At 33.8% G+C, this 288,358-nt stretch overlaps 1 protein-coding gene and 1 long non-coding RNA gene across 3 annotated transcripts in view; both read right to left on the minus strand.

The window, feature by feature from the left end:
* The window catches only part of MMP16 (matrix metallopeptidase 16), a 395,619-nt gene extending 389,898 nt beyond the window's left edge, over positions 1 to 5,721 (minus strand). The window contains exon 1 of the mRNA XM_074199650.1: positions 5,168 to 5,721. Within this exon, the coding sequence (XP_074055751.1) occupies positions 5,168 to 5,299 (132 nt within the window). The 5' untranslated portion in view covers positions 5,300 to 5,721. The remainder of the gene's footprint in view (positions 1 to 5,167) is intronic.
* A 77,285-nt stretch (positions 5,722 to 83,006) lies between these two features.
* On the minus strand, positions 83,007 to 231,497 carry LOC141502063 (uncharacterized). 2 transcript variants are annotated; one of them, XR_012472371.1, is made up of 7 exons: positions 231,416 to 231,497; positions 214,543 to 214,707; positions 213,810 to 213,985; positions 212,252 to 212,372; positions 210,857 to 211,136; positions 207,405 to 207,576; positions 83,007 to 83,120 (listed from the first exon to the last, which is right to left on the minus strand). It is a non-coding gene; the product is annotated as an uncharacterized LOC141502063 (long non-coding RNA). The 2 variants fall into 2 exon arrangements; XR_012472372.1 differs by lacking the exon at positions 210,857 to 211,136.
* Positions 231,498 to 288,358: the final 56,861 nt, after the last annotated feature.

Here is a 288,358-nt window from a genome sequence, read left to right on the forward strand (position 1 = left end):
CCTTTGCTAATGTTAATAACTCAATTTGTCTCAACCACATCTTTATCCTTCAGTAGGGAAAAATGAGTCAGAGGGGAAAAAGGTAAATAGTTTTGCTGTTCTTTCAGAGGTGGGGTGGTGGTTTGAGAAAAATGTAGCATAGACTTAGTTTAAATGAGTTGTTAGCACTATTTTTATTCTTGACCTATAGTAAAAAAGAAAGGGGATTGGTTATGAACCAGTAAAAACAAGCTATTGGAACAATCAAAAACTTTTCATCTTCCACAGTACTAAAATAAAATAAACTTTAGAGGAAATAACAATATAATTGAACTGGTACATTAAATACATTATTTTGTGAAAAATTAACTAGTGCAAAAATATATTATTTGAAAAAATAATAAAAAAGAAAATAATATAGGAACTCTAGGTCTGCCATTCTTAACTCTAGAAAAGTGAAACTAGTTATTAAATTTAAACTCCCTCTAGGAGGCAGAATTCCAATATCTGAATGGTAATATCCTTTCTATCTGGATTTCCCTGGAGAGTGAAAATATCTTCTGATCTATTCATGTAAATCTACTTCTGAGACAAACCCAAGTAAATTACCCCCCACCCATGAAGTTTGCCTCAGATGACTCAAGGAAGAGTCAGTTGTCTCCAGGAAACTTTCTTTAGTTTCTTTGTCCAGTTTTCAGAACTTCCCCCTGGGTCTTTTTTCCTAAGTAAATTATGCATGGGAATGATACCAGACTAGCAGAGCATGGTTTCATAAAGCAAAGAAGGTCTGTCAGATATCTGAATCAAGTAACTTCCTGATTTTGACTAGGTAAAAAATAGCTAAAGAAGTTCCATGAAAGAATCTTTGAGAAAGGTAGAAGGAATCATTTTCCTTATCTAAGTGTGACTGAAATGGACTGCATGATAACCATCAGCCCACATTTAAAGGAATAATCTATGGAGCTAGAAATCAGCTAGGATCAAAAATGTAAAATGTGAAAAACAAATTTCAAAATTACTTAACCCTTCTGCTTAAGATTTAAGTTTTACATAATACCACATACTATCTTATAACTTCACACAAGAGCCCTGATGAGTATGTATGCAAAGCTAAGTTGCCCAAGTCAAGCACTGACCTTTTAGACAGATTCAAATAAACCCACAAGGAGAGCCACAAATATTAAAGCAGTTAAAGGAAATCATTTACTCACTTTGGGAATAACTGCCACAACCAAAATAAATGGCAACAGTTAAATTCCACAACACTTTATTATGGGCAATTCTCTTGAAGGATGGAATATGATATGGCTATTGTGATTTTCTCAAGATGTGCTATCTTTCACTACATTTTGCTACATTTATCATCCCAAGTTTTACAAGTATTAATTTCCTCATTAAAAAAAATTAAATTGCCATAATTGTTGGGTATAATTTTATTGTTCTGATAACAGTAAAGGAGTTTTTACCAAAATATTTAACTATTATAAACTATATAGTTGATAAAGATAGGTAACTTTTATATTGCTTTATATACATATATTTACATGTATATGTATTTTACAAATATCATGTCATTTTATCCTTAAAGCAACCTGAGAGGTATTATAATTGTCCCCATTTTACAGATAAGAAAATTAAGAAACTGAGGCAGAGGTTAAATTATTTGCTTAGACTTCCACAGTTAGTGATTGTGGTCAGATCTGAAATTTCTTTGTGACTATAAGTCCAACATACTATCCACTGTGCCATTTCAATCACCTTAAAAGATGATAAGAGTTATTACTACTACATACAATTTCCTACCAAGTTTCAGAAAAAAGGGATACTATTTCTTAAAAACAAATACATTTTGCCAACCTCTTATCTGATTATTTTTAATTGTGAAAGTTTTTTATATAATATCCTTGTATTTGTTGCATCCCTTGCATTTAGTACCTTGCTTAAGAGGAATGTTATAAACATAGAATTGTTTATTTTAAGAGAAATAGGGAAGGAGTGAAAGACTTTTAGGTTAGAAGAGACTAGAATATTTTTCATTGATGATTGGGTAAGGCAATCTGAGGTTAGTAAAATGTGTTAGAAGTTGAGTGTTCTTTGATAAACCTCTTATCATGTCAACACTTTGGAAGAAATAAAAATTACATTTAAATACTTTATACCAGATCAAACAATAACCAAATATTCCACCAGCATCATCAAATAATTCTTTACATTAAGTTTTCTGTTTCAACCAATTAAAATTCATCTACCCCCTCAAGCCCAATTAGAAAAATAACTTGAGGATATAATGTGTACCTTTTAGCACAAATGGGAGTTAGTACCTTCCTTCCTTGTTACACAGGACACTCCTTGCTTCTCTATCAAGTCTATTTTTCAGACTTGTTCTGTAACCACCATTCATTTTTATTGCACAGCATTTTCACCTCTTATATGTCACCCAGTTATAGAACAAAAAAAGTGTAAGGGACTTTCTACTTCCAGATTATGGCAGTGTCCATGAAAAAAAAAAGACATAGTAAAGGGCTAACTAAAAATGAAAAAATTAAGTTCACCATATTTTTAACTGTTATACCAGGATGATTTTATATTTTTTTTTCTTTTTAGCATTTTTATGTTTGGTAGTTAGTAAGCAAATATCTTGATATTGTTACTAGGAAATATTTGATGACCTAAATATGGTACTGAAATGCCTGCTACTAGTTTGATATCATTATGCTTTCTATTAAGACAGTTCCTGGAAATCCATTAAAAAAAACCTGTCAACATACATTTATTAGCCATAAATGAGAAATGCATTATTCATTTTTAGAGAACTTTTGGTCATAAAACAAGTCATTGATGTTTACCACAAAACATAATTTTATCCATAATCAAATGGATTATTAGACAGAAACATCAGTTTATGACTTTCATCTTATGATTTTTACAATAACATTTTATTTAGATGGCTACACCAATGCTGAAATGAAAAATTAATCTATTATGCACAAAAATTAAACAATAAAATTTTCAGTTTCTTACAAAACATTTCAGAAAGGTGTCTGTGCATATAGCACAATAAAAATATTCTGTTCAAGTTTTTTAGTAAACTCCCATATTAGCATAGAAGTTTTTGCAGGTATGCCTTAGATAACATATGAATGTCCTTGTATGCTTTCTTAATAAAATCTTTTCTAGATTCAATAGAGTAGAAATTAGTTACTAGGTACTAATAATGAATCATTCTTTTTAACACAAAAATCATTTCCTCCAATCTGTCATTATTTTCTTCAAAGAGGAAAGACTATAATTGAAGTTCAATAATAAATCCAAAAGTGGTTTTATTAATAAAAGTCAATTCATATTAGCTCTCACAATAATTATTTGAATGCCAATCTTAGTTACATAGACATAGAAGAGAAACTTCATCAAGTAATCACCAAACTTCAATGTCATCCAATAATTTTTGAAAGTAAATGAAAAATCAAACACAAATCACTCTTGACTCTCCCACTGCTGATAGTAATAAAGATATAGTACACAACTTACTTTTACCTAAAATTCACTACCATAATAGAGCCTTCTGTTTATAATATAATAAACAACAGATTTTCATTTTTATTCCTCTTTGCTATGAACTACATTATAAACTATCTATCAATTTAAACATTATGTACAAAAAAAAAGCCATCTGTGACATATGTTTCAGAAAGTACAAATCTGCTACCATGAGAGGCTGGACCTTCAGCCCACTTCCATCTGTCTGTTTAGCCAGAAAAAAAAGTTTTTTTTCTTTTTTTTAAAGGTCACATACATTTCAGATTTCAAAATGTAGCTTGTTTTCCATAAAATATGTATATTTAACCTCTTCATCTTCCAAGTTTTCTCTTTCCGTAATTGTCCTTAGTCTCCTAATGATTAGCTTTTTTTCCTACACTAATCTTTAATTCTTATGTGGTAAAGTAAGAACTATTTATAGTCATACAACTAATTATATGTGGTTGCATATATATATATATACATATATATGCATGGCATATATTTTGCATGTCTGTGCCTAAGTTGTCATATTTTAAATTATTTTTTCACATATTGAGCAACAGGTACTTGCATTGTTTACAAGTACTGTGCCCTTAATAAATGACATTGCTATTTTATTATATCAACAACTAGAAAGCACATTATTGATTTATGGGGAGTCAAAATAATAAAAAAAAAAGATGTACGATAGCAAAAAATCCAACCAAAAGGAGGAGACTTTACTAATACCCTTCTATTGTCCCTATATTCAATGTTTTTGGTGATAAATTAATGATATCACCTAAGTGATGATAACAACTCCACTGACTTATGGCATATTATTGGTTATTCATTGAGTTGATGACAGGAAGAATATTTTGGCACAGTTCTGCCTAGTTCTTATCTTCAAGTTCCCTTCCCTTTGTGCCTGACTGCTCCCAAAACTATCAAAGTAAAGCAAATGACAGTTAAACCCTCTCAGTTTTGCCAGAGTTCTGGTGAAAATGAAAACACCTTGGAAGTACTAGACTGGGCCACGTTGGTTTTGATGGTGGGGGTGGGGGTGAGGGGAGAGAAGACACTTCAAAAGAAAGAGATGGATTTCATGGCATCTGTTTAACCAGATCTAGTTACAGTGTATTAAGTTATGTTTAAATGAGAACAAGATTCTGTCTAGTCAAGTGTTTTATCACAAAGTCAATGATATTAAAGTATCAAGTATTCCCATGGTTTCCCTTAGATTTTTATTTAATCCCCTTTGCTAATGGAGGAGGGAGAAAATTCCAGTAACAATAACAAGAAAAAAATGCAATGCCAAGCAAACTCATTCTGCCATCCCTAGGCTTTTCTGTGTCTCGTTATCGAGCTCCTTTTATTATATACCGCACGCTTGTTGTATCTAGGACTTTGCCTCTTCCCCATGTAAGCAGCATGTACCGGGTACAATTGAGTCTTTGAGCGCTCAGCATCGTGCTTTGTGCTGCTGAGGATAACGGGATTCGTGGTCCTAAATGCATCCATCAAAGACTGAAAATTCAGAAATGTCTTTAGGCTGCAAGAAGGGAAACAATGTGTTTAGATCCTTGACTGCTTTCAGCTACATGGCTCCTCGTTTTCCTGGAGCACACGGAATATTTGGGGGAGCAGCCTATGCAAGGAGAAGAAAGCCCTACAGGAGCTGTACTCTTACCTCCACATTGAAATACTGCTCCGCTCCGCAGACTGTAGCCCATAAAATCCACAGAAAGGTTTGCAAGAAAAACACCCCGGAATGATGCACGAAATCCAACCGTCTTGCAGTGCTGAATGTGAGTAAGATCATAGTGAACTGTGCTTCAATGGATGGACGAGCTCCCCCTTCTCTTTCTCTCCTCTCTGTCCTTTCTCTCGCCCTCCCTCTCTCGTTCCAAAACGGTTGTCCTTTTTCAAAATATAAAAATAAAATATTAAAGTCCCGGGGCTGGGTGAAGATCCCCGCAGGTTCACCCCCAGCCGGCCCGCTGGACCTGCGAGGGAGACGTAGGAGGAAGGCGCACTTCAGTCCCGGCGAGCCGGGAGGAGCAGCGGCGGCAGGCGGGAGAAGGGTCAGCAGCTCGCGCACACCATCCTCACGAGTCCGTCCTTCCCCGGGAATGTGGCGCCCAAGTTCACCCGCTGCTCCTGCTGAGGTTTTCCTATTCGCAGCAGCAGCAGCCGCTGCCGCCGCCGCCGCCTCCGCCGCCTCCTGTCGGTGTGTCCTACTCCTGCTGCTTCTCCTCCTCCTCCTCCTTCCCCTCCTTCTTCTCCCCCTCCCCCTCCTCCTCCTCCCCTCCTCCTCTTCCTCCTCCCCTCCTCCTCCTTCTTCACCTCCTTCCCCTCCTCCTCTTTCACCTCCTCCTTCTTCACCTCCTCCTCCTCCTCCTCTTCCTCCTCCTCCACCTCCTACTCCTCCTCTTCCTCCTCCTCCTCTTCCTCCTCCTTCTCCTCCTCGTCTTCGTCTTCCTCCTCCTCCTCCTCCTCCTCCTCCTCCTCCACCTTCTCCTGCTTCTGCGAGAAAGGCCTCTTTGCCACTGCCTGCTCCTTGCTCCCTAGCCTCTGCCTCCCTCTGCTTTCCTCTCTCCACTCCAGAATGTTCATCCGTAATCTACATAACTCCTCCTTCCACGGAGTCAGTCTCTCTCTCTCTCTCTCTCTCTCTCTCTCTCTCTCTCTCTCCCTCTCCCCCTACCTTCCTCACTCTTCCTGCGCGCACACACACATACGTACATACCCCAACACACATACACACATGCACATGCACAGGCGCACGTCTTAAAGGAGACCTCCCTTAAAAGGCTGCACAGCTACTGTACCTCTTACTGTAAAAGAACAGGAGAGAATGGAATTCAGTGATCTCCTACCCCCAACGGGCGGGCCCATTTGGCATCATCTTCCTCATTTAGACCCTTTGCCCTTTTATCACGTTCATCCTTCCCTCTCTCTACACCCGGGAACAAGTGCTCCCCTCCCACGCCTCGAGCCTGAGGGAGTTAGGGGTGTCTGTGTGGCTGTGGGGGCGGGGCTGGGCTGGGCTGGGGGTCGAGGGAGATCCAGACTGTGGACTAGAGAGGCTGCTAATAGTCTGTCCTGGAAGCTTAGGGACTAGTGGAATTTGAGGCTCCGGGCTGGCGCCTGGGCAGCTCAGGTCTGGGGAACCGGAGGGAGCAACGTGGCTCGGAAACTTTGTTGGCTCCCTAAGTATGGCCTTGAATTACCCTGCCCCACCCCCAAGGGGCGCTGCGAGAGGGAAGACCTAGGAGGAGGTCCTGAGGCATTGGGATGGGGGCATCAGCAAAGTCTGGAGTGATCGCAGAAAACTGTAACTATGGCAAAGAGAACTCACTTCCCCAGTCCCCACCCCACAGTCAAACACAGAAGCGCGCACACACACACACACACACACACACACACACACACACACACACACACACAAACGCAGACACCCCAGGGAATCAGGGCAGGAGTGCTCTAGGAGGCAATTGGCAAGGGAGGGTGAAGGGCTCTCGGGAGAGACAAGCAGGCAGCCTGAAAGAGGGAGGCAGGCGGCTGCAGGCTGAAGGGGAAGGCGATGAGCGCAGCCAGAGGAAAGGCAAACAGAGCAGCTGGTATTGGCGGGAGAAAGAGGGAGAGCGCAGACAGAGCGGGGGAGAAGCAGGCAGGCGTGAGGAGAGCTCCAGGCGAGAGGGGGAGGCGCTGGCAGTAGGAGATGGAGTGAGGGCCCGAGAACTTTGGGGAAGATTGCCAAGGAAAATTAGTGGAGCAATGAGAAGCGATGGACAGGGGTGGCAGCAACGACCAGCCCCTGGCAGGTGATTTAGGATGACGGGAAAGGGGTGGGGGAAACTGGCATAAAGGCAGGTATGGGGGGGAGGCAAATTCGAGAGCCTATTCTCTGCAGTGACTGGGAAAGATAGAGGAACCAAGAGGAGAGAGAAGTCTAGGAACAGGCAATATGAGATTTAGAACTAACTTAAGGACTTTACTCCCGCCGGGAGGAAATAGCAAGAAAGAAAAAGAGTTGAGAAGACACATTGAGAGAAGTGAAAAGCAGGAAAAACAAAGGCAAAGGGATATTTGTTGGAAAGCATACAATTGTCGATTTTAAATGGGTCACTTAAGAATTGTGTTGGACTGTTGTCACTTGTACCTTAATTGGAAACAAGTTAGGTAGAACTGCTAGTTTTGCTTTCTCGAGCAGTAACCACAGGCAATATTGGCATCTCATGCAAAATGTAACCCAAGATAATTGTCTCCTACATACTGAGTCATACCAAATGAGCATTTACTGAGTCCTTGCCTATTCCCTTCTTTGTGTCTTGGCTGAAACAGTTTCCCACACTTCTAACACCTTTCCCCATCTCTCTGACAATTGTAGCCCATGATTCCTACCCCACTCCCATCCCAAGATTTTCTGTAAGATTGCCCGATTCTCCAAAATTCACGCTAATTTATTTTTGCTGGAGGAGGTATGTAAAGTCTCTAGATTACCTAACCCATATTGGAGAAAATTGATTTGATAGGTCAGGAGGGATCAATTCAGAAAGGACTTTGAATGATGAATTAAGGAATTAAGGAAGACTTTTCTCATCTCAGACACATATCCCTTGTGTGATGAGCAGATGCCACCTAAGCCATATCTGTGGTTGGTTCTTGTCCTTCATGATCAAGAAAGACCAAAATGGCATCACTATGCTTGAGACAAATTACATTTCCTCCTGCTGTGACTGATCAGACCAATACAAGATTGGAATGCTCTACCACAGGTAGGACACCTGGGGTGAATATTCTAAACTTTGAGCTGCTTCCATTCTGCCTTCCTCAGAGTTCAGTACCCTCACTGATGAAGGCATGCCATGTTGGGTGGTCCTGTGCTGGTATCTCTCACTCTGTACACTCAATTCAGGGTGTCTCCATATTGCTTCTTCTGACCCCCTTGTGAGCTCTTGCCCTGTGTGAGTTCTCCATAAAATAGTGGCGGGGGTTGTTTGTTTTTTTGGCAAGCATACATCTGGCATTCTAACAATGTTCCTAGCCCACTGTAGTTGCACTCCCAGTAATAATGTTGCAATGCTAGGCAGTTTAGTTGGAGAAAGGCCCTCAGTGTCTGGTATCTCTTCCTGCCAGGTGATCTTCAGAATCTTCCTAGGATAATTTAAATGGAAGCAATTCAGTTTCCTGACATATTGCTGGTAAACTGATCGGGTTTCACAGGCATATAGTAAAGAGATCAGCACAATGGCTTTGTTGACCTTCAGTCTGGTAGTCAAACACCTCTTCTCTCCCATACTTACTTTCGGAGCTTCCCAAATACTAAGCTAGCTCTGGCAATTCAAAGTGTCAACCTCATTATCAGTGTATACCTCCTTGGAAAGGGCACTGCTAAGGCAAATGAACTTGTCCACAGTACTCAAAACTTCTCCATTTGCCATCATCAATGGCTCCAGATATAGATGGGGTGGTGTTGCCTGATGGAGCACCAATATTTTCTTGATGTTAATTGTTAGACCAAAATTAGCACAGCAGCAGAAAATAGATCCATACTTTGTTGAATCTCAGCTTCAGAGGAAACATTGAGTGCACAATCATCTGCCAAAAGAAGATCATGCATCAACACTCCCTCTACTTTGATCCTGGCTTGTAAGCTTTTCATGTTGAAGAATTTGCCATTAGTGCGGTAGTTGACCTTGAGACCATTCATCCTCAGTGAAGACATTTGATAACATGGCTAAAAACATCATGCTAAAAAGTATGGGAGCAAGGACACATCCTTTTTTTACTCCATTGGTAACTGGGAAATCTGGAGAGCATTGTCCACTATACAGAACCCTGGCGCACATGCCCATCAACAAATTGACACACAATAATGATGGACTTCTCTAGACAACTAAATTTTGACATAATTTTCCATAAACCCTCATGACTGATTATATCAAAGACCTTGGTCAAATTTTGTATCCAGATCTTTGCTCTGTTCCTAGCATTTTTCCTGGAGTTGTCAGGCTGCAAACACCATATCTACTGTTCCTGTGTTCTTTCTGAAGCTACACTGACTCTCAGTGAGGTACCCAACTTCCAGGTGAAGGATCAACCTATTGAGAAGGAATATAGCAAGGATCTTACCAGCAATGACTAAAAGAAAAATGCCCCTGTGATTGTCACAGGACAATCTATTCCCTTGACAACCCTTAGCTCTAGGCACTCTCTAAGCCTATAAATTACAGAGAAAGTAATGGCCTGAATTGATAATGAGTGTATTCTCATATGAGAGTCCAATATATCAAATGCAATAACAAGTCTATCCCCAATCTCTATCTTTGAAAGAAAGCTAAAATCAATTTTACCTGGGAATAGGGGGAGAATGAAACTAGATGAGAAAGATTATCCTGCAAGTTTTGGAGAGGATTAAATGGAAGAGTTGGAGGAAAGGAGGAAGCAAATAGTCTGTGGCTTTAATCCAGATATGAAGAGATAAAGAAATGGACTATGATTGTAGCTATGGAAAGAGAGAAGGAACTTTCAATCCAATAAATATCATAGAAGCACAGTAGGCAAGATTTAGTGATTGAATCTGGTATATCCTACAGAATTGTGTGTGCTACCTTGTAGTTCTCTAACTTAAGTCCTTATTTTCACTTGTGTATTTATTTTACAGTGTGTATTTAGGTAAATATGAAAGGTGTGCATATAAAATGCACATATAATGCATACAAAGTTAATGATAAAAGTATAAAGGACTTCATATGATATAGAAAATAAAATTATGTGTAAACTTTAAGAAAATGTCACAAATTTAGAAATAGAAGAGACTTTAATGACAGCTAATGAAAACTCATTTTATAGAAAGGAAATTGAAACTGAAAGGGAAATGACTTGCCCGATGTAAAACACACATTTTGTTCCAGAGTCAGAATTCAAATGTAGTTCTTCTAATTCTACATCCAGCACTCTACTACTATACTTACATGGCTAGCATTACAAAATTGATTGACCTAAAAAAAAGTCCTTTTCATATATAGGATTCTATAATCATTAATTTAGCCTATCTATTTTATTTAAATTGAAAATCATAGAAAGCTACAATCCCTTCTTCCTCTCATTCACAATTAGATTTGAACATACACTTGAACAAAGCATTATGCAATAGCCAGTTACCAACAATTCTTTTGGTGAATTGAGGATGAAATTAGAACAGGTAAAGATTGTGGAGATTATTAATCTCACCTCCTTTTTATACATGAAGAAACTGAAGTTCACAGAAGTTTAATGATTTGTCCAGATCACACATTCAGCCAGACCTTCTTGGCTCTAAGTTCAAGGCTTATTCCACTAAACCACATTGCCTCTCTAATGAAATGAAATGATGGATGTGAGAACACTTTGAAAAGGGACCAAAAAAGGTGATGGTTTAGAAATGCAGAATATACACTTTCAGAAAGGCCAATGTGTTGAATTGTTTTGATTGATGCCCCTTGTCCGAACACTCTTTATTTTGTTTTGTTTTGCTTTTTTTGTTTTATTTTTGTTTTTCCGAAACAAGGAAGAGCTTCTGTTTGGGGAAAGGGGTGGTAACATAATGACAATAATGAAAACAGTGAAAAAAAATAATAAAATATTTAAGAACTATATAAAAGAAAATGAAAAAATTCAAAAGGATATACCAGAATGGGACAATTTAATTACTATTGTGTTCACTTTAATATACTTTTAAAGCCTGTATATAACATAAGCTCAAGGTGCAATAATATAATCATCTTTTGACCATTTGTATACTGAAACATTGTTTGTTGAAGACTTTCAGGTTCAGAATTTAAAAAAAAAGAAAGAAAAGGTGAATACTAGCCATATAAAATATATTGTTACTTTTTAAAAGTAATTGTAAATATTTAAGATTGACAAATATTTTGTTAAAATAATGGCATAGTGACTTCAATGATCTTAACATTAATGCTTCTGATGAGGAAAGGAACCTCAGCAAGAACACTTGATACCATCCAAACTGATGCCTTCCATCTTTACAAGATACCGAGAAAACCCTGAATAGGATAACAAAAACATAGAATAAGCCATGGATTTTTATTTTTTTAAATTTTATTTATTTTTTATTTATTCATCCATATGCATATGTATAATTTTAAGTTACAAAATTTCTTTCCATCCTCCCTTCCTTCCCTGCCTCCCCTCAGTGACAGTCAGGATAGCTTTGTACATAAATATTTTAGATAAACATGTTTACAGATTAGTCATTTTTGGTATGAGGAATTAGGATTAAGGGAAAGAGATACATAAGAGATAATTTTTATAAAGTGTTCATCAGATTCTGAAGGGTTGTTTGTGTGTGTGTGTGTGTGTGTGTGTGTGTGTGTGTGTGTGTTTTGTTTTGTTTTTCTTCCTCTGGATGGGGAGAACATAGTCCATAACTGGTCTAATATGATTGTCCTAACTCTCTGAACTGTTGAGAGGAGCTGCTTCCATCAAGGCTGATCATCTCACAATATGTACATTGTTTGCTTGGTTGTGTTCTCTTCACTCAGCATCCAATCCTGTAAGTCATTCCATGATTCTCTGGAGTTCAACCATTTGTGGTTTCTTAGAGAACAATGATATTCCATAATATTCATGCACTATAACTTGTTTAGCCATTCCCCAAATGATGGGTATCCCCTTAATTTCCAATTCTTTGCCATTATAAAAAGAGCTGCTATGAATATTTTGGAACATGTGGAAACTTTTCTCATTTTTTTTTATAATTTCTTCAGGATATAGGCCTAGAATTGGAATTGCATGGTCAAAGGGAATGAACATTTTTATTGATTTTGGGGCAGAATTCCATACCGCTCTCTAGAATGATTGGATCCATTCGCACCTCTACCAGCATTGCATCAGTGTCCCAATCCTTCCACAACCTCTCCAAGGTTAATTGGTCTCTATTCCTCTTCTAGTTCTGATATTACCTGGCTTTCTGATTTTAATCAAGTTATTTGACCTTTCTGGGAATCAGATTCCTAATTTATATGAGGTACCAAATGCTGAATTCTATAAACCAATTACTAGAGATAGGCAATAAAATATAAATGTCATTTAGCCTAGAGGTAGAGCAATGGAGAAGCTAGATGGCTCAGTGGATAGAGTTCCAGAAATAAAGAACACTCATCTTCATTTATTCATATCTGACCTCAGACACCTCAGACTACAGCATGATCCTGGGCAAAGTCACTTAACCCTGTTTGCCTTAGTTTCCTCATCTATAAAAATGAACTGGAGAAGAAATGACAAACCACTTCAATATCTTTGCAAAAGAAAAAAAAGAAGGAGGGGGGTGGCAGGAAGAGTTGGACACAGTTGGAAACAACTGAATGACAACAACAACAACAACCATGTTTCCAACCCAGGATTTAGACTCTCACTATTGGACATCTTACTACCTTTTTAAAGAATTTTTCTTACAACAAAAAACTGAGTTAATTTTAATCAAAAAAATGAAGTACCATAAAACCAGCAGAGGATCCAGATTACTGAAATTATTTATTGCAATCATTAAATCCCAGGGAAATTACAAATGAATTAATTCTATTATTGTATATATTATCATCCCCATAAAGTTTTATTGTTTGGAGGACCTCAATTTTTATGGTACTTCTAGCACTCAGCATTTAAAAGCCTAAGACTTTCTAAGTGGTTATAGTTCAGATTTAGTAGTGTTAACAATGAATTTGAAGCAGTTAATTTGCCATTTGGCCCCAGCTGTGGGCTTGTGGAGATGCAATCAGTAGTCTTTGTTAGGTGTTTGTTATTCTGCTCTCATTTCCTATATATCTCTCTGTCTTTTAAGGATTCAGAGATTGGAAATTCCTTTACTAATCCCATAGGAGTGTGACTTTTCTTAAGTGGTTATCTAAGCATTTTTTAAAGTTTCTTTAGGACTGAGTTGTTTCCTTAGTCACAGTAATTTAAGGATTGTAGGAGATTATGTTCTTTAACTTTAAGGTCAAAATAAAATCAGAGGATTATGGATTCAGAGATTGAAGAGAACTTTTAAACCATTGAGTTCAGCAACTACATTTTATAGTTAAGGAAACTGAAACCTAGGGAAGTCTTGCTTTTGTTTAGTCACCCAGGCAGAAAATGGCAGAACCTAGAACCTGAATGCAGATCCCATTCCAGGCCATCTTTTTTGTTTTGTTAAGTACTTTATCTTGATATCCAAATGAATTACTATGAAAAAGGCATTGGTTCTGGAGTCTGAATATTTAAATTCAAATCTCCTTCCCTGAGACTTACTTCCAGTATGACTCAGGGCAAATTGCTGTCTAGTTCTTGAATCTTAGTTTTATCATCTGTAATAAGGCAAATTACAATTAATAGAAATACAAACATACATTTTTTTAAATTGTAGAAAAAAAAGAAAATAGAAAAATTACTTGAAATAAGAGTGGATCCATCAGATAGAATTATGTACACTTATATACAAATATGCACAGACACATATTTTCTTTAAAAATAATAATTTCTCATGACAGTTAATGGGAACCAAATAAAATATTGCACATAGTAAAGAAGTGAGGGGGAGAATAAAACAAAATTCTAAAGAAATTGATAAATAAAAAGTGATAATATAAGTTATGAACTAATTTGTACACATTATTATAATAAAAGGAAATAATTTTAAATAATGGATGATATAATTCCTTGAACCAAGTTTACTTTTAAATAAGGTACTATCTTCAAAGTTAGGAACCTTTTAAAGGTAATGAAACCTTTTTCAATCACTTGGATGCCATTTAATGTGCTTTCCTTTCCATATAAAAATCCAGCAACAGAAACATTTACTTTGGGGATTAATTTTTCTCTGTCTCTAGTTACTACTAGTTCCATTTCATCTTGAAGATACAGTAACAGTATCCATAGTATCTTTTGGAGGGGCTACATATGTAAGATGACTATTTGAACATGATGAATGCAATTATTGGGCTACATAAAAATTGATCTGACTACTTTGACATATTTAATATAATGTTAGCCAAGTGAGCTAACCAGCTACAAATGATAATAACATATAGTGAATTAAGCAATAGTTACTTTAAAATGGAATTTCAGGTGCTAGACTAAATGCCTGTTCCAAGAATTACTTCTATCTTTTAGGGCATTTGTTAAAAAATATTTATGACTGCATTCATTCTTTACAGGGAAATACACTAACTGCTTTAAAAGACATTAAAATTTCTGAAATTCCTGCTATAAGGATTGTCTTATTGTTATTTTGCTATCTTTGCCATTGCCTCAGCTTCCTCATCTATACCTATGATGATGGGTATTACCTAAGGTCCTCTGTGGACTTATGCCATTTTACCTTGACATCATCTCCTTTACAAAGCTCATTTCTTTTAACCATGAGTCAGTAATATTCTCATGACCTCAAGTACTATGTTAATAACTTCCCAAATCTGTAGTTGAATCATGACTAAGAGTTCCAGAATTTTAAGTACACATGCTGCTGTCAACTCAATCTCTATGGATATAACAAAACTTATAGTTTTCTTCCTCACTGTCTCCTTTTCCCTTCTAGTTAGCTTTTCTATTTTTAATTAAATGAATTGCTAACATCACTGATCATGCAGATGCAAAACCTTAGCATTCTCTTTTATTCTTCCCACAATGAATACACTTTAACACCAGCTTCAAGAGCCCCTCAAATAGATACTATGGTGACTTTTACTGTATCTTCAAGATGAAATGGAATATTGAATAGTAAACAATTTAATTGTTACCTATGAGAAATCTGTTTTAAAAAAAATCCTAGCAACTGGTCTTTCATTCCCGAGACAATGAACACAAGATTAAAAGGGTGAGAATTTATTTCCAGGTACACTGAGTTAACTCTTATCTTGGGAAGAAACATTATGAAAATCATTTTAGAAAAGAGATGCTTAACTGCCAAAACAGTACGGTAGAACTTTATTTAAAGAATTAAGAAAAAATTAGCAGCTTTGGGGATGGTTAAAAATGACTTTCTGCTGTGATGCATTATTGAAATATTTAAATACATCTTTGTATTATTTATTAAACTGTTAATAACCTATAACAATGACATTGATTTCTAATTAGGCCTTATTCAATGGAGTCTGATAAAGGGAGAGAGAGTACAAACAAAGTAAATGAGATGTCTCTGGTTACTTTAAAAGATTTACCTGCAATCAATGTAGCAAACTGAGGTGGAAAGATCAGTTAATTAATTAATAAGAGACATTGCACATTTCTATTAATTTATGAAGGAATATCAGCACACAATAAACTCTTGGTAGTCTTAAACCAAGATAAGAATTAATCAATAATTAAAGAAAGTGATATCCTTGATTAGCATATTGGCTACACATTGAGATTATCACTTAAAATTTTGCTACATGGGAATGTTTGACTTTGAACTCTATCACTAATCAAGTAAACTCAAAACCTTGGAATTATCTTTTTTTATTTTTCCTTCTATTTACACACTATATCCAATCAATTGATATGTCAAAATCATCATACATACAACTTTTTTTTCTATTCCATTTGTTTTCTATAGTGTCTATAAAAGTGCTCCCTACATAAAAGTTCAAAACTCAGCAAACTGAAACATGCCTCTACCCCTTACACTCTTGAGAATTTCTATAAGTTATATAACCCAGAAAGCATTGAAGGGCATGACAAAAGCAAATGCTGCCTTTGTATATGATGGAATTTTTTTCCTAAAGTCTTAGTATAAATATATTTGTTTGAAGTATGAAGGGAAATGTAATTTTTTTTAAATCACTTGCTCTTATTTTTCCAGTTAAAGAAACAAGTGTATTTTCTGTAGTTCTTTCTTTCCCACATTAAAATGTTCAGGTGTGGAAAAGAAACATTGTCTAATTTTAAACAACTTATTATTCTATAATAACAATAGTAAATATAACTTTCAATGAATTCCCCAAAGTCTTTGATATTTGCAATATGAAAAGTCTATGAAAAATATTCAAAATTAAATATATTTCCCAAAGTATGTTATATGTATAACTTAGAATCTTTCCACATTTTCTCTAGGAATTTCACTAACATTTGGAAAATTTTCATAGAGGATTTATATAACATATTGACCTTCCATAATAGGAAATTTCCTCTGGTTTACTATCCTTAGGATTTCAACATGATATATTGATTATTCTACCTCCTTTTCTAGTCATATGTCTTCCAGCGTATTTTTACACCTCTTCTTGCTCATAAAGAATCATTGATAATAGACTGAATTCTACATAACCCATTAGAATCTACGATTCCTAATCATAAAGTGTTATATGCTATATCATATTAGCAAAGATTATTCAAGAAGATTGACCATGAGGTGATAATGGCAGGGAGTTATAGATACCCATAAATCTATTTTTAGGCATGGAAGAATTTCAGGATGTCATTTATTGAAATGCTGACACAGATAAACAACTATATGTCTTTGAAGAATTAGAATAATTACCAAATTTCTTATTCCTGAATAGAAAACATTTTTACTTTGCATTTATTATGAAAATAAATGAGGCAGAATTTTCCTTATGTCTTTGTCAATATGCTAAATTTCGAATGTCTTGAGGAAAGTTATGAATGAGTCAATTGTGCAACTTATAAATTCTATATGTAACATATCATTCCAATGAATTCCCAGAACAGATATTTTATTCATATCCTCAGTCATCCTCATCACCAAATTATTGGAACCTAGGCCAAACTGAAGCAGAATGACAAAATTAGGGATTTTTTCTAGTTTTCTTTTCCAGTTTAGAAGCTTACCTTTAGCATTTTTTCATTTACTGGTAGTCAAGTCATGCCAACAAGCATTATTTAAGTGCTTACTATGTACCAGACATTATGTTAAGATCTGGGGACAGAAAGATAAAACTAAAAAAAGAAGCGTTCTTATTCTCAATGCGTTCACATGGGGCAGCTAGGTGGCACAGTGGATAGAGCACTGGCCCTGGAGTCAGGAGTACGTGAGTTCAAATGTGGCCTCAAACACTAAATAATTACCTAGCTCTGTGGCCTTGGGCAAGCACATAACCCTATTGCCTTGCAAAAAAACCCAAAAAACTCAACTCAATGAGTTCACAGTCTAATGGCAAAGGAATATATATATATATATATATATATATATATATATATATATATATAGTCAAGATCAATTTTAAAATCATCTTAGAGGTAAGGATCTAAGATTAAAGGGGAGTAGGAATAACTTCTTGAAGAAGGTGGAATTTCAGTTGATGCTTAAAAATAAGCCAGAAAGCAAAGATGAGGAGAAGCAACATTCCCAGTATAGGGAAAAGATAACAAAAGTGCCATATTAGCAGCTAGAATATCATGTTAAAGGAATAGAAAGGAGTTCAGAATCACTTGAAAGCAACTAGAGTAGATGGAAGGAAAATAGGATAGTAGAATGTTAGAAGCCTGGAAAGGTAGGAAAGAATCAGGTTATGAAAGACTTTAAAAGCCAAATAGAGGATTTTAAATTTGATAGTAGAGGCAGCTAAATGGCACAATGGGTAGAATTCTATATCTGATAACAGGAATGCCTGAGTTCAAATCAGACAATTACTAGCTGTGTTTCTTTGGGCAAGTCACTTAACTTTGTTTGCCTGAGTTTCCTAATCTGTAAAATGAAGTGGAGAAGGAAATGACAAACCATTCCAGTATCTTTGCCAAGAAAATCCTAAATGGAGTCACAAGAAGTCAAGTATGACTGAAATGATTGAAACACAAAATGAGGTACAAGGACCCATTGGAGTTTATTAAATAGGGAAATAACATGGGTATTTGAACCTGCATTTTAAGAAATTGGTAACACTTCCTTCTGACTGTTTCCAGTTCTTGATATTTGAACCTAGCATATGTTCTGTCTGTGTAATAGCTTTATATTCTCTTAAGCTCAGTGCTTAGGAAGCCCAGAAGTTTCTTATCTGTAGATATTATCTCCCTTTATAGTGAATGCCTCACATTATTCAGTAGCTATTCATGATTTTTACTGCTATGATCTAAACCCAAATAGAATTTACCTGTGTTGTAATCTTATCTAAAACTTCTGTCTTCCAATATTATTTTCTTTTTTTCTATCCCCTCCCCAAAAAGTAGGGGGAGGAGGACTATTACATATTACAAAAATGCAGACATTTCATAATATAATAGTTCTTATTTAGGTGAGAAATTATAGCTTCTTCTTCTTTCTTTGTCTACCCCAGAACAGAATCATTGTGAGATGTTCCAGTCACAAATGAAGGTTACTTATCAGTAGGAAAAAAAAAAAGTGATTTTCAATTATTAGAAGATCTGTCATCAATGGTGCTAGTTGAAGAACCTGGGAAAATAAATTCTCATAGAGTTGGAACACTGAAATATATAAGGGGAAGATAGTAAGTTATTCTCATTAGTTCAAATTATCTACATTGTTTCAAGTTCATTGTTCCTACATCAAGCAGAACTGAAGGAGGATGGAGTTATGGAAAGCAAAACAATTTAGAAAATCTTCTTTGATGACTCATAGCAGTGATATTCTAGGATATCATAAAATCAACTCACCATGATCTCAGCCTTTGTCATAAGTAGTATTCCATCTTCTACTTCTCTAATGTGTGTTAAAATATCATTAATATAGTCAACATTTCTGAAGAACATACAAACATTCCCTTATTTTGGGTTTTGAGTAGTGTTTATAACATAGAATCAAAGGGCATGATTATCTCTGTTATAACCTTAAGAAAATTCAAATGGTCTTCTGGTATAAATGTGAGATTCCTTTTCAAAAATAAAAGCAACATTTTGCTCTAATGAACTGCAGGTTTTTTTAGGATCTTGCATGTTTTATAACTTTTGATCAGTTATGGATTATGAAGATTATCCTTTTGTGAAAGTTTAATTGTTCCCTACTAATACCCTCTTTGAGGAAGACTTTGTTTCAGGTTTAAATGTTTCTCATAAAAATTCATATAGATAAGAAAAAGACATATTTTTAATTATTGATGATTTTGATCATCTTTTTTTCAGTATCAGTGAGTTTCAATTTTTTTTAAGCCTTTAGTGTTTTCTACTCCATATGTTTGTGGCCTTTGTCTCTCCCAGTGTTGGATAACCCCTATGTACCCTTGGTTTATGCATAGTGTCTCTATGATTTCAAAATATCTATTGACTAGGGACCATGCCATAGGTTGTTGCTAATATAGACCCAAGGAGCAACCTATAGAAACCATTTTTTTCTGGTGTCCCTTGTTTCAGATTCTGGTCAGAAATGTTTATATTTCAGTTCTTGCAAATCTTTTCAGTAAATAAAGGTTTGTAAAAGATGATTGATATGTTAATTTGTTAAAAGATAATGAAGTGCCAATCAGGAGTGACTGATAATGGGAAGAAAAATGAGGTTCTCCCTTGAAATGAGGACTCTGTATCTATGGTTTTAGATAAGAGTGGTGCTGCCTCTCTAGGAACTTCTAGAATTCTAAGAGGGAAGTTGTAGGCAGCAGATTTGCTCAGATTTGTTCAGATTTTATAAGTTTGAGTAGGAGTTGTGATAAGTATTCTGAGCTAGCAACTCTAGGGAACTAAATTATAAGTGAGAATGAGAGTTGTGATAAGGACCCCTAGAGCAAGTTTAGAAACTTCTAGAGCTCACTTTGCCATTATAACCTCTGAGAACTAAGTGAAACCTCTCCCTACAGTGACACATTAGACTGGAATTTTGTGCATAGATTTTGAATGTAATAGAATTTCAAGATTCTATTTTTAATTCAACATAAAATGTTCTTTTAAAAAACTATCTGCTCATCTTTTCTCTCCAAGATTAATTTTTCACATGCACAAAAGAGTAAGAAAAGATTTTAAATGTGTTGTTTTACAATCTGCTACTCTTCTATAATGTAGATAAAGATACCACCAATCATCCAAAGGATTATTGCAGAGTATTATTGTAAAAAAAAATTTTTAAGATGTAGTTTTATCAGTAAATAGCCTGATAATATTCCACATTTTCCTGCAAGTTAAAAGGATTTCTACAATACATTTTTTTCTTATATTTTTTGTTGTTTTTCAGCTCTAAATTATACAGACATTTTAAAGACTATTTACTTGTTTGTTTAACTTTTGCACCTCTAAAGTAGCATAGGTATTGTTGACATCCAATTTTGTTAAGGCTTTAATTTAAATAAATGCTTGTTTAATGACTTAATAAAACCAATGAATCAATTAGTGTTAGAAATATTCTTTAAGGCAAGTGAATTAAGGTATGATTACAAGAATTGTAGAATCTTAAGAAGGGTAAGGGATTTAGAGTTTCCTCAGTCCAAGTTCCCTTTCATTTCAGAAATCCCTTTGGAATCATATCTAAATTGTTCATGATCACAAATAGAATAGTTCCAGCAACAACTAGGCAGTGCAAAATATAGAACATCACCTGTGGAGTAGAGGATCTGAATTCAAATCCGATCTCAGACATTTAACAATTATTGTGTGACCTTGGGCAAGTCTTTTATCTCTGACTGTTATACATCCAGGGTCATCTTCTGCTACTCTGATTCTTAACTGGCTACTGAACCCAGACGATTCCGGAAGAGAAAGTAAGACTGGTGATTTAGCAGTATCCCTTCACTCAAATCCAGTTCACTAGCTTGTCATACCATCTTCTCCCTGATGTCATTCATGATCCTCTTCCAGCATGAAGGACAAACATAATCATCATCTAGTGTAAATAGTCTCATCAAGGAGTGACTTTCAACTTGATTTAGGCAGAGTTATTTGGACAATGGAAATCAAAAAGAGATTCAATGGAGCCCACAAGATTCACAATAAGAATTTAGTATGTAAGAACACAATCAGTTATGAGGCTACTATCCCATATTTTTGTTGGGGCATTTTTAACTTTATTTTGTTTTGAGGTATTCTGACTCATATTGAGCTTTATGAACTTGCTAAACTTTATAAAGGTTTCAATCTCAGAATCTACATAGCATTTTTTTTTATTTTACACATTTTAATTGAGTGTTCAATCTCCTATGAAGGCATTTAGTTGCTATGGTGACTAAAAATAGTTCCATTCCATTACCTGTAGAACTAATCAATTCTCTGTATATTTATTCTCTGGAGTTAAAGACATGGAGGCCAATTGTTTAGGAAACTACATAAACAGAAGAGGAAATTATATTTTAAATTATTTTAATATATGTATAATTTTAGTGCTTTAAATGTTTTTAAAGTTTATAAATGTGTTATTAATTTATCATGAACATAGCTGTATATAGTCAACTAACAAGCTACTCTTACACCCAATATCTCTGAGGCACCTGATAAGGTCCATATCTGAAGTCAGATTGAATTTCCTAATTTCACATCTGGTCTCAGACATTTACTTGCTGTGTGACCCTGGATAAGTCACTTAATCCCGTTGCCTTAGTTCTTCTGTAAAAAGGAGCTGAATGGACAGCTAGGTGGTACAGTGAATAGAGCACTGGCCCTGAAGTCAGGAGTATCTGAGTTCAAATCTGACCTCAAACACTTAATAATTACCTAGCTGTGTGGCCTTGGGCGAGCCACTTAACCCCATTGCCATGCAAAAACCTTTAAAAAAAAAGAGTTAAAGAGGGAAATTGCAAACTACTTGAATATCCTTGCCAAGAAAAACTCAACTAAGGTCCTGAAAAGTCAAACATGTGTATAAATATATGTATGCATATATGCAAGATATATCTGAATATACATATATATTTACACACACAAATATGTAACCTATGACCACAAATAGAACAATTCAGTCTCATTCCATCCAGGAATATATATGTATTTTCAGCACTAGTCAATTTAGCTTTTATGACTATAAAAATGTGAGAGATGTGATATATAAATTTATTTATGAAAAAATGAAAAAAGTATTCATAAGTGTCTGTGAATCTGCTCCAGAAAATGATAAAGTAAACTTTCTAGAGTGTGATGAAGGTATTTTAAAAAAGGAGTGTGTAAGTTTTTGGGTAAATGAGGTGGTAACTCCTGCCCTCTCACCTGTGCTCCTTAACATCAGGGTCTGTATAGAACAGAGAAACACTTCAACTACCACCACTTCCAGAGTTGGGTTGGCTGAACTGAGCCACACCAGGTTGGAGTTTTGAGCTCCAATTTGGTTCCAGGTACTCATGTGCCTTTCATTAGGGAACAGGTTTAACTATGGAAAGGAAAGGGACTAGAGATGACAGGTTGACCCTTTCAATTTTTTTTATTTTGGGGTTCTTCTTACAATGTTACCCCTACCCCTACCTCATCCATTCCAGCATTATCTTTCATCTTCCCTTCATTTTATACATTATTCATGGTTGTTATGTTAGGAAAAGTGATAATCAAAATTAATGTGCTTTTTAAAATAAAGAATTGTATGCAGGAAAGGAAATTTTCAGAAATCTCTAGGAAAGTTTTTGAATTTTGACATTTAAAACATCACCTATTTTTCTTGCTACGTATATGAACATTATTATCTTTGTCCCATTTTCTAGGAATACTACTCCCAGGTAAATTGAAGATTAGTTCTCGTTCTCTCTCTCTCTCTCATTCTCTCACTTTCTTTCTCTCTCTCCCCCCTCCCCCCACCCCCCACTTCTCTAGGGTGCACCACACAATTTAGGAATTTTATTTCATTTAATTTTACTACAATGTTATGCTAAATATTATTTTGTACAATTTAAACCCCCTTTCCTTACCCTTGACATTTTTTCACTTACATATATATTAACATCAATGGGTATTCATATACTAATTCTAACAAATTAAGATTTGAATGTATTCAATATTATATAACTTTACTTAAAAAAAGATACCGATAGATTTTCCTTAATGTTTAATTTATAATTGGGATGGGACCATGGAAATCTGAACTTTAATACCTTAAAAAGTAGCTTGAAAATTTTAGAGTTAAATAGGACATTATAATAGAAATAACATTGGATTGGGAGTCAGAAGACATGGCCTATAATTCCATTTTTGTCCCTGTAAATATATCTGAACTGGACAAATTAGTCATCCTTTCAGGATTCATTCATCTGTGAAGAAGTTGGATGCAATAATTGCTATGATTCAAAGAAATGATATTTCAAAGTTTACAATTAAAGGGTCTCCATGAGATCAAATAAAAATTCAATGCTTTGAACTAGAAACAGAAAAAAATAACTTGAAATTTAGTAAAATTAAATTTCAATGTAACTTGAATTATAAAGTTCTGAATATCTGTATTAATGCAAAAATATACATAATAATTCTTTGTAAAAATAAATTATTCTGTATTATTTGCTTATCTTTGGATAAACAAATACTTTGACAGATTTTTGTATACACACATTTATATAATGTATAAAATGTGTGTAGATATATGTATATATCTGTCATATATATGTATATACACATATACTTTATGTATACACAGATTTTACCACTAGGGGTCAGCACAGTGTGTAGTACTGGGAAGAAAAGGGGGTGGGGCGGATTTCAGTGACTTGTAATGTTTATTTTGAATGATTAGAAGCAGCACTATATATATTATGGATTTCCAACTATAATACGTATTTTAGAAGAAAGTTAGAAGGAAGAGCTAAGTTATCACTTTCACTTATCTCCCTCTAAGATGAATTTGTTTTGAGGAAGAGAGAAAAAGTGTTTTGCTTCCTATTCTTCCCTCCATGGGTACCCTCTCTATTTTCAAAATTTTGTATTGCTTCATCATGGTAGTCTTTTTCTCTTTTATAATGAGAGAGAGAGAGAGAGAGAGAGAGAGAGAGAGAGAGAGAGAGAGAGAGAGAGGAAAGAGAGAGAGATTATTTAATGCCACTGTGTAAATTGATATTTTGTGAAAATTAGTATTTTTTTATTTATTCCTAATCTCAGCTGAAAATCATTCCTTCCCTCATAATGAATTCTATATCACTTTTTAGCTATGATGAAACACATTTGTATCATCATAAACTATATAAGCATAATAATATAAAAATGAAAATTAATACATAAATAACAGAATATATAAATTATTTTAGGCATAAAATAATTATATTAAAAGGTGAAACCACATGGATTATTAGAAATTTCATATGTTCTCAGTGACATATTGACAAACCTCTAAAGAAATTAGCTATTAAAACTGTTTCTCTTAACTTCCTAATTTTTATTACTTTTTAAAAAACTATTCTACCAGTCTGACAAACTAAGTCATTTTTGACCCAGACCCATCCTTCATTCTCCACATCTAATCGGTTATTCAGTCATGTAAACATAAATTCATAATAGTTCTTTCTTTTCTCAACACAATTACTCTTTAATTGCCTGTCACTAATCTATTGTAGTAACCTTCTAGTAGATCTCCTTCCTTTCAATCTTTACCCTTTCTAATTCATTCTTCACACTTTTGCCAGTGTAATCCTCTTAATGTGCTAATATAATATATGTGTTTAAAAATGTTCAGTGACTCAAAACTGCTAAAGGAATAAAATGCAAACTTTCTGAGTGTGGCATTCAGGGCCTTTCATGCTCTGAACCCACCCATCTTTTCCAGGTTTTTTAAACCAAGTCTTTTTATCCTATCTGTCCCAGCCAAACTGACTTTTCATCATTCCTTGATCTCATTCTACCATTTCCCATCTGTGTTGCTTTTATCAGTGTACCCCAGTCCACTAGACTCTACTCCTCTTAACGTTCATTGTGGCAAATTATTTCTCCTCTTTCAAAGCAGAGTTCAAGTATCATTTACTCAATGAGGTTTTTCCTTGATCATCTGAGCTACAAACTATATCTTTCTCTTATCACTATTTTGAGCTGTACTACATCATTAACTATATGAATACTTAATATATTATTTCATCAATATAGATATCCCCTTTAACAACATAGACCAAATCCTCTCATGCTTTCTAAATTGGTTTTCAGATATTGTTATCCCACTATGACCAAAAAAGCAAAATCAAACAAACACACAAATAACCCAACACCTCGTGCTCAATCTTCCTGAGATGTACCTTTCCAAGTATAGGCAGTCTAATTTTTTTGTTTACAGAGTTGTAGTTCATCACCAGGCCATCACTTGAAACCATGTCAATCTATGCTTCTTATAGCCTTCAAAAATCCAAGATACAGGGGAGTTTTAAGGTAAGACTATAGTATAGAGTTTAACAAAATATAACTTGTATCATAACATAGTTACTTATTGGTTGTCTCCTCTTTGTTAGATTACGAATTGCTTGAGGTAAGTAACTGCAATATGATTCATCTTTGTACCTGACATACATAACGCATTGAACTTAATTGTGTTTAATAAATATTGTCATTATTGGATTTAACTGAAAAATTTTATAACAGCATTATATCAATAAAAACAAAGCCTAACTTTTAGTAAAAATCTTATCAGAAATGATAGTTATAAAAATTAACAGATAATTTAAAAAAAAAGACACTGGTTCATGCAATTGTCTTTAAATCCACTATTAAATGAGATTAGCCTAATGATCACTAATATCCCGTCTCTTATGGGACATCATAATTCTGCCAATTTTAAAATATGAAAGTGGAAATTACAAATCAGACATATCAACTAAAATAAAAATAAACAAAACTCTAGCTGTGAAGAAATAGCTCCTCAGCACGTACTGAGAATGTAAATAGTTAATAAAGCCTGATGATAACATCTCAGGATGACAAGTGAGGCATGGTGACTAGTTGCTTTCCTGATATGAAGCAATAGAGTACTTTCATTAACTAGTAACTACTGGATAATCTGCTTTGAATAAAGTCAGAAAATATGGTAGATGGAAGAAGAATGAGACAAGAAAAGAGGATCATGCACAACAACAGAAGTAGTGGATAAAAGAATAGTTGATGGGTACCATAGGCAATATGGAAAGCAGCTATTAAAAAAAAGATGACAAATCCAACACAGAGTAAAAATATTGAAAATTCATAATCCAACAGTAACAAAAAAGAAAATTTAAGCTTTAGTTATCTTTGAGGCCATGATAGAATTCAGGTGGCATTATCTTCAAGGTATGACAAATAAGACAATTCAACAGTATTGTGGATATATATTAAGTAAATTAAAAGTAAAGTAAAAGTAGATGATTATAACATGTATAATAATAATATATATGAGTCATAGAAAAGAGATATATTAAAGAATCAATCTATCCCACATATAGATTACATTCCCTCTAGTGAAAAAAAACACACAGAACTACCCCATAAATGGCATAGTGTTAATTGAGAGATATAATTTGTTTGTACAAATGCACTTTATTGACCTTTTCATGGTTTCTGATAGATGCTTTGGCATTCCAGAATAAAACAAGGCAGTATAGCCTAGTGCTATACTATATTTTAATTGAATAACAACAAACTTGCAGGGGAAAAAACCTATAGCTTTTTCAGAGAATTCATTTCTGAATAAAATCTATCTTCTGAACAGTAATAGCACAATGCTGATGAAGCCAGTCTATTTTTGTGTGCTTGCCATATTTGATCCTAGCACATTCTGGTTAATTACATATCAGGGGCTTTAAACCAAATAAGGACAGATGACTCTTTTCACATGTGCTGATCCTATAAAAAAAGAAAACTTTGATGAAAAAGAAATTTTAAGTATACGTTTTATAGAAAATAAGCTATTTTATTGATTATGAAAACTTATAAATAAAAATGCCATTTCTCAGATCATAGTTTAGCATGACATAATCTGATCTCAAAAAGAAGAAAAGCAGGTTTAACAGTTTAAAATGCTTTAGCTAACTTTCGTTTGACTAGTAGGGTTGCATCAAAAGTCCACCATAAGTGGACTTCAGTGACTCTTTAACATTGAATACAACAGCTTCCCTTAATAAATTTGTGTTCTATTCACTTGTATTTTATAACTACATGTATTTCTTATAAGTTTACCTTTCCATGCATATCTTTAAAAGTGGTTCACAGTTATTTTTAAAAATGGTCATGGATATAAAATAACATTATTATGCATTTAAAAATTGATCGTGTCTATTGATGAAATGAATTTTTGTAACTTTCTGTGATTTTTTTTTTTACTGAGTAAAAGATGTAAACCTCTTTGAAAGGGTGAAAAGGGATGTAGCTAATTTATTTATCTAGGTTTATTTTTTCAAGGCAAAGGGGTTAAGTGACTTGCCCATGGTTATACAGCTAGGCAATTATAAAGTGTCTGAGGGCAGATATGAACTCAGGTCTTCCTGACTCCAGGGTCATTGCTCTATCCATTGTACCACCTAGCTGTCTCTCTGATTATTTTTTAACCAAAAAATTAATTTGCCTTTGAGGACCAAAAACTTTTAGAAAAAGTGACAGTTGGGGGAATGACTTTAAGACTATAAAGAATGTGGTGAAGAGTAGATATGTATGTGTATGTGTATTTGTATTATAGCAATATTAAATTTTCATTACTTTCTATCATTTTAACTTGAAAAAACTTCTATTTTTGTGGTTCTTGTTAGTGCCAAGATTCTAATCGTGTTTTATATTATATAATGTCTGTCCTTTCTGAGCACCTTTTATTTCTTCCCTAAAGTTCTCTAGTTCTTGATGAATCTAAAAATCTTTTATTTTCCCTAAGGGCTAATCTCTGAACTAAGAAAGAATAACATGTTTTTCTCTCACCTTATAGATAGAACCACCATTATAACAGATACTTCTTTTATGGAAGTCCTAGATGGGTACTGCCTGCTTTCAGCACAGTTTGGTATCTAGTATACTTGACTATAATCTATATTTTATTACTCAAATGTACCACAACACTTTCCCTTCTAATAAATTTCCATTGGAATTATCTAGTGCTTTCCAGGATTATAAGATGACTTTGAAATTACAATTAGGTGAAATATTACAGCCTAGTTCAATATTCTTATAGTATTAGTTTCCATGGTAATTTTGTTTCAATGTACTTTAATATTGTGGCTTTAGGTGGTAGGGTTAGGGGAATGATATATGAAAGTATGTACCACCAGAAGACCTCTGAATTTCTTATTTCCGCTAGGCATTCTTTATTCTTCACTTCTTAAGGTCTACCTTTCTTGGAATTAGACTATTTTACAATGATTTTTAAAACGTCTGATGTCAATCTCTATAAATATGAATAACTCTGGTTCAGTCATCCTTGCCCACAAAAGATGTAGTCATTAATGTTTTATATTTTCTACAGAGTAATAATGCACTAAGAAGACTACCACTTAAAATCTGATATCATAACCCAATAAATTATAAAATCATAGAACTGGATGGAATAATAAAGACAACTTAGCTCATCATTTTGTCTATTAGATAAAGCTTTTCTGAAATGTTTCTAACAAGTGATTATCTAACTCTTCCTGGATGCCTAAGTGAGTATATTCTCTGCCTAGTGATAGTGAGAAAGCCCATTTTATTTTTGGATAATTCTAATTATTAGAGTTTTCTTTATTTTTTAGTCAAAAATTATGTCTATTTAAACTGTCATTTAGAATTTCATATAATAAATTTATTCTCTTTTCCCCATAAAACCATATAAAATAACTAACATAACTCTTATAACCCACTGAATTATCTCTTCTTCAGGATAAATATCCAGGTTTCAAAAACCATTTTTCACATGTATTTGCTTTAAAGATAACTTACCATATTAGTCTTTATCCTGTAGAACACTGAATTCCAAAATCTGAAGTGTGATAGCCAAAGTGGGCATAACCCTAGTAGTTGTGTCTTTAAACAACTGAGTGTTAGGAAGATGAGTCTGAGCCTGCCTTAGGCTCAATAAGAAATCATGGTGATTGTCTTCAATATACTACTGACTAGCACAAAACATTCTTCTACTTTGTCACCATAACCCACAATAACTTCTGGACAAATGTTCTTGGGAAATTGACTTATTATTCAACATAATTACTCCTTGACCAAAGACTGTCTCAAAGCTGTGGCATGTGCCTTGCTGTCCTTTGATGAAGTTATAAGTAAATTAATCTTGCCCAATCCTTAGTTTTGAAATTCATTATTTCTGTCAAGGGCAAAAAGGCTTTCCTAGTAACCTGCCATTCTTCTAATCAACTTTCACAAAATTATGCAAGCCTTGATTCTTTTCTATTATTCATTCCATATGTCCCAGAAAATGCCAAGTCTCATTTCTATTTGACTGTAACTTGTGTCCATATTTCTTTCTCTTTACTCATCCACTACCATAGTTCAGATCCTCACATCTCATCTGGACTAATGAGAAGATATTCTAATTGAGCCCTCTGTTTCAAGTTTCTCTCATTTCCTATTCATAATCTATGTTATCATCAGTGATCACCTAAAACCTAGGTCTAATACCCTCTTCCATTTTTCTAAGTTGAGTCTGACTTAGATCAATCCTATTAGTCTGATATTGAAAAAAAATGGGAAATTTGTAGGTTATACAACATACTGCAGCCTTCCCAGGATGTTATTACCCTGAAGAAGTTAACAAATAGAGATTTAATCAACTGTTTCAGAGGAAGAATATTCAACAAAGATGCTTTGAGGACACTCTGAATTAATTTGACTGAGTTGTCTGTCCAAGATCCATCAGTCAAACATTGAATAATAACTGGAGTTTCCCATGGATGTTTTGTATTCAGGTGACTTAGAAGTTATATATTTGTATTTAATGAACTGAGTCAATTTAATTTAGAATATGGTTTCAATCTTTAATTTTAAATTTTTAAAAGTTCATTTATTTAAGGTAGTGAGGTTAGTGACTTTCCCAAGGTCACACAGTTAGGCAATTATTGTTTGAGGTCAAACTCCAGCTCTAGCTAGCCATCCCAGTTTCAATCTCTTTTAAAGGAAATCAAGTCTAATTTATATGGGATCACAGAGATTGACTATTGCTCCAATCTTACCATCCTACTAAAAAAAACTCCAGTAGTTCCCTATTTCCTTTTGGATAAATATAAATTATTCTGCTTAGCATTTAAAATTATTCACATTCTAGACTGTAACTACATCTCTTATTATGCAACTCTACCTTTCCTATACTCTAGGGTTCAAGCAAATTTTCTTTTTCTTAAAACTAAAATAGAATACAACTAAAATATCTTGAATGAGAAATTAAGGTAGGATATAATTCAACAGAAAGAAGGGTGAATTTACATTAAAATATTTTCTCCAAAGTTTCAATGAAAAGCAATTTATTTTATCTATTCTGTTTGTACTGTGTGTGCTGAAAATCAATACATGAAACAACACAATTCCTGCTGAAAGAAGTTAGTTCTACAGACTTTTATAACCCATTATTTGTAGTTCCATTGTACTTCTTTCAAAAAAACATACTTTAAAGGAAGAAATATACCTTCTTGGCTAGCAGATATGATGTATAAAAAGTTCAAGAGTTAAATTTCTTGGTAATAAATCATACAAACAGATAATAGCATTCTTAAATGTCCTGGAACCCACTCAATGCTGATATGACTTTGGAGGAGTGGGTGTTCTTGGGGATGGAAATTAACTCTGATAGGTTAAATATTAATAAGAAGAATGAATATTATAATGAGAGGTAGGACAATCCTAATGAAAGACTAAAGTACGTAGCTCTGATCCCTCACTCTTGGACAAAGATTTCTCTCTTAGCTAAACTACCCTCATCAAATACAATCCAGACAAAAGGCGATCTATCTCTACTCAGACCAGGCTGAGTGGAACACTGGGCTGGATTTCACCTTAGTTCAAATTCCTTGTAAAGTTCTTTAGTGGGTTGAGGTAACAATTCTAAATTTCATCTAGTCATCCTCCCTTAAGACAACTAAACTTTGGCTTAATTTACAAATGAAGAAGGGAAATATCCTAGATCTCTTCAATATTGACAAATGATTGGTTAATAATCATCTGTTTCATTATATATATCAAACTCTTTAGGTTATGCATTCCCATGAGTAAAAATTTTCTGTGTAACTCTCCACTATTGAAAGTATATAGGTAAACATACATAATTATATATACATGTATTATATTTATAAATGAAATACACATTTCATTAGAAAGTGAGCTCCTTGAGAGCAGGGAATTCTTTACTTCTCTATTTGCATACCCAGCATTTTCCATGTATAAGTGTTAAAGAAATGCTTTTTATTCATATATCTAAATAACACACCCTATATTGTTACAGTCCCTGCTCTTCAAGGAGCTCACATTCTAGAGCTATTCATTTATGACTTCACTTATTCTCAAACTTCATTTAATTCAGTAACTAATTTAGCTATCAACCAAAGAGAATCTCTGAGTGTAGATGAAGCTCAGGAACAATGAGATGACATAGTGGGTGATCAATTGTGTAAATTCTGCTATTAAAAAAAAAAACTATAAAAGTTATCTTGCAGTAATTTCTAATTTTCCTCTTTTTTGAAATACATTTGTTGCATTTTTTTAATCAATGAATTGGTGGAGAGAATTTCATACATCTGGAATCCTTTTTCCTCTAGTGAAAAAACTTCATTCATGCCATGATACCTTATCATGTTCAGAAGAAAAGTTGGTTTCTCAAAGACTTTGGCTGTTGAATAAAATCTCAGATTGGACCTGCCAGGCTAAAGAGGTTTTTAGTGTAATCCTGGTGAACTGTTTTTGTCATCCAAATATCAATTATGTTATGTTCACAGATAATCATCACCAGACAGTTTGTTGATAAATTTTTGTGTCTAGGGAGCCTTTATAGAGATCTTTATAAAGGAAGGGAATGCCTAGTCTGATGGCCTCAAAGACTGTTTAAGATAAATAGCAATCACAGGGGCAGCTAGGTGGCACAGTGGATAGAGCATCAGCCCAGGAGTCAGAAGGACCTGAGTTCAAATCTGACTTCAGACACTTAATAATTACCTATCTGTGAGATCTTGGGCAAGTCACTTAACCCCACTGCCTTGCAAAAAAAATCCCAATAAAACTAAAATAAATAGCAATAGCTTGCAACAAAAATGATGTGAGAAATTCAAGTAAAGCCAACTTCTCAAACACTAGATTGATGAATTAAAGTAATATATGAAACATAAATTCAACAAAATCAATGAGAAATGGCCAGCTCACAAAATCTCAAGGAGATAGATCTTTAAACTAATAAAATTCTGAGGTAAGATGACTTTAGGGAACTAGACCTGAAGTTAGAGACCTCCCAAAAATTATTCCACAACAAAACAAGTTCATGACCAAGGAATGTCCCTTTATCAAGGAATGTTCCAAGAGACAGACCAAAATGATAGACTGCTACAGTGGGCAGGCATTGAACTTATGAGTCTCAATTAGAACTTTAGAAGGAGGCAAAATCAATCTCCACATAGCTTCTTAGCAAAATTATAGTGGCAAAGAAAGGACCAGAAAAGAGTCAATACTTACAGAATTAGAAGTAGTCAGAGCATGAGCTGTTCTTAGTATCATCTCAAATGTCCTGAGTCTAGTTACCTCTACCAAAATGTCAGAAGATCTTTGCCATAAAACAAAGCCCTGGGGCAGAGTCAAGATCACAGCAGAAGAGGCTCTACTAGGTGCTCTCTCCAAAATATTTTAAAAATCTTAAAATTATGATTCTAAATTTTTGAGAAACAGAACCCTCACAAAGATCCAGTGAGGCAAATCTCTAGCCCAAGGTAACCTGGAAAATACTGGAAAAACTCTGTTACACGGGGTGAGAGGGGCTGCCCCACCATAGCTAAGGAACTTCAGCCTCCCCAGAACAGCCCCAGAGCACCTGGGAGCTCTGGCTCCCAGCAGCAGAAGCAGTTTCCTGCTCCCTACAGGTGTACCCCAGGGAGCATCTAGCACAACTTGGAAGACCAAGACCAAGAAGTCTGCCAGAGCCAGTTCAAAGCCTAGGCCCTCAGGGTGGTTGTGGCACTCAGCTTGGCCGTGGCAACACAGATCTAGGAAATGAAAGCAGGCCAGTGGAGTCAGCCAGCAGGAGCCTCCAGGAAACTGTGTCCTGAGTGCTCAGCCTACCAAAGGCAAGGAAGAGGAGGGAGAGTTCATAGGTCTGACCTCTGTCTCTGGAACAGGACTCTGGGGTTCTGACCACATTTAGATCCTGATTGCAGTCTAGGTCAGCCATAGAGAAGGGAACCACCCCTTCCAGCCCCATGGCAGAGGGGGTGTATTTGTGGTCATTCCCAGTCCAGAAGACCAGTCAGAACCTCACACACTAGGCACAGATTGGGAAAATGCTAAACAGAAAAAAAGAAATCAGACCATTAAAAATGACTTTGTCTATGATCCCATGGAGGATCAAAATACTCAGTCTGAAGATGAGAAAATTTATGCTTCTGCATCTAAAGACTCCAAGAAATATAGAAGTTGGGCTCAGGCTATGACAGAGCTCAAAAAAGATTGTAAAAATCAAGTAAGGGAGATAGAAGAAAAATTAGGAAAAGAAGCAAGAGACATGCAGGAAAAACATGAAAATCAAATGACCAGCTTAGTCAAGGAGATCCAAAAAAATGCTGAAGAAAATAACATGTTAAAAAAAAAAAACAGCTTAGGTCAAATCAATATCACAGTTCAAAAAGTTATTGAGGGGAAGAATGCTTTTAAAAGCAGAACTGGCCAGATGGAAAAGGAGATAAGAAAGCTCTCTCAGGAAAACAAATACTTCAGATATAGAATGGAGCTAAAGGAAGCTGATGACTTTGAGAGAAATCAAGATACAATAGATCAACACCAAAAGAATGAAAAATTAGAAGAAAATGTGAAATATCTCATTGAAAAAAACCCAACTGATCTGGAAAACAGATTCAGGAAAGATAATTTAAAAATTATTGGGATACCTGAAAGTCATGATCATGAAAAGAGCCTTGATCTCATTTTTAAAGAAATCTTACAGGATAATTGCCCTGATATCCTAGAAGCAGAGGAAAAATAGAACTTGAGAGAATCCACTGATTTCCCCCAGAAAAAGATCCACAAAAAACCAACCCCCAGGAATATTATAGCCAAGATCCAGAACTCCCAGGTCAAGGAGAAAATATTACAAGCAGTCATAATGATATAATTCAAATATGGTGCACTACATTAAGGGATTGTAGGATTTGGAATATAATATCCTGGAAGGCAAAAGAGCTTGGAATGCAACCAAGAATCAACTACCCAGTAAAACTGAGCATCCTCTTCCAGGGGAAAAGATGAACTTTCAATGAAAGGGAAATTTCAAATGTTCCTGTTGAAACAACTGAAGCTGAACAGAAGGTTTGGCCCTCAAGTAGAGGACTCAGGTGAAGCATAGAGAGTGGAGGAGAAGGATAAATTATGTGGGACTTAATAATGATGAACTACATGTATTCTTGCATGGAAACATGATACTGATAATACTCACATGGACCTTTTCTTTCATTTAATAGAGCAGGTAGAAGGAACTTTTATAGATGAAGCATAGAAGAGAGCTGAATTTGAAGATATATTGTACAAATGGAGTCAATGGGTGAAAGGGAATGTACTGGGAGTAAGAGAAAGTAGAGTTGGAATAGGCTAAGATATTTCATATAAAATATATTTTTGTTTTTGCAATGAATTTTTGCAATGATATAGAAGGGGAAAGGTGAGGAGGAATGTGGGCACCTTCACTCTCATTAGAAATGGCTCAGAGAGGAAGCAACATATACAGTTAATAGAGTATAGACATTTAGAGAAAAAAGGAAAGAAAGGGGACAGGGGGAAGGGTGGGGATGTGGGCCATAAAGGAGAGGGTAGATCATAGGAGAGAATAGTCATATAATGCATTTTCTTTTTTTACTTTTTGCAAGGTGCTGGGATTGGGTGGCCTGTCCTGACCCATGGGGCTGGGAGGTTGCTGGGTCTCTGGGGTGGTATGTGGGCTTGGGGTCTCTTAGCCCCAGGGCTGGTGTTCTGTCTGTTGCACTACTCAGCTACCCTACAGCATATTTTAGAAGAGGGATAGATTGAAAGGAGAGAGGAAATATAATAAATGGTAGTGGAGAGGAATGGATGGTGGGAATTAGTATCAGCAACAGCAACTGTGGAAATATATGGAAGTAACTTCTGTGATGGACTTATGAGAAAGAATGTGATCCACCCAAGACAGAGCTGATGGTATCAGTACACAGAAGGAAACACATTTTTTCCCTCTTTCTTTTACTTTATTTCACATGAGGTTTTATATTTTTGTGAGGAGGGTTGATATGTTTACTCTTAAACAAGAATAATTTAGTAATGTGTAAATAAAAAATAAAGAAAAAAACAAAGTCCTAATCCATACATTGAAATCAAATATCAAGTAAACAGAAGAAAATTTATAATACAATGAAGGAATATAGATTAGAAGAATCTCAAGGTGGCCACAGTATCAGGAGTTGCAGGTGCTCTCAATCCAGAAATGGTATGGAAGTCATACATTGGTCAGAAAGATATTACAAGGGATCCTTTGCCAGTACTGTGTACACCTGGCACTGATTGACAACTCTATTATACATTACAGTTCTGAATTGGAGGATAGAAGTGCTAGTTATCAGGCACCAAGGAGAAAGGGCAATGATAACAGTTCCAAAGTAAAGAATTATAACTTGTTGCTACAGGGGCCTAGGAGTCCTTTAGGGTTAAAGACCAGAAAGTATACAAAGAAAACAGTGATGATATCTCTCCTAGGATCATATCACCTTGGAAGCACCAAAAACTTGATGCAAAAAAGTTATGGAAAAAAATTAACAGATTGGTAAAAGCTGTACTAGCTCTGAAAATTGCAACAGGAAAAAGCCAGAAGTTTGGTACTATGATTCCCCACAGAGTCTAAATTTAACATAAGGTTCAAAGTAAAAAATATACTGGGAAAAATGGGCAAACAATAACAAAAAAGAATTTAACCATAACGAGCTACTACAGTGCCAGGGCAGGGAAGACCAACATATAAACTCAGAAGGAGACAATAATGTGAAAACAGCTACCAAAAAAGTCGTAAAGAAAAATGCTAATTGGATGAAACCCAATATGAATTCCTGAAAAACATTGAATAAAGAGATAAGAGTGACGGGAAAATTTTGGGAAAAGAAATGAGAGTGATGCAAGCAAAGACAATTAACAGGTTGTTAAAAGAAGCACAAAAATACTGAAGAAAATAACAATAATTCCAAATTGCTCTTTAGAAAAGTTGGATCAGTTCACAGCTCCACCAACAAGGTATTAATGTCCCAGATTTCCCACATTGCTTCCAACATTGATCATTGTCCTTTCTGGTCATATTGACTAATCTGAGAGGTGTGAGGTGGTAACTCAGAGTTGCTTTAATTTGCATTTCTCCAATAAGTAATGATTTAGAGCAATTTTTCCTATTTCTGGAGATAACTTTGATTTCCTCATCTGCAAATAGCCTTATCATATCCTTTGATCATTTGTCAATTGGGGAATGGCTGTTTATTTTTTATAAATTTGACTCAGTTCTCTATATGTTTTATAATTGAGTCTTTTGTCAGAAACACTAGTAAAAATTGTTTTTAACAATTTACTACATTTATTTTGACCTTGGTTACAGTGGTTTTGTTTATGAAAAAAATTTTCAATTTAATGTAATCAAAATTATCCAATTTGTTTTTTACGATGTTCTCTCTCTCTCTCTTCCTTTATCATAAACTACTCCCCTTTCCATAGATCTGACAAACTATTCCTTGTTTGTCTAGTTTATATATAATATTGTCTTTTATGTATTAATTCTGTACCTATTTTAATCTTATCTTATCTTTGGATAGGGTGTGAGATATTGGTCTAATCCAAGGTCCTACCATATTATCTTCCAATTTTCCTAACAGTTTTTATCAAAAAGTGAATTCCTATCCCAGAAGCTGGACTCTTTGGGTTTATCAAACAGCAGATTACTATAATCATTTCCTGTTTTCTCTTTTTCACCCAGTCTATTCCACTGATCTATCACTCTATTTCTTAGCCAATACCAGACAGTTTTGATGACTGATGTTTTATAATATAATTTTAGATCTGATAAGGCTAAGCCATCTTCTTTTGTAGTTTTTTCATTAAATCCCTCAATATTCTTGATATTCTTGATTTTTTTGTTTCTCCATATGAATTTAGGTACACTTTTTTCCTAGTTGATTAAAGCAACTTTTTGGAAGTTTGATTGGTATGGTACTAAATATATAGTTCAATTAAGGTAGAACTGTCATTTTTGTTATATTAGCTCATCTTATCCATGAGCAGTTGATATTTGATCCTAAAGGTAACAGGGAGTTTATTGAATAAAGGAATGACATGGTTTATCTATAGATAAAGATGGTCAATTTAACAGTTAAGTGAATGATTGACTGAAGTGGATATAGATGAGTCAGGAAGAATATTCATCAGGTGTTTTCAATGGTATAGGTATTAGACAATGAGGGTTTTCATCCGGGTGATGACTGTGTCATAGGAAATAAGAGGGGCATGCATAAGATGTTCTGAAGGTAGAAGTAACAGATTGAAGTAAAAGTTTACCATTTTAACTCTGATAGCCTTTGATAATGTTGTTTAACTATGATTCATGGAACTCTAGTTTCCAAAGAATTGAATCTACTTAAAGGTGAATGGAGAGTTATTTGATGAGTGTGCACTGTCTAAAAATCATAAAATGGAGATACACGCAGAAACCATGTGAAGAATCTCGTGGAAGTAAAGTAACATCAGAACACAAAAAGATAGGCCAGTAATATAATGAGTTTAAAGGATAATTTATGGACATGTTGGCATGCTTCCTAAGTCAGAAAAACATGAGATAGGATCAAAGCATATTGAGCATGGACTCTGTGGTTCATTGTGAGTTCATTGGAAAATAAGAACAAAAGAGCACAAAATAGATGCTTTATGATCTGCATCACTGGAAAAGATAACCATATCAATGAGACAACCGATGCATTGATATTTGTGAAAACTCAATGAAATCTTATGTTTTGCTCCTTATTCATTTCCCCTCAGTTTTTTAGATCCTGATTCTCATTCAACATATTAGCCACCCTGTCAAATTTCAAGTCATTCATAAATTTGATTAGTTTGTCATCTAGGTCTTTATCAAAGGTACTGATAGAATATGCTTATATTTATATTTATATACAAAATGATACTATCAAAGAGGTTTATTAGTTTGTAATGACCTGTTTCTATAAAATCTTTGTTGATTGATAATGAATACTTATTCTGTTTCTAAGTGTTTAGAAAATATGCATCTAATATTCTTACTTTAGAATCTTGCCAAGGGTTGATAAGATACTTACAGTTTCATGATTCTACCTTTTTTCACCTAATTTTGAAAACTGATCCAATATTAGTTTGTCCAATATTTTTCAGGTTTTTCTATTCTCCATAATTCCTCAGTGATTACAATATATTAGTAATCTCAATTGCAAGTCATTTCAATGCTGTGTTGTAATCAGTTCATGCCTGGAAACTTCAGTTCTTTTAATACCTTTAGATATATTTCTTAAACTGGATATTCAGTTATCATAAGATTCAAATCATTCTAAGTCATGCTTTTCTACCCTGTCTAGAGTTTAAATTATATCTTTGGGAAAGAGTAGAGACACAGAATAGTTCTGCTTTATATCATTCATCTATTAATACGCAATCTACCTAATCAACCTAGACATTTCTTATTCTCCTTTTTATGGACATATATTTAATTTTTAAATGAACATGATTCCAACTTCCCCAATTGAGTAATAATAAGGAAAAATAATATTATAACAGTTATTCATAGTTAAGTTAAATAGATTTCCTCACTGGGTAAGTCTAAAAACATTTATGCCATTTTGCATTTTAAGTCTATTATCACTTTGGTAGAAAGTACCATTCTTCATCTTTGTTCCTCTGGAATTGTTTTTTTAATTATTTCATTGATGATAGACTTTAAAAGCTGATATTATTTATAATATCATTTTTATATGAATTAATCTCTGGATTCATATCTCTTCACTCTGTTTTCAGTTCATAGAAATATTTCTAAATTTATCTTAAAGTATTTCATTATTTAACATCATTCAATAATATTCCAGTATATTTATATACCATTATTTGTTTAGACATTCCTTAATCAGTGGATGCTTCTTTAGTTTCCAGGAAAATAAATATATGCATAAATATGTAGCACATGTATCACTTATATACAAAAACCATGAAGTTAATATGCATATATATATATATATATATGTGGATAACTATCTATCTATAAATTTATGTGTTTTTATCCCCCTTTATTTGTGACTTTAGATTTCAGGTCAAAGGTATAAGCACCATTTAGTGACTTTTGGTACATCTGAACATACAGTTAAAAATCCATTTCTTTCTTTGTCTTCCTAACACTGTACTCATATATCTGTGATGTCATTTTGTAGACATTCTTGCTTATGTATGTCTTTTTTCTATGCTTATTAAAATGACCTTCTTATGTGACATTTAATATCACCTTCCTTTATTCGTGATATCCTTGTGAGATGGGACAGAGAAAGTATTTTTGTCAGTAAAAAAAAAATAATAATAATAAATTATCAGAGGTCAATTTTTTAACCCATATATTTATGATAACTGAAAATGAAAGAAAACAAATTATGTGTTAGGGATTTGTGGTATATACAGGGAACCTCTGATGTGAGAGCTTGCTGAGCCCTTTTCAGGGATGCCATCGCCTTTGGAGTCTTCCTGTCTTCCAACTCTCAACTGAAGCTCCAAGAAGCTGTAGCATATGCAGTGACCATCATTTGGTAGAAACCATTTTAGCAACTGGGCTAAAGCAGATTGAGAATAACTAATACATCTCAAATCTTTGGCAAGTTGGTGGAAGGGGTTATCTAGCCCAAACATGTGAAGATGTTCCATCAGTGGAATAAGTGGGTGAGAACAATTTGTTTCTACTGCCATGGAGACTATTGAAGGAGGTGCTTTGGAGCTTAGAGCGTGGTCAAACATTAAAGAGATCAAAGTCATCCATTGCATTATAGATCATCACCAATAGTTCTGAATCTTGTCTTTCAACTAGACCTCATTGATGACTCTGGAAGAGAGAGTGTGGCTCATAATTTTGACTTACCTAAATCCAATTCACACAAAAGTCATCTTCCTGGGTTGTCACTGATCTTCTTTGAAAGTGAAGAATGAACAATAACACTTATTGATCATTTTCATTAATTGACTAGACAGTGTCATAGATAAGTCATTGTAGAAGTCTTATTTCTAAAATCCATGTATCCAATGGTCTACTATGTATGAAACTAAACTTATAAAAAAGAAACTAAGCTTATAAAAATGTTATGTGTTTGGTGACCAAACTCTCTCGCAACACTTAACCCTATTTTGTACCCTCACATTCAGTAGAATGACATGTATGAATTTTGGACCAGAGCTAACTCTTTTGGAAGGACGTTCAATGCTTCAACAAAGGAAGTAACATGCTTCAACATAATAATTCCCCATGAAATGAGGAATCTTTTAGACTCTTTCTAGAACAGATAGCTAAAAGTTGACTTTTCACCCCTAAATACTCTTAAAACAATAATTATATTCTCTGATAAGTATTAAAACTATATAACCCATTCAAGAATATACAGCACTGAATGGCTAGGTGGTGCAGTGGATAGAGCACTAGCCCTGGAGTCAGGAGTATCTGAGCTCAAGTCCGGCCTCAGACACTTAATAATTATCTAACTGTGTGGCCTTGGGCAAGCCACTTAACCCCATTGCCTTGCAAGAAAAATAGAATATACAGCACCAAGATCAACCAAGAGCTAGGATCAAACTAGAATTGTTTGGTAAAAGTGGTTATATATAAGTTTGTGTACATCAAATGTTCCCAATTTCCTCAAGGAAGAGTATAGAAAATCTTTGTAATCAGGTATTTGATACTACATTATATGAAGTCCCTTTCCCTAGCAGCACTGCAGGGATGGTAGGCTTTCAGAGATAGGTCTCTGCAGAAAAAAAAGGGTAAAATGTAGAATGTATAGAGATAACCCAGTCAAAAAAAATTCACTAAACTCATACACATACATGTAAAATCACAGTTTGACATAAATGTGACAAAAAAATCAATGTATTTTCACCTCCTTGAAGAATGAAGTGATAAGAGGGATATGTCTTGAAATACTTCTAAGAATTGGTTGTGTTATAATCATTTAAGATCTAGAGAATTTTATCAATGGTTTTTGGAAGTCCTTCAAACTAGTTTTATATCATGTAAATAAGAATAATGCTAAAAGAATTTATTCTAATATATTTGAATTATAATTATATAATAATTATGATATAATATAAAATATATATCATTTAAATACATAAAAATAATATTTAACAAATATCAATCTATTTACATAAATAATAAATAAACTACATATTAAATAATATATAATAAGCATATGCAAATAATAAATATTTAAATGTCTAATATAGAATATAATATAAAATGTAATATAATTGTGTAGTAATTGTTATATATTTAAATTATAATATAGTTCAATATGAATTATTTATCATCCCTCATCTAAGCTAAATATATTATTCTAACATTATAGGGTCTTAAATTTGAAAAATGAAGGGAACATGGGACAATTCCCCCCCCCCTTTTGCTGGTGAGCAAACTGCTATCATAAACTAGTTCTCTTCCCCTCCTCAGCCACATAGAAAGGGGGGTTATACCTTCAAAATTTCTGAAATCCCTTTTTCTGATAATCAATTTTTCACCTTTCCTTCTTTCCCTCACATAAATCTATTATTCCTTCTTACTGAGATTTCCAATTTCTTTACCTCTCATTTCTCTCCCAGACCTTCGCCTTTCTACTAGTCATTTTCTTCTCCAAACCTTGGTTCCTTGGTGTACCAGTTCAGCTCTATACTTATCTGCTTCATTTTAATCCCTCACTCCATTACCATATCAATGATTATGCCCAGCAAAATTTCAGCTTCTGAACAAAGGTTGACAAAATCAGGTAACCTTCTGGCTCCACTAAAATTTTGCATTACATAATTTCTCACTATTTCTAGGCAATCCTACTGTAGTTGCCATATTAACTCACTATCCTACTTTGCATGGAAACTCTTTAAAATTTTTTAATCCCTCTTCACGTACCCAGTAGACCCCCTTTCTCTGCCCAATATTTAACAAAAAAATTGAAGGCATTAACTGTGAATTCCCTCTTCTTCTCTTTGCCTCATTTCCTATCACTCAGTTGTTTTCTGTCACTTTCTCAACCTTTTTCTGTTTCACATGTAACTTACTTCTTACCAAGTTTAAGCCCTCTACATGTTCAAAATATTCCATTTCATCTCATCTCCTCTGATAGATTTTATATCCTCTGCCTTCCACACTCTCTTATTTTCAATTTCTCCCTTTTTATTGATTCATGTAATACTCTCTATAAACATTTTCATGTTTATCTTAACCTGAAAAAAAATCTCTCACATGATCTTTACATCTCTGCTAACATCATTTATATTTTCTATTGGTCATAGCTAAAATTCTTGAAGAGTCATTTATAATAGGTTTCCACTTTCTCTCCTCTCATTCTCTTCTTTTTTTAGGTTTTTGCAAGGTAATGGAGTTAAGTGGCTTGCCCAAAAACACACAGCTAGGTAATTAGAAAGTGTTTGAGACTGGATTTGAACTCAGGTACTCCTGACTCCAGGGGCGGTGCTCTCATTCTCTTCTTAACCTGTATAATCCAACTTTCAAGCTTATCATTACTCCCAAACTTCTCTATTCAAAGATACCAGTGCCCTTTTAAGTTGTCAAATCTCATAGCTTTTTCTTAATCCTCTTTCTTGTTGACCTCTCTGAATCATTTGATATTCTTGATTCCTTTTTTTCTCTTTTCTCTCTAGGTTTTTGGGATATCATCATTTTTTATTTTCTTCTTATCTATTGACTATTCCTTCTGTGTCTGTGTTGAATTCTCCTCCAGTTCACAACCTATAACTATAAGGTGTCTCTCAGAATTCTCTCCTGGGTCCTCATCTCTTCTTCATCTCTACTACTTAACTTGCAATCTCATCATCTTCCATGTATCTAGAATACCACGTTTATCTTGAAGATTTTCAAATCTACTTATCCTGCCTCAGTCTCTTTCTAACTCTTGCACCTCTAATTGCCTTTCATATAGTTTGAACTGTATGTTCAGATGACATCTTGAACTTAGCACATCAGAATGTAGCTTATCTTTCACCTAAACTCTCTTCTTCTCCTACCTTCCCTATTACAATACAGTAATATGATAGAGTAACAGTAAAATCCTCACAGTCCCTCAGAAACACTACCTAAGAGTCACTGTCTCTCACCTCCCCACATCTAATCTGTTGTCAAACCCTATAACATTCACTTTTGCAACATCTCATTAATATTGCCCTTTCTTTCTTTTAACACTGTCACCACTTTGGTAGAGACCCTCAAACCTCATGACTTGATTATTACAATAACCTACTGTTGGGTCTGCCTGCTTGCTTCTCTCCTCTCTTCAATTCATTTTTCCATTCAAACACTAAAGTGATTAATTAAAATGATGGTCTGATTAATGCCCCTTCACCCCACCCCGACTTCTACATATGTCTTGTGGTTACTCAATAAACTGTAGTTTAGGAGTATTGCTTCTGAGATCAAAATGAAAAATGTTTGGTTTGGCATTCAAAATCCCCCATAAATTAGACCCTTCTCACCTTTCCAGTTTTCTTATTCCATACTCTTTCATATCATAAATCCAGTGCTACTAGCCTTCTGACTGTTCCATCTACAAGATACTCCCCTTTTTTTTTTTGGTTCTAGGCTTTTTCTTTTTCTGACCTTCTTTCCTGAAATACTTTCCTTCTACTCCATCTTCTGGATTCCCTGACTTCCTTTAAGGTTTAACCAAAATCCCACCTTCTACTGGGGCAGCTAGATGGCACAATGGATAGAATACGAGGCCTGGAATCAGAAAGAACTGATTACATATCTGATCTCAGATACTTATTAATTGCTTGACCCTGGGCAAGTCACTTAACCATTTTGCTTCAGTTTTCTTATCTTTAAAATGAATTTGAGGACAAAAATGGCAAGTCATTTAAGCATCACCCAAATGTGATCATGAATTATTAAAAACAGACGTGACTGAACAACAGTATTAGCTTGTATTTATTTACATGTTTCCTCACCTATTAGATTGTAAACTCCTTGAGTCCAAGGACTGCCTTATATCTCATTTTTGTATCTTCAATGCTTAGTCCCATAGTAGGTCCCTAATAAATAGCAAAGCTGGAATCTGAACTGATTATAAATTCAATGGTCTCTCTTATTCTTTTAAATTCATTTTTGTTTGGGTATTTTTTTTACAATGACAACTTAGAAAACATATTTCTTTATCTATTTTATGATTATTAAATTAATGTTATTTTATGCTTTTTGGAGTTATATTTAAATAATGAATTACCAGGACTTAGAATTTAATATTTTTGTAAAAATTATATTGAAACATTCAATTATAATTTCAGACACAATCAAATATTCAACTTTTTAATATAACTCCTCACTGGAATCAACAAAGATAATACATATTCTCTTTAAAATTTGGAGACCCAGAATTTGAAAGCATTTTAAGAAATTTATTTCAATGGAGAACAACTGTGGTATTGTTACTTGAGTACTAAGAATAATAAAAATTTGGATTCAAATTCTACATATAACACTTAATAGGTCTCTGACAATGAACATGGCACATAAGCTCTCTGAGTTTCAGTTACTTCATGTGAGATAATAGCAGAAGTGCTTTTTTGTACTCACTATTGTGAGATTTAAGATTTTGCATGTGGGCTGGATTGTTTTATTTTTGTCCATGTATATCAACATAAATCTGTCTCACAGGAAGGCAAGAATAGACATCCCTAGCTTCTCTTCTCCGTCCCCCTTCCTTCTCTGAGGAAGAATTTTTAATTCCTTCCAGGGAAGGTAGTAGAGGATTGTATGAACTCTCCTCATAGAGAAAGAACCAGACAAGAATTATTTCTATCTGCTTTTGAAAATATTTTAGCATAAGGTTCAAGCTATACTGGTGATCATTTTTCCTTAATGGGGAAGGAGTGTCTTAAGCTATATATTTTATATAGCTTATGTCCCTTTCCATTACATCAGATATATATATATATCATGAACAAATATGGTCAATAGCAAATAAACTCATTTTTCAAAACTGTTAGAAAAAATGAAATCAAGGAAAGTATTCATAGCTTTTAAACCTGATAATAATACAGAATGTACTCTAAATTGGGAGTGAGATATTCGACCAAGAGATTCTCAGATCCACTCTGAGGAAATTCCCTAAATTCTATTGTGTAACAAGCTGAGAATAGGGACATAATCAAAGAGCTGACTTCTGGGGGCAGCTAGGTGGTCCAGTGAATGGAGCACTGGCCCTGGAGTCAGAAAGACCTAAGTTCAAATCTCACCTCAGACACTTAATAATTACCTAGCTGGTGACCTTGGGCAAATCACTTAACCTGATTGCTTTGGAAAAAAAAGAAAAAAAATCTGACATCTCATCATATTGGCCCTTTGCGGGAACTTTCTCTTTTCATAACAATAGAGTCTGGAATGCCTTCTGAGCCAAGGGTTACATGTATAAAAAAGAACTCTGCAAACTTTACAGCACTATTGAAATGTCACTTATGATTATTTTAGCTATGTAAAGGCAATATAGCATAGTAGATAAATAACTGAATCCTAACTGAAATATACCACATATGTGATCCTGGGAAAATTACTTAATTTCTTACTAAATGAGATGTTTCTATGAGACTTTTAGTTTCAGGAGAAGCTCATTGGTAGAAGGAGTTTCTTCTTCTGGTAATTTCATATACCAATTCAAATAGAGGTCAAATTCCTATCTCTATTCTCATTTGGCTCTTTTCTTGGATATTAGACTTCTAAACCATTCTGTCTTATCCTGGAACTTCCTTCAGTCAAGGGGCCCCATACTCCTGAACATATATTCACCCTTGCAACCTTTTCAACTTGAAAGAGCCCTTTATAAGGTTGATTCCCTTTCTCACTGATATATTTCCATCTGGAGCATACATTTTGGGGAGGTTTATCATTTCCAAACTGCTTCTGTTCTTGACTTCTAGAGTTCATAGTCATTCCACTCTCCCTAACTTTTCAGTTCCCTTTTTTTGTATTGTCTTCTCTCATTAGAATATGAATTGCTTGAAAGTAGACTGTTTTTCTTTACTGTTTATATTTTATCCTCACTGCTTAACTCATGGTCTGGCAATTTGTAAGCTTTTCATGAAGGTTCATTGGCTTCCTTCTTTCCTTTATTATATTTAAAGTATAGGAACTCAATTAAGATACCACTGAAATAACCTGGATGACTAATAGGACTGACCTAAGGTGGTAGAATAAAATGAGGTAGGCTGGATGCAGTATGTTAAAGGCCTTGAATGCTAAATTAATGTTTATAAATTTTATTCCATAAATTGTTGGAAGACCCTGAGATTTTTTGTGCCTTTGAGTGATATGATTAGTGATGGACATCACAAAGGTTATTTTGGTAGCAATATTTAGAGTACAGGACTGGGTTAGATTTGGGCAATATATGAGAGAGGACAAAAAAATAAAACTTATGCCTAGATTCAATCCTGTGAAACTGGGTCTAGAATAGTACTGAATTTCTCAAACATAGATTTTGAAACAGCTATAGATATATATAGACAGATGTCACTATATAAAAGATATAGATGACCAATAGTGCAAAAACATATAGATATATGGAGAGATTATAGAGAGGCAAACATAGATAGATAGATAGATAGATAGATAGATAGATAGTTAGACAGATAGATAAAAGTTAGGAAGTAGAAATAATTTAGAGGTAGTACATATGATTAAAGGAATCTATATTTAGAGCTAGAATAAATTTCAGAGGTCATTTGGCCAAAATATTTCATTTTATACTTTAGTAGCTAAGTACCAGAGTAACAAATCATGGATCCAAATCCAGAACTTCTAATTCCAAATTAGGTACTCTTTCTATTTGGCCATACTCAGTCAGTCAATAAACATTTATTAATCACTTAATATGTGTTAGATGCTTTCCACTTGGTATTAAAAAACACCCCGTCCTCACGGAACATACATTCTTTATATTTTTTTAATTTTTTTTTCCTTGCAAGGCACAATGGGGTTCAGTGACTTGCTGAAGGTCATTCAGTTAGGTAATTATTAAGTGTCTGAGGCTGGATTTTCATTCAGGTCCTCCTGACTCCAGGATCAGTGCTCTATACACTGTGTCACCTAGTTGCCCCAGGAGCATACATGCTTGAGTGGGAGACAACATATTAAAAATTATGTACATAAAATATATAAAATGCAGATGAAGCTAATATGAATACTGTCTTTTAGTAGGCTGTAAGACAAAAAAACCAACTGTAAAACATGGGAATTGGAGTTGCATTTGAAGGAAACCAAGTAAATTCAGTCAGAAGTGAGGAGACAAATCATTGCAAGAATAGATAACAATAGAACATATCATGTTTGAGTAATAGTAACAGTAAGACACAAACTGAATTGTAGAGTACATAGAGAGGAAAAAGATATGAGAGCTGCAAAAGTAGTAAGTACAAGAAGTAAGAAGTAACTAGATTATGATGAATGTTAATTGTCAACAGGGGCTAAGATGGCATAAGAGAAAGAAATAGTGCAACTGAATTCCCACCCATAACTCCTCCAAAAATCTATAAAATACAACAGAATGAATCCTGATGGAGAAATAAAAAAAATGTCAAAGTAAATTCTTTGCTTGGTCCAGATCAGCTTAGGAAGATGGAAAAATTTGTATATACTGGGGATGGGATCAGGATAGAAGAAATTCTCATAGATTGTATACAAGATTCCAGACCTATATTGTAGAACTCTTAAACCTAGCCTAGAGCACTGAAATGGGAAAAGTACCAACTATCAATTTTTTCTCGTATTGTCCAAAGTAAAGATATAGGACAGAGTGAGAAGGGAACCTGAGCAGGGTGTTGAGGTTGCAATGCCTTGACCAGGTAAGGAATCTTTCAGTAATCTCTCAGGAAATGAGAAAGCCTTGACACCAGAAACAGCAGAGTGGTGGCTCCAAGCCTGAGCTCAGAATGGCATAGAAATAAGAAAGGTAGGAAACTCTGACCAAAGAGGAATCTACCATTCTCCCACTTTAATCTAACAGAGCTTTCCAGCTTATTGATAGACATGACCTTTAGCAGGGATCTACTCTTGGCTCTGACCCTCTTGCCGATCTCAGACCAGACAAGAGCAGCAATCCGACTTCATCCTCAATCATACCCTTTTGGGGAGTATAGAAAGCTAAGATTTGCTATAAAACAATATGCAATATCCCAGGAAAGCAGCAATAAGAATAAGCCTATACTTTGCCTCCAGAGTGTGACAGAGTCATATGCTAACACTGGGTAGTGGTATCAACTGAGAGAATGGGTAAACTTAAAACAAATCTCACCGATGAAACATTATTATGATGGCAATGATACACAAGATATAAACACAGAAGAAGAGAATGACTACAAAATACAAGTAATTCCCCAGATAAAAGCACAACTTGGGCACAAATTCAACTAAAGTTCTTGAAAGAGATAAAACAAGAGTTTAAAAATATGATCTTATGAATGCAAAAAGATTTATGTGGAAAAAAAATTGAAAAAGAAATAAGAGCTCTTGAAGAAAGAATTGGAAAGGGATTTAAAAGTTTAGTACAAGAGTTAACAAAACTTTACTCAAGCAGCAAAGTTTCAGAAAATTTGAATAAACCCAGGAGAAAGCAATGATTTCATGAGTCAACAAAAAATATTTAAGCAAAGTCAAATAGTTGAAAACAGTACATCATAATAAAAACATGACCTGGAAAACAGAAAAAGGAGAAAAATAACTAATAATCATTGGACTATCTGTATACTGACAAAAAAGAGCCTAGAAATCCTATTTCAAGAAATCTTAAAAGAAAACTATCAGATTTCTTGGAAGTGCCCCATGCCCTCTTTGTTAATGCTTTTCAAATTGATCTCCAGCTCCTAAACTGGTGGTAACTGACACATTAATTGCCCGGTTGGCATAATGATCATTAATGCCCCAAGAATTGAACACCCTTCCATCTTCCGGAATTTCCCCAGTTGCTCTGCCTCATTTGGAACTTTATCATCCATCCTCAGTGTACCTATGTTTATTTCTTTATGGTGGGCCATGTGAGTGGTCCATGAGAGTGAAGGTGGACCATGGGACTGAAGGACCTTTCTCTCCCAATGAATTATGTGTGGTCTCAGAATTTGCCTCTCAGATCTCCAATCCTTCAATGTGCAACAAATATTCTCAATGGACACACCAGGGTAAGGAGGACCCACTGACTCTTCCCTTTGTACTGTGGGAGTTGTGGGGACCCTGCAATTAGATTGCATGACTCACTGTGGAGAGAAGAGGGAAATGTTTAGTTAGAATCCTGCTGACAAATTCTCAACTATACCAAGTAACTATGGACTTTGAAAACATCATGTGATGATGAACAAGGGCAGATGGGGTGGGAAGATAAAGGTAATGACTCAGCTTTATGTAAAAGAAATAAAAGAAAAATGTTTACTGAATTGAGGATTGATTTATTTGTTGTAAATAGAAAACATTAGATATGTGTTCCTCTTAATAATATTACAATCACACACACACACACACACACACACACACACACACAAAGGTTTAAGATTCCACAAATCTCTTTCCTCAGGGAGAATAACACTGTATCTGGTTGATGATAAGCCTGGTTATTAAAACTATTGCAATTAGAGGAAAACATGTACAAAAATTATAGAGATACAGATATTTTTCCCTTCTTAGCTCTTTAGATATGATATTTATCTCTTTATCTCTTTAGTTTTGGAAGTTATAAAGGGCTAACATAGAGTTAATAATGTTGAAGTTTGGGCCTACACTCTATGTGTATAGGGAGATATCCTTTTCTATTTGTCTTATTTCAATCTTCTTATGGATGAATGACAACTGCTAGAGGATACACAGAGAAAATGAAGGATGAGGTAATGAGTCATTTTAGAAATTGTTTCATTTCATCACTTTGCTCCACATTCATGTCTTTAGATGATGTCATTCTAACTGAGGAAATGAGATAAAGTCTAATGTGCACCAGGAAATTTACCTTCAAGGATAGCAACCAGAATCTTGTAAGAGGAATAAAAATAAGACTATAAAGGTTGGAGCAGAGATGAGACTCCAGTTTTCTTTGACTTTTTTGGTCCCTCCACATTCTTTGATTCCTTTTTTAGAATTTTCTATCTAGTGTCTTTCTATTTAGTAACATTCTTTCTCCTTTTTCATTAGTTGTTCCGGATAATTCTTTGCTGTAATTTCCTGGAGGTCTTTTGGTTACTACAGCCCAGAATGCATTTTGGTGTCAATACACAGCCTTTTACTGTTAATGATATGCTTGTTCTACTGGCTTTGTGCTGGGAAGCAAGAATCAGCCTTCCCACCCCCTTACTGCCACCTCAACTCCACTATTGGCTGTTTGGCATCTTTAGAAGACAAATAGACAAGGAACTACAAAGCTGAATAGGCACAGGTAAACTACCCTTAATAAGTCAAGGTCACACTAAGTCACAGGCTCTGTTGGGACTTTTTTGTCATTTTTTAAAAAAAAATTTTAATTTAAAATTTTGAGTTCCAAACTCTTTTCCTCCTATCTTTCCTTTCCCTCCCTCTCCCTAAGAGGGTAAATAATCACATATTGTTTATACATGTACAATTATGTAAAATATTTCCATATTAGCCATTTTGTTTGAGAAGACTCACACAAAAGAGATAGAGAGAAAGCATGTCACTGCCTCTACTTTTTCCCCTTTTCATTTCTTTTGGAGAAAAAACACTAAACTCATGGAAGCTTTACATTTTTGCGACATAGACATTGGGAAGAAGTTTAAAAATGCTCCCTTACCAGTATCTATGGGTGAATTGTTTTCTCATTTCTCATCTAAAAGCACAAGAACATGTGACAGAATGGGGAGAAGGAACTGAATTGAAGCAGATGGCTAAACTACTTCAGATAGTTGGGCTACATTTATTTTTATTTTCAATAAAGAAAATGCATTTTAATCTAAAGGCCAATTAAACATTTTTGCTGCCATAATGAGGATGCAAAGTATAATAACACAATAACAATAAGCATAATAATAACTAACATTTTATAGAGCTTTAAATTTTGCAAAGTGCCTTATATGTATTATCTTCTGATTCTCATGATGTTGTAAGCTCTATGCCATTATTATCTTCACATTATAAGTGAGCAACCAAGTCTGAAGATTATATTATCTTCACATTATAAATGAGCAACCAAGGGCTAAAGGAACTTGCCCAGGATCACACAACTAGCAAGTTCTATGACATTATTTGGACTTGGGCCTTTCTGATCCCAAGTCTAGCACTCCATCCACTTTACCATATAGTTGTCCCATAAGCTCAGGAAGCCAAGCATCAATGGGAACAGTGAGCTAAATGAATCATGATTTAATATTAGAATATATATATATATATAATATATATATATACATATATATATATATATGTATATATATCCTGAGACATAAGATCCCCAAAAAGGAACTAAGAATATATAGAATATAGAAGACTGGAAGACGGGGACATGTGCATGATTAAGGTGGTAGCTTAAGGTCATTATTGGTCATGAACACTCATATATGCCTAGGTGTGTAAAATCATATTCCTGAACTTAAAGAATTATCTGGTACCTTAAATAGCTTTCACACTCTAAGTATGTCATCCAAATTATGTTTCTATTACTGTTAGAAAAAAAATCTTATGAATGGAACAATTATTTCATAAGGAATTGTTACTATTAAAAAAATACATAAAAATACATATTTGACTAATTTCCCTTTCTGAATGAACAGATATTTTTGGTACTTTTATTTTGACTACTACCGAAAAGTTATCTATCTCTGCATATATGTATGTGTATGTTTGTGTGTATGTATATGTGTATATGCACACACATATTTGCTGACATATCTAGTTTATTTGATATGAATAGACAAATGTATTCTAGAAGAAATTTATATATTTCTTGGATTATTGCCAGTGTCCAAAAATACAAAAATTTAATTTTGAAGACACTTCTGATGTATTCTAAAAAATTTTTAAAATAACGATCAAACCAATATGACAACAGAAGAAATTAAATTTAATTAATATTATCTTATACTTTTTAATTTTTAAAGTATATTGTACATATATATCAAACAAATACTCTATGATGAATAGATTGTGGCAGCATTGCTAATGATAATATTGAAATGATATTTAGAGCATGGATGCTGAAAAATTCACTAGACACTAAAAATTTTTTTTATCCCTGGACATATACAAATTCTTTTTAAAAATTTATTTTATCTTCCCCCACTTACAAGTTAAAAACAAATTTTAACATTTATTTATAAAACTTTGAGGTCCAAATTCTCTCCCTTCTTCCCATATAACTCCCACCCCCAAATGAGAAAGCAGGTAACTTAATATGGGTTAAAAATGTTTAGTCATTCAAAACATGTTGTGACTGCAGGTTGTGAAAGAAAGCATATGCCTTCCCCCACAAAAATGAAACCTCAAGAAAAATAAAGTTGAAAAAAGTATACTTCAATCTGTATTTAGACAAGACACCATTTACATTTTCTCTCTCTCTCTCTCTCTCTCTCTCTCTCTCTCTCTCTCTCCCTCTCTCAGAATGGATATCATTCTTTATTATAAATTATGCTTAGTTGTCTTTAGTTACAACACTCCTGAAAAAAGCAGCCATTCATAACTATTCCTGTGTAAATAGTCCATTTTACATTGCATTGCATCAGTTTATGTAAATCTTTCCAGGCTTTTCTGAGAACATCCTTCTCATCATTTCTTATAGTAGAACAGTATTCCATCATAATCACATACCATAATTTGCTCAGTCATTCCTCAATTGATTGGAATCTCCTCATTTCCAATTCCTAGCAACAAAAATGAGCTGCTATGTAGATTCTTTCTTTCCTGTTATTCATGTCTTCTGGAATACAGACCTAGGAGTGGCATTGCTATTTCAAAGAATATACATGATTTTATAACCCTTTGATCATAGTTCTAAATTGCTTTACAGAATGGAGGAATCATTTCACAACTCCTTCAATAATGCATTAATGTCTCATTTTCTCTTACATTTCCTCTAATATTTGTAATTTTCTCATTATGCCTTATTTGACAAGAACCTTATATATCAGAATTGTCCTAATTTTCATTTCTCCAATTAATAGTGAGTTACAGCATTTTTAAAAATATGATCATATATAGCAGTGATAATCATATCTGAAAACTGTTCATAACTTTTCTCCCAAGTAGGAATATAGTCAGTTTCATCTTATTGGATAGTCGTTTTTTTCCCCTTTACCCCCTTTTTTACCTTTTCATGTGTCTCTTGAGCCTCCTGTTTGATGTCCAAATTTTCTATTTAGCTCTGGTCTTTTCATCAGTAAATATTGCAAGCCTACCATTTCATGAAATGTCCATCTTTTACCCTGGAAAAGAAGCCTCAACCTTGCTTTGCTGGGTAGTAGATTCTTGGCTGCATTCCAAGCTCTCTTGCTCTTTGGAATATCTCATTCCAGGATCTTTGATCCCTATAGGTTGATGCAGTCAGGTCTTGTGTAATCCTTATTGTGACTCCTTGGTATTTAAATTGCTTCTTTCTGGCTGTTTGCAGAATGTTCTCTTTTATCTGATAATTCTGGAATTTGGCCACAACATTTCTTGGTGTTTTCATTTTAGGATCTCTTTCCCGGGGGGGGCGGGGAGGGTCAATGTATTCTTTTAATAACTATTTTGCCCTCTGGTTCCATGATATCAGGGCAGTTTTCCATCACTAAATCCTGTAATATGAAGTCTAGCCTTTTTTTCTCTTTAATGTTTTAGGAAGTCCTATAATTCTCAGATTGTCCCATCTTTTTTTAAGTTTTTGCAAGGCAACTGGGGTTAAGTGGCTTGCCCAGGGCCACATAGCTAGGTAATTATTAAATGTTTGAGACCGGATTTGAACCCAGGTACTCCTGACTCCAGGGCTGGTGCTTTATCCACTGCATCACCTAGCCACCCCAGGTTGTCCCTTCTTGATTGTTTCTTGAGATCACTGGTTTTGCTGATGAGGTATTTTACATTTTCTTCTACTTTTTTCTATCTTTTGGTTTTGTTTAACAGAATCTTGTCTCATGAAGTCATTAGTTTCCACAGATTCCTTGGTTTTGTCAATCAAGTTTCTTTTGCAACTCCATTTCCAATGAGTCAATTCTATTTTTGAAGGAGTTTTCCATTTGCCCAAGGGTAGTTTTAAGAGAATTATTTTCTTTTTGTATTTGTCCAGTTGTAGTTTCCAAGTATTTGTTTTCTTGTTGTGAGATGTTAGTTTTCTCTTGAGTTTCTTTTCCCAATTTTTCCAAATGATTTTTAAACTCCTTCCTTATTTCTTCAAGAAAGTCTTTCTGGGCTCGAGACTAATTCATATTCTCCTCAGAATTGCTAGATCTCTGTGGTTTAGAATCTGTTCCTTCTAAGTATTTCTCCATGGGTCCCTTTTTTTTCTTGTTTTTCCTTCATTTTTCTAGGATCTTGTGTTGGGGAAGGGGCTGGCTCTCAGAGGTTTGCTTTTGAAAACCCTAGAGGATTTGTTCACTTGGCTTAGTAATTCTAAGGGCTTGCCAGTTGGAGGTGCTGGTTGCTTTCTCTAGAGTGATTGATGCCCTCCTGAAGGGAGTGAGGAGAGGGTGAGGAGGAAGTGAAGAGGGTGAGCAGGGTTTGAATTGACCTTGAACAATGGGCTGGGCCCTGGAGGAGGAAGTCAGTCTCTGTATTCCACACCTGCACCTGAGGAGGTGTGTATGGGGGCTGGATACCATTTGCTTCTGGTAGAATGCTTCCCTAAAGGTATGGCTCAGGTCCCACACCCAGCTGGATGATTTCCAGGTGTGAAGATCTCCAGTCCCCCTGGTCAAATACTCCACAGCTAAAGTTGGTTAAGCCTCTGAGGCTAATGATGGTCCTCTGGCTTACCCCAGCTCTGGTCTCTGCTTCCAGTTCACCCATGCTCCTCTGAAACAGACCTTGTTGGTAGGTATTCTTCTCCTAGCTTCTTTTTCTGGGTTTGGTCAATGAAGTTTCTGTTAAGAGGTTTCTTTAATGTTATTTTTGAAAGGATACCAGGAGCACTTAACAGAGTGTCTGTCTTCTCTCTGCCCTCTTGGCTGTAAATCCAATCAAACTGTTTATAGCTTTTGATCATTTTTCATTCATCAACTGCAGAATGGCTCTTACTTTTGACAACAAAGTTTTCTGTTTGAGAAATGAGACCTTTATCAATATTTTCCCCACAGTTAATATTCCTAACTATATATCCCCCCCTCCATTGATCAATTCTCTCTCTCTTTCCACCCTGTCCCCTCCTCAAAAGTGTTTTACTCCTATAATCTACCTTCATTCTATCACCCTCCCCATTTTCCCAATCCCTTTCCCTTCTTACTTTGCTCCAAGTTAAGATGAATTTCTATACCAAATTGAATGTGTATATTATTCCTTATCTAGTTAATTTTGATGAGAGTATGACTCACTTCCCCCTTACCTCCCCCTTCTTCCATTCTACTGGACATTTTTTCCTTTGTCTTATGTGTGACATAACATATTCTACCTTTTACTATCCCTTTCTCCCACTACATTCCTCTCTCACCACTTGACTCCATCTTTTCAATGTATTATTTCTTCATTTTCAAGTACTACCTGATCCCTGTCTATGTGTGTGTGTATGTACACTTTTTTAACTTCCCTAAAATTCATTATCAGTGAGATATCAATATCATTTTCCTATGAAGGAATAGAAAGAGTTCAAAATCATTTAGTCCCTTAATATTTCCTCTTCCTGTTTACCTTTTTATTCTTCACTTGAATCTCATATTTGAAGCTCAAAGTTTCTGTTTAGTTATGTTTTTTTTTTCATTAGAAAAGTTTGAAAGTCCCTTATTTCACTGAATGTCTATCTTTCCCCCTTGAAAGAGTATGCTCAGTTTTTCTGGGTAGTTCATTCTTGGCTGTAATCCCAATTCATTTGCCTTCTGGAATATCATATTCTATGCCATATGATCTTTTAATAAAGAAGCTGCTAAATTGTGTATGATCCTAGCTTTGCCTCCATGATAATGAAATTTCTTCTTCCTGGTTGCTCTAAATACTTTCTCCTTGAATGAGGTGTTATGAAATTTGGCTATAATTTTTGGTAGAGGTTTCATTTTAGGTCTCTTTCAAGAGTTGAGTGGAGGAATTTTCTATTTTATCCTCTAGTCAAAATATCAAGTTTTCCTTGATAATGTCTTATAAGATGGTGTCTAGAGTCTTATTTAATCATCTCTTTCAGTTAGAATAATAAGTTTTAAATTATCTCTCTCTGAACTATTTTCCAGATTAATTGTTGTCTTCTAGTTTTTCATTCTTTGAGTTTTATTTTATGGTTTATTGATTTCAAGTCATCAGTTTCCTTTTGTTTTATTATATATTTTAAGTAATTATTTTCTTCAATACCTCCTTTTCCATTTATCCAATTCTACATTTTATGGTATTCTTCTCTTCATTGACTTTTAGTGTTTCTTTTTCCTTTTGGTTCAGTCTGGTTTTTAAGATGTTATTTAGAACTTTTTTGCATTTTCTTCATCAAGCTGCTGAATCATTTTTCATGATTTTCTCACAATGCTCATTTCTCCTTCCAATTTTTCTTCTACCTTCCCTATGTTATTTTCAAAATTATTTTTGAACTCTTTCATAGCCTGAGTCCAGCATATATTTTTCTTGGAGGCTTTAGTTGTAGGAGCTTTGACTTTGATAATTTCTTCTGAGTGTTTTTATTTCCCTATAACTTTCTATGGTCATATTTTTCTTCTGTTGTTTGCTTATTTCTTTAACATATGATTTAATTCTTGTCTTCACCTAATGAAAGCCTGAAATCCTTCTATTTCATTGAATGATCATTCCCTCCCTCCCCCCCAATGTAAAATGCTTAATTTTGCAAGGTAAGTGATTTTTTGCTTTCTGGAATATCATGATCCTTTTTCTTTTTCTTTTTTTGAGTTTTTGCAAGTCATTGGAGTTAAGTGGCTTGCCTAAGGCCACACAGCTAGGTTATTAAGCATCTAAGGCCATATTTGACCTTAGGTATTCCTGACTCTAGGACTGGTGCTCTATACACTGTGCCAGCTAGCCACCTGACCTCTGATCCTTTAATGTTGCAACTGCCAAGTCTTGTATGATCATTAATGTGACTCCCCAATATTTATATTCTACATTTATCTTCATCTAATATGCCTGAAATTTGACTGTAAGTTCTTTGGAGTTTTAGTTTTGGATTTTTTTTTCCTGAGGTGATTAGTGGATTCTTATAATGTCTATTTTGTTCTTTGATTCCAAGATATCAGGACAATTTTCTATGGTAATTTCTTGAAAGATGCTATTCAGTTACTCCTCTTGATTATGACTTTCAGGAAATCTGATTCTGATTTTTTCTTTCGATACATTTCCAGGTCAGTTGTTTCTCACATGAAGTCTGCTGACTCCCCTGGACATGCCAAGTGCTGTTGAACATCCTGGTGGCAGCACTTACTTGCTCTACTACTCTAGAGCTCAGGATCTAGTTTGGTGAGATGATTTGCAGAGATGGAACTTGTCACTGACCTACTGGAATCCTTCCAATCTTAGACTTCACTCCCCCTTCACCCAAGTGAGACAGACCTCTCTTGCCAATTCTCCAAGTTTACTGGGCTAAAAGAATGTTTTACTCTGATCTCTTTTCTGGTTCTTCCATTCCAGATTTTGGAATAGTTATTCCAGGGTGACTATGGGTAGGCTATGTCAACTAACTGCTTATTCCCAAAACATGGCTATCTTTTTAAGCATTGTGAAAATCTTTTGTTAATGGAAGGGGAAAAAAAACAGTTCCTGCCTTCAAGGTGCTTACATTCTAATGGGAAAGACAGCATATAAAATGTAAATAGTTAAGTAAATACATCATATTTGTAAAGTAATCTGCAAGTTGTTTCAGAATCATAAGCATTAGAATCTAGGGACATCAGGAATGGAGGCATGAAGGAGACAGTGAATATTTTCTATTGGGTCTGAGAATTACTGAAGAATGTGACAATAGTCAACCCTATACTCATGATTAACACCTTTAGTTCTTCTCATCATTACACAACAAAAATCTGATAAACATTATTTTTTTCATTGACAAGAATAGCTAAAATTCCAACTTGCTTCCCTCTAGTATGACAGGAAACCATTATGCCATTCTCTATTAGACTTATGTAAAACAGTGCTATCTAGTCATAAACTTTGCATTTGCCCCTCAAACTTTAAGATTAACCATCAAACATTTTCCTATCATATTTGTCATGACTTGTTTGCAATGATTGTCTGTTTGAAATCTTGGATGCTTGTTTTCTTTCTTCCCCCCACCCCTTATATCTTATTCCTATATCTAGTCTTTTTATTGTCCTATTTGTGTGCTTTCCTAAAAGCACAATGCTTGGCACATGGAGATGCTTAACAAAGACATGTTGAATTAATAAAAAATATTATGCAGTGAAAAATTGTACATCTAGAGACTTTCAGAGATGATAAAATGAGGAATTTCAAAAAATACTAAATATCAATGTGGGCATGCTGAAAGGAGGAGAATTGAGCTCAAGAGATCTTTCTTTAGAAAAGTCACCGATTTTGTGTAACTTATATTTTATAACAGCTGTCAATTCATTTTCATTTTCAACAAATAGTGTGATATAACTTCTACCTGTTATTTTTCTATGTGTGTGTATGTGTGTGTGTGTTTATTTGTGTGTGTATGTATGTGTGTGTGTATGTGTGTGTGTGGGGAGTTGTAGGTATATGTGTGTCTGTAAAGCTACACATGCAGGTCACAGTGCAGCCAGTTGAAACCAATCCTTTTCCTTTCACCCTTTTGAAAAGCAGAACATACAAGCTAGCTGGATTTGGCCCAGTTTTTGTCTTTCAATTTCATTTCACCTGAATCTTATTCATAATATGCCAAGCTTTTTATTTTCATTTCAAAATGAATTTTTCTTCTTTTTTTTTGTTTTTACTCATCTACTAGATTAAAACACCAACGACATGAACCATTTCTGCAGTGTTCAAATGAAGCTTTGTGAAGAGGAGGGAATGTTGGCGACTGAAACTATTTTAATAGCAAAAAAAGTCTGACAAAAAGCCAAAGTGTATTTTCAAACATTTCCACAGGAGGAGCTCTTTGCTTCAAGAATGATGGATAAAAGCATTTTAAGGATATGTGACTATCTTAATAGCATAAAGTAAAACTTATGTTTATCCTCAATATTTTTTACAATCTGTTCCCTTTTGACAATAAGAAATATATGATAGATGAAATTAAATGATTTCCTGGGTAAAATGCTGCCACAAGCGTAACAGTTAAAGAAAGAACACAGGGAAAGTTGTGGCAAGAGGACTGAATGAGGAAGCATTTATAAGAGCAAATCCCCATCCAATAATTCAAGATAGCAAAAATGTTCCAGACAACTTAAAATAACTACAAGAAATAATGACATAAGAAAATTACAAATAGTGAGGGAATATAAAATCATTTACAAAAAGGAAAACAAGCAAAAATACTGAAAAAATGATTAAGTGGACGAAAAGAAATTCTAATACACCAAGTATTTTGGAACAAAAGAGAACAATGCATAAACTTTGGAACAAAGAAAAATATAACAACCACTAAAAGAAAGCAAGAATCTATGGAAAAAATCTCCAAGATGATAGTTTTTTTAGAAACAAGATTTGAGGGAGGAAATAAAGATGAAAAATTAGATTTCTCAAAAAAGAATTCTATAAAGTGACAAAAAATTACTTAGCACAAATATTTTTAAAACATGTTTAAACAGTAGATTCTATGAAAAAGAAATGTGTAGATTCCAATCACAGAAATGGAGAAATAGAACATTTTCTAAAAGATTCATAAAGTTTGCCCTTATATGACCATCTGAGAGTCATGCATCATATATGTCACAAATGTAAGATGATAATTTGAAAATTAATAAATGACTTGGAAAAATTATGAAATGAAAAAATCAATCAACATACTTATGCAAAGCATGCAAGTTTATTTTACTGATTCGAAATCAGAGAACTTAGATTTCTGTCTTGACCTTGTCACTAATATCGTTACTATTTGATTTTGAGCAAACAAGTTTACTTTTTAAAAAATCAGTTCTTCATGTCTAAAATGAGGGGTTTGTACTAAATGACCAATAAAGAGCTTTTTACTTGAAATCTATGATCCTACAATATTATTTATTAAGAAATGTAGGGGAGTACATAATTTATAGTCTCTAGTTTATGCAAAAGGAGCAAACTTTTGAAGTTCAGTTCATCAAGACAAAACTTCAAGATTAGAATTTTAAGTGAGGCAGAAGATCCCTTCATATTTCAAGGAAAACCTGAACAAATAATATAATATTGTTTCTTATCTATGAGAAATTTAAGGGGAAAAAAACTAGGCTTTGATATTCCAAAAGCTAAAGAAATTGTTTTGTACTCTAAAACTACATATCATGTCAGTTGAGCTTAATCATCGAAGAGGATAAATAAAATATTTTCAGCAAAAGGAAGTAATAAGGATCCTTCCCATCAAAGAAGCTGGAGATGATGATGACTTTTATTATTCATGCAAATTCATCAAAGACAAAAAAAGAAAAGAAATCTAGTCCATGTAGCCTGAAAATATGAATCAGTGGAAACAATATTTACCTGCTTCAAGGAAGAAAAATATTATTGTATTTTTAAACTCTTACTTTGTCTAAGCACCATAAAAAGAACAAAAGGGTACTGTTATGAAAGAAATTCAAAACTGAGCATCTAAGAAAAGTAAAGAAAAAAGAAGGAAGGGGGTGGCTAGGTGGCACAGTGGATAAAGCACCGGCCCTGGAGTCAATTGTACCTGGGTTCAAATCCAGTCTCAGACACTTAATAATTACCTAGCTGTGTGGCCATGGGCAAGCCACTTAACCCCATTTGCCTTGTAAAAACCTAAAAAAAAAGGAAGGGAAAGTATTGATTTTAAATAAAATATAGGTGCCACAAATAAAGTCATTCAAACAAAAAGGCACAAGAAGGACAAACATTTATCTAATACCTACTATGGTCCAAGCACTATGTTAAGTGGTTTTTTAAAACCACTTTGTGAAATTGCTATTCTTATCCCTCCTTTAAAGCTGAGAAACACTTGTTCAGTTCACACAGCTAGTTAGAATCTCAAACTGAATTTAAATTCATGCCTTCTTAACTTCAGTCTCAGTACTCCCTCTACTTCATCAGCAGCTGCCTCATCTGGAAAAGATACAGAATAGAAAGATACAGAGGAAATAAGGAAATATTATCATATAAGAAATGAGCAGAGGAGGAGAAAAAAGTCGTTTCCCTTTTGAACTCTCACTTTGGGTTTATTAAATGTATAACGAGAGAACATTCAACAATGAAGCACATGAGTTAAAGAAAGGAATTTTCCTCGAGATTGAGGGGAAAACTGTGGAAAAAATATTAAGTTCACAATCATAAAGATTAGAGGAAAGTAACCATGAAAATTATTTGGTACAGCAGACTCATTTATTTGATATGAGATCTGGAGTACAGAGGGAAGGATGCTCCAATGGGGAGCATTAGAATCTGTACTCAGGTCAAGTCTTCCAATGCCAAAGTCAATATCTCTTTTATCATGACATATTTCTTCTTACATGACTTAGTGTATCAGAATTTGCTCATTGAGACAAAAGTATTTTTCCCAAGGAGTTCTCAAATAGGAAGAGACTAAGATAAAAAAGTGTATCATTTCTTTGGCTTAGTCAAGGGAGGATAAAAGTATGATTGTCTTTTAGATTGATCACCTTGTTCAGTGGCCATTTAGAGACAAAAAAAGGGCAGCTGAAGGTGATGTCCAAGAAGGGAAAGCATGAATAACTAAAATTGGAAGAGACTAGAGGTGGAGAGGAGAGAAATAATCCACTCAGGTCAAATAATCCAGTATTTATTTGAAACAATCACCAATGTAAGAGAAATGAGAGCAAGAGAAATTATTAGACTAGGTACACTACATCATAAAAACTTTAGTAACAGAGGCTATATTTGATCCAGGTCTTCTGCTTTTATTTCCCAAGTGTTCTTTCCCCAGCCAAGTTGAACATTTAGTGAACTTATATTTCTGAGAATGAGTCTCTACAAATGTAGGGTTTTTTAAAATAAAGAAATGACTATTAGAAGAATGCAGAATATCTGGAATAAAACTCTTTTATGGGCAAAAATTGAAGAAGTTAATGAATGATAAAGCATTAATTAAATACTTGATATGCAAAGCACTGTACTAAGAATTTGAACTACAAATTCAAAAGAGCCAAAGTAATCCTTGTCTTCAAATAATTTACATAAAATTGGAGTGATGCAATACATAAAAGGAGTTAGAATTCAAGGAGAAGAGCAGCCGATATTTCATGCATAGTTTTGAAGTGACTGGAAAATGGCATAGAACCCTGGTTCTATACCAGAAAAATCTTTTAAAAAGATCTCATATTAGAGACTAGGGTGTATCCAATGACAAAGTGTAAGACTTGGTAATAAACAAATGAGAATAGTTATAAAAGTCAATTATATGCTCAAAATGTTATTTCTTATGAGTGCCTTTGAGAGAAAGTCCTCTATGTACAAAGTTCAGGAGGAGGGATTTAATTCTAGAGTATACTAGAAATAGAAAGGAGTAAGAAAAATGTGCATCGATTTAATATTACTTGAGTACCCCAGATAAAAATAATTCTTATTAAGAAATAGGACTATTGGAATCAGAGCCAAGATGGTGGCAGGGACCTGAGCTTTCCCTAAACTCCTATGAATATCTTTAAATAATGACTAAATAAATTCCAAAGTAGCAGAACTCACAAAAAGAAAGAATGAAACAATTTCCCATTAGAAGGTCAGCTTCCATTAGAAGTCAGCAACTTAGAAGGTCAGCAAGTAAAGCCTGTTGCACCAGGTTGAGAGAAGAACAAGGACCACACTAGTATAGACCAGGCCCCAGCAAATCACGAGTTGGCCTTGAGTGACTGATCAGTGGCAGTTGTGGCAGTTTCCAGACTTCTCAACCCACAGATGCAAAAGATAAATTAGAAGGTCAGGTAGAATGGGCTGTCACAAGTGGGTGAGAGTGGAATACACTCTAATGGAGTCCCAGATAAAGCAGATCAGGACAGGCCATAGGAACTACTGCATGAGCAACAGCAGTGTTCTCAGAGCTCCCAACCCATAGATCATAATGAGATCAAACAATTGATCAGAAGCAGATTATAGGAGTCTTTTTGACAGCACTGAGGCAGGGCTCTATTGTTTTATCTAAACTTGGATCCAAGTCACAGTCCTGAGGGGGGGGGGCAAACAAAGAGAAGAGATAACCCAGCAGAACTTGCAGTGACTGAGGAATCAGAATCTTTCTCACAGTTCCAGGGCAGAAGCCTTAATACCTTACTCGCAGACCATAGTACATAATTCCTTAGGTCATACCTCCTTGTAAGAATGTAAAGAAAAAAAAATGAATTGGCTGCAGAAGTTCCTCCTCTATGGAAGAACTCAAAAAAGGATTTTGAAAACCAAGTGAAGAAAAAATTTGGAAGAGAAATGAGAGTGATGCAATAAAGTCATGGGAAAAAATCAACAGTTCAGTAAAGGAGACACAAAAAAATACTAAGAAAATAACATGCTAGATCAAATGAGTTCCAAAAAAAATCAATGAGGGAAAAAAATGCTTAAAAAAACAGAATTGACCAAATGGAAAAAGAAGCCTAAAATAGCCTGAATAATAAAAAAAAAACAATATTTCCTTTAAAAAGAAAAAAATTGACCAAATGGAAAAAGAGGTAGAAAAACTCACTGAAGAAAACAATTCTTTAAAAATTAGAGTTGAACTTGGGATGGCTAGGTGGTGTAGTGGATAAAGCACGGCCCTAGAGTCAGGAGTACCTGGGTTCAAATCCGGTCTCAGACACTTAATAATTACCTAGCTGTATGGCCTTGGGTAAGCCACTTAACCCTGTTTGCCTTGCAAAAACCTAAAAAAAAGCAAAAAAAATAGAGTTGAACAAATGAAAGCTAATGACTTTATGAGAAAACAAACAAAAAAAATCAGAAGAATGAAACAAACAAAGTCTATGTGAAATATCTCAATAGAAAAACAAATGACCAGAAAAATAGAACTGGGAGAGGTAATTTAAACATTTTTAGACTGCCTGAAAATCATGATCAAAAATAACCTATTTATCATCTTTCAATTAATTATTAAGTAAAATTTTTTCTGATATGCTAGAACCAGAGGATAAAATTGAAATTGAAAGAATCCACTGATCAACTCTTAAAAGAGATCCCAAAATGAGAACTCCCAGGGATATTATAGACAAATTTCAGAGTTCCCAGGTCAAAGAGAAAGTATTGCAAATAGAAACAAATAAATCTTTAAAAAACCACAATCAGGAAAATAGAAGATTTAGTGGTTTTGTCTGTGCAAAAGCTTTTTAATTTAATGTAGCAAAAATTATCTAGTTTGTTTTAAATGATGTTCTCTATCTCTTCCTTGGTCATAAACAGTTTCCCTTTCCATAGATCTGACAGATAAACTAGTCCTTGATCGTCTAGCTTGCTTATAATACTGTTTTTTTTTTATCTAAACACTGTATACAATTGGATCTTATCTTGGTATAGGGTGCGAGGTGTTGGTCTAATCTAAATTTCTCCCATACTAACTCACAATTTTCCCAACAGTTTTTATTGAAGAGAGAGTTTTTATACCAATAGTTGGACTCTTTGGGTTTATCAAGCAACAAATTACTGTAATCATGTTCTGCTGTTGCACCTAGTCTATTCCACTGATACTTGACCCTATTTCTTAGCCAATACCAGATAATTTCGAGGACCAATGCTTTATAATATAATTTTAGATATGATAAGGCTAAGCCCATTTCTTTTACATTTTTTCATTGAATCCCTGAAAATTCTTGACTTTTTATTTCTCCATATAAATTTACCTACAACTTTTTCTAACTCATTAAAGTATTTTTTGTGAGTGTAATTTTGATTGGTAGGGAACTAAACAAGTAGGTTAGTTTTGGTAGAATTGTAATTTTTATTATATTATATTTATTATATTACCTCAACCTATGAGCAGTTGTTGTTTGCCCAGTTATTTAAAATCTGATTTTATTTGTGTGAGAAGAGTTTCATAATTGTTTTCAATAAGTTTTTGAGTCTTCCTTGGCAGGTAGACTCCCAGATATTTTATAATGTCTGAGGTTACTTTGAATGGGATTTCTCTTTCTAGCTTTTTCTGATGTATCTTGCTAGTCTGATATAGAAATGTTGAGGATTTATGAGGGTTTATTTTATATCCTGCTACTTTGCTAAATTGGTAATTATTTCTAGTTTTTTGGATGACTTTTTGGGATACTCTAGGTATACCCTCATGTCATCTGAAAAAGAGAGAGAGTTTTGTCTCCTCCTTCCCTATTCTAATTCCTTTAATTTCTTTTTCTTCTCTTACAGCTGAGGCTAACATTTCTAATACAATATTGAATAGTAGTGGTGATCATTGGCATCCTTGTTTCACTTCTGATTTTATTGGGAATGCTTCAAGCCTATCCCCATTGCATATAATGCTTGTTTATGGTTTCAGATAGATACTGCTTATTATTCTAAGGAACAAACCATTTATTCCTACACTCTCTAGTGTTTTTTAATAGGAATGGGTGCTGTATTTTGTCAAAAGCTTTTTTCAGCATCAATTGATATGATCATATGATTTCTGTTAGGTATGTTATTTATATAATTAATTATATTAACAGTTTTCCTAATATTGAACCAACCCTGCATTCCTGGGATAAACCATGTTTGATCATAATGTATTATCTTAGTGATAACTTGTTGTATCACTTTGCTAAGATTTTATTTAAGATTTTTGCATCTATATTCATCAGGGAGATAGGTCTATAATTTTCTTTCTCTGTTTTACCTCTTCCTGGTTTAGGTATCAGCACCATATTGGTGTCCTAGAAAGAGTTAGGCAGAATTCCATCTTCACCTATTTTTCCAAAGAGTTTATGTAGAATTGGAACCAATTGTTCCTTAAATGTTTGATAGATTTCACTTGTGAATCCATCTGACCCTGGAGATTTCTTCTTAGGGAGTTCAGTAATGGCTTGTTGAATTTCCTTTTCTGAGATAGGGTCAATTGGGTTTTTTATTTTCTCTTCATTTAATCTGGGCAACTTAAATTTTTGTAAATATTCATCCATTTCACTTAGATTGTCAAATTTATTGGCATAGAGTTGGGCAAAATAATTTTGAATTACTTTAATTTCTTCCTCATTGGTGGTGAGTTTACCTTTTTTGTTTATGATACTAGCAATTTGGTTTTCTTCTTTTTTTTTAATAAATTGGCCCTTGGTCTATAAATTTTATTGTTTTTTTTCATAAAAGCAGTTCTTGGTTTTATTTATTCATTCAATAGTTTTCTTGCTTTCAATTTTATTAATTTCTCCTTTAATCTTTAGAATTTCTAATTTGGTATTTAATTGGGGGTTTTTAATTTGTTCTTTCTCTAATTTTTTATTTGTATATTTAATTCATTGATTTCTTCTTTCTCTAATTTATTCGTGTAAGCTTTAAAGATATAATATATCCCCCGACAGCTGCCTTGAGTGTATCCCTTAGGTTTTGGTATGTTGGATCACTATTGTCATTATCTAGGATGAAATAATTCTTTCTATAATTTGTTGTTTGATCCACTCATTCTTTAAAATGAGGTTATTTAGTATACAAATTAGTTCTGGGTCTATATCTCCCTAGCCTAGTATTGCATATGATTTTTATGGCATTATGATCTGAGAAAGATGTATTCTCTATTTCTGCCTTTCTGCAATTGATCATTATATTTTTATGTCCTAGTACGTAGTTAATTTTTGTGTAAATGCCATGTCCTGCAGAAAAAAAGTATATTTCTTTCTATCCCCATTCAGTTTCTTCCATAGATCTATCATATCTAGATTTTTTACATTCTATTTACCTCCTTAACTTCCTTCTTGTTTATTTTATGATTTGATTTTTCTAAATCTTAGATCAGGAGGTTGAAGTCTCCCACTAGTAGAGTTTTGCTGTCTATGTCTTTCTGTAGCTCTTTCAACTTCTCCTCTAAGAATTTAGATGCTGCCTCATTGGGTGCAAACATATTTAGTATTGAAATTACTATATTGTCTATGGTACCTTTTAGGAGGATATAGTTTCCTTCCTTATCTCTTTTAACTCTATTTTTGCAGCTGCTTTGTCTGAGATAAGGATTGCTACTCCTTTTTCACTTCAGCTGAAGCAAAATATATTTTGCTCCAGACTTTTACCGTTACTCTATATGTATCTCTCTGCTTTAAATGAGTTTCTTGTAAGCAGCATATTGCAGGATTCTGGTTTTTAATCCACTCTACTATTTGCTTACATTTAAAGGGAGAGTTCATCCCATTCATGTTCAAAGCTATAATTACTAACTCTTTATTGCCATTCATGCTATCTTCCTTCTGTTATTATTTTTCCCCTTTTTCCCCTTTATGCACATTCCCCAGTGTTTTGTTTCTGAATACTTCCATCTTCAGTGTGTTTGCCCTCTTAAATCAACCCACTCCCCTTTTTTCTCCTTTCCTGTTTCCCCTTCTTCCCATCTTTCCATTAGTTCTCCCTTTTCTCCCCCTCCATTTTCCCCCTTTTAATGCTTGAAAGGTAAGATAATTTTTTTTTTAATTTGAATAAGTTTGTCTAAGTTAACTTTTTTGCCAAGTCTGATGAGATGAAGATTCAGGTGGTTCTCACCTCCTCCCTTCTTCCCTATCAATTACAATAGGTCTTTTGTACCTCTTGATATAATGAGTTTTCCCCCATTCAGTCTCCCTCCAACCTCTCTTCTCCTTACTGCCTACCCTTTTAAAGGAGGCATTGTTTTTAAATCATTTTCTCTGAGTCATAGAAAAGTTATGAGTGTCCATCACTTCTGGCAATGTATATTCATTCTAATAGAGTTACAATTCTCAAGAGTTATGAGACTCTCCCAAGTGGTTATATATCTGGTTTCATCTTATTGTACAGTAGTTTTTTTGTTTTTTTTTAACCTTTTTATGTGTCTCTTGAGCCTCCTATTTGACGTCCAAAATTTCTATTTAACTCTGGTCTTTTCATCATGAAATCTTGGAAGTCTTCCATTTCATTAGATGTCCATCTTTTTACCTGGAAGAGGAGGTTCAGTTTTGCTGGGTAGAGAATTCTTGGCTGCATTCCAAGCTCCTTTGCTCTTTGGAATTTCTCATTCCAGACCTTTTGATCCCTTAATGCAGCTAGGTCCTATGTAATCCTCATTGTGGCTTCTTGGTATTTAAATTTTTTCTTTCTGGCAATTTTCAGGATTTTTTCTTTTATCTGATAGTCCTAGAATTTGGCCACAACATTCCTTGGTGTTTTCATTTTAGGATCTCTATCTGGAGGGTATTGATGTATTCTTTCAATAAGTATTTTGCCCTTTGGTTCCATGATATCAGGGCAATTTTCCTTCACTAAATCCTGTAAATAAAGTCCAGGCTTTTTTCCTCTTCAGTGTTCTCAGGAAGGCCAATAATACTCAGATTCTTCTTTCTTGATCAATTCTCAAGGTCAGTGATTGTGCTCATGAGGTGTTTTACATTATTTCCTATTTTTTCGATCTTTTGGTTTTGTTTAACAGAATCTTGTTGTCTCATGAAGTTATTAGTTTCCGCTGATTCCATTCTTTTTCTTTGAGGAGAAGTTTTCTTCATTTATATTTTGCAACTTATTTTCCCATTATTCCATTCTATTTTTGAAGGACTTTTCTATTTGCCCAAATGTAGTTTTGAGAGAATATTTTTCTTTTTGCATTTGCCCAATTGAAGTTATGAGATAGTTATACTCATTTTATATTTGTACAATTGTATTTTCCAAATATTTGTTTTCTTGTTGCATGTTAACTTTCTCTTGCAATGTGTCAATTTTCTCTTGATTTTCTTTTCCCAATTTTTACATTTGATTTTTAAACTCCTTCCTGATTTCTTCAAGTAAGTCTTTCTGGGCTGGAGACCAATTCATGTTCTCCTCAGCAGTGCTAGACCTCCCTGGTTTAGAATCTGTCTTTTATAAGTATTTCCCCTTGAGCCCCCCATTTTTATGGCCTTTTTTTCATCTTGTGTTGGGGTGGGGGGGAGCTGACTCTCTGAGTTTTGCTTTTGAGGATTCTAAAGGTTTTGTTCACTCGGATTAGTAATTCCTAGGGCCAGCCACTAGGGAGTGCTGGTTGCTTTATCTGGAGTGAAGTCCTCAGCCCTAGGGTCTGAGTTGACCTTGAACTGGGCTGGGCCCTGGGAGAGGGAGGTAATCTTTTTCCTTTGAGTCAGCTCTGCAGCCCTGAAGGGGTTGGGGTGGGGGTTGTTTATTGTTTTTTCTGGGCAAAGGACTCTGCTGAAAGTATGGAACCCAGGTCCCTTGCCCAGCTGGTTGTTCTCTAGATGTGCTCTGAGACTCTGTCCTGGAACTCCCCATGTGTCTCTTCTCCTCTGTCAAAGACTCCTTAGCTAAAGCTGGATCTCATACTTGCCACTCACCAAAGTCTCCACAGCTGAGGCTGTCCCTCTGGCCTCCCCCAGCTGCCTTTCCCAGTGCTGATCCTCTGTTATCATCTATAGGGTCCCCTGAGACAGACCTTCTTGGTAGGTTCTCCTAGCTTCTCTTTTGTTGATCCAATTTCTATTAAGAGGTTTCTTTCATATTATTTCTGAGGGGAAAGAGAGAGCACCTATCACAGTGTCTGTCTTCTCTCCACCATCTTGGCTCTAAAGGTATTTCTTTTTAAATGTAGTTTGAAACTGATGGCAGCAGATTTGTCCTCTAAATCTAATATGCTGGTTCTATAAATTCTGATTCTTCTTACTCAAAAAATAACATATTATCTTTTGACCACAATTTCCCCATCATCAAAGTACGGATAATCATACCTCTACTACATTTGCCAACATCCATGTTTTCTCGTATGACTTATTTAGAATTGCAGGATAAATTATATTAACGCATCAGCTATTCTAATCAGAAAGAGCCTGTGACTTAATTTCTATTGTGCCGGAACTCACAGATCCTAATTATGCTGAATTTTTGAAGAAGTTTGCTTTCTAGTCTGCCTTTTTTCTTAATCAAATCTGCATGATTGTGACTATTTTGTAGTATTGTATTATTGTCCATTAAGCTTAGACTCTTTGAAATGATGTATATATCATTACAAAAATTAAAGGAAATGGAATTTCTTTTTATTTTTTGAATTAATCACTTAATTATTGATAAGGAATTGACTATTTATAAAGTACTTTGCATATGTTATCTCTTTTGATCTTTGCAATAACTTTTGTAATGTAGGTGCTATTGTTGTTCCCATATATTGCAGATGTTATAGAGGTTAGGTGACTTTCTTAGAGTCACACTGAAAGTGTCCTCTGAGGCAAGATTTGAAGATAAGTCTTCCTGACTCCAAATCTAATACCATATAGGTGCCATGTATATATCTATCCACTGTGCCACCTAGTTACTATTATCAAGTAGATATCAAGTAGAAAAAAGGACTTAAGAAAGAAGATTAACTATTAAAGTGCTACAGTATTATATTATCTTTCAGGTACAAAAGGCCTTAGAATTCATATAGCCTAATAATGTCATGAAGTATTAATCTCTCCTACATTATGAACTTTTCATCATTTAGTTTCTCTGTATTAATACTGAATTTAGCACCTGTAGGGTTATCTCATTGCACTTTAAAATAAATCGAATCTTGGAAGTTCTTTTTTGCCCTAACAAGATCACTAGTATCTTTTATTAATTGTTTCTACTAATTCTGCCCTCTAGGACCAAACAGAAAAATTTTTCTTAGGATAAAAGTATTGAAATTTGAAGAATACTTCACAACTTAACAACAATTTGAGTTGTTTTAATAATAAACTAATTTTAGTTTGACATAGGTTTAAATTATAGTATTACAAGAAATTGTGATTATAAATGAATGAATGTATAACACATATGAAGAAATGTTTGCATGAAAAAATATACTTTGAAACAAAGCAAAACAATATTTTAAAATTTGAAAGCTACCAATATGTTAGGAATATGCAGCATTCTTTCCACAAGCAGGATAAAGAAGGGTTACACCTGTCCAACTAGAAAAATCTTTTTGTCAGATATCATTTGCATCTGAATTTGCCACTTTAGTAAATATGCTGATGTTTGACAGATTAAGATTTGTCAGCTCAAGTTAACAAAAGTATGAAAATGACAAACCTTTTTTTGTGTTGCTACATTCCAATGACTTTAACTCTCATTTTCTTTTTCTGTAGATCTTACATTCAAAAGCTGAACACAACTAAAGTTTTATTTATATGTTAAAAAAAACCCTCTTGTGAATTGAAGTATTTCAGGGCACTTTAAGAAATGCTTTGTTGGGGCAGCTAGGTGGTGCAGTGGATAGCACACTGGCCATGGAGTCAGGAGTACCTGGGTTCAAATCCAGCCTCAGACACTTAATCATTACCTAACTGTGTGGCCTTTGGCAAGACACTTAACCCCATTGCCTTGCAAAAATTTTGGACCATGTCTAATTGATTTATCCATTACTATGTATTTGACCTTGCAGGACAAGTTCACCTTGATGGCAATTCTCAATTAATTAGGTAAAGTGTAGAAATTTTTTTTTAAATGATATAGGTAAAACAATGAAGGTTTTCAATGAATAAATCTGGGTTAAGATCTCAGTTCTGAAATTGCTATCTTTGATTTGGGCAAATCATTTAAGTTCTTAAAGACATTTCCACAAGTACAAAATTGGAAATATAGTACTTCTATTACCTTGTCAGAAGGACATAATCCAACCCTTACTGTAACATCAGTATCCTCTTTTAAATCCTAAACAATTCTAACTTTCTATCTGAGGACCTAGAGGGATAGGGAGACTATTTTCTTCTGAAGTATACCATTATACTTTTAGACAACTCTAATTATCATTTAACTTTAAAGTGAAGGAAAAAGCTCCCTATATTACTTCCATTGATTATTCCAAGTTCTGACCTCAACAGTCAAAATAAGCAGGTCCAATCCAAGTCACTTCTCTGTTTAAAAAGTTTTAATGACTCTAGATTTAATAAAATTTACCAACTTAAATTTTAAGAACTTTAAAAGTTGTTTTTGGTTTACATTCTAGATATATATCAAATTTATTTTTCTGAATTTTTTTTTTTTAGATTTTTCAAGGCAATGGCAATTAAGTATCTGAGGCTGAATTTGAACTCAAGTACTCCTGAGTCCAGGGCCAGTGCTCTATCCACTGTGTTACCTAGCCACCCCAATTTTTCTGAAATTTTGAATTCAATCTCTGGCTTCTGTACATTTCCACAGACATCATCCCTTTCTAGAATGCACTAGAACCTTACCATCATTTTAGATCTTAAATTTCTTTAAAGACTCAAATGATAAAAGCAATGAAAAGTAGCAATTCCAAAAAAATGGTGAAGAAACACACTTCCTTCCCCTTGATAGAAGAAAAAGACTAGAGAAGTGGAATGGTATATACCTTCTCAGACATGTCTGATATGAATGGACTTCTAGGGGAGTAATGATATTTGTTTCAAAAGAGTGTTTTAATTGTAGTTACAGGGGAAGTGATGGTAGTTTAGTAAAGAATATTAGATATGAAAAGAGTATCAATAATTTAAGTGTATAAGTAGAAATAAAAAAGGGGACACAGTTATTTCAACTATTAAGTTCTATCAGCCTCTCTGTGTACATATTCTCTCTCTCTCTGTCTCTCTCTCTCTGTCTCTCTCTCTCTCTCTCTCTCTCTCTCTCTCTCTATATATATATATATATATATATATACATATATATATATCCCTATTAAATTGAATATAAATATATAAGCCAACATCACAATATTCATAAGCATATTTGGTAGTTTTTATATAGTGCTTTAAAGTTTGCAAAATGCTACATATATGATAATTGATCTATGTACAATAGATATATACAATAAATTTGTTTTTGAACTGAAATAATCTTAAAAGAAGGAAGCATTCCTTTTTTTTTTGGTTGTTTTTGCAATGAAAGGGGCTAAGTGACTTGTCCAAGGTCACACAGTTAGGTAATTATTAAATGTCTGAGACTGCATTTGAACTCAGGACCTCCTGACTCCAGGGTCAGTGCTTTATCCACTCCATAGAAGGAAGCATTTCTTAAGTACTTACCAGGTGCTAGACAGTTCACTAAGGTTTGGGGGATATGAAGAAAAGTAAAAAGAAATATAGTCTGCCCCAAAGAGCAAACATTTTCATGGAGGAAGACATTAGACAAAAGAAAACTAAAGAGGAGGATGGGTGAAAAGAGAAGGTACTGAATGAGGACATAGTTTTTAAATCCAGAGAAATTTCAGAAGAATGCCAGGAGAGGAAGCGCAGATTCCTCCACAAATTGCCTGCTTCAGGAGGAACAAATAAATGGGAAATGAGAGGCAAAGCTTGGGGGGCGGGGAGAAGAGAATTCTGTGATGAATGTGATAGTGGCTATTATTCTAGGGAGAAAGCAGTAGGAGCTAAGGAAAGTTCCAAGAAGAGCTAGCAGTAAAAGGTCATGGTTTTGAAGTTCACAGAATGTCAGAAACAGTGCCTCACGTCACCTAACAGTCTTCTTTTACAGAAGAACAAACAAATCCATAGAGGTTAAATGACTATCTAAATTGATTAAGTTAGTCAGGTCAGATCCAGAATTAGAAATGAATAATTTTCTTGTTATTCTGTCATTTTTCAGTCATACTCAACTCTTTGTGACCCCATTTGAGGTTTTCTTGGGAAAAAATACTGGAATGGTTTCCTATTTCCTTCTCCAGCTCATTTAAAAATGAGAAAACCGAGGCAAATGGGATTAAGTAACTTCCTTAGGATCACACAGTTATTACATATCTGAGGCCAGATTTGAACTCAGGAATATAAATCTTCCTAGGCTCATCTCCCTTTGGGAGGTCAGACTTGGGGAGCTTGATCTCTCATATAAACTATGATGCTTCTATATGTTTTTTTCCTGTTTGTCCTCTCATGGTGACTGCTGTTACTGCTGCTACTCATTTCTCCCTTAGCTCCTACTAACAACAGCAATACCTAAAGAAATTTTTTTGTCCCTTAAAAAATGTCTTCCTGAATCCAAGTCACTGTGGATTCTAGTCACTGTGCCACCAGAAATGACTAATACTAAATGTGTGTTATATATGTTCCAAGGTCTTTCAAGTTGTGCTAAGTCATAGAAAGATGTTTAGAGATCCTCAAGTCTAAATCCATCATTTTGCAGATAAGGAAACAGAGTTTAACTGACTTGTTCAAGATCACACAGTTAATGAGTATTTGAATTGGGATTTGAGCTAAGTTCTACTTAACTTCCAGTCCAGTGTCCTTTCCACGCATCAACTAATTGCTTCAATATACCAGCATAGATGAAATCTTTAGGAAAAAAATCCCAAATCTCCAGGTATGGGACTTCAGTAACAGCTAAATAATCATGATGATACCTCTCAAATTACCTTACTTCTGGAGCTACCTAATAGCTCTCTCATTGTGAGTCAGTATCTGGTCCCCACTTAGAAATTCTCACCACATAAAACATGTCACAAATTGCTAGCCTACACATAATTTACAATAACTTTATATTGCATAATTGTGTATCTGTTTCTTGATTTTATGTCTTACACACCTGCCATATCAGACTAAAGGAATTTTAGCTGTATTCAAATGTTCATTTTCTCCCATCTGGTTCCCCAGTAGGAGTATTTCATTTCTCCTCTATGCAACTCATTTTTCAATTGGGAGTGCAGAGTTTAATTTAATATACCATTTCATCCTAAATGGCCTGTTTTCAATGGGCGTGCTCTTTTGGCATAAACGTACAGGGTTTTTCACTGTAAATGTCACCTGTGATAGATACTATTGGCTATTAGGCCATGAGCATCTCTGGCCCATGGAGGAGGTCAGTAGGCAATTTTGCAGAGTGTCTGTGCAATGTACTGGAAGAACTTAGTCAGCAGCAATGCCAATAGCTCTTCTTTTAAATTTAATTTGTATGATGAGTGCTTAAAGCAAGATTTTACTCTTACTACCACATCAATAGCTCCCAAGAAGGAACTTCAGTGGTATAAACAGAAGTGAAATGAAGAGGCAGAAACATAATGGGAAACAGACAGTTTGGATTTAAAAGGCCAATATCTTCCTTAACCTCTTTGATTCTCTCAGGCAGGCTATAGGCAAGGGTGACTGAGGTAGTGAATATTTCATCGTTTATCTTTTATTTCTTTTTGGAATGCCTTCCTGAAAAGTGTCATGAAATACTCTTGTGGATGTCATAAGAACCAGGGAGATGGAACAGACACAGAAAAATACAGATAGTATTAGAACTAGTGTAACACTGGTCAAAAAAAATTTATAAAACCGTAGGATGTTTGCATTCTCTTTTCAGCATGACAAACTGTACTATTTATTTGGAGTTATAAAACAATGTATGTGAGTAGTGTAAAGATATTAATGACCCATGTCTGGGGCTTTGAAAAAGATGAAGGAAACAAGAATTGGTTCAAGAATGAGGCAAAGTACCAGAACATGTCAGTAGGGAAAATCGACTAATCTTTGCTCTTGGAAGTGTGAGCAGTGAAGGTCCTTTCTAGAATCTTGAGGCTCAAAATACAATTCACTCAATCTATTTTTTCCTTATTTTCTAAAACATTTGTTTCAAGTGTTTAAAAGAGGAAGGACAAGCTTTTTAAAAAATGTAGACTAGAAGGGGCGGCTAGGTGGTGTAGTGGATAAAGCACCGGCTTTGGAGTCAGGAGTACCTGGGTTCAAAACCAGTCTCAGACACTTAATAATCACCTAGCTGTGTGGCCTTGGGCAAGCCACTTAACCCCATTTGCCTTGCAAAAAAATATAAAAAAACAAAATAAAACATAAAAAAATGTAAACTAGGTAATTTATATTTATGTGCTCCTTATAGCTAAAAAATTACTAAATAATATTTATGATTTTTACTGGTTTAGCTGTCCTCAGTGAGATAAAAATTCTTACCTACACCATGCTAACTTCTGTACAGAATTGTTTGGAATGTTAAACCTAGTAAAGACCAGATCTTTTACAGAAAATATGTCTTAGGAAGGTGCCCACCCCACCCCAAATCACATTAAATATTTACAGAATATAATGATCCAGAATATAGTGATAATCTATGATTAGCAGTGGGAGAGAGCCATTTAATTAAAAACTGACTTTTCTTCTGAATAAGAAAGCCCTAATGGTTTTCACAACTTATGTTCAGAAGTCAACCTATAGAAATTATGTTTCTGTTGTGTAAAACGCTGGTCCTAAAGTCAGGAAGACAAGAATTCAAATATGACATTTTTTTTTAGCTGTATGACTTTGAGCAAGTCATTAACTTGCTCTGTGCCTCAGTTTCCCCATTTTAATGTAGATAACAACAACAACAACAACAACAACAACAACAACAACAATAATAATAATAATAATAATAATAATAATAATAATAATAATGGCAGCTAGCTGGCACCATGGGTAGAGTATGGACAGGTCTGGATGCAGAAAGATCTGAGTTCAAATCTAGTCTCAGATACTTCCCAGCTGTGGGCAAGTCACTTAACCTTGTTTGCCTCAGTTTCCTCATCTGTAAAATGAGTTGAAAAAGGAAATGTCAAATCACGCCAATATCTTTTCCAAGAAAATCTTTAATGGAGTCACAAAGGGTTAAACAGCTAAAATGATTGAACAGCAACAAGAAATAATAACATTTACTTACAATTCTGAAATTCATATCATCTAAGTTCTTCCATTTCTTAATTATGTCTTTCCTTCTGATTGGAGAGGGGAGAAAGTGGTCACCAATAAGCTCTTCCCAGTTCCTCTATCTAAGGAGAGTGCTCATCATATCTCCCCTGGATCCAGTATTTCATCATGTTCCCTACTCCCTGTACCAGTGACCTTCCTCCCCATGTTGAGTTCTTTTATTATTATCTTCCTTCATTGAGTGAATTGTATTTTGAACCTCCAGATTCCTGAAAGAACTTCTCTGTTCACACTTCTAAGTGTGTGAGCATGACATGTTCTTATATTTTGCCTCATTCTTGAACAATTCTTATTTTCTTCATCTCCAGACCTAGGTCAATAATACTTTTGCACTTGAGTGAAGAAACTGACTTTTGCCGTTCCTTGTATTCCCAACACTTAGCATGATGTCAGACAAATATTAGGTACTTAAACCAGATTTATTGACCTACTTACTGCATCTCAGGGTTATAATTAGAATAAAAGAAATAATATTTTAAAATGCTTTTAAACCTGTTAAAGTTAATGTGCATATAAATGTTAGTTATTATCTTGATGATCATCATTATTGTTATTAATTTTATTATTAGTATCTTCAGCTCTCAGGGGAAAGAACTGAATGAAGATCAAGCATAGACATTTTAACATGTGCTTTTTGATAGACAGATGGCAGGTTGGAAGTGTAGAATACATTTTCAGATATGAGCAGATAGTTTGACCTAACTATTTGTATAATATTAGAGGTGATCTATTGGTAGTAAGAAATCATTGGAAAAGTTATGCAAAGAAATGAAAAGATAATCAATAAATATGTTAAAAAGTGCCTCCAACTTGAGCACATAATTTCAGATTCTAGTTTGAAGCATAGTTTCTTCTCTTGCTTTTCTTTTTTTGTGGGGAGGGCATGATCAATGTGAAAATTTATTTTGCATATTGTATTTTTGCATATAGGTATGCATATTGTATATATATATGTATTTGTATTTGTATATATGTATATACACACATATTTGTACACATTTGTTTTTGTTTTTCTTGTCTTCTTAAATGGTGTGGGAAAAGGAGGAAGGAAGAAGATAATTTATATTTCTCTCAATGGTGGGAAGGGGAAGAAGGAGGAGATAATTCAGATTTCATTGTAGTTTAGTCATTCCACTTGTGTCTGACTCTGTGACCCTATTTAGGATTTCCTTGGCAGAGATATTGGAGTGGTTTGCTATTTTTTTCTCCAGCTCATGTTACAGATGAGGAATTGAGATATAAACAGGGTTAAGTGAGTGCTCAGAGTCACATAACTAGTATGATTGAATTAAAGTTCTTCTGAACCCAGGTTTGGTGCTCTATCCACTGTACTATCTGTCTAATAATTCAGAAAATAATATTAGATTCATTTTTTAAAGTAATTAATGGAATTCAAGGTATTTCTGAGGGTTTGGTTTATTACCTTCTTTCTTTTTTATTTCTGATGAGCTTAGAAACAGAAGTGAATCTTCAATTCCTCTTTTTGATTCTTTCTCTCTTTTCCTGGTGGGTCAGAAAATTGGCTCACATGTTTTTAAATACTTCTCTGATAGCTGCCCACAATGTCCCATAGGATCTAGGTAGGCATAATTTGGTAATTCATCTCTGTCATTTTTCCTCTAATACTTGTGTTTTTAAATTTGGAATAACTTCTAAAAGTTATGTTCTTGATTTATAGAAGATATTTAGATGGTTTGAATACTCATTGCTGAATTAGAAATTTCCCCCAACAAAGTATTTGATGTTTTATGAGTTCAAATTATGATAGTGATTACCAATGTATCTTTGTTTTCCAAGTTGGATTTCAGCAAAGTTGAAGGTTAGAAGGGGGGCAAATATAAGTAAAGAGGAAGCCATTTCATATCCACTTCCAACCTGCCAAACCTATCAGGGTCAGAGGCTTGGATATCTCAATTTCATATGAAAAGGTCAGCAAAAGTAATGAACTCACTCCAGAGCACAGGTTACTTCCATAGTTTTGTCCCTCTCCACTGGAACCTAACCTGGAACTTGGGAAGATGAATTGGAATTTTCATCATAAATAAAAGTTGACTATCTCACTGAGTGAAGTTACCTGAGGAAACAGGAAGGATGCTTGCTTTTGAGAGGCTGGACCTCACTCAATCCTTGCTTGAAGGTGACAAATCCAAGGTTCTGAGAGAGTATGAGGAGTGGCTTCTGCCTATCCAAGTCTCAGGATCTTTGCCCTTGCTGGAAATATCACTGTCACACCTAATTGAATCAAAGGGTGATGTTGGTAAGTACTGTAGCTGCCAATAGATAAGAGAGGTCAACGAGATCAACAGAGAAATTATATCCTAAGAAGGGCAAGTTCAGTGGGGCAACAGAGTGATTCATCCAGTCAGTTCTCTCCATCCCATAGTCAACTTAGTATAGACTCCTGAGAGAATGGACTTTTAGGATAGGGCACACCAGAATTGTGAATTATCTTAGCTATATGTGTTCTCTACATACGTTCCTCACTAATATTGTGTTTTAAATTCATGTTCTACCCCATCATGAAACAAATAATATTTGTGGAAGGGATGCCTCATATTTTCAGGAAAAAGTTCTCTAATTACTTTTTCTACTATGTCCTCTAAGGGAAAAAAAACAGTCTTCTGGCTCATGTTTAAGGGAAATTCCAATGGTTAAGGTTTGCTAAGGTTTTCTGATAGTAATCCTCAAGGTTACTTCTAGGACCTAATGTGAACAAATGTCTTTTTTTGGGGGGTCCTAATTTACCACTGCCTTCATTTATACTAATGAGCTGCTAAATGACGATAAAATTGAAATGGAACTGACTGGATACACTATAAAATTTATGTTTTGTAATCTCAACTAGGCCTTCAGTGAGGCAAAATAATCTTTTTAAAATATTTTTCCTGATTGATTTACCACCCTATTCACTATAGTGCATTTTTCAAACATTCTCAAATCTCTGCAGATATTCATGACTCCTCAAGCCCCTGCCTTTTCAGCTGAAAGTTTTGCCTTCTAACTTAGTGGGGGAAAGAAAACAATGATGACATTCGTGAAGAGCTTTCTCTTCTCCACTTTTCCTCATCTTGCATCACTAAGATTTCTTCTTTCATTTTTTTCTTTAGTTTGTCATACATGAAAAGTTGACTATTCCCCTGAATATCTTTTCTAGTTATGTGGAATGTAATCAGAAAGCCTAATTTATTTCTACCTTTATTGTTCAAATGATTTCTTAAAAGTTTACTTCCACACTTGGGGGGTAGCTAGGTGGCGCAGTGGATAGAGCATTGTCCCTGGAGTCAGGAGTACCTGAGTTCAAATGCAGCCTCAAATACTTAATAATTACCTAACTGTGTGGCCTTGGGCAAGCCACTTAACCTCATTTGCCTTGCCAAAAACCTAAAAAAAGTTTACTTCCATACTTGGGAAATAATAATAATACATTTAAGATAATCCTACTCAACTTTGACTCAGGATTTTGTAGTGATTTTAGATAATTTATAATTTATATTAATTAAGCATATATGTAATTACATATTATATATATATAAATGGATTGCTTGATAGTATGGATTTAGAAAGTATAATTAATTAAACAATATTCAATGGATAGTTATTAAACTGCCCAGAGGTAGCTAGGTTGTACATGGATAGTAGAGCATCGTACTTGGACTATGAAGACAAGTTCAAATCTGACATCAGACTTTTATTATCTGTGTGACCCTGGATAGGTGACATAACTACTCTGTCTCAGTTTCCTTGTCTCTTAAATGGAGTAGATAATAATACTTGGTTGTGGAGAGGATAAAAAAATAGTGGTAAAGTGCTTTGCAAACATGAAAGCAATATAAAAGCTGTTGTTGCTGTTTATTTGCTTATATCAAAATTGAACTGAAAATTTTTTATCAGAGTTTAGTTTTGTTTGATTTTGAACAAAATTTCTGCTAGCTATTTTATTTTTTACAAGACAAATGGAGTTAAGTGGCTTGCCCAAGGCCACACAGCTAGGTAATTATTAAGTGTCTGAGTTTGGATTTGAACTCAGGTACTCCTGACTCCAGGACCCGTGCTCTATCCACTGCGCTACTCTTATGCTAGCTATTTTATTGGAAACTGAGCTCTGGATTTTGGTTCATACTCTCCAAACTAGTAGATTGGGTACTATATAATGAAATTACATGATAAACAGGTAATAAGAGACAGTAGGGTAAAACTGAGCTTTCAAGGACCTAGCTTAAAAAGCAACTAAAATTTAGTCAACATCATTGAAAGGTCTAACAACAACAGGCAAAGTTAAGGTAAGGTCAAAATAGCAATCTAGACAGGGATTTAAAGTCATATTGAGTGAGTCTAATACATCTATCTGACCTTGTTTTAAGAGTTCTTTGGGTTATTAAAGGGTCCAAGTCTCCCTCTATAGATAGAAAATTCATTTAGAGAAGCGGGGTTTCCACTAGAGATTAGGCAAAGTTTCCTGAGTTTAATGGAGGTAATAAAATATATTTGGCTTTAAGATGTGTCTTTTTGATTTTAGGCTTTCTTTTTTCCACAGAACTAGAGATTTTCAGAGTTGGAAGAGAACTCAGAGGCCATCTGATCTCTTCTTCACCAATCTATTCTAATCTGAATGAGAATTCCCTCTATAATACATTCAGTAAGTCCTTTACTTGAAGATTTCTAGTAACAGGGAATTTGTCATCCTCAAGGCAGTTCATTTCATTTTTGGATCTTTGCTTTATGTCAAACCTAACAGCTTCTTTGAAACTTCTATTCACTGAAAATTGTTCTGTCCTTTGAATTCAATTTGGATGAATTCTTCTTCCATTTGATAGCATTTCAACTAATTGAGGAGAAAAAAAAATGAATGTCCCAAATCATTTCTTCTTCAAGTTAAATAACTTCAGTTCCTTTAACTTCAGCTCACTTAAAATGTGCTAAAGGCAGGCAGCTAGGTGGTGCAGTGGATAGAGCATCTGCCCTGGAATGAGGAGGACCTGAGTTCAAATCAAGCCTCAGACACTTAATAAATAACTAGCTGTGTGACCCAGGGCAAGTCACTTAGCCCCATTGCTTTGCAAAAATGAAAAACAAAAATAGTGCTAAAGGCAAAAGGTAAACAAGCAATAAAACTCCAGTGACATGCCAGGCTGTTTTTTTCAAAACTATTCACCATATCAGTTGCCACATTCTGGATGTTCTCTGGCTTACAGATATGATTTAAAGAGGTGATGCCCCAAATTAAGCACAATAATTTATATGTGATCATCTGACAGAGGAAGGATTCAAGGGGAGTTACACTACCTGGGATAAAAAAGAGAAGTAGAGGCAAAGGATTCTGTATTCTTATGACATTTTTGTCCTCAATTTCAACTTCCTTTGACTGTCAATTCTTTCAATCCTTGAGAACAAAATTCATCACAGTCCAGTGACTTGAAATCAAAGAAAGCTAGATCCTGATTACTAATTTCTCAGTTGTCTTGAGTTTTTCTTCCTTGTTAGTTAGTCTTAGCTGCTTTTCCCATTAACTTTTTAGTCCAAAGAAGTTTTTCCTTGGCAGAGAAAACAGAATCAAGATAGGAAATGAATAGCTCTGCATTTTGTTTGTTGTTTATTAGCACTATACCAACGACCCCAATTATGGATCTTATTACTTCTTTGATCTTATGTTTTCCCCAATATAGTTTTTTTAAAAAAAGACTTTCGTTTAGTTACTTTTCCTTGTCAGAATTTGAACATCTGTAGTTTCAGTGCTATTGGCCCTAATCATTATAACATACCTTTTTATTCATCCTCAATTAATTCTACTTGTGTAGACAACACACACACACATGTAAAAAAGATGTCTCTCTCTCTCTCTCTCTCTCTATATATATATATATATATATATATATATATATATCTTTTTGTTTTAATCCATAACTGCATATTAATCACTAAATGGGATCACAAAGAGTTGAACAAAACTGAAAAATAAAAACAACATCAGGTAGAGCCAAGATGGAAGCATGGAGGCAGGAATTCCCAGAGATTCTTCCCTAGAACACCCCAAATGCTGTAAAATTATGATTCTAACCAAATTCTAGGGTGGAAGAATTCACAGAATGACTGAGTGAAACAATTTTCCAGTCCAAGAGACAACTTGGTAGATCCATAGGATAGGTCTATTCCATCCAGAAAAGGGTTGGAAAAGCTACTGCACAGCCTGGTTACAGTCATGCTCCCAGGGAATCTTGGAAATGTCTTGGAGGGTCAGTGGGAGAACTTTGCTGCACAATGGTGAGTTTGGAGTGCAGGCCAGTGCTGGCCTCAGGGTAGCCCCTCCCAAGGAGTCACCCAACTGCTGCTTCTAGAGTATTCAGTTCATTGATGGTAAGGGGTTGGGGAGAGACATCAGAGCTCTCTGCTATTGGGGAAGAACTCTGCTGCTTTGCTCATAATCAGATCCAGGGTTAAGTCTGGGCCCACATATTGCCATAGTGCATCACAGTTCCATGGCAAAGGAAGTGCATGTTGTCATTCATAGACCAGAACACAGGCCAGGAGAGCAGTCAGAGTCTCTCAGAAGATATTGTAGGAATTAAGGTTCCTGGGGTAGGTATGTACCCCAAACCTCTAAAAGCTTTGGAAACATGATAAAAATCAGGTCATAGACTGGAGAAATGGGCAAACAACAGGAAAAAAGAGAATCTGACCAAAGAAAATTACTTTGAACCATGGAGGATCAAAATATGCACTCAGATGAGAAAGTCAAAGCTTCTATATCCAAAGCCTCCAATAAAAAATAGCCTATAGAAGAGCTCAAAAAAGAGTTTGTAAAGCAAGTAAGGGAGCTAGAGGAAAGAACTGGGAAGAGAAATGCAGGAAATTAATGAAAAGCAAGTCAGCAGCTTGGTGAAAGGAATACAAAAAACTGTGGAAGAAAACAACATGCTAAAATCAATTGAGGTCAAATGGGGAAAAAAAAAAACAGTCCAAAAGGTTAATGAGGAGAAGAATGCCTTAAAAAAAGCAGAATTGGCTAGATGGAAAAAGTAATTAAAAAAGCTCTCTGAAGACAATGATTCTTTCAAATGTAGAATTGAGTTAAGGAAAGTTGATGATTTTATGAGCAATTAAGAAGCAATAAAGGGAATAAAGGAATTTTTCCAATAAACCAGGGGAATTAAAAACTAGACGATAATGTGAACTTTATCATCGGAAAAAGAATTGACCTGGGAAAACAGATACAAAAGAGATAATTTAAAAATTATTGCACTACCTGAAAATCATGACCAGGAAAAAGAGCTTAGAGTTCATTTTTCAAGAAATAATGCAGCAAAATATAAATTAAGAGAATCCATCAATCATCTCCTGAAACAGATCACCCTTCCCCCCCAAAAAAAACTCTCAGGAATATTATCATCAAATTCCAAAACTCCCAAATCAAAGAAGAAATATAAGCAGCCAGAAAGAAACAATTCAAATATTATGGTGCTATAGTCAGGATTTCACAGGATTTGGTAGAGTTTACATTAAGGGTTCTTAGGACTTGGGATATGATATACCAAAAGTCAAAAGGGCTTAGATTACAACTGATACTCAAGTATCCAGCAAAACTTAATATCCTTGTTCAGGGAAAAAGATGGACTATCAATGAAACAAGGGACTTTAAATTTTCCTGTTGAAACAACCAGAGCTGAACAGAAAGTTTGATATTCAAATATAGGAATCAGGTGAAGGATAGAGAGGGTGAACAGGAAGGGCTAATTATGAGGGATTTAATTATGTTGAACTACTTGTATTCCTGAATGGGAAGAAGGTACTGATAACTCATAGTGATAACTCATAGGAACCTTCTCATTTATAAAAGCTTTTAGAAGGAGCATATATAGACAAGGTACAGGAGGGAACTGAATATGAAGGTATGATATATTATAAAGGTGAATTAATGCATGAAAAAGTAATGCACTGGGAGAAAGGAGAGGTAGCATGGGCTAAGATATTTTAAGTAAAAGAGTCAAGAAAAAATTTTTTCAATGAATGGAAGGGGGGAAGGTGAGGGGAAATGAGTGAGCCTTCATTCTCATCAGAAATGGCTCAGAGAGGATGCAACATACAATTTCAATAGGGTAAAGAAATCTATCTTACCCCAGGGGGGAAAAAAGGAGAGGAAAGGGATGGGAGAAAGGGGACAGGGAGAGGAGGAGAGGGATGTAGGTGATAAAGGGAATATTGTGGGAGAAGGTAGTCAGATACAATACACTTCTGAAGAGGAATGGGGTGATAGGAGAGAGAGAGAGAGAGAGAGAGAGAGAGAGAGAGAGAGAGAGAGAGAGTAGAATAAATGGGAGTGGGGAGGAATAGAATGGAGGGAAATAGAGTTAACAATAGCATCTATGGGGAAAAATATTGTAGCAACTTCTCTGATGGCTTTATGATAAAGAATGCAACCCATCCCAGAGATAGAACTGAAGATAACTAAACACAGACTGAAATGCACGTTTTTCTCTCAATTTATTTTTCTTGAAATCTATCTATCTTTTTTGGGATGTGGGGCATTTATGTTTCCTTTCACAACAATTTTTTGTAGTAATGTGAAAATAAATAAATGAATTGTCAAAGAATTATCAAAGAAACAACACTGACAACTCTGTGTTAGACCTTGTTCTTTACACACAGTGTCTCATATCCTCACAGCAATACAGAGAGTGTATGAGGTTAAATTAGATTTCAGGTTTTTGTGAATCCAAACTTAGGGACTCTTTTCATTGTGCAGTCCAGTTGCCTATATGCCTTACTAGCTAGGTTACTTGCCAGATATACAATCTAAACTCTAGAATAGATTCTGTATGATTTTCAACTTTTTTTAAACTATTCACTCAGACCTCTAGAATAGGGCATTGTACTTATGCCACCTATTTTGCCTTAACTCTATTGGTGGTTCCTTCTAGGATTGTTAATAATATATTAGAAGTGATTCTCTCAAAAGTAGGCAGCCTAGCCTTACCCGATCTAAACTTATATCAAAGGCATCAGTCATCAAAGCTGTTTGCTACTGGCTAAGAAATAAGTTGACAGATTAGTGGACTAGACTAAGTGCAAAAGAGACAGTAGGAAATTATTAAACTAATCTGTTGTTTGATAAATCCAAACAGTTCAGCTTCTGGGATAAGAACTCTCTCTTTGATAAAACTGCTGGGAAAACTGGAAGATAGTATGACAGAAACTAGGATTAGACAACATCTCACTCCCTATACCAAGATAAGATGAAAATGGGTGCAGGATTTAGACATAAAAGACAATATTATAAGCAAGTTAGGAAGACAAAGAATAGTTTTCTTGTCAGAGCTATGGAAAGAGGAGCAGTTTGTGATCAAGGAAGAGAGAGAACATTGAAAAAACAAAGGGATAATTTTGATTACATTAATTTAAAAAACTTTTGCATAAAAAACCACTCTAATCAAGATCAAAAGAAATGTAAATTGGGAAACAATTTTTACAACTAGTGTTTCTGACAAAGAACTCATTTCTAAAATAAATAGAGAAGTGATTTATAAATTTATAGTTTATAAAATTGTATATATATATGTGTATATATTTATATGACATTTATAAAAAAAACAAGCAATTGCTTGGTCAAATGGTCAAGGGATATACAAAGGCAATTTTCAGGCAAGGAATTCAAAGCTATCTATAGTCATATGAAAAAGTGCTCTAAATCTTTATTGATTAGAAAAATGCAAACGACAGCATCTCTGAGGTACTAGCTCAAACCTTTCAGATTGGTAAATATGACCAGAAAGGTCAATGATCAATGTTCAAAAGGACGTGGGAAAATCTTGGACACTACTACATTGTTGATGAAGCTGTGAACTTATGCAACCTTTCTGGAGAGCAATTTGGAATCATGTCCAAAGGGCAACAAAAATGTGTCTAACCTTAGATCCAGCAATGCCACTACTGGGTCTAGACCCTGAAGAGATCATGAAAAAGGTAAGAACATCACATGTACAAAAATATTCATAGCAGTTTTGTTTGTGGTAGCAACAAATTGACAATTGAGTGAATGTCCATCAATTAGGGAGTGGCTGAACAAATTGTAGCACATGTATTTCATGGAACACTATTGTTCTATTAAAAAACCAAGAGGGATGGGATTTCAGAGAAGCCTGGAAAGACTTGGATGACCTGATGCTGAGCGAGATGCATAGAACCAGAAGAACATTGTACACCCTAACAGCAACATGGGGGGTGATGATCAACCTTTACGGACATCTCACTCCATCAGAGCAATTATCAAGGACAATTTTAAGGGATCTGTGATAGAGAATACCATCTGTATTCAGAGAAGGAACTATGGAGTTTAAACAAAGACCAAAGATTATTATCTTAAATTTGTAAAAAAAGTTCTTATGCATTGCGTAATTTTATTATCTCAAATATTTACTTTCTTCCTTAGGGATGTATTTTTTTCTGTTAATGCATTCAATTTTGATCTATGAAAAGACTACATCAGATTGCCTCTGGTTGAGGGGAGGTGGAGGGAAGGGAGGGAAGGGGGAAAATTGAAAAATTCAAAAACCTTGCAAAAATGATTGGTAGTAATTATGATTGTATATAATTGGAAAACAAATAAAATATTTATATAATTAAAAATAAAATTCAAAAAGGAAGTGATTTTTCTTCCCCATTAATATGTGTCAGTGCCTTCATAATATTCAGGTATAATTTTGAGATTTCTAGAACATTTAATGTAATCCATGTTTCTTTACATAATTCATCTATGACTACTTTTTTTCTCTTCCTTCTAAAATTAGGATATAGAAAAGAATGTATTTAGTCACTTTTGATTTTGGGGAATGAGATTCAATTGTACTGCTATATCTATGTTTTAATAAAAGGATCTTCATAATTAAAGGGCATCCTCCCCTCTATGGATGACTAAAAATATCTACAAAAACAAATTAGCATAAAGGAAAGTTTGTTATATATTTGTGCAATCTCAGTTCAATCATTTAAATAATCAGGGGGCAAAGCCAAGATGGCGACATGAAGGGATCTAGTCTTAGGAGCTCTCTGATAAAACATGAAACTAAGGACTCTAAACTTTTGAGAGACAGAACCCACAACGGGACCCAGTGAGGCAGTTCTCCTACTCAAGGTAACCTGGAAAAGAGCAGAAAGGCTCTGCTCCCCAGGGTCGGAGGGGCAGCCCGCAGGAGGGGTGGCCTGCCAGAGCGAAAGAACTTCAGCCTCCCAGAGGCAGTCCCAGGGCACCGGGAGCCATGACTCACAGCAGCGGGGGAGTCTCCTGACCTGCGCCCTGGGGAGCACCGGGCACAAAGTGGGGGAACAGCGGGGGAGCTCTGCCAGATTGAACACGTGGAGCCCAGCCATCAGGGCACTCAGCGAGCAGCTTGGTCTTTCGGCAGCCCAGACTCCAGAGCCTCACACACTGAGACCCTTGCGGGAGTGTCCCAAAAGCTCAGGAAGCACCCCCAAAACCAGGCCCAGGCTGGGAAAATGATCAAGCAGAGAAATAAGAGGAAGAAGACTATTGAAAAATATTTTGCAAATGAGCCCAAGAAGGATCAAAACAGTCAGTCTGAAGATGAGGAAGCACAAGATCCTGCATCTAAAGACTCCAAGAAAAACAGAAATTGGGCTCAGGCTATGACAGAGCTCAAAAAAGATTTTGAAAATCAAATTTTGGAGTTGGAAGAAAAACTGGGAAAAGAAAGGAGAGAGATGCAGGAAAAACATGAAAATGAAGTCAACAGCTTAGTCAAGGAAATCCAAAAAAATGCTGAAGAAAATAGCATGCCAAAAACCAGCTTAGGTCAAATGGATAAAACAGTTCAAAAAATTATTGAGGAGAAGAATGCCTTAAAAAAGCAAAATTGGCCATATGGAAAAAGAGATAAGAAACCTCTGTGAGGAGGACAAATCCTTCAGACAAAGAATGGAATTCAGGGAGATTGATTAATTTACCAGAAATCAGGAATCAATACTTCAAAACCAAAAAAATGAAAAATTAGAAGAAAATGTGAAACATCTCATTGAAAAAACTACTGATATGGAAAACAGACTTAGGAAAGATAATTTAAAAAATTATTGGAATACCTGAAAGTCATGATCAGGAAAAGAGCCTTGACATCATTTTCAAAGAATTACTACAGGAAAATTGCCCTGATATTCTAGAAGCAGAGGGCAAAATAGAAATGGAGAGAATCCACCTATTCCCCCAGAGAAAGAGATCCCAAAAAACCAACCCCTAGGAATATTATAGCCAAATTCCAGAACTCCCAAGTCAAAGAGAAAATATTACAAGCAGCCAAAAGGACACAGTTCAAATATCGTGGAGCTGCAGTCAGGATCACACAGGACTTAGCAGCAACTACATTGGAAGCTCATAGGGCTTGGAATACAATATACCAGAAGGCAAAAGAGCTTAGAATGCAGCCAAGAATGAACTACCCAGCAAGGCTGAATGTCCTCTTCCAGAGAAAAAGATGGACTTTCAATGAACCAGGGGAATTTCAAATGTTCCTTTTGGAATGGCCAGAGCTGAACAGAAGGTTTGATCTTCAGATACAGAACTCAGGTGAAGCATGGAGATTGGAGGAGGGGGGGAAATATGAAGGACTTAATGAGAATGAACTACATGTATAGAAAAATGATACTGATAATATTCATATGAACCTTCTCAGTTAATAGAGCAGATAGAGGAAACTTTTATAGTTGAAGCACAGGAGAAAGCTAAATTCAAAAATAAAATATGGTGTAAAAATGGAGTCAATAGAAAAAAAGGGAAATGGAATGGGAGAAAGAAAAGGGAGAGGGGGAATAGTCCAAGATATTTCACGTAAGATTTTTTTTTTATTACAATGGGCTACTGCAATGATATGGAAGGGGGGGAGGCAAGGGGGAATGAGGGAAACTTTGCTCTCATCAGAGATGGCTAGGAGAGGAAACAGCATATATACTCAATGGGGTATAGACATCTGGAGTAAGAAGGAGGGGGGGCAGGGGGAAGGGTTGGAGATGTGAATAAAGGAGGAGAGGATGGACCATGGGGTGGGGGAGAGTGGTCAGATATAACACATTTTCTTTTTTACTTCTTGCAAGGGGCTGGGATTGGATGGCCTGTCCAGGACCTTAGGGCCAGGTGGATTCTGGGCCTAAGGGGTGTTATCGGGGCTCAGGGCTTCTTGACCCCAGGACCAGGGATCTGTCTGCTGCACCACTAAGCGACCCTACAGCAGAGTCAGAGTGAAAGGAGAGAAAAAATATAGTACATGGTAGTGGAGAAATAAGAAAGGGAGTTGCGATCAGCAATGGCAATGTTGGAAAAATATGGAAGTAACTTTTGTGATGGACTTATCATAAAGAATGTGATCCACCCTTGACAGAGTTGTTGGTGTTGGAACAAAGACTGAAGCACATTTTTTGTTATTATTATTTGAGGGAGGGTGCAGGGCAAGTGGGGCTGGTTGGCCTGCCTGGGGCCACATAGCAGGGTGATCTTTGGGTGTCTGGGGCCGGATTTGGACCCAGGTGCTCCTGGCTCAAGGGCCAATCCTCTGTCTGCCACCCCTACTATTATTACTATTTTATTTTATTTTGGGTCTTTTTTTTTCTTCTTTTTGGTTTTTGCAGGGCAGTGGGGATCGGGTGGCTTGCATGTCACATGGCTGGGTGATTATTGGGTTTATGAGGCTGGATATGGACTCGGGGGCTTGTGGCACCAGGGCTGGTGCTTCGTCCATTGGGCCACCCATCCATAACTACAATTATTGCTATTATTTTTTTTAATTTTAATTTTTTTTCTTTCCCCTTTTTTCACCCTAGCAAATCTATCTATATTCATGGGGGGAGGGGTATTTTGTTTACTTGTAAACAAGAATATTTTATTAATGTAAAAACATTTGTAGAAAATGAGAATAAAAAAATAAATTTAATTAATAAAAAAATAAAAAAATAATAATCAACAAGTCTTTATCAAGTGCCCATTAGGTGCCACACATTCTGTGTTTGAGACAAATGTCAATGACAAAATGTTGCTCATTATGATGAAACCTATTCTCTCAAAGTCTATCTTAGGAAAAAATGTACATATTTAAGTTCATGCAAATACTTATAGAGAAAATAAATACATAATTATACATGTAAAATTTATTTTAAATTTCTTATGATAGAATTTTTCATTAAAAAAATGACTTGTAATTTTGGTGGCAAAATAAAAGGGAATGTGTTTAATTCCAGATTAAAAAAAATTCAGAAATTTGCCAATTAAGTTAAAGAATAAGAGCAAAAAGAAACGTTTTAGCACATTATTTCTAATACCACAATGGTATTCCATCACAATTATATACCACACATTTTGTTCAGTCATCTCTAAATTGATGAATATTCCCTCACTTTCCAATTCTTTGCCACTATAAAAAGAACTTTTATAAACATTTTTGCATAAATAACTTCTTTCCCCTTTTCTTTGGTTTGTCAGGGATACAGACCTAGCAATAGCATTGTTGAGTTAGAGCATTATTCCAAATTTTACTCCAGAATGGTTAATCTACTCCATAATTCTACCACCAGTGCATTAATTTCCCAATTTTTCCACACCCCTCCAACATTTGTGATTTTCCCTTTTTGTCTCATTAATTAATAGGATAGGTATGAAGTGGTATCTCAGAATTGTCTTAAAATGCATTTCTCTAATTATTAATAATTTAGATCATTTTTATGTGACTATCAATAGCTTTGATTTGTTTTCTTCTGAAAATGACTTTTTCATATTCTTTGCATTTGTCAACTGGAAATCGTCCTTAAATTTATCTCAGTTATCTGTATATTTGAAAAATGAAGAGTAAATTCCTCCCCTCCTATCAGTTTCCTGTTTTCTTTCTAATTTTGTCTGCATTAGTTTTATTTGTGAAAACCTTTTTTAATTTTTTTAACCAAAAGTATCTATTTCACTCCCTGTCATTCTTGCTGTCATGTTTGGTCATACATTCTCTTATTCCTAGATCTGACAGGTACATTTTCCCCTCTTTTCCTCTAATTATGATTTCAAGTTTATGCCTAAATAATTTTTTTTCATTTTCACTCTATCATGGTATTCAGTATGAGATGTTGATCTAGTCTTAGTTTTTGCCAATTTTTTGGACAGTTTTCCTTAGCAATTTTAATGAAATATTAAATTCTTAACTCCAAAATTTGAATCTTTGGGTTTATCAAACAATAAACTACTATGGTCACTTACTACTGTGTGCTGTGTATCCAATATATTCCATCTGTCCATCACTCTAATTCTTAATCAAAACCATCTCATTTTGAAGATTACCACTTTGTCTTATAGTTTTTAACCTAATACCAGCAGGCTACCTTCCATTTTATTTTTAGTCATTGTTTTATTTTATATTCTTGAACATTCATTTTTCCAAATGAGTTTTATTGTGAGTTTTTTCCTCTATAAAACTATTCTTTGGCAGCTTGATTGGTATGGCATAGAACAGGCAAATTAACCTAGGTAGAATTGTCATTTTCAATATATTGACTCAGTTTGCCCATGAACAATTAATATTTCTTCAGTTATTTAGATTTAACTTTTTTTGTATGAAGTATTTTGTTATTGTAAACCCAGTGCCTAGGTTTGTCTTGACAGCTAGAACCAATTTTATAGTTATTGAAATGGAATTTGTTTGCCTTTATCTTCCTCCTGTATTTTGTTGGCAGTGATGTTTTCATTTAATATCCTGCAACTTTGTTCAAGTTGTTCATTGATTCAATCTGTTTTATTAAGATTCTCTAAGGTTCTTGAAGTCTACTGTTATTTTATCTGCAGTGAGTAATTATTTCATTTTCTTATTGCCTATTTTATTACTCCAATGTTATTTTCTCATTTTATTTATATAATTTGTATTTCTAGCATAGTATGAATAATATTAGTAATAGTGGGCACTCATGCTTCATCCCTGATCTTATTGGGAAAGTTTCAAGTTTATGCCATTACAGATGATCTTTGCCTTTGGTTTTATAGAGATGCTTTTTTATTTTAAGAAATACTAAATTATTCTTAAATTTTCTAGTGTTTTTAATAAGAATAGATGCTCTATTTACCAAAAGTTTTTTCTACATCTATTGATTTAATTATATATTTTTCATTGCTTTTATCATTTATATAGTTAATTATGCTTATAAATTTCCCAATATTAAACCAACTCTGTATTGCTGATAAAAATTCCATCAGATCTCAGTATATAATTTTTGTGATATGTTTCCATAATCTCCTTGATAGTATTTTATTCAAATATTTTCCATCAATATTCATTAATGAAATTGGTCTGTATTTAATTTATCTCTTGTTTACTATCACTGGTTAAGATATCAGATTCATACTTGTTTCATAAAAGGAACTTGGTGGATTTATACTTTACTTATTTTATCAAATAGTTTTTACAATATTTTGATTATTTGTTTTTTTAAATATTTGGCAGAATTCACTTGAAAATCCATCTGGTTCTGGAAATTTTTACTTAGGCATTTCATTTATGACTTGTTTAATTTTTTTCTCTAATACTCACTCTTTAAGTATTTGATTTCTGTTCTTATCTAATATTAGTATTTTAATTTTTTGTAAATATTTATCCATTGAACTTAGTTTGCCAGATTTACTTTGCATATTACTGGGCAAAATAACTCCTAATAATTGATTAAATTTCCTCTTCATTGGTAGTGAATCTACTCTTTTCATTTTTGTTAGTGGCGATAGAATATCTTTACTTTTGCTCTTTATATTTTAAACAATTAAGGAATATTTTGCCTATTTAATTAAGTTTCCCCCCTGTAAAAGTGGCACCTAGTTTTATTTATTTATTTATTATTTATTGTTTTTTAATTTTATTAACCTATCCCTTGATTCTTTGGATGTTCATTTTGGTGTTTGAAGATTTTTAATTTGTGATTTTTCTAGTTTTTTAAAAATTATATACCCAATTTATAGACCTATCTTTCTCTCTTTTCCTGATGCAAGCATTTGGATACATAAAATTTCTCCTGAGTACTCATTGGGGTCATTCAACAGATTTTAGTATGTTGTCTCCTTTCTGACATCATCTTTTATGAATTTATTGATTGCTTTTAAGATTTATTTTTTGACCTCATTCTTAAGATTAGATTTTTCAGTTCCCATTTAATTTTTAATCTATGATTTCAAGGCCCTTTAGTGAATGTAATTTATATTTTTATTGTGTCTGGAAATCATAATTTAAAATTTATTCTTTTGTGCATTTATTTATGAGGTTTTTATGCTCTAAGTGTGATCAATTTTTGTAAGATTCCATGAACAGGTGAGAAAAAGGTATACTCCTTTTTAGTTCCATTCAATTTTCTCTAGACATCTATCACATGAAACTTTTCTAAGATTGTATTCATCTCCTTGTTTCTTATTTTATTACTAAATCCTTTAAGAATTTGTATATTTTGTTATTTGGTCTGTGTGTTTAGTATTAATATTACTTAATTATTTATGGTACCATTGTTTTAATTAGATATCTTATTGCATGTATTTTCTCTAAGATCATGATTGTTGCCCTTACATTTTTTTTTGTTTCAGTTGAATCATAATAGATTCTTCTCCAGTCTCTTATTTTAACTTTTCTTGTGTCTCTATTTCAGGGGAGTTATAAACCTCATGTTATTGAATTCTTATCCAGTTTGCTATCTACTTCCATTTTATGCATGAGCTTATCCTAATCACATTCACAAATGGGATTACTAACTGCACATTTCCCTCCATTTAAATTTTTTGGTGTATTCTTTTCTATTTTTTTAAACCAGTTTGGTCCTTTAGAATCTGTCCTCTCTTTTATCTTCATCTCCTTCTACTTCCTTACTTCCCAGATTTCTATACTTAATTTATTGTGAGTATAACATTTCCCCTCTATGAATCAATTTATATTAATGAGGTTTAAACTTTGCCTACCTTTCCCTACATTTCTCCTCTACTGTTAAAACTCTTCCTTGCACACCTATTTTATGTGAAATCATTTTCCTTCTTGCTTTTCCTTCCTTCTTTCCCCAAAATACCACTCTTTCTTGCCCATCCATTTTTTACATCTCAACATAACTGACTCACTTCTACATACTCTATATAGAATCCATTTGAAGGCTTTAATAATGACAAAACTCTTTGAAACTACTTGAATTCATATAGAAATGTAGATAGTTCAAACTTATTGAGTCCATTGTTATTTCTTTCTTCATGTTTCCTTTTTATCCTTTGCTTTGAGTCAAATTTCATCTTATCTTTGCATAAAGAATACTTGAAAGTCATCTATTTCATTAAATATCCACATCCCCTTGAATACTTATACTCATTTTTCCTGGTTAGATTATTTGTGGCTGTAATACTAACTCTTTTGCCTTTTGGAATATCACATCTCAAATGCTTCACTCCTTTCGAGTAGAAGCTATTAAATCTTGTGTGATCCTTACTGTTATTACATGGTAGGTGAATCTTGTCCACTTAAAATATTTGTTTTTGTTCTGGGAGAAATGGAAAATGTTTATAAAATTCATTGGAATTTTCATTTTGGGATATCTTTCAGGTGATCATCAACAGTTTGTTTCAATTTCTATTTTATGAGGTAGAGCCAAGATGGTAGCTAGAAATTAGGAAGCTTCTGGAGTTTTTCACAAAATGATAATGAAATCTCTAAAGAAACCCTAAAGCAATAGAGCCCACAAAAACAGAGTAAAGCAAATTCTCAACTCAAGATATCATGGAGGAATTTCAGAAAAGGTCTGGCTCACTTGGATAAAAGGGGAGTTTAGTGTGGCATAGGCTGGAAAGCTGGTAGCTCTTGGCTACTGTACAGTTCAGGTCTTAGTTCAACTGGCTGGTGGTACAGCAGGCCCAAAGTGAGAATCCCAATCTCTATTTGAAAGGCAAAGTTTGAATGCAGAAATGCTGATGCAACAGGATTAAGTTGGTAACCCTGATGTAGGGAACAAACTACTAGTATCTGAAATAAAAGAACAGAAAGGGGAACAGCCCTCTAACCCAAGAACAAAAAGCTTGGGACTTCCCCCCCCACTTTTGCCTGAGGAGCAGAACTCAACTATTACAATGGATTTAAAACCATAAAAAAGAAGGCTAAGCAGAGAAAGTCACTATTCTGAAAGACAATAAAAATTCCATTTCAGAAGATGAAAGTGGTGACAAAACACCTACAAGTGAAGCTGTGAAGGTATTTACAAATTTGTCTCAAATCCAAAAAGATCTTTTGTTGGAGCTCAAAAGAGGATTTTAAAAACCGAAGAAGAACCATAGAGAAAAGAAGTGACAATTATGTAGGAAAATTGTGAAAAAATTGGCTGAAGAACACAATACCTTTAAAAGTAAAATCGATTATTGGAAATATAAATCAACTCTTTTAAAAGTAAAATTGGCCAGCTGGAAAAGGAAAATAGTTCATCTAAAAGTAAAATTAAACAACTAAAAATGAAACACAAAAGTTAATAAAGAATACAAAACTCTAAAATTAATATTGGACAAAGAGAAACAAATGAATTTAAGAGAAATCAAGACTGAAAAAATTGAAGAAAAATATAAAGTGTCCTTTAGGAAAATGACCTACATGGAATATAGGAAAGATAATTTACAAGACAAATAATTTACAAATTCTTGGGGCTATAAGAAAATCCACAATCAGAAACATAGCCTGGACAATATCCTTCAGAAAATTATTGTGGGGAAAATATTCTAAAATTCTAGAAAAAGAAGACAAAATAGTCTGAAAGAATCCCTTGAACACACTCAAAAGTCATATCCAAATCAATACTCCAATGAGTATTGTAGCCAATTTTTAGAATTCTCAGCTATTGGAGAAAAGTACTAAAAGAAGCCAATAAGAAGCAATATAAATACCAGGGGATCACAGTCAAGATTATGTAGGATTTATCAGTCTCATTATTAAAGGAATAGTGGTCCTTTGATATTCTATGGAGGGTATGATGATATTCTATGATATTCTGGAGGGCAAAGGACCTTGGATTACAACTAAGAATCAACTACCCTGCAATATTCATAATATTCTTTCACGAAAAGATGAATTTTCAACAAAATAGAATATTTTCAATCTTTCTGATAAAAGTACCAGAACTGGAGAGAAAATTTGACCTTCAAATACAAAACTCATGAGATATGTAAAAAAAGATAAATAGAAAGGAAATAAAGTTAGTTAAAAAGACTAAAATATCTAATCTCTATACAGTAGGATCATACTTGAAACCCTAGAGAATTTTATTTCTCTTAGGGCAGTTGAAAAGAGAATGAATAAACAGATGGTGTAGGTATAAATTGATAATGATGTATGGTATTTTAGCTTATGAGTAATGAGTTATTGGGACAGTTAGAGGGAATATACTGGAACAGATAGTGTGGCTATAAATTGATCATATGATTATGATTTTGACTCTTGAGAATTGTACTGCTATCAAGACAATTGAAAGGGCAGTTGAGACTTCTGGCCAAGGTGGTAGAGAGAGACAGACACTGTCCTAAGGTCTTCTGGCTTTCCCTTAGAACTAATGTGAATCAAGCCTCTTAACAGAATTCAGATACACAAAATACAGAAAAGAGCAAAGAAGAGAATCTATCAACAAAGGTTTATCTCAGGGGAATGTGGGTTAGCAGGGGCAGAGAGTAGAGAACCAGTGAAGGGGCAGCAGGATGAGACCCAGGTCCAACTTGAAAACAGCAGTGGAACCTTTGGCTTTGTGAGTGGGCAGGAGAGCTCCAGTGAGATTGGAGGAAGAGTTCCTAGTCAGCAGGTTGGAGAGCTCCAGCACAGTGGCTAGACATCAATCTGTTCAACTCTGTTAGTCTGAAACACCAGGGCTGCAAACCTCATATATTCCAGTTTAGTGCAGTGCCCCCTCCATCCCTGTGAGAGAAAGGGACTCTTCCCAGAACACAGTAATAACACTTCCACCTCCTCTAGGCTCAGGTGTGGGCATCAGATCTCTCAGTATTGAGTGAATAATGAGATTAAATATATAGCCTAAGGGCCTAGCACACATTATTCAAGGATAATTCAGACCCTGTTGATCCCTTGCCCTGAAAGGGAGGGGGAGGCCTAAGGAGTAGGCCACAAATCAAGGCCATGTACACTACAGAGAAAGCCTCTAGCACTCTACTGTGAACCAGTTCCTCCCCAACACAAGATGCTAGGAAAATTAAAAAAAGTAAGTGGAAGGGGGGGGGGTTCATTGAAAGTTACCTTAAATACAAAGACCTTAACTTAGAAAGAGCTAGAACTTCTGAGTATAATATGAATTATTCTCCATCCCAGAAAGACTTTTAGGAAGAGTTCAAGAAGTTTAAAACTCAATTGGAAAAATTTGGGGAAAAAAAACCACTTTGCAACAAGAAAATAAATCCTTGAAAAACACAATTGGAGAGGTGTAAAAATAAAATAATTCTCTCAAACCCACAATTGGGCAAATGGAAAACTCTTTCAAAAATAGAAATGACCAATTGGAAAAGGAGTTGCAAAAGGTAAATGAAGAAAATTCTTCTCTTAAAAAAAGAATGGAATCTGTGGAAAATAATGACTTTATGAGACAACAAGAGTCTATTAAACAAAACCAAAAAATCAAAAAAAAAAAAAATAGAAGAAAACCTAAAATACCTCATCAGCAAAAATATTGATCTAGAGAATAGATCCCGAAGAGACAACTTAGTAACCATTGGGCTTCCTGAAGACATTGAGGATAAAAAAAAAAAAGCCTGGATCAATATTTCAGGATCTTTTGAAGGAAAATTATCCTAATATCATGGACCAAGAGAGCAAAATAGTTATTGAAAGAACACATCAATCCCCTCCTGCAAGGGGATCCCCAGTTGAAAACACCAAGGAATATTGTGATCAAATTCCAGAAATATCAGATAAAAGAGAAAATCCTGCAAGCAGCCAGAAAGAAACAATTTAGATACCAAGAGGCCACACACATCAACATTAAGGGATTGAAGGGCCTGGAATATATTCAAAAGAGCAAGGGTAGGGGCAGCTAGGTGGCGCAGTGGATAAAGCACTAGTCCTGGAGTCAGGAGTACCTGGGTTCAAATCCAGTCTCAGACACTTAATAATTACCTAGCTGTGTGGCCTTGGAATAGCCACTTTACCCCATTTGCCTTGCAAAAGACCTAAAAAAAAGAGTAAGGGAGCTTGGAATGCAGCCAAGAATTCACTATCCATCAAAACTCAGCATTTTCTTTCAGGGAATAGGTGGACATTTAACAAAATAGGAGATTTCCAACTATTCCTGATGAAAAGATCAGAGTTAAACAGAAAATTTGACCTCAAACAGGAGACTCAATAGACACATAAAAAGATAAAAAAGGGAAAAGAAAAAAAATTGCTATTTCATCAGATGAAACTGACTATTTCCTCAAATGAGAGAAAGATTCTCATATCTCTTGAGAATTATGACTCTATTAGAGAGCATATACTTAGCCAGAAGTAATAGACATTCATGACTTGTCTGTGACTCTGATAGAATGATTTACAAACAATATCTCCTTGTAAATGGGAGGACAGTAAAGATACAGGAGGATGGAGGAGATAGAATGGGGTAAAATCACATTACATGAAGAGCTACAAAGGCCTATTGCAATAGAGGGGAAGAAGGGAGGAGGTGAGAACTACTTGAATTTTACTCTCATCTAATTTGGCTCAAAGAATGATTAACATAAACACACTTGGTTAAGAAACATCTTTCCTTTCAAATATTAAAAGGGGGTAAGGGGAGGAAAAAAGGAACTAACATAAGGAAAGGAAGGAAGAAGGGGCAAGGGGAGAGGGAAAATATGGGAAGGAAGTGGATAAAGGGGGCAAACACACTGGAAGATGTGGTATTCAGATTTAAAATACTGGGGAATATGGAATAAATGAAAAAAGGGAGAAAATACAAACAGAGGGAAGATAGCAAGGAGGGCAATGAAGAGTTAGTAATTATAACTTTGAATGTGAATGGGTTGAACTCACCCATAAAATGTAAACAAATAGCAAAGTGTATAAAAACCAGGATCCTACAATATGCTGCTTACAAGAAACTCATTTGAAGCAGAGAGATAAGTAGAGAGTAAAGGTAAAAGGCTGGAGCAGAATATATTTTGTTTCAGCAGAAGTGAAAAAAGGTAGGGGTAGCAATCCTTATCTCAGACAAAGCAGCTACTAAAATATATCTCATTAAAAGAGATAAGGAAGGAAACTATATCCACTTAAAAGGCACCATAGATAATGAAGCAATCAATACTAAATATGTATGCACCAAGTGATATAGTATCTAAATTTTTAGAGGAGAAGCTGAATGAGGTACAGGAAGACATAGCAAAACTCTACTGGTGGGATTGCTCATCATCCCTCTTTCAGATTTAGATAAATCTAAACATAAAATAAACAAGAAGGAAGTTAAGGAGGCAAATAGAATGTTAGAAAACTAGACATGACAGAACTTTAGAGAAAACTGAATGGGGATAAAAAGGAATATACTTTTTTCATGCCATGGCACTTACACAAAAATGGTCCATATACTGGGGCCATAAAAAGCTTATAATGAAATGAAGAAAGGCAGAAATAGTGAATACTTCTTTCTCAGATCATAATGCAATAAAAATCACATGCAATAATGGGCCATGTAGAGAGAGAGAGAGAGAGATCTAAAACTAATTAGAAACTAAACAACTCATTTTAAAAAATGAGTGGATCAAACAACAAATTATTGATCGAATTAATGATTTCATCCTAGATAATGACAATAATGAGACAACATACCAAAACTTATAGAATATAGACAAGACAGTTATTAGAGGACATATTATATCTTTTTTTTGGGGGGGGGTTGCAAGGCAAATGGGGTTAAGTGGATTGCCCAAGGCTACACAGCTAGGTAGAGAGACCAGATGAGTACCCAGGCACTCCTGACTCCAGGGCCAGTGCTTTATCCACTGCACCACCTAGCCGCCCTGATATATTATATCTTTAACTGCTTACATGAATAAAATAGAGAAACAGAAAATCAATGAACTAAACATGAAACTAAAAAAATTAGAGAGTGACCAAATCAAAACCCCCTAATTAAACAAAAAATTTAAAAATTAAAGGAGAAATTAATAAAATTGAAAGCAAGAAAACTATTGGACTAATAAATAAAGCAAATAATTGGTTTGATGAAAAGACCAATAAAATTGATAAACCTTTGGTTAATTTGATTAAAAAAAGAAAGAAGAAAAACCTAATTACTATTATCATAAATGAAAAAGGTGAACTCATCACCAATGAGGAGGAAAATAAAATAATAATTTGTAATTATTTTGCTCAATTGTATGACGATAAATTTGATAATCTAAATGAAATTGATGAATATTTACAAAAATATGTTACCCAAGTTAAATAAAGAGGAAATTAAATACTTAATTCTATCTCAGAAAAATAAATTCAACAAGCTATCATTGAACTCCCTAAGAAAAAATTTCCAGGGTCAGATGTATTCACAAGTGAATTCTATCAAACATTTAAGGAACAATTGGCTCCAATTCAATGTAAACTCTTTGGGAAAATAGGTGAAGATGGAACTCTGCCTAACTCCTTCTATGACATCATTATGGTGCTGATCCCTAAACCAAGAAGAGTCAAAACAGAGAAAGAAAATTATAGACCAGTTTCCGTAATGAATATGGATGCAAAAATCTTAAACAAAATCTTATTTAAGTAATTACAGCAAATTATCTCTAGGATAATATACTATTACTGATCAGGATTTATCCAAGAGATTCAGGATTGGTTCAATATTATGAAAACTGTCAGCACAATTGACTATATCAATAACAAACCTATCAGAAATCATATGATTATTTCAATAGATAATGAAAAACCTTTGAGAAAATATAACACCCATTCCTACTAAAAACACTAGAGAGTATAGGAAATAAATAGATTGTTCCTTAGAATGATAAGGAATATCTATCTGAAATCATCAACAAGCATCATATCAATGGGGATAAGCTAGAGGAATTCCCAATAAGATCAGGGTGAAACAAGGATGTCTTTTATCACCACTGCTATTCAATATTGAGTTAGAAATGTTAGCTTCAGCAACAAGAGAAGAAAAAAGAAATTGAAAGAATTAGAATTGGTAAGGAATAAACAAAACTCTCCCTCTTTGCAGATGACATGATGGTAAACCTAAGGAATCCTAAAAAATCAACTAAACACTACTAGAAATAATTAGAAACTTAAACAAAGTTGTAGGATATAAAATAAATCCACATAAATCTTCAGCATTTACATATATATATACATATATATATGTATATATATATATATATATATATATATATATATAATTTTACTAGCAAGATACAGCAGCAAGGGCTAGAAAGAGAAATCCCAGTTAAAATAATTTCAGACAATATAAAATACATATGAATTGCCTGCCCAGGCAGACTCTGAAACTGTGAAAACAACTACATAAAAAGCTTTTCACACAAATAAAATCAGATTTAAAGAACTGGGCAGATATCACCTGCTCATGGATAGGCTGAGCTAGTGTAATAAAAATGACAAATTCCACCTAAATTAAAATACTTAAGGCATATCAAAGGATATGCCTTACCAACCAAACTTCCAAAATTTTCCTTTAACGAGCTAGAAAAAATTGTAACTAAATTCATATGTAGAAACAAAAAATCAAGAATACCAAGGGATTTAATGAAAAACAGTGCAAGATAAGGAGGCTTAGCCTTACTAGATCTAAAATTATATTATAAAGCATCAGTCATCAAAATTATCTAGTATTGGCTAAGAAATAGAGTGATGAAATAGATTAGGTGGCAGGAAATGATTATAGTAAACTGCTGTTTGATAAACCCAAAGAGTCCAGCTTCTGGGATAAGAACTTCATCTTCAATAAAAACTGTTGGGAAATTTGGAAGTTAGTATGGCAAAAACCTGGATTAAACCAACATCCTACACCCTATACCAAGATAAGATCAAAATGGGTACAGCATTTAGTCACAAAAGACAATATTATAAGCAAGTTAGGAAGACAAAGAATAGTTTACTTGTCAAAGCTATGGAAAGAGAAGCAGTTTGTGATCAAGGAAGACAGAGAACATTGTAAAAAACAACTGGATAATTTTGATTACATTAAATTAAAAAACTTTTGCACAAACAAAACCATTCTAATTAATATCAAAAGAAATGTTGTAAATTGGGAAACAATTTTTACAACTAGTGTTTCTGACAAAGAATTCATTTCTAAAATAAATAGAGAAGTGATTTACAAATGTATAATTTATAAAATTATATATGTATATATGTTTACATGAAATTTATAAAAAAATACAAGCCATTTCTCAATTGACAAATGGTCAAAGGATATGGATATGCAAAGGCAATTTTCAGGCAAGGAAACTTTTCACAACTAGTATTTCTGACAAAGGACTCATTTTCTATATATTATATATATATATGTATATATATATATATACACATATATATATATATATATATCCAGAGAGAGAGAGAGTTGAGTCATATTTATAAAAAAAAAACAACTCATTCCCCAATAGAAAAATGGTCAAAGGATATTCAAAAGCAATTTAGAGATGAGAAAATCAAAGCTACCCATATTCATATGAAAAATTGCTCTAAATCATTACGGATTAGAAAAATGCAAATCAAAGCAGCCCTGAGGTACCATCTCCCACCTATCAGATTGGCTAATATGACCAGAAAGGACAATGCTCAATGTTGGAAGGGATGGGGAAATCTGGGACACTAATACATTAATGGTGGAATTAAGAACTCATCCAACCTTTCTGGTTATGCCCAAAGGGCAATAAAAATGTGCATACCCTTTTAGCCAGCAATACCACTACTGTGTTTATACCCTGAAGAGATCATGAAAAAGGGTAAAACGTCACTTGTACAAAACTATTCATAACACCCCTGTTTGTGGTAGCAAAGAATTGGAAATTGAGTAAATGTCCATCAATTGGAGACTGGCTGAACAGACTGTGGCATATGTGTGTCATGGAACACTATTGTTCTATTAGCAGGGACAATTTTAAAGTACCTATGGCAGAGAATACCATCTGTATCCAGAGAAAGAACTGTGGAGTTTAAACGAAGACCAAAATCTATTACCTTCAATTTTTTTAAAGTATCTTATGTATTATATCATTTTGCTATCTTTAATATTTTATTTTTTCCTTAAGGATATGATTTCTCTCTCAGCAGATTCATTTTTGATCAATATTTAGCATGGAAACAAGTAAAGATTATCAGGCCTTCTGTGTGGGGTGGAGGGAGGGAAGAAAGGTTGGGGGAAATTGTAAAAGTAAAAATCTTACAAAAACTACTACTGTATATAATTGGAAAATAAATGAAATATTAATAAAAATAAAAGGACAACTGAGAGGACTTTTACAAAGGGAGTGAGTAGAAGACAATTTCTATTTTTACCTTCTTATTTTGGGATATGAGATCATTGTTTTCTTGATAATTTCAAGAAATACGATGCTTGGGATCTTTTATGATCATGACTTTCAAAAAGTCTAATAATTTTTAGTTGATTCCTCCTTATTCTTCTTTCCAGGTCATTAGTTTTTCTGATGAGTTATTTTCTTCTTTATTATACTTTCCTTTGAATTTGTTTTAATTCTTAATGTATGATAAATATATTAGCTTCCATTTGCTGAAATCCAATTTTGAAGAAATTATTTTCTTCAGCAATTTTTTTTACCTCTTTTTCCATATGATCATTTTTGCATTTCTTTTATTATTTGACTAATTGAATTTTATTAATTAATTTATTGATTGATTGGTTTGTTTATTTTAGTTTTTGCAATGCAATGGGTTTAAGTGGCTTGCCCAAGGCCACGTGGATAGGTAATTGTTAAGTGTCTGATACTCCTGACTCCAAGTCCAGTGGTCTATCCACTGTGCAAACCTAGCCTCCCTTAATTCAAGTTTTTAAGTTGTTATTTTTCAATATTTTTTGTTCCTTTTTTTAACAAGTTGCTAATTGTCGTTTGGCAATTTTCTTCCTTCAGTCTAATTTTTAAGTTAATTTCCTGTCTCACTTATTTTTGTTGAATTATTTTTAACTTTTCCAAGAATTTCTGTTTTTTTCTAATTCACGTTTTTTAAAAAAAATATTACTTTGAGGGTGTTTTGATTTCATTGATGTCTGAAATAGCATTTCAACCTTCTCTGCCACAGTGGCTTTGTGTAAGCAGATTAATTTTTGTTGTCTGCTCCTTTTCCATTCTATTTATTGAGTTTGTAATTTATATTAAAGTTTTGCACTATCCCAAGTATTTATGGGGGAAGGGGTACTCCCTCAAACTTAAGACTTTTTCCATATAGTTTCTTTTCCCCCAAAGCCAGTTCAGGGAGTTTCACCGTGTTTGATATGCTCAAGGTGATATGAGTTTCAAGGTGGGAAGAGGTGTTGTCACAGCTTTCCTGGTCTATACTCTGATTCTTCCCCAGGCAAGATCACTGATCTACTTGGGATCATAATTTTTGCTGATCTTCAGAGTTCCTGCTCCTTTGAGACTGAAATTATGCTCTTTCAGGTCCTTGTTTCCTTGAAACCTAAAAGTGATATCCTTCAGGGTACTGGATCCCTTGAGATGAAAAGGGACACTGCTCCTCAGGGACTCTTCTCCCTTTTAAGCAAAAGCTTCTCTCTGCTTTTAAACTGTGATCCAGAAGTGCTATGGCCAATGAAACTGTCAAACAGCATCTTGTCCTACATCAAGTGGAAGTACCAGAGTCCCATATAATCTCTTTCTGACAAGTTTACTGATATTTTTTTTACCATTTCTGACCTTAAAGCTGCTTCTACTTCTGTCACCACCACCTAGCCTTGTTACTGGTGTTGTATACATGGAGGCTCTGGACCAACCTTTATACCCTCCTACCTTTCTTTCCTTTTCCTTTCACATAATAATAAAGAATATAAATAGGTTGAATTCCAGTTAATTTTAGAAAATTTCTGCTTGCAAAATCACACAAGATGGCTCATACACAGTTACAATAGATAACATTTTTTCTTGATTAACATTTATAAAAGTTTTTGCATGTTATTTAGTTTGACCTTTGTAACTAATGTATGATCGAAAGTATAACTCCTACTTTTTTAGATGTGGAAAGTGAGACAGAAATTGTGATTTGTCTAAGGTCATATAATTAATAAGTGTGTCTGAGACAGGAGCTTCTGAGTACACAAGCCACTAGGTCTGATCATGCAATATATTCAATAATGAGTGGTTACAACAAAAATTATTATGCCTCATGTGGAACTGTGCCCTCAGAGCAATAAAACTAATCATATCATTTAACCCAGAAATACCAATACCAAACCTATATCCAGAAGAAATCATAAAAATGGTACAAGTCCCATATGTTCAGGACTCGCAATTCTTTTTGTAGCTGTAAAAAAATGGAAATTGAAGGGATGTCTATCAACTGGGGAATGGCTGAAAACATTATGGTATATGAATGTTATGGAGTACTATGGTTCTCTAAGAATCCTTGGATTTCAGAGAAGCATGGAATGAATTATAGGAAGAGATGCTAAGTGAATGGAGCAGAACCAAGAGAACATTGCACACATTAACAATAATATTGTGATTTGACCAACTATGATGGATGCAGCTCCTCTCAGAAATTCAGAGATTTAGGAAAACCCTGAGACACCTGTTATGGACAACACCCTCCACATCCAAAGGAAAATAAAAGAAAACAAAAAGTCATGGTATCTGAAAGGATACTATGTTCCTTTTTAAAAAAGTTCTCTCATGTTTTTCCTTTCTACTATGGTGTTCCTTCTATAGTTTTAGTCCCAATTTCTCATCCACAAAATGAAAAAATTCTTCATAACACAATATTTTTTGTTTTAAACACAAATGAATTTGTACAACTTTTACCAGATTATTCTAGCTAAGAGGAGGGAGATGGGAAAGGAAGGTAGAAGAAAAAATGTACAATTTGTTAATATGTAAGAGAATGATTGTGAAAAACTTTCATTACATGAAATTGGAGAAATAAAATATCAATAAAAAATATTATGTCTCAAAATAATTATTCAAAAATAAATTGAAGAATCAGACATGGTCTCAGTCAAGGGAACAGTAGAAATTGATGGGCCAAGAGAGACAATCCAGAAACCATATTATGCTTAAATATTTCATATGCGATGAGATATTATCAGAATTAAATACACATATATGGACCAAATAGCAGAGCATATTATCTACTTGAAGGAAAATCTATCTGAAGACCTACATAGAAAGACAGTGATTGTTTATGACTTCAAAGCATTTCTTTTAAATTAATTAGATTTATTGTATTTTAAATTGAATAAGTATTGAATGAGATTCTGAATAAGCATAGCTAATTTTTAGAATAACTGAGATCCTTTTAAAATTTGCTCTGGTGTGAACATAAGGTCCCATAAATAAAGGGAAAATATTAATTTAATTATTTATAGACTTTTAAAACTATACTTAAAATTTTTTTTCAATTCATGGAATAAAGCATTTCTATGACAGTATAATAAAACTAAGGTTGTACACAAAACTGAAATCTACTATGTACAATTTGATATTCCTCTTAAATATATAATAAATTTATCATTTAAATTTATATTTTTCCTTTTTTCTAACTTTTCTCCACTCCCACCCAAGAAATGACTACTAATTGCATTCCCATTTTTTTTAGGTTTTTGCAAGGCAAACAGGGTTAAGTGGCTTGCCCAAGGCCACACAGCCAGGTAATTATTAAGTGTCTGAGACCGGATTTGAACCCAGGTACTCCTGACTCCAAGGCCGGTGCTTTATCCACTGCACCACCTAGCCGTCCCCCATTCCCAATTTTAAAAAACAAACTTTTTTTCTTGGACTAAGCCAAAATGGTCAATCTTGACCTCTTTGTCTTTTTTACCTAGCCTTAGGGGGATTTCCTTGGTCAAATTATGACCTGGGAAAGACCCTAACTTTAAACGGTCAAGGTCTCTTTCATTGCATCCAGGGACATCTCCAGTCACCCTGATCCAAATCTTGTCAATGGACCCAAATAACTCTAAAGGGGAAGGTGAGACTGGTGACTTTGCAGGGCCCCCTTACTTAAATCCAATACACTTGCATATCATGGCATCAATTCTCTGATGTCATGATCTGTGAGAACAAAGGACGAACAATAACAACAAATTACAATGAAAGAATGAATGAAGTGGAATGAATGAATGAAAAAAATACAGGTACTATGCTGAAACCTAGATACAATTAAAAAATCAAGAGAATTCATACCTTCAAGAAGTCTACATCATATAAGAGGAAGAAAACATTTATCCAGTCAAGAATATTTTGATTTGGACCATAATAAGTAAAGGAAATATGAATAAAATTCAAAAGCCTTAAGGAGGCTAATTAATAAGGTAAAATAAAAATTCAGAGGAAAAATATTTTATCAAAGAATTTATTGACAATAAAATACCCTAAAAGTTGTGGTTGGCAACTAAAACAACTTAAGGAAAAATTTAATATCTATGAATATCTATCTTAGCAAGCAATAAAAAGAAGTTTAGTGAATTGAGCAAACATCTAAAATAGCAAAAAAATTAAAATCCATGAAAGTAGAAATTATGAAAGAACAAATAGAAGTAAATTAAAAAAAGATTATTGGATTAATAAATTAAAATTCATTTTAAAAGTCATTAAAACATTAGCATAAACAATAAATGAAAAAGAATGCAAAAGAGTAAAAAACAAAAAATGAGGAGGAAAACAAAAATTATCATTCTATTATACCCATCTAAATGATAACAAATGAAAAAGAAAAAATGAGAAAGAACATTTTAAAAAATTTAAATACACAAATTCTTATAACAAGAAATTGAGTAATTAAGCCACTTGATCCATGAAAAAGGGATTGAATTAACTATCAATTTATTTTCTCAATCTCATATGTTCTTGCTTCTCAAACAAGGACAAAACTGAGAACGAACATTGTACACCAATGTCACTAATGAAATAATAGCAGAAAGATCAAAGCTTTATAATTATTAAATTTATGTTGATATATGTGTAAAACAATGCAAAGATGTTTTAGTATTAGGAGTATCATAAACAATAACTAAAGCAATATCATATTAATGAAGACAAAATCTTTTAAAAAATATATTCTTTCATATTAAAAGGACACTTTTAAGTATAGGAAAAAATAACTTTTTTCTTAATATATTCAATAGTATCTACCAAAAATAGTATCTTTCCAAAAGAAAGACCAGAAATTACTTGTAATGGAGAAATACTGGAAATTTTTATAATAAGATAAGAATGCGCACTCCCTCCTCAACCAATGATATAAGCCACATCCACTTTTGAAACAATTATAGGAATGTTAATAAATTTAAGTGGTCAGTTTAGAAAAAAGAGACATTATGTCACTGTATACAACAGTATGGTTTAATTAAAGGACCCTATATAATCAATAGCTTAGGAAGAAAAATTCCATTTAAAGCAACAAAAATGCATCAAATATTTGAAAATGAACATCTCATGGAAAATTTAAGAAAGATGCACAGAACTGCAATTTATTTTTAGAAACATAAAAGACAGTCTAAGAAATAATATTCAGGAAAAAGTTGCATCAGTATGATAAAAATGAACAAACATCTCAGAATTATCCTCAGATATTATTATTACAATTAAATTAGCAAAGGGTTATTTTCAAAGTTTTTTTTGGTAAGGCATTGGGGTTAAGTGGCTTGCCCAAGGTCACATGGCTAGGTAATTATTAAGTGTCTGAGGACAGATTTGAACTCAGGTACTCCTGACTCCAGGGTCGGTGCTCTATCGACTAGGCCACCTAGCCACCCCTGCAAAGGGTTATTTTATAGAAGCAAACAAAATATTGGGAATAATAACATAATAGAGATTGTGAAGTAAGAGTTGATATTGCCAGATCTTACACTATATTACAAAGCAAGAATTACCAAAGCTATCTGATCATAGTATATATTTAAATGTTGAAAAGATGATTTGTGCTATAGATAAAAGAATATAGATTATATAGACATTAGTGCAAATTTGGTTCCCCCTCCCAGTTTAGTTGATGAAATGACAGTTTCTAATTAATGAGCTGATAATGGGAGTAAGCATATGTAATTGTGTTAACAAGAATTTAAAAAAAAATTAAAAATTATCTATATCATATTGTCTCTTTAAAAAATGCAAAAACATTCTCCACAATAGAATTAGAGGATCAATTTACTTCTCTCTAGTTAAAGATAAGTTTTATCCCAGAATTCCGTATGATACTAAGATTTCCATCTCAGGAGATATTTTAGATTAAAAACAATTTTCTAGTTTCTCTCTGTTCCCCTACCAGAAAATAGCTTCCTTTTCTTACTCTACCCATCTGATGGCCTTAACATTTTCCAGGGTAACTATTTGCCTGGGAGAAAAGCTCATATTCACCATGGAGCAGAAAGTGAGTCAGATTGACATTTGGGGCAGGAAACAACTTTAAATAGTTATTACCCTGGCAGCAGTGAAGAGAGACAACTATAGATTCAAGGGAAAATTCATTGCTGGTGGTTGGAAACTGAGATACAGAGAAGAATAAACTCAAGGAACATAATAGAACAAAGGAGAAAACAATAATTTTCAGGATGTATGGGCAACATGAACACATCACAAAACAAGAAAGTAGAAAATTTCTTGGTCCTATGTTTTCCCTAAGCATATGACTTAAAAAAACAATTTATTCTGTTTATCCCCTTCTTTCCTTTGTCATTTAATTTATTTTTAAGGAATTGTGTCTTTAGTTAGAGAATGCTTTTAGCTGTTGTTCTTATAATGCCTATTTTAAAGACTTTACCTTGACCTAAAAATTTCTAAAACCTGACTGTTAAAGAGAAGCATAGTGAAGGGAGCTGTTGTAGTTTCAGAAGTTTGACACCCAAGAGTATCTACATGGGGCAGCTAGATAGAGTGCAGAGCACTAGCCCTGAAGTTAGGAGGATCTGAATTCAAACCCAGTCTCAGACAATTAATAATTACTTAACTGTGTGATCTTGGGCAAGCCACTTAATCCCACTGCCTTGCAAAAACTAAAAAAAAAAAGTATGGACTCCAAAACTATATTGAACCTAGGATATTTAACTTACCAATATAAGTATGACTTAGGATGAGGGTTCTACATATTTAAAAAGTAAAGCTTATTGAAGAAAAGTCATTATAGAATTATATAAAATATACAAATTGGAAAATTAAAATCTTTAATACCTCTGATAAATGTCTATTAGATAATATTCTCCTTGAGGGTAGGTCCTTGACCTTTTTTGTAATTCCAGTAATTAGTACAGTGTCTGACAGAGGGTGTGTTGTTGTGCTTTGCTCTTGATACCACTATATTAGGGTCAGGGGAGAGTGTGTCTGACTGTGACTTGGTGATGAAACCAATACAATCTTGGAAAGTTCTACCACAGTTGGACACAAATTATCCATTTGAACATTTGGAGTGGAGATGTCTGTATCACATTTCTTTTGAATTATTGCAATTCTGCTTTGCTTCTAGAACACAGTGCCTTTTTCAATGGGGACATGCCATGAGAGAGAGTGTTGTGCCAATGTCTCCTTTGTTTCACAATCAATTCCAAAGATCTTCAGAGAGGAATTGTGTCCTTGTATTGCTTCTTCTGACCACCATGTATGCAACTTGCCTTCTGTGAGTTCACAAAAAATAGTCTGTTAGGGAAATGTACCTTTGGCTTTTTAAAAACACAGTCAGTCTATCAGAGGTGAACTGTCTGCAATAGAGTTTCAGTACTTAACAATTCAGCTCTAAAAAGGACCTCTAGATCTGGGTACCTTATCTTTTACCTTGAATTCAATCCTTTATAATGATATCAATAATGATATTTTCAATGATATCCTGTCTCCTTTCCCACAAAATAATCTTTTGTTCCCTACTATACCTCAAATCCATGAATCTGGTACTTAAAATAATCTGTTTTTGTGCTTGTTTTATCATGTAAAGATAACCCACCCAGGTAATTACATTTTAGAATACAAAACAATAAAATAAGATTCTGTACTTATTAACAAATTAAGTTAGGGAAAATCTCCAGTTATCATTGAAAAGAAATTTCTATTAAGAAAGAAGGATCTCTTAAACATAGTTTCTCATAGTTGCTTTAGTACACACACAAAAAACCCACATAATCACAACACATCCAATCAAGACTTTGGGAGAAGTGTTTTGTATATGAAGGTTTCAAAGACAGAAACCTTCTTATCTGTTAGTCCGGGGATGCAGAACCTCTTTTTTCTGTCAAGGGCTATTTGGATATTTATAACATCATTTTCAGGCTATAGTTGATCAAATATTTAATTAATTCACCCCCATTGCTTTGGCAATGCCACAAGAATGTTAACTGGAGTTTCCCCACTCCTGTGCTGGTCAATGATTGATCTTGGGTTTCTAAGACAAGGTAGATTCCTTGTATTAGGTTAACATAAGCACTGGGAAAAAAAAGCAAAACATACACATAACATCTTGTTTAATGATGAAATGAGCAAATTTTAAACTGACATTCTTCATGTAAAGAAATGGAAATAGTGTTTTGTCTATTACCACAATTTGTTTACTTATTTTTCTTTGGGAAAGGTAGGGATGGTGTTTTTATTTTTGTTGATTTGCTTTGTTTTTGTTTTTTGGTATCCAATTCATTTACTGTCTTGGAAAAATTGTCTGGGGTGTTATAAGGCAAAGTGATTTGTCAAAAACACAGTCAGTATATACTGAGATGGACATTTAAACCTTGGTTTTCCTGATTCTTAGGTTTTCCGTCTGTGCCACATTAGCTCCCCAGTGATGTCCATTACTGAAACCTCTTCTTAGCATAGGGTGATTTTAGGTTAAGTCTATGTCAACAGAAGAAAAATTATGACAGTTTCTACCAAATTGAAAAAACATATTTAACCAGAGGGTCAGTGATGGAATTTGTACATTTTATTGAAGAACTGGCCTACTTAAGTCTGGAGAAATTATGATATATTTGATACCAACAGTTCCTTAAATAATCTACTAAGGCATGATGCATTGTGATATGAAAAGATCAACTACTCTACTGAGATAGTTACCTTCTCATCTAGATACCAGTCTTCTTGAAGGTAAGAACTATATCATATATTCTTCCCCTACCCCCCAGAAAACATGGATGCTTCCCAAATGTCTATAATGGATGGCATTTTTTCATTTCCAATTACATCTTCACAAAAGCAAGATATGGTATTTTTTCTTTTTGTTTTCAGTTTTTCTGCTTTCAAATTGTACATTTATAAGTTTCCAAGGAGTGGCAAAGACCAGAGATTCAGAACCAAGAGTCCTTCCAGATTATTTAGTCCAATACCCTAATTTAACAGATGAAGAAACTAATAGAAGGTAAGTTGTCTAAAATCATCTTGTTGGAACTAGTTACTAGCAGAATTGAAATTTGGTTCCAATTCCTCTAACTCAAAATCTATTTCTCATTTGACTATATGACCCTAAATTACTAGAAATATTTATGGTAATTACCTGCAATGAAAATGTTATCACTATTTGTAAATATGTAAAGTAACTTGCTAGAGCTGTCTTGATAGGCAATGTTCTTGTAGAGCTGTCTTCGCATATCTGATTTTCTGTTTCTTTTGTGGCATGTATCTGAATATAACAGCTATAGTTTGACCTTTATTATATGTTCTTTTTCAATTTCATCGCCTTAATTTTTAAATGCATTTTTATGACTTTGCTCTCTGAACTAATTAAGTACGATGTCTTTACTCCTTACTTTCCTCCTCATTTGATTGAATGAGCATTGACTTTATGTTATGTTCTTTTTAATTAGGCAAAGTTGAAACTTTCTTCACATATCAAAATCCTCATAAGAAATTGAATACTATGATCTTAATTCTCTGTCTGTTCTGCGTGACCAAAAATATACATTATTGCACACTCATGTATCCTTTTATTTGGCAAATGTTCCAAATATCAACCATTAATTAAATCAAGTTTGCATATGCAGCATATTGCTTTTTCCTTTTCAGTATAGAATTCTAAGAGTAAATGTGCCCTTTTTAGATCACCATTAAAAATTCCAACTAAGTTTGATATAACTAATCAGAGTAATTTTGACTGCCAGCAAATTTCAAGTACTCTGTTGCCCTGTTGTGAGTATAAAATGTGACAAAAATAAACATTTTTAGAGAAATGAGCTCTATATGGTTCCTAAATAGTGATCTTGTAACAATAGATAAAAAATCATAGTAGTGTTATTAGGATCAGCATAGGAAGATGAATGTTTTCCAAGAAGAATAGTAACTCATAGGACATCATAGACAAGAAAAATCAGAAAAAAAATTATCATGATCTCTATATAACTATATAAAAGATGGTTAGTAATTTAAAAGAACTAATTTAGGAAGATAAAATTAACATATTATTTTATATATATATATATATAACTCATTCTTTTTTATTTATTATTTTTTATTTTTTCCTCTTTTTAAAATTTATATTTATTTTACTTTTGTAGAAATGATTTTTTAGACATGATCAAAATATTCTTGTTTAAGAGTAAACATAATACCCCTTCTCCCCCCAAAATATAGACCCTCATGAGCAATAAAGTAAAGGATCTTGATATACAATGTTCTTCTACTCTCTCATTTAAATATATATTTTAATATCTTTTAAATATATTTACATCCATGATAATATTTTACTCATGATTTGTGGGAGGAAAGCCACACCTTGAAGTAGGAAGATTAGTGGGGAGTATTTAGGATCAGTGGAGAACCAACGGAGGGAGAAATAGAAATAATGATACTGGAGAGTATATTAGAGAAAACATAACTAGAAGGCTCTTTCTGAAGATGAGAAAAAGAAGAAGCATGGGATATTGTATCGTGGACTGGACTTGGAATCAGGAAGAAGGATGTTCAAATCCCATTTCAGATGGCTATTAGATGTGTATCCCTGAACTTTCCTTCTCTGGCCTTCAAGTGCTATCTACTATAAAGATGAGATGTTTGGTTGACTTCTAAGGTTTTTAACTAAATCTCTGGTATTCTGAAGGTTCTACAAAGAAAACAAGTGCTTTTCCTCTAAGGAATCATTTCAAAAATCCTAGGTTTTACTATATGGGACATTTTAATTAAGGTTTATAGGGAGAAGGGAAGAATGGCTGATGATTTCATGTCATGGAGAACCATCATAGCTGTTGTCAACTTGATAATAACTACTAAGAGTTCAGCTGTCTTAACAGGATATATAACCAAAATGTAAGACCTTGTAATGAATGACTATAGTGTTCTTTTAGTAAAAGTCATAAGCACAAAAATGATACAAAAATGGTATAAAATATTGAAAAAATTATTTTATAGGTCATAGAGATTAGAATTCTCCCTCAGAATGAGGAACAAATATCCCGATTGTCAAAGAAGAGAAAGTATTGGATCTGCATATTATAAGTCAATCAACTTGACTTCATGTAACATATTGTTATAACTGATTGGTAAGTATCTAGATCCCCACCTAGATCACTGCCTTGTCATGGCAGAGGGGCTTGTATAGTTCAATGAAACTATGAGCTATGCCATGCAGGTTTACCCAAGATGAACAGGTCATAGAGAAAGACCTTAACATCACCAATAACCATGATACTTTAATTCCTAATCTAGAGCCAGACAGTCCGGAAAATCCCAACAAATGGACTTTAGGAAGTCTTATTAAAAATTAGTGGAACTGATAGAATTCCAGCTGAACTATTTAACAATTCTATTAAAGTGCTGCACTCAATATGCTGACAAATTTGTAAGTCAACAATGGCCAATGAATTGGAAAAGATCAATTTTTATCTCCATCCTAAAGAAGGACAATGTCAAGCAATGTTAAAATTCAGTTGCATTAATTTTACATGCCAGCAAGGGTATGCTTAAGATTATACAAAACAGAATTCAACAATATATAAAAGATACCAAAAGAGGAGGCTAGTTTTTAAAGAGGCAGAGAAAGTAGAGACCAAATTGCCAACATTTGCAAGATTATGGAGAAAAAAATTACAGGAGAAAAAAAAATCTACTGCAACATTGACTATCCTAAAACTTTTGACTAAGTGAATCACAGCAAAATGCGACAAGTTCTCAAAGAGCTAGAAGCATCAAATCATTCTGTCTCCTGAGGAATCTGTATGTAAACCAAGAAGCAACAATTTAAACTGAATATGGAACAATTGATTTGTTTAAGATTGAAAAGTCGAACAATAAGGCTGTACATTTTCACATATATTTAACTTATATGTGTAGTATATCAGGTCAATTGCTAGGTTGAATGAATCAAAAAATCAGAATTAATGTTACTAGAATAAATATCAAAAAATCTTAGACTTGCAGATGATACCACTCTAATGGAAGAAAATGAAGAGGAATTAAGAAGCCTTTGGATAAGGGTGAAAGAGGAGAAGGCAAAAGCTACTTTGAAGTTTAGCATAAAAAGAATCAAAGATCTTGGCAAGTGGTCCCATCAATTCCTGGCAAGTAGAAGGAGAAGAAAATGGAAGTAGTGTCAAATTTTATATTCTTGGATTCAAAGATCACTAAAAATGGCAAAATGGAAACATGAAATTAAAAGTTACCTAGTCTTTGGAAGGAAAGCTATGGAAAATCTTAACAGGACATTAAAATACAATGATGTCTGAGAAGTTGACTATAAGAAAAACTGAACACCACAGAATAGATGCTTCCAAATTGTGGTACTGGAAAAGACTTTTGCGATATCAAGGGGATTAAATTAGTTGCTACTTAAATGAATTCACTGAAAGGTCAAATAGTACAGTTTAAGTTTATATAGTTTGGTCACATAGGGGGAAGATGGTACTCATTGGAAATGACCCTGATTTGGGGAGAGATTGAAGGCAAAAGGCAAAGGGAAAGGATCAGATGAATAGATGTTGTCATGGAAAAAATGAACATGAACTTGAACAGACTTTGAGAGATAGTGGGCCATAGAAAGTACTGGTGTTCTATGACTCAAGGGATCATAGAATCATCAACTCCAAATACTTCATTTTATAGATGATAAGACTGAAGTCCAGAGAAGGAAAGTTGAGAAGAAGTCTCAGGGACATACAACTAGTACATATCTGAAATGGGCTTTGAACATCATTCTTCCTGATTCCAAGTCCAGTACACTTTCCAAGTTCAGCACATAAGTATTGTGGAACTCTGCTTTTCTCTCTTTATTAACAAATATAAATTTTCTTATTGTATCAATGGTTACTGGATGAAGTTGATTGGAAGGGCATGATTCCCTTACTGCATGGAAGTCTTTAGCATAGTTGATAAAGCACAAAGATCCTGAATTTAGGCACTCCTCCTTATCTTATTGAATGTCTGCCCCTGGAGTACAAAGCGAAGCAAATAGTGAGTTGAAAGATGATCCCTTAATGGACAGCACAGAAGTAGAGTTTTGAGATCCCTTCTTTTATTAGGACAATTGTATAAATATTGTTCCTCTGGAACTACATTTGGGACCAGGTTTTCCAGCCATGTTCAATATATGTGTAATTTATAAACATAGAAATCTAATAAACGTGTATGACAATCTAATTCTCTTTGTTCTTTCTTGAGACCAAACTCTGGAGGTTAACATTTGTCCCTTATTAAGACAAAATCTGGAGGTTAACGCCCTGTTTAGTTTAATTCTTTATTAAGCTCAAACTGGTGGAGGTCAACAATAGGGAATGAACAACAACAAGCATCTTTGAAAAGAAAACTGCGATCACGAAGAACATGCAGGATTTTATTGTGATCAAGACACTACAGATGGATTTTATTTGGATTTATTCTAACTTTATTTATGAAAGTGAAAGTTCAGGGAATTCTGAAGTTATAATTCCCAGATTATATAGTCAACTGTTTTCTCTTTCTTGTGTTCTCCTGCACCATAAACTATGTATTAAATATTTTAAATGGATGTTACTTAGGCAATCAAACTTAATATGTCTAAAGCAAACTTCATTTATTATCCAAAAATCCATCTAACTTCTAAACTTGGTACTCTCTCTCCTTCACTTCATATAATTAATAAGTTATCATATCTTGTTGATTCTACTTCACAAAATCTGTCATTTTTTCCCTTCACTAATAATATGGAAACCACTCAGGTTATGATCCTCATCATAATTCATCTGTCCACTTCTGACATAGTGAAAAATAGATCTTATATCTTATAAATCAAATTATCTATGAAAACCCTTATTATAGGAAACTTCATGAGTTCAACAGATACATGTGTGGTTAGTGTGTTGAATGTAGTTGTTAAATCTTTCAAAGTAGTTTTTCCTCACTCTGATATTTAAGACCAATTCCAATGAACCTATTTTTCCAAATCTGACCTCATATACTTATTACCTGTGTGACCCTGGACAAATTACTTAATGCTATTTGTCTCAGTCATTCATCAGTAAAAATGAACTAAAGAATGAACTGGCAAACCACTCCACTCCATTATCTTTAACAAGAACACCCCAAAATGGGGTCATAAAGTGTCAGATGCAACAGAATTGATTGAAAAGAAACTACAAATTTTCTAAGGAAAGTCTCAGTGTATATTATTTACTCATTCTCTTTGTGTGTGTGTATGTGTGTATGTGTGTGTGTATGTATGTTATTCTGAACTTATTAGAAAATATTTGGAAGATAATGTTGAGTTCTAGGTACCATAGTTTAAGATAATACCGATTAGCTGGAAAGTATACAGAGGAGGGAAAGCAAGATGTTGATGTAATTACAGCATATATCATTATGAGTATTACTTGAAACTGGTCATGTTTAGCCTGAAGAAGAGGAAATTCATGAGTATATCATCAAGTATTTTAAAGGTCATTACGTAGAAGTGAGATTAGATTTCTTCTTTTTGGCTACACAGGACAAGTGCAGAAATAATGCAGGGAACTAGCAAATAGCCCAATTTAATATTATCTGGAAAAACTTTCCAAGTTGTTGTTATTGTTCAGTCATTTCAATCATGTCTGAATTCTCATGACTTCATTTGGGGTTTTCTTAGCAAAGACAGAGGGAATTGTTTGCCATTTCTTTCTCCAGTTCATTTTTCTGATGAGGAAACTGAGGTAAGCAGGGTTAAAAAAACTTACTCAGATCGAGCAGTTTAGTAAGTGGCTGAGGATAGATTTTAATTCAGGAAGAAAATTCTTATTGATGCCAGACCTAGCACTCCATACAATGTACAACATACCTGCTCTCTTACCAATTACAATTGTCCATATCCAGGGATATCTCAAGAGCTGATGAATTCCTCCTTTGGAGTTCTTTAAGTAGAGAGATCTGAGGGAAAACTTGTACTAAATATTTTAGTGAGGATATATTTCTAGTATATATTGCGCTAGAATAATGATCTCTAAAATGAGTGATAGAAAAACCTAGATAAACATATTCTTACACCAAACGAGTCACACACCCCAAGGAATATGTGATCAATAAATGTGAGTGTGAGAATATGGTTCCCATCCCACCTTTTCTTTAACTGCCAGTTGTGGAGTTGATTTCCAAAACAAATAAACCTTCCAACATTCTCAAACTTTCCACCTTTTCTCTATGATAGAAATCTCAATACTTGAATTATAATGATAACTTCTTAATTTGTCTTATGCTCCCTTTTTAATTCATCCTCAACATAATTATGAAAATCATCTTCCTAAAGCACAGATCTGACCATGTAATTTCTATTCTAATTAAATGTCACTGGTCCCTAATTGACTCTAGGACCAAATATTCCTCTTTACTTTTTTAAGTAAAAAATAAAAAAAAATTTGTGGCTTACATGAATAAAATAGAGAAAGAAGAGATCAATGAAATGGGAATGCAACTAAAAAGATTGGAAAAAGAACAAATTATAAATCTTCAACTAAACACCAAACTAAAAATTCTGAAAATCAAAGGAGATATTAAAATTGAAAGTAGAAAATTTATTGATTAATAAATAAAATTGAGTTGTTTACATGAAAAAAGCAACAAAACAGTTACATTTGGTTAAGCTGATTTAAAAAAAAAATGAAGAAAACCAAATTACCCATATCAAAAACAAAAAAGGTAAACACACCACCACTGAGGAGGAAATTAAGATAATAATTTGATCAACTATATACCAACAAATTTGACAATATAACTGATTTTGATGAATATTTACAAAAATATAAACTGACCACATTAACAGAAGAGGAAATTAAATGCTTAGATAACCCCATTTCAAAAAAAGATAAATTTAAAAATAAATTCTACCATTTAAAAAGTAATTCTACTATTTAAAGAACAATTAATTCAAATTCTTAATCAACTATTTGAAAAATGGGAGGAGTCTTTCCAATTCCTTCTAGAGCATCAATATGGTGCTGATATCTAAACCAGGAAGAGTCAAAACAGAGAAAGAAACTTATAGATCAATTTCCCTAATGAGTATTGAAGCAAAAATTTTAGATAAAATTTTAGTAAGATTATAGCAAATTATCTTTAGGATAATACACTGTAATCATGTAGGATTTATATCAGGTATACAGGGATGGTCCAATTTCAGTAAAACCTTCAACATAAGAAAATGAACAGAAATCATATGATTATCACAATAGATACCGAAGAAGCCTTTAACAAAATATATCATCCTTTCCTATCAAAAATACTAGAGATCATAGGAATCAATGGATTTTTCCTTAAAATGATAAACAGTATTTACGTAAAACTGTTAGTAAGCATTATATACAATAGGGATAAACTAGAAGCATTCTCAGAAAGGTCAGGGATGAAACAAGGATATCAATATCACTATTAATATTCAATATTTTTTTAGAAATGTTAGCTTTTGGGGTGACAAGGTGGTACAGTGAATAGAGCACTGGACCTGGAGTCAGGAGTACCTGAGTTCAAATCTGGCCTCAGGCACTTATTACCTAGCTGTGTGGCCTTGGGCAAGCCACTGAACCCCATTGCCTTGCAAAAAAACTTAAAAAAAAAGAAAAGAAATGTTAGCTTTAGCAACAAAGAGAAGGAAAAGCTATTAAAGTAATTAGAATAAGCAATGAGTAAACAAAACTATCACTCTTTTCAGATAATATGATAGTATACTTAGAGAACTCTAGAAAATGAACTAAGAAATACTTGAAATAATTAACAGCTTTAGCAAAGTAGCAGGATATAAAATAAACCAATATACATCATTAACATTTCTATTTATGATAAGCAAAGTTCAACAACAAAGAGAGAGAAAAAAATAAAAGTTTAAAAAACTGCTAAGTACATAAAATACTTGGAAATCTACCTGCCAAGATATACCCAGAAGCCTTATAAACAAAATTACAAAATGTTTTCACACAAATAAGATCAGATCTAAACAACTGAAAAAATATCAATTGCACTTAGTAGGTTGAGTTAGTATAATTAAAATTATAATTCTACGCGAATAAAATCACTTATTCAATGTCATACCAAACAAACAGCCAAAAAATATTTTACATAGCTAGGAAAAATAGTAACAGGATTCATCTAGAAACAACAAAAGGACAAGATTTCAAGGGAATTAATGAAAAAATGCAAAAAATGGTGGCATAACTGTTCCAGATCTAAAATTATATTATAAAGTAACAGGTATCAAAATTGTTGGGTATGGTTAAAAATAGAGAAGTTGATCAGTAAAACAGATTAGTTTCAAAAGAAACAATAGTAAATATCTATAGCAATCTATTGTTTGATAAATCTGGGATAAGAAGTCACTTTGACAAAAAATGCTGGAAACCTGGCAAAAACTAGGCATAGACCAATATCTCATACGCTATATAACAAAATAAGGGTTGAAATGAGTATAGGATTTAGATATAAAAGATGATATCTTAAACCCAATTAGGAGAACAAGGAATAGCCTATCAGATTTATGGAGCAGGGAGCAATTTAAGATCAAATAAATAACAGAGCATTTTAAATTACAAAATGGATATAATTTCAACTACAATAACTTAAAAAAATTTGCACAAACAAAATCAATGTAACCAATACTGAAAGAATGCAAAAATATGGGAAACAATTTTCACAATTAGTATTTCTGATAAAGGACTCAGTTCTAAAATATACATACATACATATATATATATATACATAGAGAGAGAGAGAGAGAGAGAGAGAGAGAGAGAGAGAGAGAGAGATTTATGAAGAGAACTGAGTGAAATTTATCAGAATACAAGCTATTTTCCAAATGATATATGATCAAAGGATATGAGCAGGCAGTTTTCAGAAGAAATTGGAACCATGAAAAAATGCTTCAAAACATTATTGATTAGAGAAATGTAAATTAAAACAGCTCTGAAGTATCAGCTCAATTCTATCAGACTGGCTGAAATAATTAAAAAAAACGAAAAGCAATCAATTTTAGAGAGGAAATGAGATACTAATTCATTGTTGATAGAATTTTGAACTTATGCCGTCATTTTGGAGAGCAACTTGAAACTATGATCAAAGGACAATAAATTGTGCATACTCTTTGATCCAGAAATGACACTATTAGATCTGTATTCAAAAGGGATTATAAAAAATGGGAAAAGACTCACATGTTCAAAAATACTTATAGGAGTTCTTTTTGTAGAGGTAAAGGATAGGAAATTGCTTATATGCACATCAATTAGCGAATGGTTGAAGAGATTATTATTCATGTTATACAATATTATTGTTTTGTAAGAAATCAAGAGTGATTAACTTTAGAAAAACCTGGAAAGACTTGCATTAATTGATGTGGAGTGAAGTGAGTAGAATCAGGGGAACACTGTATACACTGTGAGCAACATTGTGAGATAATCAAGTATGATGATTGCAACTCTTCTCAGCAGTTCAGTGATCAAAGACTTTCCTGAGAGACCTGCTATGGAAAATACATCCATATCAGAGAAAAAATTATGAAGTCTGAATGCATACAAAAACAGACTATGTTCACTTTTTAATGTTTCTTTTTTGGGGGTTTTCTTTCTCATGGGTTTTTCCCTATTAGTTCTAATTCTTCTTCAACAGCATAACTAATATGGAAATATGGTCAGCACTATTGTACATGTGTACATGAACAATGTATTTATCTTAGATTATTTTATGCCATAGGGAATGAGAAGGAAGGGAGCATGGTAGAAAAGCCTGCAAACGAATGCTCAAAAACTTGCATAAGGATGAATGCTGAAAAATACCTTGTTATATAATTGGAGGAAAAAAAAAGGAAATAAAAAAAACCTTTTGGGTGTATTTTATATAATCAGTATTGCATCTGAGATAAGTATACTTGACCTCCCATTAGCAACCACAAATATTCTTTTCATTCCTAGAATTGTAGCCAGGGCCATTATTCTCCCAAGATCACAAACGTCATAGTGTTATGTTCCTTTTAACCCCTGTGACCATGACCTATATTTACACGCATACATATATTTCTACTTTGATTTTTTTTTATTCTAAGAAATTCAGGTAGCTTTCTTTTGTGATAATTTGAAAATAATGTCTAGGCTCTTTTTCGAGCATAATATTTTGTTAGATCACTTTTTCCTTCTATTTTTTCAGTCTTTTGGTTTTATTTGTTAGAATCTTGATGATTCATGTCTTTTATTTCCACTTATCCAATTCTAATTTTTTTGGATTTTATTTTCTTCTGTTAGTTTTTATGTTTCCTTTTCCACTTGATCAATTTTACTTTTAAGGAGTTGTTTTCTTTTTCCATTTGACCAATTTTAAAATATTATTTTCTTTAATCACCTTCTTGTAATTCTCCTCCATGAATTTCATTTTTTCTTCATTTTTCTTCTTTCTCTCTTCTTTGGTTTTCTTGAAATCCTTTTTGAGCTCTTCCAACAGGTCTTTTTTGAATTTCAGACCAATTCATAATGCTCTTTGAGGCTTTACATGAAGGCATTTTGTCCTTGCTTTCCGCTTCTAAGATGTGTTTTTATATTCCTTATCAGTATAATAGCTTTCTATGGTTAGGGCTCTTTATAGTTTTTTACTCATTTTGAAAATTGAGCGCTTTTCCTGGGGAAAAGAGTTGACAGTGACAAACTTTTGGTGCTGGGGACCTGGGGTCTGGTCTCTGGTTTTCAGCTCTGGCTTTTCAGGTATTTCTTGTTTGTTTCCTGTATTAGTGTAGCCTGACTCAGTCCTGCCTGTTACTGCACAGTGTTCTGGGGCTCAAACTTTGCCTTCTGAGTTGTGGATGAGGCCCTCACTGATGGTGGCCTGATGTATTAGATCCTCAGCCACACTGAGGTTGAGTCTCCTGTTGTCTTCCCAGTTCCTCCTTGTCTATGCTGGACTGCACTCACCTTTTACCCCCATGGGACAGACCTTTTTGGAATTTCTTCCAAGATATTTTGAGCTGAAAAACTGTTACATTCTAGATTCTTTTGCTTTTGTTGTTGTTTTGTTTTGTTTTCATTTTTGTTCTGTAGTTTTAGGATCTCTCTAGAGGCTTCATTTAAAGTTGTTTCCAGAAAAACTCCGAGAGTTTCCTAGTTTTTGTCACTATATAGGCTTTGTCCAGAAAGTCTCTAAACCTTGATTTTTTTAGCTCTTTTTGCTGAGTTTATATTATGTTTTCTTCTATTTATTTAAACCTTTAAATTTTATTTCTAATATTTCTTGATGTCCATAGATCATAAGTTTCTTTCTATTTGCTCAATTCTAATTTTAAAAGGGTTTTTTCTTGGTAGCTTTTAACATCTTATTCCAAGCTGAAAAATTCTCATCCTATATATTTCTTTTATAGCTCTCTTTTTTGGGACTTCTGGGACAGAACCAAGATGGCAACATGAAGTTAATATCCTCTTGTACTTTTCCTTACACAAACTAAATGAAATCTTTACACAGAAATTAAAGTTACTGATCCCACAAAAACGGAGACATTTCATGGAAGATTTTCAGTGAAGTTCTGTCTCTTTAGGGGAAAGAGGAAGTAAAGCCCAGCTGGAAGGGAAGTTGGGAAAGCCAGCTTTAAACTGAAGTCCATGTCCTGGAAGCTAGTCAACAGAATAAGAACTAGAAGCTAGATAGCAAGCCAACAGGAAAAGTCCCAATTCCAAACAGAGTCTGAATCCTGAGAACACTGGGACAAAGATAAGCCTGGGTTGGGAACAAACAACTGCCTAGAAGAGTTTGGAAATAAAGGAGGAAAGAATCCAATGCCCGGGTTGCATAGATAACATATTGGCCAGTGATAAGTCAGGGATCTGACACCAGTCCTAGCATAAAAAGCTGGTAACTACTCTTTATTCCCCAGGAGCAGAATTCAAAGAATCAAAATGAGAAAAAAACCCCTACAAGAATGCTAACCATAGAAACCTACAATACAGATAGAGATGATAAAAATGTTGCCTCAGAAGAGGAAAGCAGTGAAAATTTTACTAAAGAGGAAGTGTCGAAGGAGTCTATGAATGGACTCAAATCCAAAACTTCATAGAAGAGCTTAAAAATTTAAATAAAAACCAAAGAAGAGAGGAAGTAGACAATTGGGGGGGGGGGCGGGGATGAGAAACATGCAAGAAAATTATAAATAAAATTATTAGAGAAATCAACTCCTTAAAAATAAAATCAACCAACTAGAAAAGAAATGCAATTCATCTAAAACTTAAATCAACCAACTGGAAAGGGACTGCAACTCAGCAAAAAGTACAATTAACCAAGTGGAAAAGGAAACACAAAACTAACTGAAGAAAATAAAACCCTAAAAATTAGAATTGGATTAATGGAAATCAATGAATTTAAGAGACTACAAGATTTCATCAAATTCAAAAGACTAAAAAAAATTGAAGAAAATACGAAGTACTTTTTATGAATTCCAAATGATTTGAAAAATAGATCCAGGGGGTTGGGGTGGCTAGGTGGCACAGTGGATAAAGCACAGGCCTTGGAGTCAGGAGTACCTGGGTTCAAATCCGGCCTCACACACTTAATAATTACCTAGCTGTGTGGCCTTGGGCAAGCCACTTAACCCCATTGCCTTGCAAAAAAAAAAACCTAAGAAAAAATAAAAATAGAATCAGGGGCAATTACAAATTATTGCTCTATCAGAAAGCCTAGATCAATAAAAATCTTAGAAAATATATTTTGGAAAATTATCAGGGGAAATTGTCCAAATCAGTTAGATAAAGAAGAGAAAATAACCATTGAAAGAATATCCAGAACTCCTTCAGAAAGAGACCCCAGGACAAAAATTCGAAGGACTATCATAGCCAAATTCTAGAACTTTCATATAAAGGATAAAGTCCTGCAAGCAGCCAAAAAAAGCAATTTAAACATAAAGGAAACACAAACAGACTTAAGCAGAACTTATCAGCTGCAACACTGAAGGATCTGAGAGCCTAGAATACAGTATTTCAAAGGGCAAGAGACTTGGACTACAACCAAGAATTTACTGCCCTGAAAAATTCTGTATATTCTGTCAGGGGAAAAGAAGGATGTTCAATGAAATAAAGGACTTCCACATATGATCAAAATATCAGAACTGAATAGAGAATTTAATTTTCAAATACAAGCCTCAAAAGATGAATAAAAAGGTAAATGGAAAGGGGAAAACAAAATAAAACAAATATTAGTCAAGAACATTATATTTTGCACAACTCTACAAGGGAAGATAATGTTTGCAACTCTTGAGAATTCTATTTCTCCTAGGATAGTTAAATGTTTGAATATAGTTAAAGGGATTGTACTTAGTGGATGGATAAAGATGATTCTTGTTCTTCTATTGAAGAAGACCAAAATGGCATTACTGTTTGAGACAAATTGCAGTGTATTCTTCTCTGGCTGATCAGACCACTGCTGGTTTAAAATGCTCTAATTACAGGTCATGCACAAATAGTCCAGGTAAAAACTTGGAGTGTTTACTCTAAACTTATGCATCTCATGTTTCCTTGGACCTACTTTAATTCTATCTTGCTTACAGAGTTCAACATTTCTCTGATGAGGACATCCTATGCTGGACAATCCTATGCCAGTGTGTCCCATACCTTACAATCAATTTTAAAGTTCTTAAAAGAGACCTTCAGAGTGTTTCAGTACTTAAGTACTTAGCGGCTTTATATTTCATTAAATCAGAAGTGACTTTAAATTAATAGATACTTAGAATTTTGTTGTACCATAGGAGCAGAGGGTAGAAACCTACTTAGAAGGATTGGGCACAAAGAAATTTGGAAGTGGTTTTATCTTAATCATTAATTAATGAGGGTTTAAAGACAATAGGGAGCTAAAGGGGGGGAGTGTAGGAGACAGCATGCTTGGGGTAATTCAAATGATTCATGAAATGATTTGGCTTTGCAGATGCTTTGGTTCATGAGGATTGTGGGTCCATGGAGGTGGCAAGGCATAAAATGATTACAATTTGATATGGTCCATCACTTTTGAGATGTTATATCTATTGAGACAGAAGGAGGGTACTTATTGATTATCAATCAATCAAGCAATCAATCAACCTATGATTGATTGTACTTTGAAAACAATAAAAACATAAAAAGGAGAAGGCTAAGCTTTAGTTGATAAATAACACCAGGTAAAGAAGCACAAAGACCTGTTTTGGTGGAGGGAAGGAAAGGAGGGTGTGAAAACTGAATAAATTCTATTCAATAGATTTGGCCCAGAGAGGGAATAAGATACATTCACATTTGGGTTTAAAAATCTATCCTACTCTACAGGGAAGTGGGGGGGGGGAGAATAAGAAAAGGGACAAAGAGACTGATCAAAGGGAAGGCAAAGGTATGAGTGGAAATAAGCTGAAAGTTAAATTTTAAAAGAAAAGTTAAAAAGTTCAGAGAAAACCAAATTTCAGGTTGAATATAATGCTGAGATTCTGGTCCTGTTTATTCCAAAGCATATTTCAGCCGGGGCTAGAAACTAGAACTAAGTCCCTGTCCTGTTCCAGGGATCAGAGTCATGTAATTACTGTTTCCTTCTGAATCTCTCTCTTGTTAAGTACACAACTAGATCCCTAGACCATGACCATTCCTATATACTACTCCTAAATCCTTAGTTTACTCTAAGATCTGTGACTCAGAACTCTGTCTTGAATAGCATGAATAGCAGAGCTGCAAGATGAAAACTGCTCTTGTACCCTGTACTAGTTCAGGGAACCCTGGAAGCTTTTCTTTCCTTGGAGCTTCTTGCCCATGTACAGAATTTGATTTTCTTTCAATTGCTACAAACTAAAAATGCCCCATGTTCATGCTCCTTTTGCAATGATTATGTGCCTGGATTGGACAAATGACTCATGATTTATTCTTGGATTTCTTGATCAGGACTTGTTCTTATGCATTTTTCTTATCTTTGTGGAAGAAGTGTAGTTAGGGAGCTAGGTAGAACTTTTTTTCCTACTTTGTTATCTTGGCTCTGCTTTCTAGAAATGTGGATCTTAATCTTGTTTCTATATTTACAAGGTGGATGATTGAACTAATTACTTCATTTTTCTGAGACAGCTTTCTCATCTTTAAACTGGTAATTATAACACTTACTTTCCCAATGCCACATGGTAATTTTGAGGAAAATGAATAAATCTTTTTTTTGAGTATGATACTAAAATATTCCTTAAAGTGACAATACTAGAATACATGTAAACGAATGATGATTTCAATCACCAAGTTACAGAAAAAAATGCTAATGTGGTTAATCTTGAATATATTGAAATATATATTGTTGTTTTTCCTTTGTTTTCAAAGAAGACCATGACATCAGAAAATTGATTCTATGATATGCAAGTGAATTGAATTTAAGTAAGGGAGGGTTGTGCAAAATCACCAGTTTTACTCTTTCCTCCAGAGCTATCTGGATCTAGTGGTTCGATATGGATCAAGATGACTGGAGAAAATCCTGGATATAATTACTAAAAGACTAAAGGATTTGAAATAATTAGAACAAAGACAAGAATTAGTTATGTCTTATAGTTATATCAATCACTCAGTACAAAAGTATTTATTATTTTTTTAGTTTTTTGTAACAACGGGGTTAAGTGGCTTGTCCAAGGCCACACAGCTAGGTAATTATTAAGTGTCTGAGTTTGGATTTGACCTCAGGTCCCTATGAGTCCAGGGCCAGTGTGGGCCCTAAGAGCATTTATTAAGTGCCTACTATGTACTGGATTCTTTTCTAGGTACTGAAGATACTAATACAAACATGAGGCTATTCCTATTCTCAAAGAATGTAGTATATGCTAATAGGAGTAAAGCACATTTGAAAAGGTAGTGGGCTGTAGAAGTGAGTTTTTGGATTGTGAAGTCAGAGATTGTGAGTGTAGCCAGAGGGCAGTAGGTGATCATCCTTTTTCAATAGAATTGATAATATTGATTCATTTTTTTTAAGATCAAAAAACCTTGCAAGTGGCAAGGAAGGGGTGTACAGCTTTAGAAAGGGACTTTGAAAATGTGTGGTAGAAATTCTGATGTGATGATTCATATATGCTTATTAGGTTAGGAAAGCCCTAATGAACTAGTGGATAACTGAATTAGATCTAGGGATCTTATTCATAGATGTGATAACTCAACACAAAATGAATTTAGGAAAAGAACAATTAAATCAAATGTTCATAAGAGGTCCAACTTAGAGTATAATAATTGATCAATTTTCAAGTTATCTGAAAGAAGTGAAGATGAAAAAAGATGTGAAAAAATCTTGGAAAATATAATAAAAAATTTTAATGATAAAACATATCAGTTACTATTTATGCACTTAGCATGTTCTTTTTGCTTAAAATTTTTATGAGAATATTCTACAATTGGATTGAGATACCCTTAAAAAGCATATGGGAGAGGCTGTTAGTTGGCACAGTGAATAGAACACTGATCCTGGATTCAGGGGGACCTGAGTTCAAATTCAGTCCCAGACACTTAATACTTACTAAAACTGAGTGACCCCATTTTTCTATAAAAATAAGCAAAAAAAGTGTACTGCCAAAGCATTGGGGAGAAGGGTATGTACAAAAACTAGAAGCTCTGGTATGAGGACTGCCAAGCACTTTTCTGATGTGCTTTACATTTTTGAAGTTCATCTTAGACAACTAATTTTCACCTGTGCATCCAAGAAGCTGTAGCATGCACAGTGGCCACATCCCAGGACGCCCTTTTGGTAGACAGGCTAAACCAGGTTATGGGTAACTGAGGGGGTCTTACAAGTATCAGTAAATTAGGCAGGTGCCTAACCCAATCATGTGAAGACTTCCACTGGTGGAATAGATGAATGAGAACAATTTGTTCCAACCCAGCCATGAAAGCAGTTGAAACAGGTGCTGTGGAATGTTTAAAGCTTAGTTAGATATTGAAGATGCCAAGGACATTCACTGCATCACTATTTGTATTAACTCTCTTACCACTGTATCATGATATCTTTGAAAGAGAGATTGAGGCTGGTAACTTTTGCAACTCTGCTTCACTTAAATACAATTTACACATGACTCCAAAGTCATCACCCATATTGAATGTGAAATGTACATTTGCCAAAAAGACTATTTTTTTAAAAAATAACATGGAGCAAGTGCTCAAGTGGGGGATCAGAAAAAAAACTAAACATAGATACTTTGAAGTTCTCTCTTAAGATCTTTCTTGCACCCTCATCAGAGAGGATGCTGTGCTCTATGAACAAGTCAGAATTGAAGCAGCTCAAAGGAAACATCAGATGCCCTAGTTTAGAGAAGCCATTCCAAGTGTTTACATGGACTACTTGTGCCTGATCTGGTGTAGAGCATAGAGCTCAAATTGGTGTGATTAGCCACAGTCATCTACACTCTAACTTGTCTTTAACATAATGTTGACATTTTGGTCTTCATTAACAAAGAGAACCAATGTTTTCCCAACCATTGGGAAACAAACAAGTTAATTAAACTGTATATTTATTTATTTTTTAGATTTTTTTTCAAGGCAAACGGAGTTAAGTGGCTTGCCCGAGGCCACACAGCTAGGTAATTATTAAGTGTCTGAGACCGGATTTGAACCCAGGTACTCCTGACTCCATGGCCAGTGTTTTATCCACTATGCCACCTAGTCACCCCTTAAACTGTATATTTATAAACTTATTTGAAAGAAACGCATAGGGAATATATATATAATCTTGCCAATCAAAATATTTGATTTGGTAGAGCAAAATGTTGTACTGAAGTATCTTCTCCACTATGGATCTGCTATACATATGACAGTACTATACATCAAAGGTGTTCATAATTTTCCTTAACGATAACTAGTGAAGTCTCTAAATTCAAGAAAAATTCTTTATACTCTAGATGTTGAGATATTCTAAACTTTCTTTTTGGTGATGACATGCTAAATGCAGTTTTCTAATGAGATATATAATCCCTTAAAATAAATTTGCTAAATTATTCACATAGAAACAGCAAAAATAACAACTGGATGAAGAATATCATTATCCAAATTGTCACAAACAAGTAAAAGGGTAAACTATAGAGTTTGTTTTATACACAGATACACATTCACACACACACACATACATGCTCACATTCACATACCTACATATATATTTTGGTCAAAGACTGCAAATGTAGAATTTGATCACAGAGTTAAACAAAAGTAGGGGAATGGGCTAGATATTAAGCTTTTAATGAACTCAGATCTTACTCAAATAAATTTTCCGTATCATTATATTGTTTCAAATGATAGAATAATAAATGATTAAAAGTGAAAATAACTCAAAGGGCAATGGAAATGACCATAATGGATATGAATAAGATACGATATATTAGATATGAAAGCTTACAATGGGGAAGTGGAGAAAGGATACTACTAACGAATATATTGCTGAAAAAAATTTTTCTAGTTACACAAGATTGAGGTCTAATGAGTGTACAACCCTTATGTTCTACTGTTACCATTGTAATGTCAAGAGAAACGAACAAAGATCCAGGAATGTTGAGTCAATCCCCTTTTGTGAGGAAATGGACAAAAATCAACAGGATAGGGGTGGCTAGGTGGTGCAGTGGATAAAGCACCGGCCCTGGAGTCAGGGGTACCTGGGTTCAAATCCGGTCTCAGACACTTAATAATTACCTAGCTGTGTGGCCTCGGGAAAGCCACTTAACCCCATTTGCCTTGCAAAAACCTTAAAAAAAATCAACAGGATAGACAGGTATGGATGATTTGTGATCTTTATTGTTAAAGGAATTACCCACATTGATGAGATCATTGATCCATTTGAATAAGTAATTATAAATAGCCAATCCATGAAGAAAAAAGGAATGTCCATATATATATATATACCTGAGATACAAAAAAATAGCATTTTAACTCTCACAGATTAAAGTAATATTAAAAAGTATATTAGATATATATTGAACATGGATGATAAAAATAATGTAAAATCATCAAAACAATCAACATTTCATACTGGTTCACATGAAATATCATCAGTTTCCAAAAGAAAAGATATAGCAATGTTGAAGGGACAGGATTTCTTTTTATTATTGTTAATTTTTTTTTTTAGGTTTTTTGCAAGGCAATGGGATTAAGTGGCTTGCCTGAGGCCACACAGCTAGGTAATTATTATTAAGTGTCTGAGGTCGGATTTGAACTCAGGTACTCCTGACCCCAGGGCTGGTGCTCTATCCACTGTGCCACCTAGCTGCCCCAGGGACAGGATTTCTAATGTGACAATGGTATCCAGCAATCTGACATGCCTAAAAGGTAATATCTATCAGTTTGCGAGTTATCTTTCAACATTGGTTTTATTATTGCAATGGTGTCAAATAATATTTAGATATTCAACTGAAATAAATACTGTCTTCCTGATACTGTCTTGTTTTCATTTAATACTGACATTCATGAAGAAAAAAAGAAAGAATCCAAATGTGGAAATTAAATTGGAAAGGAAGTATAGACAAAAAAGCAGCAGGGTATAATGACTTTCCATTTTATAGATCATTTTCTATAATATATCTGGTTTCTTGGTAAACAGAAGTAACCACTCTTTCTGATGTCATGAGTTAATGTAGCATTTGAAGAGCATATTACAAAAGATTTCAGAATAAATTTCTGATTAGCTTGACAGAACAGGAAAGTGGTTTGATTTGTATGAGGTAGTGAATACCACTCAGCCCCTCTCTGTTAAATTTCTCCATCTGTGAAATGGTGATGATAATAATTTTCACTTATCTTAGAGCTGTTTGAAGATTCAGAGTATCTTTTTTTTTTTTGGTCTTGTTGCCTCTGACTTGTACCAGTAGCTATGAGAGACTGGGCTAATTATTTGATAAGATGATCTCCCTCCTGCTTAGCCATAGTCTCAAATCTACTTCCTAGGAATTTCCTGATCTTTTCTCTTGATTTTTGAAACTTGACTTGGGAGTGGCCAAGAATGTTGTGTTCTTCTTTTATCTATAGGACTCACAAACATCTTCAAAAGGTGCAGCACTGTTTCACAAATAGTTGCTGTTTTGTGAAAACAGGACTCCAACTAAATATTTCAAATTGAAACCCAAACAAGACAACACTGGAGGATTCTCTACTTTAATATAAATAAATAAATAACCTAACTGGAACCTACCACATTTCTCTTCAAGCTCTTTCCTCTTTGTCATTACATTAGTCTGTGCTCCTTTCCTTTTGTTCCAGTGAAACAAGAGATTTTTATAGAAATGACTTCATAATCACTCAGGGAAGAACAAAGCATCTTTGGATTATTTATCTTACTTTTCCAAGATGGAAAATATCAGCTCTCTAAAATACCTTATCTGGGAAAGATGAGTGACTCCCAAAATATCCATGTAATAGTGAATGACAAATATTGACTTTGCTGAAATCTTTAACATAAAAGTACTGTGCTGTTCAAAAATAAACAGATTAGTGGCTCCATACAACCAGTATGTTCAGGCTGGGCACTGACATAATAAGCTTATGAAGTTGGGGCCAAGCCAGGTTCTGCTGCTCCAGAAACACCACAAGAGATTGATTAAAGTGAGCCTTCTACCATCTGTGGTCAGGTTATGCCTGTGATAGTTCATATATCTGCAAGGGCAGCAGTAAATGTGCCAGTGCAGCCAACAGGTTTGCTGGAAGCAGAAGAGAAAGTGAAGTCAATCAAGCTAGAGCTATAAGTTACATTGATAGCAGAGGATTCATGGAAAACAGCTGACTTGGGCATTCTGTAAGAAAAGACCATCTAGGATGGAAAAGTTATGCTAGAAAGACACTTCTTATCTGGAAGATTTATGATCACAACTTGAATTCATAGTAATATTTGTCCAATTAAACCTGTCATAGACATTTTGGCTGAAAATCAACTTTTGCATTAGCAAGGCTATATTTTAAAGTATGTTTGGATGGAAACTGTGTTGTCTACTCTATTCATTAGAATGAAATAAAAAGGAAAGGAAACTTTGGGAATATATCCATATATATATATATATATTCTATTTATATATATTTGTGTATATAGACATAATAAAGTATACTACACTATATTTTATTTATTTTATATTTCTGTCTATTTGTCTATGTGTCTATCTATATATCTGTTTTATCTGTATTATATATTTATATACGTGTGTATTTACATAGACATATATAGACACATATGTAAGCACATATATAGATATTTATATCTATAGACATAGTTAATTGATAGTAGATTTCTATTACATTATGTCAAATGACCTGGGAAATTGTTGATTTCTCCCCACCTTCTTCTATAACAAATGAAGAAATGAAACCCAGAGAGATTAAATAATTTGTCCAAGGCCTCACATATAGCAATTAGCAGAGTTGATATTTGAAACTAGGTCTTCTGACTCCATACTCAATGCTTTTCTCAGTGAACCATATTGATTCCTAGACAACATTTTTGAAAAGAGCAACACAAATAGCTCTTCTATTTCACTTGGAGACAGCTCATCCCTCTGCATTACAACCAGCATTTCAAATCCATCCTTATTGACAACTCCAAAGCCATTTGACTGAATTATGCTAAAGGAACCAATATTATGTTCTTCTTTCTATGCTCCACAGAGTGCATTGATCTACAAAGGCTTAAGACCAACATTTTTAATAGCTATTACCATAACAAATATTGACAATTTCTAAACTTCATAGCATGGAAAACTTTCAAAATATGAGAGCTAGCAGAAGAAATCAAAATCATTTAGGAACAGAGTGATGTTATTTCAATCATCCTGCCTTCTATTGGATTTGTACCAAGTGTATTTTCATTGTACATGTAAAAATGGGGCTTTCTTACCATTAATTTAATTTAAAAAACTAGTTTATTTTATCTTGGTTGGTTTATTCTTCCTGTGGTTCCTGGCTTCCTCTAAGACTCAACCCATATTCTACCTTTTGAAAAAGGTCTTTCTTGATTCTCTGTCTATTCTACCACATTCTTCCTTCACTGGAGATTCATTTCCTCTGAAATTATCTTCCATTTGTCCTGTATATGTTGTATATGTCCATAGTTATTTGTACTTTCTTTCCTTTAAGAAAATGTAGGCTTTTGTTAATGAGGATGTATTTTTGTCCTTTTTTGCTCTCATCATTTGATAAAGATCTTTGCACTCAGGAAATGGTTAACAAATGTCTGTTGGATTATTCAGCAAATGAATTATAAAAATTGAATTAGCATTATAATGTTACAATAAAATTATTACAATTTTTAACATTACATACACTATTATTATTATTAATAACATTAAAAATAAAAGTACAAAATTTAGAACTTAATCAAATAAAATGAGAATAATTTTGATATTATCACCCCTACATTAATAAAATAAAAATCCCTTTATTGTCAAATATGTCTTCAATGTCATGACCTAGAAAGGCAAGGTAAACTAAGGCAATGATAGCCAGAATAATGTAGAACAGGAACTCTCCTTATTGAGGCAGTTGAAGAAATCCTGGAGATTTGATATGATCCTTGAAATTCAAATTGGTCTCTGATTATTCTACTGAGAATTATTATGATATATATTATTCCTATGAATAGACCTAGTTGGTGCATGAATAGAGGATTCCATTTAGAGTCAAAGAGACCTGAGTTCACATTTGGCCTCAAATTAAGATTGATTAACTTTTCTGTGCTTCGGTTTCCTCCACTGGAATCCTCATATGAAGAAAATAATACTACCACCCAGGGCTATTGGGAGGATTAAATGAGATAAAAATAGTAAAGTTCCAACCATAGAGCTTGGGGTATAGTAGGTGCTCAATATGATTTGTTCTTCTCCACACTCCACATGAAAGTTAAGAAACAATACTTGAGCTGCAGTTTGGCTATAGTCAGAACCATTTTGTAATGAATTGCTTAAATTAAATTATGGAAATTTATGTTCTTTTGTGTTCTGATATCAAAAAGAAGTAAGATACATTGAATCTGAATGGGAGATGAATTTTTATAGCAAATGTGCTTTGGGGATCTAGATCAGCAGTGCAGATGGAAATTGGACAAGCATTTTAAAGAGGAGTGCTATATTTTCATTCATTAATGACACTATTAAATTTCTACTTCTTGTAGAATATAGCTCTGTGTGCTAGTTGGATAAGATTTTAAAGTCTACAATTCAGTATTTTACAATTCAGGACCCGGTGATTTTAAAACCTATAATTCAGTACCTTATAAGTCACAAACACAGAAGATGACTAATGTAAAATATGTAATTAATGTAAAATAAAATATTATACTATATTATATGACTTCAGGAAAAAATATCATGTGAAATGTGAAGGGGATGAATATATATTAATAGCTAGTACTGCCTTGTGGTGCTCTATCTGCTTTCATTATATCACCCTAAACATAGATGAATATTAATTGAGAGATGGAACTAAAGAGAACTTGAGGAAGAAGTTTTTCTTAAGGGAATAACTAGACAATTTAGGCATCTATTGTGACTTGGACACTATTTGAAAAAAAGACATAATTAATAATATAGTTAGAGCAGCCAAGAAAATATTAAAAAATTGTCCATGTCAATAGAACCTATATTGACCAGGAATAAATAGGAGACAGATGGCATAGGGGATGGAGTACTAGGCTTGAACTCAGGAAGACACAATTTCATGACTTGAAATTTGGATTCACCTTCCTTGTACAATGTCAACTCTCCACAGTACAAGTGTAATGCTTTAAAAATTGTTTTGATAGTTATCTTTAAATGAATAAAATTAAACTTCAAAAATTTAAAGTTTTACAAGATTTAAAACTTTGTTAAATTTATAAAATGTTTAGATCATATTTGCATAAAATGAGAGTTTCAATCTACTCATATTCCTCCACCATTTAACAATCATGTTATAGGAATATTTTCGCAACCATTATTATTCTAACCTCACTGATACAGTGAAAACTCTTCTTTACTGGATGCCAATTAAATCACTTTTCTCCTGATCATTCCAAATTTATCCAGGGTCCACCAAAACATTGAGAAAGTTGCTGCTAATCATATTGGCTTTTATTTTATTTTACTACTTTTTCAAATTATCCTTGTTAAATAAGCATAAGCGAAAGGGAGGCATGGTGAATGAAAGGAAGAACATGTGAGTTTTAAAGAAAATGGGTATAAGAAAAATCATAATGATAGGTAACTATTATTTATATCGTACTTTCAAGGTACTTTGCTAAGCATTATACAATTATTAGGTCAGTGTGAGTGAATGAATGAAACATGTATGGATGGGACATCAAAGATATTGATATAAAAAAAAAAGAGGAATAAGAGGAAAAACAATCAACCCTCCTTTCCAAATTTTACTATACCACTGTGGTGGGTGAAAGATGAAATGATTGAGAAAACAGAGGTTCAAAATTTTGAGTATATTGATTAATCAAGTAATTCATATCAAATATGCAACAAATCAAGACCAGTTCTTCATCAACTTTGGCATAATACCCCCCCACTATAGAGGAAGATAAACTTTTATACATTAAAATCAAATTAATCATATAAAATCAATTAGTATAAAAAACAATCAAATACAAAATTAGATAATATGATTTCTAATTGGGGGAAAGATTAAGGATGTTCCAAATTGGGAGTGGGAGAGGGGGAGAGATGTAATTCATTGAAATTAGAAAAAAAAGATGTCCCACTCCCTCAAATCTCTATGTACAATCAAAGGAAAATGGACAGAATAACTAAGTGATAAGTTTTCAGATAAGATAAATGAGTTACTTGAGATGTATAATTGTGATAAAATGCTTTTCATCAATATTTGATTCTGACTGAGCTTGTGGTCAACCTAACCTAAGTTCTTAGTTTAAGAGATTCTAAGCAACAGGTAGAGGTGGTCCAACTTCCCAGTCATGCCAGATGCAAAAAATGCAATGAAGTTTTCTTCCAATTCCCATATATAAAGTTTTCTTCTGAGACAGAAACTGGATTAAACCTAGAATAGAAAGGGATCCATACTAGAACCAGAATTGTGGTTTATTCAATTCTTACTATAATTTAGTTTTCTAATACCTTCAGTTCTCCCTTTTGAATTACTCACTTCTCCCACAGAAACCCTACCTCTTAATCAAAATTATGTAAATCAAGTTACAGATCTAACTATTTAGAGGAGTCACAATGAATTAATTTTAAGAAGATTTGCATGTTATCAGGGTAACCATGAGAACTTAAACAAAACACCATGAAACAAATAAATGAAGTGATACATAAATGATCATCAATATCAATAACATCAGATCTCCTCATATGCTAATAAGCTGGTCTCTATGTCCATTTACTTATCATGTTGTGTCTTGAGTCCCAGATGGTACATGCAGTTGCTTGGACAATGGATATTTTCTCTTGAACATTAAATCATTAAAACATTTATTCTTGAAACATGAAATTGGTCATAGTCTCAAGATATCTTTGAAGGGGCTTATTTTTCTCTGTTTTCAAATCATTTTTATAGATTCCCAGGTAATTCTGTTGAAATCTGCTGGGTTTTTTTTTAAATACGATTTAGAACAATCTCTAAAATTTGGTTCTCTAATTCTAAATCTTCAGAGAATTTCAATTTTTATATAATTTAATTGTTTTTTAGGTTTACTCAAACCCTTTCCTTATATAAGAATCTTTAAAACAATTATAAGGCTCTAACTCACAAAATTAATTTCTTTAAATTATCAAATACTTTAAAATGGTTAAGTAATTTCACTTTCTTTTTAATTATTAAAGCAATACTTAACTGATTCAATTTTGAGAACTTATTACCAAGACAAACACAAAGTCAAAATTGAGGAAGGCTACTGGTTGGGCAAGTGATTTGTTGGGCAACAGGCATGCATTGCTTAATAAATATGCTCAGATATTAAAACCTTTGTTTCCTCAGTCATTTCATTTTTTTTACTCACCATATTATTTAGACCTTGAAGGCTTATTCTGCAGATCAGCATACTTGATATTTTTTGCATTTTTGAGGAGGCATTGTAGTCCAGGTAATCTTTTATTTCCAAAAGATGACTTACTAAAATTGAATGCCCTATTCTGAAATTTGAATATTTTATTCATCTTCATTAATAAGAGAAGCATCTGAACTTAGTTTTACCATTTCAAGTTCATCTGAATCTCCATGGTTTATATTAGTAGATTTTTAACTTTAGATATTTTAGTTCCTTCTATCTTTTTCTGAATACCTATCCTTTTTCTTTTCTTGCCTTCTTCAAAAATGTGGTGAGATTTTTTTACTGCTGAGTCCAAAATAAAATATTAAATTCAATTCTTGAAATAAATATTCTACAACCTTGTTATTCTCCCAAGTAATTGTTGTTCCATTTCTTTATTTCCAAACTTATTTTCAAAATGTTGCCTTTACTTCTTATCTCTATATCCTCATTATGCCAGACTTCTTAACCCAAGGCCTTCTCCTCACTTTAGTGAGAATGCTATCATCAAGGTTGATACTAATTTCTTCTAAACAGGATTCTTTTCCAGTACTTATCTTAAACAAAGTTTAACATCCTTCCTCTCAGTATATCTAATAACCCAGGTTTTCATAATATAACATTTTCCAAATTTTTTCTTACATCTCTTTCAAATTATTTCATAATTGTATATGGGCTCAGTTATAATCTTTGTGTAGAAGACACCTATATTTATATATTTTGCCCCAGTATGCATTTAGTGATGTAGTAATTCATTGCAAACTGTTTTCTTGGCCCCTCTACCTGGATCATTGGGAGGGAGCTAGGTAGTTCAGTGGATGGAGCACTACCCCCTGGTCAGGGCTAAGCCATTACTTGCTGTGTGACCTGGGCAAGTCACTTAACCCTGATTGCCTCACATCCAGAGTTATTGACAGTCATCCTGAATCGTATCTGGTCACTGGACCCAGCTGGCTCTGAAGGAGAAAGTGAGATTGATGATTTAGCACACCTCATTATCTTAATCCAATTTATGTACATATCATGGCATCACCTCCCTGAAGTCATGATCTTCTTAAAAAAAAAAAAAACAAAGCACAAATATTACCTGGATTATAAGAACTTGAAATCATAGTGGAAAACTGAAATGGACCTTGGGGAGTTATTGACTCCTAGGCAATTCAAAATCTTCATGCCCCAAATGGAACTAATTATCTCTTAAACCTATTTCCTATTTACCTTTGAGAATATCAGCCTTTCTTTGGTCATCCAAATCTGCAACTGTATATTTTTCTTTGAATCTTAAACTCTCATCCTTCATATCTAATTGTTTCATCAGTTCTACCTGTGACATATTTCCTACCTGTCTCCTCCTCAGTCAAAGAATCAACGCCTTTATCACCTTTAGTTTGGACTTGTTTTTGCCCTAATTGGTTTTTGCCCAAATTCCTACCTTCCAGTCTTTCTCCTCTCCAATTCACCTTCTATAGATTTCTTAAGGTGAATTTTCTAATATATATATCAGATAATGTCATTCTCCCTGCACAAGGGCTTTTAGTGATTTCTTATTGTTTCTTCTCATTGCTTTGAGTTTTTTTTAGGATAAAATGCAAATTCCTTTAACATTTAATAACTTCTACAATCCATTCCTAACTTATCTTTCAAGATTAATGGCTCATTATTAGTGTTTATGTGCCTGTTATTTCTCCTGTTAGCATGTAAATCCTTTAAAGGAAAAGACTGCTTCATTTTTGTTTTTGCCTCCCCTCTGGGGTTGCCAGGAAGTACGGAGGCTAGAGCACTGGAGTCAGAAAGAAATAAGTACAATTTCAGTCTCAGATAATTTTTTTTGCAAGGCAAAATGACTTGCCCAAGGTGACACAGCTAATATTAAGCATCTGAATTCAAATTTGAACTCAGGTCCCCCTGACTCCACGGCCAGTGCTCTATCCACTGCACCACCTAGCTGCTCCTCAGTCAATGATAATTAATAGCTCCATGACCCTGGACAAATCTAACTTCTGCTTGCCTCAGTTTCTTGACCTATAAAATGGAGATGAGTCACCTATCACATAGATTTGTTGTGAGAAATAAGTAACATTTCTGAAGCATTTAGCATAGTGCTTCAAACACAGTAAGTCAATAATAATGCTTTTTATTTCATTTCTTTTCTTATTTTTAAAACTGTGTCTAAAACAATGCTCAGCATACAATAATTAATATTATAATATATGTCAATAAATAATTATTAATCAGAGCTTGGAGTATGCTAGTCTGATGCTAAGAGAGGTTACCTGCTCTTCCATCTAGAGGAAGTTATATCTCTCTGACTTCACAGATTGAATACTAAGGCTAGACCACTCCCTCTCCTCATTTCTGCTTCTTAGACTCCCTGGATCTTTCAAAATTTTATTTTCCATGGCAAGAGTTCTTTCTTGATCGCCTCATTTGTAAGTACTTGCATATCTAGCCTCAATTTAGTTGACATTTATTTTATATGTAGTTATCTTTATAATTCCCATACCCCTCCAGAAGAAGAGGGAAAGGACTGTGATGTTTTTATCTTTTTATGCCAATCATTGAGAGTAACCCAGGCACAGTGTACAGTTATCCCTCTTATATCTCAGGGGTTAGCGGTACTCCTGCAATAGAGAAAATCTCTATAAAATTTTTTGGCCCTTCCTTTGCATCAGGAAATACTGGTTTTTTTTCTTTTTCTTACCTTACTGTAAAATTTGGGTTAAGTATTTGGACATAAGCTTTGCAGTTATTGTCTGGCTTTCTTTGGTTTCTGCAAAACCACCCCAAAATTCTCATTTAATTTCTTATGCTGACCCCTGATATAGATATGAAAACGTTTATAAGAAAAGTCACAATATGGAAGATGAGACTGCATGTTTTTTTTAGTTTTTTTTTTTAAGGTTTTTTGCAACGCAATGGGGTTAAATGGCTTGCCCAAAGCCACACAGCTAGGTAATTATTGTCTGAGGCAGGATTTGAACTCAGGTACTCCTGACTCCAGGGCTGGTGCTCTATCCACTGTGCCACCTAGCTGCCCCTGCATACTTTTTTATATGTTGTGTCAATTTACTTGAACTGAATCCCTCAAACATTTAAGTCACTGATATATCAAGAAGCATAAGGGCTCTTCTCCAAAATGTCCTGCAAGAGAAGTGTCTTGTAAATAGTATAGACACTGCTATTCTAGCCTAGACAATTCATCTTCCTTTGGTTATTTACCAGCTAGTTAGGTAGATGGACATCTACTAAGCTTCATAAATATTAATAAGGACCTATGAATGAAAGGCAAAGTATAATAAATTAGTCCTGTTTTTACAGTATTTGTTATTGGACTCACTATCCATGCCTAGACTTTAACTATCTCCTCAATGATATTAGCAATTCCTCAATAAATGGACCCAATGGACAACTATAGTAAATAGCAGAAGGAAAAATTTTTTTCTATAGTTGGTGCAAAAGGGTTTCTTGACTTCTCTCTAAATCCCATAGAACAGAAATCTATATTTGCCAAAAATCTATAAATTATTAATTACCCAATAGTTCTTTATTACCTAGAATTCTGGCTTAACAACTTGAATTCTGAGTACAGAATATGTCTTAACATATCTTAATTAATATATGTTGCATGAAGTGTTCTTTATGTCATTTTCATTTCTTGAATCGGAGTTCAAATGCTTTGAATGTCTGCTGTAAAAATGTCAGTTCCTTGTCCCTAAGTGATATGTTCTTATACACTCCATTATTTAATTTTGACTGTGGCATTACACACACACACACACACACACACACACACACACACACACACACACACAAAACATACACACACATTTAGCCTATCAAAAGACTTACAATTGCACTGATGTTTATAAATTCAAAATGAATTATCATAATTCAATTAACTTTCATTTTTTACATGTCTCAGCAAGGTTCTACTTAACATTTATGCTAAAGGTCTATATTTCAAAGCCAAAATCATTACTACATGAATTTCTTGCTTTATTTTCCCTTTTTTCTAATTAAATAGGTCACCAAAACTTATTAATGAATATTTCTAAAAGTTGCATTAACTCTTTCAGGACACTGACAAATGATATTATTCTACTACACTGAAAGAATACCTTGTTTAATTGAAGTTAATATAACTGAAAAATATATATTTTATGTTCTTGAGTATTTCACATAAATATAAATAATAAATGGTTTCAGTGGTTCTTTTGTCTTTTTTTTTATCTTAACCTTGGGATAGAGATCTTTAAGATAATCTCAAAAAAAACTGATTGATTTCCTTGATCAAGGTAAATTACATTTAAACCCATCAAGGGAAGTAATGTTTTGGTTTGTGAGTTTTGTTGTAAAGAAAGAAAAGTCACTAATACTTAGGGGGATTCTGGTAATGGTTTTTCATTCAAGACACTTTTTTCTAGTATCTTATTTAAATTTTCCCTATTGTACTTTTAGTTAGTCATTGCTAGTTTAGTTTTCTATGTGAGTTTTAGTTAATTTCTCCTTGTGAAAGAGCAAAGGATAAGGATAACTTGTATCTGCACAAATTCAAGAATTTTTTCTAAGTTAAATGACTGAATTCCTTTATAAAGCTAATTTCCTAAGTGTGTTTGTGTGTGTAAATATTCAAACACACACACACACACACACACACACACACACACACACACATATATATATATATATATAGCCCCACATTTATATTATCATTCATAGATACTTATCTATAAATATATACCATTCATATAAAAATGAATTATATCTATTGCATGTGGGGGCAGTTAAGTAGTTCTATGAACAGAGTCCTAGGTGTAGAGTCAGGAAGTTGCTAGTGTTTGAATAATTTTAGTCATGTCTGACTGTGATCCATTTAGTCTTTTCTTGGCAAAGATATTGAAGTAGTTTGTCATTTTCTTTTCCAACTCATTTTAGAGATGAGGTAACTGAGGTAAATAGTGTTCAGTGAGTTGCCAAAGATCACATGGTTTTTAAGTGTCTAAGGTTGAATCATGTAATCCCTATTTGCCTCAGTTCCTTATCTGTAAAATGGGGACAAGGAGAAGGAAATGACAAACTGCTTAGTGTCTTTGTCAAGTTGGACCAAATCGACAGCAACAACAGTGTATAGGCAATATGTGTGTATTCAGAGGCATATATATATATATATAAATAAATATAAATATCTACCTATCTATATATTTATAGTCACATAAGTGGATACAAACATACACATATATATGCAAAGATTTGGTAAATATTATATGTAAATATGTATATATATATTTATGTGTTTGTACATATGTAGGCATATGTATACAATATACATGTGTAGTAAAGAAGGGTATAGGGGGTGGGGGGTGGGAGATTATTTGGGGGGGTGATATTCCCTAAGAGTGAGTCAACTTCCCAAAAGAAGACAAAAAACTCAATAAAGAATGGGCTTTTAAAGGGATAGGAAGATGAGATAATTTATGAATATGTTGATGGGGGTAGTAACCCAGAGAACAGAGATGAGGTAACTAGGGATATGAAGGTAAGTGTTAGCTCAAAGACTTAATGCTTTCAGACTAGGGCAGGATTACATTGTTTTGTTGATAAGGACTTGCCTTGTACCCAGGGACAGATATTTATCAGAAATCCATGTCAGGGAGGGAGAAAGTACTTTACTAAAAAGTTTCCTAAAAAAGACCATAGCTTGGGTGATAAAATGGCAGAGGGGAGGGCAGAATGGCAGAATGGGATATCAGTGTTAATTTAAGGTACATAGTCAGCGCAGAGGGAACAGATTAATTATAGAATTCATTTCTCTTTTTTTAGGTTTTTTTGTGTGTTTTTTTGTTTTTTGCAAGGCAAACAGGGTTAAGTGGCTTGCCCAAGGCCACACAACTAGGTAATTATTAAGTGTCTGAGACCGGATTTGAACCCAGGTTCTGACTCCAGGGCTGGTGCTTTATCCACTACGCCACCTAGCTGCCCCTAGGAATGCATTTCTCTTAACATTTCCTCTGCTTCATTGCTCACTCAAACCAAAAATTCATTTGAGAATTTGAGCAAAAGTCTCTTTTTTATGAAACTACTTCCAGCTGAAAAGGGTACTTAGTGCTGTCCCTGCCTAGTCCCATTTGAGGAGGAGTGGAGGAACATCTAGAAAGTGGCAACAGCCAATGGGTGCTGTAGAATTGTGCAGAGGTTTATATCCAGATAAGGTCACTAGTTGGGTATGTGGGTATGTACTGCTTTTAATTAAGAGGAAATTAATCTTACAAGAAGATTAATCAAACAGGGGCCAAAAGGAGTAAAAGAAAAATGATTAAGAATGGAAAAAAAGTTAACTGCAGCTTCAAAGAGCAACAGAAGATATTCTTGCTGCTATTGTAGTATTATGGGATAATCATGAATATAGCCATGGTAAGTTCCTCTCATATCCTTACAAAATCCTTTGTTGAGATTTCATAAAAACCACTGTTTGGATCTCTTAGCAGTCAAATCCATTTGTCTTTTCCAAAGAATGAAAAGGACAATAATACAAATATCCCTTCCTAGAAGATGGTGTTTTAACTGATCTGTGAAAGAAAGCAGGGAGTCTACAAGAGAAAAGGGTAAGGATAAAAAGAGAAGATGCATTTCAGGCATGAGACAGACTGCAAAAACAAGAAGACAGGAGGAGAAATGTTAAGTATAGAAAACATTAAGTAGGCATGTTTGACAGAAACATAGTGTTTGTAAAGAGGAATGATATATGTCTGGAAAAAATATATTGGACTTAATTGTGAAATCAGAATTTTTATTTTTTTCTATTGACAAGAGAAAGTCATTAAAGCTTCTTAACTGGGAGTCACAGAATTATAACTGGACTTCAGAAATATTAGTTTTGCAGCGTTAAATAGGATGGATTCTATCATCCTTAGTGTTGGTATGCTATATAAGGATGAAGTCCATGCTTTTTTTGTTTTTAAAGTCCTTGTCCTTGTCACAAATTTCACATAAAATTTTTAAAAGTGGTTATCACTATTTTAAGAGACAATGCATAAGGAACATAGAAGAATCAGTATTAACATGTAAATAGTACTCTGCTTCCATGATTATAGTAATAATTTCTCCTTGTTCCATGTAAATATGCCAAGGATGAGAGAGAGAGAGAGAGAGAGAGAGAGAGAGAGAGAGAGAGAGAGAGAGAGAGATTTTGTCTCATAATTGAATAACATAATCAATTAATTGCATTATCTTCTTTACTAGTAGACAGAAGAGATGATCAGGTATTACAAATAGATAGCTGAAGTACATTGTAAGGCAAAACACAGAATCAAAGCATTAAAATAAGACTTCAGAGATGATCTATTCCAAACCAAACCTAAGCAAAAATAAATTCAATACCATACTTAGTTAGTGAAGCATGAACAGATACGCCCTGAGTACTGGGCTGTCTTCCTTTTCCTGAGGTACTTAGCAGAAATATCCAGTGCCCATTTCAAGTCATATAGCCATGACTTGAAAATCTCTAGGGAAAGGGAACACTCAATGCCCTGAGGAGCCCATTCTATTTTTTTTTTATCAAATATAATTGGTAAGAAGATTTTTTTTCTCATATCCAATCTAATTTTTGCCTCTTTTCATTTTATTTTCATTGTTCCTAATTCTTAATTAATCAGAACACATCAAATTTCATTTCTTCTGGCTATCATATCCTTTCTACTCTCTTTTCTTTAGGGCAGATCATCCCAAGTTTCTTCAACTTATAGGAGAACTGGAACTTATGGCTCTTCACTATCTTGAACTTGTCATCTGGAAATGCTAGTTTATCACTACCTTTCCTGAAATATAATGTCAAGAAGTGAACACTCGATTCCAGATATGTTCTGATGAGAGTAGAGAATATTGAGATCAATTCTATAGTCCAGAAAATTATACCATTTACTTAAAATGCATTCTCAGATTGCATATGGAAAAGAATGATTTAATAGATCAAGTGAAAAAAAGTTTTATACTGTAATCCAAGTTCACTATGAATTAGTATCATCATGTAAAAAAGTCAATGAAAATTTCAATTTTATAATTAGAAGCATAATATATAAGACTTTTGAGATGATACTGTGCTAGAATGTGCTCCATTCTATACTGGATTTAGGGGCTTGTTTCCAGTTACAGGTTCACATTTTCGACAGAACAGAGTTACAACAAGCTCAAGTCTGTTCAGAGAAGACTAACAGTATTTAGGAAGGGTTTTGAAAATATGTCATAAAGTAATGATTGAAAGAATTGGAAATGTTTAATTTGTCTAAAAGATCAATCTTAGGGGATCACAAAATTGTAGATTTAGAGCTGAGAGGCCTGAGAAATTATGACTACATTTTAAGATGCAGATACTATTGTCTTCTGAAATAATGTATTACTTCTTCCATAGAAAATGAAGCAACTAATAAGCAGAGTGAAAAAAATGTTGGATATGTAATCTTTGCATAAATGAACTTTGCCTAAAGCATGTTTATATGACCATAAATAACTTAACTTCTCAGACTCAATTTCTGTTTCTGTAGAATAGGAATAGCATTATCTCATTTTAATTTTTCAATTATCTTTGATTTATTGTAATTATAAGGCATCATACTACGCATTGATCATCAAGCAAAGTAAACCACTCAGGATTGAGGTCTTTAAACTGGTATTTCTGGCAGTCTTAAATTTGTCATCATTTTGACTCCTTGACTCTTCCTAAGAGCTGATCTTTTAACAGGGATCGAATATATCTTTCTGTCTTGGCCAGTGATCTTATTATTTTTCCATTTTATAATGACCATAAGCAGTGAACCTGAATTTGCCTAGAGCTCCTTCTCAAAAAAAATACTTATGATCGGATCAATTCTTACCACAAAAATTACATTCCACTGGACAAGATGATCATGGGACCAACTTTTGATCCTGGGATGGGGGACAAGGAGAGAAGAGAGATTAGACAGCTTCTTTGAGTAGGATTCTGTAGATGAAGGAGGTTTTGACAACATTGTACAACAGAAAATTTCCATTAGTATAATCAAGATATATGATAGTTATACGCATCAGAACTTATATTTGTTGGCAAACCAATTCTAGTCTTGTTTATTGTTAGAAATTAGTTCCTTTCTTCTCAAAGTGAAGCATGAACAGATACCCACTGAGTACTAGGTAGCCTTCCTTTTCATGAGGTACTTGGTAAAAATATCCAATCCCCATTAAGGTTACTCACTCATATCCACCTCCTAGTAGTATTCACAAGAGCTGAAGACCTTCTGACAAAGGAGAATATAATCATATTTTAGTACCATTAAACTGATGTGGACAGTAATTAAATCATCAGAACAATGACATAAGGACTGGTTGTTTAAAGCTACATGGTGATATTCACTATGAATTTCTTTAGCATATCCTTCATCCTAGTGAAGAGATATATTTTTCTTTAATCTCTGGGGTGAAGTATTTGGGTTTTTCAGGAAGCAGTGATTCATTTGTTTTCAAGAACTTTTTGCCTTTCTGAAGGAGCTCCAATTCAGGTCAAGATTCATTCATCTCTCAGATGTTATCATTCATGTTTTTTTTTTAAATGTTCGTGCATTCTATTATAATAGATGCCTATTATCCGGAAATTAATGGGCTACTACTATTCATCACATATCTCCACAGTCTAGGCATCTGCCTTATTCTTCATACAGGAATTGGTGCATTCTTGCATTTTCCTTTCTAATAATTTTTTTCCTACCTTACTTGACTTTGAAGTATCTTTTATGTTTCTTTGATTTAATTTTATGTTCCTTTAATTCTTTGAATTTCTTTTTCAAGTGGGGCACAGTGTCATAAAAATGCTCCTTTTAGTTCTGATGAGCCTCTTCAGTGAGGGAAAGCATGTAGGCCAGATGTTCTTCAATTTTAGTATATATTATTCAGAGGGAGGTCTGATGCAGGTACTTCTCTTGTTCTGGTATTGAGATTCTTGTAGATGGCAATTGACACTGACTGGTGAGCACTGAGGTGAAGATAGTTCTAGGAGATTTGTCTTCATTCAGAGCAAAGAAATGTATGACCCATGTTTCCCTGCTTCTGGTCAGAAAAAAAAGCTGGAAAAAGTTGAGGGTGAAAGGATTTGAGAAGAAAGTCAAAAAAAGATACTATCTCCTTCCTGGAGACATTGGACCAGTGTGGCAACATCCATCTTCCTTTTCTTGAGGGTTTTCTTCAATTTGAATTCCTTTGACCTAGAACCAGGACTCTTCAGGCAATAGTTCCTTTCTCAGGAGATATGAAAGTCCTTCCCTGTCTTCTGGTTTGCTCTAAAATGTCAAATCCAGAAGCTTCAAGTCTTTTCTTGTCCACAGTGTTTGTTTCTAATGCTTAAAATGATTTGCAAACCTCAAAAACTATAGGTATATTATTATTATTACTATTATTAATTGCCTTTTATTGAAGAACTAAAACTTTTGTGTAGAACTCTCTGTGAGGTGAAGTTTAGGGGGAATTATAATTAGTATTGCAAGAATTGGAATGTAACATCTCATTTGTTCCTTTCCAGTAGAAATATTCACGTGGAATCTAGTTGCCTTCCTACTAGTCATTATGATGTAGAGGTTGTACCAAATGACTTCTGAGATCCCTTGCAACTTCAATTCAAAGATTCTGTCATTGATTAAAAGTCCAACCTACTTGATATTATTGGCAAAGTTTAGCTAAAAGTAAATACAGAAATTTACTTTCTTTTCATAAATGTATTGATATTCTTACCTTCTATTAGCTTGCAATTGTCTTTAACATAATTTGAAAATGAGACCCTTTGTGTTAGAGATAGCACAATCTTACTTTTTTGTTTGAAATGAACACTTACCTTCAATCTTGATAATTATTCACAGGCTAAAATGTAACTGATGTTTCACCTGCCTGCTGGATTAATTCCAGAGACATTAAATTGCAAGCTACTTGAGTTAAAAAAGTACATTAGTTTTCATTATGTATCATCATCATACATAGGAGGCATTTAATTCTAGTTGAATTGTTTACAAGTCAGAAATTTAACCTACATTCTTGCCATTAACAAAAAGGGCGAAAAAACATAGAATGAAGTAATGTAAATATAGGTACTTAAAGGACATTATTTCAGAAATTAAATTTTAAGTTAATATTTGCATTTGTATTTGTAGTATTTGATTATAATATATTATTTGAGGAAACTTTTCAATTAATAACATACTTGTGTTTGGTTTACAACTTCACAGGTGATTTTTGGTTTGAATATACTGCAGATTCTAAGGGTCAATATACATATTTAAAGTGTTTAGAAGGATATTAACATCCATAAAACCCTAGATCATTAGTTATTTCCCTTTGGATCTCAGTTACCTCATTTGTTAAGAGAAAATATTATTCTAGATTCTCTGCAGTTCTATAATTCTTTCATGCCTTTTGAGCAAATAAGTTTGGGTTTTGAGTTGTACTATAAAGCTTACTTCTACTCAAAGAAGTCAGTATTACTTTAAAAAGTGCATGCTCTGTGCCAGGATATATAATAGAAATTGGGGATACAAAAATGGGTTAAAAAAGTCCCTGCAATCAAGGAGTTCACAATTTAATGGGAGGGCCCAGTGAACAAATCTGTACAAACAAGTCATCTACAGGATAAATAGGAAATCAAAAGGGAAAGGACTTGAATTAAGAAGGTTGGGAGTAGGTTCCCATAGATAGGATTTTAGTTGGGCTTGAAAGAAGCCAGGGAAGTCAGTAGTTGTAGATGAAGAGGGAGATTGATTATTTCAGGCATGTGTGTCAGACAGAGAAAATGTCCAGAGTTAAGATATAGAGTGTTTTGTTCATGGAACAGAAAAGAGACCAGTGTCTTGAATCAAACAGTACAAGTTGAGGATTAAGGTTTAAGAAGAAGGGAAAGAGAGGTGTTTGTGTGTGTGTGTGTGTGTGTGTGTGTGTGTGTGTGTGTGTGTGTGTGTCTCTTTGTGTGTGTGTGTGTGTAAGAACTCTAAACAGAATGTTTTGTATTTTATCCTTGGAGTCAATAGGGAACCAATGGAGATTATTGATGAGGAGCATGACATGATATACCTGAATGTTTACTTTGGCAGATGAATGAAAGATGGATTGGAGTGTAGAGAGACTTGAGACAGAAAGATCAACCAACCAGCAGTTGTCCAAGTGTGCACTGATGAAGACCTGTCTTAGGATGATGGCAGTTTCAGAGGAATAAGGAATATGCATATAAGGTAAAATCAATAGGTCTCAATCTATTGATTGAGGGATAGTGAGGAGTTAAAGATGGCACCAAGAGTTTGAGCCTGAGGGACTAGGAGGATGTCCTTTGCAATAATTTGAAAGTTAGAGGGAGCAGGGTTTAGGAGGAAAGATAAGATGTTCAGTTTTGAACATTCTGAATTCAAGAAGCCTTTTGGATATTCAGTTTGAAATGTAAGAAAGGCAATAGGAGATGGAGCAGTCAAGATCAATAGAGAGGATTGGGCAGAATAGGTAGATTTGAAATTTATCAACATAGAGATGGTAAATACATGGGAGTTGAATCAAGGGAGCTGATGAGATTATCAAGTGAAATAATACAAAATAAGAAAAAAAGGTCACAATAGAATCCTATGAGATTATTACTTTTAGAGGGTATAATCTGGAGGAGAATCAAGCAAAAGATATTGAGGAAGAGCTCTGACAAGTAAAAGGATAACCAGCAGAGAATGGAAGGGGGGGGGGAAACCCAGAGAGAAGAAGGTATCAAGGAGATGATGAACAGCATTGTCAAGGTCAAAAAAGATCAAAAGGATGAGAAAAGATTATTAAATTTGGTGATTAAATCTTTAGGGATTGGAATAAGTAGTTTCGGTGGAACAATGAAATGAAGAAAAGAGGGAGAAAAGAGAAATTGAAGAAAAATATTGTAGATGACCTTTTCAAGGAGCTTAGTCATAAGATGATAGCAGAGATATAAGAATAAAGGGAGGAATTTTTGATGATTGGAGAGACAGGCATATTTGTAAGTAGTGGAGAAAGACCAATTGAAAGGGAAAGAATGAATATGAATGATTAAAGTAGGGGTGACAGAAAAGCAATCTGTAGAAAAAGATGAAATGGAGTGGAATTGCTTATGTGGATAGAGAGGTTTTCATTGGTAAAGAAAAAGACTATCTCTGTCTTTTTTAAAAACGTATTTGGTATTTTATCTTACCCATAAAGATGAATTTTAACATTCATTTTTAAAACTTTGAGTTCCAAATTTTCTTACTTCCCTCCTCCCCACCCCTTATCATTGAGGAGTTAAGTAATTCTATATAGGCTATACATGTGTAGAACCATGAAGAATATTTTCATACTTGTCATGTTGTGAAAGAAAACTTAGATTCCTACCACCTCTCACCCCCACCCCAGTGCCCACCTGCCTACCCCTACTCCCCATTATGGTGAATTAATTTGCCACATTCTACCTCTCCCTTTTCCTTTCTCTGAGCATATCTGTTCTCATCTCTTATTTCTATTTTTTAGACATCATCCCATTCAAATTTAACTCACTCCTTTGCTCTCTCTCTCTCTCTCTCTCTCTCTCTCTCTCTCTCTCTCTCATATGTATATCTATCTCTATGTCTATGTCTATGTCTATGTCTGTCTATGTCTATGTCTATGTCTATGTTTATCTTTATGTCTATGTCTATGTCTCTGTCTCTCTCTCTCTCTCTCTCTCTCTCTCTCTCTCTCTCTCTCTCTCTCCCCCTATCCCTATCCCTATCCCTATCCCTATCCCTATCCCTATCCCTATCCCTATCCATATCCATTTCCATATCTATATCTATACCTATCTCTATCTCTATCTCTATCTTATCTATATCATCTATATCTACATCTAATCTATACACTCCTTTTAATTACCCTAATAATGAGAACGTTTTCATAAGTTACTGTATTTCCCCATGTATAAGACACTCCCATATATGATACAACTTAATTTTGGGGGTCTAGAATTTGAAAAAATGTATTACATAAAGTTATTGAACTCAAGTTTTATACATCATGAAATTCAAGGACCTTCTGCTCAGAGCTTTCAGGCATCTTTTAGACAAGTATGGTGCATGGATACATGCTTGGTTCATTCCATTTCATGAACCTCCTTTGGAATCAGTCACTTTTGCATCAGCAGATCTTCTTGCCTCATACGAACCATCTTTGTGGACACAGGAATTCCAATGGCCCTTTGCTCTTCAATCCATCTCTTCAATTCCCTCTCTGCATCAGGCCATTTGACTGACTTTGCCTCTCATGGTCTTCTTCTGCCAGGGTGTTTTCAGTAGAGTTTCTTCTTCCCATAGCCAGTCTTAGATTGTTTTCTCAATTGGAGGAGGACCAAACCTATGTTCAGCAGCACCATTTCCATTCACCTTTGAAAACTGGATCACTTTTTTTCCCAAATTAAACCAACTTAATACTTGGCAAATTTAACACAATGGAATAAATGAGAAATATAATGGGAAACATACATGAGAAATAAGAAATGAGAGAGAATAAAGACTTGTAGATGAAACAAGTCTCACACCTACAAATGAAGAAAACTTTAAAAAAGAATCAGTAAATGCCAGGCATGTAAATTAAATCCAAAAAATAGAAATAAAAATAATTATCACACAAAGAAACCAACTTGCTAGTGCTATGTGAGTCATTCTATTTTTTTTTACATTTATTGTCTTTATTTTTTATTTACACATTAACAAAATATTATTTTTGTACTATTAAACAATTCCTCTCCCCCACAAAAATATAAACCCTCATGAGAAATAAAGTGAAAGAAAGAGAAAAAAATATGTGCTTCAGTCTGTGTTCAGATACTATCATTTCTGTCCCTGGGGTGGATCGCATTTTTTTTATCATGAATCCATCAGAGAAGTTACTTCCATATTTTTCCACAGTTGTTGATGCTGATTGTAATTCCTTCCATCCATTCCTCCCCAGTACCATTTACTATATTTCCTCTCTCCTTTCACTCTGTCCCTCTTCAAAAGTATATGGTGGAGCAGACTTGTGGCCCAGTAGACAGAGCACTGGCCCTGGGGATAGAAGGTCCCAAGTCTACATCCCACCCCAGAGACACAGCAACCACCCAGTCCCTTGGTCTCAGACAGGTCACTCAAAAAATAAAAAAAGAAAATGTATTATATCCAAGTATCCTGTCCCATGATCTACCTTCTCCTCTATCATCTACATCTCCCTCCCCTTTCTCCTTTTTCTTTGAGATTTCTATACCTTATTGTGAATGTATGCTGTTTCCTCTCTGAGCCATTTCCAATGAGAATGAAGGCTCCCTCTTTCCTCTCTCGCTTTCCCTCCTTCCATACCATTGCAAAAGCTATTTCTTGATTTGTTTACATGAAATGTCTTAGCTTGTTCTTCTGCTCCTTTCTCTTACTCCCAGTACATTTCCCTTTTACCCATTGACTCCATTTTTTAGAATATATTATACCTTTAAATTCAGCTCTATCCTGTGCCTTGTCTACATATGCTCCTGTTAATTGCTCTAATAAATGAGAAGGTTCATATGAGTATTATCAGCATCATCTTCCCATGCAGAAATAATTTACCCTTATTGTCCACCCTCTCTATACTTCACCTGAGTCCTATCCTTGAAGATAAAATTTTCTGTTCAGCTCTGGTCCTTTCAATAGGAACATATGAAATTCCCATTTCACTGAAAGTCCATCTTTTCTCCTGGAAGAAGATGTTCAGTTTTGCTGGGTAGTTGGTTCTCGGTTGTATTCCCAACTCTTTTGCCTTCCAGAATATAATATTCCAAGCCATATGAGCCCTTAATATAGATACTGCTAAGATTGGTGTGATATTGATTGTAGTTCCATGATATTTGAATTGTTTCCTTCTGACTACTTGAAATATCTACTCATTGATTTGGGAGTTCTGGATCTTGGCTATAATATTCCTGGGGGTTATTTTTTTATCTCTTTCAGGAGAAGAGCAGTAGATTCTCTCAATTTCTATTTTTCCCTCTTCTTTTAGAACATGCAGGGTAATTTTTCTATAGAAATTCTTTAAAAATGAAGTCACGGCTCTTTCCCTGGTCAAGACTTTCAGGTAGCCCAATAATTTTTAAATTGTCTCTCCTGGAGCTGTTTTCCAGTTCAGTTGTTTTTTTCAATGAGATGTTTCACATTTTCTTGTAGTTTTTCATTGTTTTGGTATTGTTTTATTGTGCCTCAAGTCTTCACAAAGTCATAGGCTTCCTTTGGCTCCATTCTACATTTTAAGGATTTGTTTTCTTCAGAGAGCTTTCTTATCTCTTTTTCCATCTGGTAATTTCTGCTTTTTTAAGGCATTCTTCCCCTCATTAACTTTTCTGATTGTTTTTTCACTTGATCTAAACTCATTTTTAGCATGTTGTTTTTTCAGCATTTTTTTGGATTGCCTTGACCAAGCTGCTGTTTTCATGTTTTCCCTGCATCTCTCTCATTCTCTTCCTAATTTTTCCTCTTCCTCCTTTACTTGATTTTCAAAAATCTCTTTTGAGCTCTGTAATAGCCTGAGCCCAACTTCTATATTTCTTGGAGTATTTAGATGCAGAACCTTGGACTTTTTCATCTTTTGAGTGTTTTGATCCTCCATGGGACCAATTGTCTATGGTCAGGTTCATTTTCTACCCTTGCTTACTCATTTCCCCAGGTTGTAATCTAGTTTTGTGGTACTTCCTGAGCTTTTGAGTATTATTGGAACACCCATGGAAGGACTTAACTCCCTTCAAGGTCTTATGAGAGGCTCTGACTGCTTTCCTGACCATGCTCTGATCTGTGAATGACCACAAGTACATCCTTCTGCCCTGGGGCTGTGAGGAATATTCATGTTCTGCTATAGCAGTATGGACAAAGCCTCAGAGTCCTGACCCAGGGACAGAGGAGAGACCTCAACAGTCTTCCCCCACTCCCTTACCCTCCGTGGGCTGAGAGCTCTGGTAGCAGTTGCTGTTCCAGAGGCCTGCTTCCATTTCCTGGGATCTGGGCTGCACTGAAGGCCATGGTCATGGTGAGGGCCATGCTATCTTTGGTTTTGCGTTCTGTCTGGTAGAGGTTTCCCTGATGATCTTCCAAGTTTTGCTTGGTGCTCCCTGTGTTGGCCAGTGCTTCTGTTGCTGGGAGCCCTAAGGCTGTTCCCAGAAGGATGGAGTGTCTTCACTCCATGTGGAAAAGAGTCTTCCCACTATTTTCCATGTTACCTTGGGCTAGAGAATTGCCTCACTGGATCTTTCTGTAGGTTCTGTCTCTCAAAATTTAGTTAGAATAAAAATTTTAAGGTTTTTGAAATATTTTGGAGAGCTCTCAGGAAAGTCTGTTCTCCTGCCACCATCTCAGCTCTGCCTCACACACTTTTAACTTGAATTCAGCACTGTACAAAAATACTTTCTGAGCCATATATGAGCAGAACATGGCAAAAAATATAGCCTAATATACCAGTACCAAATGCTAAATGATGAGTGCAAAGGCAAGAACAAAAAAGCAGGAAATGCAAGTAAAAAAAATCTGTAACCCTTGTTTTTAGACCCCAAATTTTTTTGTAAAGAGTACATCTTATACATGAGGAAATATGGTATTAGCATCATCTTTACATTTAAGAACATAAACAATTTTATCTTATTAAGTTCCTTGTTGTTTCTCTTTTTAACATTTTTATACTTCTTTTTGAATCTGAAAGTCAAATTTTCTGCTCAGCTCTGGCTTTTTCATTGATTGTCCATTTTCTCCTTGAAAGAATCAACTCAACGTGGTGGTGGATAGTTGATTCTTGGTTGTAATACAAGCTCTTTTGTCTTAGGGGGTAGGATATTACCATTATCATCTTTGGAGTGTTTTGATCTTCATTTTCACAATAATAAACTTCTTTGGTCAGATTTTTTCCCTCTTATTTCCTCATCCTGGTAGGCTATTACTTGATTTTAATTCTTTGTTAAAAAAAACTCTGCTTCCAGGGTGGAAGACACAGTGTTCCAAAATCCAGGCACTTTTGTACATCCATTTCTGGAGATATTTCTAGAATCTGCATGTTTTCAGCTTTTTTTTCAAGGTAGTTCTTTCAAAGGTACTGTTTGCTACTTTCCTGGCTTGTTCTCTGGTCTGTGAGTGACCACATTCATTTTTTTCTACCCTGGAACTTTGAGGAGGGACCCTCTTCCACTGAGGCCCAAGCTCTGTGGTGCTAATGCTTCTCCCTTCCCTGGGACTGCAAAGCAAAAATAATCCTGCCTCAGGGTTAACAAATAGATTACTGTAATCTCCTTCTGACTAGTTCTTCAACCCTCTTGCGTGTGGGCTGTGAGCTTGAGAAGTAGCTACTACTGCTATTGATGATTCAGTGGCTCCCAAGGTCTGCTTTTGGTTTGCTGAGTTCTGGTCTTTGTGTAGCCTGCACTGGACTGTGCTCATTTAAGACCATGCTTCCTCAGAGCTTTCCTGTAGACCATCTGGGTTCTCTTGAGCTAGATAATTATTTCACTCTGCCTTTTTGTGAATTCTGTCACTTTAAAATTTGTTTAGATTCATTATTTAAAGATATTTGGAAGGGCAGAGTTCAGTTCCTACTTTTATAAAACTTTTCCATTTTGGTTACAGACTTGAGGCTCTCTTTTTATGTGAGATAGGATCAAAGGAGTTAATAGTGACAGAAGGTATTTGACTGATATGAGTGAAGAAGAGGGAACTGAGTGACCTTGATATTTTCTATAAAATATGAAGCAAAGATCTCAGTTGAGTGGGTAGAGAAAAGAACCATGAGAGATTTAAGGAGGAATGAAAATGTCTGGAAGAGCCACTGTAGAGAATGAAATATTGATAAGATAAATGTGGAAAAATTGCCTAGTTATAGTTGGATTGTGTGACATAAATTTGCAGTGAATCCAATCAGAATAGTTGTGCAATTTTCCTCATTTCAAATGTAAGCATTTAGGGAAATTCATTTATTTATTTATCTATCTGTTTGGCCATAGCAGGATTCAACACAATTATTAAAATGAATATTAATACACATAAATAAAGGGAAATGTCAATAATAGCACAGTGCAATTGTGAATAACCTTAGTTCCATATTAAATTTATAGCAAGCATAGGATGTGACTAGGAAATTTCCAACCCCAGAGGCAAATCCAAGATCTGTCTTAATTTCATCATACCTTTGTGTTTATAGTTCTGATCACTTTCACAAAGGATAAATTATTCTGACTATCTCTTCTGAGAGGAGTTCCTAACAGTTAAAGGTTAAAATAAAAACTACAAATAATAATTGATTAGCTAAAATCATTTTAAAGAAGAGAAAAGGTTATCAATCTAAAGTTCAATATCCTAAAAGCAGCAATCCTTTTGAAGCAACAAAATCATGTCATGTCCTCTAATATTCATCTCTAACTATGTTATTCTCTTATTTTTCTCCTTATCTTTGATACTTTCTTTTCATGCAACTTCTTCCTTATCTTTTTTTAGATTCTATGTAAATGTATATGTCCACATCTGTTTTCCTTTATCTGAGAGCTTGATAAAAAAATGTTAAGCCATTCAGGCCCAAGGATACATCCCTAAGTAATACCACTAGTCACCTTAATCCTATTATTAATGACAACTCCTTGAGTGTGATCATTAAATCAGTTCTGAAAAAACCTAACCTATACACATCTCTTCATCTCATCTTCATTGTTACTATTAGAGATTTTCTTCAATTCTTTGCTGACATATAGACCTAGAATGTCTCTAAAATTCCTCTAATCTACCAGTTTAGTTACCTTGTCGTGAAATGAAAAGAGTTAAGTTGGCATAACCTGTTTTTAATGAGGTCATTCTGGGTTTAATTGATAGTTGTACTCCCTTTATGAAGGTTTACAAACATTTGCATGATGTTCTAAATTTTTTTCAAGTGTATAGGAGGCTGTATAATCACTTGTTATCAGTTTGCAATCAAAAACCAAGATTATTTCAGATGGGGTTGGAGATTGTGGACTCTGCCTGACTGGAAATGAGGGTTATCAATCTAAAGTTTTTCTTTTTTTACTGGGAAAGAAAGTGAATTAATATTTATATGGTCTCTCTAGCATATAGCAGGCACTATGTAAGCACCATTAATAAATACCATTTCATTTGATCCTTGCAACAATCTGGAAAAGAAGGTGCAATTATTATCCCTATTTTATAATTGAGGAAACTAAGGAAAACAGGTTAAGTGATTGCCCAAGGTCACATTAGTAAATGTATAGAGGCAGATTCAAACTAGAGCCTTCTTAATTCAAAGCCCAGTGCTCAATCCATTGCATCACCAGTTGCTTCACTATTTGGGTTACAGATTTTTCAAAGTAAAGAGCAGGAGAGAGTACAATTCATCCTTCCATAAACTGGGATACCAGATAATTCAAGGACAAGCAGTCAATGAGGATACTAGGTAGGTGGCTTAACACACTTTTTTCTTAGAGACCAGACTGATACAGGATATTCCAAAGTTAAGGACTAAAGATTTCACTCTTGTAGTCTTGTGGTACGTGCTGATGCAAAAGTTATATATGACTTTTGTGGGAGGATAACACATGAATAAAAATGGAGATAATATCTATTGTGAATAACATTGTTATATCATACTTCATAAAATGTACCTTCATAGGATCACACATCTGATGAACTGCTTATAACTATGTGACATACAATATATACCTATATAATGCATGTGAATATTTCATGCAACTTACCATTTTGTTATGGTGCTATGTATACAGTGGGTTTTCATTTCTCCTTTTATAGTTGATATCTAAACCATATGAGAAAATGAGATACTCAGAGCAGGGTGGAGTAAAAAAAAGAAAAGAAAAGAAAAAAGAAAAAGAAAACAGAATCAAAAGAATATTGTAGGACTCTGCAATTTTGAAGTGGGAAAAGTATAATAAATGAACAAAGTAAACTGAGTTATCAGGCATATAAGAAAAGTTTCAGAAGAGAACAAATCCATTGGAAGCCATGAGATGAGTGAGTGTCCCAGAAGATGGAAATGATGGGAAATAGTATTAAATGTTTCAGAAAATAGGATGAAGATTAAGTAAAGACTCTTGGGACTAACAATTATTATCTAGTTAGCTAGAATCTTATTGTTTTCTAGATTAATGAAGTCTAATCTCTTTCCTTTAATGGATCAAATTAATTAATTTCCTTTAATCCATTAAATCAATTAATCAATTATGTATAAATTTGTGAATTAACACTTGCCCATTTCTAGATTGTAACACATATCTAAAAGCATTTATCTGTTAACAGTCAGCAGAAAATATGAGGCACAGCAGTGAATGTCTAGTTTACCCATGTATCAGTGATCATTTTTCTGATCTATGTTAATCTCAAATTTCTGTGCCTTGCCTAGTCTATATTTTTCACTGGTCTGACAGTGGTGCAATGGGGAAAGTATTGCCTTTGGAGGAAAAAAAAAGACCATTTTTTTTCCCTGCTATTTAATAAATATGTGACTTTGGGCAAGCCAGCTAACTTCTCACACTTAGGGTCATGGTACCTTCATCTATAAAATGATAGGTTAAACTAGATGAGAACATGGATCTGACCCAGATCTAAATATATGATTCTTTGACTAGATTCTTTGATGTCTGAGAAACTAGAACTAACTTTATATTTATATGTCATTCCTTACATTTGTTTGTTTAATTATGTTTATTGAGTCTTTTATGGTGACTATAATCTATTTTTTTCCAAATTGAAGGTTTTTGGCAACCTTGCTTCAAGCAAATCTAAGGGTCCCATTTTTTCAATGGTATGCAATGTCCCTGTCACATCTTGTCGATGTCACAGTTTGATAATATTCACAGTATTTCACTCATTATTATTATATCTGCCTTGGTTATCTGTAGTAAGTAATTTTTGATATTACTAAAGTAACTATTTTGGCTCACCATTAGCCATGTCCATTAAAATAAACAGTCAATAAATGTTATGTGTTCTGACATCTCTACTAGTTAATCATTCACCTATTTCCTCTACCTCTCCTTGGTTCTCCCTATTTTCCAAGCCACAGCAATATTGGAATTTCGTGAATTAAATACCCTAAAAAAAGTCTTTAGGAGTTCAAGTAAAAAAAATTCAATTAATAAGGCAAACTTCATTGTAATCTTAAGAAATTGCCAGTCATCTGAACATTCAGTGACCACAGCCCTGATCAGGCAGAAGCCATTAACATCAAGGTAAGGCCTTCCACCTTCAAAGGATATTAAACAAAGACTCAGATGAGTTAGCATTTTTTAGCATGGAAATATTTTTAACTAAATTATGTTCACATTTTAACATAATATTTGTCACTTATGAAGCTATTATATAGTTGTAAACATAACTTTATATAAACTGGAAATCCAAAAAATTCACATGGCTCACTTTCTTGTGACCTGCACTCATGCTTCGGAAACTAAACCACAATATTTCTAAGGTAGTCCTGTATTTGGAATCTACTTTCAAATTTCTCTCTGGATTTATTGCTCTCTTGGACACGTCCTGCCGTATTACAAAATACAACTTGAAATGCATCATGTCTGCCATGTCTGTCCAGTCTTCCTGTTGCCCTTGAAGATATCCACAGGAAAAAATGAAATTAGGCACACAAGCAATATCTTACACGTCAATAATACAAAGTAATAAGTTAAAATTACACAATTGACAGGGTTGAAAATATTCTTTCCCTTCATATGCTACTTTAGCAGGAAATAAAGCAAAATATCCTCAGTTTTAGAACCTTGAAAACATAATTAATGATTTATAAATTGGCAGATGCCAATTTATTTTCAATTGAGAGAAATTTAAGCTTAAAGAATGAACAACATTAATGAATATTATTATAATTTAGTTTTCTTTTACTGAAGAGTCATCTGCCAAATGATAACAATGTCATTATTTTACATTGCTATCTCAGCAATAATTTATTTTAAATTTTAAATTTTTGACTTTTTTATCAGAGTAACTTATTAGTTACACCTTTATTTTGTTGACTGCAAGATCTGGCACAAGGAATTTGACCTTTCTCTGTTATAGGAAACATTTTTAAGATTAAAACTTATAAAGAAGTTGACAGAACTGTAAATTTAGAGGGTGTGGTCTTTCCTGAACATTGTATAAGCAAATGAAATCACAAATTATTCCCTAATCCTAAGAATATACAAATCAACATATTATTTAATCAGTTTATCTCTGACTAAATAGTAGCTCTATTTATTTTTGGTCAAAAAAGAATATTTTTTTTATGTCCTACACAATTTGGATAAAAATAATGATAGAAACAGCAAGTTTCCTTCATATTTACTTGAGAACAAAAACCTTTGTTCATATTAAATGTGGAAAGACAAGTTTGCTGTCTGAGTCAGCACCACTCTTTTGAAAATAACAATACAAAGAAAAGAGTCAAAAAAATAAAAAAGTATAGTGGAGTCAAAAACCAATAGCTCTTTATTTTCTCTTTGATGCTGCTCGTGTATAAAATATACATTACAGGTCGAAACTTTAAAACCCATCACACTCTTTTTTTTTAAGAATCTTTGAAAAACAGATTTTTCTTCTGATAAAAGAAGTACTTCCACAGAGATTTGTCAGTTAGTAAATCATCAGCCAAAGTGAAAATGAGTTAATTACATCATTTTTGTTCTAAAAGAAATAACTTACAGCAAATTCCAGATCTGTTATCAGAGGTCACTACTCTGGAGGAAACATAACTTTAGTCAGTTCCCTGAATCTTGTGCCTCAAGGTCATTTAAAAAAAAAAAGTTAGAAAAGACATTAGATATACAGTACAGAAAACTTATAGAAAGTTACATTTTCAAGGAGACAAGAGACTCTGCACTTCTTTGATACTTGTCCTGAAGGGAAACCACTGACTTACATATATAATAGTGGATGCCTGGTGGGATTAGGTGGAAATATTAGGACAAGGTAACTTTTTTAATATGTATTTATTTTTCCTAAGGAAAAGTCTTTTTAAAAATTAAACTATGGTTGTTGGGTTTGAAGTGGCACAGGACAAACCAACTGGATCTCTGGCTGCCACCTGATTTTTTCCATGTTGGTCACCTGTTGTTGACCCATCGGTGCCTCATGCCTTCGAAACTTGGTACTCAAAACTTGTCTCTGCTTCTGCTTACTTAGTCCTGTCCAGTCTTGTTGGAAGTGTCGCAGAATCAAAGCTTGGAGGAGAGGGAGGCCGAAGTTGCATTGTCATTGAAGCGGAAGCTAAAACTATGCCCAACTGACCATAGCCTTTCTGAGAAACCAAAATTATAGACTAAATGTATTACTTAGGAGATATCAAGTGAAAATTTTTTTCAAATACTTAACAGAAAACGGTCTTCTGAGACGATGGAGACAATATTTTAGAAATCATTATGGCTAACAGAACTTTTTTAGATGCATATGATAAACATCTAGAAGAGATGAATGAATATCTGGAGTATTATCAAATACAAATGGGTGAGGTGAACTTACAACTTGAAAATGTCACTAAGGAAAATAAAAGGTTGCATGGTGAGCTAAAAGAAGTTTTTGAAAAGCAGTTTAAGGTCCTTCCTTTTTGTACTTTATTAGGCACTGATGTGTCTACAGATGAAGAAATGGACAACCTACAAAAGCACTTACAATTAGCTTACCAAGAGAAAAGCCAGTCTAAGGAACCTTTTTCATCAGCTTCACAGAAGTCAGCCAGGCTACAGAAAGTTTATCAAGATCTTTTGACTGAAAATCAAATGTTTGTAGTTGAAAACAAAAAAGAAAACCAAAGAGCAGCTGAATAACTTAATTAAATTGACAAAACAACTAAAAGTAACTAAGTTAAACATAGAAATGAACAACCAACAGTTTACACAGAGTGCAGAAATTGAGCAACTACAACAACTAAGGGAAGTCAAATTAGAAATCATGGTTGCTACAGGCACAAGGGGAAAAAATGACCCAAGTCATTAAAGGAATGATACTAAAGAAGATGGAAGATATGGAATCTGTGTAAGACAGAAAGGAAGTATCAGACAGTTACAAATTAGTATAAAAAATCCAGAAGCAAGGTTATGTGTAGCAATCCAAGAAAGTAACCAAGAGAGGAAAAAGCTAATCTGGAAAAAGACAAAAGAACTTCAAGTTGTAGGGTTGCATTTGAAAAGGAGAATTATGAAGAAATTGTAAGAGCCAGTAACAGCATGCAACTCTTAGAAGATACTAACCTTCAGAAAAAAAAAAAAGCATTTTTGAAGAGAAAAAAAAGCATTTTCTTGATTTATACAAGATCTGCTATGTGAACCAGCAAAGTAGTAAGAGACTTGTAATTTTTTAACATTTAAAATAAAAATAGAAAATTATGCAAAATTGTATTCTTATTGACTTATCTCCTCTCTTCTTTCCCCAAAACAAAAAAGAGCAAAACCAAAATTCCTATAACAAATATTTATAATCAAATACAACACATTCCCACATTGTTCAAAAGTATGTGCTGCATTCTTCAAACTTAATCCATAATTTCTATTTCAGATGGTGAGGCTACTACTATTCATTATTGGTCTTCTGGAATCATGGCTTATCAGAGTTCTTAAGCTCTCAAAACTCTTTGCTTTTAAGATGTTGTTGGTATGTTATGATTATCCTAGTTCAGTTTAATTTAATCTCTATTAATTCATATAAATTATAGGAATATGTTTATAATGAGACAGCTTCAGAAAAAAATCAAAATTAAAATGGTTATCAACTCAAATTACATCTTGAACTCTAATGTACCAACAGACTAACACCTTGTTATTCATGTTCTATTTGTTGGTCCTGCAATGAAGCCTCAGCAAAATAAGACTTGCTAATCAATTCTTTGCTAATCAATTCCTCTGGTCCACACTTCTAATCTGGACTTAACTTAGGAAACCCTTATGGCTCCTGCAAAGCATAAATTATTCCCTAGTCACTTCTACTTAAAACATTTTGCCATATATTTTGTTTCCTCTTTTTTTAGATTATTTTTGTTCTTTAGTCAATGTATCCTGAGAATATTAAAAGACCTTTTGCAGTCTGTTAGATATTCTCCACTTTTAAAAGGTCTTCAAATCCACCCTGACATGTTGAAGCAAAGTTAAAGATATAGGTATATACAAACACACAAGACACACACAAACACACACACACACACACACACACATACTCACTGAACATATTTGACTGAAACATCTCTTCCCTACTTGATCAATGAAAACATCTATGAGTGAATTTTCTAATTTTTTTCTTCAGAGCAATATAGCAAATCCTAAATGTGATATTTTAAAAAAATGTTAAAAAGACCACATTTACATGGTATCAAGGAGGATTTGTATACTATACTCATATGAGATAGGTTATTCATGCCTTAGTTGCATTTCTGTGGCTATCTCTTTTATCCTGGATGACTATTAGAATAAAATACCAACTAAAGCTGTTACCTGATATATGTAAGTGTCCCATTTGGACAATTTATTAGATTTTTATACTGAACTGAGTAAAATAATGAACAATCAGTCTTAGCAAATCGAGACAATCATTATTGAGTGTAATAACTGTTCTAAATGTACAAAATATTTTATATTAATAACCTTCTAAAAGATAACTAAATAGTTGCAAAAAGGGCAGCTAGAATTTACAATGCATAAAAGTGCTGGACCTGAAATCAGGAAGACTCATCATGAGTTCAAATTTGTTCCCACATACTTAACCAGCTATGTGATTTTAAGCATGTCACTTAACTCTTTGCTTCAGTTCCATCATCCTTCCTGGAGAAGGAAATGGTAAGCCATTCCAGTATTTCTATCAAGAAAGCTTTAAATGGGATCACAGAGAGTCAAAAAATAACTGAAAATGACTCAATAAAAAAAAAATTATGTAGTTCAGACATCCCTGGATGAACGTGAACATACTTGGGAAGCTGTCTACTTGGTTCTTGTCCTTTGTTTTCAAAGAAGACAAAAATGACATCACTATGCTTGAGACAAATAGTCTATGTGAACACCTGGGGTGAGTACAGATATCAAATTTACTTTGAGTTGTTTCAATTCTGCCTTCTTCATAGAGTACAGCATCCTCACTGATGAGGGCATACCATGCTGGGAGGCCCTGTGTCAGTGTCTCCCATGCTGTACAATCAACTCTAAAGTTCTTAAATGAGACCTTCAGGATGTCTCAGTATTGCATCTTCTGACCCCCTTTTGAGTGTTTGACTTGTGTGAATTCTCCATAAAATAGTTTTTGGGCAAACATGTCTGGCATTCTAACGAGTCCAGTTCATCCTAGTAGCACTCTTGTAATGTTGGAATGCTTCACAGTTTAGCTTAATAAAAGACGTCAGTGTCTGGTAACTTCTCCTGCCAGGTGATCTTCAGAATCTTTCTAAGACAATTTAGGTAGAAGCAATTCAGTTTCTAAATATTAGGAGATATGCCTCATGAGTTTCTGTCTATAACAAAAATCATAATCTGAGACACCTGACATGAGTCTTTCCAAACTTAAGCGGTCTAAATGGCAGACATACTAACCATGAATATCACTATGCTCAAAGCTCTTATCATTTAAATGGCTGATTAGCTCAACCTAGATTATTATTGCTCATATTTCATTTGTTAAATTCCCAGAACATTTGAATATAAGCATGGAAGTTGATGGGTTGAGCCAAGATGACAATGCAAAGAAGTTTTTCCCAAAATAACTTTATTTTTTTAACTTTTTTTTTTTTACAATGCAATGGTATTAAGTGGTTTGCCCAAGCTCACACAGCTAGGTAATTATCAAGTGTCTGAGGCTGGACTTGAACTCAGGTACTCCTGACTCCAGGGCTGGTGCCCTATCCACTGCGCCACTTAGCCGTCCTCAAAATAACTTTAAATGAAACCTCTAAACAGGCCCTAAAATGACAGAACCCACAAAAAAGAGGGAAGTAACTTTCCCAACATAAGATATCTTGCAGGAATTTCAGTAAAGGTCTGTCTCACATGTGTAAAAGGAGAATATAACCTAGCATAGGTGGTCAAGTTAGAAAGTAAATGAGAGGCTGTCAGCCACAGGATAGGCCAGGTTCAGCAGACCCATAGTGCAGCAGGTCAGTAGTGAAGAGTCCAATGAAACATGTACATGGACAGAAAGTATAGGTATAAATTAATTGTGATGTAATGTTTATAATCCTTGAGAATTGGACTTCTATTGGGGAGTTAAAAGGAGTATATGTTGATTGTTATTCCCATTGCATAAATATTTGTTGATGGTTTGATATAGATATTATTTATTATTTTAAGGAAAATTCCACTTATTCCTAAACTTTCTAGAGTTTTTAATAGGAATGGATGTTGTATTTTATCAAGGCTTTTTCTGCATCTATTGAGATAATCATATGATTCCTGTTGGTTTTCTGGATCTGTTTTCCAGGTCAGTTGTTTTTCCAATGAGATATTTCACATTTTCTTCTTATTTTTCATTCTTTTGGTTTTGCTTTATTGTTTCTTGATTTCTCATGAAGTCATCCTTTAGCTCCATTCCACATTTAAAGAAGTTATTTTCCTTAGAAGGTTTTTAATCTCCTTTCCATATGGTCAATTCTGTCTCCTCATTTGCCTTTTGAATTACTTTTTCCATTTGACTTAGACTGGTTTTTAACATGTTATTTTTTTTTGATTTTTTTTGTATCTCCTTCACCACTTGGTTTTCAGGATTTTCCTGCATCGCTCTAATTTCTCTTTCCAATTTTTCCTATAACTCCCTTACTTGCTTTTCAGAGTCTTTTTTGAACCCTTCCATAGCCTGAGACCAATTCACATTTTTCTTAGAGGCTTTGGATACAGAAGCTTTGATTATGTTGTCTTCTGAGTGTATATGTTCATTCTCCATGGGATCAAACTAATTTTCTATGGTCAAATTCCTCTTTTTCCTGTTGTTTCTCATTTCCTCAGCCTGTGACATGATTTACTGAACTTTCAAAGCTTGTGAAGGTTTTGATTACCCCCCCATACACACACACACACTCACAGGGACCTTAATTCCTCCAGTGTCTTGTGAGAGGCTGCTGCTCTCCTGGCCTCTGCTCTGTTTTGTGGATAATCATGAACACTCTCCTCTGCTCTGGAACAGTGAGGAAGATTCCTGCTCCTCTATAGTAGTATGAATCCTAGACTGTGACCTGGATCTGAGTATGGCCAAAGAGCAGAGCTCTGCCCCAGGGATAGCAGAGAGACATCTGTAGTCTCTGTCCACCCCCTTATCATCTGTAGCACTCTGGAAGCAATTGCTTGGTGGCTCCACAGGTTCCTGGGGCTGCTCTAAGGCTAGTGCTGGTTTGGGCTCAAAGCTCACTCTGGTGCAGCAGAGTTCTCCTGTCTACCCTCCAAGCTCCCTAGGGATCCTTGGGTCAAGAGGTCTGAAAACCACTCCTGCTGCCATGGTCTAGATGTCCCCCCGGACACCCAGGCACCCCATGAACTTTTCCTGGAAGGCTGGAGATGGTTTTCTCTGATGCAGCATGACTGCAGCCTGGGCTGTTTCCAGTCCCTGGTCCAGGTAGAATAGACCTTTCCCATGGATCTAAGAAGTTATCTTGGACTGAGAAATTGTTTCACTCAGTATTTCTGTGGATTCTACCCCATCCGGAATTTGGTTAGAGTCATAATTTTACAACTTTTGAAGTTTTCTGTGGAAAAACTTCTGGGAATTCCCACCTCCACACTGTCAACTTGCTACAAATTATTAATGATTAAATAAATGAAAATTAAAACAGCTTTGAGATACCACCTTATACTTATCAGATTGAATAAATGACAAAAAAGGTAAAATGATCAATGGTGCAGAGGATGTGGGGAAAACTGGAACACAAATGTTGGTAGAGTTGTGAAATGATCAATCCATTTTGGAAAGCAGTTTGGAAATATGCCCAAAGGGAAATAAAAGAATATATCCTTTGATAAAATACCATTACTAGGTCTTTATCCCAAAGAAATTATTTTTAAAAAAAGGGCAAAAGACCCATATGTACAAAAATATTTAAAGTAGTTCTTTTTGTAGTGGCAAAGAATTAGAAATTAAATGAAAGCCTTTAATTGACTGAACAAGTTATGGTATTTGAATGTTATGAAGTACTATTGTTCCATAAGAAATCTTGAGTGGCCATATTTTAGACAATCCTGGAAAGCCTTTTGTGAATTGATAGAATTGAATGAGCAGAATCAAGAGAACAATGTATACATTGATGACAACATTGTGAGATGAATCAACTATGATAAACTCAACTCCCCTCAACAATTGATTATAGACAACTCCTTAAGACCTGTTTCGGAAAATGACATCCACATCCAGAAGAAACAAAAACAAAAACAAAAACACTACGGAGTCTGAATGCAGTGTAAAGTATACAGTGTTCACTTTTTTAAAATGTCTTTTTTTCTTTCCTTTTCATATTTCCCCTTCTATACTAATTCTTCTTTCACAATATGACTAATTTGGAAATATGTCAAACACAAATGTACATGCACAACTTTTAACAGATTGTTTGCTGCCATGGAGAGGGGAGAGGGAAGGAAGCATTGGAGAAAAATGTGGAACTCATAAATTAGCAAATGAAAGGATGTTGAAAACTACTTTTGTATATAATTGGAAAAATAAAAGTTAAAAAAAGCATAAAATGACATATAAATATAGAGATAGAAGTTCATATCTAATTAGTATAGATACAGAAAGCCCAAACTTCTTAAATGATTCAAGTAAAAAAAAAAAGAGTATATGCTTTGTGCCAACAAATCTTCAATCAATTTGAGAGTTATGAGGTCCTTAATTCCTGAACTAAAGCAGATGATGCCACATTGGAAATAAAATGAGATTGGTTGAAAGAATCAGATAAACCTTTGGGTCTATGCACATTAAATCAACAATTTGCTGGTGGAAAATTCTAGTCAATCTGATAGAAGGAACTTAGATAGGGGGGTATATTTTGTTATCTCTTTTCTTTCCTCTCCTTTACCAGTGAAGGTTGGAAAAAAGCAGAAATTTCAAACAAGGCAGATGTGGATTTCCAACTTGATGGAGTATAGCAGCTGTTGATGATAGCATCTGTGTCTAACACTTCGAGTGATGCTGAGGATAAACTAATCATACAAAAGTAAGGCAGCTCCAGGACTCCAAGGCAGGTAGTATCAGAGACCAGCAGAGAATTTCATCTAAGGATAACTTCATGGAGTCTCCAAAATGAAATAAAATGACTTCTATAACTGGAAGCCATGACTTTACCCTTTGGTTATATGTGCTCTATAAGATGCAGTTCATTTTCCCCAGGGACCTTGTATGCAGTAAACAGTATTGTGATTTTGAAGGGTGGGAATGATGTTCTGCTAACTGTTCTTCTATTTGTAGGCTAGTAAATGACTCTAAAAGCTAATTATTTCTTGATACCTACTTGATAATGATTAGCATATTGTATGGGGTCTCATAAGGGACAGAACTAGAACTAAACCACCCCTTAGGGTTATCTCTAGAAACTTGAGGGGAAAAATATTCAGTTGTTCTCTGGGGTTGAGACTTGGCAATGATAGTGGGAATTGGGCTAAGTAGCATAGGATAATAGATGATATGGGAGTATGAAGTAATCTTTCAGAGAGGTTGAATTAAGGTCACACAATTAGTAACAGAAATGATAATTGAACCCAAGATTTCTTACACCAAATTTGACACCTTTTTCTACCTGGTAGACCTTCTCACAGATCTTCAAGTTTTCTTCATAACAGATAAGAATATGGTGTTTATTGATTACCTTATGGTTTCTGATGTGAATGAGGTGTCTAAATTGGTTTTTCTGAGAACATCCTTCTCATCTTTTCTTATAGTAGAATAGCATTCCATTATAATCACATACCACAGTTTGTTCAATCATTCCTCAATTGATGGGAATCCCCTCAATTTCCAATTCATAGCAACAAGAGTGAGCTGCTCTACAGATTCTTTCTTTCCTGTTATTCCTGTCTTCTAGAATACCAACCTAAGAGTGGCATTACTATTTCAAAGAATATATATGATTTTATAGCCCTTTGATAATAGTTCTAAATTGCTCTACAGAATGATGGAATCATTTCACAACTCCTTCAATAGTGCATTAAAGTATCATTTTCTCTTACATTTCCTCTAATATTTGCCATTTTCTTTTTTGTCTTATTTGCCAAGAATTATATATATATATATATATATATATATATATATATGTATGTATATATATATAATCAGAATTGTCATAATTTTCATTTCTCCAATTAATAGTGAGTTACAGTATTTTTAAAAAATATGATAATGGGGCAGCTAGGTGGCTCAGTGGATAGAGCACCAGCCTTGGAGTCAGGAGTACCTGGGTTCAAATCCGGTCTCAGACACTTAATAGTTGCCTAGCTGTGTGGCCTTGGGAAAGCCACTTAACCCCATTGCCTTGCAAAAACTAAAAAAAAAATATGATCATATATAGCAGTGATAAACATATCTGAAAACTGTTTATAACTTTTCTTCCAGGTAGGAATATATTTCATCTTATTGGATAGTAGGCTTTTTTCCTTACCATTTTATTTAAACCTTTTCATGTGTCTCTTGACCCTCCTGTTTGATGTCCAAATTTTCTATTTAGCTCTTGTCTTTTCAACAGGAAATGTTGGAAGTCCCCTATTTTGTGAAATGTCCATCTTTTCCCCAGGAAGAAAAGCCTCAGCTTTTCTGGGTAGTGGTTTCTTGGCTTCATTCCTAGCTCCCTTGCTATTCAGAAGTGTCATTTTTATTATATTAGTTCAACCTAACTATGAGCATTTGACATTTTTCTAATTATTTAGATCTTACTTTATTGGTGCAAGAAGTGCTTTATAATTGTGTTTATGGAGCTTCTGGGTTTGTCTTGGGAAGAAGACTCCCAAGCATAAGTATTTAATGCTGTCTATAGCTATTTTAAATGAAATTTCGCTTTCTATCTCTTGTTCTGGGTCTTTGTTGTTCATTTAGAAGTGCTAATGATTTATGTGGGTTTATTTTATATATTGCTACTTTGCTGAATTTCTTAATTGTTTCAAGGAGTTTTTTAGATGATTTTCTCAGATTCTCTAAGTATACCATCATATCATCTGCATATAGAGAAAATTTTGCTTCCTCATTGCCAATTCTGATTCCTTTAATTTCTTTTTCTTCTCTTATTGCAACAGCTAGCATTTTTATTACTATATTGAATAAATAGTAATAATGGGCATCCTTGTTTCACCACTGATTTTGTTGATAATGCTCTGAGCTTATTCCAATTGCATAAATATTTGTTGATGGTTTGATATAGATGTTATTTATTATTTTCAGGAAAATTGCATTTATTCCTAAACTTTCTAGAGTTTTTAATAGGAATGGATGCTGTATTTTATCAAGGCATTTTCAGCATCTATTGATATAATCATATGATTCCTGTCGGTTTTCTGGATCTGTTTTCTGGGTCAATTGTTTTTCCAATGAAATATTTCACATTTTCTTCTTATTTTTCATCCTTTTGGTTTTGTTTTATTGTTTCTTGATTTCTCACGAAGTCATCCGTTAGCTCCATTCCACATTTAAAGAAGTTATTTTCCTTAGAAGGTTCCATTCATAATTTTTTTTTTCCTAACAGTAATAGAGACATAATTTGGAGGAGATACTTAGAGTGTGAAAGCTATTTAAGGTACCAGATAATTCTTTAAGTTCAGGAATATGAGATTACACAGCTGGGTATATATGAATGTCCTTGACCAATAATGACCTTGAGCTACCACATTAATCATGCCCATGCAGGTGGTGATCTCATCTTTTTCGTTTATGATACTAGTAATTTGATTTTCTTCTTCCTTTGTTTAATTAAATTAATCAGAGGTTTATCAATTTTAGTGTTATTTTCATAAAGCCAACTTTTGGTTTTATTTATTAATTCAATAGATTTCTTTGCTCTCAATTTTATAAATTTCTCCCTTAATTTTAAGAATTTCTATTTTGGTGTTTAATTGGGGATTTTAAATTTGTTCTTTCTCCAGTTTTTTAGTTGCATATTTAGTTCATTGATTCCTTCTTTCTCTAATTTATTCATGTAAGCATGTAAAGAAATAATATATCACCTGACAGATACATTGAGTGAATCCCATAGGTTTTGATACGTTATTTCATTACTGTCATTTTCTAGGGTAAAATGATTAATTTTTTCTATAAATTGTTTTTGATCCACTCATTCTTTAAAATGAGGTTAGTTAATTTACAATTGGTTCTGGGTCCATATCTCCCTGGCCCAATATTGCATATGACTTTTATTGCCTTGTGAAAGATGTATTCACTATTTCTGCCTGGCTGCAACTGATCATTAGGTTTTTATGCCCTAGTACATGGTCAATTTTTGTGTAAGTGCCATGTACTTCACAAAAAAAGTTATATTCCTTTCTTTCCCTCTTCAATTTCCTCCATATGTCTACCATATCTAGTTTTTCTAACAATCTATTTAGCTCCTTAACTTCTTTCTTGTTTACTTTATGAATCTATTTATCTAGATCTGATAGTGGGAGGTTGAGATCTCCCAATAGTAGAGTTTTCTGTCTATGTCTTCCTGTAGTTCTTTCAACTTCTGCTCTAAGAGTTTGGATGCTGTGCCTTTGGGTGTATATATTCAGTATTGAAATCACTTTATTATCTATGGTACCTTTTAGGAGGATATAGTTTCCCTCCTTATCTCTTTTTATGCTATTTCTGCAGCTCCTTTGTCTGAGATAAGGATTGCTACCCCCGCTTTTTTTTTTTTTCACTTCAGCTGTAGCAAAATATATTTTGCTCCAACTATTTACTTTTACTCTACACATATCTCTCTGCTTCAAAGGAGTTTCTTGTAAGCAGCATATTGTAGGATTCTGGTTTGTAATCCACTCTGCTATTCGCTTACATTTTATAATTCTGAGTATCTGTCACTTCTAGCTAAGTACATTCTATCTATTACAGTTACAATTCTTGAGAGTTATTAGAGTCTTTCTCCGAAGTAGGGTTATAACTAGTTTCATTCCATTGGATGGCAGTCTCATGAATAATTCATGAGTGTCCATCACTTCTGCTTAGGTATATTCTCCTTGTTAGAGTTACAATTCTCAAGAGTTATGAGAATCTTTTTCCCCATACTGGGATATAGCCAGCTTCAAATGATTGAATAGCAGTTTTTTTCTTTACCCCTTGCTTTTTTTTTTTACCTTTTCATGTGTCTTTTGAACCTCCTATTTGATGTTCACATTTTCTGTTTATCTCTGGTCTTTTCATCAGGAATTTTTGGAATTCTTCCATTTTGTTAAATGTCCATCATTTCCCCTAAAAAAGAAGGCTAAGCTTTGCAGGATAGTGGATTCTTGGCTGCATTCCAAGCTCCCTTGCTCTTCGAAATATCACGTTCCAGACCCTTCAGTCCCTTAATGTTGATGCAGCCAGGTCCTACATAATCCTTATTGTGGCTCCTCAATATTTAAATTGTTTCTTTTTTGGCTGCTTGCAGGATTTTCTCTTTCATCTGATAGTTCTGGAATTTGGCCACAACATTCCTTGGTGTTTTCATTTTAGGATCTCTTTCTGCAGGGGATCAATGTATTCTTTCAATAACTACTTTGCCCTCTGGTTCCATGATATCAGGGCAATTTTCCATCACTAGATCCTGTAATATTAAGTCCAGGCTTTTTTTTCTCTTTAATCTTTTCAGGAAGTCCAATAATTCTCAGGTTGCCTCTCCTCAACCTATTCCTGAGGTTGGTGGTTTTGCTGATGAGGTATTTTACATTTTCTTCTCCCCCCTGCCCTATCAGAAAGCTACAGAGAGTCAGTGCCAACACCAGTGCCTCTGCTCCCTAGTTAACTCAACCCCATGTTCTAGCCCCATAGCTGATCAAGCAGGTCTGGCTCTCAGGCCCTCAGGCTCCCCGGCTCCAATTAAGCTGCTAATCAGGCTGATCCACAACTGATCTGCCCTCTGTGCCTGGACTCACCCACAGGAGCAGAAGACAAATCCTGAGATAATTGTTCTTTCTCCTGGATTTTCTTTCTGGGTTTTGTGGATCAGATTTCTGGTAAAAGGTTTGTTCCATATCATAGATGGGGTAAGATCAGGAGGCTTTATAACTGTGCCTGTCTTACCTCTGCCATCTTGGCTGGAAGTCATTCTTGTGTTTTTAGATGAGAAATGAGGAGACAATTCACCTATAGATATTGGTAAGGGAGCATTTTTAAACTTTACAATGTTTCCATGGTATACATTGATCTAAATTGAATGTGATAAGAGAGAAATCATATCCTTAAGGAAAAAATAAAATACACAAATAGCAAAATTACATAATAAAATAACATTTTTTAAAAAAATTAAAGGTAATAGTCTTTGGTCTTTGTTTAAATTCTACAATTCTTTCTCTGGATACAGATGGTATTCTCCATTTGTAAACTTCTTCCCAATATATATGTCACAAAAATGTTAAGCTTCCATGAGTTTAGTGTTTTTTTTTCTCCAAGATAAATGAAAAGGGGGAAAGTAGAAGCAGTGGCATGTTTTCTCTTTACCTCTTTTGTGTGAGTCTTTTCAAACAAAATGACTAATATGGAAATTTTTTACATAATTTTACATGTATAACCAGTATTTGATTATTTATCCTCTTAGAGAGATAAAGGGAGGGGAAAGGAAAGATGGGAGGGAAAGAGTTTGCAACTCAAAATTTTAAATTAAAAGGTTTTTTTAAAACATTACAAAAATGTCCCAACAAAGCCTGTGACTTAGTGTGACAATTCTCAAAAATAAAAGGAAAGGGGAAAAAACTTGCTATCCAAGCAAGATAAAAAAAGCTAAATCCCTACCATAGAGAAAGACTCTAGTAACTCACAAGAATTATAACTCTATTAGAGAGAATATACTTAACCAGAAGTCATGGGCACTCATAACTTCTCTATGACTCAGGTAGAATGATTTAAAAACAATACCTTCTTAAAAAGGGACAGTAAGGAGATGGGAGGATGGAGGAGATTGAATGGGGAAAATCTCATTACATCAAGAGGTACAAAAGACCTATTGTAATAGAGGTGAAGAAGGGAAGAGGTAAGAACCACCTGAATTTTCATTTCATCATACTTGGCTTAAAGTTAACTTACACACATTCAGTTAAGTTAATTTAAGAAACTTATCTTAACTTTCAAGTATTAAAAGGGGAAAAAGGGAGGGGGGATGGGGAAGGGAGAAAAAGGAGAACTAACTGAAGGAAGGAAAGGAGGAAGGGGAAAAGGGGAAGGGGAAAGAAAGGGGAAGGGGTTTGGTATAGGAAGGCAAACACACTGAAGGTGGCACTGTTCAGAAAAAAGAATACTGGGGAATATGGATAAAGGGAAAAAAGGGGAAAATACAAACAGAGGGAATATAGCATGGAGGGCAATAAAGAGGTAGTAATTATAACTTTGAATGTGAATGGGATGAACTCTCCCTTAAAACTTAAGCAAATAGCAGAGAGGTTTAAAAACCAGATCCCTACAATATGTTGCTTATGAGAAACTCATTTGAAGCAGAGACATACATATAGATTAAAAGTAAAAGGTTGGAGCAAAATATATTTTGCTTCAGCTGAAGTGAAAAAAGCAGGGATAGCAATCCTTATCTCAGACAAAGCAGCTGCAAAAATTGATAGCATTAAAAGAGATAAGGAAGGAAACCATATCCTCATAAAAGGTGCCATAGACAACAAAGTAATTTCAATACTAAATATGTACACATCCAGTAGTATAGCATCCAAAATCTTAGAGCCCAAGTTGAAAGAGCTACAGAAAGACATAGACAGCAAAACTCTACTAGTGGGAATGGTATATGTATGTCATGGAACACTATTGTTCTATTTCTAGAGGAGAGATGGGAATTTAGGGAAGCATGGAAGGGTTTGCATGAACTGATGCTGAGCAAGATGAGCAGAACCAGAGAACCATTGTATACTCTGCCAGTGGTGTGGGGTTGATGATCAACCTTAATGAACTTGCTCATTCCATCAGTACAACAATCAGAGACAATTTTGGAGTATCTGGGATGGAGAATACCATCTGTAATCAGGGAAAAAATTGTGGAGTTTAAATAAAGAGCAAAGACTATTACCTTTTATTTAGGAAAAAAGGTATCTTATTATGTAGTTTTGCTCTCTTATACTTCATTTTTCTTCCTTAAGGATATGATTTCTCTCTCATCACATTCAACTTAGATCAATGTATACCATGGAAACAATGCAAAGACTAACATACTGCCTCCTGGGGGGGGTGGGAGGGAAGCAAGATTGGGGGAAAATTATAATATGCAAAATAAATAAAATCTTTAAAAAAAGAATAAGAGCAATGGGTCAGGGGATCAGCATAGGTTCAAAAGGAACTGCAGTAAATGACTACAGCAATCAACTATTTGACAAACCCAAGAAATCAGCTTCTGGAATAAGAACTCACTATTTGACAAATTTCTTGTAAAAACTAGAAAATAGAATGGCAAAAAATAGGGACAGACACACATGTCACACACTACACCTAAGTGAAGTCTATGAAATCTATGAAAAGGGGATAAATTTAGGACCAAACAAGAATTGAAGCACATTATAAACTTCAAAAGAATGATTTTTTTTTTAGCATTTTTAGTTTTTTGAAAGGCAATGGGGTTAAGTGGCTTGTCCAAAGCCACACAGCTAGGTAATTTTTAAGTGTCTGAGGCCAGATTAGAATTCAGGTACTCCTGACTCCAGGTCCAGTGCTCTATCCACTGCGCCACCTAGCTGCCCCCAAAAAGAATGATTTTGACGATATTAAATTAAAATGTTTTTCACTGATAAAATTTATGTGGCTAAAATTAGAAGGAAAGCAGAAAGCTGGGAAAATAATCTTCACAAATAGGAGTTTTAATAAAGGTTTCATTTCCTTTTTTAAAAAATTATTTCCAACTTCTGGCCAAGAGAGCGGAGAGAAGACATGCACAGTTCTAAAGTCTCCTGATCTCTTCCCCATCTATCACATGAAACAAACCTCTTAAAAGAAATGCGAACCAGGAAACCCAGAAAGAAAAGCCAGGAGAGGAACATCTACCTCAGGATTTGTCTCCCACAGCAGCCTTGGCTGAGTACCATCGGATGAGTCTGGGCTCCAAGCGAGGATCAGCCAGGGATCACCCAGATTAACAACTGAATTGGAACTGGGAGTCTGAGGGCCAGAGAGCTGGACATGCTGGATCAGCGGTGGGGCTGGACCACAGCGGCTTGGGTCCCGGGGGAAGCAGAGGCTCTGGTGTTGGTGCAGTCCTCCTGGAGCTTGGGGAAGGGGCTGTGGGGAGAGTTCTGGTGCAGGAGAGATGCGGACGCCATCCCTGGACTCCTCAGGTCTGAGAAAATCTGAGTCCATGACTCCATTGCACTGATGCCTCCTCCAAAACAAACAATTGCAAATACTTCTGCCTCAGGCCCAGGTGTGTGAGCAAAATAACCAGCCCAGCTGAGGAATGACCTCAGGCCAGGGTAAAGCCCACCATTGATTGAAGGCAAAAGAATTCAATAGCTCCAATTCCTTCCCTCAAGTAAAGGGAGAAGGCCTCTCAACCAAGGTCACAGACATTCCAGAGAAAGCAACCAGCACCTCCTACTGGCCAGCCAGAGAAACTGCACTCAGTAAGGCCTTTGACGATCCCAAGCCCAGGTGAACCAGCCCTGCCCAACTCAAGGTCTTAACATAATGAAGAAGGGTCAGCAGAAAGGTGGATCCATAGAAAAATTCCTGGAAGGGAAATACCCCAACTCAGAGAGACCTGGAACCTCTGAGGAGAATACCATCTGGTCTCCAGCACAGAAAGACTTCCTTGAATAAATAAGGAAGGAGCTTAAAAATTTGGGGGAGACAATTAATACCTTGCAACAAGAAAACAAAACCTTAGAAAGTACAACTGGACAAACACAAAAGGAGAATAAATCTCTCAGATCTTCAAATGAGCAAATGTAAAAAGAAATTAATTCTCTCAAAACCTCAATTGGTCACATGGAAAGCTCTTTCAAAAGTAGAATTGACCAATTGGAAAAGGAATTGCAAAAGGTTAATGAAGAAAACTCCTCGCCACCAAAAATAATGGAGTCTAGAGAAACTAATGACTCCATGAGACAGCAAGAGTCAGTTAAACAAAATCAAAAAATAGAAAAAAAATAGAAGCAAATGTAAAATACCTCATCAACAAAACCACTGACCTCGAGAATAAATCGAGGAGGGGCAACCTGAAAAATTATAGGACTCCCTGAAAACACTGAAGAGAAAAAAAACCTGGACTTAATATTACAGGATCTAGTGATGGAAAACTGCCATGATATCATGGAATCGGAGGGCAAAGTAGTTATTGAAAGAGTATATCGATCCCCACCAGAAAACAATCCCAAAATGAAAACACCAAGGAATGTTGTGGCCAAACTCTGGAACTATCAGATAAAAGAGAAAATTCTGCAAGCAGCCAGAAAGAAACAACGTAAATATCAAGGAGCCACAGTAAGGATAACGCAGGACCTGGCTGCATCAACTTTAAGGGATAGAAGGGCCTGGAATGAGATATTTCGAAGAGCATGAGAGCTTGGAATGCAGCCAAGAATCTACTTTCCTGCAACGCTGAACCTTCTCTTCCAGGGAAAAAGATGGACATTTAATGAAATGGAAAAATTCCAAAAATTTCTGATGAAAATACCAGAGCTAAAGAGAAAATTTGGACATCAAACAGGAGGTTCAAGAGACACATGAAACGGTAAAAAAAAAAGGGGGTGGTAAAAGGAAAAAAAATGCAAGCCAGTAAGTTGAAACTGCCTATATCCCAGCATGGGGTGGGGGGGAAGAGACTCTCATAAATCCTGAGAAATGTAACTCTAACAGAGAGAATATACCTAGCCAGAAATGATGGAAATCCATGAACTATCCATGAGACTGCTATCTAATGGGATGTAACTGGCTTTAACCCCACTTGGGAGAACGACTCTAATAACTCTCAGGAGTTTTGACTCTATTCAATAGAATATACTGAACTGGAAGGGACAGACACTCAGAATTTTCTATGACCTCGACAGAATGATCTAAAAAAATACACTACCTCCCTAAAAAGGGGGACAGGAAAGAGATGGGAGGAGAGAGGGGATTGAATGGGACAATTCTCATTACACTAAGAGATACAAAAAACTGTATGGTAATAGAGGGGAAGAAGGGAGCAGAGGAGAAACACCTGAATCTTCATCTCATCAGACTTGGCTTAAAGTCAACCTACACATACTCAGTTAACTTATAAAACATCTAACCTTTCAAGTATTAAAAGGGGAAAAGGGGAGGGGGGAATGGAGGAAGAGAAAGGGAGTGGGGGAAATAAGGGGAAATAACAAAAGGGAGGGAAGGGAAAAGGGAAAAAGGGAAAGGGGAAAGAAAGGGGAGTGATATAGGAGGGCAAACACACTGAAAGGAATGGTATTCAAAAACAAAATACTGGGGAATATGGATAAAAGGGGGTGAAAGTGGGAAAACACAAACAGAAGGAAGACAGCAGAGGGCAATAAAGCATTAGTAATCATAACCTTGAATGTGAATGGGATGAACTCTCCCTTAAAATGTAAGCAAATAGCAGAGTGGATTAAAAACCAGAATCCTACAATATGCTGCTTACAAGAAACTCATTTGAAGTGGAGAGATACATATAGAGTAAAGGTAACAGGTTGGAGCAAAATATATTTTGCTTCAGCTGAAGTAAAAAAAGCAGGGGTAGCAATCCTTATCTCAGACAAAGCAGCAGCACAAATAGATAGCGTTAAAAGATATAAGGAAGGAAACTTTATCCTCCTAAAAGGTACCATAGACAATAAATTCATTTCAATATTGAATATATATGCACCCAGTGGGACAGCACACAAATTCTTAGAGGAGAAGCTGAAGACAGCAAACCTCTACTAGTGGGACACCTCAACCTCCTGCTATCAGATCTAGACAAATCAAATCATAAAACAAACAAGAAAGAAATTAGGGAGGTAAATAGATTGTTAGAAAAATTACATATGGTAGACTTATGGAGGAAACTGAATGGGGATAGAAAGGAATATACCTTTCTCTCATCAGTACATGTAACTTATACAAAAGTTGACCATGTACTAGGATATAAAAACCTAATGATCAACTGCAGAAAGGCAGAAATAGTGAATACATCTTTCCAGATCACAATTCAATAAAAGTCATATGCAATACTGGGCCAAGGAGATATAGACGCAGAGCAAATTGGAAACTGAATAACCTCATTTTAAAAAATGAGTGGACCAAAAAACAAATTATAGAAAGAATTATCCATTTTATCCTAGATAATGATAATAATGAAACAACATACAAAAACCTATGGGATTCATTCAAAGCAACTCTCAGGGGATATATTATAGCTCTAAATGCTTATATGAATAAATTGGAGAGAGAGGAAACCAATGAACTAAACATGCAACTAAAAGAAAATTAGAGAAAGAATAAATCAAAAATCCCCAATCAAATACCAAATTAGAAATTCTAAAAATTAAAGGAGAAATTAATAAAATTGAAAGCAAAAAACTATTGAATTAATAAATAAAACCAAAAGTTGGTATTATGAAAAAAACAATAAAATTGATAAACATCTGGTCAATTTGATTAAAAGAAAGAAGAAAACCAAATTGCTAGTATTATAAATGAAAAAGGTGAACTTACCACCAATGAGGAAGTAATTAAAGTAATAATTTGAAATTATTTTGCCCAACTCTATGCCAATAAATTTGATAATCTAAGTGAAATGGATGAATATTTACAAAAATATGAGTTGCCCAGGTTAAATGAAGAAGAGATTAAATACCTAAACAACCCTATCTCAGAAAAAGAAATTCAACAAGGCATTATAGAAATCCCTAAAAAAAATCTCCAGGGCCTGATGGATTCACAAGTGAATTCTACCCAACATTTAAGGAACAATTGGTTCCAATCCTATATAAACTCTTTGGAAAAAATATGGAAAGATGGAACTCTGCCTAACTCTTTCTATGAAACCAATATGGTACTGTTACCTAAACCAGGAAGAGTTAAATCAGAGAAAGAAAATTATAGACCTATTTCCCTGATGAATATAGATGCAAAATTCTAAATAAAATCTTAGCAAAATGACTACAACAAGTCATCACTAGGATAATACATCATGATCAAGTAGGATTTATTCCAGGAATGCTGGGATGGTTCAATATTAGGAAAACTGTTAGTATACTCAATTATATCAACAACAAACCTATCAGAAACTATATGATCATATAAATAGATGCTTAAAAAGCTTTTGACAAAATACAGCAGCCATTCCTATTCAAAACACTAGAGAGTATAGGAATAAATGGACTGTTCCTAAAAATAATTAGCAGCATCTATCTGAAACCATCAACAAGCATTATATTGAATGGGGAGAGGCTAGAGGCATTCCCAATAAGATCAGGGGTGAAACAAGTGTGCGCATTATCACCACTACTATTTAATATTGTATTAGAAATGTTATAATCAGCAATTAGAGAAGAAAAAGAAATTGAAGGAATTAGAATAGGGAAGGAAGAGACAAAACTCTCACTCTTCGCAGATGACATGATGGTCTACCTAGAGAATCCCAATAAATCATCTAAAAAACTACTGGAAACAATCAGCAATTTTAGCAAAGTTGCAGGTTATAAAAATAAACCCTCATAAATCATCAACTTTTCTATATTATGTCTAACAAGAAACAACAGGAAGAGCTAGAAAGAGAAATCCCATTCAAAGTAACCTCAGACAGTGTAAAATATTTGGGAGTCTATTTGCCAAGACAGACTCAGAATCTTTTTGAAAACAATTTTAAAACACTTCTCACACAAATTAAATCAGATTTAAATAACTGGGCAAATATCAACTGCTCATGAATAGGGAGAGCTAATATAATAAAAATGACAATTCTACCAAAGCTAAACTATCTGTTTAGTGCCCTACCAATCAAAATTCCAAAAAATTACTTTAATGAGTTAGAAAAAATTGTAAGTAAATTCATATAGAGAAATAAAAAGTCAAGAATTGCCAGGAACTTAATGAAAAAAAAATGTAAACGAAGGTGGCTTAGCACTACCCGATCTAAAATTATATTATAAAGCATCAGTCATCAAAACTGTTTGGTATTGGCTAAGAAATAGAGTGGTGGACCAGTGGAATGGACTAGGTGTAAAAGCAGGAGAGGATTATAGTAATATGCTGTTTGGTAAACCCAAAGAGTCCAGCCATTGGGATAAAAACTCCCTCTGATAAAAACTGCTGGGATAATTGGAAGTTAGTATGGAAGAAACTTAGATTAGACCAACACATCACACCCTTTACCAAGATAAGATCCAAATGGTTACAGGATATAGACATAAAAAACAATAATATAAGCAGTTTAGAAGATCAAGGACTAGTCTACCTTTCAGATCTATGGGAAGGAGAACAGTTTATAACTAAGTAAGTGTTGGAGAACATCACTAAAAACCAATTAGATGATTTTGATTACATTATATTAAAAAGCTTTTGCACAGATAAAACCAATGTAATCAAGATCAAAAGAAAAGTAGTAAACTGGGAAATATTCTTTACAACTAATGATTCTGACAAAGGACTCATTTCTAAAATATACAGAGATCTGAGTCATATTTTTAAAACAAAAAGCCATTCCCCAATTGACAAATGATCAAAGGATATGCAAAGGCAATTTACAGATGAGGAGATCAAAGCCATCCATAACCATATGAAAAAAATGCTCTAAATCATTAATTATTAGAGAAATGCAAATTAACCTTCTCTGAGGTACCACCTCACACCTCTCAGATTGGCCAGTATGACCAGGACAGATAATGATCGTTGTTGGAAGGAATGTGGGAAATCTGGGACACTATTACACTATTGGTGGAGCTGTGAACTCATCCAACATTTCTGCAGAGCTATTTGGAACTATGCCCAAAGGGCAACAAAAATGTGCATACCCTTTGACCCAGCAATACCACTACTGTGTCTATACCCTGTCGAGATGAGGAAAAAGGGTAAAAACATTACTTGTACAAAAATATTTATAGCAGCCCTGTTTGTGTTTGCAAGAATTGGAAATCCAGTAAATGTCCTTCACTTGGGGAATGGCTTAGCAAAATATGGTATATGTATGTCATGGAACACTATTGTTCTATTAGAAAACAGGAGGGATGGGATTTCAGGGAAACCTGGAGGGATTTGCATGAACTGATGCTGAGTGAGATGACCAGAACCAGAAAAACACTGTACACCCTAACAGCAACATAGGAGTGATGTTCAACCTTGAAGGACTTGCTCATTCCATCAGTGCAACAATTGGGAACAATTTTGGGCTGTCTGCAAAAGAGAGTACCATATGTATCCAGATAAGGAGCTGTGGAGTTTGAACAAAGTACAAGGACTATTCCCTTTAATTTGGAAAAAAAAAAAACCAGATATCTTATTGTCTGATCTTGTTACCTCTGAGAATTCTGTTCTCTTTAAGGATATGATTTCTCTGTCATCATACCCAATTTGGATCAAGGTACAACATGCAAACAAAGTAAAGACTGACAGTGTGCTATCTGTGGGGTGGGGGTGGGGGGGAGGGAAGCAAGATTGGGGGAAAATTGTAAAACTCAAAAAATATCTTTAATAAAAATAAAAAAAGAAAAAAAAGAAATTTTTTTTTCTTTTGAGTTTCCAATTTTCCCCTTAATCTCACTTGCCTCTCTCCTCACAGAAGGCAGTCTGTTCATCTTTACATTGTTTTCATGGTATACATTGATCTCAGTTGAATGTGATGGGAGAGAAATCATATCCTTAAGGGATAAAAGTAAAATATGAGAGATAGCAAAATTACATAATAAAATAACATTTAAAAAAAATTAAAGGTAATAGTCTTTTCTCTTTGTACAATTCTTTCTCCGAATACAGATGGTATTCTCCATTGCCAATACCACAAAATTGTGCCTGATCGTTGCACTGATGGAATGAGCAAGTCCATTAAGGTTGATCATCACCTTGTCTTGCTGTTAAGGTATGAAATATTCTTCTGGTTCTGCTCCTCTGACTCAGCATCAGTTCATGCAAAACCTTCCAGGCTTCCCTGAATTCCTATCCCTCCTGGTTTCTAATAGAGCAATAGTGTTCCATAACATACATACACCACAATTTTTTCAACCATTCCCCAACTGATGAACATTCACTCAATTTCCAATTCTTTGCCACCACAAAGAGGGCTGCTATGAATATTTTTGTACAAGTGATGTTTTTACCTAAAAGTCTCTAAAATATGTAGAGAATCACATCAAATTCATAAGGTTACACATCATTCCCCAGTTGATAAATTGTCAAATGATATAGACAGTTCTCAAATGAAGAAATTAAACCTTTATATAATCATATGAAAAAATGTTCCAAATCTTTCTTGATTACAGAAATGCAGAGTAAAACAACAATGAGGTACCATCTCACACCTACCAAATTGGCCAAGATGAGAAAAAGGGAAAATGATCAATGTTGAAGATGTTGTGGGAGTATTGGGACATTGATGCATTGCTGGTGGAATTGTGAATGGATCAAACTAAATTATCTCTTAAGTAATTCTTTCATTTAACCCTAATTCCTTATACCACAAATATCTAATCTTTAAACATTTTTATTAAAAAAATGTATGTACAATGCTAACCTGACTTTGGCCACTGAGGGGAGGGGGCTGGGAAGTGAAGGTGAAAGGAAATTTTGTAACTTTAAAATAGGTATGTGTGCAATATAGATGAAAATAAATTAAAAAAAGAGAGAGATAAAAAAAGAAAAAATGATCTGGGAGAGATAATTTACTTTTTCTCTTTAGGTTGTTTTTTTTGCAAGGCAAATGGGGTTATGTGGCTTGTCTAAGGCCACACAGCTAGATAATTACTAAATGTCTCGGTCCATATTTAAACCCAGGTACTCCTGACTCCAGGGCTGGTGCTTTATCCACTGCACCACCTAGCTGCCCCCAGAGAGATAATTTAAAAATTATTGGAGTACCTTAAAGTCACAACCAAGAAAATAACCTACATTTCATTTTTCAGGGGAAAAAATCCAGTGAAATTGCCCTGAAACACTAGAAGCAGAGTTTAAAATAGAAATTGAGAAAATCCATAGATCTCCTCCTGAAAGAGATCCCCGCCCCCCAAAAAAGTCCTCTGTGAATTTTATAGCTAAATTCCAGAACTCCCAAGTCAAAGAGGAAATACTAAAAGCAGCCAGAAAGAAACAATTCAGTTACTGTGGAGCTATAGTCAGGATTACACAAGATTTGGCAGAGTCTCCATTAAAGGCTTGTAGGGCTTGGAATATGATATTTTGAAAGGAAAAAGAGCTTGGATTCCAATTGAGAATTAACTACTCAGCAAAACTGAACATCCTCTTTCAGAAGTAAAGATGAACTTTCAATGAAACAGGGGATGTTCAAACTTTCCTGTTGAATGACTAGAGCTGAACAGAATGTTTGACGTTCAAGTATAGAAATCAGGTGGAACATAGAGAGAGTGGATAGGAAGGAGAAATTATGATTGATTAATGATGGTGAATTGTGCATTTTTCTGCATGAGAAGATACTGATAATTCATATGAGCCTTCTCATTCATAAGAGCAGTTAGAAGAAGCATATATAAACAAGGCAGAGGAGGGAGGTGAATATAATGGTATAATGTGGTATAAAGATGGAGTCAATGGGTGATAAAGGAATGTACTGGGAGAAAGAGAAAGGAGAAGTATAAATGGCATCAAGGAAAAAATAAACTTTCACAATGGATTGGAAAGGCGGGGAGGTGAGGGGAAATGAGTAAGCCTTCATTCCCATTGGAAATGACTCAGAAAGGAAATAACATATAAAACTAATAGGGTATAGAAATCTCTCTTACCTTAAAGGAAAAAAGGAGAAGAAAATGATGGGAGAAGAGTGACAGGGGAAGGGGTGGGAGTAGGTGATAGGAGAGGGATGTTTATAGGAAAGTGTAGTCAGATACATCACACTTCTGAGGAGGGGCAAGGTGAAAAGAGAGAGAGAGAGAGAGAGAGAGAGAGAGAGAGAGAGAGAGAGAGAGAGAGAGAGAGAGAGAATGAAATAAATGAGAGTGGGGAGGAATTGATAGAGGGAAAAACAGTTGATAAAAGCAACTATGGGAAAAAATGTTGAAATAATTTCTCTGATGGACTTATGTTAAGAATGCAATCCATCTCAGAGACAGAGCCAATGGTATCTGAACACAGATTAAAGTACACTTTTTCTTTCTTTCTCTCATCTCATTTCTCCATCTTTTTTGGGGAGGGGGTTTATGTTTACTTTCACAACAAGATTATTGTAATAATGTGAAAATAAATAAATGATAAAAATTTTTAAAAATAAAGGGAAAAGTTTAATTAGATAATTGTAGAAATATAAGGGAAAAGCAAATTGAATGATGTACAATTCAATCTCCTTTCTTAGGAAGGCTATTAGGAGAGTGAAAGATCTCAAAACTCTACTGTACAGAGGCTGTCTGAATGTACCTGTGATTTTTAGCAGGAAGAAAGATGGTGGGAGGATAAAGAACATGGGTAACTTTAAAATTGTTTCCAAATATATAAAAGGACATTATGTAAAGAGAGTTGGGCGACCTAAGGGGGAAGAAATAAGATCCACTGGAGATGCATATGTGTAGTCTGTTTGTGTGTGTGTGTGTGTGTGTGTGTGTGTGTGTGTGACTTTGGAGTGGAAGTTGAAAAGAAGCAAATTTGGGCATCATGAAAGGAAAAAGTTTTCTGAAATTAGAAATAGTCAAAAACTGCTGTCGGTTACATTAGAATGTGGAAGTCTTCCTGCAAAAACTCAGTAACTACTTGTTTGAGATATGAATAAGGAGATTCTTATTTAAATATGGGATGTCCTATGAAGCATTTTCTGACTTTGAAATTTTATGTTTCTGTGTAAATGTGGTTACCAGATCATACTGATTTTCTTATGCCAAAGAGGGTTTAGTGGATCACAAAAATAATTTTGTATCTTTTAAATAGTATTTTTTTCATTCATGTATAAAAGTAATTTTTAATATTTTTAAAATAAAATCTTGAGTTTCAAATTTTCTTCCTCCTCCCTTTCTTTCCTTCTTCCTAAAATGGTAAGCAATTTTATATGTGTGTATGTATATATATGTATATACACATTTATATACATATATATATATATATTTTTTTATGAAAAATATTTTGGTTTGAGATAAAACTGGAACAACTCATAGCAACAGAAAAGACCTAGTATTCATTCAGAGAAATTCTGGGTATTAGATTACGTCAAATGAAATGTTCAATAATCATCTATTTGTATCTTAAAGTGTGTGATTATTAGAAATAAAGCATAATTTTTGGTTATACCCTTAACTCAAGAAGACAAGACTTTATTACTTTATTATAGAGTTTTAAAGCCTGAAAGTAAGAGTAAAAAGATTAGGAACTTCTAAATAGTAAAACTTTAAAGAGATAATACTGAGGATTTCAATAAGAAAAGGAAATAAGCAAGTGTTTAAAGAGACTGATAAGACTTCACAAGGAATTTATTGATGGCATTTGATTTTTAAATAACATACAAAAATATTAAAGCAAGGACAGGTAACTGAAGATCAATAGGAGAAAGTGAGAAGGCCCTGTACAACTATCAGGAAGGATAAAGAAATATGGACTATAAGATGAGGTTTGAGAAAAAAGTTCTAATAGAAAGAAGAAAGTGATTTTTTTTCTTTTAAATTATGTTGAAGGTAGCAAAACTAAGTTAATAATTAAATAAAAAGTCCAACAGTTCAGAATAAATGGGATAATGATAAAAGATGACAGAAAGAAAGTGGAACTATTTATTTTTCATTTTGTTTCTATTTTCACTATGAGAAACAATGATCTGATTAGAATGGATAGAAGAAAATGGTTAACAGGTAATTAAAACCCTAGATAATTGAGGAAGCAGTTTGTGAGCACCCACTTTCATTTTTTCTTTTCTCTTTTTCTTCTTTAATAAAAATTTAACAACATAAACAAATCTGATCCATTCCATAGCAAAGTATTGAAAATATATGCAAATTAAAACTTTTTGCTTAATGTGTTATTTTTTAGTAATGAATTAAAATCAACATAATAATAAAACTTTCCTGCTTTACTTCTGTTTCTGTTTCTACTATTCTTGTACTTAAAATGTTTCATTTGTCAACGATATTAATTTTCTTAGACCAAAATGAGATAACAAAAAGTTACTTTATCCATGAAATTTCATTCTCTATGTTAAAGTTTGTATCAGAGATGTCAATCATGATACAAAGTTTTCAGGTCATATTTATATAAAAAAAGACATAAAATTGTTTTCAGTCAACCAATCAGGTTACACATTTAAAAAAAAAAATTAAATTTATTTTTATTTTAGACAATGGGGTTAAGTGACTTGCCCAAGGTCACACAGCTAGGCAATTATTAAATGTCTGAAGCTGAATTTGAACTCAGGTCCTCCTAACTCCATGGCTTGTGCTCTATCCACTGTGCCATCTAGCTGCCCCCCAGGTTCACATTATTACATAAAGGTGTCACTAATTTCACTTTTGATTTTTCTCATTTGTTCATAAGGTTTTCTATTATAAGAAAACTAATAAAGATTCATTAGAAGGAGAACTCTTGTCTCCTATTCTAGAATAACCTGACCATTTTCTGTTTTCTCTGGATGGTCTTTACAACTTTTGACTATATAGCTGAAAAAGCTAAACTTGCAAGCTTGCACATGAAATCAGGGGAAATAGATTATTAGAAATAAAGCATAATTTTGGTTATACCCTTAACTCAAGAAGACAAGACTTTATTATAGTGTTTTAAAGCATGATGATTTGAAACTCTGAAAGTAGGAGTAAAATGATTAGGAACTTCTAGATAGTAAAACTTTAAAGAGATAATATTGAGTATTTCAATAAGAAAAGGAAATAAGCAAGTGTTAAAAGAGACTGATAAGATTTCACAGGGAAGTTCACATAGCTAGGTAAGTATTAAGACTCTGAGCCTAGATTTGAATCTGCTATACTACCTATCAATCCCTGTCTACTTATTCTTTTTGAACTATCAAGTTTTCACCTCTCTCTAACCTTGTGACATCTTTCCCATCTTTCACAATCTCTTCCTCATAGATAATAATCAATGGTCCAGAAATAATTTGAAGTTTCAAAATTTGCCTACTTATACTTTTGTTTTTGCTTTAGTGTTTTGTTTTCTTTTGGCAAGGCAATGGATTAATCAGGGGAAGTTTATAACTGTGGAGATAGACTTTGAGGAGGTCAGAAGTTATCATTAAGATTTTTAAACACTAATTAGAGACTGGGAAATCAATTTTTTCATGAGAAATATAATATTAAAGACATGAAACTCGAACACATTGATACTCTTTCTTTTGACTTCACTGTATCTTTTGACTTCACTGCATCTTTTGACTTCACTGCTATCTTCCCCTTACAATTGAGATCAAATGTAAAAATACATGAAAAGTCTTTTGCAAATCATAATGTGCTATATAAAGCCATGATTATAACTGTACCCAGATTACTTTCTTTTCTAATCATACATTCTATGAATTTATTGCTTCTTATAATTTCTTAGATGCAAATAATCATCAGAAAGATGTTTGCCTCCTCGTGTCCAACCATGAGACTTGCAAGACACTTTGCTCTTTCTTTTCCTTTAACTAACCTATGATTTTGATTCTTTAGAATTTATGGTCCTAAATACTTCATGCCTACATAGAATCACTGTATGAATTTTATGGTTAAGAAGATGATAGAAAGAAATATAATGTCTTTCTTAGTAAAAATGAAAGCCAACTATTGAATTGGATCAGGGAAACATGAATCAGCAGAGGTTTAATATTTAAAGGGCCTGGGGGGTTTTCATTGACTACTAGTTCAGTAGTACATCAACAGTATACAATTGAATACAAAAAGAAAACAAAACTAAATTGATATGCCTTACCAAATAAAAAAAATAGTGAAGTTAAAATGTAGTAGCATTTGTAGTAAGAAATGAACTACTTTTTTCTCCTTCTTGGGTTGCCTTCAACAGATGAGAAAGATTATATTTTAGGCATTTGTAAGTTAATTCATCAGTAAATAAATACTTCTCCTAGAATTACTCCATCCACCAAACAAATAAACTTTTTATACTAGAAGATTTTATATCCAGGCAACTACTTCAGGTTCTAGGGACCCTAGGAACCTGAACTTTGAAAACTATAGATCATGAATATCAATTGATATATTGACCTTAAATAGTTAGCTAGTAGGAAAAAAATAGCCTAAATGCAAAAGTATTTATTTATTAAAGTGGCATAGCAAAAGAAGAAGCTATAAAATGTGTATTGGATAAAATGTTAGCCCTGGAGTCAGGAAAATCTGAGTTCAAATCTGATCATGTTAAATGTTAAAAAAAGTTTGTCCTTCATATTCAGAAAAGATCATGACTTCAGGGAGGTAATGTCATGACAAGCACATGAATTATATTTGAGTGAGGGAATATTATGCTAAGTCACCAGTCTCACTTTCTCCTCCAGAGCCATCTGGGTCCAGTGGTCAAAAATGAATCAGGATGACTGAAGTTGACCCTGGATACAAGGCAGTCAGGGTTAAGGCCAAGGTCACACAGCTAGCAAATGTTAAGTATTTGATACCAGATTCTAACTCCTGACCTGACTCTAAGGCCAGTGTTCTGTCCTCTGTGCCACTTAGCTGTCCTAAATCTGGCCAAAGATGTTTACTAGCAGTATGACCTTGGGTAGTCATTTAAATCTCTGTTGGTCTCTTTTGTAAAATGGGAATGCATTATGATCTATCATGGTAAAGCTCTTAGAACAGTTTCTGAGACATCATAGGCACTATATAAATGCTGTTTTAGTATATTCTTTCACAAATGTATGCAGTCTTTGGACAAAGGAAGCATAAACATTGAATTAGCTCCCTGATGGATCCCAGCCCAGACTGACCCAAGGTGAATACAAATAGCAATTTTTTTTTCTATTTTGACCAAAAATTCTGAGCGTCTGTTTGTGTTTCTGTGTGTGTGTGTGTGTGTGTGTGTGTGTGTGTGTGTGTGTTTCTGTGTGTGTGTGTGTGTGTGTGTGTGTGTGTGTGTGTGTATGTGTGACTTAAAGGAGGCATTTTTTGCTTCATTTCTTTCTTATCTGACTTCATAATTGAATGGGCTTTGACTCAGTCAGATTCAGAGTTGTTAAAGCTCTAAAAGGGTGACTGTAACATATCTGGCCACTGGACCCAGTGGGCTCTGGATGCATGTGCAAGTCATGACATCGCCTCCCTGATGACATGGTCCTTTCTGAGAATGAAGGTTAAACAATAACAACAGTAAGACACACAGAATAGGTATGTACAACTCATGCAGTTGCATTTTCAGTCCACTATTCCTCCCCCCCCCCTCCTCCACACACACAAAATCTTCAAAATCTCTCTCTCTCTCTCTCTCTCTCTCTCTCTCTCTCTCTCTCTCTCTCTATTATTGTTGTAGTTGTTAAGTCATTCATTCATATCCAACTCTTTGTGATCATAATTTCCATTTGACATTGGGGAAATGGAAGGTGTCACTGGAGAAAGAACTCCCCAAATCAGGGTTCTTGGAAATGAAAAACTCACAAATGATTCCATATATGCAAAAACTCAAATTTTTAATTCATAAGCCTGAAAAGTTCATCATAGGCCTGCACAGCACAAGCAGTTTATATGTTAAACTTTATTTGGACAGTCAACAAGTTACTTGAGGACAGATGGAATAACAAAAATTGAGGAAAGAATGCCTGAAGGAGAGAGAAAAAGGTAAGGGAAGCAGCTGGACTTGACCCAAGTAAGTCTAGACAAATATTTCCTCCTTCAGCTCATTGAGTTTTCCTAACTAGGATACTGGAGTTGTTTTCCACTTTCTTCTTCAGTGGATTAAGTCAAATACAGATATTCATTATGCCAACTGGAGGCATTTTCTTGGGGTGTCTTTATGCAACTCTCTCAAAGGCCCTGGAAATTTAGTTGCGTCCCCTCATTCATGTCTCCACAGGTTAACTCCAGACTCATTATTAATTCTCTTTTTATTCTGAGGAGAGGTCCCCTAAAAATGAGGATGTACTTCATTGTGTTTTGACCTGCAAATATAAATGTGTTAATCTTCCCAGAGTTTGTCCTAAATCAGGGACAAACCTTACCAGAGATTTGGCCTCAAAAAAAGAACAAAACAGAATTAGGTTAAAACACACATTTACTTATATTTCTCTAAATGCACAAATTATGCAGATTTATGTGTGGTGACCTTGCTAGAGAACTAAATCCCCTAAAATGGAGCATTTTTCTACTCTTATTAAAAGTTTGAGCACCAGAAGATGGGACATGTCTCCAAAGAATGGTACCCAATCTAGGATCAGGCAGAGCAACCCAGGTGGAAATTGGAGCCCAACATCAGACATTCTAGTAAAAGAAGTGCTCTATAAGTTATCCTTAAAAAAGCCTTCAAAGCATGGTAATAGCCTTAGGGGTTTCCTTGATGAAATAAAGAAGACAAGACTTTGTCTTTAAATTAACATTTTTACATTCAAATTTCTAGCTGTTCTTAAAGACAAGATTTGCCTTTTGTACTTGCAAATTTGATCTGATTACTAGAAGTTCTCTAAAAGAAAAGTTGAACCACTTCTATTCCTAAAGGTAGAGATAAATAAGTTTTGTGGATTTTGCCCTTTTAAATATATGCATACCTGTATTCACAACTCCCAATTCCTCTAATCCCTTATATTGATTGACACTTTGACACCAACTTCTTCCCTGCTCTGTGGGTGTTTCTTTTTGGAGTAGTAGGTTCACTGGAGAGAAGAGCAAAATTCTTTTCCCACTTCCTCTATTCTGGCAGAGACCAAAGAAGTAAGGCAAAGAGTAATCCTCTTTCAAGAGTTAGGTTCTTCCTTCATATAAGTCTTTTTCTCTTTGCTTCCAGATGTCACCATGGCTAGGTTTTTCAAGAGAATAAATCTTGCTTTTTAAAGGCCACCAGAGTCATGAACTATCTTTGGTCTTCCAATAGCTGTTTTCTAATTCCATCTAGGAAAATTCCTTGTTGATACTGTTGTAGGGAGGATTTCCCATGAAGAACTCACAGCTCTGATCCCAGAGAGCAGTTGTAAAATAAAACAGATTTATTTATTTAAAATGTCATTACAATACAAAAGAAAGAAAGAAAGGGAGAGTTAAGAGTTTCTTGAAGGCCACATGGTTTTGGGCACAGCAATTTAACCAGGCACAGGCCAGCAGTTGGGTTAATTCTAGCATTAGGATTTTGAGAGTTAAAGTTCTTTAAATTAGAGACAATAAGATTAAGAGACAACTAAAGTTCTTTAGAGATCAAATTAGAGATCAAAATATTAAGAGATAACACCTTCGGATAATGAAAGGTATATAAAACCCTTTCTAAAGCTGTATCATTGTGGGTTTGTCTCTCTAAACAGACCAACCCCCCCATCGCCCCCCTCCTACTTACATAATCTGCAAACTTAGAGAAATATTAATAAAAATGTGTCATGTTAACCTAATTCTGTTTTGTTCCTTCTTCAGGCCAAACTCTGGAGATTAACATTTGTCCCTTATTAGGAAAATTTCTGAGGGTTTAGTACATATTAAATTTAATTATTATTTTTAAGCTCAAAACTCAGTTAAGACCAGTTCTTACCTTCTATTTAACTTAATACTTTGATATTTTTTTGCTCCTGTTACTTGTACCTTCTGGAAATTCATCAATTTGAGTGATATTGGTGGAGAAAACTATTGATTGATTTGGAACATCCTGACTATTTCTTCTACCATTTACATGTTAGTTGCTTTTTGTCTTAGGTTCTCAAGTTTTTTGGTACTTCTTTTTTTTTTTAATGTTCTTTTTTGATTTGTAGGTATTGCACTATTAGAAGGTTGTCAGGGACATGAGATTTTGTGAGGGGTAAAAATGCTGACTTTTCAGAAATATAATGCTAAATTAGTGTAAGTCATAGGTCTCAGTTTCTATCAGGTAAGCTTGAGAACCCGGATCTCCTAATAGAAAAAATATGTCACCCTAACCATATAAAGTGTAAACAATGGCAAACTCTCCTGTCCAACTTAGGTAAACCTTCCCTTGTCTTCGGATCATCAAGTTGGACCAATTGTAAAGGTCAGCAGAAAAGAGGAGGGGAAATGGGTTGTGGTTTTTGTGGTTTTTTAACCCTGCTTCAGCTTCTGTAATTCGGCCTTTCCTTCTCTCCCTCTTTCTCATAGAGAGTTAGGAACTGCCCTGCTTCTTGCAAGAATCAAAATAAATTTTAACTCTTTGCTTCCACTTTGAGAGGACTCCGAGTAGTTATTTTGGGTTAGGGTCTCAAAACCCTGTACATTTTCCATAAGGTTGTCCTGTCTGCCAGTGATCCAATTTAGATGTTATTTTAGCATTGTGTCATAGATAGTAAAATTGGGCAAAGGTATCTGATGACACTTTCTTTTCAGGCTTAATAACTGATGAGTATAACACAATTCTTGATTAAGACAACTAATACAAGATCAAGACCAAAAGGCAATTAAAAGTATGAGGTTTAAAAAAAAGAGTATTGTAGCTTCATTGAATTCAGTACTATTTAGAGCAATTCCATTTTACTGTAATCCATTCTGGATATCATTTTAGGAAGGATAAATGGAATGTCTTTCAGAGGTTGGAGACCAGGATAAATCTATATTACACTGGAATCTATGAAAGGAACTGAGGAAGATTATTTTGGGGAGCTAAATGTGAGGGAGGAATGATTATTATCTTCATATATTTAAATACTTAAACAATTGAAAGATGAAACAGTGTTGTTTTACTTGATCCCAGAGTACCCTTTAAGACTAATGTTTGAAAATCACAGAAAAGTAAATTTTGGGGGCAACTAGGTGACTCAGTGGATAGATTACTGGCTCAGAAGTCAGGAGGACCTGAGTTCAAATCTAGCCTCAGACAACTTAATAATTGCCTAGCTCTGTGTGAACTTGGACAAGTCACTTAATCCCCTTGCCTAAAATAAATAAAATTTTTAAAAAAGTAAATTTTGTCCAGGTAATAGGAAGAACTTCTAAATACTTAGAACCATTTGCCCCTGGTGGACTTACTGAAGAAGTTCAGATTTAAAAAAAAAATTATTGATATTTTATTTTTGCAAATGCATGTTAAGAAAGTTTTCCAACATTCATCCATATGCTTATGTATATTTTTAAGTTACAAAATTTCCTTCTACCTTCCCTTCCCACCCCCCTCCACTCAGTGGCAAATAGTCAGGGTAACTACATATATATATATTTATATATACATATATATATAAATATATATATATATGTTATTATATATTATATATATTTGTAATATATAATTTTATGTATATATATTTGTGATATACATGTTTACAGAGTAGTAATTTTTGATATGAGGAATTAGGATTAAGGAAAAGAGATACATAAGAGATTTTTTTATAAAGTGTTCTTCAGATTCTGAAAGGTTTTTTAAATTTTTTTTTGGTTTTATTTTCTTTTGTTTTTCTTTCTTTATCGGGATAGTATTTCCATAGCTGGTCTAATACAGCTTCCTAGTTCTCTAAACTGCTGAGAGGAGCTGCTTCCGTAAAGGTTTATCATCTGACAATGTTGTTGTTAATGTGTACATTGTTCTGTTAGCTCTGCTTCCTTCACTCAGCATCAGATCCTGTAACTCATTCTATGCTTCTCTAGAACTGGAACATTTATGGTTTCTTTTAGAACAATAATATTCCATAGTATCCATATATCATAACTTGTTTAGCCATTCCCCAATTGATGGGCATGAGGAAGTTTTCTTTTTTTGTTTTGTTTTTTGCAGGACAATGGGGTTAAGTGACTTACCCAAGGCCACACAGCTAGGTAATTATTAAGTATCTGAGGCTGGATTTGAACTCAGGTACTCCTGACTCCAGGGCCGGTGCTCTATCCACCTAGCTGCCGCCTTTGAAGAAGTTTTTAACAAGATTTTGGACAATAACTTTTGTGAGAATGTTATAAAGGAATCATATCTGGACTAGACAGAATTTTATGTCTATTCTAACTCTAATATTAAATGAGATGATTTTGAAACACTTTGAAAACTTAAAATATCGATATAAATATGTTATTATTGTTGTTATAATTATTATTTAGTATAGTTTTATTTAATTTTGGGCCAGAAAGAATAAATGTGTTAAATTTGTGAAATTTTAAAGTCATTACTACCCTCTGCGAAAGAGAATCTGGAGATCATTTCATGATATATTTCCTTTTCTAAATTCAGAGTCCCATATTTGAAAAGACACTGTGTTGAGATACTAGTACTAGTAATTATTATTTGTGTGATCTTTGACAAGTGACTTCACTTCCTGGAGAGTTCATTTCTTCCTTGAAATATGTGTGGTTTAAAGCACCATGTGAACCTTAAAATATCATGGAAATGTCATTTTGTAAAGAGTTGACTGAAACCCAGAAAAGTGAAATAACATCCAAGTTCAAGCTCCAAATCAATGCATGGCAGAGACTAGGCCTCAGGTCTCTCAACTCCTACCCTAGTGAGCTTTGGAAAAAAGTTATGTATATATGTGTATATTATGTATGTGTGTGTGTGTGTTTTTAATGCATGTATAGTACGGTTTTATTTTTAAATTTATTTTATTTCAGTGTTGAGAACACTTTCCTATTTAAAAGAAAAAAAACAGCGCGGCTAGGTGGCGCAGTGGATAAAGCACCAGCCCTGGAGTCAGGAGTACCTGGGTTCAAATGGGGTCTCATACACTTAATAATTACCTAGCTGTGTGGCCTTGGGCAAGCCACTTAACTCCATTTGCCTTGCAAAAACCTAAAAAAAAAAAAGAAAAAGTAAAAGAAGGATGCAAATACACATATTCAAGTAAAACAACTTACTACATTGGTCAGACTAATAAAAAAGTTGTTCTGCAAATTTTGTCTATTATATCTCTAAAATGAAGAAAGCATTAAAAATGATTTTTCTTTGTCTTTGGAACAATAGTTCATTGTACTGAGTTATCTCAAGATTTCTAACATTTTACCTACTTCTCTCCTCCATTATTTCATTTATTTAATGCATCCTTCCTTTTCTTTTTTAAGTAATTATAACTTACTATATGACCAGTTTCATTAAATGTGCTATTTCATGAGCTAGAGAATCTTAGTCTAGGTAACTGAAAATAAATAATGAAAGACTAAAATCTTTATTTTATTACTCATCATGATTTGACTTATATAAGGAAACAAACAATATTACTTTTATATAACCCTCAAAAGTTTTAAAAGTAGTTTCTTTATATTATCTTCTTTGATCTTCATAACAACTTTGAGATGGAGGCCCTATTATTATTCCCATTTTAAGGAAGAAGAAATCAAAGCTGAGGCTAATAAAGTGATCTGTCCAGCATCATAAAGTTAATAAATATTTGAGGTATAAATCTAATTTATAGCTTTCTAAAATACTAGCCTTTCTACCCCTATACCAAGTTTCCTCTAATAGCATTATACACAAAAGTTAATGACTTGATGTTTTTCGCAGTGAAAATTCTGGAGCTAAGATGTTCTTAAGGAGGGTAGTTGGGGGGGGAAGAAAATTTTTAAGGGGCTCATTTAGCTACAGTTCATTCTTCTAAATATATGTGAGAGATGTTGCTCTTCTCCTATCATCTTTCATCATATTGATTTTTGAAGTGAGTTGAACAATTTTACAAATCTGACATATTGAATGTTGGTCCTAGTTTCCTTGAAATACTTTCTACTTTTTTGGCTTATGGACATTGACACTTGAAATATTTCCTTAATAATGAAAATGGCTATTTCCTAAAAATAAATGAGTCTAAGTTGTCATTTTACAATTAATCCACATAGACATCCTGAGAAATACCATTCTGTTATTTATGATAAAAAGCTAAATTTGATAGTTTTAGAATCATCATAGGATTCTAATGTTATTCTATCCATGCAAAATAATTAAATTCAGAATAAGTGAGATGATTTACTCAAGGTAACATAGCAAATGAGTGGCAAAAATAGAAACAAGAACTCATTTTTCATATCTCCTAACCTAATATTTTACATATTGTACTTTTCAAAGAACTACCTTTTCTCCTGAAAGAGAAATACTAGTTAACAGTATTGCTTTTCAGAAGGCATAGATCTATGTTGTTGGAGAGAATACCAACATCATATACATTACAGGTTCATTGGAATATTGAATAAGGGTCTAGGCAGAAGGAAAGAAACTTTTAAAAATATAACTTCCTTTCTATAAGTAGAAAGATGGTTAATTTTTTTCTTTTATATGGACACCAAAACTGGCTTTAATTCTCATTCTCAGACTTTAATTACACATACTAATAATACATTGATTGCATTAAAAATATTTGTATATCCAAGACCTAGCACCAAGTCTTATGCCATAATCAAAACAATAGTAATAATAATTATTATATAGTATTTCAAAGTTTGGGAAGTCTTGCATGTACATTATCCTTCCAGAGAAAATGCTTTACACAAATTTGTTGACATGAAGTAAATTATGCATGTGCAAAGGGTTTCTTTAGAGGATAAAAACATACAAAGTTGTACTTTTGAGCTTTTTGTTTTCCCTTTATTTCTTTTCTTAAAGAAAATCAGATACTAAACTACAATCTGCTAAGAGATGCAGGTAGTATGTAGTCCCGACGCCCTGGTATAATAAAGTGAGGGATGTGTAGTAAAACGATAACACTTGAGATGCATATAATTATCAACCTTCTGGACATAGAAGGATCAATATCCCAGTGGATGAATAGAAAGGATGCGATTAAAAAAAGTATTGGCCTGAAGCAGCTGAAAACCTAAAAAGGAAGCAGTCGAAATGATTCTTCCTGATGTACTTCAACATGTAAGGATTTTTTCAAAGATGCTTTCTCAGCACTAACTGCTGCTCACAGTGTTATTACTAGAAAAAGAAACAAAGACCCTGATGGAGAATTCATCCAAACATTTTCAGCAAGATATAGAAACTGCCTCCCTTTACAATTTTGCTTTCATATTTTATAGATAAAATTGTGATTGCTTTAGAGGATTAAATGCATTTTATATTCTTTATGTGTTTTAGAAGAGAGCTCAAAGTTGAATTTTTTCTATTACCTTTGAGAGTATTTGTTTTTTATCACCAAAGTGGTATGATTTATGGAACAAATGATACATTGTGAAGGATCTGTGTGTCATGATGCAAAGCAGGTGAAATAATACTATTCATTGGAAATTCAGATTCTTAATTTAATAGGAAATTTTGAAGGGAAATAACCCAAGATGGCATCCTTATTTTAGATTAATTCTACAAACATATAAAATGTATTATTTAGCATTAATGGAAAGGTGTTTTCTACTCTTATTGCTTTAAGTATTAATGAATTTGTTTACATTAAGATGCTGAGGAATTCTATGAGGCAAATAACTGCCAGATATTTTGCTTCATATTTTGGAAACACACAAATAAATGAAATGTTTAACAGTATAAAATGAATGCACAAATAAAAAAATAAAACAAAAACACCATAATTCCCTCCCCCAAACCCTCCGGAACATATTGCTAGTTCATTTTTTGACCACATTTTCATCCCAACTTTTATAACAATTTTATTTTTCCCTTTTTCTCTTTCAACTTCATTAAATCAAAAATGAAAGTAATTATTGGCCAATCTTCCTAAGGATGAATGTTTTGGATTTAATCATTTAACAAAGGAATTAATTCTCTTTAACATCATTTAGGTGGGCATTGAAATTGGTGGGAAAGATTGGAAGAAAAGAATGCCTGAAGGAGTTAAGAAAAGGAATTTATGGTTTTAAATAGCTTCCTGGTGCACTAGAAGGCTAAGTGCTTTGTCAATAGGTATAAAGTTGGTCTAATTCTTCCTTACTTCAAGTCCCCATTGTTTATGAAAAGTAAAACTAAAACCAAACAAGAAAACGTAATATAATTTCATGGTGTTTTCATGAGGACAATTCATTGTAAATTCTAGAGAACTATATAAATATTAGTTAATATTTTCTTTCTCTCTGTGTCTTTGTTACTCGGTCTATGATTTCATTGGTATAAGGAACTTCCAATGAGGAAACTCATAGTGCCTTTAAAAGCTTCCTGAGGAACACTGAGAAGCCAAATGACTTGCCCAACATCACATGGCTCGTGTTGAGGTAGGACATGTCTTCCTATCTCTAAGGCTACTCTCTGTTTACTAAGCTATACTATCATAAAAAGACATCATATTTATATTTTTAATATATTTTTGTATTTTAGTATATTTTGATGAATACTTTTTGATTTGGGGTTTTTGTTCTTCGTCCAGGTGAGTCACATTCAGCTTTCTTTTCTTTGCACATTTCTTCTTTTGAAAAGAAAGGACTAATATTTTGTATATAAAAGAATGCTATTCAGGTCAAGATGGTAGTGTGGAAGCAAGAATTCCCAGAAGTTCTCTTACATAATCCCCTAGATAGCTTAAAATTATGACTAATAAAATTCTAGGGTGACAGAATCCATAGAAAGACCAAGTGAGATGATTTTCCAGCCCGAAATAACTTGGAAGATTCTAGGGCTCCATTCCACCAGGGTCAGAAGGGGCAGCAGTGCAGTTAGGAGCACACTGGAGCAAGCAAGCTCCAACCTTTCAGGAACATCTTACAGGGCCTCTGGGTTCCTGGGGGTGCCAGAGTTTATGCCAGTGGGAGCTGTTTCCAGATCAATCAACTGAGGGATCACCAAGGACAACTGGGTAGGTCAGTGGGAAAACTGCCAGAGTGAACTCAGAGCCCAGTGCAGCTTAGAGCTCAGCACAGCCCTGACCTGAGGAAATGGAAGCAGGCCTGGGGCACTACCCAACAGGTAGCTGCCCAGTAGCTGCTTCCAAAGCACTCAGCCCACAAACACTAAGGGGATTGGGGGGGAGACAGTCAAGGTCTCTCAGCTATACTTGGCACAGGACTCTGCTGTTTTGCCCATATTCTTACTCTGGTCACAGTGTGGGCCCCCATACTACCATAGTGGAGCAGATATTCTCCTCACAGCTCCAGGGCAGAGGAGAGTGTTTGTGGTCATACACAGATCAGAGAATAGGCCAGGAGAGCAGTCAGAGTCTCTCATTAGACATAGAAGGAATTGAGGTCCTTGGTGGAGGGAAGGGTTGTCACAAAAATATTCAAAAGTTGGGAAGCATGTTAAATTCAGGCCTTAGACTAGGGAAATGGGTAAATAGATGATAGAAAATTACTTTGGTCCCATGGAGGTTCAAAACACACACTCAGAAGATGACAAAGTGAAAACTTCTATATTCAAAGCATACAAGAAAAATAGGAATTGGTCTCAGGATTTGGAAGAGCTCTGAAAAGATTTTGAAAATCAAGAAAGAGCTGTAGAGGAATAATTGGGAAGAGAAATGAGAGAGATGCATGGAAATCTTGAAAACCAAGTCAGCAGTTTGGTGAAGGAGAAACAAAAAAGTGCCTAAGAAAACAATATGTTAAAAACTAGTCTAGGTCAAATGGAAAAAGCAGTCCAAAAGGTGAAGGAGGAGAATACCTTAAAAATCAGAATTGACCAGATGGAAAAGTAGATAAGAAAACTCTCTGAAGAAAACAATTCCCTCGAATGCAGAAGGAAGCTAACTGATGACTTTGTGAGAAATCAAGAAACAATAAAAAACCCCAAAAGATTGAGAAAAAAACTAGAAGAAAATATGAAATATCTCATTGGAAAAACAAATGACCTGGAAAACAGATTCAGAAAAGATAATTTTAAAATGATTGAGTTTCCTGATCATGTACAGGGAAAGAGTCTTGACTTCATTTTTAAAGGAAAATTGCCATGATATCCTAGAAGCAGGGAGAAAAACAGAAATTATGGGAATTCAGCAACTATCTTCTGAAAGACATTCTCCCCCCCCCCCCAAAAAAAAACTCCCAGGAGCATTAAAACCTAATTCCAGAACTCCCACTTCAAGGAGAAAATATTGCAAGCATACAGAAAGAAACAATATATCAGAATTAGACAGAACTTAGCAACATCTATATTAAGGACTCAAAAGGCTTGGATGTGATGTTCAAGAAGGCAAAAGATCTTGTGTTACAATTGTTCATCAATACCCAGTAAAATTGAATATCCTCTTTCTGGGGAAAAGATGGATATTCAATGAAATAGAGGATTTTCAAACTTTCCTGTTGAAACTGCCAGAGTTGAACATAAAGTTTGATCTCCAAGTACAGAACTCAGATGAAACATAGAGATGTTGAACTGCATGTATTCCTGCATGGAAAGATGATCCTGAGAACACATATGAACCTTCTCATTTATTATAACTATCAGAAGGAGCATATATTGATAAAGTATAGGATAGAGTTCAACATGAAGGTTTAATATATTAAAGATGACATCTTTGAGTGAAAAGGGAATGTACTGGGAGAAAGGGAAAGGAGAGTTAGAATAGGCTATTTCCCATAAAAGAGTCAAGAAAAATCTTTTGCAGTGGAGTGGAAGCAGGGGAAGGTGAGAGGGAATGAGTGAGTCTTCATTCTCATCATAAATGACTTATAAAGGAAGCAACATATTCTCTCAATGCTATCTGAAGACAGACTAAAGAATATTTTTTTTTCCTTTTCTCTCACTTTATTTTTCATGGGGTTTCCTTGTCTTTGTGGGGAAGGAGGGATTATGTTTACTTTTACTGGGTAGTTGATTATCAATTGTAATACAATTGATTATCAATTGTAATACAAACTCTTTTGCCTTCTTAAATATCATATTCCAGTTTACAATTAATTAAATAATAAAAGTATGCTATTCAACAGCACTCTGTGTTTTAGGAACCCAGATTGCACCCATTCCCACACCCACATGTTGCTAGTTGGTTCAGTGGATAATACATGCAATCTGGAGTCAAGAAAACCTGAGTTGAAATCCAGCTATAAACACTAGTTTTAAGACCCTGGATAAGTCATTTAGCTTCTTCTTTTGTGCCTCAGTTTCCTTACCTGCAAAATGGGAATACTAAAAGAAACTATCTCCTAGGATTGTTATGAACATCAAAAGAGATAATAAATGTAGAGTTCTTTTACTAGTCCCTGACACATAGTATGCATTATTGAAATGTTAGCAACTATTGACCCCTAAATACTCTTGCTCTATCTCTCCCTCCTTCCCTTTTCTCTGTCTCTTCCCTTCTCTCTCCCTCTCTCCCATAGCCCTTCCTTTCCCCTTTTCTATCTTCCTCCTCTCCTCCCTACTCTTCTCTCTCACCTTTTTCTCCTCCCTCCCTTTCCCCTTCCCCTTTCCCTCTCTCTCTCTCTCTCTCTCTCTCTCTCTCTCTCTCTCTCTCTCTCCCTCTCCCTCTCCCTCTCCCTCTCTCTCTCCCCACCTCCTTCCTTCCCTTCCCCACTCTTCTCTTAAAAATCTTGGCAGATTGTTTCCCCAGGAGAAACAACTACATGAAATAACATCTTCTACTCCTAAGGGTTTCAAAATGATCAGAAAATTTTTCATATATTAAATTGAGATTTCTTTGCTTCATGAAAAATAGTTATTACATTTTATTTTTTAAATTATATAAATATTTATATGTTTTCCAATTATATACAACAGTAGTTTCTATCACTCTTTTGGCATGGTTTTGAATTTTATACATTTTCCGCCACCCTCCCTTCCCTCCCCCTTTCCCCCCACAGAAGGCAGTCTGATAATCTTTACATTGTTTACATGCTGTACATTGATCAAAACTGAATATGTTGAGAGAAAAATCATATCCTTGAGGAAAACATAAAATAATAGAGATAGCAAAATTTTTGGTATGTAAGGCAACTTTTTTTTAAAAAAATTGAAGGTTAGACCTTGGTCTTTGTTTAAACTCCATAGTTCTTTCTCTGGATACAGATGGTATTCTCCATCACAGATACCCTAAAATTGTTCCTGATTATTGCAATGATGGAATGAGCAAGTCCTTTAAGATTGATCATCCCCCCATATTGGTTTTAGGGTATACAATGTTCTTCTGTTTCTACTCATCTTTCTCAGCATCAATTCATACAAGTCTTTCCAGGCTTCTCTGAAATCCCATCCCTCCTGGTTTCTAATTCCATAACATATATATATATATATATAAAATGTGCATATATGTGTGTATATGTGTGTATGTATATTGGTGGACATTCACTTAATTTCCAGTTCTTTGCTACCATAATCAGAGCTGCTATGATTATTTTTGTACTAGTGATGTTTTTACCCTTTTTCGTGATCTCTTCAAGGTATAGACCCAGTAGAGGGATTGCTGGATCAAAGGGTATGCACATTTTTATTAATCTTTGGGCATAATTCCAAATTGATCTCTAGAAAGGTTGGATCAGTTCACAGCCCCACCAACAATGAAATATAGTAATAGTAGTAGTAATAATAATAATAATAATAATAATAATAATAATAATAATAAAATACAGTTTTCCTAAATAGAGAACCCTAAAATAATCTTGCATATAACAAATGCTTCCTATTCCACTTTTTTATCAAAAGAAATGTAAAAACAAAATAAATTCCAGGTTTATTTGTGCCTGTAATGATGAAAATCAATATATTTCACTATAGGATTTTGTGGAGATTAGAGGAATTTTAGGGTGTCTGTAGTCTTTTCAAAATTTAAATCAAAAGTTCCTACCCCCAGTACTCTGTTTTGGGTTCAGAAACATTTTCATATCCACTGATTTCTGAGCAGAGCTTTCCTTTGACCTTTGGAGTTAATGGGAAATTTTCCACCTCAGGTGTTGTATTTTAATTTCACTTCTCCTTGTACTCTATGGATTATCATCATCATTGATCTCCATAATGAGGTTGAGTCACTGTGACTTGTCACTAAAACATAATCTTAATTAGCTTGAAGTTATAAGCACACCCATGGACCAGTATACATTCATTCCTGTTTCTACTACCTTTTTTAAAGGACAAAATAGATCTTTTTCTAATCTATAGTTTCTTTTATGGTCCATTGTATTTTATTTTATTTATTTAAAAGCATTGTTCTGAAAAAAATCTAGGCATCATCAGGCTTCCAAATTAGTGCATGATTCCCCTAAATGGTCAAGAACCCCTTAACCAAATTATCTTGGAGGTCTTTATCTGCAAAAAAAAACAGTGTTAACAGCACTTACTTAAAATCAGAGGACCTGGGTTCAAATTCCACTATGATACTTAATGATGGGTATGGCTTTTGAGTCAATCACTTATTGTTTTATCAGTTTCCTTTTGTATAAAATGAAGAGGTTGAATCAATTGTCTCTAAAGTCCATCCAAGGTCTGGATATATGATCACATGAAAATTTTCTGGAGAAAAAATGAAGGACAGATATTATATCCACAAGAGAATGAAATGAATTTATAGGCCATCTGGTCCAACTTCTCAGAGGAAACTGAGGTTCATCAGGTGATAGTGTTTTTTGTTTGGGGTTTTTTTTGGCAAGGTTATGGGGTTAAGTGACTTGCCCAAGGTCACACAGCTAGGTAATTATTAAGTGTCTGAGGCCATATTTGAAATCAGGTCCTCCTAACTCCAGGGCTGGTACTCTATCCACTGGGCTACCTAGCTGTCTATGATATACACTGTTGATGAGAGTGACAGGACCAGGATTCAAAACCAGATTTTTTTTTTACTCCAAATCCAGTACTCTTGTATTATATCATGTTTTATGCCAGGCATACATATGAACATCTTATTTTTTGAATGTAGGAAGATTATCATTTAGATATAAGAAATTTCCTCTTTCCAAGATCATTGCCCCAAATGGTGCTATCTTTTTCTTTGTGTTCAATTGAAATTGTCATGTAATCTACTTCCTTAATTATTTGGAATATTGTGCCCAATTCTGAGCATCACATATTAAAAGAGACATTCACAAACTAGAACTTATCTAGAAAGTTGAAGACACTTAGAGGAATGTGGAGGAGGAACTTAGATTGTTCTACTTGGTCCTAGATCGTAAAACTAGGACGGGTAGTTATCATAGGCAGGAAGATTTTGGTTCAAAGTTAGGAAAGCTTTAATTATGATAGCTCAAAATGGAATGTGTTGCTTTTTGAGGAGTACAAGGAGTGAGTTTTCTCTCAATGGAGGTCTTGAAACAGGGATCGAGATAGTCAATTGTTAGGTATATTATAAAAGACGTCCTTCTCAAAGAATGATTGGATTAGATGAAATTTGTATTCTCTTTGAAGGATGAGATATGTTCCTGAAGGATAAATTTGGGAACTGCCAGTAGCACAAGAGTCCTCTTGCATTCTGTAGCAGTTGAATAAGTGCTTTGTTTTATCTAAAGGATTTTTGTAACTTTCTAGTTTCTTGATGAACTAACTGCACCTTCATGATTCTTTTTTCACTATCCTTATTACAACCTCTTCCTGTTCAATCAAAATCCATTTGTGAGACAGGGATTAGATTCTGTTTCCTGAGGCCTTTGAGATGACAGTTATCTGAAAGGTGGATAGACATTCTAGTTACTTTGGAGAAGAGGTGCTAAATAATGTTGGGAGGATTGGCAGTTCATGTTCTTTTTAACCCTTAGTTCATAGCCAGGAGGAAACATGAAATAGATAGCATTCAAAGGAATAAATGAAAGTAAGAACACTAGGCTAAAAATAACCTCTCACTATAACTTCTGTATCCCTCACCTCCTCCAACAATCCTTTTCTGTCTTTGTCTTTTGTCCTTTTCTATCTTTCTTTTCTATTTATTCAAAGATTTTTAAAAAAAAATATTTAGTAATTTGTATTTTTATTTCTAGCTAGTGATTTTTAAAAATTAGAACTTCAAATTTTCTCCTTTCCTCTTTCCTCATTTCTCATTGAGAAGGCAGGCAATTTGATGAGGTTATACTTGTACAGTCATAAAAAATATTTCCATATTAGTCATGTTGTGGAAGAAAGACAGAATTAAAAAACCTCAAGAAAAAATAAAGTTAAAAAATATGCTTCAGGGGCAGCTAGGTGGCACAGTAGATAGAGCACCAGCCCTGGAGTCAGGAGTACCTGAGTTCAAATCCGGCCTCAAATATCTAATAATTACCTAGCCGTGTGGCCTTGAGCAAGCCATTTAACCCCATTGCCTTGCAAAAAACTAAAAAAAAAGTATGTTTCAATATGCATTTGTGTGTGTGTGTGTGTGTGTGTGTGTGTGTGTATACATATAATATATATGTATTCCTTCTAATTACCGTAATAATGAGAAAGTTCTTATGGAATACCAATATTATCTTTCCATGAAGGAATGTAAATAATTTAAAGTTATTAAGTCCTTTATTTTTTTCTTTTTCAGTTTATCTGTCTATGTTTCTCTTGAGTTTTGTATTTGAAAGTTAAATTTTAGTATTTAACTCTGCTCTTTTCATCAAGTATTCTTTTTTTTTTTTAAAGATTTTTCAAGGCAATGGGGTTAAGTGGTCTGCCCAAGCCCACATGGCTAGGTATCTGAGGTCGGATTTGAACTCAGGTACTCCTGACTCCAGGGCCGGTGCTCTATTCACTGTGCCACCTAGCTACCCTTCATCAAGTATTTTTGAAAATGATTTATTTCATTGAATATTCATTTTCTTCTTGAAGGATTATACTCAGATTTTGTGGGTAGATAATTCTTGACCACTGAAATATCCTATTCTAAGCCCTCTGATTCTTAGATGTAGAAGTTGCTAAATTTTGTGTTGACCATACTGTGGCTCCATGATACTTGAAATGCTTCCTTCTGACTGCTTGCAATATTTACTCAATTACCTGATAATTCATGGAATTTGGTTACAATACTCTTAGGAATTTTTATTTTGGAATTCCTATCAGGAAGTAATCAGTGAATTCTTTCAAATTCTATTTTGTCCTCTATTTCTAGAATGTCAAGACAGTTTTCTTTGATAATTTCTTGAAAGATGATTTCTAGATTCTTTTTGTTTTTTTTTTTGATCATGGTTTTCAGCTACTCCAATGGTTTTTAAATTATGTCTCTTTAAAAAAATAATAAATTATGTCTCTTTTATCTATTTTCCAGGTCAGTTGTTTTTCAAATGAGATATTTCACAGAATTCTTTTTAAAAAATTTCTTTTGGTTTTGTTTTATTGTTTCTTGGTTTCTCAAAAAATTGATAACTTTTATTTATACAATTCTAATTTTTAAGGAATCACTTTCTTTAGTGAGTTTTTGCATCTCCTTTTCTATTTGATCAATTCTGCTTCTTAGGAAGTTTTTGGCTTCATTGAATTTTTGTGCATCTTTTCCCATTTGGTCTGCTTTTTAAGGTAGTCTTCTCCTCATTGACTTTTTTTTTAGGCTTTTTTCAAGGCAAATGGGGTTATGTGGCTTTCCCAAGGCTACACAGCTATGTAATTATTAAGTGTCTGAGACTGGATTTGAAACCAGGTACTCCTGACTCCAGGGCCGGTGCTTTATCCACTGTGCCACCTAGCCACCCCCTCATTGACTTTTTGTAACTCTTTTAACATTTTGACCAAGTCTGTTTTTTAAGGTGCTATTTTCTTCACTGATTTTTGTATATCCCCTTTACTAAACTGTTGACTCTTTTTTGATTTTTTTTCATCACTCTCATTTTTCTTCCCAATTACCTACCTCTCTTATATAATCCTTCTTGAACCCTTCTGTGACCTGAAGACAATTCATATTTTCCAGGGAGACCTTGGTTGCAGGAGCTTTGATCTTGTAATCTTCTTCTGAGTGTGTTTTGATCTTTCTTGTCACTATAGTAACTTTCTGTGGTCAGAATATTTTTTTTTTCTGTTTCTAATTTCCACAACCATTTCTTGACTAATACTTCTTCCAAGGTGCAGATGTCACTGTCCCAAATTATTGGAATTTCTTTGCAACTGTTTTCAGAGATACTTCCAGGAACCTGTAAGTTTTCATAAGGAGAGAACTGTTTTTACAACTCTCCTAGCCTGTTCTCTGGTCTGTGAGTGATCAGAATCACTTTTTTCTGTCCTGGTATTGTGATAAATATCCCTGCCTCGCTCAAACTACAAGCTCTGGCATGCTAGTGATTTTTCTTACCCTGGAACTGTCTCCTTGGACGGTGACTCAGATATGAGTATGGACAAAGCAACAGAGTCCTAACTCAGTGATAGCAGAGACTCTTGTACTTTTCTTTTGACCAGTTGTTACACCATCTCAGTCTGTGGACTGGGAGATTCAGAAGCAGCTGGTGCCACTCATGAATCAATGGCTTTCAAAGCCTGTTCCTGTTTGCTGAGCCTGGGTATGTACTGATGACCCAATCTGGACTGTGCTCCACTCTCATCCAGTTGTAATAGATCTTTCCTGCTGAGCTTCTCAGTTGTTTGCAGCTGGAAACATTTTTTTAATCAATGCTTTAGTTTGATTTTGCTGTTCTAGAAACTATTTTATGGCATTATTAAAAGGTCTTTGGGAAGTTTGTGGAAGAGTTCAGGAAAGCTGCTGCCTTTTCTCCACCATCTTCCCTCTGTTACCATTCTGAGAGCCACAGCCAAGAAATGTCCATTATCAATCAGAAGTGGCATGTGCTTTGTTCTTACTTATTTTCACTATTTCAAGCTCTTTAATGTGTCCTCTCTAGCCAGACTAATTCATATGCTTTGTGCTTCTTCATACTCACTATGGTTGCATTCTTTAAGTGGTACATTTTGCTATCCCAGCAACTTTTCCATCTCAATGTGTGTGGATGGGGTGGAGTGGGGGGGCAGGGATGCTGATACTATGATTAGGAAGAAAGCTTTATGATAACTAGTGGTTGGAATATATCCTGATTTCTCCTTCATGGATCAGAAGATAATCAATAATATTAAACAATTATTCATAAGCTGGGGCTTCAGTCAGAATAGCATTTCTTTTGTTAATTTTTGCAGAAATCATGTTAAATCAAGTGGTTATTTATTAAACAAGTACTTTCATATGTTCATTTTTTGGCCTCACAGAGAAATTAAGAAGAAAAATTCTGAAGTGACTGCAATATAATTCAGCCATCCTTACCTTGTTGATTTTAGAAGCATCCTTTCATACTGATTGTGTCTTGCTTCTACTCCATCAAATGACATGCTGCTGGAAGTTTGGAGTCTGAGACAGGCAATCAGTCAAAAAAACTGATATGAACCTTTGGAAAAGAATGAAAAAATTGTTTCATATGGATTGGTGCATGCAGATGAGGCAAAAATAAATCACTCACCATTGAAAAATGATACCAGGAAAATGACCCACCTTCCATAGACCACCTTGGATTTGTTGCTGGTAGTAAAATGTGAGAGTTATTTCAGTATTGTTTTAGTATTGAGTAAACTAGAAGAAAATTGATTTTTCTTCATTTTTAATAGTAATTGAAGCTTACTGAAATCAAGTTCATTTTATTTTTCTATTCAATTATGTTTTTCAGATTGTTTGATGAATCTCTTGGTAAAGTTTCATTTTCTTATTTTTTGATGTGCAGTTTTCTTCACAATGTAATTTGTTACATATTTATCTTGGATTCAAATTTTTCACTTAAATTTGCTTTGCATCAATTCATCTGTAGTAGCTTACAAAATCTTCTATATAGCAGCATTTTTTGTCTTGTTAATGTCCTTAGTTCTTTTGGTATCTTTTTATAATCAGTAATATGCATAACACCTCCTTTAACATCCAATTCGATGCCTAATATTTTAATAGTTTGTCTTTAAAGTTTGCTTTGGCATTCACCTTGCCCATAATTTACATCCTCTATTAGCAGTCCCTACAAAGTTTCTTACTTTGCCCTTTTTTTAGGCATCTGTATGTGGGAAGACTCCATTAAATTCTTCCCAAACCATTATTTCCCTGCAAAATCATATAGAAAATATTATAAATTTATGACCATAATTAGGACATCCCATATATCTCTTATATACTATCACTTATTTGACTTTTAAAAACAATTATAATTGAAAAAAATTAATTCAATGAGTATTTATTAAGCACATTTTGTGTCAGATAAAGTGTTATATGACAGGAACATAAATACACAAAACAATTGAAATTCACTCAATGATTAAAAATTCATTTCATGGTGGGATTTCAGAGAACTGTATATGTTTGTCTATAAATATGTATTTACATATACATATATATAAAGATAGAGCTATAGTTACAGTTTTATATATAGTCATGTATAGTTATAAATAATTGCATCTTATAAATATATATATTACATATAAGTATAGATTTTTGTTACATATAGTTGCAGTAGAACTACATACTATATATATATATATGTATATATATATATACATATATATATAGTTAAATACAAGGTGGTTTCCACAGAGAGGCCACATAGTTCTAATGTTAAGGGCAAGAGTAGAAGGGTATCGGAGTAACAATAGAAGCTTACTGAAAACTTCATGGCTTCAGAAATAGATTAGGAGAGGGAAAAAGTATTGGATAGGATTGATATGGATGAATTTATGGAGAAGCCTCTGGTATTTAGAGGGGTAGAGCAGCAGGTCATATGTTCAGGACATGATCAGTAGCATCCTGAGGCCACAATAATTATAGAGGGAGTAAAAAGTATGCCAGTTACCCTCAGTTCTATCCCAAGTCTCCTTCCAATGTTGAATACATCATCTTCCCTTGCATAGGTTGTGGGATCAGCAGAGTGTTTGTTCCTGTGCTGGGTGACTGCTGGGGAGTAGATGTGGCAAGGCAAATGTCTATATGCAGTCCTGCAAATTCATCTAAGCAGGAATTAGTGGAGACCTGGGACCAAGATGATTTATAGAGGAAAAGGGCCGTTATTATTTACAAGAAGAGAATATAATAACAACTAAAAATTTAAAAAAAATATATAATTAAAATTACATCTTAATTTGTGAAAGGAAGGAATTTCCATGCTGCTTAAATTTCTGTGAAAAAGAAATTCCCTACTGTTTGATCAAGTCAGCACTTATGGATGTATTATATTTGGACCTGGTAATTCTATGTTAAATCAGAAAATAGGTAAATTTATAATCTTGGCAAAATGACCATTACTTTAATAAACTTAATATTATTCACTTAAACTGTTTAGAGCAACATTTTCTAGATTTTATAGCCAGGCTGTAAAAATTTGACTTTTGGGCTATTTGCCATATGCCCAAATCCATTTTTTTTTTTTAAATTAGGGCCAACTAACCATATAAAAATAAGTTACTGAAGAGTTTAGGTAGAAGTATTTTCTTTTAATTTTCTTCCTTTATTGTACTATTTTCAAGTTAAGTTCCATTTACCATCTGCCCACCCAGATATCCATCCATCTTATTAAAGTTGATTTTTACCTGTTGAAGGGGAGACTGTTTTCATTTTGAGAAAATGCTTCTACTATGGAGAATTCTTTAGTAGCGGCAATGTGGCAGTTCAATATCACAAGTTCATTTAAAAAATTTCTTCAGGGGATTTTGATTTCCTCGGGGAAAAACATCTTCAGAGAATTACCTCTTTCCCTTGCATCAAAAAGATTTGAAATCTTCTTATATATCAAATTGAAAACTCTTATTTCAATAGAAATTTGATTAATAAAAGAAGATTAAGGAAATCTTGAAACTATCTTGAATAAAATAAGTGCATACATGTCATTTTTATTAAAAGAAATGTAGAAAGAACTTATTTTCATAAAATGTTAGATCTAATTGTATGTACTAAAAAGTCACAATTTTTTCCTTATAAGTTTGTATTGATATGAGCCCATGTAGAATATCCACTATCCCTATTCAATACAGTTTGTAAGAATTAATTTTCCAGGACTTATTTACAAAGGAAAAGGGAATATTTGAATTCATTCATATTGAACCATGATATGATAATTAGAAGTTTTGATTTTTAAAATCTACCTGATCCAGACAAAGTAAACCCATATTTCTCAGAAATATATTGAAGTTCTTATTTGATCATTTTAATTTCTTCTTAATGAGGAGACATTTTCTTATTTTGTCATTTGGTACCTAAAGTAGCAGTAATTTATTTCCATGGTAAACATATTATCTATCTGGAACATATCAAGTCAGTCTTTCAATTTCAGGTTTATTCCCAGAAAATCAAGATTGTCCTGGAGGCAGTGGTAACTAATTTAGTTTCCCCAGAGTACTTTTTTTTCCTAAATCTATAATTTTTTTCTTTTTTCTTTTCTTTTTTTTTTTTAGTTTTTGCAAGGCAAATGTCACACAGCTAGGAAATTATTAAGATTTGAACTCAGGTGCTCCTGACTCCAGGGTTGGTGCTCTATCCACTGCACCACCTAGCTGCCCCTCCCCCATAGTAACTTTAAAAATTCTTTTCATATGAGAACTTTTTGAATAGCATAAACACTGGACCCAAATGAAGGGTCAAATTTGGATAAGACTGAGTCTATCAGGAGGGAAACAAAAACAAAGAACTTTACATAGATACCAGAAAAGGAAATCTAAAGAATTGATGAGTGCAATGGTCCCTCACTTCCCTTTGAGGACACATCTAGGTTAGCAGTAACAGTTTGTCACGTGGGAATTAGGAATCTCTCAGGTCCAAAGAGCAATATTTCAATCTCAGAACTACTGACTTAGCCAAAATTCATTAATCGCCAAAGTTAGGATTTAGTAAATATATATATATATATATATATATATATATATATATATATATATATGTCTTGAATTTTTGCTTTCTAAAGTGGGCTAATCGCTAATCAGTCTCTTAATTTCCAAGGGATGGAGATTGTGTGATTGTGTGATACAGATATGTCAGACTCTCTATGTTCACTGTCAATACTGGCGATTTCCCTTCAGAATATACTTGAAGCTGATATGGATTTGTCTACATTGGTTTTCTAGAATTGATTCAATAATTTTTATTTGCAATCACAAGTTTGATTGCAGATGTTCAGGATGCATCTTCATAGCATATTTATCTAATTATAATCCTCTTAATCATTTATTTAACTAAATGACATACTGTATCTTCTTTGACATAGGAATAGGCAAGGAAATACAAATTGCACTGTGATTGTTCTCATGACTTAGCAGCCAGAATTCGTTCCAATGAATGGTCAGGTACAAAATTTTCAAGACAACCCCATTCACTATAAACAATAGTCTCTCTACTTACTGACACCTGAGAAATTCAGGATACTCACATAATTTATACACTTTATTATAAACCCTGATATTTCATTCATAACAATGTGCTTCTCTCTAAAGGAATATAATATATACATATAATGCAATTATATAAATGCAATTTATATATAATACATATTATATATGTATATAAGTATGCACACACAGACACACACACACACACATATATATATATATTATATATATTTACATACTAATTATGAAATCTTGGACAAAATAAAATTTTTGCACCTCATTTTCATCATTTGTAAAATGAAAAAGTTACTATAGATGATCTATAAGATTCCTTATAATTTTAAATTCTTATCAATGACATAATTGATCCATTTTTAAGTCACAAGTTTTCAATAACAAGAGAATACTTTGAAGGATGAGAATGTACATGGTTTCCTTCAAGTTTATCTTTGCAAAATGCCTAGTGCTGTGTTTTTATAAATAGTAAATACCAAATAGATATTGATTATTTGGTATATATATTTTGAGAGAACATTTATATTCAGAAATATTTTCTTTGAATTACATGGGACTTGGAGTCACAAAAATCTCCTATCAAAAGTTACTTCTGACACTTGTTAGTGGGACAATTATTAGAAAGTTGCACCTTTCTGTGCCTTGCTTTCCTTCTTTATAAAATGGTATAATTATATACTTGGATACCAACTCCAGAAGATTGTCCCAATATTTAAAGTAATTAATATATGTAAAATACTTTTCAAGTTTTATAGGATGAAGATGATGATGTTGATAACTCATCTCTAATGTTGTGATTGAATTCAGTTTTACAGCTGGTCAGTATCCTAATAATGATAACATCATAAATTTTGTACTAGAATGGAGCTTAGAAATCATCAAGTTTAATCCTTTCATTTTACAGTTGAGGAAATTAGAGTTAAAGAGGTTAAATGTCTTGTCCCAAATCACAGTAACTAATTTTTTGAAACAGAATTTTAACTGAAATCTTCCCACTCCTGGTATAAGTTCTATGGACTGCTGCATAGATGGATTCAATAACTACTTTTTAAAAAATAAATTACCATGGTAAACATATTATCTATCTGGAACATATCAAGTCAGTCTTTCAATTTCAGGTTTATTCCTAGAAAATCAAGATTGTTCTGGAGGCAGTGGTAACTAATTTAGTTTCCCCAGAGTACTTTTTTTTCCTAAATCTATAATTTTTTTCTTTTTTCTTTTCTTTTTTTTTTAGTTTTTGCAAGGCAAAGGTCACACAGCTAGGAAATTATTAAGATTTGAACTCAGGTGCTCCTGACTCCAGGGTTGGTGCTCTATCCACTGCACCACCTAGCTGCCCTTCCCCCATAGTAACTTTAAAAATTCTTTTCATATGAGAACTTTTTGAATAGCATAAACACACCATAAAAAATAAATGTATTGGAATCTCATGTCATTTTCATTAGACTATCTGAAAATATCTTTGTAATAACTCTAATAGCAGATACAATAATAGGAATGATATGAATCTTCTGTTTCCATGTGATCTTTATTTTTTCTGCTGTGATTCTAAAGTTTGAAATTTTTCATTCCATGTAGCTTAGAGATTATACATAATTGAAACTGTTACATCCATTAAAAGATATTTATTTTTGTGAATAAATATTGGAATTATGGGCAACACTATAATGGGTAATAATCTCTTGTTCAGACACAATCTGTCAAATTCTCAAAGATATTTGATATTTATATGTAGTACAGGTATTTATCAATCACTTAATCAACAAATCACTCAAGATTTATTAGTCAACCACTATATGCCTAACACTGTGCTGACTTTTTGGGAAACAAAAAGAGACAGTCTTTGCTTTGAAGGAAGCTACAATCTAATGGATAAAACAATATGCAAGCAACTATAATCAAACAAGCTATATATACCGGAAAAATAGGGAATGATTAACAGACTGAAGGCTTTAGAATTAGAAAGTATTGGAAAAGCCAATCTGGTTAAAGATGAGATTTTAATTGAACTCAAAAAAGTAGGAAGAGCAGGAGTAAGAACAGGGGAAGAAAACCATTACAGGAATGGGAGACTGTCAGAGAAAAAGACCAATGCTGAGAAGTGGAGTATCCAGTTCATGGACCATCAGGAGACCATTTCCACTGGATTAAAGAATATATGTGAGGGGAATAAGGCTTGAGAAAACTGGAAACACAGGAGGACTAGTTAATGAAGGATTTTGAATGTCAAAGTATACATTTTGTATTTGATGCTGGAGGAAATAGGAACCATTGAAATTTATTGAGTAGGGGTGGAGAATGACATGATTATACTTACATTTTAAGAAAATCACTTTAATAGTTAAATGGATGATGGAGATGTGAAAGATAGATTGGATGCAGTAGTGGACTATGGAAAGAGATGAGTCTAGCAGGTTATTACAAAAATTATTGCTTAAAGTGATGAGGCCTGCACTAGAGTGGTGGGAGTGTCAGAGGACAGAAAGGGGCATATTTTAAAAATGTTGGAAAAGTAAAAATTAAGGCTTTTGCAACAGATATTGCAGAATGGGGGTCATGCACAGGGAGAGAGTAAGGAGTTCAGGATGACTTTTAGTTTGTGAGTCAGAGTGACTGGGAGGAGGACTGGGAGGGCAAGTAGGAGCAGAGTTTATGGTGGGGAAAGATAAGGGACAATATGTTTGGTTTTGGATATATTGAGTTTAAGATATCTGCTGGACCATGTAATTTGAGATGTCTGCAAGGTATGTGAGATTGGAGGTCATCAAAGAGTTTGTAGTTGAATAAGTAGATTTGAGAATCATTATCATTCAGATGGCAATTAAATTCATGAAAACTGATGAGATCAAAAAAGTGAAATAGTATAAAGGAAGAACATGTATGGATCTAGAACTTAATTTTGATGGATGCCTACAGAGCATGATCTGAAAGAGGCTCTGGCAAAGGAGACAAGAAAGACTTAGATTGAATGGTTAAGAACCTGGAGAGTGGTGACCCAAAAACCTAGAGAGAAGATAATATTACTGAAATGAGAGAAATCCAAAGTTTCAAAGACTAATGAGTGGTCAAATAGAATGAGAGAGAAAAGGACACTGGATTTGACAACCAAGAAATCATTAGGAAGCAGTTTCTTTCTTTTTTTTTTAATTTGAAAGGGTTTTTTTGTTTTGTTTTGTTTTGTTTTTTGCAAGGCATTGGGGTTATAGTAAGCAGTTTTAATGGAATGGTAAGATTGGAAGTCATATTGTAAAATTTTATTATGTTTGCTTCTGAAAGATAGTAAACTTCTCACACAAAATTCTAACTGCCCGAGTAGGTTTTGCTACAAATTCAAAAGACCCATTCACATTGTGATAATCTACCAAAAATTTTTTCCTACCATTTCTTTGCATAATCTGCATTGATCAATAAATTCATACTCCTTAAATAAAACTTGATTTTAATTCTTGGTGGTGAAGGTTTAATCGTGAATTTTTAAAATCATAAACCCTTTCATTTCAAAAATCAATACCAATAAAAACAAAGTTTTCCCTTAATCATTTGGAAATCTCTTAAAAGGAAAGATAGTAGTTTGGAAAGAAAATATGAGACACACCATCATATGGTATAATAGTAGCTTGCCTTATCTGGATATATTTTAGTGATTCTTCTATCAAAAAGTAGAATGATACATCAGTTCTTGGCTAGTCTTAGTAGAGACTGCATACTTTAAATGATGAAACAAGCAAGAATAATTGTTATTATGAACGTGAGTCTCACCAAAAAGCAGTAACAAAGGATCATAGACTTATAGAGATCATAGAGATGGAAGGTCATCTAGTCCAGAATAGATGGGTGATACAGTGGCTGGAGTGGTAAGCCTTAAATCACGAAGACTCATCTTGAATTCAAATCTGAACTTCATCATTTACTAATTGTGGGGCCCTGAACAAGTCCTTTAACCTTGTTTACCTCGGTTCCTCATCTGCTTAAAATTGAGCTGGAGTAGAAAATGGCACAACACTTCAGGTCATTTTAGAGAGTAGAAAGATACAAAAGGTCTTCTTACTACCTTTGGTCATGAGGGTAAAGTGAAAGAAATGAAATTTGTAACCAGCACTTTTTCCATAATAGAGCAGAGCTAGTCCCTGAAGTATGTGATACTAATTTTGCAAGAAGTGACCACTCTATCTTATAATTTATGTAGAGAAGGAGAAAAATTTGTAGTGCAACTGAGATACATTTGAATTCTAGGAGAATAGGTTTCAGTTACTTCAAAGGAAGGAGAGGGAGAATCTTTTGGCCTAAATTTGTAAAAGAGCAGATAGCTCAGGAGGGAGTGAAAGCTTGCAAAATTGAAATCTTTAAAATAAAAAAGAAAGGAAAATCTTGCTAAGGTACAAAAGGGGAGTTGTGTAAAGAGGAATATAAAAAAATCAGTGCTCTGAAAAAGTGTGTCAAGACATGTTAAAGCACAGAATAAATTGAAGTAATTCAGAAATGCTAAGGAGAAAATGATGGAAGATTTGGATTTGGACTTAAGCTCACCTCTAATATATATTGGCAAGTTGACCCTGAGTAAGTCACTTAATTTCTCAGTGTCCCAAAGCAATTCCCCAAGAATAGAAGTTAGAAAACGAGAGGGGAAAGGATAAATAATGATCACTTGTCTAGTCATAAATAGTACATTTTATTCAGTTATGGGCACCACTAATCATAATATTGCTATTCCTCATGATCATGCAAATAAAGGAACTGGGGATATTTAACCCAGCCAAGACTGGAGGAGGGGTTGACTTAGAAAGATATATATATATATATATATATATATATATATATATATATATATATATATATATGAAGGTTGTTATTTGGACACAATTAAATTGGTTATGAAAATAAATGAATGAACACTAGTTATGTCCCAAATGTTAAACTAAATAGGGGAGATCTAAATACAAAAGCAAAATAGTTCATGCCTTTGAGAAAATTACATTGTAATATATTTTTTAAATTTATGTTTATTATTTTCATCCATTTGCACATGATATTTTTAAGTTACAAAATTTTCTTTCGCCCTCCCTTTCCACCCTCCTTCCCCACAGTGATGAACAGCTAGGTTAGAATTATACATACATATTTTTGTTAAACATGCTTACAGATTAGTCATTTTTCGTATGAAGAATTAAGATTATAGGAAGGAGATGCATAAGAGATCATTTTATTTAGTGTTCATCACATTCTGAAGGTTTGTTTTTTGTTTTGTTTTTCTTCCTCTGAATGGGGATAACATTGTCCATACCTGGTCTAATACAGTCGTCCTAGCTCTATGAACTGCTGAGAGGAACTGCTTCCATCAAGGCTGTTCATCTCACAATGTTTTTGTTAATGTGTACATTATTCACTTGGTTCTGCTCCCTTCGCTCAGCATCAGATTCTATAAGTCATTCCATGCTTTTTGAGTGGGTGACCATTTATGGTTTCTATTTTTTTATGAACTTTTTACAGAATTAATTAATTAATTAGTTAGTTTGTTTATTTTTAGGTTTTTGCAAGGCAATAGGATTAAGTGGCTTGCCCAATGCCACACAGCTAGGTAATTATTAAGTGACTGTGGCTGGATGTGAACTCATGTTCTCCTCACCCCAGGGCTGGTACTGTGTTCACTGTGCCACATGGCCACCTGAATTTATTTATTTTTCAGTTTTATTTATTTAAGGCAATGGAGTTAAGTCTCTTGCACAAGGTCACACCGCTAAGCAATTATAAAGTGTCTGAAACTGAATTGGAACTCAGGTCCTGCAGACTCCAGGGCCAGTGCTCTATCCACTGCTCCACCTAGCTGCCTCCTCATTTATAATTTCTTATTGAACAATAGTATTCCATAGTATTCACAGTATTCATTGTTCAGTCATTCCCCAATTGATGGGCATTCCCTTAGTTTCCAATTCTTTGTCACTATAAAAAAAGAGCAACTATGAATATTTTGGAATATGTAGGACTTTTCCCATTTTTTCATAATTTCTTCTGGATATAGACCTAGAATTGAAATTGCTCAGTCAAAGGGGATTAACAGTGTTATTGCTCATTGAGCATAGTCCAATATTACTCTCCAGAATGGTTGGATTGGTTGTGATTGGTTGGATCCATTTACAATTCTACCAGCAATACATCAGTGTTACAATCCTTCCACAGCCTCTCCAACATTGATCATTTTCCTTTTTTTTCATCTTGGCCAATCTGAAAGGTATGAGGGAATACCACGTTGTTGTTTTAATTTGTATTTCTCTAAATAAATAATGATTTGGAATATTTTTGATATGATTATATATATATATATATATATATATATATATATATATATAGCTTTAATTTCTTCATTTGAAAGCTCTCTATATCCTCTGACCACTTTTCAATTGGAGAATGACTTATAACCTTATAAATCTGATGCAATTCTCTCTATATTTTAGAAATGAGTCCTTTTATCAGAAATCCTAGTTGTGAAGATTGTTTTCCCAGCTTTCTGCTTTCCTTCTAATTTTGGCTTCATTGATTTTATTAGTGGAAAAATCATTTATTTTTCAGGTTACAATGTTCTCTAACTCTGGTCATAAATTTATCCCCTTTCCACAGATTTGCTAAGTAATGTTTTGGTCTATTTATTTATGGTGTCATCCTTTATGTTTAAATCCTGTACTCATTTTGACCTTATTTTGGTATAGGGTGTGACATGTATGTGTATGCCTAATTTTGCCATACTATTTTCCAGTTCCCCCCCACCTAATTTTTGTCAAATAGTGAGTTCTTAACCCAGCTGGTGTCTCTGGATTTTTCAAATAGTAGATTATTGTTGTCATTTATTTACTAGAACCTGTAATCCACTGATTTGTTACTCTATTTCTTAACCAGTACCAGGCAATTATGATGACTGTAACTTTATAGTACAGTTTTAGATCTGGTAGATCTTGGTCAGCTTCCTTTACATTTTTTAAATGAATTTTATTGCTATTCTTGACCTTTTGTTTCTCCAGATGAATTTTGTTACTATTTTTTTCTAGTTCAGGAAAGTAGTTATTTGGTAGTTTGATTGGTATGACACAGAATATGTAACTTAATTTGGGAAAAATTATCATTTTTGTTATACTAATTTGACCAAACATGAGCAATTGACATTTTTATTATTTAGATCTGACTTTATTTGGGTGAGAAGAGCTTTATAATTGTCTTCATACAGTTTGTGGATTTGTCTTGGGGGTAGATTCACAAGTATTTAATGTTGTCTAAAATTACTTTAAATGAATTTCTCATTCTATCTCTTGCTCTTGGGCTTTGTTGTTCATATATAGAAATGTTGATGATTATGTGGGTTTGTTTTAGTTCCTGCTATTTTGCTGAATTTGTTAATTGTTTCAAGGAGTTTTTAAAATTATTTTCTTGGGTTCTCTAAGTATACCATCATATCATCTGTAAAGAGTGAAAGCTTTGCTTACTCATTGTCAATTCTGTTTCCCTCAATTTCTTTTACTTCTCTTGTTGTTACAGCTAGTATTTCTAATTCTATGCTGAATAGTAATGTCGATAATTGGCATCTTTATTTCACACCTGATTTTATTGGAAATACTCCTAGTTTATTCCCATTACAAATAGTATTTGTTGATATTTTAGATAGATACTATTTATTATTTTAAGGAAAGTTATTCCTAAATTTTCTAGTGTTTTTAAATAATAATGATATATTTTATCAAAAAATTTTTCAGCATCTGTTGAAATAATCATGATTTCTGTTGATTTTCCTATTGATATGTTCAATTATTTTTTGTGTTTTCCTAATATTGAACCATCCCTGCCTACCTGGTATAAGTCCTATCTGATCATTATGTATTATCCTATGAATAACTTGCTGTAGTTTCATTGCTAACATTTTATTTAAAATTTTTGCATCAATATTCATTAGTGAGATTAGTCTATAATTTTCTTTGTCTGTTTTGGTTCTTCTAGGTTTAGGTATCAGTTACATTGTAATATCTCGAGATAACTCATAGATGGCAGTGGTTGCAAGGTAATTGGGTTTTGGTCAGAGATGCTGGGTGGAGTGAATAACGTCATCAAATTCATGGAGTCAATAAGGGAATCAACTGGCACAATCTTACAGAAATACTGATTTTCAGAAATACTTATTTTATTATAGCTCCTAGAATAAGAAGTTGGAAGAGAAGAACATACACATGGTGATATGGTGGGTGGAAAGTATCTAGGTGGGGTACATGACTGGATAAAATATGAATTAAAATCTGTTCTGTTCTGGGCCAGTATATTATAGTAGGCTATTTAAGTCTATGTTCTCTGAGTCACCAGTAGAAATAAGACTCCCTGGGAGGCTGGGTGGTGTAGTGGCTAAAGCACCAGCCTTGGAGTCAGGAGTACCTGGGTTCAAATCTAGTCTCAGACACTTAATAAGTACCTAGCTGTGTGGCCTTGGGCAAGTCACTTAACCCCATTTGCCTTGATAAAACCTAAAAAAAAAGAAATCAGATTCCTGAGAGATGGAGTCCAAACCCAAGAGGCTTTAATCTGTGACGGAATTGTCTCTGGAGTTCTGGTGGACAAGAACATTCAGCATCAGGGAAAATATCAAGAGGATGGTGGGGTGAATGATCTGATGGATTGTAAAGCATGAGATTCTAGGAAGATCTGAAACAGTCCTTGGAAATGGGTTTAATTGTTTAACTTGCTTTTGGAAATTCACTGAATAGTTGACACCTGAACAAATGTTGATTGATAGTCTTTGTTCATAAAGAAATCAATTGCCTTATTAATTCAAATTTTGAATAATAGTAGTAGAAGTAGTAGAAAGCAAAAGACTTTTCATACTTAGCTCCTAGATCATTGCCTTGGACATAGAGGAAATTTGACAAATGCTTGTTGGGTTGGAATAGAACTTGCAGAGAGTCAGATTTCAGTTTGACAAAAAGGAAAAGCTTCCTAAAAATTAAAGCTATTAAAAATGAAATGTTATATTTTGTGCAATTTAATTACATATACTAAAGCTCATTAAACAAAGATTGATTGACTATTTGTGGGGAATAATTTAGAGGCAAAAATTATTCGGGTAAAATTTGGACTACATGAATTCTGAAATCCATTTCAATTCTGAGCTTCTGTGAACTCTGTGATAAGGAAGCATATCTTTATGATTTTGAAAGATTCCAGAGAGAATGAGGTGATTACAAATATGATATCTAATTTTTAATTTTAATTCATATTTGCTATTGTTTTTGTATGCTAACAACATTCAACTTATATATTATAATTTATATACATATACCTGTATGTGTGTGTGTATGAGTGTGTATGTATTTATATGCATAATTGGGGAATAATTCTTTAATCTTTTAATCTTGCCTTAGGCTTGTGTCAGACACTGATTTATTCAAGAAGTCCTGATTCAAAACAATCCTGTGATAGAACAATCAATATGAACAAACTTAGTCATATGGTCCATCTGAAGTCAGATAACAATTTATTCTGTTTATGGACTTATATTTTGGCTTTTCATAAAGTAGGCCTATTTTTAGATACAGTAACTTAGCTGATCTTGATATCATAGTCAGTTATTTAATCTTTTGACAGGTGAACTCCTGGTCAAAAAACATCATCATGATGACAACCTTTTCTTATCTGTCTTTGCAAGGTAGCTAAGAATTGAGCATACTTGGATAATTAACATTTTCTCCTTGAGAGAGACCTCCTGTGGGATAGACCTGAGTCTGTGTCAGAAAATTAGAGTATAGAATGAGGAACTTATTTTGTCACTATCTAAGACTTAATTACATTGTGGGAAGATGATTCTAACATTTTTTTATGTCTACTGAGTTGAGAAAAAAGGAAAACAGCATCTTACTTTACTGGATTTTTTTTAACCTTTCCAAGCCTACTAGGATCACATTTAATTCTATGATATGGTTAAGAATCTTCTATTTTTGGAGAGTTTCTTTTCTGACTGAGTGAAAGTTAATGACACCAAATTGTCAAAAGACAAGACTTTTCTGAATCAACACTAGGGACAAGGTTAAAGCTTCTTTTTAATTCTTACTGATAGGATATTGGCATTACATTGCTTAGGCCATGAGGTCACAGAAGAAAAGAATATTAGAAAGAGACATGTGGCAACAAATTGATCTTTCATATTAATGATCCTGTGAATTTTCTAGATGGGGATATTTCTTAAGTACAAAATAGCCAAGATGGAAGAGTAAAGGCAGGAATTCCCACAAGTCTTCTTCAGACCACTCCAAATAGCTTTAAATAATGACTCTAACTAGAGTGGCAGAACCCACAAAAAAGTGAGTGAAACAATTTTCCAGCCCAAGACAACTTGAAACATCCATGGGGAAAAACATGTTGCACTGTGGTAAATATCCATCCATTTCACTTACACTGTCAAATTTGTTGACATACAGTTGGGTAAAATAGCTCTGAATTTTTACTTTATTTTTCATCCTCATTGGTGAGGTAATTTGGCTTTCTTCTTTCTTTTTTTAAAAGTCAGACTAACTAAATGTTCATCTATTGCTTTTTTCATAAAACCAACTCTGAGCTTAATTTATTGTTTCAATGTTTTTCTTACTTTCAATTTTATGAATTTCTCCTTTGGTTTTCAGAATTTCTAATTTGATATTTGACTGAGGACTTTTATTTTGTTCTTTTTCTAGTATTTTTAGTTCATGTCTCTCTCATTGAATTCCTTTTTCTCTATTTTATTCATATAAGCATTTAGAAATATAAAATTTCCCCTCAAAGCTGCTTTGGATATATCCCACAAATTTTATTCACTCTGCTTACCCACTTGGGGAGAGTTCATCCCATTCACATTCACAATTAGAATTACTAACTCTGTATTTCCCCTCCATCCTAACTCCTTTCCATTTGTACTTTTCTTTCTCATTTCACCCTATCCCTCTTCACCAATATTTTGCTTCTGAATACTGCCTCCCTAAATTTACCCTGCTTCTATCAGCCCACCTCCCTTTTCTTTTCTTTTCCCCTGTGATATGGAATTTCATGAAAGTGAATTGACCAGTTTGGTAAGAACAAAGAACATGTGAAGGAAAGAAATATAAAATGATTTCATGGGAGTATATTTGAGTTTTATACAAGTCATAATATAAGACATTTGCTGGAAGAAACAAACTGTTTTTTACTTATCTTGGCAATGAAACCTTCAGTTACTATGAAATTATTTGGATGATTGTGATAGAGGGCAATTAGAAGGAATGTATATATATATATATATATGTATGTATATACATATATACATATATATATATATATATATATATATATATATATATGAAAAGAAAAGAGACAGAAAACTGATCTAGTAAGAGGATTCTCTCTCTGACACTTTCCATGAAACCAATGACAAATAACTTCACATCTTTGGCATTCAGTTTCTCATCTTTTCAGTGATGATTCCTGAGGTTTCTTTTAGCTCTTATAATCTATTATTCTATAGTGGTAAAGGAGAGGCTCGGTTGAACATAAAAAGAATGTGAAAGATCCCTGCAAATATCAGTTGTAGAAAGTACTTCAGTGAAGTCCAACTTCCTGAGACATTAGGAAAGGCAGAAGGAACCCACAGAATAAATCTAAATATACATTTGCATTCCATGTAAGCATACTGTGTCAATTTAAAATGGTTTATTCTAGAACAGCAATAAATGGTTTATTCTAGAACAGCAGTACCAGAGTGCCTTTCAATATGTAATTCATTGGTCAGAATTGTTAGTCAAAAGCCCCCCCAAAAAACCCCACTTTTTAATTTACTGTGCCTTCATCCATTTCTGACCTCAAGGCTTTTCACATTATGTGTATAAAAATTTTGTGCTTCTCCTTGGAAGCAATGTAACTTCATTCTGAAGCCATTCAAAAGATTGTGAGAAAAGATGATGTAAGTCAAATAATATTTTCCTGAGTTTCTTGGAAATAATGAAGAAGAATCAGAAAGTCACAGAGGAACCATTTATGTAAAAATAGTTTCAGGAAAATTCCTGGTGTCAATTAATCAGTAAACATTTATTATGAACCTACTATGTCACAGTACTAAATTTTGGGACATGACAGGGTTTCAGCTTTGCTCAGAAGAGTAAAATTTTAGGTAGGAATAGGACTATTAATCCTTACATTAAAAGCTTATAAAATAGCTATTAGGACTAATCCTATGAATCTGATTTGAGCTTTGTGCATATTTAGAACATGTTAGTACTGAATACACAATATTATATTTAACTACTTAATGAATTCTAGTTGAATGAATAAAACATGGAAAAAGTGAACAGTTAAGTAATCAACTTCATTTTACAAACTCAATAACTGAGAGTGCAGTTTCAAAAATAATAAAACAATCTTTGAGTGTGGGTCTTTTACTGTATTTTGTCAACATGTTCATCTTAAACTGGTATGTAGTTTTATCAATAGGGAATGTTCAAATAAAAATATGAATGTGCAAATCAAAAGGGTCAGGCCAAGTTCTTATTAGTTTGTCTCCTTAAAACATTTAAAAGCAGACAGAAATATAAAACAATATGCCCCAAAGTGTAGGAGTCTCACGTTGATCTTGGATGCCACTAGATGATGCTGGAGGTAGAGTTGCGTTTTTTTCCTAACAGTTGCTTTCTGCAGATGTCATTAGGTAGGTATACCTTCTTTTGATGAATTTAGAGGCAGAGAAAACTTAGAGAATAACTTGTCTAATGTTATCATTTTTAGCCACAATGACTAAGGCCCATAAAGCTGAAGTGACATCCCTAAGGGTCATATAGATAAGTAGGTAACAGAACTGGCTCATTTTCAACTAGAAGCCGTCCTTAGGCAGTGTTGCACTTCTGCTCAAATAGATACCTCTCATGTGGAGAAGTGAAACAAGGTGGGTAAAAAAGTAAACAAAACAAAAGAAGAAACAGAGAAAAAAACCATATTACCATCTGTTTGGATATTCTTGTTCTTTGGGAAAATGATCTAACACACTGAAAGTTAATGACAGCCCCATTCTTAAACTTCATATGCTTTATATAGTGATGCCTTTTCACCCAGATAAATTCCCCAAGTTGTAGCTTCATCTTTGAATTTCATTTTTTTATTGAAAATGTTCACTGAATTTTCATTTTGTTGTGCTACTTTTATTTTGGGCATTATTTGAACACAGCTGTTGTTCCATAATACATATATATATATATATATATATATATATATATATATATATATATATATAATTATATATATAATCTTCCTTTGAAAGTCTCTAGAATAAACCAAACCATACCCAGGCAAGAGGAAAATGAGGGTTTGGGCATCATCATTGATCTAGCAGAATGATAACATTTTTAAAATTCTTGCCAAGAGATAGATAGATAATTAGTTCTGCTATACATACATACAATCACAAATACACACACACACATTATCTTTCTCACATACATATAGATACACCAAAATAACTTAAAAGAGACTTAAAAGTCAACTTCTGCAAAAAAAGAATATAGCAGCAGAATTAAATTTTCAACACGAAATATTCTCCTGAAAGAGAAATTTAACAACATTGCATGCAGACAGCAGCTTGCTGAGCTCATTAATCAGCAAACAGAATGTATTTTATTTAGGGATAACAGGAATTATAATGAAGAATGGGATGATGACAGTGAATATGCAAGCTCACTGACTGAGATAATTATGTGGAGAGATTAATACACATTTTTACAATGTCAGAAATAATGATATTAAAACTCAAATGATTTCTTGGCATGACACTAGATCTTACATATAGATTTAGAACCACAATAATCAAAGTGAACCTGTAAGACTGATGAAACCAAATAAAAATTTACTCTAGATAGAAAAAGCAGAGAAAGATTCCTATAGACAATTTTTCAAATGCAACTACTTATCAAAAATTTTAAAAATTCTTCATAACAATAATTTCCTCATTTATGAAAAGTAACAGCTGATCTTGTTTTGAAGCTTTCCTATTCAGTCCCTATCTTATCATATATCATAGGTGGAACCTTTGATATCATATATGTAACCTAGTTGTTTTACAGATTAGCAAACTGGAGGATAGATTGATTGTCACTTGTCCAGAGTTGCACAGCTATGAAATTTTTCTGACAGGATTTGAAACTATATCTTCAGATATTTGTAAAGTTTTTAGCACAGAGCCCAAGGCATAGTTGACACTTCATTAAATGCTTGTTCAAAGAGTGTAATTTTTCTTTTTTTCTTTAAACTTTGTGGTAGCATGAGTGGGGGGGGGGAAAGAAAACAAGGACTTGTTAAAGGCTATTACCAAGGACTTTCCTAGATGATTAGACTATGAGACAGGAAAACTAAAATGCTTTTTCATCTCTAAAGAGAGTCAAGAAAAATCCTGAAAGAGGAATTGGATAAAAAGTCTGTCAACTACAGTGTTTTGATATGGTATCATTTTATTTTTATTTTTGCAAGGCAAATGGGGTTAAGTAGCTTGCCCAAGGCCACACAGCTAGGTAATTTATTAAGTGTCTGAGGCTGGATTTGAACTCAGGTATTCCTGACTCCAGGGTTGGTGCTCCATCCACTGTGGCAACCAGCTGCCCCCATAGGGTATCATTTTTGATAGTGATGATCAGGAGTACTTGCCATCTCTATTAGGCTAGCTTAGAACTTTCGATCTGGACCAACTGATATTAAATTGAGTCTTTCCCCATTCCTCTATTTAATTGTCTGTCATTAAAATACTGAATTTTGTCACATGCAAACACACTCTTTTGCTGTTTTTTTAATTTGTGTGAGGTTTTCTTTTTCTTTCTTAAAACAAGATTCATTTCATTTTTATTTTTTGCAATACATGTAAAATAAATCTAAAAACATTTTTAATTTTAAGTTCCAAATTCCAATAAATTAAAGTTCCAAATCCAAATTCTCTCCTCTCCCTACCCCTCCTAGAGAAGGCATTGCCCATATATTAATGAACAATCAGACAAAACATATTTCTGCATTAGCCATGTTACAAAAGAAAATAAACAAAAAATAAGAAAAAGTTTTAAAAACATACATTTTAATCTGCATTTGGACTCCATCAATTCTTTCACTGGATGGGCATCTCTCTTCATAAGTCTTTTGAAATTGTTTTGGATCATCATATTGCTAAATATAGATAAGTAATTCCCATTTAATCATAGAATAATATTGTTGTTACAAAACAATATTCTGGTTTTGCTTATTTCATTTTGCATTAAATCATATGGCTCCCCAGCTATTTTCTCAAAGGATCTTGCTCATCATTTCTTGTAGCATAATAGATGTGTGCCCATTACACTCATGCACTACAATTGCTTCAGTTATTCTCTATGAATGGACCTCCACTGAATTTCAAATTTTTGCCACTACAAAAAGCGCTACTATAAATACTTTTGTACACATATTCACTTTTTCTTTTTTTTATCTCAAAGTAGTAGTTTTACTGATTGATATGCATTAAATAATTAAATTGATTTAGGTAGAATTATCATTTTTAATAATATTGTCTCAGTCTATTCATAAGCATTCAATATTTTTCCCATATATAGATCTTTATTTGTAAAAAGTACTTTGTCACTATTTTCATTTAGTACCTGAGTTTGTCTTGGTGGGAGAATTCCAAGTATTTTATATTATCTACAGTTATTTGAAATGACATTTCTCTGTGTCTTCCTGCAATTGTTGGCAATATATAGACATGCTAAAGACATATGTGAGCTTATTTTATATTCTGCAACTTTGCCAAAGTTGTTACTTATTTCAATTAGTTTTTAAACTGATCCTTTGGATTCTGCAAAGATACCATTCTATCATCTTCAAAGAATCATTGTTTTATTTCCTCATTGCAGCAATTCCTCTAATTTCTTCTATTTCTTTTTATTTCCTGATTGCCAAAGTTCGCATTTCTAGAAAAATTTTCAGAATAGTGATCATAATGGGTATCCTTGTTTTACTCCTGATCTTATTAGAAAGGCTTCTAAATGATACTCATTATCTTTCTTCCTATCTTTTGTCAGAGCTAGCTCTGAGAGTCTGTAGGTTTTCAATGCTTTTAAGTTGTTTTGATCTACTTACTACACTGTGCTCCTAAGGCCAACTGCCTCCTAGGTGTGATCGACCTTTCTTGCAGATCTTGTAAGTTTTCTTAGCATGGAAAATTGATTCATCCAGTCTTTTGTTAGTTCTGATGCTCTTAGAGATATAGATATAGATATATGCATCGCACATATATATGCATTTATATATATATGTATATATATTATATATATATATATACACATATATTTATTTAAGATGTTATTTTAGAGTTCTTTGGAGAGGTATTTGGGAGAACTTGACTGAGTGCTTCTCTATTCTACCATTTTGATTCTACCTCATATTACTTCTATTTTCCAATTATTTTTTCAGTGAATATTATGTACATTTTTTCCACTTGACAAATTTTTGTCTATTAATGGGATCTTTTCTTCTGTAGATTTTTGGGCCACTTATACTGTTGGAAATTTTTTTTAACATTGTTACTTTCTTAAGAATTTTTTTGCGTGTGTTTCTTAAATCAAGATTTTTTATTATATAAATATTTTATTTGTTTTCCAATTATATATAATAATAGTTTCTACGTATCATTTTTGTAAGGATTTGAATTTTGCAATTTTTCTCACATCCTCCCTTCCCTCCCCCTCCCCTTACTGAAGGCAATCTGATAATCTTTACATTGTTTCTATGCTATGCATATATCAAAATTGAATGTGTTGAGAGAAAAAGCATATCCTTGAGGAAGAAATAAAATGTTAGAGAAAGCAAAATTATGTAGCCTTTGTTTAAACTTCACAGTTCTTTCTCTGGATACAGATGGTATTCTGCATCGCAGATACCCTAATATTGCCCTTGCACTAACAGTAAATGTTAATAGTAAATATTTCATGCGAAAACAAAACAAAGCAAGAATTGATACCTATTTCTGCAAAATAATTTAATTAGTTTTCAGACAATAACTAAAAATAAATCATAATGGTAATAGCTAGACATTAGGCAACTTTGTTTCTAAAGCATTTCACATTTATTATAATTTGATCTTCACACGGTGGATATAGTACATATTTGTGGCTTATTTTTTCAGGGATATAAAAAGTTGTAAGGTTTATTGAATAAATCAATACATTTAATTATTTTACTTTGAACCTTTATATTTCATACCCCTGTTTGACACTCTGGAAAATTTTATGTTGTCCAGTTGAATTGAAACCCTTAAGCAGCTTATTAAACCCCAGCAGTTGATGTGACTCTAATATAAGAATTCAGAATATTAGAAGTATGTAACAAAGATTAGGAATACAAAAGACATGAACAGACAGTTTTCAAATGAAGAAATTAAAGGGAGTGTATATATATATATATATATATGTATATATATATATATATATGTATGTATCTATCTATCTATCTAATCATATGAAAAAATGCTCCAAATCAATATTGATTAGAGAAATGCAAATGAAAACAATGAGGTATAATCTCACACCTATCAGATTGGCCAGGATGAGAATAAGGGAATATGATTAATGTTGAAAAGATTGTAGGAGGATTGGGCCATTGATGTATTGCTGGGGGAATTGTGAAAGGATCCAACCTTTCTAAAGAGCAATATGGAACAAAGAGGAACAAAATTGTTCATACACTTTGACCAACAATTCCGATTCTAGGTCTATATCCAGAAGAAATTATAGAAAAAAGGGAAAAGTCCTCCATGTTCTGAAATATTCATAGTAGCTCTTTTTGTAGTGGAAAAGTATTGGAAATTGACGGGATGTCCATCAATTGGGGAATGGCTGAACAAGTTATGGCACATGAACACCATGGAATACTATTATTCTATAAGAAACCATAAATAGTCAGACTCTAGAGAAGCATGGGATGATTTACAGGATCTGATGCTGAGCAAAGGGAGTTGAACCAAGAGACACACATCAACAATATTATGAGATGACCATCCTGGATGGAAGTAACTCCTCTCAGCACTCCAGAGAGCTAGGACAACTGTATTAGACAGGCTATGGACAATGCTATTCCCATCCAGAGGAAGAAAAGCAAAGCAAAACAAAATACAGACTCACATATACACATGCACACGCAAACAAAACCTTCAGAGTCTGATGAACATTTAAAAATTATCTCTTATGTATCTTTTTCCCTTAATCTTAATTCCTCATACAAAAAATTATTATTCTATGAATATGTTTATCAAAATATGTATGTATAATGCTAATCTGACTGTTTGCCACTGAGGTGAGGGGGAGTGGGAAGGGAGTATGGAAGGAAATTTTGTAACTTAAAAATATACATGTGCATATGGATGAAAATAAATAAACTTAAAAAGATTAGGAATAACCAATGGATTATAGCATTTATAGATTGATAAGAGAGTATCTTAATTGTACATAAGAAAAAACAGAAATTATATGTATGATATAGACATTTATGCTTCTATTGCAGTCAGTGCAGTGGTAACAAATACTAATTGGCTGGTAATAGGTGAATGAAGGGAAAGAAGAAAAAAAGTACTTATTAATGGCTTATTGTAGGAAAGACATTATGCTAAGGGCTTTGAATATATAAATATAATTTCATTTAACTCTTGAAAAAATACTGGGCATTTGGTAAAATTATTATTTTCATATTATAATTTAGCAACTCAGGACAGATGGAGGTTAAAAAACTTGCTGAACGTCATATAGCTAATAAGTGTCTCATGCTACATTTGAACTCAGGTCCTCCTCACTCTAGGTCAAGCACTCCATCCCAAAATTCCTATCCACTTTGAAAGATGAGAGTGTAAACAAACATATAAATGACAACAAACATTATGATTTATTATTATTTTATGAAGTACTGTGATAAATCAATAATTTCTCTGATAACGGTTACTCCTTCCACTGATGCAGATGCCTTACAGTCTTTAAATCATGTAGAATTCTTTTCTTGGCATTTTCATGAACCTTTCACTGAGGATAGATTCATCCAAAATGCAAAAGGTCTACTGTTTAAGTACCATTATGACCTTAATACTATCCATAGGTTTTCCTTATCTTTCAACATATAGGGTCTAAATCTTTTCTTTTTGTCCATTTACTTGATAATATTTTCATATCACCTTATCTTTTCACTGATATTTGAATTATTTTTAATTTTGATCTTTGTAAGATAATAATCCATAGCTATAGAATATAAAAGCTAGGAGACAGCCACTATTAGAGAGTTGATTTTTTTGTCAGGAAAATGGTATTTGTAAGATATTTCTGTTATTTCCCAAGATGATCTAGTTTAAGCAACTACTTTGCTATTTTGGACCCAGATCATATTCATTTGCAATTCCTGATACATGTTGATTGACTCACTCATTAGGCTTACCATTTAGTTCCTGTCATAATATGAACAAGGCAAGTTTTATATGCACTTTATTTTGCTCCTGAAGGTTGTTATTCTTAGTGTTTATCTATAACTGTCATCCTTCATTCTCGAAGACCATGAGATTTGGGAGATGATGCCATGAAAAGCACTTGAATTGGATTTGAGTGAGAGGGAGCTGTGCTATGTCACTAGCATCACTTTCTCCTTCAGAGTCATTTAGGTCCAGTGACCCTATATGAATCAGTATGAATGGAGATGGCCCAGGATGTGAGGCAATCAGGGTTAAGTGAATTGTGCTACTAGCATTTAGCACACCAACTTTTTGGCAAATCCGTTAGGTGAGCATCTCTGTTTGATGCTTCCCTCAATATCATCATAGTCAATTGAACACAGTTATCTTGGTTGTTGTTTCTCTAAATACTTATATCTTTAAGATGATTATATTATTTTAATGTATGTATGTAATCTTTATCTATTCCCAGATCCCCAATCCAGCAGAATTGGATCCCTGAGAATAACTTTGCCATCTCTCTCCTCACTTTTCTAGTTAACCTTCTTTGGTATTGGTAGTGATTCCCTAATGATATTAACCCAACTGCCAGTGTTCAGTGTCCCAGTTTCATTTTACAAAGTAACTTCAAATAACTTTTGTAAAGGATTATTTAGCAAAGGGTTATTTTTCAAAGAAATGTTTAGTTATAGCAAGAGCAGATTACAAAGTATTTCACTCTAAACCTGGGGATACACTCTCCCCTCTATTACCTTGATCTCTAGTGAGGAGTGGGCTTTAACTTAAAGTAGTTCCATAGTATTGACCCTACTAAGTTCACTTCTGAATTATGCATAGCTGAGAGATGAATCACTATATCTCCCTAGTGGCTGCCTTTGATCTATGCTGTGTCAAATAGGTTGATTGAGTCTTTGATTCTTACAGTGTGGCTTCTGGCAAATCCTAACATGAACTCTAGTTTCTAGATTTCTGGCTTTTGATATTTGACCCTTCAAAGTTCAGAGAAATGTGACCATCTCCAAAATGAATTCGCATTAAACAGGAAAGAACAAAGAGCCCATATACATGTGTTTCCTCTGGGTCCCAGGTCTAAAGGACCCATCAAGAGAAAAAAAAGCATCTCTCCCTGTTTCTTTGTCTCTGTCTCTGTCTGTCACTATGTTCATTTGTTTGTCTGTCTCTCTGTCAATATATCCATACAGGAAAGAGGGCATTTCATATGTTATTATATTTATAATTGTAATTGACCCTACTAAGTTCACTTCTGAATTATTTATATTTATAATTTTCATATTTATTTATTTATTATATTATATTATTGTATTTCTATTTATATAATTTTCTTTCATTGAATAAATACAATCTGGACACTGTATAATTATTTTAATAGATTTAAGCATCTTTACCAATATGTTTTTTATTTTTCTTTAATTTATTTACATATTACTAAAATATTCTTGCTTGAGTAAACATAATACCCCCTCCCCCACAAAATAAAGTAAAAGAAAGAGAAAAAAATGTGTTTCAGTCTATGTTCTGATACCATCAGCTCTGCATCAGGTGGATCACTTTCTTTATCATAAGTCCATTAGATAAGTTATTTCCATATTTTTCCACAGTTGCTATCGTTGATTGTAATTCCCTCCATCCATTCGTCCCCACTACCATCTATTATATTTTCTCTCTCTCCTTTCACTTTGTCCCTCTTCAAAAATGTGCTGGCATAAAGGACAGAGCACCAATCCTGGGGCCAAGAGGCCCCAAGCCTACATCCCACCCCAAAGACCCAGGAAACACCTGCCCTCTTTGTTCCAGATAGACCATCCAATCCCAGTACCTTGCACAAAGTAAAAGATAAAATGTGTTATATCTGACTATCCTCTCCTATGATCTATCCTCTCCTCTATCACCACATTCCCTCCTCCCCTCCCCCATTCCCCTTCTCTTTTCTTCTAGATATTTGTACCCTATTGAGTGTGTATGCTGTTTCCTCTCTGAGTTATTTCTGATGAGAATGAATACTCCCTCATTCCCCCCATCCCCTTCTCCTCTTCCATACCATTGCAAAAGCTACATGAAATATCTTTTATATGAAATATCTTAGCCTATTCTACCTCTCCTTTCTCTTACAGTACATTTCCTTTATACCCATTGACTCCATTTTTACAATATATTATATCTTCAAATTCATCTTTCTCCCATGACTCATGTATAAAAAGCTCCTTCTATCTGCTATATTAAATGAGAAGGTTCCTATGAGTATTATCGGTATCATCTTTCCATGCAGGAATACATCCAGTTCATCATCATTAAGTCCCTCATAATTTACCCTTCTCCACCACTCTCTGTGCTTCACCTGAGTCCTGTACTTGAAGGACAAACTTTCTGTTCAGCTCTGGTCATTTCAATAGGAACATTTGAAATTCCTCTGTTTCATTGAAACTGCATCTTTTCCCCCTGGAAGAGTATGTTCAGTTTTGCTGGGTAGTTGATTCTTGGTTGCATTGCAAGCTCTTCTGCCTTCTGGAATATTATATTCCAAGTGCTACAAGACCTTAATGTAGTTGTTGCTAAGTCCTGTGTGATTCTGACTGCTGCTCCATGATATTTGAATTGTGTCCTTGTGGCTGCTTGTAATATTTTGTATTTGACTTGTGAGTTATGGAACTTGGCTATAATATTCCTGGAGGCTGTTTCTTTTTTGGATCTCTTTAGGGGGAGAATGATGGATTCTCTCAATTTCTATTTTTCCCTCTTCTTCTAGAATATCAGGGCAATTTTCCGGTAGAAATTCTTTACAAATGAAATCAAGGCTCTTTTCCTGATAATGACTTTCAGGTATCCCAATAATTTTTAAATTATCTTTCCTGAATCTGTTTTCCAGATCTTCAGTGAGATATTTCTCATTTTCTTCTAATTTTTCATTCTCTTGATGTTGAATTATTGTGTCTTGATTTCTTGTAAAGTCTTCAGCTTCCTTTGTAGCTCCATTCTTCATCTGAAGGTTATGTTTTCCTCAGAGACTTTCTTACCTCCTTTTCCATCTGTCCAATTATGCTTTTTAAAGCATTCTTCTCCTCAATAACTTTTTGAACTATTTTATCCATTTGACCTAAGCTGGTTTTTAACATATTATTTTCTTCAGCATTTTTTGGATCTCCTTGACTAAGCTACTGAATTCATTATCATGTTTTTTTTGGTATCCCTTTCATTTCTTTTCCCAATTTTTCTTCTATCTCCCTTACTTGATTTTCAAAATCTTTTTTGAGCTCTGTCATAGCCTGAGCCCAACTTCTTTATTTCTTTGAGGCTTTAGATGTAATCATCTTCTGATTGTGTAGTTTGGTCTTCCATGGTACCAAAGTGACTATCTATGGTAAGGTTCCTTTTTTTCTGTTTTACTCATTTCCCTAGCCTGTGCCTGGTTTTGGGGGTGCTTCCCAAGCTGCTGATTAGTATTGGGAACCCCCTAGCAAGGACCTCAGTGTATGAGGCTCTGACTGCTTTCCTGGTCTGTTCAATGACTACAAACACAGCCCTCTGTACCTGGGCTGTTAGTGGGGTTACTGCTCTATGGGGGGCCAAGAATGTCACCAGGCTCTGAATGTGGTCAAAGCCCCAGAGTCCTGTTCCAGTGACAGAGGACAGGCCTTGGCAGTCTCCCTCCACTCCCTTACCTTTGGTGGGCTGAGCACTCAGGGCACAGCTGCCTGAAGGTTCATGCTGGGTGAATTAATGGACCTGCTTCAATTTCCTGGAATCTGGGCTGCACTGAGGTCCCCAGCCACACTGAGGGCCTGGGCTTCATGCTCACTCTTGTAGAGGTCTCCCTGTTGATCTTCCAGGTTGTACTTGGTGTTCCCTGGGGTGCAGGTCAGGAAACTGTTTCTGCTGCCAGGAGCTAGCACTTCCAGGTGCCCTGGGGCTGTTTCTGGGAGGATGAAGTTCCTTTTCTCTGGAACTGCTGCCCCTCTGACCTCGTGGAGCCTTCCCAATACTTTCCAGGCTATCTTGGGTTGGATATTTGCCTCACCGGATCTTTCTCTGGGTTCTGTCTCTCAATATTTTAGTTAAATTCTTAATTATAAGGTTTTGGAAATACTTTGGAAAGAGCACCTAAGAGTGGCTGTACTCCTGCCACCATCTTGGCTCCACCCCCACCTTGTTACCAATATTAAAAAAAATATTTTTGCTTTAGTATTCATTAGAGATTTATTTGCTTGTAGTTTTCTGTCCCCCTGATAGTTTCCCCTTATATCATCAACAAGTATTGTGAAATTTCCTTTCTCATTATTTTATATCAACAGTTTAGTTTTGTTTTCTCTTAAAATGTTGAAGTTGTTAATTGATTAGAAAAAAACCCTGTTTTATTTCTCAATCCATTTTTTATTTTATTTTATTATTATTTTTTATTTTGTTAATCTTTTCTTTGATTTCCCCAATTTTTAATTCAGTTAAAATTCATTTTATATGTTATTTTTCAAGCTTTTTAGGCACATGGTCAATTAATTGGTCTGGTCTTCCTGTTGTATGTGCTCTTAAGAATCAGCTTAGCTATACCCTAAAACCAACTTGATTTAAACATTTTTTGTTGAATGATATTTAATTGCCTTATAATCAATAAATTATTTGTTGAATGCTTTTATGTATTTTCATATTGGCTTTTTATATCTTAATGCATTATGGAATTCAAAAAGTCTTAAATTCATAATTTCTGGATAATTATTCCTTTTATTAATAATGACAGCATTTTCATAAAAAGAGGTCAGTGTCACTCTCAATTGTCAAAAACTTTTATCACAACAGACTCAGTTTATATGCTTTATTTATTTATATGCTTTGGGAAGAAGGGTGTTGCTAAGAATGGCAATCAACTCTGATTGATTAATAATTAATTATATAATGAACATTTCGATAATGGGCTGAGTGGCATCATTTTGCTTTTAGATAGAGCCTATCCCTATACCCAGATCAATTCCAACCTTCTGTAATCCAGACCAAAGCTCTACCTGCACCCAAGCTTGATTCAGTGAGATTCACCTTAATTTAGAGACTTCTTATAAGGTTGGATAGGGTCTTGTAGAGGAGACAACCTTCAGAGACTGTTTTTTAAATGAGGACTTTAACTAAAGGGAGATCTCTAGATCTCTCACCATCATAAAAGTTAAAAATAAATATTTCTCTCAGCATTCAGAATTTTTGTGAATGTGCCAAGTACTAGTTTCCATTCCCACTCAATAATTATCAGAGATTTATCATATATCTCTATTATAAAATTTCATTATTTCTTTAGCACCTTTCCTATAAATTATCTTGCTAAAATTGTCTAGGTCTAATAAAGCATGCTAAATTTTTCTGCTGTTTTAGTTTTATTCTCTTTCTTTCTTTCTTTTTTTTGTAAGGCAATGGGGTTAAAGTGGCTTGCCCAAAGCCACACGGCTAGGTAATTATTAAGTGTCTGAGGTCGGATTTGAACTCAGGTACTCCTGACTCCAAGGCCAGTGCTCTATCCATTGCCCCACCTAGCCGCCCCTTATTCTCTTTCTTCCTTTAATTCAGATAACTTTTCCTTCAAGTATTCTTTAAGGAATGAGATATTAGGTCATTTGGTACACACATTTTAAATAGCAGTGTTGATTTATTAGGAGCAGTACCTTTAACTAAACATGTTTTCCTGTTTTTCTTTTTAAATTATGTCTATTTTTATTGTTGCCTTACCTGAAGTCTTGATTGATTAGTAGCACTTCTAGGTTCTTTAGACCAATGCATTATATTAGTTACACTTATAGTGTTTTAAGTTTTGTAAAGCACTTTGCAAATCTCCATTACACAAATGAGGAAACTGAGGCAGACAGTGATTAAATGATTTGATCAGGATTCTACAATTACTGCTTATGAAGCTGGATTTTAAACTCAGGTCTTCTGATCAAAGTCAGCCCTCTATACAACTATTCAAATAGCTGCTTCTAGGTGATTGATCATGTTCAGGTTCTAAATGAACATTTAAGCAAAATTAAAGGGATAGACTAACACAAATTCCAAATTTGATAATATTTTTGTTTACAGTTATTTGATCATTCATTCATTGAATATTTATTTATTCATTGAATGACCGTTTCCCCTATCTTTTTTCATTGATTCTGTTTTCCTAATCTAGATAATGAAGACAGTCCTTGTATTTCAAAAGATTATGAGTGGTGGTTAGGTTGCACAGTGGATAGAGCTCTGGCCCTGGAGTCAGGAGTATCTGAGTTCAAATCCGACATCAGACACTAAATAATTACCTAGCCGTGTGGCCTTGGGCAAGCCACTTAACCCCATTGCCTTGCAAAAACTAAAAAAAAAAAGATTATCAGATGATATATTCAAAGAACTATGTAAACTATAACACTATATAAATATGACCTATTTCAACATTCATTTATATTTTAAAAATTCTTTGAAACAGTAAAACTAAGCCAGTTTTTAAAAATAAATTCAACTTTCTTCTATCTTCAACTGGCAAACAACTAATAGAAAATATATATCCTATCCTTGTCTCTGAAGAAAGACCAGCCAGGGACTTTACTGGCTCAAGAGCAATGGCATTAAACTTATTTTATTGATATGTATGTTTAGAAAGTTTGCTATCTCTAATTTCTATAGTTGAGCTTAAGTGACACATGTAAGCATTTTAAGTATTCTTTATTAAGGACAAAGATTAGTTAGAAGGAGAAAAGTGATATTTAAACAATTCAAATGACATATTTTCACAGGATTCCCAACTTATTTTCTTCTCTCTTTTTTTAATCAAATATATTCTTTATGGAAACATAGACACATTAGAATTGTAACAATGAGAGAATGGATCATATTCATTTCTTCTTGCTCTTACATTTTATAATAAAATTGTAAAATATACAACCATTCTATTTTTCAGGTTTGTGAGTTTTTTCCTTCATTGAGAATGACTGAAATTTGAATCCAAAATATCTTTTAAAAATTGTGTCATATCTACATACAATATGTCTGTGTTATTCCCCCCCTACATACATTTGGTTAAATCCAGCTGTTTTTTTTTCCTTTTTTGTTATTAGAGCGTCAATGGGGTTAAGTGATTTGCCCTAGATCACACAGTTAGTATCTTCTATCTAAGGCTAAATTTGAACTCAGGTCTTCTGGATTTCAGTGTTCAGGTGTTCTTCTACACTTTATTTTCCTACTCCAATAAAAAAAATAAATTATGTATTGAAGTGATAAAGAGCAAATAGCCACTTTCTATTGTCTTTGTCTGATAAAAGTAGCTCATTATAGAAATGTAGATCTGATATATTTGTTGACTGTTCTGCTTTTCATGTTCCTTAGATACCAAGAAACCTGTTCTAAGTCATTTGGAAATAAGTTACTCAATTGAATTCTTGGGAAGTCTCACAGCCCTGATATTTAGATCCAATTTGCTTATTAGAGGCATGTCTAATTGAACTACAAACTAAGAATTACTTTGCCTTGAGCACAAAAGAACTACCCTTTATTATGGTTGTATTAACATTGCCCACTCAATACCCAATTTCTCAGGTTAGTGAGATGAATTCTTCAAAGACTTACTACTTTTCAATATCTTCCCTTTACAGTATGATTTCTTTTTTGATTGGCCACTAAAATGATATCATTGCCACTTAACTTACTGGTTGACTAGTCCTAGAATCAGAAGGACTTGAGTTCAAATTCACAAAAACTAAATTAGTTGTGTGACTTTGGGAAAAATCACTTAACCCTGATTGCCATTTCCTGTCAATCTAATCCATAACCTGACCACTGGACTCAGACAACTCCAGAGAAGAAAAGTGAGGCTAGTGACTTAGCACAGCATCCTGTCATTCAATTCCAATTCATGTGCCTGCCTTGGCATCACCTCTCTGATGTCATGGTCCTCTTCAAAAATAAAGGAAAAATAAAATAACAAATAATAATAATAATAAAAATAACAACAGCAACAAAAACCCTACTACTTGGCTGTGATTAATTTGATTGCTTGAAGACCCTTAAATGTCTTGGTCTTATTTTGTTTTTGTTGTCGTTATTCTTTTTTGTGATACTATTTGGGAATTTCTTTTTTTTAATTTTATTTAAAGCAATGGGGTTAAGTGACCAAGGTCACACAGCTTGGTAATTATTAAGTGTCCAAGGTCAGATTTGAAGTCTGGCTCTCCTGACTCAAGGGCCATTGCTCAATTCACTGTGCACTTAGCTGCCCCCAACTTGGGGATTTCTTAGTAAAAATTTTGTAGTGGTTTGTCATTTTCTTCTCCAGTTCATTTTTCAAATGAGGAAACTGACTCAAATGAGGGTAAATTACTCACCCAGTGTCACACAGAGATTATATGTCTGAGGCCAGAGTTGAACTCAGTTTTCTTCTCCAGGTCTGGCTCTTTCTCTAATGTGCCATCCAGTCACCCACTTAGTCTCTTGCTATAAACAAAAAATAATTGTATTTTTCTCTATTAGAAATGCTTTAATGGCTTTGGAAAATCCTCCAGGTTCTGAAAGACTACTTACTAGCTATATCACAGGCTAAATAGAACAAAGTTATCATGGCAGAATTATAGTTCCCCACAAAAAATGTATTAATCTGGGATGAAGTAAATCTATCAATAATTTCTAATGACACAGTTTCAAGAACTATCCTTCTTCCTCAGCAGCCCCTAAGTAACACTGCTGGACTAGTTAACCTAGAAGTTACATATTGGTGTATTTGGTATTCCTTATTCCAGAACTCTATTGTCTTTAACTAACTAAGGTTTACTTGTCTGTCTTTATTGTCATCCTCATCTATCATGCTTTAAAAGGTACCTTTTTGCTGTCTTATTCTGATGTTTACTCAGACCATCTCATAGCAAAAAATGATGACAGTAACAATTAATAATATTATTATTACTTACATATAAAACTTCAATCCTCAATAAGAACATTTTATTCTTCATAAAAATCCTGGGAGATATATGGTAACATCATTTTTTTTAATGAGGAAACATAGGCTTTAAAATTTAAGTGACTTGCTCAGGATCTTAAATATCTGAATCAGGAGTTGAACTCAGGTCTTCCAAATACCATTATTCTAAGTTACCTATCAATTATAGAGTAGATAAAACACTGGACCCTAAGTCAGAAAGACTCAAGCTTGAATTACGTCTCAGACACTAAAATGTTTTGTGACTTTAGGCAAATCATTTAAACTCTGTCTGCCTCAGTTCCCTGATCTGTAAGATGGAAATAAACTAATAATTATCTACCAGGTTTGTGATGAAGATGAAGGAATTTTATAAATTTCAAAGCACTGAAGAAATGTTATTTATTAATATTTTCTTGATCTTTTGAAATTTTTTCAAATCTTTTTCTGTTCAGCATAAAATATCTCCACTGACAGACTTAATTGATTCAGTCTGCTAGTTAGTACTCCTATTAGATATATAATGTAGTAATGGTTTTGTGTTACTTAAGGAGGAAATACATTCAGATTCTTAAAAATCTATTTTATTCCTTTTTTTAATGTGCCAGTCTCACACTGCAAAAAAAAAAAACAAAAAAAAAAACACCTCTCCAATGGAAAAAAAGGTTGTTTTTTTTTAAAGAAAGGAAATATATAACTAGCTTTTAAAAATTAATTCACGGGGCTGCTACGTGGTACAGTGGATAGAGCACTGGCCCTGGAGTCAGGAGGACCTGAGTTCAAATCTGCCCTCAGACACTTAATAATTACTTAGCTATGTGACTAAAGTCACTTAGCCGCATTGCCTTGCAAAACAAAATAAATTCTACTTAGCTGTTTTTGCTTGTTTCTTCATTTGTCTTTCTTTTCTCCTTCACACTACTCTGGAAACTTTTGCTGTGAAGTGATAGCACTTCCAAATGTTGGTGTGGTTGTCCACTGGAAGGTCCTCAGTAGACCCTTTAACACCAATGTTCTGGGATGATCCAGCTGTTCCGCGACACCGCTATCATCCCTACATCGAGTCAAGTCTATAAGTATTTATTAAGTGCTTATGACGTATCCGACATTCTATTTACTGTGTCCTGGAGATAAAAAAGAAGGCAAAGAGTAAGGAGTTCACCATCTGATAAAGGTAATAACATTGAAAAGGGGTGATGCTTTCATTATTAAGTACTATATTCCTTCTAGAGACCCTAGAGTCTCTTCAGGAGAGAAGGGAGAAAAGACAAAAGGTGTTTTACTGTATTGTAATCCAAGACAAACAGTGAATTGCAGATTAGTCACAGACACCTCTTGAGGTGATTTTTACCCTGACTGTAATGATTGTATCAATAATGACCACAGTAAATGACATATTCAATTAAATTGGCAATAACCATTTCCTTCCACAATACTCAAGTTATTACCATGCCTTCCTCCTAAATTTTCCTTATTTTTCATTCATTTCTTTGAAATGCAATATTTTAAAGTAGATGCACACTTAAGGTAAGGATGTGCTGATCAAATAGGATGATTTAAATAGACATACAGATTCTCTCCCATTTAGAAGGAGGAAAGAGTCTGGAGTCAACTTGAATCAGCTTGCAAGAGTCCATTGATGAGTTTTCAGTGTAATATTTATGTGTTTTTTTATCATTATATCCTCACCATCTGGCAGTGTTTTGAATTCAGTACATGCTTAATAAAGGTACATAGGATTGAATTGATCTTTGGAGATGGTTTTATTCAGTAAATTCCATTCTAGTTCCAAAACATATTTTTATAGTTGTTGAGACCTAACTAATTTTGACCAAGAATTTTATATTTCAAACAGTCAGGATTTTTTTTTTCATTACTATTATCCCAGAAATACAGGGAAAATATAGCGGAAATAGCCATGGATCATCTACTCATAAAAAGTTATTTGTTAGTATTACTAAAAAAACATGTAATCTCTTAACCTGTCTTAAAATTAAATAAGTGCATAAGAAAAACCTTTTTTATTGCAATAAGATGTAATATTTTATCTTAAACTCCAAAATTTAGAGTTTTTCAAATGTTCATTCAAGTACAAATCTTATTGAACTCCTTCAATGGCCAACACTTCCATTTCAATTGAAATAGATCTCTCTTCCTGTTTATGAATTATCAATAGAAAGACTTTAAAATCTACTTTCTTAGACAATATATTATCAGAGTAGTTCATCAAATAACAAAAGTAATAGAGAAAACAGTTTTCCTTTAACATTGAATTCTAGTTTTGCTAAATCATTGCCTACATTGTAAAAAAATAGCTTATCAGATAATAAACTAGTAAATGATTGTGAATTGACTATATCTTAATGTGCTTCTTGCTTTCTTTCTTATATCTCCCAAATGTAAGTAATCCAGGCCACATTGGAAGATGAAAGATAGTAGCCTTCCCCTTTATTTACTACCTCGAGTTTTTGGTAAATTAACACATAGAAGTAATCAAATTTGTATCTTTTTAAAATCACAGTCATTGATGCTTTACATAAACAGATTATTTCTGCACTGATGTGATTTTTTAATATGGGTGAATATTTCATGAGACAGTATTTTGACTAATATAAAAATATGTTAAATATGATTGTATATGTGCAACCTATATCAGATTGTTGCTACCATAGGGAGATGGAAGGAGAAGGAAGGATAGTAGAAAAATGTGAAATTCAAAAACATCAAAAGGTTGAATGCTGAAAACTATATTTGTATGTTTTTGAAAAATAAAACAAAGGCTTTGCTGTGAAATATTAATAGGAAACAAAACACTCATACTTTTGTGATGTATTTTAATTTATAATTCTAGATTTTTTTGAAGCACTTTTATTTTTATTTTGTTATTTTTTTTTAGTTTTTTGCAAGGCAATGGGGTTAAAGTGTCTTTCCCAAGGCCACACAGCTAGGTAATTATTAAATGTCAGGGCCATTGCTCTATCCACTGTCACCTAGATGCCCCCTGAAGCACTTTTAAAATGAGAATATTTTATTCTCAGAATTCCTGTTTATTGTTAATCTCAATTACAAGCATTAATTTAATTCCAATATGCTAAGTGAACTATAGTATCCCATATTCTTCTTTTCACTTCTTGTAAAACAAAGCGCTATTTTGGGTTCTACTCAAGTATTTCTTCTTATATGAGATTTTTTTCCTAATCACCTCAGATGCCTCCTTTACCCTCACATTACTTGTAGGCAATCTCATGATTTTGAAAGGTCAAGAGCTAGTAGTCTTATAACTGTTTTTCACATCTCAGAAAAAAATACCATAATCAAAATTAGAGCACAGTTGATTGGACTAAGAATATTTGAATAACTCAAAAAATTAAATTTTCTTAGTCCTTTAAGCTTTATCATCTATTCCTCAGAGAAACTGTTGCAGAAATCACCTTCAGCAACTCCTGATATCACAGATTTCTGAGGTTAATGGCATTTCTTACTTTAGGGTTTTTTTTTTTTTAGGGTTTTATTTTGCAAGGCAAAGGAGGTTAAGTGGCTTGCCCAAGGCCACACAGCTAGGTAATTATTAAATGTCTGAGACCGGATTTGAACCCAGGTACTCCTGACTCCAGGGCTGCTGCTTTATGCACTGTGCCACCTAGCCGCCCTATCTCTTACTTTAGGAACAACAATCAAGTCAGTATTACCATTAATTTTAGAAAAGTTGGTATATGTCAAATGCACCATTTTCCCATTCGATCCTATGAACATTTAGACTATACCCAAATAGCTTTCCCTGGTTCAATTCCCATCATGGGAATTCTTCTTATGAGCAGGGACTATTTTGATTTTCTGTTTATATTTCCAGAACTTAGCACAGTTTCTAGCACTTAGCAAATAATTAATAAATGCTTTTTTTAAAACTTTCATTCTTCCTATCATCCAATCTCCCAGCAAATGACATAAAAAAGATTATGACTAGAATTCATTCTCTATCATCCAATATACAATCCCTTGCTTATTTTAATTTATATGTCACTTGTTACTGAGAGTCTTTCATAATTCTGGTAGTGTTTATCATCTTCCAATTATTGTCTATTATATAAAACTATGATACACTCTCACCCCAGTCCTTGGTTCATACAGGGGCTGAACCAAAAAAGATCATTTTCTCTTTGATGTAATTCTACTAGGAGTTTACTTTCAGAAATCTCCAACTATTGAGGTCTAGGTTGTATGTGCAAAATTGCATTTAACAAATTTCTACATTAGACAAACTATGAAAGAAAGGATAGAAAACATGAGAATGAAAAATAGAAAAGAATTTAAAAAAAACTGAACATAGTATGTTTTGCTCTAAATTCAGTATCCATAATTTTTTGTTTTTGTTTTACTTTTTCCTCTGGGATGTGGTTGACATTTTCCTTAACAAGTCCCTCAGAATTGTTCTTGATCGCTGAAGTACTGGGAGAAGTAGCATTCAACATCAAGTCATTCAAGTCTTTCCACACTTTTCTGGTCAGATTGCTAATGATCTCTTATAGAATAATAATGCTCCATAACATTCATCGACTACAGTTTGTTGATCCATTCTCTAACTGTTGGGCATTTCCTCAATTTTCCATTATAAAAAGACTTGTTCTAAATATTTTTGTCTATGTGCGTCCTTTTTCCCTTTTTTTAATGATGTCTTTGGGATATAGACCTAGCAGTGATATTGCTGAATCAAATGGTATGCACAGTTTTATTGTCCTTTGGGCATAATTCAAATTGTTGGGGGGTTGAGTCAAAACCCTTGCTGAAATGAGGATATTTTCTATTTAATCAGCCAATCAATCAAGAACATATCTTAAAACTTATTAGTTTTTTAAAAACCAAGATCAAGCCAAATGACACCAGATAAGATGTCTTTTCTACTTTACTGGAGGAATTATACATTTCCACTGGGTCTCTATAAAAGCATAAAGTTAACTCTAAGAATAGGAAATTGGCTTTCCAGCATGTTGCTGAAGAGGAACCCCATTGGGGGAGGGAAAGAGAGATATCAGCTTTGTCATTGGCAAGGTTCTCCCTTTTACTGGAGCATGTTCTTCCAACATACATCTTGAATAAGAATCATATGTAATAAATTCTTGTTGATTTTCTTACTTTTTCACCAAGGTCTGGAAGAACGCTAAATCATACATATCTTCCTTTTGGGGACCTCAGTGCTATCTTTGGATAAACTGGCAAGAGTGTCTATATCATGAGATAAGCACAAACTGGATAATATTCCCAAGTAAAAGGGAAAATTCTTGAGTCACCTAAATAAGGGGGGTAAAAAGATTCCTAGAAGCCAGGATCTGTGAGTTAATTCATTGATACATGTTCTTTCTATGATTGAGATGACATTCCTCTGGAATTTGTATGCATTTTTAGAAGAGAGTGCCACTAATCTTTGGGGAGATGTTTTGTACCAAGTGAATTTATTGCAGCATTTTACTAAATATACCCTTCTATTTAAAACAAAATGCTATTTAAGGGTGACTGAGTAAAATGATTGTCAACTCAATTAAAGATAGGGAGGAAAACACAAGGAGTTTAAAGTGATTCATTAGAAAAAAAGTAAATCTCTACTTCTTTGGGGGGAAGAGGAGGAGGAGGCACCCCTAGCTACTTCAGGGGAAATTTAGTCAATCTATGGGAACCCAATTTTTCAGTGGGAGTTGGAGTTCTGATTGGGGAAACTTCAAAGAAAAGTCCAAAAACAGTTTTGTTGTTCTTCAAACAAGAATTCATCCTCCAAATGGCTCAAACTATTCAAAGAATTTGACAAATAATTTTGAAGGCAAAATTTTCGAGGAAAACCAAATTATCCTTTGTACTCATATATCAAGGTGTTGAGGCCCTTTCCTGGACTCTTATGTTGAGTCCCACTTCTGGACTCTTTCAGTCTTCCCCAGGCTAGCGTTGGAGGGGCAGGAGACAAGGATGACAAGGAAGACAAGTTTCTCCCTCAAGATCTCCAAGTGCTCCAAGTGCTCCATTTATTCACCAAAACATCAGTGCCTAAATATCTTTCCAGTCTCTAATCTGTTCCCACTCCCTTGACACTTAGTAAGATAAGACTCTAGTCAAGGATATCAGGTGAAGATATTCTACATTGCTCCCATACACAATGGTCCTCAACATCAAGGGATATGTCTATTTTCTTTACTGCTTTCTCATTCCATAAATAACCTTACAATCTTCAAATCCAACTGAAATGAAAACAAAAACTAACCTGATCAATCCTAATTACTTACCTTATTCTCTCTCTCTCTCTCTCTCTCTCTCTCTCTCTCTCTCTCTCTCTCTCTCTCTCTCTCTCTCTCTCTCTCTCTCTCTCTCTCTCTCTCACCTCTCACTCTCCCCTCTCTTTCTCTCTTTTTACTCTCTCCCTCTCTCTGTCTCATTCTATCTACATACCTATCACCCATGTCATATCTTTTGAAAAAGAATGTAAGATACTTGAGAATAGAGCATATTTTTCTTTTATCACTTTATGAATAATAGCTATCAAATATCATGCACTGCTGATCACTTCATACATTCTGTATTCAGAAGAGAATATCATCAAAGAAATATATAACCAATTTTGCACTCACACAATATCAAGAGATTTAGAAGTCTAGAAAGCCCCCAACTTATAAAGTGGACTCCCTGTGTTAAATCTGGGGAGAACATGGACGTATGCCATAAAGATAAACATACACACATCTGTTGGGAATTGTTGCAAGTGGTACCACATTGAGGATATTCCAAATCTACTGAATCATCAAAGTAACTCATTTTATCCTCACAGCAGTCTTACATGGCAGCTACTCTGGTAATTACTAAAGCATTTTTCAAGTAAGCAAATTAAGTCTCAAAGGGATTTGTGGCTTGCTTAGAGTTCCACAACTGGTGTCAGAGGTAGGATTTGAACCAGAAATGAAATTTATATTTGAAAAAATTCAAAAAATAATTTCTAATTCCATGTTCAGTGCTATTTCTACTATAACAAATTGTTTTTCCTATTTGACAACATACCTTATAAGGTTTTTAGGAAATAAGTTATAATGTGTCCATGGGAATAATGAGAGGGGATACAAGCTGGGTTTAATTTTCAAAGATCCTATTCAGTTTATACTTAAATATGTGAATGATTAACTGGAAAAGTCAAAGTAATTGTTTTACTCTGTATTCTCACTGCCAATTTCTATCATAGAAAAAAGCCTATGGTTACCTTGGAGCAAACACAGAATGTTCCTTGAAGGTTTCAGAGTAACTATTGAAAGATAGACTCACCATGCTCTGACTGAAATTCCTTTCTTTCTGGGTGTGCTTACATTCTGAAGAATATCAGTGCACCATATTATATGCTCCTATTATTTCAATAATGATCTATTATATATTATCGAAAAGCAGCATGAATGGCAAGGATTTCTGTTAAGTGAGGTTTAAAATGATCATGAGAGCAATATCTTGGTGAACATGATTGAATGTTTAATTAAACTGAATTAGTTTGCTCCAAACTTTTACCCCATACTCCATGTCAGCTTCAATGAATTAGAATAATAGTCATTGAAAGATGGATTTATAGTATCATCTAGAATCTTCAGTGTTATATGTCTATTTATACTGCTTTGTCTCTCACTTAATGAACTGTTCAGTATGTTGGGATATGTGGTGACATTGCCAGTGGATTATGGTTATAAAGAAATCTTTCACTTTTGTGGAATTATTTAACTTACTGAGATGTAGTGGAAAGAATACTGAGATAGAGGTAAGAATAATACTAATGCCAATAACAATGATAATAATAACTAGCATTTATACAGTGCCTTGTTTACAAATCATTGTACTCTTTATCTCCTTTGTTCCTCAACACAACTTTGTGAAGTTAATACTAGTATTATCTCCACTTTTCTGATCAGGAAACTAAAGTTTAAATTGGGGCTGTCCATCCTTGTTTTTATGGAAACAATAGATAATATATTTTGATTTGTCATTTTAGTGAGAACTCAGACAGCTTGGCTTCCTTTACTAAAGCATTTAGTAAAGGCTTTAGAGATCGCATAAAATCACACAGAGGGTTGCATTCTGAATAACCCTGGCTTAAAGAATTTAAATTAGGAGAAGTTATATTTGCTTAAGCTCAAAAAATTAGGAAGTGTCTGAGTCCAAAAGATAGGAATTCTAGTCCCAGCATTGCTGCTTCCTAAACTGTTACATGAAATTAGACAAATAAAGTGCTATTTAACTCAGCTTCCCATTTGTATTTCTTTCCTTGAGCCTAATATACCTTTAAGCAATCATTTTACAATTCTTATATTTATATTTAGTCTTCTAAAAAGAACAGTTTCTTACCTTCATAGTTTAATCTCCCATTAATTTCTTAACTCCTAACAAACTCCTAATTCTACTACTTGATAGAAACTGCTTTCTTCTAAGGGCACAAAGGATATCTTTTTTTTTTAAAAAAATGTGGATTTTTTTCAGCCCTTGTCCCTCTTAACCTCTCTGTAGAATTTAAAATGGTTGAGTTCCTGCTCCTTACATATTCTTTATGTTCTCTGCATTTTTATGATATAGTCCTATAGTGGATCTCTTTTAAGAGATTTCTATATAAATCCATTTTCCATTCTGCATATATAGATAAAATCCACAGTTGCCTATATAATGGAGAAAATAAGAAAATTCAATCATATGCTTCTTCAAACTGATAATGTTTTACAATAAAAATGTGTTGAGTCAGTGGAAAGATAACTGCATTTATACTGGATGTGCTACTTGCATACTTGGTCAAGCTTCGAAATCATTCTGTATCCATTTTTCCCCCTTCTCTCTCTACTCTCACTTGGTGATCTCATCAACCCTTAGCTACACCCTTTTACCAGATGAATCTCAAAGCTTAATCAATACTTGATGCTAAATTGATAGAAAATTCCACATATCCAGGTATCATTTTTTTTATTGAGCTGCTATCTTCAATCTCCAGTTAACTGAACTTCTAACTTGATATTTGAGATATCAAAAACGATGCTAAACCATTATCCTTTTCCCTAAAATGAATCCTGCTCTAAACTTCCCCATTTCTGTCTAGGACTACCACTTTTGCATTTACCCTTGTTTGAAGCCTAGGAATGATCCTCTTCATTCTCATTTATCCCTATATCCACTTAGGAATTAGGTAGTGCAGGGAACAAAATATTGATCCTAACCTCAGGAAGAGCTGAATTCAAATTCAGACTCAGATACTTTGTGGGTTACTTTGCATCAGATTCCTCATCTCTAAAATGGGATGGTAATAGCAGTTATCTCCCACTACTGTCATAAGAATCTGATCTAATAATATCTATAACATGCTCATTATTATCCAGTTTCTTACCAACTCTTCCAAATTCTTTATTCACAATGTCTCTCACAACCTTCCTCGGTTCTACACTCATTGGATCACTTATTCTCTATAGAAATTCCTCATCTAGCATATTAGAATATTCTCCCAATTATTTTCCTTGATTTCAAAATCTCCTCTTTTTAATTCAATACCTATGTAACTTCCAAATTGATATTCCTAATATATTGCCTATACTATTATGTGAGATTACTATTGCTTCTAATATAAATTGGAAATTTACCATTTAACATCAAAAACTATTTATAATCCATTTCCTGTCTACCTTTTACATTGCTCCCACATATCTTCTATACTAGTCCAAAGGGTTATTTGCTGTTTCCAGGATATAGAATTTCATTTCTGGCCTTTGGGACTTTGAAGATATTCCCTTGTGCCTAGAATCTTCTTCTTCCTCCTCTCAGCCTCTTAGGTTCCCTAGTTCATTTCAAGACTTGACCCAATGACCGTCATTTTTTTTTGTTTTGTTTTACTTAAAGATTTTATTTATTTTGAGTTTTACAATTTCCCCCTCCATCTTACTCCCCCCCCACAGAAAGCAATTTGTCAGTCTTTACATTGTTTACATGGCATACATTGATCCAAATTGAGTGTGATGAGAGAGCAATCATATCTTTAAAGAAGAAACATAAAATATAAGAGATAACAAGATCAGATAATATGATATCATTTTTTTTTCTAAATTAAAGGGAATAGGCCTTGAACTTTGTTCAAAGTCCACAATTCTTTCTCTGGATACTGATGGTATTCTCCATTGCCAACAGCCGAAAATTGTCCCTGATTGTTGCACTGATGAAATAAGTGTGTCCATCAAGGTTGAACATCACTCCCATGTTGCTGTTAGGGTGTACAGTGTTTTTCTGGTTCTGCTCATCTCACTCAGCATCAATTCATGCAAATCTCTCCAGGCTTCCCTGAATTCCCTACTCGTTTCTAATAGAACAATAGTGTTCCATGACATACATATACCACAGTTTGCTAAGCCATTCCCCAATTGAAGGACATTTACTTGATTTCCAGTTCTTTGCCACTACAAATAGGGTTGCTATGAATATTTTTGTACAAGTGATGTTTTTACCTTCTTTTCATCATCTCTTCAGGGTATAGACCCAGTAGTAGTATTGCTGGATCAAAGGGTATACACATTTTTGTTGCCCTTTGGGTGTAGTATTGACCATCTTTTTGAAGAGGCATTTAATACTCAATTAGTAGGGCCACTATTCTTCAAACATTTTGAATTTATTTTCTATGTCACATATTTTATTTCTTTGTTAATACTTTGTACCTTTTCCAGTACCATGTAAAATTATTGAGTAAAATAACCATCTTATTTTTGAATATACATTCCAGAATTTGAAACAGGATCTGGTACATAGTAGATACTTAATAACTGTTGGTTGTTTATAACTATGGTGATAAAATAGTAACAAAATTAACTGCCATATCAAGCAGGTTTTTGTGAACCTCAAATTGCGTATCTTTTTGAAAAGTACTGCATAAACTATAATGGGATGTTAGTGATTTAAATAACAAAGTTGAGCTTCTTTTAAAAGTCAGATTGTGAATGCTGAATCACCTTGAGTTATTCCCTAGCAGGTCCTAAATAATTAATTAGGAGAGCTGAGGACATAAATTGAGCTTCTTTTATATCAAAGGTGTTGAAGTTCAGGTTAAAGTAAATTATTCTAGAAAAGAAGAGCAAATGAATGAATGATGATCAATTATTCAAATAAGAATCAAGAAGACCTCAACTCACCTCAGACTAAAGAATAATACCAAGACTGGACAATCTGGAAAATGTGAATCAATCAATCTGGTGAAGTGAATAATTCTATAATATGTGCTAGATGTTTATTTTGTAAAGGGCCTGCACTAAACCCTGGATATTCAAAGACAAAATCACTGTCCTTGCTCTCCAGGAGAGCACATTCTAATGGAAGAATAAAAATGTAAACAACTATGTAAAAATAACCTATAAATATAGAAACTTGAAGGTAAGCAGTAGAAGTAAGAGAAAGATTTTAGGTAAGACTTGGTTGGGGGGGTGTGGCAGGAACAGAAAAGAAGAAAGGGAAATAGGAGAGAGAGCATTCCTGGTATTAGGGAAATACTTGGAGCTAGCAATTAGAGTAAAGAAGAACATGAAGGGCAGTGTCACTAGATTATAGTATATATGGAGGAGGATTCTAAAACTAGAGGAAAAGACAAGGTCAGATAATGGATAACTTTGAAAATCAGACAACTCTATATTTGATCCTGATTTGACAGGGGGGTTGATATCATCAGATCTACTCTTTAGGAAGCTCATTTTGACATCTGAAAAGAAAGGAGAGAATTAGCTGAGACTTTTTTCCCTTGTTATGAAGTAATACTGAGTATAATGACCATACTTTTTATACAGCACTTCAACATTGACAAAACTCTTTAAATTTATTTTATTATTTGAACTTCATAAAACCTCACAGAGTACTAGGGAAAGTATTATCCTCATTTTATAATAAAATAGAGAATGGAAGAGCTAGAATTTAAACCCAGATATCATATAATCATGGAATTTGAATTATTAATAGACATTACATGTAATCTAATCCCCATCTCTGTTTTAATACATATGAAATTGAGACCTGGTCAATGTTTGTAGTTCATCCAATTTTATAGAGGGACTAAATTACAGAGTAGGGATTCAAAACTACATCGAATATCAAATACAGAGTTCAGTTTATTATACTACAATATGACCTGTTATTAAAGTAATTTTTTGGAATTTTGATTGGTAGGGAACTAAATAAGTAGTTTAATTTAGGTAGAATTTTCAAAAGACAATGAGGTTAAAGTGACTTGCCCAAGGTCACACAGCTACGTAATTAGTAAGTGCTAAATAATGTTGTGAAGAACTTGTCAAAGTCTTTAAACTATTTATTTCTCTCTTTAAATACAGGTCACATCTTAAATGATATCCCAGTTTATATTAATTCCTTTCGGCTGGAAAAACAAGAACTCAAGTGAAAACTAGTTGGTATAAATGTGAGGAAGACAAATATTCTTACATGGACACTATTTTTCAAAGATTACATTATATAAATCTTGGAATAACAATTTAAACCATCATGTACACCCTGGAGGTCATAGCCTTAATTACAATAAAGTTTTCAGAATTAATAAGGAAAATATTTGAATTTAACAATGACTTTAAAGAAATATCTTTATGCAAAGATCATATTAAACACAGGATTAGACTATTCCCTTGTCTATTTTAGTATCTTTGGGAAATTAGGCTTTAACTTCTAAGTAAATCAATTAGAAGATATTTTTTTTTCTTAAGCTAAGAACTCAGTTTGGGAATTATTGAGCTTGCTGGTCCAGATAGGTATATTAATTAAGTGGTATAATTGTGAACAATTAGCTTATGCCAAGTGGATTTTTAACTAGGGTGAGGGGATTGATAATCTCATTCTGTTGTATTGAAATTTTTCTTTTTAATTTGTCTCATATACATTCTCTTGAGTAGGTACTTCATAACTGGTAAATAAATACCATAATGCGCAAATGAGCAAGCAAATGAATAGATGAATAAGGATATCTCCAATTTATAAAGAATTTTATCCTTTACAGAGTCCTTTCTGTATAATAAACTTATAAAGTATAGTGTACCCTATTTTTATCTTCTATACTATGGATAGAGAAATCTAAAATTTTAAAAATCTAAAACTAAAAAAGTATAATGACTTTCCTAGGGTTCCACAACTAATAAGGGTGGAGAGAAAAGACATTTCATATCTAAGGATTTTTATGCTAGATAAATTGTGATATACCATTTGATGCTTTTAATTGTATTCAAAGTTGTGTGTGAAGTGGGTCACAAGGGGGATTTGTCATACTTCAGATTCAATATTAGCATGATATAGTAGCCGAATCATAAAATTAAGGCAATGTTAAGTTGTTGTAAGGCAGGGGCAGGAAACCTTTTATTCTGCCAAGGACCAAAACTTAAAAATTACTCTACTATATTTGGACAAATATTTAATTCATTCATTCCTAAAATATTCTAGATTTATTGAATTTTGAGTCTGACCTGCTATTGCCTTGGCAGCACCAGACCACATGATTTCATGGATCTTATATGAACACTGAACCAGAGGTTCCCCACCCTTGTTTTAGGGGAATAATTTAGAATTGACTGTAGCCCTGCTGTAACTCTCAATCATAGAAAGAACATGTATCAATGTAGTCAGACAAAACCATTGTAACCAAGATCAAAAGAAATGTAGTAAATTGGGAAACAATGTTTATAACTAGTACTTCTGACAAAGGACTCATTTCTAAAATATACAGAGAACTGAGTCAAATAAAAAAAAACAACAAGCCATTTCCCAACTGACACATGGCCAAAGGATTTGCAAAGGCGATTTACAGATGAGGAAATCAAAGATATCCATGGTCATATGAAAAATTGCTCTAGATCACTACTAATTAGAGAAATGGAAATTAAAGCATCTCTGAGATACTACCTCACAGATCTCAGACTGGCTAGCATGACCAAAAAGGACAATGATCAATATTGGAAGGGATGTGGGAAATCAGGGACACTGATACATTATTGGTGTAGCTGTGAATGCATCCAACCTCTCTGGAGATTGATTTGGAATTATGCCCAAAGGGCAACAAAATGTGCATACCCTTTGATCCAGCAATAACACTCCTTGGTCTATACCCTGAAGAAGTTATGAAAAAGGGTAAAAACATCACTTGTATAAAAATATTCATAGCAGCCCTGTTTGTGGTGGCAAAAAATTGGAAATTGAATGAATGTCCGTCAGTGGGGGAATGGCTTAATAATTGTGGTATGTATGTGATTGAATACTGCTGTTCTATTAGAAACCAGGAGGGATGGGAATTCAGGGAAGCCTGGAAGGATTTGCATTAAATGATGCTGAGCAAGAGGAGCAGAACCAGAAGAACATTGTACACCCTAACAGCAACATGAGTGTGATTATTAACCTTGATGGACTTGCTCATTCCATCAGTGAAACAATCAGGCATAATTTTGGGATATCTGTGATGGAGAATACCATCTGTATCCAGAGAAAGAATTAAGGAGTTTGAACAAAGACCAAACATTATTACCTTTAATTTAAAAAAAAACATCTTATCTTATTATGTATTTATGTAACTTTGCTACGTTATTTTTTTTCCTTAAAGATATGATTTCTCTATCATCACATTCAACTTAGATCAATGTATATATGTATGTCATGGAAACAATGTAAAGAGTAACAGACTACTTTCTGTGGGGAGTGGGGGAGGGAAGTGAGATTAGGGGAAATTTATAAAATTCAAAATAAATAAATAAATTTTAAAAATTAGTACAATAGAACAACTTAAAAAATGATAACCTACATTGAAGTCCTTTGACCCCCAATGTCACTGAAATTAATCTCATGACATTTACATATCTTTCAAAATAACAATCAACTGCTCATATTCTCACTAGAATAGAGAGTATTCTCAGGAGACCTGTTTTTGAACCAGTCAATTTTATATCATTATTCATCATAGTAAGCTGGAGTGAGAATGATAGTTATGAAATCTGTTATTTAAAAATCTGAGGGAAACAATCTAGTGGATAGAAGGCCAGAAAAACCTGCATTATAGTTCTACCTCTGACATATATTTACTATGTGATTCTAGGTAAATCATTTAAACTCTCACTGCTCTTGGTAACTTTCTAAGACCATAAGTATTTTTTTTAGGTCTTTGCAATGCAAATGGGGTTAAGTGGCTTGACCACGGCCACACAGCTAGGTAATTATTAAGTGTCTGAGACCACATTTGAACCCAGGTACTCCTGACTTCAAGGCCAGTGCTTTATCCACTGTGCCACCTAGCCACCCCAAGACCATGTTTTAAAGAAGTTGTAAACCTTCATTAGTTGAAAGGATTTTTTCAGGGAATTTGTTATGCCAAAGAAATCAGATTCCTGCCCTTAATCTAAATCTTATCTGTTTCATATGCTTCATAAAGTCCCACTCTATGATGCAGTGATTACCCTGGGTATCATCTCCCTGATAGTTTTATCCCAATGATAAGCTATATCTATTTTCTAAGGTTTACCCTAGACAGTAAGGACTATCCTAGATAGAAAGGCTCATCATCTATAGACTTAGGGCATAGTAATGAATCTTTTCAGTATGTATAACCCACACAATTAAAAAAAATCATAAAATGATTTCACCTTAGTTGTCTGCCTTCCGCCTTCTGAATCTATAGTAATGGAGACAAAAAAGTAGAAAAACAATCTTTGGGTAAAAGCAATCATATAGCTTCTGGACTATTAATAAAGATATATCTTTTGGTCTTCTAAATGTGAGATGCTTTGTCTAGTGACCAGCAAAGAAGTGAACAGACTAATAAAAGGAAGGATTGTATCAATCTTGATGTCCTTTTGTTAAAAAAAAGAAAAGAAAAGAAAAATAAGTTGAAGCTAAATGAAAGGATGAATCACAAGACTTATAAAGAGTTGAATAAAACTTGGTATAACTGGTTTAATCTTACACTCAGACAAGGAACATCATTTCATGTGACATTTGGTCGCCTACTATTGTAGTAATCACGATGAGTATTTACAAAAATCTTATGGAAGTAAGTTTAGTTCATGTAGCAACATATGACGCAGAAGATGAAGTAAATTCTAAAAATAACAAGACCCTTCAAAGTAAATTAGCATTTATTTTTATACTCCACAATCAGTGCAAAAGTAAAGACATGTGAGAATGGTGAGAAATTGTTTTGAAAAATGACGAAAAATGAAAAATGAAAAAAAGGTGATATGGTAGAAAAAGTATTGGATAAAAGATCATTCCCCATGAATCATTAGCATTCCTTTATGTCAATTACTAAAATCCAACAAGATGAGCTAGAAAGAGAAATTGCTTTCGGCATTCTTTATATTCTACATATAGAATGTGTAGAATAGGTGGGAGAATATCATCTAAGATCTAGCAAATTAAGTACTTAAAACCAATAAAGGAAGATGCTATCTGCATCCCCAGAAAGCATGTATAGAATTTTATGCACACACACACACACACACACACACACACACACACATTCTATTTGTATCTTATGGTAGCCATCTGTAGGATTGAAGGAAGGAAAACAGAATCAAAAAAGAAAGTTTCATGATAACTTTATTATAGCAAGTTGTACATAATTTGCATTTTCTTGAGCTATTAGCTTTTTAATTTTTTTTTACTGTATTATAGAAGGACTTGAATTATTTCATAAATTGTAAAAAATCATTGGAAATTAAAACACATGTAAATTTGGAGAGCGATTAAGAGTTCATAGATAAGTCAAGCCAATATAATAAAACTGACAATACTATTCATATTAATTCATTTATCAAGTACTGTATCAACTATCTAAAGAAATAGAAAACAAAAAATTATAATGAAATTCATATCATGGAACAAAAGGTCAAGTGTCTCAGGGGTAATAGTAAAAAAGTCAGAAAGGAGACTATCAATGCCATATATCAAACAGTACTATGAACCAACAATTTTTAATGTAATTTTATGGTCTTTTTTAAAAAGTAAGCAAGCAGAATAGCATAGAGTTTGATAAATGCAAAACCCCTACTTTCTGGAAAAAAAAGATTAACTATTTTACAAAAACTGTTGGAAAAATTGATGTCTGGCCCAGATGAAGTTTAGATAAACATCTCACATCATATATCAAGATAAAGTACAAATACAGTCATGGCCTAGATAGAAGAGGTTAAATTGTGAACAAATTAGAGAGGCAAGGAAGAGATTACCATCTAGAACTATGTATAGAAGAAGAACCATATCCAAACAAATAATGAAGATGGCACAAGATAAAAGACAATATTAATTATATGATATTTTAAAAATGTTTGTGTAAACAAAAGTAATACAATAAAAACTGGAAGGAAAACATTACAGGTAGAAAACCTTTTGCAAAAAGTATCTGTGAATGAGTCACCCCCCCCCTCTCTGTCTCTCTGTCTCTCTCCCTCTCTCCTCAGTCTCTCTCTGTGTCTATTGTCTATGCCTCCCTCTCTCTCTCTCTCTCTCTCTCTCTCTCTCTCTCTCTCTCTCTCTCTATATATATATATATATATATATATATGCAATTCATTTAAATTTATCAGATTAAGAACCATTTTCTCCATAAATCAATGTATATGAAGGCAACTTTCAAAGGAAGAAATTCAACCTATCCCCAAATATAAAATATAAAAATGAAACTCTAAATCACTAATAATTAGAAAATGCAAGTTTAAATAACATTGAAGTTCTCTTTGCATCTTTCAGACTCACAAAGATTACAAAAAAAAGAAAATCACAAAGATTGCAAGAAGCCATGAGAAAATAGACTCACTAGATAGAGCAGTGTACTTTGCTCCAGTCATTCTGGAAAACAATTTGGAATTATTCCCAGGAAGGTACCAAATTGAACATACGCTCTGATTCTGTTATGTACTGAGGCCTATATCCCAAAGACATAAAAGAAAGAAGAATATGTGTATGGAAATAATTATAACATCTCTTTTACTTGGGTAGCCAAAACACAGAAGCTAAAGGACTGTCATCCTTTTGGGGAATGAAAAAAATAAATTGTCATCTATAAATGTGATGGAATATTATTGTGCTTTAAAAATGATGAAATGAACACTTTCAAATGAAACTGGAGAACTTTATGAATTGATACAGAATAAAGTAAGCATTACTAGGAGAACAATTTATACAATGCTAAAGGAATTATAGAGGAAAAATAGCTTTGAAAGATGTTAAAACTCCAATGAAAAAAAAATAAACAATAAGTCCAAAAGAATGATGATGATGAAATATTCCCTTCATTTCCTCACAGAGAGATGATGAACTTAAAATGCAGAAAGACTTATTTGCAGAAGTGGTTAGTGTGATAAAATTTGTTTTTCTGAACTTTTCAGATACATACTGAGGGATTTATTTTTTCAAATTTGTTTACTAATTGAAATTTTCCCAGTAGATCATGTGGGAACTGGGAAGAAAAAATTAATTTTTAAACTTTATATTTGAGAGAATAAATAAAAAGTGAGAAAAGAAGGAAGGAAGGAAGGAAGGAAGGAAGGAAGGAAGGAAGGAAGGAAGGAAGGAAGGAAGGAAGGATGGAAGGAGGAAATTCTAGTTTGGGGTTAGTCAAAAATTTTGATTCATATTGTTCTGCCACATCTTCTCTTGTGATCTTATGCAAGTTCTTCTACATTTCTGAACTTCTATTTTCTCATCAATAAGATAAGGAAGTGAGGCTAAGATGACCTCAAGGATTCTTCCTAGTTCTATTTGATTCTAAGATCTTTATCAAATATGTTGGAAAATATTGGTCAGGAATAAGGAAAGACAGATGTTTTATATATTTCACAGAAAACTCATATATCATGAGTTCTTTGTTTAAAAAAACGTATGGTAATTAGTAAGGCATTGGATAAAATGAATACTGAATAATATTACAGAAAACAAAAATGATTTTATCTTAATAGGACTTGATTTGGTACTGATGTTGCTGTTGTTGAATTATTTGAGAGTTAATTATATCTACCACAGACTTCACTTCCAGAAGCCCCCCCTTTTTTAAAATGCATCCTTTCCCAACTTTCTAACCTCTTAACTACTTTTCAAAATTCTCTTCAATTATCAAAGTCAAAATGAAGTTTCACCATCTCTATGGACCTTGGAAGATTTTGTTAAAAACCATCTCTTCTTTCTTAGAATACCTACTTCACTTGTTTCTTCTATAATTTTAGTGCTCTTTTGTATGTCACATAAAAGCCTTATTTAATTGCATTGTGCTTACATTTTTTATATCCTCCAAATAATGTAATCTGTTTGAGTGTCATTTTATACCCATGAGTTAAAATTGTCTTTTTTAAAAGTTATAAGATAGAAAGAATAAAATGAGAAACAGATGATAAACTCAGTACTGTCATATTAAAGAAATTTATTAAAAATGAAAATAAAATGTAGATGAAAGAACAAAGAAATAGATAGTAGATACAGGTAATAATTTAAGACAGATTAACTGCAAATCATGTATGATGATGAGAGGGAGAATAATACAGTCTAAAAAGTATTAAACTGTGAGTGATTCATTTTGTAGACAGTTTGACAACCAAGGGCAATAGTGGTTTAGACCACAAATTCATTCACAAAATATTTTAGAGAAGATTTATTAATGATTATTTCTACTATCATATAAAACATAAAGCAGCAATGGAAGATCAAAACAGTGAAAGGAAAACTTGGTGAGAAAACAAAATAAACAAAATCAATCAGGGATCATTTAAGGATACATAATAAAGTACAAAAAAAGCAAAAGAAAAAAAAAATCCACTATTATTTTTATTACATTTTAAAATTGGCTTCTCTCAGAGTTCTGACTATTCTTATAAAAGAGATATAAATGTCACTAAATAGCAAAAATATTGGAAAAAGAAAATTGACTAGTCTGGGTGTGCACAGAGGAGATATGAATGTGTAGTTAATCCTTGGACTGGGCATGAAGAGGTGATAATGATAATGATTATTTTTGTAATTCTTTAAGATTTGAAAAGTTCTTTGCAAATATGATTATAGCATATATTTGCATAGAAATAAAATCCCCATATATTCATACAATAATAAATGCAATCAGGCATGAGTGTATATAGATATTTTCATACATTCTTACAGGTATACAATAATTATTACACACACATAAACGTTGTACGTATAGTACCATTTCCCGTGGAAAGGTCCCAGAATTAAACAGAAAGGCAAGAGTAGACTGAAGTTCATTTACAAAATTGCAAAGTTTTTCTAAAGATACCATAATTATCTCAAACACAAAGTCTCATTTTGTTGTTTTAGTATTTTACCATTGTTTCATGACTGCAAGTCATAGAAGATTACATTTTCTGAAGAATTAAATTTGAACACATAGGGCATTTAAGGGGTCATGATAGTTGTGCACACTTTAAAAATTAGGAACTATTAGTAAGAGATGCAAACAAATAATATAATCAACAAGGAAAGTAAATTGGTCACATGAAGAGACTGACTGATAGATAAATAATAGAAAGAGTAGTTAAGATAGTAAAGAGAAAATAAAGAAGACATTGGGTGAAATACCGTAGCATATTTATGTTAGGAAATTAACAAGAGTCGCATGAAATACAAAGACCCAGATGGTATGAAATTAGAAAGACTGGGCATAATTTGCACATTGATGGAATTGAAAACCATTTGCAGATTTGCTTTTTCATAAGTATCAATGAATCAGTCAACAAGCAATTTTTAAGAACTTAGTTCTATACATTGTCAAATAATGATAAGTATATATAGAAAATAAAAGCAGTCACCTCTCTCAAGAAACTTTCAACAAGGTGGTACACGAAATAGAGCACTGGCCCTGAAGTCAGGAGGACCTGAGTTCGAATCCAGTCTCAGACAATTGACACTTCCTAGCCATGTGACCTTGAGCAAATCACTAAACATGATGACCCCAAACTTGGTTCTTTCTGCACCAGGCCTTGATTTATATTTCACTGAGAAATGGTGACTTACTCCAATCCAATTAACTTGCTTGTCATGGCATCACCTCCCTGATGCCATGGTCTTCCTTGAGAACAAAACAGAAATGTTGTTGTAATGCAGAAGAAGTTATATATAATTCAGAACATATGAAATAAACACAGAATAGAACATATAGCCACAGACTGAATGGTACTAACAACTTGTAGATTCAGAAATTGGAACAAGTTAAGCTTCAATTCAGTTAAAGGAAACCATGAATTCTTTCTTTTTTTATTGAAATTTTATTTTATTTTTTCAATTACAAAGGCAGTTTTAAACATTCATCCATTTGCAAATTTATGAGTTTCATATTTTTCTAAACTTCCCTTCTCCCCCCCCCCCCACGGGAGCAAACAATCTGGTAAAAGTTATACACGAACAATCTTGTTTAATACATTTTTCTATTAGTCATGGTTTGAAAAAGGAATTAGAACTAAGGGGAAAGGAAAAAAGAGACATGAGAAAGAAAAGACAAACATGAAGTCTTTAAATGAACATACAGTGCTTTTCTCTGCATTGAAACTACATAGTTTGTCTTTGGATGTGGATCATCTTTGATCTCTGAACTGCTGAAAAGAGCAGCATTCATCATAGCTGATCAGTTCACAATGTATTTGTTAATGAGTACAATGTTCTCTTGATTCTGTTTACTTCACTCAACATCAGCTCATGCAAGTCTTTCCATGCTTCTCTAAAGTCTGACCACTCATAATTTAATTCCATAACACTCATAAGCAATAACTTGTTCAGCCATTCCCTAATTGATGAGCATCCCCCGATATCCAAAATTTTGCCACTATAAAAAGAGCTACTATAAATATTGTTGGACATGTGAAATTTTTTTCCATTTTTTATGATTTCTTTGGGATCTACACTCAGTATTATTTGTGCTGGATCAAAGCGTATGAACAGTTTTATTGCCATTTCATCATAGTTCTAGATTCTTCTCCAGAATGGCTGGATCATTAACAATTCCACCAACAATACATTAATGTCCCAGTTTTCCCACCGCCTCTGCAACTTTGATCATTTTGCTTTTTTTGTCATCTTGGCCAATCTGATAGATGTGAGGTAGTACCACATAATTGTTTTAATTTGAATTTCTCTAATCAATAATGATTTGGAACATTCTTTCATATAATTATAAATAGTTTTATTTTCTTCATCTGAAAATTATATATTTATAACCTTTGATCATTTGTCAGATTGAATGACTTGTAATATTATAAAGTTGATTCAGTTCTCTATATAGCATAGAAATGAGTCTTTTATCAGAAATAATAGCTGTGAAAATTGTCTTCCAGCTTTCTGTATTCTTTTTAATTTTGACTAAATTGTTATTAGTGCAAAACCTTTTTAATTCAATAAAATCAAATATCATCCATTTTGCAATTTATAATGCTCTCCATTTATTATTTGGTCATTAACTTCTCCCCTCTTCATAGATTCAACAGAATATTTCTTTCAGTCTTAATTGGTCTATGGTATCACACTTTATGTCTAAATTCTAAATGCATTTTCACTTTATTTTGTTATAGAATAAGAGATGTGGGGCTATGCCTAGGTTTTGCCATACTATTTTCCATTTTCCCTAACAATTTTTGTCATATAGTGAGTTCTTATCCTATAAGGTAGTTTCTTTGCATTTATCAAATAATAGATTGCTATAGTTATTTAGTACTCTTTCTATTGTACCTACACTAATCCATTGATCCATTATTCTATTTCTTAACCAGTACCAGGCAATTTTGGTGTCCAAAACATTATAATATAGTTTTAAATCTGGTTACAGCTAGGTCAACTTCCTTTGCATTTTTTTTTCATTAATTCCCTTGACACTCTGGACCTTTTATTGCTTCAGATGAATTTTGTTGCTATTTTTCTAAGCCTGTAAAAATTGGTAGTTTGATTGGTATGGCAATAAGTAATTTAATTTGGCTAGAATTGTCATTTTTATTATATTAATTAAGTCCAACCATAAGCAGTTGACATTTTTTCAATTGTTTAGATCTGCCTTTATTTGTATGAAAAGTGATTTTTTTGTCATTGCATTCCTACACTTCCTGGGTTTATGTGGAAGTAGATTTCCAAGTATTTTAAATTGCCTAGAGTTTTTTTTATTATTTTTTTGTAAGGCAGTGGGGTTAAATGACTTGCCCAAAGTCACACAGTTATGCTTGAAAATGGATTTGAACTCAGGTCCTCCTGACTGCAGACGAATGCTCTCTCTATTCTCCCACTCTTTATTGTTCATCTATAGAAATGCTGGTGATCTCTGTGGGTTCATTTTATATCCTGCTACTATGCTGAAATTGTTAATTGCTTCAAGTGTTTTTTAAGTTGATTTTCTAAGTATACCATCACATTATCTGCAAAGAATTAAAGTTTTTCTCTCTTATTTCCACTTCTAATTAATTTATTTATTCTCTTATTGCTAAAGTTAATATTTCTAATACAATATTGACTAGTAATGATGATAATGGGAATCCTTGTTTCAATCCTGATCTTATTAGAAATTCTCCTAGTTAATCCCCATTACATATAATGCTTGCTGATGGTATTAGATAGATGCTGCTTGTTATTTTAATGAAAACTCCATTTATCCTTATAACTCTCTAGGCTTTTTAATAGGAATGAGTACTATATTTTGCCAAAGATTTTTTCAGTATCTATTGAGATAATCATATGATTTGTTAGCTATTTTATAAATATGGTGAAATATATTGATTGTTTTCCTAATATTGAACCATCCCTGCCAACCTGGTATAAATCTTACCTAATCATGATGTATTATTCTAATAATAAATTGTTGAAATCTTTTTGCAAAATTTTTTCTAAAAGTTTTGCTCAATGTTCATTAAATAGATTGATTTATACTTTTATTTGTCTTTTGGCTCTTCTTGGTTAATGTATAAGCACCTATTGCCAGAACTTCTGTTTCTCCTATTTTTTAAATTTTTTTTTTTATTTTTTAAATTGGGATTAATTGCTACTTAAATGTTTTGTAGAATTCACTTGTGAATCTATCTGGTCCTGGAGATATTTTTCTTAGGGAGTTTATATATAGTTTCTTTCATCTCTTTTTTTCTGAATAGGGTTAAGAATTTTACTTCCTCTTCTGTTAATCTGAGTGGTTTATATTTTTGCAAATATTCATCAATTTCATTTAGATTGTCAAATTTATAGGTACACAGTTGGGCAAAATAGCTAGGAATTATTACTTTAATTTCCTCCTCATAGATAATGAGTTCATACTTTTCATTTTTGATACTGATAATTTGATTTTCTTTCTTTTGTAAAACATATTAAGTGAATGTTTATTTATTTTATTGTTTTTTCATAAAACCAACTCAATTTTATTTATTAGTTCATTGACTTTCAATTTCTTGTTTTGAATTTTAACAATTTCTCCAATGATTTTCAGATTTTTAATTTAGCATTTACTTGGAAATTTTTAATTTGTTTCCCTCCCCCTTGTTATTTTCCAACTCACGGAAACCCTCTTTCTCTATTTTACTCATATAAACATTTTCTCTTAAAACTACTTTGACTATATCCCATAAATCTTGGTATGATGTCTCATTTTTGTCATTGTCTTAGATGAAATTGTTAATTATTTCTATGATTTATTGTTTGATCCACTCATTCTTTAAAATTAGAATATTTATAATTTCCGATTAATTTTACTTTCTCTTTCCATGGTCCTTTGTTATAAGCAATTTTCATTACATCATGATCTAAAAAGGATGCATTTAATATTTCTACCATCGTGCATTTGACTGTGGGTTATTTATGCCCTAGTATAAGATCAATTTTGGTGTAAGAACCATGTACTGCAGAGAAAAAGGTATATTCCTTTCTATCATCATTCAATTTTCTCCAGAAAGCTATCTAAATCTTCTCAAATTCAATTTATCTTCTTAACTTCCTTCTTATTAGATTTATTATGGTTAGATTTATCTGATTCTGAGAGAGGAATGTTGAGGTCCCTTATTATCAAAGTTTTGCTGTCTTTGTCTCCCTATAATTTGTTTAGCTTCTCCTTTTAGAATTTGGATTCTGTATCACTTGTTGCATATATGTTTAATAATGATATCACTTCATTATCTATGGTGTCTTTTAAGAAGATGTAGTTTCCTTCCTTATCCCTTTTAATAAGATCTATTTTTGCTTTTTGTTCCTGTCAGAGATTAGTATTGCTAATTTATTTTTTTTATGTGCACTGAGGCATAATATATTTTGCTCCAGCCTTTACCCTGTGAGACTTTATCTCTCTCTGTTTCAAATGTGTTTCTAGTAAATGGCATATTTCAGGATTATGACTTTTAATTCATTCTACTATCCATTTCTGTTTTATGGGAAAGTTCATCACACTCACATTTATAGTTAAGATTACTAACTGTATTTTCCTCTATGCTATCTTCCCCCATTTAGACTTTTCTCTTTCTTTCACCTCATCCTTCCTCAACAATGTTTTCTATCCTTTCCCCTTTAACTTTTCTTTTAAATTTTATTTTTTTTCTTTCTCCTACCCTTTTATTAAGGTAGGAATATGTTATTCCTTCTTTGGGATAAATATTTTGAGTTTAAGATTTATACAATGTTCACACTCCCTCTTCTTTCCTTCTACTATAACATGTCTTTGTGCCTCTTCATGTCATGTTATTTATCCTCTAAGTCCTAGCTTATCTTAGTATTATCCTTCTTTTCATGTCTTTATAGTTTTGACCCTGAATTGTACCCACAACTCCTTTGTCAAGGTATATTCCTTTTATCTTTCCTGATAGAAGTGCAAATCTCAGGGGTTGATTGACTGTTTGATTGATTAGCAACACTGCCTCATAGTCACTGCCCAACTCTATTCTTCTGTCCCTTTATAGGTACATGTCTCAAGAGTCATAAATAGCATCAAATTATAGTCAATTTAGACCTTACCCTCTTTTCTTTACCTACTCTCGAAAACAAACAATCCTCATGAACTAAAGTATCATGCAAAGCAAAATCAATTCATGATCTATTCATGTCCAACCTTTCGAAGTACATTCTCACCCTCTGTCTCTATTGTCCTACAACACTCTTTAAAGTATCAAGTATACTCCCTCCCTCTATAGCCTCGTTAACTAAAGTATTAAGTAAAACAAGATCACATCATGATTTATTTATGTACAGATCCCCTAAATACCCTCCCTCCCAACAGAAATACAAACCTTATAAACAAAATCGCTTTATGATCTATTTATACCCATACCTTCTAAGTATATTCAGTCCTCATTAGCTAAAGCCATGGATTCTAAAACTTGGTCATTGGAAAGGAGAGTTTTGTGGCATGAAGAAGTACTCAGAGCAAAGTTGGAGAATGGGAGAGGGCAGTTGGCAGAAGGAACAGTAAGTAGCCCAGTACTGGTGATTCATAACATAGTGAAGAATGAGGGTGGGGAGGAGTAATAGAATGTAAAAAATCTGTAATATTAGAAGGGGTCAGGTTGTGAAGAATTTAAAATAGTAAATAAAACAATTCTTTTCCTCGTTGTATACTTTAAAGTATTTGCACAAATAAAACTAATGCTGTCAAGATTAGAAGGAAAGCAGAAAACTGGGAAACAATTTTTTTTCAGTTAGGTGTTCTGATAAAGATCTTATTTCTAAAATATATAGAGAATTACATCAAATTTATAAAGTTACAAGTCATTCCCCAACCAAAAAGTGGTCAAAAGATATGAACAGGCAGTTTTTAAATGAAGAAATAAAAGCTATAGGCAATGTTATGAAAAAATACTACAAATCAAAATTGATTAGATAAATATAAATTAAAACTACTATGACATTCTACCTCATACCTATCAGATTGGCTGAGATGAGAAAAAGGGGAAAAAAAGATAGTGCTGGAACATTAATGCATTTTTCATGGAGTTGTGAACTAACCAATCATTCTGGAGAGCAATATAGAACTATGCCCAATAAAATCGTTGATGCAGTAATACCAATACTAGGTCTATATCCAGAAGAAATAATAAAAAAATGGGAAAAGGCCCCATGTTACAAAATGTTCACGACAGCTCTTTTGTGGTGGCAAAGAACTGGAAATTGAGAGGATGTCCATAAATTGGAGAATTGATTGAAGAAGTTATGGTATATGAATATTATGATGTATTATTGTTCTATAAGAAAATATTAATTGCCAGACTCCAGAAAAGCATGGAAAGAACGACATGAACTGATACTGAATGAAGGGAATAGAACAAAGAGAGCACTGTACACATTAACAAAAACAATGTGAGTTGATCAATTTTGATGAATTCAGCTCCTCTCAACAGTTCACCACCCTGGGAGACCTGTTATGGAAAATGCTATCCACAACCAGAAGAAGAAAACAAAACAAAACAAAGCAAAATAAAATAACTACAGAATATGAATGAACACTGTATTCACTGTTTTTAAATTTCTCAAACATTTTTCCTTCCTCTCCCATGGTTTTCTTTCTTTTCCCTTAGTACTAATTCCTCAAATAAAAAATTATTAATATGTAAATATGTTAAACAGAAATGTACATGTACAAACAGTCTCTAGACTGTTTGCCATGGCAGGGAGGTAGGTGGGAAGGAAGGGTGGAAGAAAATTGTGTAAGTTTAATCATGTATGTGGACGAATGTCGAAAAAATTTATAACATGTAATAGGAGAAATAAAATAAAATATCAATTAAAAATAAAAAGCTTCTTTTTAAAAACAGTTTTCAAGTAATACTCCAAAGACGTGAATTATGAGAAGTCACAATATCTAACAAATTAAATTTACTGATGACACCAAAGGTTATTGAATGTGGTAAATATTAGTAAACTGAAGGAATGATGACTTGTGCTTAAGAAGTGGCATGTAGGAATTCAGTTCTGAAATTTCTTCCTGAACAAGGAAGCAATTCTATCATGTAAAAAGAGTAAAGAGATGGCTAGGTGATGCAGAATGCTTGGTCTGGAGTCAGAAAAGCTTAGCTTCTTGAATTCAAATCCAGCCTCAGACACTTACTATGACTGAGTTTGCCTCATCTGAAAAATAAATTGGAGAATGAAATGGCAAATTCCTCCAATATCTCTACCAAGAAAACTTCAAATAGGGTAATGAGAAGTCAGACACAAGTGAAGAATGATTGAAAATATACATGCACAAATTAAGGATAAAGTATAACAGAAATAATAATAATAATTATAAAACATGCTTCCATTGAACTGAATATCTTCTGAGTAGATGGTTTCAGGGAAGAGATGGATAAGAATTAAAATATTAGAGACAGCAAGGTGAACTCAGTTAGGCAGTATCTAATCCAAGATTTGAATTCATCTCTTCCTGATTCCACTTGGGCAAGTCATGTAACCCCATTGCCTTGCAGTACATATATATGTAGAATGATCAAAGATTGAGAACCAAGAGAGAATATTGTCATAAATGCTGGTAAAGTCTATCAATTGATGCAGAAATATCAAGAATGATTAATGAAAATAGTCAATGTGGTAAAGTAGGAAAAACATTAAATTTGGAGTTAGCAAAACTGGACTTGAATCCCAGACTAATTGTTTATTTACCTTAACGTCTCTGGGCTTAAATTCCTCATATGTGAAGTGTAAGATTTAGATTATATACCCTCTTAATCACTTCCAATTTAGATCTTTGATTTATGAAAATTCCATTGGATTTAACAATTAAGATATTGTTTATAACTTCAAAGAGGGCAGTTTCACTTGAATGGTAGGATCAGAATCTAGATTTACAGAAAATATGATGAATAGAAGATTGACTAATAAAAAAAGAAAGCAGAGGTAGAAACAAAGGTTATTCCCTAAAATAGATTGAGGCAAAATCTGAGATTTCATTGGATTAAATGCATAAACAGCTTTTAGACCTATGAAAAATATAATACTACTCAGAATGGACTGAAGGTAAGAGGAGAGAATAGCTAGAATTCTGTGAACCAGAAGAAAATGCAATATCTTCTGGTGATGTGCTTTAAGCATAACAAGAGTGGATAAGCATTTAGAAATTTACCCCTTGGGCCCAAGTTTTCTCATTTGTAAAGAGAAAGAGTTGCCTTTTTCAGTTCTAATATTATAGTCATCTAATCAAATGACAGAATTTAGATGGCACAAGGTCAGTCACTAGTCATGCCATTCATAGCTGTTGTATTCAATATATATTCTAAACTCTCCCTTTCCCACATGTATAGAGTTGTCTTATCCACAAGGGAGGACCACTTGGCTTAATTGGCTTATTGCTAGCAACATTGTTAGCAATAGTTTTATGATTCTTTCCTTATACTTGGCATAAGAGAATTCTGAGGGAAAACAGAAGGCTTTTCTCTCTTCCTCACATTCCAAAGTGAGGATAAAAAATGATAAAGACATTAAGAAAAAGAAAATTTCAAATTTTCACACAAATGACCTCATTTGGTAATTGGTGTCTTACAATTAGCCTCCTTTAGATAGCCATCTTTTAACTGCTTCTTTGATTTTGTAATTTAAGCTTTTTTATTTTTGGAAAGTATAACAGAAAATAGAATTAGTGTTCAGTTTTTACAAATAAGTGAACATTTTTACTTTTTGTCCTCAATTTTTACTTGACAAAAATTACTCTGTAATTCAGATGCAGAAAACTATCTCCTTGGATTAAACCTTCTTGTGGCATTCCATGAAACATGTCATACTCCTCAATAGTAGTAGTCTGGAAAGATGTGCTCCTCTATGAGGCAATGTTATAAATAACAATAAGTTACTTACATAGTAGCTTATGGCTACTATTAAAAGCAATATCATGTGTACTCAACATAGGAAAAAATGTTACTTCACTTCTGAAATTTTCTCATGTAGCTGCATTGTTATGAAGATCTCATGGCTCAGATTCCTAAGATCTCTAAATATGTAGTACTAATATGCCCTAAATAAGAGGAGATGGAAAAACGCATTTTTGCCATAGGTAGCTTTTGAAGACCTTGTGAGCATAGTCATCCAATGTTCTCCAGACTCCAAATTTTGGAAAATTAGACTGGAAAATATCTGATCCAGCTGCATCACCATAAATGCTTTTAAAAAAATAAGCTAGTGGTCTGTTTTAATTCTCTTTGTTTTTTATGTGCTGTCTTCATCTAGTTCCAGGGGGAGTGGGAGGTAGAGGGATTGAAGGGGAATGTTTGTACACTTCTCAGGAGAATTGACCATAGCTATTTCATTGCTTCCCCAATATTAACTATCTTTCCTTGTCCCCAAACCTCTCAATCTGCCATGACCAGAGAATGAGGCACATGTGACATTCCATAAAACTGGTTGACGCTTTTAAGAGCCAATCTTATCTTTCATTTTACATATTTTAATGGAAAAATACACTGTAAATTTCCCTAATTTATTAGAGTATAACAAATATAATTTAACTTTATTATGATCATCAACTTTTTCATTGAACACTAATATGCTTTGGAATAATTAAGATAATGTTAGACTGCTTTCCCTTACATTAATAGTACCAGATAGTTGAACTTATGAATTCTAACATTTTTACAGGTTTGTGTGCCCTTTCACAATTTTCATTTAAGTTCTTAATTTTCTTTGTCAGTGCTTCTAAGACTTTCACAAATTATTCTAATGCATTATCATTTATTTGCTTTCGTTAAGTAACTTTGTTGGGTTTATTTATTGGTTTATTTATATGATACATATAAATAAATAAATAATCAATATGCATTTGTAAAGCACCTCTCTGTGCAAGACATTGGATCAGATATTAAGAGTGTAACAATAATAACAAAATAATACTCTCTATACTCTCAGGTCAAATTCAAAGTGATATTCTAAATGCAAAGGCATACAGAATTTGAAATATTTCAATATGAGTCTACCATGCCAATTGTGTAACCACTATTTTGACCCTCAGAAAACTTTATAAAGTTAGTTTTCAATTTAATTCCATAATTGTGATTACTGGTTGATTGACCTGTGAATAAGTTGAAAAGTTTCTCTAGCGTTTTATTAAAGAAAAAATCCTAAATATCAGTACTTTCAGTCTGCAATTCTGTACATATATAAATGAATGTGCATACTATTTTTATTCAGATCTTTGAAGTGATTAGGACAGAAGTAGAAATTAATGGCCATATTAAGGTGTGACATTCAATGTACCCTTCCTTCAATTATCCCAGATAATGGAGAAATAGTTGTGTAATATGTGTAAATCTATAGCGAATGCACTATACCTGATTTTTCCTCTTAAGTATTTACTTTTCATGAATACTTTTTTCAGTATTATGAGAGAAATTTCCTATCTTCTTACATAGCACTGAATGGTCCAATGCATTGTCTCCAGAAGAAGTTGTGCTTCCTCTATTCAGTATTGCCATGAATCTAGCTTTGGTTTCTGAACCTAGGTAAGTGACTCATAATAAAAAAGATTTGATTTTAAGTGTAATGTCATTAAATACACTCTTTTTAACATTTTGAGCTTCTTGCCCATCATCATGGCTTTAATTTAATTTTACTAATGTGCCCTGAAATTGAGCAGAGAGTAAAGAATCAGCAGCAAGGAATAGGAGCTGTTAGCTTTGGGTAACATTATTTATTCCTTATCATCCATAATATGTTTTAAATTTCCTGGAAAGTCCTAGAAACTGATGCAAATTATGATCCTTACAGAGTATATTTTGGCAAGAAGATAATTTCTTGTTTTTTGCATTTTATGAAATCAATCTTCTATCATTTTTCTTCAAATTGATCTTTTGAATGTCTGCCAAGATCATCTTCCCACTAAGCAGAGGTTCATCTGAGGCTAACCAAATGAGTCTTCAGTGTTTAGGACCAAGGCAGTAAAAAGCTTAGCAAGAGTTTCTAGTCTGTGGGTTTTGGAATTTGATCTTTTCATCACTGCTAAGAATCGCACATATGCTCCCTTTATCAAAAGCAAAAGTACTTGCTTTGTCATAGCAATGAATTGCTTTTTTTTTTTGGCATAAGTAATTTCTGAACATTCATTAGATCACTCCTGGAAGTCATAGTTAATGCTGATCACTGTATGGATAACCATTCATAGTCAGATATTTTGAAACATTCTCTTAAAAATTGTGATGTAGCTCTAGATTAAGTGTATATTAATAAACATGATAAAATGATAGATTTCTACTTAATGTTTTATTTTATGATTTCACTTCAAAATTAGTCTTCTGAATTTATATTTTTTGGGACTTGGTTAACCAGTAACAAACTGAATATACATTAAAGAATGAGTCTATATGTCCCTCCAAGAAGTTTTGTCACCTACAGTCCTTGTTGGCAGTCTTAAATTGTTAGTAGCATCTCTGACAACAAGCAGCTCTTGTATAAGGATTCAAACAAAATTGTCTGACTTTAAAACAATGAAAACTGATGTTTAAATTGCTGCTAACTCTGATCAATTGAGTGGCAGTAAATTTAGCCAACTTGCAACACCAGTACTACATATCTCACACATAAATTTCTTATTTTATTGCTTAGAGCAAGCACTTAATATTGGAAAAGGAGAGTATAGGTGGTTCTTATGTAGCTATCACTTAAATCCATTTCTCTGAAAATTTATTTATTTGGTGGAATGAGATCCAGTTATAAGTCACAAATTTAGGTGACTTACTACCAGTATTTTGAATGATGACACATTAGACTCCTCACCCAATTTTTGATTTATAATTATTATTTGTTCTGATACTTACTAGCTGTGTGATCCTGGGCAAGTCACATAACCTGATGTGCCTTAGTTTTCTCACCTGTAAATTGAGTTTGAGGAAGACATGACAAAACACTACAATATCTCTACCAAGACAACTCCAAATGGGATCATGAAATGTTGGGAATTACTGAAAATAACTAAACAAATGCAAAAACAATCACAATTGTTTTGAATTAAAAAAATATTCATCATTCTACCAAAAACGTTTGTTATGCTTTTGTCACATATCTTGTTATTTTTATAGAGAGTGTAGAGCATAGGATAATTTATATTTAAGTCCTTAACTCTCAGGTCAGGGAGGTGGACCCTTAACTTGGAATTTCATTACCTCAATGAGCTCACTGTTTTGTTTAGTAATTTTGGTGGAGGTTGGTTAGAGAGCATATTGCTCTCCAAGTGGGAACTTTCCCCTCCACCAAGGCACATCTGTAACAGTACTACAACTTACTATATTACAGAACTGACTGGGAACACTAAGACCTTAAATCATGTTCCATATTTATAAAGCCAGTTATGTGCCAGAGATAGAACTTGAAAATGTCCTTCTGACTCTGAGGTTGAATTTCTATCTAATATGATATATATGTAATATTGGTCAGAATATGGTAAATCCAAAATGAGTGGAATAAGTATTAGGTTATTATAGTAACATACATATCTACTTGGTACTAGATAATTTAGGTATCAATCTATAAGGAGTTATATATTAAATACTATTAAGTATCTAATTTTGGTTTTGGTCTATTCAAAATTTTAATAATAGAATTTTATACATGTTGTATCTAGATGAGTTAGTAAAACTCATCTTCATGAGTTTAAATCAGTCTTCAAACACAACAGTATGACACTTGGCAAATCAATTAATTCTATTTGTCTCAGCTTCTTCATCTATAAAATTAACTGGAGAAGGAAATGATCTTTACCAGTAACTTTGCCAAAGAAACTCAAATGGGTCTTGAAGAATTAGACATGACTGGAAAAACTGAACAATAGAAGGTATTAGTATTTTTTTAGATTTCATTTTCTTTATCTATAAAATGAAAAGTCTAGACTAGATGAGCCCTATAACGCTTATGAATCAAAATCTATGTCCTTAGGGTTATTAACCAAAATGTAAAATACCCCTAAATATTTGCTTTCCTTAAACCTTTCTGTTTCTGCTGAGAGTAACAAGGTGTCTGGAATCTCAGAAATCCAAAATTTGAGAGTTGGAATTTCAGTAGCTGTTTAATCCACCCCATGCAGCAAAGGAATCCCCATTTAATATCAATCAATCAACATTTGTTAACAATTGATTATATGCTAGGCATTATTGTAGTCATTCATTTAGCACCTAAATGTCACCTGGTCCCATTGTGGAGAAGTAAAGGAAGAAATACCTACCAGATTTTGAATTTTTTTTTGTTTGTTTAGAACAGTTCTTTGTTAAAAAGCTTTTTTCCTGAGAAGGAACCTAATCTGACCTATTTATCCTTTTGCATTATTCCCAACACTGTCCACTAGGTGCAAAACAGTAAAAGCATAATATCTTCTCGTGACATGGCAGCCTTTCAGATAGTTGCAAGAAGCAACCAGATCTCCACAACATGTTCCTTTTGCTAGAGAAACATGATACCTTTAACTGACTTTCATATGGAATAGAACCAAAGTTTTTCAGCATCCTCATTGCTCTACTTGAAACTTTCCAACTCATCAGTGTAAACCGACACTAAGTACTGACCACAATATCACAGTTGAGGGACAATAAGGGAAGAAAAATTATCACCTCCATATAAAACATATTTGTCTTAATGTAGCCCAAGATCAAATTAGCTCTTTAGGCTACCATATCACTCTATCATCTGATATAAAAATTACACAAAATCTTCCATTTAAAAAGCAAACGAACTACTGCCTAACCACACCTTCCACAACTTATACTTAAGAAATGGATACTTTGTAACCCTTCCTATTGAATTATATCATTTTGTTATAGTCAGTTATCAGTTCCCAAGTCTGTCCAAAGAGTTTTGAATCCTAACTCTGTGATCCAGTGTGTTAGCAATCCCTTGTAGCTGGTGGTCAACTTAAAATTCTAAAGTTTATCTGTAAAAATAAAATTCAAACAGCATTGTAACAATAAATTTCCAAGTGTATTCCACTGGAGACCTCCTGCTGCCTTGATATTGAACCATTAACATTTAATCTTTTTGTGTAGTCATTGAAACTTTCCAGAATTACTGTAACTAAAATCTTGTCTAATTCATATCTTTACATCTTATCCACAAACTAAATTTTATCAAAAATTTTTCTAAATTCAAACTATTTTGACATACCACTTTACTACATTTTAAAAGTTTGAGAGGCAGAATTTCTGTAAAATCATTTTTATACCAATGTTAGCATTTTCTTAAATAAAAGGGTCATCATAATGTCATGATGTGGGCTCACAATTAAAATGGCCTTGGAAGAGTGAGTATTATCGAGGGTCTCAATAAACTCTGATTGGCTGACAATTGATGAAAGGTGGACTTTACAAAGAGAAGTGGGCTAATTCCAATGAATCAGAGTCCCAAATTGATCTCCAATCTACGCTGTTTTTAGCCAATCTAGACAAAAGATCCACCTGCACCCACTATCCCTCAACTTCTGCTGATTAACCTGCCCCTTAGATTAGATTCCTTGTAAGGCTGGGTGGGGTGTGACCACTTTTGAGATGAAAGTTCAACATTCAAAGATTGAATTTTCATATGAAGACTTTAGAAAAAAAGGGAAAACTCTGAATTTCTATTGATTTTTAGTCATTATTTCTTTCAACTCTCATGTATTAGATTGGCTAATATGATTGAAGCAAAAAATGACAAATATTGAAAGGGATGGGGAAAAATTGGAATACTAATGCATTGTTGATGGAGTTATAAAATGATCCAACCATTCTGAAGAGCAATTTAGAACTATGATAAAGGGCTATAAAATTGTGCATACTATTTGACTCAGTAACACAACTACAAGGTCTTTAGCCCCCCCAAAAACAAGGGAAAGGGGAAAAGTAAAAAATATGTATATTTATATGTACAGAAATATTTATAGCAGTTCTTTTTTGTGGTGGCAAAGAATTAGAAATTGAGGGGATTCCCATCAATTGGAGAACAGTTGAACAAGTTTTTATGATTGTGATGGAATATGATTGTGCTTTAAGAAAAGACAAATAAGATGCTTTCAGAAAAACCTGAAGTCATATGAATTTAAAGTGAAATTAGCAGAATATCATACACATTAATAGCAATATTGTGTAAAGCTCAACTTCCCTTTCCCCCGAATTATGCTACACGTTTTTTGTTTTCTTTATTTTTTTGTCCAGATTTCTTTTTTAAATTTATTTATTATCATCCATTTGTAGAAGTATATTTCCAAGTTACAAAATTTCCCTCCACTCTCTCTTCCCACCCTCCTCCTTTCAGCAGTGAACAGCGAGGTTAGCATTATATATATATATATATATATATATATATATATATATATATATATATATATTATATATTATATATATATATTGTATATTTACAAATTAGTAATTTTTGGTATAAGGAATTAAGATTAAGGAAAAGAGATAATTTTTTATAAAATGTTCATCAGAATCAGAGTTATTTTTGTTTTCTGTGTATTTTGTTTTGTTTTGTTTTTCTTTCTCTGATTGGGGATAATACAGTCCATAACCAGGCAAATACAGTTTTCCTAGCTCTCTGGACTGTCAAGAGTTGCTTCCATCAAGGTTGTTCATCTCATAATGTTATTGATGTGTACATTGTTCTCTTGGCTCTACTCACTTCATTCAGCATCAGATCCCATAAGTCATTCCATGCTTCTTTAGAGTCCGACCATTTATGGTTTCTTATAGAAAAATAATATTCCATAGTATTCATGTACCATGACTTGTTTAGCCATTCCCCAATTGATGGGTACCACTTCAATTTCCAGTTCTTTGCCACTACAAAAAGAGCTGCTAGGAATATTTTGGAACATGTACGACTTTTCTGACTTTTTGCATTTTCTTCTGTTATAGTCCTAGAATTGGAATTGCCGGGTGAAAGGGAATGAACAGTTTTCTTTCTCTTTGGGCATAGTTCCATATTGCCTTCCAGAAAGGTTGGATCCATTCACAACTCCACCAGCAATGAATCAATGTCCCAATCCTTCCACAACCTCTCCAACACTGACCATTTTCGCTTTTTCTCATCTGGGCTAACCTAATAGGTGTGAGATGATACTTCATTGTGGTTTTAATTTGCATTGTCTCTAATCAGTAGTGATTTGGAGTATTTTTTCACATGATTATATATAGTTTTAATTTCTTCATTTGAAAACTGTCTGTTCATATCCTTTGACCATTTTTTTCATTGGGAAACTACATTTTCTTTTGCAACATGGTTAATAGGGAAATGTTTTTCATGGTCATACATATTGTATAATCGAAATAAAATCTTTTTCCTTCTTGAAAATGAAGTAGGGAAGACGGGAGAGAAAATTTTGAAATCAAAAATTTAAAAATGAATACTAACTTTGCATGAAATTGAGAAAAAATAAAATAAATGTTTAAAAAATTGTTAATATCTAAATAAATTATGATCACAGTATTCTCCTCTTCTGCAAGATCAGTAATCCTCTCAATAAAGGAAAAGAGCTTAGTCTGATATTAGCTGTTCCTTTTTAACATGAGTAAGTCATGTTGGCACATTGTCATTCCTGATTTCCTTTTTAAATAGTCACTAACTACATCTTTAAAAAATATTTTGTAACTTCTTTGGGAACTGAAGTCATTGATTTAGATTGTAAGATCTTTTATCTGTTGGGTATTTTTTAACTGAGAAATCAATCATCCTTAAATTATGTGGTCATTTTCTCATTTTCCTTGAATGTTCTAATATCAATAAGAGTGGCTCATCTATTGAAACTAACACTTTTTTGTGATTCAAGATGGATTTCATTTAAGAAATGAATTTCATGAATTTATGAAAAGAAGCTGTGTGGTTTCCTAGTTCCTTAATTATCTTTGGAATCAGCTTCCTGTTTGCTATATTTCCTCTGCATTTCCAATGTTAATGTAATTCTCCTTAGAAAAGAAAAATTAAAAATTGACCACTCAATTTATCATCATTCAAAACATCACAAACATATATCCTATACATATTTTTCTCCCAATATAGTTTTAAAACCCCTCATTTTTCTCCACTCTAATTTTAGTTCATTCTTGTCTTTAGAATCATTGAACTATATTAACTGAATTGTGTCACACTCATAGACAATAGTTATTACTTGTTCTTGCATTTTGTAGATGTTTTAAATTTATTTTTTGTGAGATTCTTTTCCATTTATATGAGTCTCTTTTAGATAAATCCCAATTTTCCCTACTGATTGGAAAATTTCCCTTTGTATCTTCAGAATTTCATAATTGATGATCACCTATTTCTCTGGAGTAATAACTTCCCATGAAGCATTTTATCTATGAGACTCTACTCTTCCTAGTTTTCCTCTGAATTTTTTGAAATTTTTCCTTCTCCAAACCTAGAGAGTTTTTTAAACTATAAATATGTAAGGGGTAAGAGTTGTCCTTTAGGCTATCTAAATGCATACATGAATTTGTCTACAAACAAGCTCACAGGAGGGTATAAATAGCAATATCTGAAATCTCCAAGGGAGATTGATTCCTTCTTGAAAGAGAGAAAAAACTTGGGGCAATGAGTTTTCTTGCTCTGCTCTCTCAGAGAAGGAGGTCACAAGGATGGAATTATATCTTTCTAGAGGAGTAATCTAGAAGAAATGGTGTGGGTTTTTTTAGATTTAGGCATCTTTCCTATTTACTGTCTCTTAAAGGGAAAGGAATATTCTACATTTATATCTAAAGGCTTAACTGTCTTCCTATAAAATGTTAATTTATAGGAAGGCCAATCACAAAGAATCAATAATGGGGGGCAGCTAGGTGACATAATAGATAGAGCACCGGTCCTGGAGTCAGGAGGATCTGAGTTCAAATCCAACCTCAGACACTTAATAACTGCCTAAATGTGTGACCTTCGACAAGTCACTGTTTTAAGGTTTGGTTTTTTTTGTAAGGCAGTGGGGTTAAGTGGCTTGCCCAAGGCCACACAGCTAGGTAATTATTAAGTGTCTGAGACCAGATTTGAACCCAGGTACTCCTGACCCCCCCAGGGCCGATGCTTTATCCACTGCACTACCTAGCCTCCCCGTCAAGTCACTCTTAACTCCATATTGTCTTAAATGAATAAAACTAAAAATTAACTTAAAAAAGAATCAATAATGAATAAAGTCATTCATTTAAGCAGAAAGCAAAGAGAAATTAGATAAAATTATTAAGATTTAAAATATACCAGTCAATACACATTCTCTCTGAGAACAAGATAGTTCAGCTTAACTTTAACTGTAACTGTAACTGTAACCAATCTCATAAAAGTGACAATCCCCCAAATCAGACTTGAGGCATCCTTTTAATTGTTTTTTTACATGTATACTGATTAGGTCTTTCCTCTCTCTCTCTCTCTCTCTCTCTCTCTCTCTCTCTCTCTCTCTCTCTCTCTCTCTCTCTCTCTCTCTCTCTCTCTGTAGCAGTCTCTCATTTTAGGGAGCCTGGGACCATGTCTTCTCTTAAATTCAGAAGCAAGATTTCTTCTCTCCATTCTGTTTAATTTCTCCCCTCACATGGCATCAGTTCAGCATCAAATAATTTTTCTCTCTGTCGATGAGGGGAGAATGCAAATGAACAAAGATAGCAAAGTTAGCTCCTTTTTTTCCTCCATCTCAAACTCTAGGATTCTCATCATTCCCACCATAGTCATCAGTTCAATAATGTTAATGAAATTCAGATCTGGAATAATATTTCTACTTGTTGTTTCCTTAACCTTTTGAAGGAAGAAATAATCACTAATACAAGTTAAGAAACAGTTATTGACTGCTCTTTTTCAGAATGAAGCTTCATAAGATGTCTGGGTAATTGAAATCCTCTATAATGAGTATAATACGCTTCTGTGATAGAATTTTGACCTGTTTGCCAAATTTCACATAATTATCTTTCTATGTCCAGATGATGTTTAGTGTAATGGAGTATGACAGCATATCTTTTGCCCTTCTTTAGCATGCTTTCTCCCAAAATATCTACATTTATCTAGCCTCTTAATAGCTAGATTTTTTTCTAAATTTGGTGTATTCATGTAGAGACATTTGAATCCATAGATCCCCCCCGCCCCGGATCTGCTTTTGGATTTTGTTTCTTATTTGTTTTTTTCTAGATATTTTATATACTATTTGAGTCTACTTCTTTGTAATTACTTTTTGTGATTTCTTAACTTGGAAAGTAAACATTAGTAGTTTCCCTCCCTGGCCCTTTTTAGTTTCAAGTTATATTCTTATCAAATTATTTAGGTTCAATCTATTCCTTCCAGTGAAGTCAACATAACTTTGTTTTTAGTTGTCAAGAGGTCAGAATTATTCACTATCTTTTTATTGAACTGTTAAGCACTCTCACTTCTCCTCTTCACCATATCTTTATTCATTTCATTATGTAATAACAATATCATCCTATTTATTCTACAGCAAAATATCTTCATTCTTATTATGCCCGAATATTCCAACTATACCTATCTACTGATTCTTTTTTTGTTGTATACAAAAACAACAAACCCTTATCTCCCATTCTTCAAAAACAAAAAAGAAAAGGAGCACTAGCTCCTAGTATCTCTAGTAGCTGGTATCCTTCATCATTTCTCTTTCTCTGTCAAACTTAACATAAATAACTTACAAAAATGTTTAAATTCATTTCCTTCATATGCCCTGTTTTCTGAACTCATTCAATTGAACTTGCTTTTACCAGAGAGTGAAGTGATGTAATGTCTAAATCTTAAGATTTTTCTCACCTTCTTCTGCAGCATTTGATATTATTTACACCCTTACTTCTTAGATAATTCCCTGGTTTTTTCCCTGATATTACTATCTTTTGGGGTGTTTTTTTTTTTACTATATATCTTCCTGCTCCATTTCAGTTTTCTTTGCTGGATCCATTGCTGTCACTCCTATTAACTATAGCTATCCCCTAAGAATTTGTCTTGGACCTCAATTTTCTGTGTATTCACTCTTATTTAACAGCCCTTGGAAAGCCTACTTTCTGTTACACATACATTACACTCTACCAACCTGTACCTTTACAATCACTCTCTATTATGCTTAGAATGTTTGCCCCCTGAAAATATCTTTTCTATTACCTAGCTTCTTTCAAAGTTCAGTTTAAATGTTACCTTTTACATGAAACCTTTTGTGGTCCCCATCCTCTGGCCTAAAATTACCCTTTATCACAAAACTAGCTTATATTCATGATATATATATATATATATATATATATGGTTTAGTCTTAAATATTTTTTTTAGGTTTTTGCAAGGCAAATGGCGTTATGTGGCTTGCCCAAGGCCACACAGCTAGGTAATTATTAAGTGTCTGAGACTGGATTTGAACCCAGGTACTCCTGACCCCAGGGCTGGTGCTTTATCCACTGTGCCTCCTAGCTGCCCCTAGTCTTAAATTTTCAAGTGTTCCCCTCCCTCTTCACCCAAATGAAAGCTTCTTGACAAGAGGACTGTTTTTCTCATTTTTCCCCTTTTATACTCAAGTATTTGAGACCTCCTTGCTTCTTTTAAAACTAGACATTCCAATTTCATATCTTTTCATTTTTTATAAATCATGTCTGGAAGTCACTTGTTTCTTCATCTTTGCCTCCCAGAGACCTTTATTTCCTTCAAATTTCAGTTAAAATGGTACCTTCTGAAAGAAATCTTTCCTAATATGCTTTAATGTATAGCCTTTCTTCTACTGATTATCTCCAATTTATCATACCTGTAACATTTGTACATGGATGTTCCATGTTGTCTCTTCCATTAGACTGTACACTCTTTGAATTTAAGGTTGTATTTTTGTCTTTCTATCCTCAGAATTTAACACAGTCCCTGAGGGAGCTTAATAAATGACTACAGACTTGATTTGTTAATATAACAGTCTAGAAGATAAAAAACACTTAAGTTCTTACTGATTGAATAATATGAAATAAATTATATGGAAAGAAATAAGGGACAGAGAAAATGAAATGGAGAGAAAATCAAAAACCACAATGATGATGAACAAGCATTTAGACTGGAGAGTAGATGGAATAGAAAGGCTAGAAAATAAAAGGATAGTGAGTGATTGATGGGAAGAAATATAGCATGAACAGCACAAGAAATGAGAGAATATGATGATTGCTACTGAGGACAAAGGGACAAAAAAAAGAAGCATTAGCCATGGAAAGAACAGAAAAGCTATAGAAAAGATATTGATACATTTCTGCAATAGGAAAATGGAAGTTTTCTAAAGTGACTGATGAGGATGGTCAAAAAAAAATTCATGAACCAAAGTAAATTTTTAAAAAAATGTAAAAATGATGAAAATGAGGATAGTTAAAAGAAGAATACTAAAGTATGGCACCTATGATAGTAATGTTAGGTGTGAAAAATTCACCTTGAGTTGTGGCTAGTATTACAGAAGCTAATAAAAAAGTGCATCCAAGTATATATGTGTATATATGTATATATATATATATATATATATATATATTATATATAATATATACATGTATATGTATATTCAGAAAAATAAAGTTTCAAAGGAGGGTATTATTGATGCTTAACATAGATAAGATTCAGATAAATAACAGAGGGCAAAAAGAAGTCAAAGGTGAAAAGAACTTAATTTTCTTCTGTTTCCTCATCCAGGGAGAATAAACATTGCTAGAAAATAACAACTTTTTTTATAGGGAAGAGATAAGCAAATATAAGTAGGAAGATGAGGTTTTTAATATTATTATTTTTATTTAATATTTATTTATTCTCTTTTTGTACAATGTTTTTTATACATTAATAAAATATTCTTGTTTAAGAGTAAGCAAAATTGAGCAATAAACAAAGGGGAGAGAAAAAAATTAAAATTAAAAACAATAGTAATAATTGTAGGTATGGCCAGGTGGCGCAGTGGACGGAACACCAGCCCTGAAGACAGGGGCACCCAAGTACATATCCGGCCCCGTACACCCAACAATCACCCAGCTGTGTGACATGTAAGCCACCCCAACCCCACTGCCCTGCAAAAACCAAAAAGAAAAAAGAAAAAAAAGACATAAAATAGTAATAATAGTAGGGGGTGGCCAGGTGGCAGACAGAGCACTGGCCCTTGAGCCAGGAGCACCCGGGTCCCAATCCAGCCTCAGACACCCAAAGATCATGCTGTTATGTGGCCCCAGGCAGGTTTTAAGAAATTACCTGCCTGCCCATGATCAGTTCAAGTCACCTAGTCCAAAAGAACCCTACACATTAGATGCTAAAATAATGGCAATTTAATTACTGAAACACTACTAGTAATGTTGCCAGCTGAAAGATGTTAGAGGTTCAAATGAATGTGATGAAATTCATTTAAAAGACTGACTTTTAATCCAGAAGAATTTAGGGACAAAAAAAGGTTAAATTATGCATTACAATGGATATTAAAGTAAAAAGGAAATTGATCAGTAACATAGGGTAGAATTCTTAGGGAAATCAGAGTTTTTTAAGAAAGTAGCAAATCTAAGAGAAGAATTACAAACAGTTGTAAGGACATTGCAACCAGATCAAAAATAGCAGCCATCAGAAGAAGGGCAACCAGGATGAATCAGCAGTCAACAGAGGATGAGACCAGGATTACATAGGTAAAGAAGGAAGTTAGAGCAGTGCTAAAGTAGTATTAAGAAGGCAACACATAGACCACATGTTTCCTGGGGCATAAACTTAGTGTCTTCAAGTGGCATGTCTAAGGAAGATAATGGGATGGAAGTAGGTGCACCTCTTT

The sequence above is a fragment of the Macrotis lagotis genome, chromosome X (genome assembly GCF_037893015.1).
Source record: "Macrotis lagotis isolate mMagLag1 chromosome X, bilby.v1.9.chrom.fasta, whole genome shotgun sequence".
Classification (NCBI taxonomy): domain Eukaryota; kingdom Metazoa; phylum Chordata; class Mammalia; order Peramelemorphia; family Peramelidae; genus Macrotis; species Macrotis lagotis.